The 288,358-nt window shown below is 38.9% G+C and overlaps 2 long non-coding RNA genes and 1 pseudogene across 2 annotated transcripts; 2 read left to right on the top strand and 1 right to left on the bottom strand.

Moving 5' to 3' along the window:
* The first annotated feature begins 69,166 nt into the window (after positions 1–69,166).
* Positions 69,167–189,326, top strand: LOC119538773. The gene is made up of 3 exons (XR_005217646.1): positions 69,167–69,568; positions 97,802–97,936; positions 188,521–189,326. It is a non-coding gene; the product is annotated as an uncharacterized LOC119538773 (long non-coding RNA).
* Positions 80,217–83,664, top strand: LOC119538772. Its single transcript, XR_005217645.1, has 3 exons — positions 80,217–80,392; positions 82,040–82,140; positions 82,652–83,664. It is a non-coding gene; the product is annotated as an uncharacterized LOC119538772 (long non-coding RNA).
* Positions 189,327–219,572: 30,246 nt separating the features above from the next.
* Positions 219,573–230,540, bottom strand: LOC119537426 (annotated as a pseudogene).
* Positions 230,541–288,358: the final 57,818 nt, after the last annotated feature.

The raw sequence follows: 288,358 nt of genomic DNA, 5'->3' as shown, positions 1-288,358 counted from the left end.
CCATGTGAGACCAAGGAAAGAGATGTTTATTTGGTGTAGGATCTATATTTTCTAAACAATATAACTTCTACAGTCAGCTTGTTCAAACACTAGAATTACATGGAACTTTGAATAGGAAGTGAGCTATGGTAGTTCTGTATAGATTAGAATGAAATAGCAGCACATCCTAAAGTAATTTGGGTGGAGAATAAAAATATATATTCAGGCCCCCCCGAAGAGCTGGGGGAGAATGCAGAGGTGTTGGACTTCCTCACCTGGCTTGTTGCTGATGTTCTCACAAATGTCAGGGACTGATGGCTTGATGTGCTGAGCCCTCTGTCTTGGGGCTGGCTTCTATGAAGCTTGTTGCTGCAAGGAGAGGCTAAACCTGCTTATAATTGTGCCTAAGAATCTCCCCCTGAGTGCCTCTTTGTTGCTCAGATGTGGACCTCTCTGTACTTAAGCCACTTAGGCAGGTGATCTCGCTGCCCTCCCCCTTACATGGGACCTGACTCCCAGGGGTGTAAATCTCCCTGGCAATGCAGGATATGACTCCCAGTGATGAATCTGGACCTCGCATCATGAAATTGAGAACATCTTCTTGACCAAAAGGGGGATGTGAGGTGAAACAAAATAAAGTTTCAGTGGCTGAGAGATTTCAAATGTAGTTGAGAGGTCACTCCGGTAGACATTCTTACACACTATATAGATAACCCTTTTTAGGTTTTAATGCATTGGAATAGCTAGAAGTAAATACCTGAAACTATCAAACTGCAACCCTTGAAGCCTTGACTCCTGAAGACGATTGTATTACAAGGGGTGACAGTGTGATTGTGAAAAACCTGTGGATTGCACTCCCTTTATCCAGTGTATGGATGGATGAGTAGAAAATGGGGACAAAACCCAAATGAAAAATAGGGTGGGATGTTCTCACAAACGTCGGGGACTGATGGCTTGATGTGCTGAGCCCTCTGTCTTGGGGCTTTTTTTTCTTTTTCTTTTTTATGCTGATTCTGATTTTTTCTGGTATATGGAAAATGTTCAAAAATAGATCGGGGTGATTAATGCACAACTATAAGATGGTACTGTGAACAGCTGATTATACACCCTGGATGATTGTATGGTGAGTGAATATATTTCAATAAAACTGAATTTTAAAAAAAAGTTATCAAAAGACCATAAAGAATTAATTCCAAATAGAGTATAACGAGTAGATGTTGCTGTTCAGAGAAGGGAGCAATGAGTTCAAACGACAAACCTGTGGAGGAGCCTGAAAGAAAGAGGCAGAGGATGTTTTGAATGAGCTGGTTCTGTACCCATTTGGTGATTTAGCTCTCCACCCACTCAATGGGGTAACTCATTTTATACTTCAGAAGTCTGTTTCTGGGCCAAATGTGTTTTCACACTACAATTACATATACTACCATTGATAATTTTTTAATGAAAAAGTATTTTCTGGAGTAAACTGCATTAGGGTAATATAATTCCTTCATTAATTTGCTATTTAGAGTTAAATCATTTCCAATTATTTAAAAAAATCATTTCACTTTACTGAAATTGTTTCCATCTGGATAAGTTCCTTTCAGTGTAAATTTTACAAAGAATATCTAACTTTTGTTTAAATAAAATTGTACTCCCATGCCATTGTAACATCTTTTGTGGCCATGATTTCCAGGCAGGAGTGATCAGAACTTGGAAGTGAGTCCTGGGGCTCTAAGAATAGCCACTTCTAGAAGCAATTATAAAATACCTTGTAAGTGAAAATCAGTGATCTCTAAGTTTGTAGTAAAGTCTGGATAAAAGTCACAACTAGTTATCAGTTGTTCTGAGAGGAATTCAGAAAGAAGAACCAAGCAGAACCCAGGATTCCAGCTCAGCTGTGAAGCTATAGTGGGGTTATCAGTAGGAATCAAACAAAGTAACTGTGGGACAAAGTCAAAGTGAATGAAATGAAAGTCCATGTGGTGCAGTCCATGGGAGAGAATACTCTGGAAAGAAGCTCTGAGGTAGCTGAGAAAAGATTCATGATGGGATGCTAGGTTGGTTAAGGGGTGGATTCCATAATTAAATTGGGTATAAGAATCAAGCACAACCCTATTTTGAGGCTCATTTCTGGGAAAGAGAGAGGATGGTTTCGGCTGGAGCTGAGAGAACTTTGAGAGAAGGCATGAAGAAGACAGCAGCCAGAGCAAGTCGGACCTGAGCTGCGAGGCCGTGTAAGCTTGACTACAGAGCTTGATCTTTCTACTCTTGTGTTAGTACATTAGAAGGCAGAAGGCAAAGGACCTGGGGAAGGTAAAATTGTAAAATAAACAGGGCACATTTCCTTTATCATCAGCTTCATTCCAACATTTTTTTTTTTTGAGATGCGAGTTAAGTTCTCTAATTGATGTAATCAAATGCAGTAAAAACATTGTGTTTTAAAAAATACAAAGATATATGATGTATACAGTGTAAAATTAGTATAAAGTAGGAGAATTCAAAGAAATGTTGGATACAACTAAGGATAGGGGTTCACAGTACCAGTCCTTTCTTCAAAGGAAATGTTTAGGAATCACTAATATGGGTAATGGGACTTTGAAGGATTTTGAACATAAAGGGAGATCATCAAAGAGATGTTTTAGATTTATGAGTATGAAAATTCTCTGCAGCATGGATTGGAAGACCAGGTGTCATGAAGGAAAAAAGAAAAAAAAATTGCCAGAAATTAATCACTATATTCTACATCTAAATCATTTAGAGCTCAGTAGTTACGGACACAGTGAGGTAAGGGAGGGAAAAAAATTAATACGTATTTGCAAAGGAAAAATTGTCATGGCTTAATGGACTAATAAAAGAGGGATGAGGCAAAGAGGATTGTTAAAAAGAAGATTCCAAAATTTCAGACTTGTGCTAAAGAAAATGTTGGTAACTTTAGCAACTACAAGGGAAGCAGATGGAATCACACACTGTTTTTTGGAGGGGGGGGTTGCTTTTCTACTGCAGTGTGTTGAGAGGGGATGGAAACTTATTTCTCCTTACAGATCCCCATGTAGTGTTACCATTTCTAGACTAAGGCAGTTCCCTGTCTCCTCTTAAATTTGTGTTGCACTCCGAAGTGAAATAGTCTGGATTCCACCTGCAGCCAAGTGCTTACCTGAGCACAGAAGGGGTTGTATATCCCAATTTAGGGGTGTCTTATGGCTTTTGGAAAGAAATTAGAGATGAGCATCTCCTTGAGTTCCGGAGATGGGCTTCTCAGGGAAACATCCAGAATCGACCCCAGTACGAGCAGCCTTTGTGTGGTTTCACATGACCTGCTGATATCTGAAGTTCTTTCCTATTCTAAGACAATAACTGCTGGTTTAGAATCAAAGAAAATTAAAGGTTTGAGGAGTTTATTATGCAGGGGGGAAGGGAAAGGCTCTGCACTCTTCATTTTGGACAAAGATAGCATTTCCTCAGAACCTCTCAGCACTGGTGGTTCTTCTAGACCACGTGCTTCTTCAATAAGTTTTTGGGGTAGTTAAGGAGGAACAGACCTCTCTCCACACTCACCTCCTAAAAGATTGGGGTCAGATAGCAGGTCCTGTATTTGTATGCATGTGTAGAAACAACAGATCACTCGTTCATTTATTCACTCATTGTTAAAACAAACATTTATTGAGCAGCTACCACGTGACGGATATGTTTCGTGTTGTGAAAAAAAATGAAACCATAACAAATGCACTATCTTCTTGAGGAGAAAATATAAAAGAGGGACGACATATGAATTATATTACATCCTGAGTCGATAGTGCAGACATGAAATGTGAAGTCTCAAGGTAGGCATCCAAAAGTAAGAAGAAAACCTGACTTTGCAAGTGCAGAGTGTACCTGAAGGACATCATCACCAGAGTAAGTAAAGGCAGGGGAGCAAAGGTAATTAGTGTGATAGCCCAACATGAGTCCACAGCAGTCATGTGGAGGAGAGTTGAGAAATAATAAGGTAGAAAAGGTAGTTTGAGGTTGTATCATGGAATGCTTAGAATGGAGGGTGAATTTTTTCTCTTCTCTGATGAGCAATTTTATATGTTTCAAGGAAGCTGGTTTTTCTGCTACTGACTAATTTCTGAGGACCAGATGTTTTCCACTGTCCTGCTCAAAGCAAATATTCTTTGACTATATGATGAAATCAGAGTTTTGTGATTAATCTGGGGAAGTGGGCAGGAAACCAAAAGTAGGACAGCAGCGTGGCAGAGCAAGTGATAATAATTTAATACTTATATGAAATGATAAATCATCTTATCAGCACTTCACGATAAACAGGGAAGATATTATTGCCTGTATTTTACAGCTGAATTCATTGAGGGTCAGAGGGGTTAAATGACTTATTAAAAGTTGTGTATAAAGTAAAAGAAAAAGCTTTTACTTAGGCTCAAGACATTTCATTCTTTGTGTGTCTATGGCATAACAAATCCACTCTATTACAAAAGAAGTGCTTGCCGTCTTCTAAAATGTTCTGGAAAATTTCAGTTTTTCAAATGATAGAGTGATTCTTATCTTGGTCCATGGGTGGGACAGGATTGTGTAAAGTCTTTTTGCAAAGACTTTTGAAAAGTAGGGGAAATAATTTCTGACTTTCTGAAAGCCATGCTCTAATAATCCTGCGCATTACAGTGTCTTATGATGAAGCCACATTCATTCAGTATTGGGTAAAACCTTGCTAGTAACTGAGTAATTTATAAAGCCCCCTTATTACTTTCAGGCCAATAGCTAAGACTGAACAATCATTAGAAAACTTCTCTGGACATAGAACCAGCATTGCCTTCTTTCTTATTTCTAGAAATGGGATGTACCATCATTGTTGTAAACTGGCAACTGATCTCCTTACCAGGTTCTGTGCAATATAACCTCTTTGCTTACCTTATTTATAATGCAAGGGACCTTTGGGTCTGACAGAGTGAAAAACTGAGTTCTAATCCAAAGGCATTTTTACCTTAAGTAGATCTGGAATTCTCTCTCAAGTCTTAGGAAGGCCACCTAGAGTTGCTCTGCATTGACGCCTTTCTTTTCCTCCCTCCCTCTCTCCCTCCCTCCCTCCTTTTTGCTTTTTTTTTTTTTTTTTTTGGCTGATAATTCCTACTCCTCTTCCTCTTCCCTCTTGACATTGTCAACCACTAGGGATATACAAATATAAAGCCCAGCACCAGACGCACATGGAATGCTGAGACAGGGAGAACATTCTATTTCCTTGGCGGCGGCCTTAGATTAAAGAAAATGGACAGCAATACTCAGCTCCTGGGAGGTGCTGGGTCCCTACAATTCTCAGGAGAATCTTGTTTCTGGCTTTCAATTTCCCTTCACTTCCTGTTTCCTTCTTAGTTATTTTTTTCTCTCACCACAATTATTTTCCCAACCATTGATGAAATGTAGACTTCTCTACACTCTGGGCAAAGTCAGCAGCTAAGAAAGGATCTTATAAATAAGTTCCTCCTTACGGATTCCAGGGAGTGAAGGACCAATGGAAAGATGTTTCAAGACACTGGAAAGAAAGTGTCTCTACTTTTAATTCACGTTTTTTAAAATAGTAGCTTTATTGAGAAATAATTCACATAACACAAAATTCACCCATTTAACATGTACAAGTCAATGTTCTTTAGTATATTTGCAGATATATTCAATCATTGCTAGTTAATTATAGAACATTTTTGTCTCATAAAGAAATCCTGTGCCCTTTGGCTTTTATCACATCTGTCCAATCCCCTTTCCCTCTTCTTACCATCCCTAACTAATCACTAATCTACTTTCTGCCTCTATAGATTGCCCTATTCTGGGCTTTGGAATTCTTCCCAGTTATATCATTTATCAGTATTTCATTCCTTTTTATTGCTGAATAATGTTCCATTATGTGGATCCACATTTAGTTTATCCATTTGTCCATTGACTGACATTTGTGTTGTTGCCACCTTTTGGCTATTATGAATAATGCTGCTATAAACATTCATGTAGTAGTTTTTATTGGGACATGGTTTTCATTTCTCTTAGGTATATTCCTAGGAAGGGAATTACTGGGTCATATTGTAACTTTATGTTTAAATATATGCCAGACTGTTTTCAAAGTGGCTCCACCATTTTATGTTTTCACCAGCTGTGTGTGAGAGTTACACATGCTCACCAACACTTTTTGGCCAACATTGACTTTTAATTCTAGTTATCCTAGTACATGTGAAGTGATATCTCATAGTGATTTTTATTTTCATTTCCCTGATGGCTAATGATATCAAACATCTTTTCATTTGCTTGGCCACTTGTATACCTGCCTTGGAAAAATGTTTATTCAGGTCCTCTGCCCATTTTTAATTGAGTTGTCTTTTTATTATTGAGTTATAAGAGTTCTTTATATATTATGGATACAAGTCCCTTACCCAGTATATGATTTACACATATTTTCTCTCATTCTGTATGTTCATCACTTGCGGTCGCAGTTGATTTATCTGGGGGGGGGGGGGGCGGCCGGTTGCTGAACCCTCGGCTCTCGGCGTTGCTCGGAGGGTACCGGCGGCGGGGGCTCTTTCCCGGAGGCGAGGGCGAGGCGGGGGACTGGGCCCAGTCCCCGGCGGAGACGTGCAAGGTGTGGAGGGCGGCGAGAAGGAACACGCAGGACACGGTTCTTTGAGGGTGAAGAAGCCAAGAGAGTTTATTAGGGGTGAGCACAGGTTATATAGGCTGGCATAGAGGGCGGGGGTTGTTACAAGCCAATGCTGAGGGGATAAAGGCTAGGATTGGTTCTGAGAGGGTGCGGAGGTTAGGATTGGTTCTAAGAGAGCACGGAGGTTGTTTGAAAAGGGGCGGGAGTTGCTCTGGCAACGGTGTCTGGCAACAATGTATGCGCACTGGTGGTGATGGGAGTTGCACTGGCAACGGGGAGTGTCTGGGCAAGATAAGGGGGTGGGGAAAAGGCGGTTCCCTCCGGCAAGCCTCCCCTAACGGTGGTATTTTGGGTGAGGAAATGGGGCCTGCCTCCGGCCTCACTTTCCCAGGCCTGGGGGGCTGTGGAGGGCGCTGTCGCCCATGCCCACCACCCTCCCCAGGGGCGGATCCGGTCCCCTGGCCCAGGCCCGCCAAGTTGAAGCACGTAATCAGTGTCCCGCATTTCCCCCTTCTTTTCTAATTGAAGGAAGAAGCTTACCGGAGAGGTCCGCTAAGGGATGAGGGAAGGGGGAGGCCGGGGAGGGGAAAAGGGGTTGACGGTGGTTCAGCGAGGCTGGAGCTCGGCGTTGGTGTGGCGCCCGGGCGCTCGACAGGGGCCTTGCTGCTTGCGGGATGGACGAGGGTGGCGACGCTGAGGAGGGTTAGCTTCTTCAGTGGAGGCAAGTTGTTGATACTGGACTTGCACAAATGATGAGAGGACAGCATTGGTATTGGCCTGGCTTTTAGCAAGTTGGCGAAGTCTGCGGATAACCCAGGGTCCTAGGGTGAGAGCTAGAATAATTATTAGTAGGGGGCCTATGAGGGGGAGGAGGTAAGGGAGGAGGGAGGTAAAGATGTGGGACCAATAGTTGGCAGCTTCACGGTCCCTTTTGCGTTGTTCTAGTCCCTCTCGGACTTTCTTTAGGCTGTCTTCGGCGAGACCTGTGGAATTGGCATAGACACAGCATTCTTCTCCTAGAGCGGCGCAAAGGCCTCCTTCTTTGAGGAGAAGAAGGTCGAGACCTCGGCGGTTTTGGAGCACTACCTCAGAGAGGGAGTTAACAGAATTTTTAAGATGGGAAATAGCGTTTTGTAGGTGATGAATGTCCTCGTCAACAGCCGCCCGGAGGTGAGTTAGGGCGGAACCTTGACTGGCTAACGCAGCGATTCCGGTGCCAGCGCCTGCAAGACCTAGGAGGGAGGCAATTGTGAGGGCGGTGATGGGCTCTCGCTTTTGCAGAGGGGCAGGAGCTGCAGTTTTTTCCAGGCGGAGGAAGAAGTCTTCCTCGCTGTGGTATAGGACCCTAGGGATAAGGACAATTAGGAGGCAAGTTTCATTAGTTATATTGAGGGTTTGCACGTTAAGGCAGGGGGTAAGTCCTGTAGAGGAGCAGAGCCATTGGGAGGAGTTGTGGGGAATAAGAAACTTGGCAGAGCTGCTGGGAGATGAGTAGTTGGCACAAGCTGTGAGGTTGGGAGAGTTACTTGAGCAAGGGTGGATGCACTTTCCTGTAAAGGAGACTGAATGAAAGGTTAGGGGGACGGCAGAGGTATTCCAATTGCATTCCGAGGGGCTGTTCTCTGTGTTTTCTGAAAAGGAGAGGTTGGAGGCAATTGGTTCATATAGGGGGGAAGAAGTGGAGAGGCAAAGCCAACAAGAGGAGGTAAGATTGGGGTGGGAGGAATTTACCGAGGTGAAGGCTGCTTGGATAAAGTCAAGGAGGGGAGAGGAGTAATGAGAGGGGGGCAGAAACGGTTGGGGTTGTGGTGTTGGCGATGCGCTGTTTGTAGCTGAGGTGCGGTTTCCGGATGCGCTGCTTGTACTTGAGGTGCGGCTGGGGGGCTGTGGAAAAAGGGGGTTAATGACTTGGTTGGGACCTATGCCAGAGGGTGCTTTTAAAGCAGTATTTTGGCATGGTTGGCTTACAGCCTCCTTTTTTATGAGAATAAGTGATCCTGGGTCGGTTCCGTCCTTATAGATTCTGAAGCCCCAAGTTCGACCGAGTAACCAGGAGGGATCAGTGGGGAGCTGCACTGTAAGATTAAGATGTGTGCAGGATCCCTTGCTTTCTTGGCCGAGCCAGTTAACTGTAGGGAGTTTGCACCCTGTAGGGGCCCACTTTAAGGTAAGGTATTGATCAGGAACAGGAGGCTTCCAATTAGTGGCTAATGTTTCACACCGCCAGTATGCACAGTAGTACTCGTTGGGGGAATTGCAGTACGATTTTCCAGGATTTGAGGATGGGCACATGTAATACTGGTCTAGATTTTTGTTACTGCGTACTCCAACTCGGCCTCCCCTTCTAGAACTACCAGAATTGCTATTGGCGGGGGCAAAGGTTTCGGGAAGAAACAGTTCAGAGGCATTAAAAGAAAAGGAGGGGGGTTGTGCAGTGATATTGCAAAAGACAATTTTTGAATCCTCCCAACGCACAAGGGTTCATTTCCAAGGCTGGTGGGGGTTGGCCTGGGTAGAAGAGGTGAGGGTCAGCATGATTATTAAAAGGGAAGCAATGCTTGGGTGAGGGTTGTGGAGGTGCAGGGGGCTGGCTTTTGCCTGTCTATAGAGGCGTATGATTTCTCTGATTTCTTGTTTCTCCGGGGTTTCACTCGGACTGGGGTCCAGGCCCAGGTGCACTGTTGTCATCTGGTGCGTTAGGCTGCGGAGACGGCGGCGTTCTCGTCTTGTCAGACGCGTGGCTGCTGGTGGCGGGTCGGATTGCTTTTCCCGGGATCCAGATTGGTTGTGCTGCATCATCTGGGAAAACACAAGCAAACTCGCGCCCCTGGGCGAGGAGTGGGGAGGGACCCTTCCAGGCATTATTCTCTGGGTCCTTCCAGTAAACCATCGGGGCCTGGGTGGGCCTATACGAGGGCCCCCAATGTTTATGTAGGGGCGAAAGCCCTTCTTTATTGAATGTGAGTAGATTAAGGTGAATAAGGGCTGCTATGATAAGGTCCCCTGGAGTTGCCTGGGGGAGCATTGCTCTTTCTTTTTCAACTTGTGTTTTTAAGCGGCGATGGACTGCTTCCACAATGGCTTGTCCCTGTGGATTATAGGGGATGCCGAAATGATGGGTGATGTTATATAACTGAAGAAAGGCTGCAAAGGAGGCACTGCGATAGGCAGGCCCATTGTCTGTTTTTAGGTTCCAGGGGACTCCCATGAAGAGAATTCCTTGTCTCAGGGCCTTGATACAGTGTTTAGCCGTTTCCCCGGCAAGGGGGACTGCATAACACATGGCCGAGAAGGTGTCAATTATTACATGCACATATTTGAGGCGCCCAAAGGACGGAACGTGAGTTACGTCCATTTGCCATCTAGAATTGGGTTTTAGGCCTCGTGGGTTGACTCCCTGAGGTTGCAGGGGGCCAAGCGGCGCAAAGGGCGCACAAGTTGCGCAATTGCGGACAAGATGTTTACAGGTGTCTAGGGGGAGGCCACATAAATGATGCAATGACGTAGCCGAAAAGTGAAACTTGGAATGCAATAACTTGGCCTGGTTAACAGCATCCCCCGGAGGGGCTGCCGTGTGGGTTAGCATAGCTTGGGTATTCTGAGCTGAGACCGCTTGGTCTACTATACTATTGCCATTAGCCAACGGCCCCGGAAGGCCTGAGTGACTACGAATGTGGCTAATGAACCAAGGATCCTGTCGATGCTCCAGGATGCTCAGAAAGGGCTTTATCAATGGCCGAGTTTCCCGGGAAAAAGGTGGAAAACGCGAGGACTCGGCAGACCTGATAAGTGTAGAGGCTGTCAGTGAAAATGTTTACTGGGTGGTTACAGTGGGCGTTTAGCGCGTATGACACCGCCAGAACTTCCCCCACTTGGACTGAATGAAGGTTGACATAGCTGAATAGGTGGGGTTTTGGGTGGTTCGGGGGATAAGAGAGGAAGGCGAAACGGGTTTTGGAGGCGTCAGTAAAGACGGTAGTGGCACCCGGGATGGGTGCAGAGGAGGGGAAAGGGTGGAAAGGGCTGCGGAAGGGAAGCTTCGCGAGCCCCTGTAACAGTCGATGGCTAGGATAGTGGCAGCTGAATTCCCCCTGAAATCCTTCTAAGAGGATTTGCATGTCCGGGTTATCAAGTATAAGCAGGCGGGTTTGGCCTGCGTCCAGGGGCCAAACAATTTTTTCCGGCGGCTCTCCAAATACATGAACAGCCAGGGTGACTAGATCTGAAGCTAGGCTGATCCAGAGCCGCACTGCGGGGCAAATTTTCCTAAGCCGGCTTTTAGCAGGGTGCACCCAAAGTAGAGGGCCATCTTGCCACAGGCAGCCCATAGGTGTGCCGGGCGTAGAAAGGATGAGTGCTATAAGATTGCCCTCTCTAGTGCTGAACCTGTTGAGACAGCAGGCGGCGAGCGCCTTGTTAATAGCGGCAATGGCTTCCTTTGCCTCCTGGGTGAGCTTAATGCGCCGGGAGATTGCTAGCGGCGGGGCTTCAGGGACACTCAGCAGCATAAAGAGTGGTTGGAGCTGCGCGGTGGTGATTGGCAACGCAGAGCGGAGCCAATTGATCTGGCCACAGAGCTGTTGGAGCTCAGTGATAGTGACCCGATCCGGTATGTCCAGCTGGGGAGCGGACGGGGCAGTGGTTTTATCAATACTAAACCCTAAGAAGGCTAATGGAGGCACAATTTGAACTTTTTCGGGCTGAACCGTAAGGCCGAGGTCAGCTAAATTAGTGGTGAGGTCTTTAAGGATTAGAGGAAGCGCCTCGGCGTCCTCAGAGGCCACCAAGATGTCATCCATGTAATGGATGAGCATGGCCCGCTTTCGCAGGGGGGCCACTGCGTGATTAACATACATTTGGCAGATGGCCGGACTGTTACGCATCCCTTGAGGGAGGACTTTCCATTGGTACCTGCTAGCCGCGCCCGCGTGATTGGGGACGGGAACTGTAAAGGCAAAGCGAGGGCGGTCTCGCTCATGTAGTGGGATGGAAAAGAAACAGTCTTGATGTCAATGGTGGCTACATGATAGTGGGCTGGGATGGCCACCGGATGGGGAAGGCCAGGCTGCGGGGAACCCATGGGAAGAATATGCTTATTGATCTCCCGCAGATCATGAAGGAGTCTAAATTTCCCTGTGGCTTTTTTATGAATAACAAACACTGGCGAATTATATGGACTAGCAGAAGGTTCTATGTGGCTTGCGTCCAATTGTTCTTGGACAAGGGCTTGGAGTGCGACTAATTTGTGCGTGGGAAGGGGCCACTGCTCCACCCATATAGGTTCCTCAGTATCCCACTGCAGAGGAACGGGCGCTGGAGGTGTTAAACGAGCAGTGGCGCACATTATTGGGGGGGCTGCGTGGTAAGCACTGCCCCAGAGGCGGCAGCAGCTGCCGGTAGCAGCTCCGAGGGGGAGCTTGTCGAAGGGGGAGGTGGAAGTGGGAGGCCCCAAGTGTCACAAGATGGCGGCGCGGTAGGCGTGGCTAAGACACAAGATGGCGGACTAGCTCCGCCCTGTGAAAGGGCGGGGCCTAAGGCATAAGATGGCGGACTAGCTCCGCCCTGTGAAAGGGCGGGGTAAAGCGCATGCGGTTTCCGGCCCGGCTTAGGGCTGACGTCACTAGAGCACTTCCTCCCCTCCGTAGAAGAAGAAAGAGGAAGTTCGCCATTTTGGAGCAGTCTGGGGGGGCGGTTGCAAAGAGGCACACGGCGCCAAACAAAGAAACAAAGACACAAAGGACTACAGCAAAGTAATGGAGGGGAAGAGGGAGAGCTACTGGAGGAAGAGTGTCAGGAGGAATGGGGGACATAGGAAGAGAAGACGAAAGGTAGTCGGGGGCAATAGCCGGGTTAATACGGGAAAGGAGGAGCGGCCTGGGCACGGAGCGGTGAGGGAGAGGCGGCTCCGGACGTGGAGCGGCAAGGGAGAGGCGGCTCCGCGGGGCGGCGAGGGAGAGGCGGCCCTTACCTTGCAGGCGAGGAGAAGGGGAGTTGGAGAGGCGTCCGGGCGAGCGGGTGGTTTACTGGACCGCTGCGTGGAGAGGACCTGCCCCACGTTGGGCGCCAGTTGCGGTCGCAGTTGATTTATCTGGGGGGGGGGGGCGGCCGGTTGCTGAACCCTCGGCTCTCGGCGTTGCTCGGAGGGTACCGGCGGCGGGGGCTCTTTCCCGGAGGCGAGGGCGAGGCGGGGGACTGGGCCCGGTCCCCGGCGGAGGCGTGCAAGGTGTGGAGGGCGGCGAGAAGGAACAGGCAGGACACGGTTCTTTGAGGGTGAAGAAGCCAAGAGAGTTTATTAGGGGTGAGCACAGGTTATATAGGCTGGCATAGAGGGCGGGGGTTGTTACAAGCCAATGCTGAGGGGATAAAGGCTAGGATTGGTTCTGAGAGGGTGCGGAGGTTAGGATTGGTTCTAAGAGAGCACGGAGGTTGTTTGAAAAGGGGCGGGAGTTGCTCTGGCAACGGTGTCTGGCAACAATGTATGCGCACTGGTGGTGATGGGAGTTGCACTGGCAACGGGGAGTGTCTGGGCAAGATAAGGGGGTGGGGAAAAGGCGGTTCCCTCCGGCAAGCCTCCCCTAACGGTGGTATTTTGGGTGAGGAAATGGGGCCTGCCTCCGGCCTCACTTTCCCAGGCCTGGGGGGCTGTGGAGGGCGCTGTCGCCCGTGCCCACCACCCTCCCCAGGGGCGGATCCGGTCCCCTGGCCCAGGCCCGCCAAGTTGAAGCACGTAATCAGTGTCCCGCAATCACTTAACTTTCTTAATGTTGTCCTGTGAAGCACAAAAGCTTTTAATTCTGATATAGTCCAATTTATTTATTTTTTCTTTTCTTCTTCTTTTTTTGTACTTTTGGTGACATATCTAAAAATTCTTTGCTAAATCCCAGGTCATGAAGATTTACTCCTATGTTGTCTTCTAAGAGTGTTATAATTTTAGCTCTTAGATTAGGTCTACAGTATATTTTGAGTTAATTTTTGTGTATGATGTGAGGTCTAACTTAATTCTGTTGCGTGTGGCTATCCAGTTGTACAGCACCATTAATTTCCCCCATTGAATGATCTTGACAACCTTGTCAAAAATCAGTTGACTATAGATGTATGGGACTATTTCTTGACTCTTAAGTCTATTACTATGCCAGTACTATACCATCTTGATTACTGTAGCTTTATAGTAAGTCTTTAAATCAGGAAGGATTAGTCCTCCAACTTTATTCTTCAAGATTATTTGGCTATTCTGAGTTCCTCCAAATTCAACATGAATTTTAGGATGAGCTTAATGTTTTTACAAAGTCATATGGGATTCTAACAGGGATTTTGTTGATTCTGAAGACTGGTTTGGGGATTGTTACCATCCTAAAAATGTCAAGTCTCTGATTTCTTTCAACAGTGTTTTGTAGTGTTCTAAGTTTTGCATTTCCTTCATTTAATTATTTCCTATTTTATTCTTTTGGATGCTATTTTCAATGGAATAGTTTTTTTTATTTTCATTTTCAGATTGTTTATTGTAAGTATATAAAATACCATTGACCTATGTGTATTGATTTTGTATCTTGCAACCTTTCTGAAATAATTTATTAGTTACAGTACTTTTTTGGTGGATTCTTATGTTTTTCTCTATATAAGATCATGTTGTTGGTGAAAAGGATAGTTTTACATCTCCCTTACCAATCTGCCTTTAATTTATTTTTCTTGCCTAATTTCTCTGGCTAGGACCTCAAGGACAATGTAGAATAGAAATGGCAAGAGTAGACATTCTTTTCTTGTTCCTGATCTTAGGGGGAAAGTATCCAGTCTTTCACCATAAAGTATGATATTAACTACAGATTTTTCATAGATGTCTTTCATCAGGCTGAGGAAATTCCCTTCTATTCCTAGTTTGTTGAGTGTTTTTACATGAAAGGGTGCTGGATTTTGTCAAATGCATTTCCCATTCTATTGAGATTCTCATGTGATTTTTGATTCTATTGATATTACATTAATTGATTTTTGAATGTTGAGCCAACATTACATTTCTAGGATAAATCCCACTTGATCAGAGTTTATAACTTGTTTTACATGTTGCTGGATTCAGTTTCCTAGTATTTTGTTGAGGAATTTGCATCTATATTTATTAGAGATACTGGTCTGTAGTTTTGTGTGTGTGTGTGTGATGCCCATATCTGGTTTTGGTATCAGGGTAATACTTGTCACATAAAATGATTTTGGAAGTGTTTCCTCATCTTCTATCTTTTGTAAGAGTTTGTGACAAATTGGCATTAGTTGTTCTTTAAATGTGGGTAGTTTTTTTGTTACAAATTCAATCTCTTTACTTGTTATAGTTCTAGTTAGATTGTATTTCTTTTGAGTCAGTATCACTCATTTTTGTATTTCTAGTTATATCTCTATTTCATTTAAGTTATCTAATTTGTTGGTATACAATTGGCCATAGTACTCCTGTTTTAGTTGGCTAATGCTGCAGAATGCAAAACACCAGGATGGAGTGGCTTTTATAACAAGGGGGTTTATTTGGCTACACAGTTACAGTCTTAAGGCCATAAAGTGTCCAAGGTAACACATCAGTAATCGGGTACCTTCACCGGAGGATGGCCAATGGCGTCCGGAAAACCTCTGTTAGCTGGGAAGGCATGTGGCTGGCGTCTGCTCCAAAGTTCTGGTTTCAAAATGGCTTTCTCCCAGGACGTTCCTCTCCAGCAAGCTTGCTCCTCTTCAAAACGTCACTCACAGCTGCACTCCATTCAGTCTCTTTGAGTCAGCACATTTATATGGCTCCACTGATCAAGGCCCACCCTAAATGGGTGGGGTCACGCCTCCATGGGAGTATCCCACCAAAGTCACCACCCACAGCTGGGTGGGGCACATTCCAAGCAAATCTAACCAGCACCAAAACGTCTGTCCCACAAGACCACAAAGATAATGGCATTTGGGGGACACAATACATTCAAACCGGCACAACTCCTTTATAATTTTTATTTCAGTAAGGTTATTGGGAGAATGACCCCTCTTTCATTTCTGATTCTAATCATTCATGTCTTCTCCCTATTTTTTTGCCTGGTTGATCTAGGTAAAGTTTATTCATTAAAATAATCTTTTCAGAGTCACCTTTTCATTTCATTGATTTTCTCTATTGTTTCCCATTCTCTGTTTTATTAATTTCCACTCTAATCTTTATTATTTCCTTCCTTCTGCTTATTTACATTTGGTTTGCTCTTCTTTTTCCATCTCCTTAAGGTGGAAGATTAGATCTTTCTTTCTTTTAATTTAAGCATTTGCATCTCTCTCTGCATACTGCTTCATCTGCATCCCATAACTTTTTGTTTGTTGTGTCTTTATTTTCATTCATCTTGAATTATTTTCTGAATTTCCTTTTGAGTTTTTCTCTGATTGATTAATTATTTGGGAGTGCTGTTTAATACTCATATTTGTGGCATTTCCAGATTTTTTTCCTTGGGCTATTGATTGCTAAATTTATTCCATTGTGGTTGAAGAATATACTTTGCATTATTTCTATTCATGTATTTATTGAGGCTTGTTTTATGGTCCACAATATGTTCTATACTAGAGAATGTTCCATGTGTGTATGATTAGAATGTATATTCTATTTTTGTTGTATGGGATGTTCTATAGTATCTGTTATGTGTAGTTGCTTAATAGTATTCTTCAAGGCTTCTATTTCCTTGGTGATCTTCTGTTTAGTTTTTCTATCCATTATTAAGCATGGAGTATTGACATCTACAGCTGTTAGTGTTGAATATTCTATTTCTGCCTTTATTTCTTTCAGTTTTTTTCTATGTGTTTTGGCACTTATGCAATTATAATTGTGTTGTATTCCTGATGTATTAGCCCACTGATCATTATGAACTGTCTCTCTATCTCTAGTAAATTTTTTTTCCTTTAAAGTCCATTTTGTCTGATAACTAGTATAGTCACTACAGCTTTCTTCTGGTTTCTGTTTAAATGATATATCATTTTCAATCCTTTTACTTTCAATATATTTGCATCTTTGAAACTAAAGTTTTTCTCCTGCGGTCAGCATATAGTTGAATCATGTTATTTTTTCCATTCAATCTGAAAATCTCTGCCTTTGGTTGGATTGTTTAATCCATTCGTATTTAATACTGTAATGATATAGTAGGATTTAGATATGGTATTTTACTTTTGTTTTTTAAATATCTCCTTTCTTTTTTGTTCCTCGATTCCTCCTTCACTTCTTTCTCTTGCATAGCTGAATATTTTCTAAGGTAGCATTTTAATTCCTTTAATGACTTTTTCAGTATATTTTTGAGTTTTTCTTTTCTTAGTAGTTGCTCTTGGGTTTACAAGACATATTTTAACTTATCAAAATGAGTTTCAGATTCATACTAGCTTAATTTCAGTGATATTGAAATGCTACTCCTATATAGTTATCGTCCATTCCCTCCTTTTTGTGTTATTTCATTATGCATATTATACCCATTAATGTTAAAAACCTAACAAAACATTGTTATAATTATTACTTTAATATCTGTAGCCATATCCTTAGCCTGATACACCTTTACTCTTACCCACCTCCACATATATTATATTTCTATATGTTATAGGCTTAGCATTACTCTTTTATAAAATTTCTTTTTCAGTAAGTTATGAGAACAAAGGAGAAAAATTGGTTTTTGTAACTCTTTTTTTATAATTACAAAGTTACCTTTACTGTTGCTCTTTCTCTTTTTGTTTGTGGATTCAAATAACTGCTTTGGGTCACTTGCTTTCAGCTTGAAGAACTTCCTTTAGTATTCCACATAAGACATGTTTGATAGCAACAAATTCTCTCAGTTTTTATTTATGAGGGAAAGTTTTCATTTTAAAAGTTAGCTTTCCTGGACATAGGATTCTTGGTTGAAGTTTTGTGTTTTTTCCCTTTTGGGCACTTTGAATATCTTGTACTACTGCTTTTGGCCTTTATTGTCTCTCCTGAGAAGTCAGCTGTTAATCTTATTGGGGTCCCCTAGTTTTTCTTTTGCTGCATTCAAGATTATTTTCTTGTCTTTGAGTTTCAGCATATTTACTTTGATGTGTCCATTTGTGGATCTCTTTGCATATATCCTTGGAGTTTCTTGAGCTTCTTGAATATGTACTTGTTTTTCGATAAATTTGGGAAGTGTACAGTCATTATTTCTTTGAACATTTTTTTATGCTCCATTCTCTCTTTCTGTTACTCCCATTACATGTATGTTAATGCACTTGATATTGCCTACATTCCTCTGAAGCTCTGTTTATTTTCCTTCATTCATTTTCCTCCCTGTTCATCAGCTTGCATAATCTCTATAGATCTACCTTTGAGTTCAAGCACTTTTGTTCTGTCAATTCAAATCTACTATTGAGCTCTTCTAGTGAAATTTCTTTCAGTTGTAATTTTAACTCCCAATTTTTTAATAACATCTATTTCTTTATTTCTATTCTCTATGTGATACAATATTGTAATCATACTTTATTTTTTAATCATGCTTTCCTTTGGTCTTGTGAACATATTTATAATAGCTACTTTGAAGGTTTTTTATGGTACATCTGACATCTGGTAACTCTCACAACAACTCTTATTGCCTAAATTTGTTCCAGTGCATAGATAATGTTTTTTATCATGCCTCAGAATGTTTTGTTGGAAACTAGATATTTTAGATCATATACTATAGCAATGCTGGGTACTATTCCTTCCCCCACTCCTTCCCATGAGACTTATTATTGCTATTTGCTTGTTTATTTTTTTGTGACTGGCTGGGTTTGGTGAAGTCTATTCCCCTCCACAATGTTAAGCCTCTGATGTTGCTTCTTAAGGAGGCACCGCCTGGGGATGCCCACAGTCACTGGGGGATGACACAGTATGTGTAGAGCTCTCTTTCTGAGATGACATCCAGATGTTAAAATCCATTAAGCAGGGTTGTGAAATGGCCAGCATCTCTCAGAGTGGCATCCTCACTCAGCTTGGCCCTTCAGCTTTCCTCTCCTGGACTGGGACCACTGCTTGTGAGCTGGGGAAAGGATGATGGGGTCCCAGTATTCTCAACACACTACTCCCAAGGCAGAGTTTCTGCTCTGTAAGAGGGTACTGAGCGAAAGAAGGGAGTCCCTCACCTCTCAGCTGTGGTCACCCAGGATTTAGCCTCAGCCACAAGTTGTTGGAGACAGGATGAGAAATGATGAGGTCTGGCTACTTCTGGGAGGAAAGACCTACAATTGTGATCTGGAAGAGAGAGCTCTGTGTTTTTGGCTACAGCAGTCTGTAGTGGGGTCTCTACCTCCCTGAGCTTGGAGGGGAGGGGAGTGTAGTCTTGGTTCAAATACCACAGACTCTAACCTTTCTTACTTTATTTTGTAGATTTTTCTTGAATATATGTTTCTTCATTTGATGTTTGCCCTCAGGTAACAGTTTCATGGTGGAATGGGTCAATGGAGATTTTCACACTGTCATGCCAGAAGTCAATCTTCCTTAATTCATTTTAATTAACTTGCTTATTGACTGGCTAAATTCTGATAGATAAAAATTATTTGTTTTTCTCTAGAAACTATTTTCAGATAAACTCTGCTGTATGTCCCTCCCCAGCCTCTTGTAACAACTCAGGCATGATTCATGGATATATGGTCACTTTCAGATGTTTAAATGTCCATTTGAAACTGAAATCACACAGTCAACTTTATTTTTCCCCTCTACCCAAGGTAAGACTTGACTCATTCATTGATCAAGGAACTATTATGGTGTGTGTGTGTATGTGTCTGTGTTAAGGTAAGTGTGTTTAATTTTCCGTGTTTACGTTACTTCCTGTCTGCTACTACTGGCTCCTCAAGAACAGGGAAGGGCATTTAAAGAAAAGGAGACAAAGACTTGCAGACAGCTGCTGTGGTCAGCTAACCAGAGCTGCACCCTCTTCTTCTTTGCAATAGCAGCCTATTCCAGACAGCCTCCTGTTGGAGGAATGCTCCAGTCAAGAGGCAGATATCGATTTCTATGGTAGTATATACCCTTCAAACTCCAGTCACACCCCGCACACCCTAGTGAACTTTCTCAGCCATGGCAGTACTGACTTAGGCATATGAGATTCTGCAACTCAGCTTCATCATGCCAGTGCATAAGATGTCAGTCTTCTGGAGGCATTCCAACTCTACTCTTTTAGAGGCCTCTTGGGTCATCAATCATTAGATCTGAGGTGTGGGAAAAAGCATTCCCATGGGAAGGAGTGGAGAAAAGCCAGAGCACTCTCCCTTTTGCTTTTCCTACTCTAGCAACTCATTCTAATTTATGAATTCCTCTTAGATAGCTTGTCTTTCTTTTATAAGCTAGTTGCTTCTCTAGCTAGTTGGCTTGAGGAGCACAGGACTGATGCTATTATTTTTTATTGAGCCCTATAAGGCAGTTGTGGTAACTTCCAGATATTATCTTTAGAATCCAGGGGCAATCTCATCTATTGTCCCTACATTTATAGCTGAGAGAAGAGGAAAATTCCATTGAAAATTCTGTTAATATTCTGTTTGATATTCTGTTCATATTCCCAGGAGGTCTAGCATAATTCATGACCTATTACTATAGGGGTTTAATAAATACTTATTTAATGGAGGATGAATGAATAAATGAATGAATAATCAAGTACAAAAAGTGTAGGAAAGGGAGAATCATTCTGTTATAGTGATCTCAAAATCATATTATGTTAATGGCCACTCTATAGTTATCTATTGCTGCATAACAAATCACTCCATATTAGCAGCTTAAAGCAACAGACATTTATTTTCTCCTAGTATCTGAGGTCAGGAATCCAGAGCTTAGCTTGATGGTTCTGACTTGGGGTCTTTCATGAGGTTGCCATCAAGATGGTTGTCAAGGGCTGCCGTCACCTGAAGATTTGACTGGGCAGAAGGACCCACATCCAAAATGGTGCCCTCACATGGCTTTGGCAAGAGTCTTCAGTTCCTTGCCACAAAAGCCTTTGTGCAGGCTGCTGGCAGCTTGGCAGCTGGCTTTCCTCAGATTGTGTAATGAGGGAGAGGAAGGGAGAAAAGGAAAGAGAAAGAGAGAGACCAAGTCAGAACCTCCAATGTCTTTTATAATTTCTGGCATATTCTCTCTGTCACAAAGACCAACTCTTGCAGAATGTGGGAGGTGACAGCAGAAGGGTGTGAATGAGAGGAGGTGGGTTCATTGAGTTTCATCTTGGAGCCTGGCTACCTGCAGACTGTTCACCTGACAACTCTGAATGCTCATAAATTCAACAATGTAAAAGAAATGGGCCAATTCCTCGGAAACCGCAAACCACCAAAACTCAGCCAATATTAAATAGTCAAAATGAATAGTTCTTTAACCATTAAAGAAATTCAATTTTCAATTAAAATTCCTGAAAAAGAAATTCCAGTTCCAGATGTTTTCATTGGATAATTCTACCAAACATTTAAGAAGATATAAATGAAATTTCACACAAATTCTTCCCATCTAATTTTATGAAGCTGTATTACCCTGATTCTGAAAACAGGCAAGGAGAATACCAAAGAATAAAAAAGAAAAGAAAACTACAGACCAGCATCCCTTATTAACTTAGATGAAAAAATATCTCAATAAAATATCAGCAAATTGATTACAGCAAAATATGAAAAGAATGATACACCATGACCAAGTGGGATTCATTCCAGGTATGCAAGGCTGTGTAAGCAGTGTATACATGTTTTTTTTAAAAAAAAATCTTCATATTGAATTAGGTTGAACAAATACATTGAAGGATGTATTTCCATTTGTGAAAATATTTTCAGTAATATTTGAGAAATTATGGGGGAGGTGAGGTGTTCCAGAAGATTATAGGCACTCTTCTCTTTCCACGGAACATTGAAATTCATTTCAACTCCCTTCTTGTGCCTTTCAAATTCTGGTTAAGGGTTGAGAGGATGAGTTGTAGTTCCATGTTTGGACTGTTGGAGGAGAAGGAAGACCATCAGTGTCTTCAGATGGTAGCTGGTTTTCTCCTAAATTCTAAACTCAACCACAGTTCACTATCCTTACTGTTAATTTACTTCCAAATATGAGTATCCAGTTTACAGAAGACATGCATTCTCTGTTTATCAACATGACTTTGACCTTTTGGTTGTGAAATAATAACTAAGACTTAATTATTCTAAAATATATTCACCCTTATCTTGCCCTAAAATTCATTACAAATTTTATTACCTTAAATAAAAAATGCCTTTGTCTGAGTTTTTTAGATAAATGGCACCATGCCAAAACCTCATCTAGCTTTTATCACATAGATTCCACTCAATAAATATTTGATCAATTAATGCCCAGGTTTGTTCCTTGAACTTAAAGGATAGAGAGGATTGGAGAAGGGGTAGGAATTTATATTGCCACCTGAGGCATAGTTAATGGAACATGAAGCTGTTTTCAAACCTTTTAGAAATTATAGAGCAAGAATTAGAATTATAGAATTGATAGATTAAGGTATGTTCTTGTCAAACAGCACAGAGTCAGTAGATAGAAGTAACAGGTTGGCAGATACAAACCATTTTGTAAAAGACCATTCCAGTGATGAGCTATTCAAAACTTGCAATAAACTGAATTTTGAGATGGTAAACTGCCCATCACTAGAAGTATTCTACTAATGTGTTCTGGCATTGGATGAACAGTTGAACAACATGATATTGAAAGCCCCATTCAATTCCAAGTTTATGCTTCTTTAAGTGAAGAAATAATCTGCATTCATTGAATGTTGTATATTCAAAACATGTGCATAAATATAGACTTGTAAAATAAATCCTCTTTACATTGTCTTATGCTTTTGAAAACAAAGTTCTGCTCAATTACAAAATCATTTTAGCCTCTCTCACCAAGTGAAGTGGCAATAAGAGAGATTAAAGAAAAACACATCTACACTGACACACAGAAACATAAAATTTGTTCTTAATACTGCCAAATTTTAGATAGCTGACTATCTAAATTATGTTGAGTACCCAGTGTGGTTTTATTGGAAAGAGAATACTCTTTAACTCAGCACCCATATTTCACTGCTGAAAGGACTACCTTAGGGAGAATGAGTTGCTAATCAGACTGGTCAGATTCTAGAACCCACCTTAATGTGAGAATCACTATAACCAGAAAACGGTATAGCTGTCTCTTCATCCTTATATATTTCTTTTGTGCCAGACCTTCATATATTTACATCACACACGCATATGTATATCATAGGCAAATATACATGTACATATTTTCACCTACATTTTCTTACAAGTCAAATGATTATAGTTATTCATGGAGGACCAATGCAAGAATTTCAAGGAATCATTGAATGTAAGACTTGGAAAGGATCTTAGAAATCATCTAGACCAAATTTCCACTGGAAAGATGAGGAAGCTAAATGGAAAATATTTTTTTAATATTAGAGCTGTGCTAAGCAGCCATGTTTTCTCACTCACAATTATACCATTCCATTCTACCATCCTTTTATTCATGCTCACAGTTCCCTAACCTTCTCCCAGCCCTTGAAAGTGGGCTGATTCAGCTACCCTGTTGGGTGAGCCACAGCAGCTCCTGGGATGAGGATGGATGATTGTGGATGGGGTGGAAGAAATCATGGGGGAAGGAATAGGCTGCATTATGCTCTGGAGCCCTTCTACGAACGAAACTAGTGTGACCAGTCACATCGTCTGATTTTTGGAGCCCTCTAAGAACTCTGGTATAATCAAAACTAATATGTTCTGCCTGAATCCTACATATGGCTCAAATATGCACTTGCTCTATCCAAAAAAAAGAAAAAATCCGAGAAACTGAAAGAACTTTGCTTCCAGCAATGATTGGTAGAATTTATTTCCCCTCCAAATGTAGTTTTATTTTCTAAAGCAAGCCTGCCGAGCTCAATGAACAGATTATGAAAGTTGATACAGAGAAAGTGAAACACAGTGTCTCAGATTTGGTGCCGAATTGGAACCCTGGCTTTCTTCCGGGTACTGTGACTTTTCATTGCATGTAGTTGCATTCTTTTAGCTGTCACTAGATTGGATACCCCAGAGTTAGAGGGAATTTTTTATTGGAAGTGTGGATTTGAGTTATGAAGCAAATAAATAGTTGATCATAATACCGAGAAGTAAATTCAAATGCAGTACCGTAAGATCTGACAAAATTTTCATGCGAAGACCAAAAATTATCGAAGATTCCTAACTTTTAATCACGCCAACTTTGTGCCTAAGTCTTTACTCCAGAGTTTGCACAAACAGAACTAAGAATAAATGAGTAGAGTGATCTATAGCTATAAAACATTTCCAGACACAGTGCCTCATTGGGTTCTGATATTATCCCAATTAAGCATGTTGGATAGTAAGTAGGAAAACTTAGGCTCTAGACAGTTTTGTCATTTCCCAACATCAGATAACTAAGAATCAGCAGAATAGGGTCTTAAATCTAGATCCTCTGTTTCAAAATCTTGTATCTTTCCACTAAGACTTTTGGCCAAATGAACATGAAAACATAGTGTTAGTTTAAATGGCTGTATCGCTCCTTCTCCTCTTCATTCATAGTTCAGGAAAGATCAGCTCTCCGGCATTTAAATTCTTAATGCCTACATGTAGTATAAAAAATTTGAATGCTTTATTTTGTAATTGTGTTAAAAATGTCTGTCATAGATGTTGGGTTGTTACTCCAGTGTTATACATGATGGATCTGGGACTCAAGTGCTTATGTGATTTATGTCAATTCATTGGGACTCAACCATGACTCACAACTCCAAGTCAGCAGTTCTAAATCTCATCAGTCCCACCTTTCGGTTGGGGAATTCCCAGGGTTAGTGTGCTTTAGAGCCAAGATGCTCCCCGAGTTGGCTTTGAGTGTGATTTATTGCTCTGGTATGAAGCTTGAAGACCAGTCAGTTTAGCAGGGTCTAAATCGCATCCACATCACCAGAGAACACAAGAAACAGAATCGTTCCCTGGCTAACCCACCTACATGAATGCTACAAAATCAGCAAGCATTAGATTTACAGAAATTTAAGTGGTATCTCTGATTTGGTCACCAGTCATCTTAAGTAGGACATCTGAAGCATTGGCAAGATAAGTCTCTCAGCTTATTTCTGTTGGCTTATGCTGCCAGGAAGGAATTTATCTTTACCCAGAAAGCATATACCTCATGGCTGAAGTTAGATGATCTGTTCAGGGTACCCCTTGGCACTTAGGTAGTAACTGGGCCCAAAGAAGTATATTTTCCATCCCTTACCATGATGAGGGCCATATTTTCATACAAATTTGAGCCCTTTCTTCTTTGCCAGCCAGTAAATATAACCTTGTTTAAGAAAAAGCCAGAAAAATATGGCTTGTGGAAATCAAGTAGCATTTATGAAGCACTATTTACTTGTGTTACTGTGTCAATAAATAAAAATCATATGGATTAAATTTCCTTGTGAATAAATAAGAACTCATTAACGAGGAGTTGGATTTGCATTTAGCCAAGGCTACAGCAATTTAGTTAGGATTTGCAGCCCTTTTGAACCAGATGGACCTGCAGTAAAATGGATCATAAAAACAAAATGTTGCAATACGTTTTGATAAAGTATTCTGAGATCTTTTTTTCTTCTTTATCTGACCAGTTTTTAAAATTTTGATTTGTTAAAAATGAGCAAATTCTGTGATTTTTGTTAATATTAACAAAAAATATTCTAGTTGATAAAAAAAATCTTTTCTCAATGAAAGGAATTTACAATAATGGAACTAGAGGCAAAGATTTAAGATGCTGGGGGACAAAGAGCAAGTCATTGACAAAGAGGGATAGAAAATTGCTTCTTCTGAGCCCTCTACTCAACCTTTTTTGCTTTCTACCTTCATACTAATGACAATTTTAATGATGATGTGATATTAATGGTAGCACAAATGACGAAAATAGTTCTACATGAAACCTCAATTAAATATGAAAAAGCAACTTTACATTCACACACAAGGCTGGATTATTTAATGATTCAGCAGTGGGATTCATCCAGCTAACATTTTTGCAAGAGTAAGGATTCCAAACCAGAGTGATTGTGATCTAAAGATGATTAATGAGATCATCTTGCCTTTATCCAGCCATTTTACAGTAATATTCAAGTTACTACAGTCTATAGCTAATAATTTGATGTATTCTGGATAATGCTGGACAAAGCTCTAGAGAGGAATTGGATAAAACAAATGTTTTTATTTTTATAATTCACTTTGACCTGAAGCCAAGACTTACAGGATTTTGTTTGGAATTACATTTTGTTATTTGGAAGCAGAGTTCCCTAGGCTGTTAGATTGGCAGAGTTAGTAAAATATTGCTCATCTGAGCCTATTTAATCTTAGCACTCTGAAAAGTCCAATCTATTAATGCTGCTAAATTTAACCTCATGTGAGCCACTCCACTGGGGCATGGGTTTCACATTCTGCTCAGTACAGAAAGTGAAAGTTCCTTCTACCTCATGGTTTGATTCACACACTCAAACAGGCTCAACCTGATGAAGCCCACCTCGTTTTCTCAATATAAATAGATCAAGACATGTTAGAGATTTCTGAACACTTTTCATGGATTTAACAGTTATTTCTTTAGTGCCTCCTATGTATTCAGGCTAGAAGCGAGGATATTTCTGCCCTGATGGAACTCAGAATCTGGTAGTGGAGAGAAGTGCATAAACAAATGGTGACACTAAAATGTGAGTGTGCAATAAAAGTAGGTACAGAGTGCTATGGTTTTTCAGATTTTCAGATGGCTATTAGCAAAGGCTGGAGTCGGGTAGGAGATGTATCAGTTATCTGTGACTGCATAACAATGATTTCTAGAACTACTTGGCTTAAAACAACAGCCATGTATTGAGTCATGCTTTTGCTCTTTGGTCTGGGCTGAGCCACACAGTTCTGTTGCTGTCTTCTGGGGTTTGGTGTGGGCTAGACGGTCCCAGATAGCCTTACTCACATACCTGGAGGTTAGCTGGGATTCTCAGCTAGACCATGCATGTGACCTTCCAGCAGATTAGCCCATTTTGTTTTGTTTTTTATATGACGGCTACAACTTTCCAAGAAAGGGAGAGCAAGAGCTTCAAGGCCTGTTGAACCAAGGCTTGTAAGTCATGCATCGTGGCTCCCATTGCATTTTATTGGTGAAAATAGTAGCTGGGCTATCCTAAAATCAAGAATGGGGGACACAGTTTCCATTTCACAATAGGAGAAACTGGAAGAAGTTATAGGCAATTTTAAAACACTACAGAGAAATGAACCAAAGGAAGTGCTTTTGAGCTGGGTCTTAAAAGATTTCTGTGCATTTTCTAGACAGGAATGTAAGTGTGTGTGTTGGCTCAGGGGTGGGATGGGGGTTGGTGTTCCAGGAAGTCCAGAAGGAGCATTCCAAACTTAGAGATCAAAGCATAGTGTAACGTTTGTGAAACTGCAAGTAAATTTATATGGATTAAATATAGAATGTAGTATAGCTGCCAAGGAGAGAGGGTAACCAAAGTTGGAATGATGGCAAAGAGAGTAATAGAAATGGTTCTGGAATGGTAGATTGGGCAAAGATTGTGAAGGAGCTTACATGAAGGACTAAGTCCTTTGTAATTTATCCTCTAGTCATTTGGTCAGCAGGAATCAGTTATCACATCAAGTTTCAAACCCTTTCTGGCCTGGGGAAGTCACTGAATAAGTATTTGTTAAATACATTAAAGTAGGTTAGTCTAGGTTGAACTTCAATGTTTGGAAATGAACGGAGGTCATGGTAGCACGTTGTGAGAATAACTAACAGTGCTGAATGGTGCATGAATGTGGTGGAAAGGGGAAGCTCAGAGTCACATATGTCACCAGAAGGAAAGTTGGAGGTTAAAAGATGGGAATGTGTAGAACAGTGACTCTTGTGGTTAACAATGTCCAAAATTGACTATACAAATATTAGAAATCCCTCTCATGAACTAGAACAAATGTATGACACTATAACTAGAAGTTAATAATAGAGGGGCATATAGGAAAAAAATATTTACCTATTGCAAACTATATACTACAGTTAGTAGTATTTTAACATTCTTTCATCAACAGTAACAAATGTACTATACCAATACTATGACTCAATAATGGAGGGTGGGTGGTTAGGGGTATGGGAAGATTTGAGTTTCCTTTTTTTGTCTTTATTTCTTTTCTGGAGTAATGAAAATGTTCTAAAAATTGAACAAAAATTAGTTGCAGTGATGAATGCACAGCTGTATGATGGTACAAGGGGCAATTGATTGTACACTTTGAATCTTTGGATAATTGTATGGTATGTGAACAATCACAATAAAAAAAAAAATTAGGTTAGTGATGTGATCAGACTTGCAGTTCTTGAAAAAATGGGATGAAATTAAGAAGACTCCATAGACCTCCAATAGTTCTCTATTTCTTGTTCAGCCTGAATCCGGAGCTACCAGTAGATATTCCCCCCAAATGTTCTCAACCCTGTGGTGGCTCCACCAGGGCTTAGGGGACAAATGGACTAGGATGGGCAGGTGTTCTCGTTTGCTAATGCCGCCATTATGAAAAATACCAGAAATGGATTGGCTTTTATAAAAGGGGTTTATTTGGTTACACAGTTAGTCTTAAGGCCATAAAGTGTCTAAGGCAATGCATCAACAATCAGGTACCTTCGCTGGAGGATGGCCAATGGTGTCTTGAAAACCTATGTTAGCTGGGAAGGCACATGGCTGGCGTCTGCTCCGAAGTTCTGGTTTCAAAATGGCTTTCTCCCAGGACATCCCTCTCTAGGCTGCAGCTCTTCAAAGGTGTCACTCTTAGTTGCTCTCGGGTTGTTTGTCCTCTCTTATCTCTGGAGCAAAAGTCTGCTTTAAAAGGCCGTCTTCAGACTGTCTCTCATCTGCAGCAATAATCTGGGCCTGTGTGGTTCTTTTTAAAGTACTCCAGTGATCCAATTAAGACCCATCCTGAATGGATGGGGCAACACCTCCATGGAAATAATCCAATGAAAGTTCTCGCCCACAGCTGATTGAGTCATATCTCCATGGAAACAGTCAATCAAAGAATTCCAATCTAATCAACACTAATACATTTGCCCTCACAAGCTTGCATTAAAGAATATGGCTTTTTCTGGGGGACATAATATATACAAACCAGCACAGCAGAGGTTAGAAAATGAACTTGAAACACACTTGGTTTTACTCAGCTGGTATGCTTATGTGGGGTGGGTGTGGAAGTTGTTGGAGGTATGTAGGCATCTAAGCCACCCCCAAACAGCTGCTTGGCCCCACCACTGAGAAGTCCTCTTCTCCCAAGCTGCTTCACCACTGAAGTCATGTTAGTCACCAGCTGTAAGTTAATGTTGATGCTGATTATTGAATAAGAGCAATTTTGGTTTGAGATGTCACTAAAGGTAATCTTCCCGTGACTTTTCTTTTTCTATTTAATTCAATTTCCTCTTGGCTTTTTATAAACATTTATTTTTTAATAATTATTGACTCACAGGAAGTTGCAAAAAGATCGCATAGAGGCCATGCACCGTTCGTCCATCTTCTCCCAAGGGTGATATCTTATATAATTGTAGCACACTATCAAAACCAGGAAACTGACAGTGATATATTACCATGAACTAGTTAACTGGACAAAACACCTAATTGACTTTTCACCATTGCTTCCTGCATTTGTGTTCCTGTGCATGCATCCCTGTGTGTATATATAGCTTTATGCAATTTTATGCCATGTATTAATTCATATAGTCAGTACCACAGTTGAGATGCAGAACTCTTCCATCACCACAAAGTCACTTATGCTAACCCTTTATATTCACACCTCCCTTCCTTGGAGTTTGACTCTATGACTGAGATAGTGCTGGAATAATTATACAGAAAAGGATATGCCATGAGACAATGGAGGTAAATAAAATTTCTGGGCTCCATTTTCTTGGAGACTTGTACATTATTTTATGTGATACACTAAGTTTTCTTGCCTTCTAATCCTGGCATCAACTAGCTCAATGTGTGTGGATGAGGCATTTGAGAATTTAAGTTGTTGCCAACTTTAAAGTTTCTTTTCATTTGCATGTTGCTCTCTTGCTTTACTGGAACTTTTTGCCCCTCCATCCCTCCCTCCCTCCCCTCAAAAAAAGACCAGTTCATATATTTACTATCTTTGTTGGCAGAGGGTATTACATCAAGCACCAACACTGTCACAGAAGCTCAATAAAACAAAATGTAAATAATGTAAATATATTACATACTTGGGCACAAATAATCACCACTCTTTTGAAAGTTCTCTTTCTATCATTAATAGACAGTGAAAATAAAGCAATTAAGGCTGATAGAGAGAGTGATGGTAAAGCCAGTGGTGACAGAGACAGTTAATTAAGGATGGTAGTGATTAAGGATGTTACAGAAACAAAATAATCCTACATATCCAGAGTTATTTGATGTGGGTTTTTACTATTGTTCTAGTTTGCTAAGGCTGCTGGAATGCAAAACACCAGAGATGGATTGGCTTTTATAAAAGGGGGTTTATTTGGTTACACAGTTACAGTCTTTAGGCCATAAAATGTCCAAGGTAACACATCAGCAATCAGGTACCTCCACTGGAGGATGGCCAATGGTGTCCGGAAAACCTCTGTTAGCTGGGAAGGCACATGGCTGGCATCTGCTCCAAAGTTCTGGTTTCAAAACAGCTTTCTCCCAGGACATCCCTCTCTAGGCTGCAGTTCCTCAAAAATGTCACTTTTAGTTGCACTTGGGATATTTGTCCTCTCTCAGATTCTCCAGAGCAAGAGTCTGCTTTCAATGGCTGCCTTCAAACTGTCTCTCATCTGCAGCTCCTGTGCTTTCTTCGAAGTGTCCCTCTTGGCTGTAGCTCCTCTTCACAGCTGCATGGAGTTCCTTCTGTTTGTCAGCCCATTTATATGGCTCCACTGAACAAGGCCCACCCTGAATGGGTGGGGCCACTCCTCCACGGAAATACCTCATCAGAGTTATCACCTACAGTTGGGTGGGGCACATTTCCATGCAAACAACCTAATCCAAATGTTCCAACTTAATCCCCACTAATATGTCTGCCCCACAAGATTGCATCAAAGAATATGGCTTTTTCTGGGGGACATAATACATTCAAACCAGCACAACTATTATTAAGGAAAATATTTGATGGCAAATTAACCATCTAAAGTTCCCACCATTCACTGTTCATGCCAGGGTCTCACTTGGGTCTTCCTTTTATCTATGTGTTCATTGACACTTAATGCAAGGTTATTTATGAAGAAGGTAGACAGACACAGATGAAGTTTTTTGAAAGGTCATCTTGATGTATTGATGGGGTTTTGGTGATTTCTATCACAATATAAAATTAGAAAGAACTTCTTGGGACAATGGTGGAGAAGGGAGCTCCAGGACTCACTCCTCCTCCATAAACAGCTAGTGAACCTGTATGTACCAGAACCTATCTGGAACAACTTTTCTGAGACTCTCAAGGCCAGGGGAGCATTGTACAGTATCCAGGGAAGAGTGGGGTAAAAAGATGCCGAGAAAATGCAGTAAAGAACTGTGAGTAACTCAATCCATGGTGGCTGCCAGCACCTAGTCCCCAACCCTCCCACCCCCCGAGGTGAGCCAACTTGGATCCAGTCCCTGGCTGACTGCTGCACACAAAACCCTCTTCCCCAAGTACAGGTGGAGGCATGGCCAAGTACTTATCATAGCTTTTGATTGGTGAATTTAGTTAAATGTGCCCTGGCTCTGAACTGCTGTTTTAGCCCACCCCAGACAAGGACTGCATGGCCATTGTTTCAATCTCACCCTCAACAGGGACAAAGATGGTGGAGGTTTAAAGATGCAGGGCTTCCTTAGGATTGCAGGGAACAGTTTGCTGAAGAGCACTAACTGCTGGGCAGGCCAGGAAGTTGCAGCTTTGGGGAGCCATCAAAAAGGGTTTCTGATGTCTTTAGTGACTCTCTCCCGAGGGTCCTTTGGAACTGGTCTGCACCCCCTTTGTTGCTTATTGGCTCTAAATTTTGGCTTGGAAATACTGGCTTGGGAAATTCCCTCAAATTTTCCCTCCAGACAAAAGCATCTAGAGGCAGCAAAAGGAGAGTAAAAAAAAAAAAAAAAAAGTTATAAAGCCAAATCACAAACAGAGCAGAACAAGATTCAGAGAGAGGGAACAGAGGAAAGGAAGCTTTCTTTTGAGGGTGAAACAATTATACAAACAGTTGAATCTTAAAAAGTGTACCACATACTCAGAACAAGAATTAGATGAAGAGCTGAAAAAAAAAATGGATCAGTTTAACTTAGATAATTCTAAAGGTCTAGAATAAATTGAAACAAGTGTCAAAGAAGAATCTTAACACAAAGACAATCAACAGTAAAACCCAAGGCAAGACAGAGAGAAACTGTCCTTTAGAGTAAACTCATCAAGATAATCAGATGCCTAGATATCAGCAAAATTTACAAGCCATTGTTACAGCCCAGTCAAAGTTACAAATGAAAACTTAGGAAGTGACCCAGAATTTGGAAAGGCTAATCAAAGATGTTCAAGCAAATCTCTTAAATCAATTCAAGGAGATGGAGCAAAATATGCATTAAGACTTAAAGGATATTAAGAAGACACTGAGTGAGCATAATGAAGAATTGAAAAGCATGAAAAGAAACACAAAAGAACTTATGGGAATAAAGGGCACAATAGAAGAGATTAAAAATGCACTGGAGGCACACAACATTAGATTTCAACAGGCAGAAGAAAGGATCAGTGAACTAGAAGATAGGAAAATCGAAATCTTACAGACAGAAGAACAAATAGAAAATAAAGGAAAAATTGAGCAGGATATCGTGAATTTAATTACAGCATGAAGTGCACAAACATATGTGTCACAGGTGTCCCAGAAAGAGAAGAGAAAGGAAAAAGGGCAGAAAGAATATTTGAGGAAATAATGGCCTAAAATTTCCCAACACTTAGGAAAGGCATAAAAATAAATGTCCAGGAAGTGCAACATACTCCAAACAGAATAAATCCTAAATGACCTACTCCAAGACACATACTAATCAGAATGTCAAATGCCAAAGATAAAGAGAGAATCCTGAACATAGCAAGGGAAAAAACAATTCATCACATAGAAAGGAACTGTGATAAGATTAAGTGCTGTTTCTTATAAGAAACCATGGAGGCAAGAAGTCAGTGGTATGATATAGTTAAGGTACTGAAAGAGAAAAAATGCCAGCCAAGAATTCTTTTTCTAGAAAAATTGAGTTCAAAATTAAGGAAGAATTTAAATATTCACAGATAAACAGAAACTGAGAAAGTTCATCAACAAAAGACCTGATCTACAAGAATTACTAAAGGGAGTTCTGCAGGCTGAAAGGAAAAGACAGGAGAAGACTTGGAGGAGATTGTAGGAATGAAGATTATCAATAAGGGGAACTAAAAGGGTAAGAAGAGAGATACAAAAAAAAAGGTATGGTATATAAAAACAAATGGATAAAATATTTGAAACAAATACTGCCTTTACAGCAATAAATTGCATATTAATGGACTAAATTCCCCAATCAAAAATGCAGATTGGCAGAATAAATAAAGTGTGATCCATCTATATACTGTCCACAAGAGACTCACCTTAGACCCAAAGGTAAAAATAGGTTGAAAGTGAAAGGTTGGAAAAAGATATTTCATGCAAACTGTAACCAAAAAAGAGCTGGGGTAAGTATGATAATGTACAACAAAATGGACTTTAAAGGCAAAACTGTCATAAGAGACAAAGAAAGACACAATATGCTAATGAAAGGGACAATCCACCAAGAAGAAATAACAATAATAATACTTCTGCACTTAGCTAGGGTGCCCCCAAATACAAAAGGCAAACATTGACAAAACTGAAGAGAGAAACAGATGTCTCTATGATAAAAGTTGGAGACTTCAGTACACCATTCTCATCAATGGAGAGAACATCTAAACAGAGGATCAATAAGGAAACAGAGAATTTGGATAAAAGGACAAATAATTAGATCTAACAGACAGCCAGTTATATATTCTTCTTAAGGGCCTAAAGATCATTCTTCAGGATATACCACAGGCTGGTCACAAATCAAATCACAATAAATTTTATAAAGATAGAAATTATACAAAGCACTTTTTCTGACCATAATGAAATGATGCTGGAAATCAAAAACAGCGGAGAAGTGGAAAATTCACAAATACATGGAAATTAAACAATACACTATTTAACAATCAGGAGTGAAAAGAAAAATTGCAAGGGAAATCAGTAAATATCTCAAGATGAATGAAAATGAAAACACAACATATCAAAACTTATGAGGTGCAGTGAAGCCAATGCTAAGAGGGAAATTTATAGCCCTAAAAGCTTACATTAAAAAAGAAGAGTGAGCTAAAATCAAAGACCTAACTGCACTGGAGGAGCTAGAAAAATAATAGCAAACTAATCCCAAAGCAAGCAGAAAGAAAGAAAGAACAAAGATTACAGCAGTAGTAAATGAAATTGAGAATAAAAAACAATAAAGAGAATTAACAAACCAAGAGTTGGTTCTTTGGAAAGATCAAGAAAATTTGCCATTTTTAGAATGACAAAAAATGAGAAAGGATGCATATAAAATCAGAAATGTGATGGGGGAATATTATTACTGACCCCAAAGAAATAAAAATATCATAAGAGATACTATGAACATCAGTATGCCAACAAATTAGAAAACCTAGATGAAACAGACAAATTCCCAGAAACACATGAACAGCCAACACTGACTATAGAATTAGAAGACTTCAACAGAACAATTAGAAGTAAAGAGTTTGAATCAGTCATCAAAAACCTCCCAACAAAGAAAAGCCTAGGACCAGATGGCTTCACAGGTGAATTCTACATCATTCCAGGAAGAATTAATACCAGTTTCACTCATATTTTTCCAAAAATTTGAAGAGGAGGGAACACTACCACCCTCATTCTATGAGGCCAACATCACCCTAAAGCCAGAAAAAGATAATATAAGAAAAGAAAATTACAGACCAATTTCTCTGATGAAAATAGATGTAAAAGTCCTCAACAAAGTACTTGCAAATGAAGTCCAATGGCATATTATCATGATTTATTCTAGGTATGCAAGGGTGGTTCAACACAAGAAAATCAAATATTATAATTCACCACATTAAATTGACTGGGAAAAATCACATGATCATCTTGATTGACACAGAAAAGGCACTTGACAAAATCAAGCATCCTTTCTTCAAAAGATAGAATCAAAGGAAACTTTCTCAACATGATAAAAGCTATATATGAAAAACCCACAACTAACATTGTACTCAATGTTGAAACACTGAAAGCTTTCCTTCTAAGATCAGGAACAAGACAAGGATTCCCACTTTCATCACTTCTATTCAGCATTGTGTTAGAAATTCTAGCTAGAGCAGTTAGGCAAGAAAAAGTAATAAAAGGCATCCAAATGGAAATTGGATTCCATTTGAACAAAATGTAAAATAAATATATCTATAGAGACAGAATTAGATTAGTGGTTATGTAGGGCTGGGGAAAGAGAGAGAAATTGAGATGTGGCTGCTAAAGGGTATAGGGCTTTTCTTTTGGGAGAAATGAAAATGTCCTAAAATTAATTGTGGTGATAAATGCACAACTCTGTGATTATACTAAAAGACATTGATTGTACACTTTGGATGGATTGTATGGTATGTGAATGTATCTCAACAAAACAGCTTTTAAAGAATCTTGAATACTAAGATTTCAGCAAACATCCCTGATTGGCTATACTCTACACATTAGTCACACATAATTACTGGGAAAATCAGGTACTGTCCGTGTACACTGGGAGACAACAACTGGGAGGTGACAAGTGGAAGCTTGTGCCTGGTTTTTCCTGGGCTCTGTCCTATGACCATTTTCCTTTGCTGGTTTTAATTTGGATAGTTTTGCTGTAATAAACCTGTAACTCTGAGTAAAACAGCTTTTCTGAGTTCTGTGAGTTCTAGCAGATCATCAAACCTGAGGGTAGTATTGGGGACCCCACCAACATAGGCTAAAATTAACAAGAATGACAATTACAAGTGTTGGCATAGTTGTAGAACAACTGGAATGCTCATACATTGCTGATATAATGTAAAATAATACAACCACTTTGAAAAACTCTTAGGCAGTTTCTTAAAACATTCATCAAATACCTACCACAAAATCCAGCCATTCCAATCCTGATATTTACACACACACAAGAGATTTGACACCATGTCCATACAAGGACTTCTACACAAATGGTTCATAGCAGCTTTATTCAAAATGGCCAACACTCAGAATAACCCAAATGCCTACCAATAGGTAAACAGGGAAACAAATACAGTCTATACAACTCAGCAAGAAAATGAATGTGCTGCTAATAATGTGCAGACACATGGTCGTATCTCAAAATCATTATGCTGAGTGGAAGTAGCCAAACCAAATAGAGTACATACTGTATGATGATTACATACATTTATATGAAGTTCTATAAAGTACAAAATAATCTACAGTGACAGATAGGAAATCAGTAGTTCACTCAGGACCAGGAATGGAAGAAAAGATGTAATGCACAGGAGCATAAGGAAACTTCGGGGTGTGGTGGAAATGTTTTATATCTTGTTTGTGGGTGTGGTTTCACAGGTGTATATCTATTAAGATGCACTGAACTTGTTCATTTTATATGGACACAGTTTATTGTATGTAAATTGCACCTCAATAGAGTTGATAATTATAAACTAAAAAAATTAGAAGGGTAGAATTATTGGAATGCTATAAGGGAAGAAAGAATCCCTTAAATAATCTAGTATAACTTCTTCATTCTCTACTCTACAAAGATGATGTGGCCACTTTTGATACCAAATTGTCTGTTTTAAAACTGAATAAATCAATTATGATCTGATTCATACACTCGCTCAGGGTGCGTTACCACTACATTTTACTTATTTCCAATCAATTACTCGAGAAACCACCAGGGGATTTTCCGTTTGAAAATGGTGGTGTTAGCATTTCCCCATTCTCTCTTCAGAAAGCACCCAAAAACAATGACAGAACAAGAAACAGAAACGTATCACCATTTCAATAAATCTGGCAGTTATCTGAAACCAATGTGACAAAATAGGTGGAAAGGCTACCAAAAAGTAGAAGAGGACTCTTGTGTCAGCCACCAGAGCCAGAGCCAGACTCAAAGACTCTTGGGTCAGGAAAGGGCAGGAAACCTAGCTAAGACAAGGGGAACATCATTAGGTGTTAGACCAATGTCCATTTTGCAACAGTAGTTAATTGCACTTTGGACTGTGGAGGGAGATTCCCTGCACCTGTTTTGTTTCTGAGAAACAGAAGAGTTGAAGATGAAAGAGGAACCACACAGATAGGTCTCTGTCTTTTTTCTTTGAGAAGTGTTGGGGAAATGAGAGGCTTCTCACTGCAGTCAGCTCTGTGGGTGAGTATCTGTATTGGCTGGGGAGAAGTAAAGATTAATGAACTCACACAGACTGTGATAATCATGATAACAATTCTTGCTGGTTTGGAACACTGCCTTTGTTCATTCCTATAAAAACCTCCTGGAAATAGCTAATCCAGCAAACAGTTATTTTATTCAGAGATGTATAATTAAGAATGAACCAATACAGTATCTGTAGAATAATGCCATAAAACAAAGCGGAAATGTCAATTATATAAATGTCAAAAATATATGAACTCAATATTTATCACTAATATTTATTTATCACTAATATATTATTATTAGTGATTATTTATCACTAATATATTATATATCACTAATATATATTAGTGATATATAATATCACTAATTAGTGATAAATATTTATCACTAATTAAAAAAAGCTTAATGAATAAATTGAAAGCATAAAATAAGAACACAAAGTCAAGATGTAAGACCTTAGAGAAGAGATGAGAATACATTCAAAGGGAGTGAAATGTCAGTATCAAAACTCAGGAAAGGGAAAACATTTTAAAATGTGAATTATTTTTAAAAAATAAAAACATCACAGATATTGGGATGAAAGAAGTAGCAGCCCAAAGGGGAAGAGTTACTTTTTAGCAGTTAGAAGACAGGAATGGTAGAAGTAGACAAAATGAAAGGAAAATAATACATTGTTAAAATGAATGATAGAAAATGAAATTTATAGAAGACAGGGAGATTCAAGATATATATATAATTGGGAATCTTCAAAGAAGGAATTCAAAATACAATTCTAGGAATTTTTCAGATATAGCAGCAGATCTAAAAAGCCCATTTTTTTTCCCCTAGGACTGGCAACACTGGGATTTATTAAAATTTACTTGAAAGAAAAGTAATTCTGTGTACAACCAGGTAAAAATACCTGTGTAACCATATGGGAGCAATAAAATCAGAACATTGCCTCATGTATTACACTAAAATAATTTCAAAATAAATAATTGAATTAAATATTTAAATGTAAGAAATATAACCACAAAATAATAGATGAACCAGGGAAGATATGCTATCATCTTGTGGTTACAAAGTCCTTTCTAGATATGAATGTTAAAAGATTGATATATTTAAATACTTTTAAAAAAATCACTCCATGGCAAAAATCACCCTAAAAAATGTTTATGACTCAATTGACAAAATGGGAAAAATATATTAGGAGCTTTTATCACATATAAAAATAACATATGCTAATTGCTAACATAAGCAATCCAATAAGAAAATGGAGATGGAATATGTAAATTACAGAAAAAATGGATTTTAAACCTAATAAAAATGTTAAATCCTACTTCAAAGAAAATTAATGAAAGTTCAAACCAAGGGATTCCATTTTTCACCTATCAGAATGACAAAATAGCAAAAGTTTGATAAGGTGTTGGCCTGTGTTTCCATGTAGGCCACTCTTGCATTCTTGGTGAAGGAAGAAAGGAAGGAAGAAAGGAAGGAAAGAAGGAAGGAAGGAGGGAGAAGGGAGGGAGAGAGGAAGGAAGGAAGAAGTAAAGCACAGAACAGTATGTAGGATGTATCATTATTTGTGAAACGGGATAGGTGATATATTTAAACAATCAGTTGTAATGCATAGGGCTTTCTCCAGAAGCAGCCAAGAATGAGAATACGGTTACCTCTGGGGAGGAAAACTTGGTGGTTCTAGGAAGGGGTGGAAGTGTAAGACCTCATGTAATATGCTCTTTTGAGTTTTTGTTCCTAGTAATTGTCTTTCTCATTAAAAACAATATTAGTATAAAAATGTGCAGCATTAAGAAAAATCCCACTACCTCCCTCTTAAGCTTGCAGGCCTACTGCTGCAGCGGGAGTAGGTAAGGGTCTGCCCTCCTTACAGTGGCAGGTGTAAGGGACTGCAGAATCTCCTCAGCCCCCACGGCTGTAGCTTCCCAGGGCTGCAGGGTGTCTGCATGGAGCACTAGTCCTGCCCTGACAGGGTGCCCAATAAAGTGCACTTACTGACACATACAACAGGGCATTGGGGGTGCTTGACTTGTGTTCAGGGGTTATAGTTCTCTACAGCACACACATTGTTCAGCCTCTACTCCTCAAAATCAATTCACTGTGTCAGTAAGCCTGGGACTAGAGAGATTTCAGAGACCTGGCAACCCCCTCACACTCATAGATACTTAACACTGAGCCCTGGCAACAGGCTGTGTAAGTTTAACCCCAAAGCTTCAATGCTCTGGCCTGCCCTTGAGCTTTGGGCAGAACCCCTTAGGTCTACTGTGATATTCTCCTTAAACTCTAAATATAAGAAGTAGTGCTGGGATTCTATACTTTCCTTTCTAGATATTCCCAGCCTCTTTATGTTAATTGGTTCATCTCTTCACCAGATCCAAGTGTTACCTAAGAAGAGGCCAAGTAGCATTTCTAACTCACTCAAGACAAACACACCAGCAAGCCACAAACGAATAAAGAACAGCGCCGGTTGCCAGCTTATTGTCTCTTGGCTTCACTGATCTGCTTGTGACTGTGCAGTTGGATCTTGTACACATTTCTACTTTGCCAGTGGAAGATGTTACCAAATCTGGGGCAACAGTGGGTCTGTTCTCAGCTTGCTCTTGGGGCATCTTCCAACTTGTTAAGCCTGATCCACAATTCCCTGCCCACCAGTCTCAGTCTGCTGCCACTCCTGCAGGGGGTGTTTCCCACTTTTAGTTCCCTGATACCATCCTTGACCTAGAAGTGCATCAGCTCTGGCCCAGGGCAATCCTGCAAACTTCTCCTCCAGCCAAGGTGCTGCCATCGCCTCCTCCCCCATTCCAACACTCTCTGAATGCCAGCCTTGAAGTGGGGAGACCCTCTTTCCAAGTTTGTGCCTTCCTTGGGTATTAGGGTATTATTTAGGGTTCTCATTCATCCTTTCTGAGTAGCTACCCCTTATAAATAGTTAATAATATTTTATATTAAATCTTCACTCTTCACATCACTGTGTGGTTTCTGTTTGGACCTTGACTGATAGACAAACTAACAGTGTTTTTCCAAGACAGTGAGACACGATTTGTCTTGTATTTATTTAGCTCAGTGGGACCCCCAAGCTTTGTTCTAGGTTGACCTATCTATGTTGGTTACAGAATGGAGGGCAGCAACTTACAGCAAGGAAGAAAGAAATTGCATTCTAGGGAATTTAGCTACATATAAATTGCTTGAGATTGGGGGCTGGCAAGTCTGAAATTTGTAGTGCAGTACAGCAGGCTGGAAGCTCAGCCAGGAGTTGATGCTCTAATCTTGAGGGTGAATTTCTTCTTTACCAGGAAATCTCAGTTTTTGCTCATAAGGCCTTCAACTTATTGGCTGAGGACCACCCACATCACTGACAGCCGTCTTCTTTAGTTAAAGTCAACAGGTTGTAGGTGCCAGTCCTATCTACAAAATATCTTCACCGAGTTTGATCTGGTCTGGCCAAGTTGATGCACAAGGCTAACAATTGAACCCCGGATTAAAGAGTTTAACAAGATGTTGAGAGAGAAATCTTGAGAGGGTTTGAGAGACTAAAGGCCACAGTGAAAGCCATGAATCTCCCAAGCTTAACAGAACCTTCTCGCAAGCATAGTAAATTATCCTGCCGTGGCAGAGCTGCGTTCACAGAAAATTTTGCCATTTATGATCTTAGTTGGAATCTTGCCCAGACTTGACACCTACTTTTTTTCTCCCACCTTAACTAAACCCTTTGTTCACGGACCAGTCAATCCCAGGGTAGAGTGGAACCCCTGAGATGTCCTTTACTTTCCTCCAGTGAATAATTGAGATCGCTATGCTCTGCACTGGATGAACTGTGGCTGGCCAAATATGTGCCGGCTGCATGTGAAACAGCATCTCCCTGACTAACACCAACCACAGACGGTTGTCATTAGTAATGTCATGAGTAGACAAATGTGGTGGATTATGTGCTTTTCATGTGCTGGGCTCCGGGAGCAGCTCTGGCAAACGAGAGAGAGATTATAAAGCCCCACCCTGTCCACAGACCTTGTAATAAACTGTGCACAACAGATGCACAGCATCTGTGAGGAAGATGGAGCTCTTTGTCAGCTGTTGGCAGAGGAGCCTTTGACTGCTTTTCAAGCCTAGGAGCACAGCATTGCCCAAAGACAGTAATTCAAATTCTGGTGTCCATCTCATCGGCATACCAAGACCATCTGTGTGACACTGTCCAACTAAGGTGGTGTTGCAGGAACCAGAGTTGCTCAGACTGGGCTCTGAGGCTTTTGTAAGTATATGAAACCCTCCCAACCTTCTATTCCCAATGAAAAGCAGTTGTTGCCTTTATCTGATGCCATTTGTGTGGAGTCTCAGGACATGGCAGGATCCAAGTCTGCAACACAATGGCCCACATTTTAGTTACTTGATAGAAAAGAGAGTGCTGTGGGAATAGGAAGTGAAAAGCCAAGAAGAATACGGAGAATGCTTGCAAAATGTCTTCATCCCCACTCACTTCAATGGGGTAGAGAATTTAGAAGGCTTCACTAAGAAATATCCCAAATACTCATCACAGGAATCTCTTCCACAGGGTCATCTGGAACCAGATGATGGAGATTTAGATTCTTTACATTGATTCAGCTTGTTTCATGACCTTCTCATAGTTTCTTCCAGTCCCTATTAGAATTGGCAGCTCTTAGCTGAACTCTCCTAGGAACTCATCTACTTCCGTTCTATCATTTACTACATAACACGGCATTGTTTGCTTAAAGTTTTGCCTCTCACATTAGTTTATGAGCAATTTACTTACTCATATTGGTATCCTCAGGTCCTGAAAGATGATTGACCATTAGCAAATATTTAATAATATTCACTTACTCATTGAATGTTAATACTGACACTGAATAAAGGGGAGACCTCTTTCCTCCCACTCTACTCTGTCAACTTTCTTGCTGATTTCAATGTCTCTCTCTTAAAGGCATCCCAATGAAATGTAAGGCCCCATATGACTTAATATTGCAATGTGGTTAGGAGGACAGAGGTTCTGGAATCAGACTTCAGTTTGAATCCTAGTTACAGCATTTACTGTGCAACCTTAGGCAGGTTGTTTAAAATTTCTGTGTCCCCAGTTTCCTTACATGTAAAATGAAGGTAATAATAATAATACCTGAATCATAGAGTTTTGTGAGAATTTGATAATGCACATAAAGTGTCTGACATAAAATAAACAGCAAATATTAGCTAATATTTTTATTAATATTCTTGTTAGTCATCACATATAGATGCTATATCTCAGCCATTTTAAGATTAATATTAATAATATTAATCTGATATTAATATTAATAACATTTTACAAATCATCCTTTGTAGTCTTTTGCTACAGAAGGAATGCTGAGCACGAGGCAAGGCTTAGTGTGTCCTTTCTCCAATTGCTCTTGTATTTGTAGAGCTCTCTGAACTCTTTGCAGAGGGCATATGACAAAGGTGAGGGAGTCTATTTGTGGCCCCAACAGTCAAAATAACTAGCAGGGATTCCATCGCACTTTAACAACCTTTAGAAGGTACTTCCAGACTTCTCTCACGTCACCGGGACATTTAGTTTTCTGCAGTAGAATATGGTAATGCACTTAGCCATAGGGCTCTTATTTTCACAACAATTTACATCTGATTCATCTGTGTTAGAAAAATGGAAATAAAAAAATTTGAGTCAGCTAAAAGTGATTGTCTCCTTTCATTGGCTTATGGGATTTCACTCCACACAAACAACTACAATGCCAGCTGGTATGTCAGCTGGAAACATCTGCAGGACGCTAATTCTTTTCTTGCATCATTTTTTTTCCTGTTAAAATTAAGTTTTTTTTTTTTTTTTTTTGGTCCCTTCTGTTGATGATTGCACTCATTGAAGAAAAGTGGGCTTTGGAGAGAGACAGACAGTCATGACTACAGATGGACTGAAATAATAAAATATGGAACAAAATAGAATAATAATGCAATTATTGGGTGATTAGGACAAAAACTACACTTATTTAAAATTTCCAAGTAATCAGAGCTAAAGTGGTATAACGAGATAAACTCAGTTTTGAATGTTTGACACTGCTTAATGTTTTTGCTACAACTTCTGATAAAATTCCTCAGTTCCCCAATAATGTAACAGAAGATAAAAAACTCACAATTGATTTAGAAAAGCAGGTATATCATCAGCATGACTGCATGGGAATATAGCACTATTTGATATATTACTATTAATACAATATTACAGTAATATGATAATATAAATATGTTATTGTATTTATTACAATAATGACCTTATGTCAGTAGGGTAGCTATTTCACTGATGACTCTCTTCTGCCATCTGATTTATATCTTAGAACAAAATGAATGTCAATCATCCAAACTATCCTTGGGACAGAGATTGATTAGGTGTAGACTGAGCATTAGAGGATAACTTATTTTTTAGGGTCTCTAAATACAGCAGTCCCATGAGGAGAACTATAGCAACGACTTTCAGCCTATACCAAGAATAAACATACTTCCCGAACCACAACCCTCTCCCCACCCCCTTAGCCCCCAATTTTTATGAGTTGAGAGAAAGAAGAAAATGAAGTAGAGAAATATTCCTACAATAATGTTTGTGTGTTTCATGGACCATCTGCATCCAAATTATCTGTAGGGTGCTTGTTAAAAGTACAGATTCCAGGGCCCAGTCCCACTCAATCTTTGGGTGTGGCTTGGGTCTGAGCATTTTAACCAGCTACTTAGGTGACTCCCGGGCACATTAGTGTTTGAGAATTTCTGATCTAGAAAGTCAAGGGAACCAAAGTGAATGTAGAGTGACAAAGATTAATAAACCTGTAGACAGTCAAATTACCCCTGAGAAATGCCACCTAAGAACCATCAACATTGACTAATAAATGCAAATACCACGAAACTGCTGATATTTAACCACCTAACAGAGAGATACAAATTCTTCTATTTCTATCAGTACTATCACTCTCTCTACCAGTCCCTTTTGGTAAATGAAGTCCAGAATATTCATATCCTGGGAGAAGTGGGCATTATCTCACCTTATCTTATTTCTTAAAATCATGGGGCATTGCAATTTGAGATTAGCTACTTCTCTGGAATGTAAAGTTCATTATCTGGGTATTAAGTATTTTAAGAACAACATTCCAATAGATTCATTTTTTTCCATGCAAATAATTCAAATCTTTAAAGAAAAAAAAAAAAACAAGGTGGAACAAACTCTTCCACTGACTAATCAAAAATGCAGATGTCTATAAGTTGTGAGTTCACATATGTATGTTTGTGCAAAGAATGAGAAACTATTGACAATGCCATCTAGTTAGTGCTGGTCACCGAGATCCCTAAAGCCTCCACATTGCAATTTTTACCAGGTGTTATCCAACTCAAGAAAGTTTCCATGGCCACCAAATTTTCCCACAGGCTGATACTCAGTTCTGCAGAAGTGTCCTCCATGAGGGTTTTCACTGTCTTGGGCATCTGTTATCTGCAGACATCATTCCGGAATCTGTGATACATTAGGAGTTCAAAAAAGGAAGGTGACTGCAAATGTGCTTTGCACATTGACCAGATGTACAACAAGAGTCATGAAATACATTCAAATATCCTATAAATAGAAGGGAGAGGCTTACTATTTACTGCTTGGTAATTAATAAAATGTGCAGAATACTGAGACACTTCTCACTCCCTATTACTCAATTACCATAACCACTCTTTTTTCAGAAGAAGACAGTCCTGCAGATGGTAGAGAATGGATTTCATGAGGGGAGTCTCTTTAGAATTACCTGAGAAAATGCAGCCTAGATTGCAAACCAGAAGACTCTGGATTTTTTTCATTTCTTTTAATTTTTTTTTCAAAAGTAATAAAATTGAAGACAAAAAAGAGATTCCAGTGAAAGAAAAAAAATCTCCAAATCTGAAGATGGAAAGCTATACATATATTGTGAGTAGTTTGCCCTTCCTAATGGGCTACTGTAGTTCAAATACATTTTACAACAGAAAAATATAGTAATTTTTCATTGTTAATCAAATTACAAAGTGCTAATTTTGCAGTCACTTTAAGCCTGATAAGAAAGGTTTTCTACCTCTTTTTACCTGCTTTGTGACTTCAGGAATAAACAGAAAGGATAGTTTCTCTGTGCACATTAAATGTAGGGTAGTATGTAGAGAAATATGAATTATGTCCAGTATCATATATATAAACCGTTAAGTTAATGAAAGAGATTAGGAGCTTGGATAGTACAAAAAAAAATATTATTTTTTGTCCAAGCATACTGGAGATGAAAAGTCCAGGGAAATATATAACTTGCATTTTTGGGTGGCTGAATATATACACTTTGTTGATGAAGTACTTTCCAATGTAAACTTTGCCACTAAACATTTGCCTGCTCCCACACTGTGAGAGCCAAGGCAGGCATGTAAACACAAATGCAAACCTCCCAGAACAACATTCCTGCTGAGGATGTAGGGATTATAGGTCTAAATTCAAAATAAGCCCGTTGTATATGTTTCTCTAAAGCATGGGCAGGCACTTGCCTATTTACCCATTCTCTCTCTCTCTATTTCTCTCAGTCTCTTGTCAGGGCAAATTAAATACTGTCATTTTCTGAACACAATGATTAATGCTTGGGTATCTCTTTCCTGCCGCAGGCCCTGGCTGCACCAAGCTCTCATTTCCCCCAGCTGTTTCCCATGTAACTGTTATATAAGAGCACACTTGCCTCTCCTTACTCCTATTCTCGGGGAACCGTTGTGGTTCAGTCGTCCCTAAATGCATTTCAGGGAAAAGTAGTATATTAGAAGCAGGAAGAGATGTCTTTGTGAATTATGTACAGCAGAACCAAGTGGAAAGTTAAGAAATTACATAATATATTTGAAATATGTTGAGAGATATTTTGAATAATTCTAGACTGAGGAAGACTTTTTGCTTATATAATAGACACTCCTCATCTCATCCCCCATTGAATTCAAGCATTTATTTTAGAAATCTGTGGTATTTTAAAATTATGTATCTGATAGTAAAGACTAGTATGATCAAGTCATTGGATTTATGCCCTGTTTATATTAGCTACTTGTCAATCTCTTTCCATTTCCATGTGTTGTTTTACCATATGGGTCACTCCTAAGCACTCTCAAATAAGATCACTATAAGACCTGCCTCTTTCTTTAAGAATTGATGATGAAAGGTGAGGAAAGATGTTTGTTCAATCTGTCATGCCCTTCTGGAAACAAACAAACAAAAAATAAAGTGGAAAGAAATGAAGAAACAGAAGGGGAGAAAAGGAAAGGAGGAAGGTAAAGAGGAAAGAAGGAAAGAAGGAAGGGAGGAAAAAAACTGGAAAGAAAGAAAGGAGGGAGGGAGGGAGGAAGGAAGGAAGGAAGGGAAGAAGGAAGAAAGGAAAGAAGGAAAGAAGGAAGGAAGGAAAGGAAGAAGGGAGGAAAGAAGGAGGGGTCAGTAACAGGATTTGTTGAGTACATTTACTTATGGAGAAGACTACCAAAATAACTGCCACATTTGGCTGCCTGAACCACCACTGAGACTATTACCATTTGGTTCCAAAATGAATATGTTACCTGAGTAAGAGACCAGTCTCAAGTGCTGATTCCATGAAATGGTGTTGGAGTGGAAAAGGCCCATTAACTCACGTTGCTGCCTTCTCATAAATTAAAATAAAATAAAATAAAATAAAAAACAGCAATCCCCATAGTAACTGGCCTCTAGGGCCAAGTCCAGTCAGATTTCAAAGTATCCTAAGCTTGAAGGCTCCCAACATTTCCCTTAGAGACAATTTCATCATCCAGCTGATTTTAGACATCAGGAAGTCTTTCCAGTTATTATTCCCCAAGTTCTCTTTTTCTGAATGTCATCCTATTATTTACACTGTTTCACTGTGCCTCATTTTTATATCTTGGCTTTTACAGCCTTCAAGTACTGGAAGATGGTTGTCATTTAACCCTCTTCATCCATCCCGTGGCGAAGAGAACACTACAGAGTTATTAAATTTTGCATTATTGGAGGTTTGTAAACTCTACCCATAAATCAAAAGTCCTAACGTCTTGGGAAACAGGGACATAGTAAAAGGAAATGAGTAACCATTCCTTCAATCCCAAACCCTTCTACCAACTGAGATGTCAGCCAAAATTCTGATGAGTGAAAACTCTACAAGGTGAATGAAAGAGCAATGGACTCTGAGGGTAAGAAGGAACCTTCCCTAAATTGGTCTGGACCATCTCCCATTATATTGCTAGAATCTCCTTGAATATTCTTCTTCAAGTCATCATTCAGGCTTCGCTAGCAAGAGATCCACATAGATAGGGAAAAACAAGCTCCATAAAATAGACAAAGCAAATTCACAGATGCAAAGGCGTCATTCACATCTGCCGTGACCTTGATCTACAGTGTTTTTTTCCTCCCTGTCCTGAAGGGACAACAGCAACCTTAAAACTCAGATTCACTGAGAGCCCATTCGTAGATCAGGAATTCTGGAAATTATATGCGTTGTTTCATTTAATTCTGATACCCTCATAATATAGGTTTATTTTCATTTCAGAATGAGGAAGGAGGGTTAGAGGGCTGATGATCTTGCATGAGTTCTCATGGATTTTAACCATTGGAACCAGAGTTTGTGACTATTTGAACCAACGTGGAAAGCCACGATATGTTTGACTGTACCACACCTTGAATAAAGCTTACATCTCAAATCACTGAATGAATATCTAATTATCCATTGGACTGATGTGATTCTTGATGGAGAAGATTTTATTTCCTTCTGTAATGAACAGTTATTTCATTAATTCAGTATTTGCAGAGGACTAGGAAGTATGTGACAATCATCAAATGCTGGGATACAGCTATAAATAGAGCAGGCAAACTCTCATGGAACTCACATTATAAATAAAATAAATGTGATGCACAATGTATCAGAGAGTTACAAGTGCTATAGAGAAAAACAGAGCAAAATGGGAGGTGGGTCATAAATAAAGAAATACATGAATCCATAGTTCATCAAACATTTTATGTGCTGAGGAGAAAATAGAGCAGGTTAGGAGGTTAGATGGGGCTGGTGTGGTCAAGGGCATTCTATCTGATAGGGTGACATTTAGACCAAGACCTGACAAAGGTCAGAGAATGGGCCAGGTGGCTATTTGTGGGATGAGTATTCTGGGGTAAGGATAAAGCAAGTGCAAAGACCCTGAGGTCGGCTGTATTTAGTGTGTTCAAGGAAATGCAAGAGAGCCAATCTGGCTGGAGCAAAGCAAACAAGAGAGGGAATAGAGAGTGTGGCCACTGAGTGCCCAGGGCAGATTCTGTTGCTCCTTGTAGGCCATTCTAAGAACTCTGATTTTTCCTGAGTGAGATGGAAAGCTATTGGGGACAGTTTTGAGCAGAATGATATTATCAAACTTACATTTTACAAGGGTTACTTTGACAACTGTTTTGAAAATGAGTTTTAGGAGGATAGGAATGGAAAAAGTCCAATTAATGCTTAACTGCTGACAATTTTTGTAATAATAAAAAACATCTATTGACATCCTGTGGTATATGTCATTTATACCCATTAGCTCATTAATTTTCCCAATCTACATCAATATTGGTGTTTCCTTTCTGTGATAACTAGTGGAGGCTTTGTGGAATTTTTATGGTTGTTGGTCCCATATACATGGGAGGTGAGGGAGGATGGCATATTTGACTCAAATATATTTAGTTTTGAAATAATTTATAATTAATATAATATGAATATATTTGAGATTTTTATGACAATTGGTATTGTAATTAGAGATGCCTAGAAAAACATCAGTGGTTGTCAACCCTGGACACACATAAAATTACCAACAGATTTAAATTCTATGGCTTGTACTTAAAATATTTTCAAGAAATAAATGCATTCAAATTTGCAGTCAAATGAGCAGTCTACCTTTCAAAGGTGCACTGGGGCCATACTGTTTGCATTTTGTGGATAAACTTTCTCTTGGCTTCTTCCTTTGCTCAGATCCCCTCACCTCCTTATTTAAAAATTATTTTACTGTGTCTATCTTTATAAAATGTATATCTTTAAAAGTAAATTAAAAAAAATAGCACCTGAGCATTCAGTGGTAATTAATATGTGATTAATAGATACCTAACTATATGGACCAACACAAATTTGTATGAAAGAGGAGTACTGAAAATTAATCAAACAAATCATCAGGTTTATGAAGAGAGAGATACAGAGTTTTCAGACCTTGACAATGTGGGCAGTTAAACCAGAAGCTTGATCTAATGGTAGGTATTCTGGATTGAGTCATGTACTCTTCATGATATGAACTCGTCTGTAAGGAGGCTCTTTGATGATGTTTTTAGTTAAGGTGAGGTCAAATGGAATCAAGGCAGGCCTTAATCCCATAGGGCTGGAGTCCTTAAACACAAGGAAATTTGGACATGGGAGTAGAAGGAGTTAGGAGAAGACAGAAGGAGACAAATGCCCACGTGATGGAAGCAGAGACTGAGTTATGGACGGCCGGCACGCCACCACCAGGAGGATACAGGCTTCAGGGAACGCTGATCCTGTACACCTTGATTTTGGACATCTAGCCTCCGAAGTCATGAGACAATGAATTCTTGTTGTTTAACCAGGAACCACACCAACCAGTCTGTGACATTTGTTATAGCAGCCCTTGAAAACTAGCTAGCCTGCTTCTCCTGGGGAACTGGTATTAATGATGTCAACTCAATTTTATCAGAGTTTCTATTCTGTGCCTGCCCTATGGAGTTTGGATTTGTCAGCCCCCATGGTTGCATGAGCCAATTCCTTAAAGTAAATCTCTCTCTCTCTCTCTCTCTCTCTCCCACACACACACACACACACACACACACCCTATAGATTCTATTTCTCTGGAGAACATGGACTAATCTGGTTATTACCTGCTTTGGGTTCAGCGTAACTTACCCTTGCCCACAGCCCTCCCTTTAGGCTCAGGCTCTTATAAACACAGTGCATAAAATTACTTCTTGTCAAAACCAGGGCTCAGGCATTAGGTGAGTGAGGCCGGGAAGGTTGTACTAAAAAGCCAGAGAGAGCCTTTGAGACAGGCAAAAATGGGAATTCTGTGCAGGGGATCAGGGACGGGGTAGGGGTGGGTATTCTAGAAATGGGCAGGGACTATTCAAAAGAGGCCAAGTGCTTTAACAAACAACGCCAACACTTTGGATGCTCAGTCGAGCAAAGTTCTATTGCTTGTTCCTATCAGAGGGGGCTCTCTGTCCCCACTCAGTGATTCCAGGACACAAGATTCTTCTATCTGGTCATTCGACAAGTCAGGGTGTTGGAATCCTCTACCAGGTTCTCTGCAACCTCCTGACTGATGAGTGAGGAGAAAGAAGAGAGATCAAGTGAAAGGTTTTAGGGTCTAGGCTAGAAACTCAAGGCAGACCTTAATCCCATATGACTGGAGTCCTTATAAGCAAGGAAATTTGGACATGGGAGTAGAAGAATATATGTATATATATTAAAGAAGAATATATATATATTATACCCTGGAGATCACAAACAAATGACCTGTCCGGCGCCGCCCCGCTCGACCCCTGTTCCCCGGCCGGCGAGGGGAGAAACAAGGGATGAGAGAGAGAGAGAGATGCAGACCACGCAAACTGACCTGGCTGGAAGTCACGACTCGAGCCACACGGCGGTTGCGAGAGCAAGTCTTTTACTGAAGCTAGATAAGCATTCTCTGTTACAGGTTTCCACGCGGGGCAGAGTGCCTCGCGGGAGAGCAGCCTCGATGTGGCCGTCAGGTACGGCTCCTAGTGGGCTGTCTCCCCGAGGTTCGCTTGGGCAAACTCTTAAGTACTCTACTCATAACCAATGATCTAGCGCCGCGCATATGCACTCAATTGGCAGATAGGAATAGTGAGTGTGCACGTCATAAGCGGAAGCAGGATATGGGCGCCATCTTGGCTCATTCGATGGGCGGGAGGACTTTGGAGCAGGTTTACAGCGCATGCGCTATGCCCGTCCCGGGAGACGGCTCTCCACATCTCCCCCTTTATTATTTATATCGACCCAGTGTCCCCAGTGATGAGTGTGCTCCCGTGAACCCAGATGGCTCACAATTTGTTCCGGTGCTTTGGGGAGTCTGGACTAGGTCTCAGCCATTTAGCGGCGGAGCCTCTAGCACCGACCAGAATGCTCACCTCATATGGAGACAGGAGAGTCCGTGAGCTGGAAACAACATGACTCTCCCTGCAGTGCTTTGCCTTGCAACTGGGGGACAAAGGCGGGGGCAGGGATAGCATTAACCAGAGTCGGAGGCGTCACTAGGCGTCCCTATGCATTGGCTAGAGTCAAGTCTGGCCACAACTATGACTCTGCCTTAGGGACCTACCTGAGACAAAAATTATGACTGCTGGCGTCGCCCGTTATACCCGGGACACAGCTGCGCGCTTAGCTACAAACCTCGCTCCCGAGTGCCCCGCCCGAGGCGGCCAGGATGGGGTATGGCCATCAGAATGGTCGCTGTTGGGGGTATCAAAGGTGGAGGACATAGCCATCATAGTGGTAACACGGTACTGCCGCGCTTGAAACAGGCGTTCTAGCAAAGATTTAACAATGACTAATCCCACCAATGGTCCCACCATCAAGAGAATCCAATTAGTCAAATTGGGCCAAGAGAACCAAGAGGTGACTTGGTCCCACAGATTTTTTACAGTCTCGCCCAGTGTGGAAAGGTCGAAACTAACAGGCTTCAATTTCCTAATGTTCTCAAGTCCCTGAAGGTCGGATTTCACTTGGTCGGAGAGATTGGTGAAGTTGGGGAGATAAGTGTCCTTGAGCCACTCGGCGACATCTTGCTGCTCCTCTGTCAAGTTCACCCTAACCGGGGTGACACAAAGCCTCCCGAATAACCATCGGGTATCACACGTCTGCTGGAGAACTCTCCAGAGTCCATCTATTTCTAGTCCAAGTTCATATATCTCCGCTAGGAGTTTCTGAATGGCCTGGAAATTTAAGTTCAGCATCTGATTGTGGCGGCGTAGCACGTCTCGGGTAAGGTATGCCTCTTGGACGCCTAGACTTAGAGAAGGGGATATTGTTAAGTGAAACAACTTGAGAAACAGGGCCAACCCAGTCGGTTGCCTTGACGGGGAGCCAGACATAACTTGGGCGATACACTAGGATAGCGGGGCGGCGAGGCATCCGGGTCTTTGGAACGGTTGCAGACTGTAGGAGCAAACCCCGGAAGGAAAAGGCACCTTTGAGTCTCATTTTTACTCAAGATCCCTTCACAAGACTGGCGGCTCTTCCCTGTAACGTTAAGAAATTCAAGCAAGACTCCCTTACTTAACTCGCCATTACCAGTTTCACAAGTAGCATTCGCCGCAACTGTGGTGTTGACAACCTTGACAGAGAGGTTAGCAAAAGAGAGGATCAGTGTGTCATTGGTGAGGGGGAAGGACTCGTTGAAGCTTGTGGAGGAAATATTTCTGTCAGAAGGCAGGTGGTGGAGACCTAGAGACAGGGTACGAGTGAAAAACACAGGAGAGGCGGGAGACCCAGCAGAGAATGGGGCCAGGGTCGGGGGATGATGCCACAGGCCCCAAAGACCACTCTCCTGCGCTACCACAGTTCCACTAAAAAAAGAAAAGGCAGATTAGAAGGATTGCTATAGGAGAGCAAAGAACAGAGTTACCGATCCTCTTTTTGGGCAACCGCGGGGTGGTCAGTCCTACTATTATCGTCTTGTCGGTCGTCGCCATCATCAGCAGGGTCGGAGGCTTGGTCTAATGGTTCAGGTTGTATATTCGTTGGCGTTTCTGACAGCTGTTCCTTGGCTTCTTCAGGTGATGTCACGGTTCTCACCAGTCTTTCCGGAACCCACACTGGTTGACGTCCTGGTTCCTGGGGAAAAACACAAACAGAGCCTCTGGCCCAGCTGAGCACCGGGTCAGGGCCTTTCCACTGCCCCGACAGGACATCCTGGCTACAAAATCCGCAAATGGTTCTGTGGGGCCTTGGTGTATATTGCTGAGTGAGGCCTGAGCCTCTCCCTTACCTGTTAGCTTTTTCCAGGCACCCACAAAACAGCGGAAGATCTGGGCGTAGACCTCTTGTGGGAAACCCGTTTGGTTCTGGGCATGGGCGCCTCTCCCCAACAGCATGTCAGCATTCCACCCGCCACGTCTCCCTGCCGCGTTCCTTGCGGCCTGCTCTTCAGCTAACTCCTCAAACCATGCTTTCCAATCTATGAATCGGCCTGACGGCAAGCAAGCACGGGCTAGCTGAAAAATATCTGCGGGTGTATGATTTAGAGCAGAGAGGTTCTCGATCATGTTCAAGGTATAAGGGGCATTGGGGCCATACTGATGGACGGCCTGCCTCAATTCCCTCAATAGTTTGTAATCATATGATTCGTGCTGATTGCCACCTTGGGGATTGATAATAACCGGGTACATTTCTGAGACTGGCTGCGGCTCAAGTGGCTGGTAGCCACCCAGCATGCCAAAAGGTCTAAATGTTGTGAAAGGGTTCCATCTCCAGAAATGTCTCCCACCACTACCTAATGGCAAAGGGTCCTGAGGGCCTGTGTACTCGGGCGGGGGGTACGGCAAAGGTTGCCCCTCCCCTGACCGGCCCATCGAGGTTTCCGGGTCTGGCAGCAAAGGATAATTACATTTACTGGGCATGGCCACTAGAGGGAGCTCTCGGCGAGGTCCTTTGGTGGGACCGCCCAAGGCGTCAGTTGGGAGCTGGGGTGTCCCTGGGGGTGCAGCGGTAGACATTGGCGGGGCGGAAGGCCGCACGGGTGTGGCGGGAGGCTCCTCCCACTCAATTAGCGGGGATGCTTCCGCCTCCTCGTCAGTATCGCTATCTGACTCTGAGTCAGAGTCACTGGACTCCGGCGGTTTGCCCTTATAGGAGCCGTCCGCTGACGAAACTGACTGGGTTTCTTGGAGCGCGCACCGTGCTTCTTGCAAGGCAGAGGACGGGCTTAGGCCGGCAGCCGATTCTAGTTCAAGGACCGCACGGACGGTCTCCCATATGGGTACTAGAATCGGGTCCATACACACGCCCGTCTGGCGCGCTCGGTCTATGTCGCGACCGAGCTTCATCCAAGAGGGTAGGCTAAGGCTGCCGGTGCAGGCAAACCAAGGGGCAAAAGTGTCAACATCATCAAGAAAACGCTGAAGGGAGCTTTTCCTGACCGAGATACCCCGTTGTTTCAAAAGGTTCTTTAAGGGAGCTAAGAGAGGTGAACTTCCGGACTGCCCCATGATTGCAGTCGGCACTATACTTCAGTCACTCGGAGAGCTCTTCCGAGTCCCCCGGGGTCACCTGAAAACCCACGGGCCCTAACTATCATGTAATAAGACGCACTCACCTTCTCGCGTTGATCAGGCGCGGGAAGTCCGCCGTAAGCTCGATGCGCAGCGCTGCTCTCCTCACAGAGGGACCGTCGAGAGCGAGGCAGGAGGAGGAGCGGTCCCCGTACGGGCCACCACTTGTCCGGCGCCGCCCCGCTCGACCCCTGTTCCCCGGCCGGCGAGGGGAGAAACAAGGGATGAGAGAGAGAGAGAGATGCAGACCACGCAAACTGACCTGGCTGGAAGTCACGACTCGAGCCACACGGCGGTTGCGAGAGCAAGTCTTTTACTGAAGCTAGATAAGCATTCTCTGTTACAGGTTTCCACGCGGGGCAGAGTGCCTCGCGGGAGAGCAGCCTCGATGTGGCCGTCAGGTACGGCTCCTAGTGGGCTGTCTCCCCGAGGTTCGCTTGGGCAAACTCTTAAGTACTCTACTCATAACCAATGATCTAGCGCCGCGCATATGCACTCAATTGGCAGATAGGAATAGTGAGTGTGCACGTCATAAGCGGAAGCAGGATATGGGCGCCATCTTGGCTCATTCGATGGGCGGGAGGACTTTGGAGCAGGTTTACAGCGCATGCGCTATGCCCGTCCCGGGAGACGGCTCTCCACAATGACCTTTCAAAACAATTTCATAAATGATCACATTTGAATGAAAATATAGTCAACATTTTTTTTTTCATACTCTGTAAAGTGTTAAAGAAATTTATTCTGTGCAAAATCATTCAGGAGGCACCGACTGGTGAACTGGCAGCAAATCCCTGGGATAGAATCTCCGCGGGGCCCAGGGAAGCGGGACATACAGTCTTAGATACGAGACCGTGACAGGGACTCAGAGCCAAGCGAGCCAGCACAGACTCAGGGGTTCTTTCCATTCACCGTTTTGGGGGCAGGATTGGAGACATGCTAAGGAAAGACTGAATCAGGAGTTGGGTGTTTCCATTTGCTCCAGCTGCAAGGGTTGGCGTGGGTGAGGGAGCAAAGTTTCAAGTGGGTTTTTCCATTTCCTGCACATCTTTAGGACTGTGGACCCCTGCGCTCTCCATCCCTCCGCAGCCTGGGTGGTGGTTCTCTGAAGTGCTTGGAGCCCCCTCCAGGAGCACTGCCCCAGGTCACGCTCACCCTTTGATGGTGGAAGGGAGGCGGTTCAGAGGCTGTGTCCTTACCTGCTCTGTGCATGTGAGGAAACCACAGATGGCCTTTTCTCAGAATGTTAGATGGAAGGACCCTGCACTGTGATGGACATTGATAGGGCCATGATCTCCTGATATTGCAGAACAGGAAAAAGCTTCATAGGGTATGCGATTTCCTGATATGCCCCACAACAAAGAGTGTAAGAGGTGTGTGTGTGTGAAAGAGACACAGAAGATTGTAGGAAGCTAACTTTAAAGCAAAAACATTTTGGGGGGACCCCTTGTGTCTACCCAAATCTGGGTGAGAACCTGTTTCCCTAGTTGCCCCAACGTAGAACTGAAACACTGCCCTGAATCGCGGACTCCCCTTGGGCCACCTCTTCTCATTGCACGGCCCACTGTTCAAGTTGGAAATCAGGACTGGCACCCTTTATGTCAGAAAGGCAGAGGAGAAATTGCCACCTAAGGCTTCTTGCGTATTTTTCAACATGCTGTCATGCAAACAAGTCCTGATCTACAGTCAAAGAAATAAATAATTCTTAAAAAAAAAATTTAGGGCCTAAAAGATCTCTATTGTTTTCTTTCTTTCTACTGCCTTACTCTTGTTTACGTTCCAGATGCTTTTTATGGTTGAAAGGGAAGTTTAGGTGAATTTGCTTGGATATTTTCTTGTATACTTTTGGCCTGGTGATAGTAATAATAGTTGCTTCTTTTTTTTTCCCACTAGCTAGACTGTTAGCTAGTTAGCCAACCAATGGATGTTGACTAATATCCTGCTAAGCACAAAGCACTCTGCTAGGAACAGTAGAGTTTGGAGAACAGGAAGGTTAATTCTGGTTTTATTAGACAGATAGGTAGGTAGGTAGATAGATATATAGATAGATGTGTGTGTATATATTTACATATAATTATATGTATCATAATTTTTTTTTTTTAGGTTTTATAATTTTATTCTTCATCACATTGCCAATAGTATGAAAACTCCACTGTAAGTGACACTTGAAGAATGCTAGACTGGAAGTACATACAGAGCCAGAGTTCATTTGCAAGTATTTATACAAGTGTAAAAAGAGACTACAGCTTATACATACTTCACTTGATTGAAACCTTTCTTATTGTACATAAAATGTTTTATGTAGTTGATGTCAGTTTTGTTCACACTGATTTCAGTAAATTGTATTTTGTTTTTTTCTGCTCAAGTGCTGCTGTTGCTGTTAGTTTGTTTTCTTTCAGGATCAAGGTGGGTGCTTTCATATAAAATCTTATTTTTAATTCCTTCTCTGGCAATTCTTTCTTTGATTCTTAACTTTGCGTAATTATACCTCAAATGGAACCAGCATCCTAAAGTCACCAAAATAAATCCTCCTATTCCAACATCACAGGATCTTCTAATTCTACCTTCCCTTTTCCAGGCTGGCCAGTCTCCGGTTCGGCCGCCATGGAGCTGACTGTATTATAATTTATTACTTTAAGCTATTTATAATGATATAACAATTATACATACTTAGTACTTATTGCATGCCAGGCCATCTGCAGGACATCAGTTGGAGATGGGGATGTCATTTAGAAACATGGGCAAGGTCAACAGGAATTGTCAAATTCAAATGAAATGTCTCAACCAAATACTTTTCAATAACAACTTGCAAAGCTGTTTCCAGGACTTGGTTTTCCATCCCTGTGCAATCCGGCTGGGAAAAGGGCTGTGCAGACAACTGGAATGACTTTCAGAGCACGACCTGGGCTTTATGCCTGTCCCTAATAATATATAAAGATGATGAGGCTGAGTTCAAAGATAGGGGACATCAATCCTTGACAACCCACATTTTTTATGAGGAGCGAAGAGGCAGGAACGTGTGACATGACGTTTAGGGCAACAGCATGAGATGCGGCTGCTGAAAGACGTGTCTCATGTTACACAATAACTTTCCATCCTCCCCAGGGCTGGACGTTGACCCCATGCTACAAAGGCAGCTATAGCCCTCTGTTCCCAGAGGAGGATGAGGTTTAGCAACATTTGGGGATATCCAGGTCAGTGAGGTTCTAGGATTTGGAAGAGCCTCAAATCACAGAGCTCTGCAAACAGTGCAGCTGAGGCTTCAAACCTGAAATCCTAAGGCAGGTTTCCTTCAGCCACAGTCAGACGTGGCAAATACTCTCTCTCCCTGGAACGGGCGCCCCCTCACCCCAGCCCTGCCCTCTCTGCCTCAGTTGCCTCCTTGCCCTGGAAGCCTCAGAGGACACTTCCTCTAGAATTTCTCTTTTTTGTGTGTGACTCAATACTCAGATGTCCATCTCGAACAGCACTACACATTTACTATGTGGAAGCATTTTTCACACTGTTTTTTGTTTGCCTGCCCCGGTCTCTGAGTTTTTTTCCTCCGGGGCTGTGTTTGGGTTGTGTCTCTAACGCCTAGCACGGTGCCTGCCAATAGTTGACCCTCAATAATGCTTGCTCAAGATCAGATAATCAATGCCAAGAAGGTCGTCCGGGGCTAAAATATGAGGCCTTCTGGGAGCCCTTGACTCCAGTTCCTATGGAAACAGGGTGCTGCATTACACTTAATGCAGAACATCTGAAAACCAGGCTGAGTGCGAGGAGCCCTGGAATGCGTACAATGAATGGCTCATTAGTGTCAGTGAAACTTCCCTCCATGTGCAAACACGCACACCCTGAGCATCTGGCCCAGAGCATGTGGGAGACTCCAAACAGATGTTGTAAAGGCATTATGGCCAGCTTCTTCCCATTCACAAAAATAGGTCTCTTGCTATTCTCATATCAACCCTGAGAAATCTGGAGTGATCCTCTCAATAATCCTAACCCTGCATCTCTTAACCTCAACCAAATCACTCTTCTTATTGCAGCTTCTGGAAAGAAAGAGAAGAAAGAGAAGATGGGCAGGTGGATGCCCCTGATAACAATGCACATGCAGGGCACAGAATGTGTTTGTGTGTTTGTGAGTATGTATGTGTGTGAGAGTGTGTAAGTGTATGTGTGTAAGTGTGAATGTGTGAATGTGAGTGTGTATTGTGAGTGTGTGTATGCAGGTGTATTTTATGTTAAATTAATTCCAGCCATTTGGAGGGACAAGGAAACTGAGGCACAGAGAAGGTAACACATTTTATGAAGTTGCATTGATCCAAAACCCAGTCCATTCGATTCTGATCGTTTCTCTTTTCTTTTTCTTTAAGCTACAGAGAAGTCAGTGAGGGGGAAAGTAGGCTGTAAAGAACTTTGTTCTTTCACAAAAAGAGTGAAGCCAAGTTGAAATTGCATAAAAAAGTGCAAAGTTATTACCCATTGCTACACGTTTCCTCTTTCACATGTTTATTCCTACCTCAAGTTTTATTTCAACCTAAGACAGATCCTACTGACTCTGTTCATTCATTCATTCCACAAATATTTATTTAGCACCTGTCGTATGCCAAGCATTGCTCCAGGATGAAAAATTCCTGCAGGGAACAGTACATATCCCTGCCCTCATAGAGCTTACATTCTAGTGTGGAGAGGCAGATAATAGACAAATAACAAAAGTGGTATCACTTGCTGCTAATTATACCATTGATATTTATATTTATTATCTGATAATACAACACTAGCGAATGAAGAAAATAAAGCCAGAAAGGAACAGAGACTCACTGGGAATAAGATAGGCTGGCCAGAGTAGGACCTTCTGGTGGGTGAGTCCTACAAAAGTGAGTATGGGAGCCATACTGGCCTCTGATTAAAAAGCATTTCACTGTAGAATGAAGAGCAAGTGCAAAGGCCCTGAGGCAGGAGTAAGCTTGGTGGGTGGGTTTGAGAAGCAAGGCAGAATGGTCCCTTGAACATTGATTTAATTGGGTAGAGAGGGCCACTAAGGAGGAAGGAATCAATTTAGCCAAGGAGTAGCATCAGGAAAATGCAAGACACATTTAGGGAAAGGAAAGAGTCACATTGCAATATAGCAAAGAGCAGTGGTTATAAAATGAGGAAAAACTATCAATACCAATGGCCATCATAAGGCCTCATGACCAGAATGCCAAAGTTATCTTTGTGTTTTCTCTGTCCTTGATCCCACAAACTAAATTCCTCACCAAGTTGTTTTGCTCCAAATGCGGTCCTCTCCACCCTTTCTTTACTGTCACTCGTTTCTTTAGTTCATCCCTCACACTCACTGGCTATTTCATTTAACAGAGCTAACACACACCGTTCTCTGTCTTCAACATTTAAAACCATACTCCTCTCCCCACAGTTCTAACCTCTACCCAAGCAGCATATCCAAGGACCAAGGGCAGAGCAAGCGCTTCAGAGTGGCGGAGTGGCTGGGGAGTTGGGAACACCTACCCGTCACCCTGGGAAACGTGCTTGCCCACCCCTGCCCCCATCCACATCTGTCGCAGCAGCAGGCTCCTGGCGGCCGTGTTCAGGTGCTGTGGCCGAGCTCCTCTGACGTGTTACTAGGTCCTGGAGACTGCACGTGGCCAAGCTGGGCCAAGTTGTGTCTTTTCCCTGGGCAAATTCAGTTAAGAGCTAGCAAGATTCCGGTTTGTGTGTGTGTTGGGTGTGTGCGTGTGCACACGTGTGTGTGTTTAGGGGTGTGGATCTGTAATGTGTAAATTTGGGAGGGGTCTTATTTTCAACCCTTAGGTCTGAAGAATCAGAGGAAACCAGCAGCAGCCTATGGGAGGGATGAGGAGGGGAGAGAGAGAGAGAGAGAGAGAGAGAGAGAGAGAGAGGGAGAGAGAGAGAGAGAGTCGTGGGAGCAAGTGACTGTAAACGAAAAAAGAGCAAAACTGAGTGATAGAGACACCTGACAACATTCAAGCCAAAAGTTAAGTTCATTCCCAAAGCCCAGCTGCATCACTGCCCTGGATGTTTGGAGGATGCCCTCCTGTATCCCCTTTCCTTTTTTGGTTTAGTTTGAATGGGTTTCTGTTATGTTGCAGCCAAGTGTTCAACTAATTATGTCACCTCCTGGGTATTCTCAATTGGTAGGTTAGGCGGTTGGTTGGCATCAGTTTATACTTGACAGGTCTGTCTACAATGTACATTATTTAGTCTGCTGCAGTGAAATTTATGTTCTTAAAGTGTCTACCACTTGCAGTCCTGAAAAAAAAAAACAATAAAAAGTGGTCTGTTTTCATGCTATACAGTTGTGCCCTGCTTTAAGGGAATCTGGATTATCAAATTACAAAAGGATTCTTCAAAAAACATTTATAGGGGTATTAGATATTCATCAAAAAGATAAGGATGGAAATGCTTAAAGTTGAGGTCTTACTGTTCAATTCCAATTGAACATTCCACAAAATGAAAACAAGGCACATACGAAAAGCCATTTTTTCAGTAGAAGAATAGGATTCCATCTTTATATCTGTACACACCGTTTCCCAAAAATACATACTGCATGAAGCAGTAAGGGCTTAGCAGACTTGGAAAGGGTTGTAGAGATGAAAGATAAGCAAATAGGCATTTAGCAAATGCATACGTTGTAACAAATGTTTGATATGTATATACTGAACATGTGCTAAATAATTTAATTGCCATAACAATCCTATAACATAAACACTAATAATCCTTTTCTTCAGATGAGGAAATTGAGACTCAGATAATATAAACAACTTATCTAAGACTATTGGATTTGTCTATTTGATGTGGGACTAAGATACAGAGATCTTTATTACAAAATTCCTGATCCTTCTCTTTTACTCCTCTGCCTTCCAGTTTCAAGCCATGCAGCCCTGATCCACATTTGGAGTGGGATTTGCAAACCGTATTCAGGGGTTCCCAGAATTCCAAGAATGACAGAACTTCAATTCCCATTTCAGCCAGAGATCTTTTATGTAGATATGCTGTTTTCAACATATTGGGATTTTTATGTAAAAATTATTTCAGAGAAAAATATTCCATTGCTTTAAGAGTTTGAAAGCCATTAAAAGAAGCAAAAACTAGGTCATTTTTGGCCAAGGAATGCTTTTATTTTTTCTTTCTGAAGTTTTGGGTTTACAGAACAAGCATGCATAGTGTATAGGATTCCCATATACCACCCTATTATGAACACCTTGCATTGGTGAGGTACATTTGTTACAAATGATAAAAGTACGTTTTTATAATTGTTCTATTAACTGTGGTCCATGGTTTAACTTAGGGTTCACTGATAGTTTTGTACAGTTTCAAGGAATGCCTTTTTAATCCCATTGAGAATAGGACTTTGAATAGAAACCAATCTTGACTTTCCTAAGGAAAAAAGAAAGCTTAGTTCTTTTAAATATGAAGTCCAATTAGGAAAGTTTGCTTATAGTGCCTGCATACAAAACCACCCCTGAAACAGAGAAGTCTACTTAGATTCAACTAAAGTGGGGAAGAGATCATCTTTGCATGAAAATTACCAAATAGCAACTTGTAAAACAGTTTAAGTCAGTGTGCAAATTTACAGTTGGCTCTGGCTTCAAACTCATCAAGAATATCAAAGAATAAATATCCATTTTAAAAGACCAGTATCCAAGAAGGATCTACACATTAGAAAGCAGGTAAGCTTGGGGTATCAGCTAATGTGGTGCAATGATGGTTGGTTCAACCTGACCCATTTTGTGGTTCTGGTTTTCTCTGTGGATAGCTGCTTTCATTGCACAAGTCCAGTTGTTGATTGGGTTTGGCTCACCTTCTGCGTTGTTGCAGAACCTATAGTTGTGACAGCCCAGAAAAGCTGAAATGTCCCAGAACAGTGTTCAGTAGGATGGAAGCAGGCTCAGACCTCAGGCCAGGACTTGTGGAAAGCAGCTGAGTGGATGGTGTTTTGAGGTAACGATTGCAGAGCAAAGAGGACACAAGAACCGAAGGCGGAACTTGCAGGCTCCATTGTTTACTGGGTCTGGGGCTCCCTAGCTTCTCTGATCTTCAGTACAAAATGAAATTAATAATGAGGTTTATACTGAAATTAATCATCAAAAAGTTGGGTTTAAAACAAAATGGCATAATAACATGCTCTTGTTCTTTTCCTCCCTCAATATTCCTTGTGCTTGTGCATTTCTGTTTGATGTCTGTTTAAGCTTTAACCTCCATGGGGCAGGGATAAAATTGGTCTTGTAGGTTGCTCTGTTTCCAACAATGAGCCAAATGCCTGGCACAGAGATGACGGTGATCAAACATCTGTTGAATGAATGAATGAATGAATGAATGAATGTGTTCAACAGCACTTTGTCACTTACCATTAAAATACAAGGACTTGGTACTTGAGCTTGTTCCATAGCTCCTGTGTTAGCTGGTTGATCTGTGGCTCTGAGAGGACCCCTACCCCAAGTCGTTTACAAGGAATGCTGGTTTGAGTCACTCACTTGGGATGAGATATTAACTTGACCCACGCTCCTCCAAAACTGACCTATAATCTCTACCTCATGATAGGATTATGACGTATAGGAAGCAGCCAGTTTCTTTAGAAAATAAAGCTGCTCCCTCTGTCCCTCATTGTTTCTCAACATAACCTTCCCCTCCCTGGCCCTGCCCCTCACCCTCACCCTTTTCTATTCTCTGCTGCCATGAGCCCATCTTGTCCCTGGGTCACTGCTTGGAGTGGGAGCCGTCTCTCTGCCCTGGGTGATTTATGGGCCCCGGGACGCCAAGGTCAGAACACAGATTGTTTTGTAGGCATCCCTGAAGACCCCATGTGGGGCTCGGGATGCAAGCCCAGAGGGACGGCTCACAGGAAATGGAGCTGAATTGCAACAAGAGGCATAAAGCAGTACAGGATGTCACCAGACAGGCCGAAGAGTTGTTGTTTGCTCCCTGCCCTGTATCCCAGGCTTGTGTCTAAGGGACAGCAGCTGTGCTCCTGACACCCCCAGATAAAGCCTGAATTAAAGGCAATATATTAAAAGGAAGCAAGGTGCTATGTTTTGAGTGTGGGATGCTGACAGATTTTTGGGGTCCCCTTCAATCTGGAGTTATGTGAGTGAGGTAACATGGCTCCTTGTGGAAATGATCAAAGGGTGGGTTGTTCCTTCAATCAGTTAATTGAAAAACCTGGTACTTACTGAGGGTCATCGCTGTGCCTGACACTGGGTAGGGGCTGAGGCAGACACAAAAGAGGTCCAGGTCCACCTTCAACTCTCAGTCTCTGAGCAGCCTTGAGCATCTTGCCTAACCTCACAGAGCTAAATTGTGACTATTAAACTGAGATAATATATATCAACACCTAGGGGTGCAATAGTATTACACAACATATTTTGAAGTATAAGGCCCATTCCCTGCTTTTTGAGAGCTTAGTTATTAATTCTGCTCTTAATTCTTAATAGAATTACCTGGAAGTTTAAAAAAAAAAAATGCCAATGCCTCCAGAGATCCTGGGGACACTGGTAAGTTTTAAAAGTTTTCTGGGGCATTCTAATGTGTAGCCGGGATTGAGGACAACTCTTTGATGAGCTGGCATTCACCCGTGGCATAGGGAAAAGTTCATGACAAAATGTCTGAAACAACTTGCAAACAACTTCCGTCCTGATGTCAAATTCTGATCCAAATTATCCAAATGAGCTTTGCAAGTGTTCTACAAACTCACTAAACATTTGACAATTATATTTGAAGGCCACTTCTAAAAGCTGAGTTTACCTACTTTTTTTTTTTTTTCTTTAACATTCCCTTTTTCCCAGTAAAAGTCCTGGCCTCTTTTTCAGCCCACCCCCCTCCCCTGTGGGCTAAAAACAACTGAGACTTTTATCGCCAGAAGCATGTTCAAATATTTTCTCTCTAAGTGTAATTCCCATGAAAGTCAAAACAGAGAGCAGGAAGGAGAAATGGGGATTGCCAAGGGCCTTTTACAGCCTCCCCCACTCCCTCTCCCTCCTGGTCTCCCAGCCCAGGCTCACCTATCTTCTCTACATGGATGTCTCCCAAGCCTCAGGAATTTGGGGGGCAGTGATCACTCCTAGTCCCCCAACCCTGGCCCATAGTACCAACCAGCTCTGACCTTGGTTAATAAAGAGAGCATGGACACCAAGCATTTACATGAGTGTTTTATGTCAATAATACATTTAAACCACCACCTACCTCCAGCAATATCCCACCTTCCAACCCAGGAAATCAAAATCCTTAAACATCAGTAAACCAATCTTCCTGGAAAGCTGGATGGGAGGTGAGACAATTAAATGTAAAGATGTAAGTAATTATCCAAGGCCATTGCAAGGAGAATTAGGTGTTCCAATCTCCCAGTTCCCAACACAAGGCCCAGCTCTCTATTTACAGAGCACAATGTTGCCGTAATAGCCTAATTGATTTATAATGTTTTCCTCTATATTGTACCATGTGTGCAATTAGTTACTGAAAAGGAAGTGCAGCTCAGCTGAGTTGCTGCATCTGCTGCTAGTCAGGGACATACAATTCCATGCCCTATTTTCCAGATGTCTTGATTAATGTTCCAGGGAAACCTAGTGACCTGGCCAGAGCTGCAGAAGAAGCTGGGGGGGGGGGGGGGGGGCTCAGGTGTAATTGGACCTGAGAGAATGAACCCAGATGGAAGCAAAATACATCAAAACCTCAAAGTTCAAGCCAAACTATGAAAAAAAGTAAAACATGTGCAATGACTCTCCTTTTATCATTCATTTATACACTAGTTCATTATTTGACAAATATTCATTGAACACCTAGTACATGCCAGATATCTGTTCAGTATAATGTGGAAAGCGAATGGAGGTGTTCCCTGCTTTAGAGGAGCCTGTGGTCAAGTGAGGAAGGCTCATATTAAAGTCACACAAATAGAAACAGGAATGTGGGTGTGACGTGCTAAGAGGGGAAGGATGGCATCTGCATGGAGGAAGGCTTCTCTGAAGAAGAGGTGTTAAAGCTGAGACCTTCAGAATGAATAGGGATTAGCTCTAGAGAGGAGGAAAGGCAATCCAGACAGAGTGAACAGCAGATTAGAGAAGAGATCTTGGTGCATGCCAGGAATTGTAGGGAGACTAGTGTGGCTGCAGCAAAGGGAGAGAAGGGGGTGAGAAGTATAGGGTGGAGTCAAGGAAGGTTAAATAGGAGCTAGGTACATAAAGGCTTTGAGATTTCTTTTATGAATTTTATATTTTTTAATTGTACAAGGAAACCAATAAATTAAGCCTTTTAAACAGAGAAGATATAATAGTTTGAAACTTTAAGCATATCTTTCAGCTGCTCCATGGAGAATGGAGACAAGATCGGGGGGTGCCATAATTGGAAGCAAAGTTAGTAGGTGGAATGTTGGTGAGAGATGGCAGTGGCTTGGGTTTAGATGGTGATGGTGGAAATAAAATGAAATAGATGATTTAGAGAGATATCTAGGGAGATTTGGTGGTAGATTAAAAATGATGAGGGAGAAGAGAATGATAAAAGAACAATGTCTTGCATGCTTTCTAAAACAGCTGTGTATATGGACATGCCATTTACTGAGCTGGGGGTTGGACAGAGTGTTAGATACTAATTTTTGGTCCTTGTCATACACATGACATTTAAAACAAGAGAACTGATTAAATAATTTTGAGAAAAGTGTAGACTAATAATAGAAGAGGGCTCACACTGAGTCTCGAAAAATTCCAATTTTAGAGGTCAAATTGAAGGTAAACTCAGTGAGGAAAGGGATGCATATCTAGAGGTAAGAGATAAATGAGAAGAATATGGTATCCTAACAGCTTAAAAAGAAAGAAGGTGTCAGGGAGTGGGTGGGTAACTAGATTTTCCAAATGCAGTTGAACTGTCAGGCAGCATGACAATTGAGCAATGTCTACTCATTAATGACCAATGGAAGGGCAGTTTGGGTGGATGCATGGCATATTGTCAAAGCTCCAGACTTAATACCAAACTGACACCTGAGAAATTAAGTGAGTAGAAGAGGAACAGAGTGCTAGACTTTCTTCCCTGTGAGTACTGAATGGTGCAAGTATCCGTGTAGGTGAATACAATCTTTGCCTGCATCTCCAAACTACAGGTTCTTACCATTCAATTCAATATTTTTTCATTTTTTTTCTTTCCCTAAATCCTTTGGATGGTCAGAATGTAACATGGTAGGAATAAAAGAACTAAACAGAAATGGTGTTGAGAATTGTGGCCTTTCCTTGTGTGGTAATTTGGAGATAAATGTATACCAGAAAAGTATGTTCTTTAACTTAATCCATTCCTGTGGGTGTTAAGCCATTGTAAGTAGGATCTTTTGATGAGGTTACTTCAGTTAAGGTGTGACCCACCTCAAGTCAGGGTCCTTTATAAGCAGAGTGAAATTCAGACAGAGAGAAAGCCATGGGGATAAAGAAGCTGAAATTCAATAGAACCCAGAAGAGATTGGAGAGGCCAGGAGAGGCCGCCATGAGCATTGTCATGTGACAGAGGAGCCCAGGACCAAGGATCACCAGCAGCTAGCCCCAGGATGCCACAGTCTTTGGAGAAAAAGCGTCACCTTGATGATTGTGATGGTTAAGTTCATATGTCAACTTGGCCAAGTGATGGTACCCAGGTGTCTGGTCAAGCAAGCACTGGCCTAACCATTGCTGTGAGGATGTTTGTGGCTGGTTAATAAACCAACAGGCTGGTTTATTAAATCATCAGTCAATTGGCTGCAGCTGTGACTGATGATGTCACATGTCATCAGTGGAAGACATGAAGAGGGCATGTCTTCCACAATGAGAGAATGCAATCAGCTGGATTTAATCCAATCAGCTGAAGACTTTTAAGCAAGACAGATAGAAGACCTTTACTTCTTCTTTGGCTGACCAGTGAAGCCTTTGCTGAGGAGTTTGTCGAAGTTGCCAGTTTCCTGAAGAGTTCATCGAACACATTCATCGAAGTTGCCAGTTCGTTGCCTGAGGAGTTCATCGAACACCTTCATTGGAGTTGACAGTTTGCTACCTGCCCTACGGAATTTGGACTCGTGCATACCCACAGTTGTGTGAGACACTTTTATAAATCTTCTATTTATAGATCTCTCTTGTTGATTCTGTTTCCCTAGAGAACTCTAGCTAATACAATGGTACCTTGATTTGGACTTTGCCCTAACCTCAAAACAATGGGCCAAAAATCGCCATTTTTTAAGCCAACCCATCACATGGTATTTGCTTGAGCAGCCAAGGAAACTAAAACATTTGCTGAAAGAGGTACACTTACAGAAGATGCTGAATGGGGCAGCAATCATGGTAGATATGTGCTAGCTGAGACTTCAGCATCTACCAGGAGATCAATATTTACCCTCAATCTAGATCAGTCATTCTCAAGCTGGGCTGATCATCAGAATGGTCTGTGGAATTTTAAAAAATGGGTGCAAATTCCCAGACCACAGCCCCAAGCATCCTAATTTAGCAAGTATTAGGTGGGCCTGGGAATTTGCATTCTGCAAAGTCCAAGGGTGATTCTAATGATTATTCAGACAGATAACCACAGCTTTAATTAACTCTTGGTTTTGATCTCTACTGTAATACTCCTTAAAACTTTCAACAAAGACCTACATATCTGTTTCCTCTTTCTCTCATATTTTCTAAAATATGAAAAATGAAGAGTACATATTTATTATTCTCTAATCATGCCAGGAAGTGTCAGAGTTAATTATTTCTATTAAAGGAAGCCAGGGCTGAAAAATAACTTTATCATAATCATTTGCATAAACAGAGTGCTTAGTTGACAAAGCTCTTCAAAACATCCTGGAATGAACTTTGGGAGGCTATTATCAACTCCATCAACTCTGTTTTTCTAATGAGGAAACTGGGTGCCTGAGCAGTTAAATCCACAGCCATTACATGATAAAGTTGGGACTTGAGTCCAGGGATTTTCTAAGTTCAGTGCTTTCTTCCATGATATCATGCTTCTAATGAGTTGTCAGGAGTTAATCACTGTACTGATTATTGAGATGGAAGCACACATAAGAGAAATAATCAGCCTTGTGACCTGTAGCATAATCCATACCTTGATACGTAAATACATGTATGCATGCGTTTTGAAAATGATTGGCTCTAATCAAACATAGAAAGGAACACCAAGTAGAAACTATTGTGATTTCTGTTCTCTAAAGAACGGCAGCGTATGTGTATGCTATTGAAGTTAAGTTGGTATCAAGCCAAACATGATTGTTATGGATGTGGAATGTTAAATTTAGGCCCCATGGTAACCACAAAAAAAAAATACGAAAAATATATACACAGAGAAGTGAGAAGGAACACAAAATGGTACAATACAAAAAATCAAATATATATGAACGTAGGCATTAACAGAAGAATTAAGAGATTAAAAAATGTATAAGATTTACAAAGACCAACCAGTAAAATGGCAGAATAATATCCTGCATTATCAGTAGTTACTTTAAATATAAATGGATTAGACCCTCCAGTCAAAAGAAACACATTGGCAGAATGGATAAAGAAGCATGACCCAACTATATGTTGTTTATAAGAAACACACCTTAAATTCAAAGACACAAGTAAGTTGAAAGTAAAAGGATGGAAAAAAATATATCAGGGGAATAGTAACCAAAAGAGAGCTGGGGTATCTATACTAATATCAAATAAAATTGACCATAATTCCAAAGCTGTTACAAGGGACAAAGAAAGCCACTATTTATTGATAAAGGGGTCAATTCAACAAGAAGACTTAACAATCATAAATTTATACATACCTAACAGCAGAGTTCCAAAATATATGAAGCAAATTTTGACAGATCTGAAGGGGAAAATAGATGGTTGTACATCAGCAGTAGGAGACTTCAATACACCACTTGCAATAAAGGATAGACCATCTAGTCAGATATCAACAAGGAAATACAAGACTTGAACAATACTCTAATCTGTGAGACCAACATCACCCTCACACAAAGGCCAGCTAGAGATACCTCAAGAAAAGAGAATTACACACCAATATACCTTATGAATATAGATGCACTCTTGGTTTTGTTACCCAGCCACCACCTATGAGAAACAGATATTTGCCAAAGCAATTGAAACACCTGCTCTGTACCCTGTCAGCTGCGTACGTTGCTGCCAACTCAGTTCACATACCAAAGATGCATTGCTTTGCTGGGATCCTCATAGGATGTCTAGCACAGGGCCAGACTGCTCAGAAAGAAGTATATTCCGAAGTGGCCATCTGTTGCAAATTCTGCAGCTTCGTGAATCACTCACAGGAGCTAACACAAGTGTGTGGAAGGTTTTGTGAGCTGCAACTCCTGATGTTTCTGGACTTTCTCAGGTATCTTTTTTGGTTCTACTTCAAGGTATTTGTTGAAAACGTGACTACAGAGCTTTAGAAATAACTTGCTTGAGAAGGGAGTGAGTTATCATGTTTGGGAGACCGGGTGAACATGAGGTGAGCAAGTTACAGAGGTAATACATTGTCTGTTGAATATTTGGACTTGATGGCATAACAGTTTTTCCAATCCTGAAAATTGGTATAATGTAGCCCAGGTTCTAGTCTTAGATTTAGATTCATATTCACAACTTTGCATTTTATTAACTTGGAGCAAATTACCAATTTTTTTCTAATCTCCTATCTCTTTATTTGTAAAATGGGGACAAACCTAATGAGTTGTTATAAAGATTTAAAAAGATAATACCTGTAAAGCAGAAGTATAGTCAGAGTAAGAAAATAATCATACCAAAATAAACTTAACTATTATTAAAGTCCCTTCAAGTTCTCCATGAACTTTGGCCAGAAAAAAATCCAACCATGTGCATTTAAAGAGATCAGGAATTTGTGTTTGTAGAGGACACTGGCTTGGTTCAATACCATGAGATCCTACCAGTGTAATGGTCAAGAGGATGTCACAGGGTCTCTTGTTGGGTGTATTTTTTGGGGTTGACCCATGGGGCATACCTTCAGTTCTACTATTTTGGTTCCTCTACAGCATCTGACATAACGTTAAGTTCATATTTGGTGCTTAGGAAATAATGCTTGAAGGAGAATGTGCTCTTCTTTGCTATAAATGAGAGTAGGGACTTTGATATTTATTCCATGAAAACTCTGGCTAGAAATAAAGAAAGAAAGAAACTCAGTCACATAACACAATGAGGCTTTTCTACTTTTCAGTTTCCCTGCAGATCTTCTAAGATGTGGCTGTGAGCCTTACTTACGGACAAAGAATGCCTCTTTACCTTTTAAGCAGCTCTTGGCAATGGGATCTCATTTTTAAAATGGTACAGCTCAAACGCTTTAGGGGAAAGTTGTATGACTGCTTCCTATCCGTATCAACACAGATTCATACTTCTGCCTGCTAAGTTGTTTACTCAGTATTTTGCAGAAATCTCATCTTTCTTTTTTAAGATAAGTCATCTTGATTTGATCCATTCTTCTAAAATAGCACCACCACTCAGGTCAGCAGATCCAAATAATGAATGCATCTGACCTAGAGGCTTTATAAAAATTATTTTTTTTCCTGCCCGCATGAGGGATGTGTTGTCTATGCATCATGAACTGGAAAGATTAGTTGACGAAAATTTTCGGTCCACCCTGAGTGCACAGAGATAAGTTCTAAAAATAAAGGTGAATTCTATTTTCCTGACTTTTCTTTCTGGGGTAAATGCTGAGAATAATTCTTCTAGAGACTTTGGAGGTGAAAGCCCAGAAATCAGTCATTATTCTGCAGTCTCACAGTGCCCCCTTTTGGAGTAGGACCTTCCTCATTTCCTAAAGGCGAATTCCAGACAGCTGTTTCCTTGGGTGATTTTTACAATCCGACTTCCTTGGTTATGGCTTGACATAATTTCCCTGGAGAGTTCAGGCTTAGGGTATGATAATATACTTTGGATCTGCAAAGCATTAAAAGGGAGGATATTGTCAGATATATGATCTAGCCATGGACACAGGCCAGACACATTTGTAACTAGGAGAAAAGTCAGCCCCTCTTGTCCTGGTCAACTCTTAACTGGTTTTTCTTTGCTGTTATCTATCAGCACCTTCCTTACTTATGCAGACTGATTCAGTTAATTTTTCTTTTCTTTTTTTTTTTTTCCTTTCAGTTATATGGTTGGGAACTTGCTTATGACCATATATAACAGGTGGCAACTGTGTCTTTTCAGAGAAACAAAACCAAGAAAGAAATGGCAAGCACTTTATGTTCTTTTCGAGGTTGCTTCCCCGGATTATTTACCCACAGTGTAGAGTGGGATGCAATGAATTATTTATGGATAGGACAGGGCTTGAACTATTTGTTTATTTTTAATTTAGGATTTGGGTTGTATTTCTGGCATTATCTAAAACTAGACTTGAGTTAAAAATAAAATAAAATCAACCTATCTGGACCAACTTGTTGGCAGGCACTTTGAAAGGGCCCGTGACAAAGAGATGGTGTTTTATGTTTGTGGCTTCTGGTTGGAAACCTTAAGGGAAAAACTGGCTGAATTATCTACAGTCAGGCTTAGCATATGCCAAGGCCTTAGCATTCCATGTCAACCATTTTGGCTGAGTTTCCACACTGTCACAACAGCTAACCAATTCAATGAAAACACAGCTTATGTTGTTTGGTATCATATGCCCAATAGAAATAGTTGCATTGTTTCCTCTTTAATTTTCAACCAGAAATTTTGGCATGACAGTCTTAGTCAGTGTTGGCAACACTGTCAGAACACTTGTGTTATTCTGAGTTCTAAGAAGGAAATGATGGAGAGATGTTTTAGTTTGTGTTTTAGTGGACAAGGAGGGAGGACATTTTGGTCAAAATGCTTGAGTGTCTCTCCTTGTAAGAGTCCTACCCAGCCATCACCTTCTAGGTCAAATTTTATTTACTCTGAAAAGCCATTCCTAATTCCTCTAGTAGTAGTATCTATCTACTCTGAAGCTTTTTAGCTCTTTCACTTTAGTATGCTGTGCAAAACAGATGGAAAAATTCCTAGAGACCCCTGGCTACATCTTATGACCTTGGTGTTTTGCTCCTAGTAAGCTCTCAATAAGTGATTTTGAGTAAGAATGAAGGCACACAGGGCAGAAGCACACAAACGCTTCAAAAAAAAAACACAATGCCATAGCCCAATATACACACATCTCCATAGATATATAGTCATTGATCTGTCAGTAGTTTCTTTTCTTCTGCCCAACCCCAGTGCTGCTGCCAGAGCAGCCTAAAAACAAATCCAAGCACATTATTCTCCTACTTAAAAAAAAACATTCTTTCTGACCTGGATAGACTCCAAACTCGTTAGACAGGCCCATCAGATTCTCTGTCTGTCCCCAGTCCACCTGTATAATCTCAATTCTCACCACTGCATCCCATTCACACACTGATCTACTTATCTTGAATTTCTCTGTTGCTACCCCTTTCCTAAATATCTTACCTTTGCATTTCTGCCTGATTAACTTTTCTTCATTCTTCAGGACCCAATATGGGTGAGTGTCAACTACCTCTGGGACTTTTCATAGTTTTGTTCTTTATTTTATTATAGCACCTAGCATGTCTTGTGTTAAAATTTCCCTACTTACATCAAGAAGCCATTAACTAGACTGAAAAGTCTTGATGACTGGAATCATATTGATTTATTTTGGTCTTTAAGCAGCTAGCCCCAGCATGTGATACACAGCAGGGCCTCCCCAAATGCGTGATGGATGAATGAATGAATGAATGAATGAATGATCCTGAAGGGGAATGATAATAACACTGTGCTGGGAGTTAATTGATCTGGCTTCTAGACTCAGCCTGTCACTTTCTACTGTGAGATATTGGGCTATTTAACCTTACTGGTCTCAGATTATCAGCATTTGCAGTGAGGGTTTCAGATGAGATAACCTCTGAGATCCCTTGCAGGACTGAGAAGTTTTGGGTCCTGGTTAAATTTCCTCAATTCAGGCTCTCTGAGAACTTCCCATTTCATGAAAGACTATTCCAAGTTTGGTAGCTGTTCTAGTTTGCTAATGCTGCTGGGATGTACAACACCAGAAATGGGCTGGCTTTTATAAAGGGGGTTTATTTGGTTACACAGTTACAGTCTTAAGGCCATAAAGTATCCAAGGTAAGGCATCAACAATTGGGTACTTTCACTGGAGGATGCCAATGGTGTCCAGAAAACTCTTAGCTGGGAAGGCACGTGGCTGGTGTCTGCTCCAAAGTTCTGGTTTCAAAATGGCTTTCTCCCAGGACGTTCCTCTCTAGGCTTCAGCTTGTCTCCAAAGGGTCACTCTCAGTTGCTCTTGGACATTTGTTCTCTCTTAGCTTCTCCGGAGCTAAAGTCTGCTTTTAACGGCCGTCTTCAAACTGTCCCTCATCTGCAGTTCCTCTCTCAGTTTCTGTGCATTCCTCAAAGTGTCCTTCTTGGCTGTAGCAAGCTCGCTCCTTCTGTCTGAGCTTATATAGTGCTCCAGTAAACTAATCAAGGCCCACGCTGAATGGGCAGGGCCACGCCTCCATGGAAACTACCCAATCAGAGTCATCACCCACAGTTGGGTGGGGCGCATCTCCATGGAAACACTCAAAGAATTACAATCTATTCAACACTGACACATCTGCCCACACAAGATTACATCAAAGATAATGGCGCTTTGGGGGACATAATACATTCAAACTGGCACAGTAGCTCAAGATGTCTAGAGGGTGAATAGCAAATTAGTAATGAAAAAATTGGAATATCGCTTCTGGAAAGAGATGTTATCATCTTGAGCATCTGATCAGTTGGGAGGGGCCAAAATATTGGGCACATTACTATTCCCTACTAACTTGACGTTAGTGAAAGAAAATCAGAGAATCTAGGGACACACCATACTGACATAAGAACAAGTGACTTGAATCTTTCAAACCACCCACATTCTATTCAGATTGAATTAAATAAAGGTAAGACCCCGAGATTTGTCATAGGATTGAAGCAAGAGCATTTTCTTATAGGCTGTAACCACAGGGCAGTAAGCTCTGATGCATCTTCCCAGCTGTGTCATACTTATGGTCATTTTCATCCACTATGCATCAACTTAAAAGAGACCAGAACTTGAGGAAATAGAAGACTGTTGTCCCCTGCATATCCAATGTTCCACTCAATTGCTCTTCCTGTATAAGAAATATGTCAAACTTAACATGGCATAAACAGAGCACTTGATTGTGCCAAACCCCCAAAATTCACTTCCCCAACTATTCCTCATTTAAGTAAATGCCATCAATATTCATTCACTCAATTGCTCAGGAGAAAAATCTAGATAAGTCATTCTAGATTCCTCTCTTTCCCTTAATCCCATCATCTAATCCACCAGCCAGCTATGACTTTAGAATACATTCTGAATCCAACCACTTCTCACCATCTCCACTGCTACCACCTTGCCCAAGCCACCATTACCTCTTATCTAGATTATTGCAATAGTCTCTGAAGTAGTATTTCTGCCTCCAAATTTGTTCCTGTACATAGAGTCCATTAGACACATAGCAGCCAGAGTGATCTTTCTAAGGTATAAACCAGCTGAATACACTCCCCTACTTAAAAGTCTCTAAGGACTTCTAAATACACTTTTATATACCATATATTGCACTATTTATTCTTAGAAAATTTTGTGATATAAATAATATATACTATAGTATTTGAATACTATAAAATTCAAACTTTGAATGCCTGCACATTGCAACATTTTATGGCCTATGATAGATAGATAGAACCTAATGATTACCCAGGAGTGTCAGTCAGTGTCCCAAAAGAAAACAGACAGTATACTAAAATTGGGTAATTTATGAAGGTGTGAGAAGAGTTCAGAAAAAGGAATGAGGAGGGACAGGGATGCCAGCAACAGCAGGGAGCCTTTATCACCCCTATGCCTGAAGGGGCAAGAGGAAGCAACAGTCACCTGAACCCAGGGAGAGATTGTATTGAGAGAGGGCCTCTTAACAGCAGCTGTGACTTTTGATAGAAGGATGGCATTAATCCGAGATGATGTATCAGGAAGGGAATTAGGCAAAAAAAAAAATTCCCAGGTGCACTCTCCTACTGCCTGCTGAATCTCTTGCAGGCTGGATCTCCAATGGGCAGAACTCAACCAAAAGCCTGGAGCCCCTCAGTGCTGCACATCTGGGTCCATCACTCAGAGCACTGAGAAGGGTGCAGAAGGTGAGAAAGAGGATGGCCCACCAGGAGCAAAATAAAGATATCCAGTGCATCTGAGAAACATAAAGAAAGGCATAAAATATCCCACTGAGAAGCTAAGTGACCAGAGTCACAGTCTGATAGGGGTCAGCAGCCTAAAAGTTTTCTGTGGAGGCTCAGATCCATTTTCCCATGTAAGGGAAAGAAAGATGCTTGATCCTGACCCACAAAAATAAAGGGTGAGGAATGTGCCTACACACAGGGCTTTCTCTGTCTTCCTTTCTTTTTAATTTTTATAAGCCTATGGCCACGATGCTGACTCATTTCATAAGAAGTGCACGAGACAGGATCAGCCTGTGATCAGTTCACTGTAGTATACAATACCAACCTTTGTTGTTCTCAGATGCTTGTGTTAACAGAATTTCACATGTATTAAAGAAATGAATAAACTTTGTTAACTTTCTAAAGTTAACTTCAGGAAAATATGGGAGTCAAAGGACTTTAAAATATTATAATATCTTTCCTAATCCATGAGGTTTGAAGCATTCTAATTAAGAATTAATATCAGATTGCCCTTGATTTAGTACTACTCATGCAGTATCACAGACCTGGTTTTCAACTAGTTTCCCATATACCTTTTTAAAAGAGGGAGATCACAGCCAGATCAGAAAGAGCTACTAAGGGGAATATCATCTCCTCCAGCCTTATAAAGGAAAGCACCAGAGAGGTCAAACATGGCAATCCTTACCATTATTTGACCCTGGCCCCGAACAAACATTTGGCTTTCTACAGGATGGTGAATCATGAAAAGATTTACATTTTCTGTGTTTTTCTCCCCCTGAATCTTTCTTGCCTGTTTATTTGGGAAAGAAGATCCAGAATATTTTGTACAACTTTTATGGACCTGGGCACAGAAAAGAGAGTTGGGAATAAGAAAAGGCATACACAGAAAAGTCTAAATAGCAATCAAATGAGTCTGAAGAAGTAAGAATTGGGTAGAGGAAACAATGAGCTCCTAAATCCAAGCTCTGTGTTATGGATTGATTCATGTCCCCCACAAATCCGGGTTCAAATGCTGGACCCAGTCCTATGGATGCAAACTTATTTGTAAATAGGATCTACAAAGATCCTATTAAGGTGAGGCCAAACTGGATCAGGGTGGGCCTTAAGCCAATATGACTGGAATCTGTGTGAACAGAGGAGTGGGAGACAGAAGGAAGCAGACAGATGGCCATGTGATGGAGGCAGATATTGAGTTATGCATTGCCACCTAGCTACTGCCAGAACTCTGCAGCTTCCAGAAAAAGCATGGCACAACCACTTACTTGATTTTGGACTTCTTGCCTCCAAAACTGTGAGACAATCAGTTCCTGTTGTTTGAGCCCAAATGGTCTGTGGTATTTCTTATAGCAGCCTTGGCAAACTAAGACACTGTCTCAGATTATGAACTTAAGTAGGACTACTCACAATGAGTTGTCTATACAGGACAAAAAAAGAGACAAAAAAAAAGGACAAAGGAAGAGAAAAAGGAGAAAGAAAGGAAGAGGAGTTACAAAGAATATTTTTAAACGGGAGAAACCTAGGATGATGGAAAGAAAGGAAAGGAGAAAGAGGAAGAAGAGAAGTAGAGAAGGGAAGAAAAGGAAATGGGAGTGAAGAAAATTGAAACCAGCCTGCTCAGAAGGCAGAAGGGCTCTACTGGATTTACGTCTTCCAGGCATGAAAAAGCCAGATGCAAACAGTTTTAAGTAGTGGAATTTCAAAGCTTTTTTTTTCCTCTCGGAATTTTAGTCCAGCAAAGGAAACACAAATATATTCTGAAAAATGCATGCTTATAAGAAAAAAATAAGACTTTCAAAAATACTTCATGTGGGCATTGAACATCTGAATTATTAACACTTATGGTGGAAAAACCTTCAGTTCCTAGTCCTGAGTCATGAAATGATCAACTTAGTAACTTGCAACTTGAAACAACACCATTTTCAGAAGAAATAAATAAATAAAAAGCTAGTGTAAATGGGAGGTCAGGCCATAATAAATCACGATGAAGAGAGGTGCATTTCCCTTCGCTTTCTTTCCTCCCTCAAATTCTTTACCCTTGCATCTACTAGTAACAGAGTCGGTGCTAAGACCAACACACATGCACTTGCACACACACAAACACAGTTGCTTCTGAAGGAAGGGAACTTTTAAGAGGCCACTGGGTACATAGCTGGATCAGTGAGTAAGTGAGAGTGTTGGTAAAGTTGGTGACTGCTGAGTGTGTGTGTGTGCGTAAGCTTTATGCACCTTTAAATTTGGACTTCAATGTGTGAAGCATATTTCTTAGTCTTGTTTTGGGAACTTTCTTTTGTAAAAGAAGGGGAAAGAAAAAATAGCATTCACCACCAAAGTCTCCGCTTCTGACAGTAAGAAATTGTTCTCCCAATCTAGTTTTAGTTGTCTTAAGCTGTAAGATTTCCTTTGCTCTGTTTGGAGAGCCAGTATCATAAATAGTTCTTTCTGCAAGCAAGGAAGTATCTTTCTGTTACTTGGGCCTAAACTCTTTTTCCTTTGTTTTATTTACCTACTCCCCAAAATACTTCCAGAACTCTCTGAGGAATTGTTTTATTTATCTGGCTACGCATGCCAACAGTAAATGAACAACCTGAGACTTTACTAGTTGAGTTGTTTCTGTAGTAACACATGGGGTTTCACAGGGCAGTCAGCTTGATGGGGTGGGAAGGCAGGGAAACCACCGGGAATGTGGGAGATTTGTCCGTCACACGTAAGGGCCATGTGCCAACCCTGACTGAGCCCACTGTGGCAATGTGCAAATGCATCTTCTGCTTGAGGAAATGTTTCTAGCGAGTGAACTCCCAACTAAAAGGAGAATTCACAATTGCTTGCCCAATGTGCCTCATTCTCTCTGCTTCTGCATTATTCTCCTTTTGATAATATGAATTTTCAACAGACTACTGCACTTTTAAAATTATTAAAGCTAAGGTGCATTGATAATTTAGGTGTGTTTCTAAAAACAATCAAATTCAAGAAATTTTTCAATTATCTAATCAAAATCACCTTTCAGGCTAAAAAATATATGAGTGGAGGAAATGGGAACTTTTATACTTTTCTGGAAGGGAATTTAAGTATACTTATCAAGAACTTTAAAAAAGTTTCTTAACCTTTGGCCTCAAAATTCCTCTAGTTGGAAGTTAGTATAAAAAAAGAAAATACAAATGCAATCCGAAACTGGCATATTATGCAGGTTTATTTATAAAATAAAAAACAACCTTGAAATATAAGTAATCAATATAAAAGGATTAGTTAAATAAATAATGCTGCATCACATAATGGAATATTATGCAATCATAAAAAGAATCATATTTTGATATTATTTAATGTTGTGTCAATGCTTGTAATGCAATGAAAAGTCTTATAAAGCTAAAAAACTCTTTTGGGTATAGTTCTAATTTTTAAAAAATGTATGGCATATCTTTTAGTTATGGAAAAAAACAGCTAAAATATCTAATAGTAGGTTCTTTTCATGAACCTAATTAAACAGACACCCAGGCAATTAAACAGACACCCAGGGCCCAGAAGATAATGCCAACCATTTATTTTATTTCCTATTAAGTTTCACCTTTCAGTTGATAGTGAGTCTACTTCAGAGGACATCTAGTATTTCCTTCACCTCAGGTCTTTTTATTGCTCTCCTCTCTCACTGGAATTCCAGCTCCATCCTGGATGAACAGCATGCTGTCCTTGAGTTTTCTGGGTAGAAGTGCTTAAAGGGATAGAACTGCACTGCCTGTGAGGGTTTTAGGTTTCATCGATTATTTTTTAGAATACAGTATCCACCAGACAAACAAGCAGTTCCATGTGCTACTATTGACCACCTCTAGCTATTTGATTCAAAATTCCTACACACTTATGTGGGAGTACTAGGAAAAAAAAGAGAAGGAGAAAGATAATTTCTTCTCTCTCTCTCTCTGTCTCTCTCTCTCAGAATAATGCTTAAAATATTATCAGTTATTCTGTGTTTGGGGATTGTGGGTAACTAATTTTCTTAGTTTTTTGTCTCTAGGATTTTCTAAAAAAAACCATATTTCATAATCATGGAAGGATTTTTTTTCTTTAAAAGAATCCATGTAAAAGAGAATATATAAATCTTCAAACTGTAAAATGTTGATAGTAGTATCCTGTACTCTATCTCAGTCTCCTTATAACCTGTATTAGCTCTGTATTAGGTAGAGACAGACTTGGTGATCAACAATTAAAATGAAGAAGAACATGAACTACAACATCTGTCCCAAAGAGAAGCTGGCTAATAGACAATGTTCAGCATTAGCCTCTAAATTAGTTATTTGTGAGATATTTTCTCTCGGTTTATTCCATTTGTCATTACTACTGAGCAATAATAAATGGTATTTGTCAAGAAATTTGGTCAGGGATATGTTACTTTAGGAAGTGATCAAAGTAAACACTTTGGCAATAATTTGAATTCAAATCTAGTGGGATAATTTAATGTGAGGCCACTGGATTTGGGGAGACAGCCATGTTATTATGCTACGCGTTAACAATGAGTCTCACCTTGGGGTGCGGTGGGGGGGTTGTAGAATGGATTCTGAGAGACTACAACCCTCCTCCTGAGAGACTATAGCCCTCTGCCTGAGAGACTACAAACTCCTCCTAAGAGACAGTAGCCCTCCTTTTGATAGACTACAGCTCTGTTCCTAAGAGACTACAGCACTCCTTCCAAGAGACTACAGCCCTCCTCCTGAGAGATTACAGCCCTCCTCCTGAGAGTCTATAGCCCTCCTCCTGAGTAACTACAGCACTCCTCCTGAGAGACATAGCCCTCCTTTTGAGAGACTGCAGACCTGCTCCTGAGACACTACAGCCCTCCTCTTGTCTCCAGCAACATGATGGGCAACCCTGGTCTGCAGTTCTCAGAGATCATTTCATCATCATTTAGATACATAAAATACATGGATTCAGTAGATTGCAGTTAATCACTCTATCTTCTTGAGAAGATATTTTAAAATTTAAGGTAAGAAAGAATTTAAGCTTTTGGATCTAACCTTTTAAGGTGTCTCTCATCGTGACTGAGGCTGAGGCATACATGTCAGCTTTGCTAATTAAATTGTTGCTGTCTTGTCTATTTTTCAACTGACCTGGTAAATCTGAACTCCAGTAGATAGCAAGCTATGACTGACACTTATGTTTCAAGCATATATTATTTTTTGTTTTCAGCAAATTCAGGTGGTGTTAATGCAAGAAAGTGACAAATGTCTTTCCTCTTCCAAAGCATTATCTGTACCAAATTGTACAATTTAGCATCTTCTTTGACAACTCTAGCAAGCAATCATTTGGACAGGAGACCATGTGCGTTAAACAATACACACGTCTAAATGGTACAGAAAGGGAAAGGACATTGCCTAGGAACAAATAATTGCCTAAAATGTCCCTGGAGATTGGTATTTGGAAGCTCAGGGGAGAATATAAACCAAGAGTTGAGCATTTGAGACAGATTCTTGTCTAGAATGGTTTCAGGGACCAAGAAGTTCCCATGAAGATTGAAATGATGAGAAAGAAACATTTCATAAACAACTACCAGTACTGGATTAAGAAGCTGGGCTTAGACATTTCTGTTTCATTAACTGGCTATTTTCTGGAGTAAGCCACTTGACCTCCTGGTATTCTGTTCACATTTCTGCGTTCACTGGCTATGTGTGTTTCCTTGCCTAAGTCACTTAGCACTTACATGTCTATCTAATAGACTTACCATTTCTGAGAATTATCTTTTGCTCTCGTTCACAAATTCCCAAGCTCTACTCAGCACCATCTACAAGGTAACAATAGTAATTGCCCCATGATAAACCAATGAGCCTAGGACCTCCCAACCTCTGGTCGAAAGTATTTCTCCAATCAGATTCTTTCTCATATGTTTAGATTAGGGACTAAGAGATTCCAGCTCAGAATAATCCATCTACTCTCTTGAACCAAGAGATAAACTTGAGATCTTTTGGCAACAGCCACTTCCCATCATGTGCTCATGTGTACAAAGAAACAGAGAAAACTGTTCTGAACATAGAAGAATAAAGCAGATAAACAAAGAATAAAACTCAGATGAAAGATAGAGAGGCATAACAGTAAAAGCTGAGATCTTAGATCCAATTGTTCTCAAAACCCAGCTTACTCCTCTCTCAGGATGTTAAAAGAAATTCTAAAATTCTATTATCTGCATGATTCATTACTCTTTTTTTATCTTAAGCTATTTTGTCACTTGAAACAAATGAAAAGGTTACTAATTTAATATTTTCTGTGATTTCAGTCTCTGATTTGTCATTAAATCTCTTTAATTAGAAGTATCACTTAAGAATCTATGGTCCTCAATAGGAAACATAAGTGATCCTAACACAAAATTAGGATGCTGAATTATATATGAATTATATGATTATATAATCCCATCCTACAATTCTGTCTTTCTATTATAGCCAAAGTTTTTATTGTGTTTCAATGAGCAAACAAAGACCAGTGTGATACATCACCTCTGTCCCCATGGAGAAGTGGTAAAGCATCACATGAATTGATATCAAATATCTCAGCTTTTGATTCCTCCTCTGAGAGTAGCTAAAGAACACGTACTGCCTTTCCATACTGGCTTTACTAAATGATTCCGATTTCTCATACCCAGGTCTGACTGTGCCTTCAGTGATAACAGAAATTCCAAGAGGAAAACACAATTGAAACGAGTGCTTCATATTTCTACGTAGCTGACTGGCAAGCTCTGATTCTGTAAGAGCCAAAGCTGGGTTTTCTTGGAGAAGAAAATGTCTGATTATTGTATTATGAAACCTGTGTGAGGTGGTTCTTACCGCTTGTGGCTCATAACTTAAAGACAATAGCCAAGCTACTGTCCAAAAGACTTGATGGTTTTTGTAGTTAGGATTGTCTTGGTATTCTGGTACAGTTTATCTACTCACTGTCTTCTCAACATTTTTCAATCTCCTGCCTTGATATGTTTGCTTGTGCTATTCTTCCCATGTGGAATATGGTTTCTGCTCTATAAGGCTCAATTCCAACTTTACCTCCTGAAGGAAGTTTTTAACTCACTTGATCCTGCAGTGCTTGTTCTCTCTTCTAAAGCCAAAGTATACAATGCATGCCCCATTCATTGGAAAATCATGTGGTGTCTTATTATGCCTTCTATTAGTCAGGATAATGCTAGCTGCTCTGACAAATTAATTCCAAATTTCCAGTGGCTTCACCCAATAGACCCTTATTTCTTGTGCATGTCATAATCCAGTGCAGGTTACCAGCCAGTATGGACTTTCCTCCACATGATGATTCAGGAACCCAGATTGCTTCCATCACAGCCTGCAGCATCCCCGAGACCTTGGAGTCTTCCGTATTCATCCAGCAGACTGGAGAAGATAAACTATCTTGGTCTGGAAGTGACAAACATGCATTACTCTCATAGCCTCATTGGCGAATGTGATGGAAAATGTGATCCCTGGATGGCTAGGCTCCTTCTGAGTACAACTCAAAACTATCGAAGGGAGAGCTTGAATTTTGTTTGATGGTCAGCGGTCTTTGCTATACCTTTCTTACACTTAACTTTCTTTGTCTTTGTATTATTTCTCATTTCAGTCCTAAAAATCCTTGATTGTGAGAAAGAGATATTATATCATAATTTTTAATCCCCCAAAACATATAATGTACTACTTTGAGCATAATTTTTCTCACTAAATATCTTGATTGATTTGTAATAAATTAGGAGAGTATCTAAGAATTACAGTGATGCCCAATTTCCCCAAAGTGCTTGAATATTACCCTGTTCTCTAGTCTGATAGCTCCTAGACACAAATGGGCAAATTAAATAGACACATTCTTTTAAAAATGTGCTTCTGTGCTTCACTGAATTCAAATATTTATTCCATCGACATTATGGAATAACTATGATGTGCCAAACATTATGGCAGATGTTTTGGTAAAGGAGATGAATATTTTACAGTCCCTAAACACAAGGAATTCACAGTCAAGAATGACAAGAAAAATTAATGATGAACAATGAGACTGGCAGAACCACTCAAACATAAGCAGAGAATGGAATTGAGCCTGTAAGCCAAGCACAGACGGACGATCCCTCACTTTACAGTTTGATCCTTTGAGATGAACTCTAGGTAGAAGACATGAGAGCATTCTTCCTCATGATATAATCAACATTACTAATAACAAAATGACACCAGCATGACACCGTATGCTTCATCAAACACTTTCACGTATATCATATTGTTTGCCCCCACTTCAAACCTTTGAGGCAGGTGTTATCGTTGGTTCACTTTGAGAGAGCTCAGAGAATCCAAGTGAATTTTCTAACATCATATACTTAGTAAATGGTGGAGTGTAGAGTTATCCTACTGTCTGAAACAAATTTTGTACTTTTGTATGAGAAAATTTCTTCGATTCCTTCAAGCATTACATATATATTTTAATGTATGGAAGGGAAAAGTTGCAACTTCAGGGCCAATGGTTTATATACCTTATTGTGTCTTCAGAGCCTGTCAGCTGGTAGATGCTGAAGAAATAAGAGAAATGAATGGTTGGGTGGGCATTTTCGAAGACGCGTGGATCACCAGGGGCCCATTACCAAACTGCTTGGTGGATGTGCTAGCTAGTAACTTGATTATGTATTTCCCTGGGGATCTCAAAATACTAGGATCCCAATATCCCAATTCCCGTGTGTGTGTGTGTGTGTGTGTGTGTGTGTGTGTGTGTGTGTTTTGAAGATGGCAACAGTTGACATTGAGATGGAGCCCTTCTCTGAGAGTACAGAGATATGGAGTTCACAAGCAGAAGTTTGGATTCTACATTGACTCCAGGCCATCTTGCCATTAAGAGAGCAAGGGTGGATTTGAGCAGTGTTACAGCTACACCTGCTGGACTTTGCCTAAATCACAATTGGAATTTGAACAGATATGTTTGTCAAAATTTAAAATCTTAGTGTCAGTCTATCTTTCTTTCTTTAAAAGAGCTATGCTTACACATACGGACATAAGATAACTTCCCATGGGGGAAAAACACACACACAAAGCTATCTTACTCTCCATATGTGTAAGTATGGCTTTTTATGTGGTAAAGGGATGACTTGACATAAAATGTTTGTTTTTAGATTAAAATGCAATAAGGAATTTCTCTATTTTACCACACAGGGCAAAGTGAAATCATGGATGATATAAAATGCTGTAACATCCGAGTCTATAAATTGTAGTATATTTATAAAATGTATTGATCTGCAGAGTAATCTTATGTCTTTTCTTCTGACACAAAAGCAGAAAGATCAAATTCACTCTTCGATGAGATTGCTGGAGCACAAGGGAGATTGTCTTGCTTTTAGGCTCCACAGGGCATCACTAGTCAGAACTTGGTTTGTGCTTCTTTTGTCTCCTTTTCCCTCTTCTTTTCACTTCCAGATCCTTCTGCCCCCATCTTTCTCCTGTCCTCCCATAAACCAGGGGCAAACCGTAGCCCATAAGCAGCAGTATGCTCCACTGCATCTTGGATTCGTTAAAAGCTTTGCAGATGAGCTCAAACTCATATTTCATCTGATTCCCAAAGTCATCAGATTCTTACTTGTCACATATTCTGGACCCAAAGCTCCAAGCATGTTTTATTCATTATCTGTTCTCATCTCTGAGACAAACACCTGCAACCTATTATGGGGCCAGGAGATACTTACGAAGTTTCAACCTTCTATGCATGGGTTTTGTATCTTTTCTTGGGCCAGGAATCTCAGCAGTGACATGTTTCCCTGCAGCTACTTGGTGGGGTCAACTGCTCACAAGAGTGTCCTTGCTGCTGGCGTTTGAGGGGCAAAGTTGAAACTAACGCAGAAACAATCTTTTATTGGCTTTTCACATTGTATGCCTTAAGCTCTAAACCATTTCCTGGAAATTCTTGAGGAGGATGGAAGAGAAACCAAGGTAATACTATTGAATTGAGAGTTGCTGGACTGATTGTTCCAATTCCCTACAACCTCATGACTCACTGTTGGGGGGGGGGCTAGAAAGGAACACGCTGGGACAAACACAATGAAAACCTGGAGCCTGGTATGTCACTGACTTCTAGGTAACCTTGGACAGTTGTTCCTCTTCTCTGCCTGGGTGTGCCCGTGGTGAAGGAAAGTAATTGTAAGCTGACTAATCATGTGCAAGACATGCTTTCCTTGTCAAGTGCTCAAAATCTAGCACATGGTGTAGACTGTATATCCATTCTAGAGCCTTAGAGTAAGAACATGACCAAATACATTCCACAAATAGGTAATAAGACAAATCACTGATAAAAGAGAAATTCACCCAAGTATTCTCATTCCTAGTCCTCTGATCTTAATAAGTCATTGTAATAATAGTGTCTTCCTTGACAAGAAAGAATTCAGTGTTTTGAAGTGTTTTGAACTGTTGCAAGAACAACAGGAGGGGTCTCAAGTTTAGAGATCCCAATGAGTACACACTAACAAATTCCACCCCAGCTTTCTATATATTCTTACCTTTTTGAACTGTGACAAAGCTGCGTTTAACTAACTAGTTTTCTAGCTAGGTAACTGGCTAGCTAGCTAGCTAGCTAACTAAATACATAAATATGGAAAGGTCCTGGAAGGTTAAAATGCAAATTGCTTTCACAAAGAATTCAACAGGGGAGGCAATATCAGCAAACATCACCCTCTTTTTTTCAATTCACTGAAAAGCAAATAGAAACACTAGGTCATAAATCAATTGGTCTGTAGGCAGTTAACCTGTTCATCAGGCCCAGAATCTCTTCTAAGTTCTCGCCACTTCAGAAAGAGACAGAATATGCAACAAGTGGCACAAAAGGATGGAAGGGAGGGAGCTGAGCCAGTTGACCACAAAGGATTATTTAACTCTGCCCAGTGTAACACTGCAGTGATTACTTGCTGAGTGGCATCAATTTCCTCCTCCTTACTTGTTGGAAGGGGGTAGACATCACACCCTAACTCACACTAGACCTTCCCAGCTATAGCTAATATAGAGAGAAGCATTTACAAAGGGTCACTCATTTAATATTTATCGAAAGCATATATTGGGACTTTAGGGTACACAAAAATGCATGAGGTGTAGCCTCTGCTGACAGGGATCTTACAATCCAGTTGGGGGAAGCAGCAATTGCCGAATATTTAAGTAGCCTCAGAGAAGGATGCCGCCATACCACAGTATCATGGGGTAACTTATGATAATAATGAAGGAGCATAAGGAAGAAAATACATGAGTTCAGAGGATGGGACCTGTGAGAGAGAGGGATTGGAAAGATGTCTCAAAGGAGAATTATGAGCTGGGTATTGCAGAATGGGTAGGAGTTGGATGGCAGAAATAATCCAGTTGGGGTAGCTAACAGTAAAATTAAAACCTTGGTTGCAAGGAAAGCCACAGATGGGGACCAAAAGGCAATGTAGCTGTACCCAGTTGCTCAGACACACATGCTCATGGCCAAATGCATCTGGTGATCTCACCCGTAGCCTATGCCAGTTAGATCAGCTGGGATTGCTGGTTAGCTGTGGAAATCTGCTTTTGCTCCCCACTGCCTCTTTTTTATTTATTGTTCTAATCACTAGCATAATAGCAGCCAAGTCATCGACGGAGGGTGCTGTGACAGGATAATGGTCTCCGGCTTTGAAAACAGCGTCTCGGTTTCTCCGAGCCCTCTTCTTTGGCAGCAGGAGACCATTAGCTTGTCACATTGTCCAGCCCTGTTGACATTATCATTTAATTGCCCCCAAAGACCCATCTCTGAGGTAGTGTGTCTGAGATTTTTAGAGCACCAAGCTTTTTGAACTGACATCCCAATCCATTTTATCATCTAGCTTCAGAAAATCTAAGGGGGAAAGAAGATTAAAGGCTTTTAGAAATGGAGAAATGCATTATGGGAAGATGTAGGGAAGTAAAGTAAAGTAAAGTGGCAAGGAAAGCAAGTTGTTCTGGAAGAATCCTCAGAACAGATGTGCGTGGCTATATGTAAAGGCAAGAATACCATGCTAAATAGGATATTTGAGACAAATAATCAAATTTCTGTACTGAATATTTTTATAGCTTTGTATAGGGCATAATTAGAGAAGCTGCACACTGCCAAGTCCTGGGAATATTTTCTCTGCCCTCCACTTTTCTTGTGAGAGACAGATATATATGTCTGAATGGTCCTTTCTGCTGGCTTCCTCACTTCTGTCAAGCATCTAAAGTGTTATTTTGCCCAGGAGGCTAGCCAGCTGGTTCCGATCTCCACTGAAGACAAAATAAAAGTAAATAAAGCTTAAACTATAACAAGAGGTTAGGTGAGACATGAGAAAGCAGTAGTGGACATTTAAAGTTTGTGCTCTGATAATCAAGGAAAATGGGGGTTCCTCTTTGTTACAGAGGATGCTGGTATGGGAAAGCTTAGGTGTGGTCTGGTCAGGAGCATGGGGCTGTGTGAAGGTTGGAAGAAGAGGGAAGGCTCTTGACCAAAAGGGGGAAGTGAAAGGAAATGAAATAAGCTTCAGTGGCAGAGAGATTCCAAAAGGAGCCACGAGGTCACTCTGGTGGGCACTCTTATGTACAATATAGACAACCCTTTTTAGGTTCTAGTGAATTGGAGTAGCTAGCAGTAAATACCTGAAACTATCAAACTACAACCCAGAACCCATGAATCTTGAAGAAGATTGCATAAAAATGTAGCTTATGAGGGGCAACAATGTAATTGGGAAAGCCATATGAACCACACTCCCCTTTATCTAGTTTATGGATGGGCGAGTAGAAAAAGGAAGGAAGGAAATAAGCAAACAAACAAACAAAGGCACCCAGTGTTCTTTTTAACTTTAATTGTTCTTTTTCACTTTAATTATTATTCTTGTTATTTTTGTGTGTGTGGTAATGAAGGTGTCAGGGATTGATTTTGGTGATGAATGTACAACTATGTAATGGTACTGTGAACAATCGAATGTACACTTTGTTTTATATGACTGCATGGTATGTGAATATATCTCAATAAAATTAATAAAAAAAAAAAAAAAAGAGGGAGGGAGTAGAGTCCATGTCATTCAGTGATGAGATGGACTGTCTCTGGATGAGTCACAAAACGGATTGATACTGTGGTGGATTCGTGCCCAGGATGTGAGAGGAACTGGATGTCCTCTTAGGTCCCTCCAGTCTTACCACTGGTCAGTGATTCTGCCTTCCTCATCTCACCAGCTGGGAGCTTCCTGGGAGGTCATCAGGGAGAAAAGTGAACTCTGCATAAATATGTCTCTTGCCGTGCGTAGGGCCTACAGGGACATGGAGGCAGGCTATTTTGGGGCTGCACACCCCTCCTTGCCCTGTCTCTGGGAGTGATGGCTCCCCACCCATGTTTCCAGCTCACAATAATATCACGGCTGCCAGCCTCTGATTAAAGGCCTCCCAGGGGCCTCGCTTGCTCGCAGCCACTCTTCTTTCCCTCTGGCCTCACCCCCATGCTACATTCCAGAAACCCCTCCCTCTTCCTGTTATTGTCCTGCTCCTTTCTGATAAGATTACATTTGTCCCTATGAAGAGGAATTTTTCTTTCCTGTACGTTAATGTTTTTCAAAGACACACTAATGAAAAGATCTCTATCCAAATGCCTGCTAATTTATGCCAAGCATCAAGGTATCTGAGAGAGGAAGAGGAGAGCTTAGGAGATGGGGACTCCTAGTTCTTTTTAAATCACTTATGAAGCCTTTGACAGACTGTTACCAAGCTTCTGATTCTGGTTTCCCACTGCAGTTTTGTTTTAGCAACAGAGAAAGGAGTTCAGCTGTGAAGGGCTCAGAAGATGTGGGTTCCAGTTCTTACTGGGCTACTGGATGTTTACTAGCTGCAGGGCTTTGGGGCAAGTCAGTTCTTAACTAGTGTCTACATCCTTGTTTGTGCAATGGAGCATTAGTACCTACCTCAGGGTTATTGTGAAAGTTAGTGAAATACCATGTCAGCCATGCTTTGTAAGTGGGAAATATAAATGTAAGGTAATTGGATCATCTGAACTTATAAATTGTGGCTCAAGGTAAGTTGCATGAACTCTAGGAAACAGGCTCCATGGAGGGTGCTGAAAGCCCAGCTGTCCGCTGCATCCTCATACTAGCGCCCAGCCATCTCTCAACAATCAGACCTTACTTGAAAATACTGCAGAAGCCAAGCTGAAAATGAGCCTTAGCAGTCCTGTTATAGATGAAGAAACTGAAGCCCAGAAAGGAAAAGCATTCCACTGCATGCTTCTTTTAACAGCAAAGCCAGGCAGGGCTAGCATGCAGCCACAACTTGGGGTAACTGCACTGGGTGCTTTCCAGTCCAACATGCAGCTTCTCCTGTCAGGAACATGATTCTGTGATTGTCCTTTCAAGCCATATTGGATCTAAACCCAAAGGACTGAGCCTAGCTTCCCTAGTGTGAAAGCAAAGGGCTTAGATTTAAACATACACCCCTCATATTTCAAGGATCTTGCTGATCTGCTGAGCTGGCAGCCTATCTTCCTATGTAGGACCTGATAGCCCTTCTGTCAGCCTTGCTGCCTGACCTGCTCTTGGCCTGGCCTGAATTCCTTGGTTGGCTTTCCCACCAGAAGTTGTGGCCACTCATCAGAAACACTTGGAGGGCTTGTTAAAGCAGAGTGCTGGGTCCCACACCTAGAGGTTCTGATTCAGTAGGCTGTGGCAGGAGCTGAGGATTTTCAATTCTATAATGTTCTGGGTGAGGATGATGCTGCTGATTCAGGGATCCCACTTTGGAAGCTCCTCTTTAGACAAATTACATCAAAATTTCTGGGGAGAGGGCCCTGACACAGTACTTTTAAAGGTCCCCTAGGTGATTCCAATGTGTAGCCAGATTTGAGAACAACTGATAGAGGGCAACTCAGATACCAGAGCAAGTGGCAATGGTAGCCCATTCATATTTTCAGTCTTCTCAGGATGGTGCATCCTGGCTCATCCTGGTAATTAGATGACTACACATCTGCTACTGTGGAATATACAATCAGAAGGACTGTAAGAATTCATTATGCCCAAATATTCCTTTCTATGCTCCTTTCATCTATTCCCCCTTTTAAAACTAGGATCTAAGCTCTGTGGGGCTAGAGCTAGAGGTAACTGCTGTGCCTTGACATTGGAAAGGCCAACTTAAATTCCCTGATGGATGCCAGGAGTGAGGTCAGGGACTGGCTGCAAGTTTCTACCCCATTCCTGTGGTCTGAGGTCATTTCTAGTCAAGAGAAGAGTATAGCAAGTCACAGCTACGGTGAAATGTGAGGTCACCATCTCATCCCTGTCATGATTAAAGTAGGCCCTTTCATGTTCAGAGAACCAGAATCTCTGGTCTTGGGGAAACCTTGTGTGGAACATGTAGTAACTTCTCTCTTAACTGAGTAAGTGAGGTGAAACTTGTTAAAGTGGAGTTAGCAGGTATTAAGCTGAAATTTAGTCATTTCTTAGGGGGAAGTAAGAGTGATGGATATGTTATAAGACCAGGCTTAGTGCACACATTTTCTTATTTAATTCTCTCAAAAAGCTTTTGAGGTAGGCACTGCATTTCCGTTTTACAGAGAAAGATTCTAAGGTTCAGAGAGACGAAAGAGTTAGACTCAAGTCTGACCTGTTCCATCCCTGAGTGTTCATGATTCCTGTCTCAAGGACAGCTCAGGAGAGGAAAATGGGAGGCAGCAGGGAATTAAGCCCTGGAAGTACTAAGCCTAGAATGCTACCAACTTCAAAATTTGGCTCTGTCCTGGACTAGGATGGTAATTGCTAAATGCAAACAAAGAAACCAACAGGAAGTCTTAAAATCACTGAAAACGTATGATTCTCACTAGATGTATCTCAAAAAGACATTAACATGATGCAGCATTTTATATATCAAAATAAATTTGGATTTGCGAATTCTGGGAACATGGCTACAAATAGTGATTTTTAGCTTGCTTTTTATCGATTAGAAATCCAATATAAGCATTTATTTCATGTTGAAATAAATGTGATTATTTCACATTTATTTTCTAAAATGTAATTTTTAGCATGCATTTTCTTGCCCTAAATGCGTGTGCTCTATTTAACCAACTCCTTATTGTAGGACTTTAGCTTTTATCCATTACCCTCATTTTAAAACAAAGTTATAGTGAAGACTGTTTACATTAATCCCCAATTCCAATTCTTTATGTATTTTTTATTCAAAATTCCTATAAATCAAATTGCTGGGTTTAATGTATGCATATTTTTATATGCTTTCTATACCTGTTACTAAATTGCTCTTCAGAAAGTTTTTGGTTGTTGTTGTTAAACCAGTTTCCTAACTTGCATTGCCAGATACTGCCAAGTCCCACCAACCCTGAAAATGCTGGATGTTAATACTTTTAAATACCAAGTAGATAGGTAAAATTTGCTGCTGTTTTGAAATTTTTGTAATTGACATCACATTCTCCTTGGGAAAAAAAAAATAGAAATCCATTTAACCAAATGAGCTTTCTACACTAGTCACAGAATAATCAACCCCACTGCAGTGAAAAATCTCAGGTCATGATTTAGACATATTACCACAAGTCCTATGCTACCTCTTTCTTAGTGAACTCTGAACTTTCTGGCTTAGAACGCCTGGATACGTGTGTGGTAGGGGGCAGGAAAGTTCATTTCCCTAAACACTTTGTGTTTTTGTACTTAAGAAATGAATATTTTCTATTTCTAGTTGTCTCCTTATCTCTCTTCCCCTCCCTATCCCCTTGTTAGCCACTTCAACTCCCAATTAACCTCAGCATCCCTGATTCTGGGGGGAAAGGGTGCAATGGAGAGCTGTATATAATACTCCCATGAGGGGGTCAGAATTTGACAGCCTTCAATAGGTTAATTTTTCAAAGCGGTAAGCTGATATTTCTGTATAAAATGCACATCTGCAGGGAAAATGGTATTAAGTGTTGCTGAATTATGGTCCCAGCCTAGGGGTCACTTGAGCAGCAGTGCTACAAGCACCTTAATGCTTTTTTGAATGAAGGCTCCACTAATTGCTTCCATATGAGTCTCCCCTCACCCCCCTCCCGCCTTCATCACTGTCCCCTCCCATCCCCCGTTGGGCTTTGGCACACACAGGAATAATGAGCTATGAAATTGTACCATATAGATTGGGGGCTGATCTTACAACAGAACCCACATTCTTTCCTGGCTGGGCTCTGGCTCTTGAAGTTGAGACAGCTTCAGGGTCAAGCCCCAGAAGCCCGACCAAAGTCCTGCCCCTCTGCTGCTTCCTCCTCCATTCCTTCAAACCACTGGGAGCCCACACTTGGACCGAGAAGGGGCCGGCAGGCCATTAATTAGCTCAACTGTTATGCTGTCTGGTGGAAGTGGGATCCAAGGGCCCTTTAAAAGGTGTGTTGGCATGTTGATGGGGAGGAGAAGAGGAGAAAGGAGTTGCAAACCTTCCCAAAATATGACACTGGAAGAATCCCCTGCTTGAGGCAAGCCAGTCCAGAAATTAGTCTTCTGAGGTTTACCAGCTCCTCATCCAGTTCATTACACAGAAGCCCGAGCCCCAGGCACACTGAAAGGGGCATGGAGAGGAGTCAGGCTGGCATCCCAGTGGAGATTACAGTTAGAAAATACTGTCAATTTGGCTGAGAAGAGGATGAGCAGCAGACCTGGCAAGAGGCAAATATTAAGAAGGAAGCCTGCATGTATCATGGGAAGCTTATGTGAGAATCTTTGACTGTCACCCAAAGCTTCTGTGCATAGCAGGTATGAGCAAATCATGAAGAGGAAAGGATGGCTCACCAAGTCTAGCTGCTTGCCTGAGATTGCTACTATATCTTATAGATGTGGCTCTAGATTCAGACGTGGAGCTGTCTGACTCCAAGACCTGGGCGCTCAAACAGAAGAGCTCAGAGGTAACTGATGTATGCTCTGGAGTCATTCAGTCCGGGGTGGGGATACTGACCCTTCCACTCACAAGCTGAGTATCCCAGACATACTCAGTCAGGTTTTACATCTATAAAATGATGATAGTACTTCTATATACTTTACAAAACTTTTGTGAAAAGAAAATAAGAATGCATAGCAAGAAGTTAGCTTAGGATGTAGCATGTACTTGGCATTCAAAAAGATGTTAGTCATTACTATTCTTTATTGTTGTCGTTACTATTTTTATTTCTCTGTTTCTTCCTCAGAACCACCAATCCTCACTGCCACACAGTCCTTGACACTCAGTCCTGCTGAGTTCCCCATCCCAACTTTTTCCGACTTTAAGGCTCAGTTTCTTTTCATGAGTCCACCTTGAAGTGAATTGATTCCCTTGAATTCCTGCCTGTCCGATTCTCTTGCCAGTAACACACACTGCCCTACACCTTTACTTATTTTATTGACTGGTATTTGTATTTTCCAGCTATTTAGTTCCCCATGTTTATGACTTTTTCTCCCTAACTAAACTTCAGGGCAGGGCCTCACATTTCTTTGGACTTCTTAGTGCACCTGGTCCTAAACCATACCAGTGTTGCTGCTCAAAGAAAGTTCGAGGATTCTCACTCATAACATTTATAATAAAGACTGCAGAATCTCATTTTAGAGACCCCTAGAGTAATTTGGTGAGATTTGTTTTTCTGAATCCTGTGTATGTTTCAGGCCCACTGCTGCTTGAGCTGGCATCAAATGTGAGGCATTGCTTGGTAGTGGAGTTCTCTCTTGAAACAACTAAATGCAGCTTTTAAATAAGAACTCATGTAAATGGAACAGTTCCAAAAATGAATCAGCTCAGACAAAATTTTTTTCTTCAGATGCCACTCTCCTCCCGTTGATTTGATTTTATAGCCAAACAGATGATTGACATTTATTTACCTTTACCCAGTCCAAATTCACACTTACTGAGTAGGGTTCTTCTAGGCACAACTTACAAAAACCCAACATAAGCTAATTTGAGAGAAAAGGATGCTTGAGGATGAATTGAAAAACCAAAACAGCTTCTGGGAATCTTAGAAACTGGAACCAGTCTTTTTTGTTCTCTTTCTTTCCAGGTGATAGATTTATTCTCTATGTTTTTCTAGCTCTGGGATTATATTTCTAAAGCCACATGATCAAATAAGGAAAGACTGTTCTCCATGAGCTCTTCTTAGAAGACTACCAGGGACAATTCTGATTGAAACAGGATTATGGGATTTTGTCATTGGCCTAGTAGAACCCCATGCTTTCACCTAGAGTCAGGAAGGCCAGCTTTGTTGCCAACCACTCTTTAACAGTCTTCAGAAAGCTGGAATAAAAGGTTAAACAGCTAATATTCCTCAAATTGTTTGTCTTGTACTTATTTGTGATATGTATTTTTTAAACAAATATATGCTGAGCACTGAAGAGAAGATAGTGAACGAAAGAGATATGACTATCTTTCGTAGCTAACATTTGAGTGGGGAAGAATGGCAATTAAATAATTCATACCCACAATGTGAGATCAGTGCTGTGGAAGGGAAAGTATGGGGTACTCCAGCAGTATCTGAAGGAGCTCCTCACTCAGTGGAGGGGCAGAGATGTCCTCCAGGAGGAAGTGAAGTTTAAGCTGAGATTGGAGAAGTCACTGGTAGTCGGCCTGGTGAAGAGGAGGGGAGGGAATATTTGATGCCTATGAGAACGCCTAGAGAGGAGAAACTAAAAAAAAAAAAAAAAAAAAAGCTCCTGTATAACTGAGACTGAGGGCCAGGTTGGGAGTGGTGTGAGGCTGGAGACAACTGCTTAGCTGAAGGAGGCCTGCTCAGCACTTCTCCTCTAGGAACCCCCAAACAGAGTCTTTATCAGAGTTCCTGAGTGCTGTGCTCATCACACTTCTTCAGTAGACCTTTCTGTGCTGGACCACTGAGTATAAAAATTAGAGAAGCTTGCTCTTTGCTATTTTCTAAAGCAAAAGCCAACTCTATACTTCATTGTGTACTGGGCAACAGGCAATGCAAGTCACTGGAATCTGCACATACAACTGGTCTTTGTGAATGTGGAGGTCAAGTTCTCATATATATCTTTTCTTCCTCTGATTATGGAACCTGCCCTATGTGTCCAGATGAAATTAACCTCACCCTTCTCTTAACTCTGTATCTCTTTATTTATATCTCTCTTGTGATACATTCTTTCTATATGCTGTTACATTTAGTTGTGTTCATGTCTTCTCTTCACTACTGTTCCCTGAGAACATATCCACAAATAATTCATCTGTTTTCTACTTCTTCTACAGGGTATTTCCCAGAGTAGGTGCTTACCAATAATATTAATGCTAACATAGTATTTAATGTGTTCCAGGTCTATTCTAAGTGCTTTACATTATAAACACATTTAATTCTCATCAGAATCCTATGAGGTAGGAAATAATAGCAAAATTTTTCAAATGAGTAAACTGAGGCACAGAGAGATGAAGCATTTAGCTCAAGGTCTCAGAACATGTAAATGCTGAAGACAAAATTGGGACCCAAGCAATCTGATGCCAGACTCCAGGATCTTATCCACTATTCTATAATGCCTATTGAGTACTAGAAGAATGAATGAATGAATGAATGAATGAATGACAACAAACTCAAAGCACAGGACCCTGTAATTGGAGCTGCCAGGAAGAAAGCCCAACAATACACAAGGTTGAAAGTATCTCCCTGTAAAACCATCAGGTGAAGCTGGTCAGTTAACCATGGTTATTATAAGACCTGGTTAGAATCTTGGAAGTATTTTGCCAGGGTTACAAGGCAACTCCCCAAATCTCCACTGACTCCCCTTGCAATATGGACTTTCCAAAGAGAGTAACCCTGAATTCCACTATTCCAAATTCCAAATGATTTGTAATTCTCCTGATTTCCCCAAATTCCTCAAATCATTCATAAGCATCCTACCTTTATAACATAAGAGTCATAAAAGAGCCATCAGTATTTGAAGGTAACTTGTTTGCCTAACAAGTTATGGGGCAAGTTTGGGAGTCTTTTCTATTCTGTTTAAAATGAATGATGTTTCTTAAGAGTGTTTAGCTTAGCACTCCACTGTGTGTTTAATAACTTTTCATCTCTTCAGCTGGTGAAGGATGAGCCAGGGGATTGATGTTGCTGTAGAGTTAATGGATATTTTATTCGAGGTATATGATAGGATAATCTCAGGCATGGACCTTTGGCCCAGAGTCCCTCCAAAATCTCAGGTATCTGTGGATATTCAGAAGTTTCTTCAGCTCCAAATTACTCTGAAGATTCTGGTTTCTGACATCTCCAATGAGAAATGTCGGTGTATTTTTAGGGTTCTTATACAGGCTGAAAAACCTTGCTGGGAACTGCCTCATTTCCCTATGGCATCAAGCTATATGCCACAAGCTTCTGGAACCAGATTATGGATCAAATCCATCCCCTTAGTGCAAACATGTGGCCAAGGTCCATATCACTAAGTATATAATCCCATTGCCAATAGACCAGAAGGGGGATTTATGATGTTCTTGACCGGAGAGAATGGAAAGAAACAAGAAAATTTAACCAAAACTGCCTGAGCATTTCTCTGGAAGCCACTGACTCCTTCTAAAAACACTGGTGAAAGAAGTTGAAAAGTCAATGCTGAGAATAAAGCAGATGTAGGAAAGGGGTGGGGGGTAGCTCCCAGGGCCCCAGCCCTGCAGCTCGTGATGCAATTCTAAAGTCTCTGTGTTTCATTTCTTGTCCCTAGAGGGGTTCTAGTTAAAACTACTGGAGCTAAATAGTCACAAACATTTCTATTCATTTATGGGCCTGAAAACTGGACCAATTTGTTTTAAAACATATTTACATTGTTGAAATAAGCTTTTATGGCTAAACAATACATCATAAGCTATAGACTATTGGCTTTTATTTATTTATTTTTATTTATTTACTCATTTATTTATTTACTTTTAATTGCCATTTCATGTCCATTGTCCATTTTGCTATTGGAGTATTGACCATTTTCTCATTTATTTATAAACATTTTATATGTTTATTAACTACATACTTTTTAAGAATATAGTTTTTCAAGTCTCCTCTGCTTGTAAAATACCACTCACACAGTTTATGCTTTATAAATGCTTGATAAATAAATTTTTTAAAAAAGTTTGCTCTTTGAGGGTATGGCAGAGATTGCCAGTTTTCATTGTCAAAGTCTAAATACACCGTAGCTTACAGTAAATTTGCTGCAATAAAAGATGACTCTCAAATCTCTGTGGCTTAGAATAACATTCATTAATTTCTCACTCATATACATACCATCTCTGGGTGTGCGTTAGCTCTGCTCCCTGTCTTCTCTATTTCAGGACCCAAACTGCAGGAGCAGCCACTAAAACTTCTACAGCATCTGCTTAACAAAACGTATGTCAAGTCTGCATAAGTGGTGCAGGGAAGGACCCTGTAGAGATAAGTCCAGTAGAGAGAGACAACAAGTATTTTGAGCAAATAATACAGTCTATCATCCATTCTCCCTTTCTTTCTGCAGTAACAGACTCCGGAGTTTTAGCTGGGCACAAGGCTGCCCTGCCAAAGACTACATTTCCCAACCACACTTGCAGTTGAGTGTGACTACATTTTTAAGTTCTACCAATGGAATTCCAGTGGAACTGTGACCGTCAAGGTAAGAGGTGGTTCTTCCATTCGCCTTCTGCCCTATCCTCCTCCTGACTAGAATACAATTAATTTTGATGAATTCCAAATTATCACTTTTTTTATTTTTTGCTTTTATGGATCTTGCTTTTGATTTCTTTGCTTAACACAAGGTCACAAATGTCTTTTCCTGTGTTTCCTTCCAAAAAATTTATAGTTTTTATCCCTACATTTAGTTCTACAATCCTTTTTGAATTAATTTTTGTATAGGGTGTGAGATAATGGTCTAAATTCATCCACTGGCTTGCAGATATCCAGCTGTTCCAATGTCATTTCTTAAAAAGACTGCCCCTTTGCTATTAAATTTCTTTGGCACGCTCCTAAAAAATCAAATGACTATGAATGCAAGGATTTATGTATAGACTCAATTCAGTTCTATTGATTTTTTGTATTTTTTATGCCATTACCATCCTGTCTTGATTACAGTTACTTTATAGTAAGTGTTGAAATACAGAACTATGAGTTTTTCCACTTTGATCTTCTTTTTCAAAATTGTTTCCACTGTTTTGAGTCTTTTGCATTTTTATTTAAATTTTGGGATCAGCCTATCAATTTCTGTAAAAGCCCTGCAGGAATTTTGATAGGGATTTCATTGAATCCATACACCAGTTTGAAGAGATTTCAATTCATGAACATGAAATGGCTTTCCAGTAATTTAGATTTTTAACAAATTTCTATCTGCAGTAGTTAAATTTTTGTAGTTTTGTAGTTTTCAGTGTACAAACAAATCTTGCAGTTTTTTGGTTACATTTATTCTTAAGAAATTTTTTTTCTTTTTGATTCAATTGTGAATGGAATTGTGCTCCTAATTTTACTTTTAGATTGTCCTTTGCTAGTATATAGAAACACAACTAATTTTTGTGTATTGATTCTATATTCCTACATTCTGTGGTCTTCTTGAACTAATTTATTAGTTCTAGTTCTGTGTGTGTGTTCTTTAGAGTTTTCTACACACAGGATTGTATCTGTAAAAAAGAGACAGATTTACTTTTTCCTTTCTTATATGATGTATTTATTTCTTCTACTTGCCTGATTGACCTAGTTAGACCATCCAGTATAATGCTGAATCCAGTATAATGGAGCGAGTATATATCCTGATCTACAGGGGAAAGCATTCTGTATTCTGCCATTAATTATAGTGTTAGCAATAGGTTGAAGAAGGGAAGTTCGCTTCCATTTCTAGTTTGATAAGGGTTTTTATCATGAATGCATGATAAATTTTCTGAAATGTTTTTCCAACATCTACTGAGTTGACCATATATTTTTGTGTCCTTTATTCCATTAAAATGATACATTAATTCATATTTGAGTGTTGCATTCCTGGATCATGTTGTATAAGTATTTTTATATGTTGCTGGAGTTGGTTTGCTAATATTGCATTAAAGATTATTGTGTGTCTATTCACGGGAGTAGATGGTTTGTTGTCTTCTTTTCTTGTTATGTATTTGGCTGGCTCTAGTATGAGGGTAATACTGGCCTTGGAGAATGAACTGGGAAGTGATTCTTCCTCCTCAAGTTCATGGAAGAATTTATGAAGTGTTGCTATTAACTCTAACAGAATTAATATTAAATATTAATATTAATATTCATAGAATTGTATTAATAGAATACACTAGTTAAGCTATAGAGCCCTGAGCTTTTCTTTGTGAGAAAATTTTAAATACTAATTTCATTTCTTTACTTGATAGGTGTCTTCAATTTTTCTATTTCTTCTTAAGTAAGTTTTGGTTATTTGTATCTTTCTATAAATGTCTATTTATTTATATTAAACAGTTTGTTGGCATAAAGTTGTTTATAGTATTCCCTTTCACATATGTGAGATCTGTAGTGATATTTGTTTCATTCCTGATTTTGGCAATTTTTTGTCTTCTCTATTTTTGTCTTAGTCAGTTATTAAAGATTTATTTATTTTGTTGACCTTTTCAAAGGACCTACTTTGGGTTTTGTTTTAGATTCCCATCTACTATGAAAACTACCACAAACTGGTTGGCTTAACAACAGAAATTTATCGGCTCATAGCTTCAGAGGATAAAAGTCTTCTTTTCTCCCAGGATGTGCTGGTTCGTGTATATTATGTCCTCCCAGAAAAAGCCATATTCTCTAATACAATCTTGTGGGAACAGATTGCTTAATATTTTTGGTTAGGCTGTGACCTCTTGATTGAATGTGTCTGTGGAGATTTGGCCCCGCCCATTAAAAGTGGGTCTTGATTAGTTTACTGGAGTCCTTTAAAAAGAGCTAATACAGACCCAAATGCTGCTGACACTTAGAGATGCTTAGAGATGCTTGGAGTCACGGACAGAAGGACATTTGGAGATGCTAAGCTAAGGATGCACAGGACAAAATGTCCCAAGAGCAGCTGAGAGAGACATTTTGGAGGTGACCGTTGAAAGCAGATGCTTAGAGACATTTGGAAATGCTAGCCCAGAGTTTGCTACAGAGAAGCTAAGAGAGACAAGCCCAGAGACATTTGGGAGAATGCCGTTTTGAAATGCAACCTGGGAGCAAAGGAACCTGCCTTCCCAGTTGACAGAGGTGTTCTGGACACCATTGGCCTTCCTTTAGTGAAGATATCTGTTTGTTGTTGCCTTAGTTTGGACACTTTTATGGCCTCAGAATTGTACATTTGTAGCCAAATAAATCCCCTTCATAAAAGCCAGTCCATTTCTGGTATTTTGCATGATGACAGCATTAGCAAACTGGAACACAGGGTAAGTAATATTTTGGCTGGCCAACAATCCCTGGGTTCTTTGACTTTCCTGTCATTGAGCAATGCCCTGCCTTTTTTTTTGTCCAGATTCCATTGACCTCCAGCTTCTGGTTCCTCCCTGTGGGCTTTCTCTAAGAGGCCTCCTTTAATAAGGTTAAGACCCATCCTGATTCAGTTGGCCATATCTTAACTGAAAATAACATCTTCAAAATCTCCTGTTTACAATGGGTTCAAACTTACAGAATGGATTAAGATTAAGAACATGTTTTTCTCTGGGGTACAGAACTCAAATCTTCCAAAAGTTTCACTGATTTTTCTCTATTGTATTTCTGTTTTCTCCTTTATATCATTATTTCCATGTATATTACATCTGTATAATAAATGCAGTAATACAGTGTTATAATTATTGCTTTATAGAGTAATATCTTTTAAGGTAGTTATGAGAAGAAAAGGGGAAAAAAGTATTTATGGAGTATTTTATATTAACCCACATATTTACTGTTTCTGGAGCTCTTCATTTCTTCCTATGGATTCAAGTTGCCTTCTGGTGCCATGGCCTTATTCCAATATAACTCCTCTCCTTCACGTCTCTTTTAAGCAATGATTATGATATGTACATTACATCTTTATATGTTATAATATGAAAATACAGCTTTATAATTATTGTTTTATGCTACTGTATTTTATATTTGTTAAGAGGAGGAGAAAAAACATATTTATACTGTTTTCTGTATTTTCCTGTGTAATTGCCTATACTGGCACTTTGTCTTCAGTGGCATCATGTACTTTCATTTTGGAGGATATTCTTATTAGTATTTCTTATAAGGAAGATTTACTACCAAAAATTTCTCTGTCTTTGTTTACCTGGGAATATGATTTTTCACCTGCATTTTTGAATGATAGTTTTGGTAGATGTATACTTTTTGGTTGGCATTTTTCTTTCTGTACTTTGAATATGTCCTCCAAATGCCTTCTGGCTTCCATTGTTTCCCATGAGAAATCAGCTGCTAATTTATTTACATAATGAATGATTTTTCTTTCAATGTTTTCAAGATTTTCTTTTTGTTTTGGCTTTTGACAATATATATACGATTTTTCTAGGTGTGGATCTCTGTGTGTTTTCACTACTTGGATTTCTTAAGATTTTGAATATGTATTTTAATGTTTTCAACAAATTTGGGAAGTTATGGACCATTATTTCCTCATGTATTTTATTTTTGGGTGACTTTCTCTCCTCCTCTTCTCATCCCCCTCCCCCATTATGTGTATGGTGGTATGCTTTGTACTTTCCCACAGGTCTCTGAATATCTGCTCACTTTTCTTCATTCTTCATTTTTGCTGATTCCTGCTTCTGCCAGCCCAAATCTGCTGTTGGTCCCTTCTAGTGAATTTTTCATTTCAGCCAATGTACTTTTCAACTCCAGAATTTCCATTTGATTCTTTTATATTAATTATAATGCTTAATACTTGCCAATATTTTAAAAAATCCTTTAAGTTTTAATTAATTATAGATTCACAGGAAGTTGCGAAAGTAGGAGAGAGATGTCCCTTGTATACCATTCACCCCATCTCTCCCAGTGAATACATTATACACAGTTATAGTTCAAATTCAAAACTAGGAATTTGACAAAGATATAATGTGTGTGTCATTTTATCACATATGTAGATGTGTGTAACCACCACCAGAATTAAGATACAGAACTAGTTCATCACCACAAATATCTCCCATGGGATACTCCTTTTTTGTCATACCCAACTCCCTCCATCTACCACTAACCCTTGGAAACATCTGTTTCCATCTCTCAAATTTGTCATTTCAACAATGTTATATAAGTGGAATCATACAGTATCAGTATGTGACCTTTTAAGACTATTTTCCACTAAGCCTAACACCTTTGAGAGCCATCTAAGTTGTCGCATGTATCAGTAATTCAATTCTTTTTATAATTAGTAGTATTCCATGCTATGGGTGTACCACAATTTGTTTAACTATTCGTCTATTGAGGCAATTTTGATGTTAATGGTTTTTGATATTACAGATACTGTTGCCATGAGCAATTGTGTACAAATTTTTTGCAAACATAACTTTTCATTTATCTGGAATAAATGCTCAGGAGTGCATTTGCTAAGTTATCTGGTAAGTATAGTCTTTTTAAGGTACTGCCAAACTATTTTCCTAAGTGACCACCATTTTACATTCCCACCATCAATATATATGAGAGAGTAAGTTTTTATGCATCCTCAACAGCATTGTGTATTATCATCATCATCATCATCATCATCATCATATATATCCTAAGAGGCATATAGTGGTATTTCATTGTGGTCTTACTTTTCTTTTCCCTCCTTTGCAGTAACAAGCTTCATAGGGACAAGCCACAAGATCAAGGGCTGCCTTCTAAATTGGTAGTCCCCAATGCTTGTGAAACTATCAATAATTCCCCAGTTAGGGAAGTCTAATATTTATGTATTTTCCCAAAGTCCCCCAGAGAGGCTTTGCAAATCCATTTTTATTCTCTGCCCAAATTACTTTGGGATGTATCGGGGTTTCACATTAACCTGTACAAACCAACAAATTCTCACTCCTTATTCAAAATTCCATGTAATTATGGTGTATGAGTAAACTGACTGTACAAATTAAATTATCTGGTATGCTACAGAAAATATATTTTGCACCAAATAAATGTATCTTCTTTTGGTCTGACACAGAATTTGCCAATATCATCCTTTAACCTTTAGTCTGATTTGCCTTAGTCCTAACCAGATCCACTTCACTTGTATCCATAATTGAATTCTGAACTCTTTTTAGCTTTTTTAACAGTTGCTGTATGAGGTAATACTGACACTCATAGCTGCCAAACTATAGCTCTGAGTCTCAGATGTTACAGAGATACTTGAAATTCTAGGAACAGTCCAGGTTATACACAAAGAGCTCAGCATCTCAGAATTTAGAGATAACCATTACAACTCAGGAATAGATGCAACTGCTGTAAGACTTTACAATCCAGGACCTTTACAATAAGTCTTCTCCTGATAACCTGTGTTCTAAGATTCAATTCTCAGAGTTTGCACACTATAGTTAGTCTGTATTAGTGAGGCATTATAATGTTTGTCTTTTTGTTTCTGGCTTATTTCACTCAAAATGTTGTCCTCGAGATCCATTTGCCTAGTCACATGCCTTACTGTCCTTGAATCTTGACCATACATTTCCATCTTAGATATTTAGGACCTGTAGAATATGAAGAATATTAAAATCTACAAAATGGTTTGTTGATGACCAGATTCTCTGTGTTTCTTCTGGCTCAGAGATGGCAAAGATACACCCTTATTTCTTTTCCTTTAGGTAAAAAGAGTTGCTGGAGCAAAAGTTTCCACTTCCACCCTTGTGTCCTTAACAAAATTTCAAGGAAATCTCTTTGGTCATAGGCAAGCCTTTACCAATTTTAACAGCACCATATCTTCAGATAAGGAAAATCAATGGTCACAGTGACCTTAAACTGCCTTAGACCCCCAGAATGGTTCACTTGTGTCCACCTTTTAAAGCCCAAACATCTGCACACCTTACTCTTGTAAGGCACCATAAAATCCCCAAAGTTCTTCCAGAAGGCCCTGGCCAATGCTGAGAGTTCTCTTTACTGAAAGTGTCTTAGTTTGCCAGAGCCTCTATAACAAATAGCATACAATGGGTTGGCTTAAACAATAAGCTTTTATTGCCCCATGATTTTGAAGGCTTGGAGTCTGAAATCAAGATATGAACAAGGTCATGCTTTTTCCCAGAGTCAGTTGCATTCTGGTGATGGCAGCCCTCTATCACATGGTGATCTCCCTTCTCTCTGGTTTCTTCTGGCTTCTGGCTTTTACTAACTGGCTATCTGAATTTCCTCTCTTTACAAGGCTTCTAGTTATATGTAGTGAGACCAACCCTGATTCAATTTGGCAGCATCTTGACTAATAATGCTTACAAAAGCTCCTATGTACAAATGGATTTACATCCACAGGAATGCAAATTAAGACTTGGACATATCTTGTGGGGTACAGGATTCAATTCCCTATAGGAAATATGGGAATTGGAAGAGTTCTAGGTTGAGAGCCTAACCATTTTAGATAAAGCACTTTTTTTAGGGGAGTGGGCACTCATCCCTGAGGATTGGGTACTGCAGAGAGTGCTAGTGATATAGCACCGGTGACTTTCATGGGGTAAAGGGACATTGCCTGTGTCCTCCTGGCTGATTTCTGTCTAGCAGCCAGTGTTCTGCTGCTGTAGGGAGGTCATGGAGAGGGAGTTGAATATGACTGAATTTTCCATCTGAAGATATCTGTAAGCATAAGAAGAACATTGGGTGCACAGTGGGGATGGGTTTGGGGCCTTATACTTGGATAAACTGGATTTCTGGACTTCCTACTATTAGGGTTATGTGGGTGCTTGATTTTTCAATGAATAATCTGGAATAGTCTATTTTTATTGAAAACCTGGTAGAGGAATATTTGACTTAAATAAGGAGGTTGAAATGAATTTAATTTAAAAAATCACCTGAAATCAAATTGCATAGCCACATTGTCAAGAGCTGGAGATCAGGCATATGCTGCAACTAACAAGACTGAGGCAGAAACCAGGCTTTGCCTTTAGTTAAGGCAAGGCTCCTGTTCCAGGCAGTGCTGGCTTAGTCATAAGACAATAATCCCATGAGGCAAGAGACACCATTCTGGTAAAGTTTTAAACACCAGATGGCATGAGTGAGGTGTGCAAAGTTAAAACATCTGCAGATTTTCTATATAGAATGAAAAATAATGAAATAAAAAAGCAATGGAACTCATAAAGTTTATGGATGGCCTTTGAAAGGGGATGCGCAAGACACATACAGACACTAGAAAGGAAAAATTTAGTACTTCAAAGAGATCTGCATTTTTTTCTGGAAACTTCTTTTCCACATCTTTACAACACATATTTTTTCTGTTTTAAAAGTAATTATAGAAAGTTCTAAAAACCTAGAAAAGAATAAAGAAGATGATATAAATCCAATATAATCCCCAAATCCAAGGATATATCTGTTCTCATTTCAGTATATATATATATATATATTACATCCTTTCAGCTCTTTTTTTCCCTAAGTATATGCATGCATGGATCCATTTACATAAGATACTATGTGTATATACTTATATATGTACACAGATATATAGACCTATGCATATATAGTCACTATACTGTTAGTAATTTATTGATTTTATAATAAATTCATAACTTATAAATTAAACAAAAATAAATTTAAATAAAAAATTAAATATAATTTAAAATTAAAATTAATTTATTTTAAATTATTTTATGGAGGCATTTTCCTAAATTCTTAAATTGGTTCTTTGGGATCATGGTTGTAATGATTGCACAGTGTTCCAAAAATTTATGTAATGAATTTAGTCCTTCTCCTTTCAATGAGCATTTTTTTTCTATTTGTTTTTACCATTTTGAAAAAAAATTGTTGTGAACATTCTTGTCCCTGTAGCTTTGAATGCATGTATAATAACTTCTTAGGATAAATTCTATCAAATGGAATAGCTGTGTTAAAATGTTTGAACATTTGTAAGACTTTCAATTCATGTTTCAAATTTACCGTTCTGAAATGTGATAGTGAAAATTAAAAAAATATGATGGGGTAGATGATTCGGGGATTTCATAAAGATGTTTTTTAAAGTAATATTTATTGAGCAACTCTTTTGTGCTAATAACTATTCTAGGTAATGGGAATATATAGGCAATAAATCAATATCCCTATTCTCATGGAGCTTATATTTAGGGAATCAGGATCTACTCATAAAAATAAAAATAAACAATAGAAGTCAGATAGAAATTAGAGAATTAAGAGATGAAAGTAGATGAAGGAATAAGGGATACAGGACTTAAGTCAGAGGTATCAGGAAGTCTTCTCTGTGTATTTAAGCCATTGAACCACAATCCAAATGACCTTTTAGTGCTAGAATTAGAGACAGCATCAGCAAAGCGAAGGTAAGGATGTGGGAGATTTGACTAAGGATTCAGAGTGAAAGGGATACATTTGAAGCTTGATTGCCTGTGACATCATCTTTAAACTTGAAATTTAGAAATAGGGAGGCAGAGGAAAAAGATGCAATCTATGACCTTGGGAAATCAGGAGGTCCACGTCTCCAACTCCTTTCTGCCTTCCCAGCCCATCCTCATCTCCAAACCAAAAAATTGCCAATCTGCAATAAATAACCAGGAATCTGAATAAATAGTAAAATGCTCCCAAATACTCTGTGTTGGGAGTAGAGGAGGCAAAAAGGCAAATACCTAAAGTCCCAGCAGAATTCAAGGTACAGCCTTGTACCGGAGCTCTGGGGGAAAAGCTGCTAATGGCCTCAGCAAGAAGTCCTGGCTGCCACACTCAGGAAGGCTTTTGGGGGAAGGAGGTTCCTGGGGTCCAATTCGCGCTGGCCCTTTGCTATGTTACCCAGTTTTCCAGACCCAAAACACCTGCCTCCTTATAAAGGAAGAGAGGGGGCTTGGTCAGAATAAGCGCACCTCACCCCACATCCTAGCACTGGGAGTGGCCAGTTGCTCCTTTTGGGAGTACACGTGCCCCAAATCCAGGGAAAAGTCTAATCAGTTCCCCAAAGCAGTAAGGCCAGCACCTCCTTCAGCCTGTTTGGGGAGTGGAGGGGCCTCAGAGAAGCAGAGACAAAGCTCTCGGCACTGACAGGACCCAGGGCCTTGGAGCTCATCTATGGCTGTCCCACCCCTATGTGAGGCTCCTTTTGGTCCCACTCATCCTTTATGGGACCCATCCCTTATGGGACCTTGAGGCCTAGGGAATGACAACTCTTCAGCAGTGCTTGGATCCCAACCTCTGGAACAGAATCATCTGAATATCCTTTTCCCTTGGAGCACACACCACCCCAGGGAGAGAAGGAATCTGCAGGAACCTCTGGAAAAACACAGATCTCCCTCTTCCCCATCATTTCTCAGCAGCTTTTGGTTTCCAAGAGTGTTGTCATGGAGAGCAGATGGAGATGAGGGAGATCAGGTTCTCATTCTGGCTCTGCATGTGTGATTTTAAATTTTACCTCTTTGTTCTCCATTTCCAGTCTGATTTGAAAAAAAAAAAAAATCAGGCATCAAAGCAGGGAGGTTTGAATAAGAATCTAAGGTTTCTAATTGTTCTCCATCCTAAGTCTGTGAGTAGTCCAACTTCTCTCTTCTGCTGGCATTGCAAATCAACATTTGTAAGTCTCATGGGATTCAGGTTCACAGTGAGGCCTGCCTGAGACATATATTGTAGTTTGATAAACCTGCTATATTTCTGTAATATTACATCTTTTATATTTGTCTTTTAGTGGAAACAAGTATACAGATTGGTCTCTTTCCTCTAAAGCACATTTTTGAAACTCAGAGACCAGGTGCCAAGAAACAAGTGATCCCATAAGAATTTCTTTTTGACACTGCTGAGGCAAAAGGGTCATTTTAAAATTCCACAATCATGGAACAGGCTCAGCCCAGAGTTTGAGGCATGGAGCCTGATTAATTGGACTGTCACTCCTAACAGTTCTGAGCTTTGACTTTTTCATTTGCCAAAAGAAAGAGGTGGGAGGGGGGAGGGGGAAAAGGGGGAGGGAAGGAAAAGGGGAGGGAGGGAGGGAGTCATTCCTACACTTAATTTTCACAATCTTTAACCAACAGAATACGACAAAGGCTGAATATTTCTCAACCGTGGCTTCCTTCTCCCTATGATGCTGAACCACACTGGTCCTTTTCAGTTGTCAGACTGAACTAGATGTAGTTTAAAATTTGAATGCAGGAAACCACTTCCATGCACACTTGAAGCAACACACACACACAATCTTTTAGACGCATAGACACATGAATACACACTCACAAATCACATAAACACCTCCCTGCAGAAAAGAAGGTATTTGAGAATCTTAATTAATATTGTTTGTTAATTTTTTGGAGATTCTTTTAGAAGATAGATTTTTATTTTCATTATGTGTTTGTGTTTGTCTTCCCATTCCATAATTAACTATTAATAGCTGTATTTATCATGATGGCAATAATAGCTGGCAATTACCAAATGCTTATTATGTTCAAGACTCTGTGCTACATAAAATATCCTTCTCAGAAATTCTGTAAGATCGATAGGCATAGGGGAGATTAAATCCCTTGCCCAAGGATGCACAGCACTTTTGCTCGTTCTCAAATCAAGAAATTTCTGGTCCCCAATCCTAAATTTTTGGCCACTTTCCTCCAATCCCTCCCACCCATATGCCCAAATTACAAATCTCAAATGACTAAATATTTTTAAAGCCAAATGACTTTGAATCTGTAGTCAAACAATAACTTAAGCACCTACTCTGAATTTGAAGTGGGCTCCTTTCTAGTTAGAAGCAGTGAACAGGTATCATCCCTTCCTAACCTTGAAGCAGGGAATGAGCCATGTATTACCAGTTGAACTGTATGATATGTTATATGATAAAGCAATGGAAATGGCAATTTAATATGGTTTTGCATATCCAAAGTACCATATGTTTGCCACAAACCAGGATATTTCAAATAGGAGCCAGGAAGAAAATGTGAATATGTGAAGAATTAAATTTAAAAGTCAAGGACACATCTGGACATGTGAAGAACTGAAGACATGCCTGCCTAAAGGCACTAAAATAAAAATAAAAAGTAAAAACAAACTGGCTGGCCAAAAAAATACATGTCTGCCAATTTTCAACCCCTAGTTCAGAAAAAAGATTAACAAGTAATTACAAAAAAGGGAATTAGTTAATGACTGGAATTTAAGGTAAAGTCTTAAGGCAAGCCTTTACAAAAGGAAGAATTGAAATAAATCAAAATACATGACATGGCCATGGACCATTTATTCTTAAAGTATCTCATCCTGTAATATTTTGGTAGAGTATAAGAAAGCATGAATACTTAATATCATAATATTTTGGACAATGTGACACCAGCCTCATTAGAATAGGTGCTACCTTGTATGATAATAAATTAACAAATATTTATCACACACCTATATGTACACGTACATTTATGTGAGCTTTGTCAGGTGTCATGAGAGATAGAAAAGAATGTGATAATCCAGAGTTCTTGTGCTCATAAAATTGACAATTTGATTCTTTTTAATTTGATTTTTAACTGTTACCGAGTATTTTTTATATCCAAACTGGTGTTAATGTCAAGGGGGGAAAAGCCAACATCAATCCTGGTGGGGAATTTGCTGCCTGAGCCGTCTATAAAACCACTGCTCTTTCTCTGTCAAACGGTGCCAGCCTTTCGTCCACCGAGGTCCTGCTTGTGGTGCCCGTGTCCTCCAGCTCTTCCCAGGATGGTTTGGTCCACTGCTGGGAGGGGGCGGGCGGCTCACCCCAAATTAAGGCAGCGCTGGGAGTGACAGATTAATGAGTTCAGGGCTACCAGGGCGCTGTCTGCCCTTTCAGAAGGCAATCAAGTCAAATTATCTAGGAGAAGAATCTAGGCTCATGGCTGAGGGGGCTTGCAAATGAAAACCAGATTCAGTCAGAGGCTGACTCAAGAAAGCCCAGGAGCTTCATTAAAAAATAGAAAGTAAAAAAGGAATTCACGGTTGTTCCACACCCCCAGACTGCTTACTTTTACATACTTGGCTTTCTATCTTTTTCATTTCTTCCCCTTTTCTGTTTGTTTGTTTGTTTTTTCCTCCCCTGATTCTGCTCAAAAGAGGCTGAGAACCTCAGGTTCAGGCACAGGCGAATATACTGGTGTGGGCATGGAGAAGGGGGGCAGGAGAAGGGAAAGAGGGGAGGGAACGCCGGCTCGAATGTAGCTGGGCCCTGGGTGACCTTCAGGCAGGAATGAGGGGAGGTGGCCAGAACGTGGTTTGGATCTAAAGCCAGTCCGGAGGCAGGTCATTAATGGAGCTTGTAAAATGTACTTGAACGCTTTAGGCTGGTGATCACTCCCCAGGGGACATTTGGCAATGTCTGGAGACGTTTTTGGTTGTCACCTCATTGGGAAGGGGGTGGGAGTTTGCTACTGACATCTCGTGGGTAGAGGCCATGGAGGCTGCTAAAAGCCTGAGACTGCACAGGATGTTAAAGTTACCTGATCCAAAGCATCAACAGTGCCCAGATTGAAAAATGCTACTTTAGGCTGAGACGCGGGACTGAATAACAAGCATTCTAGAAGTAGGAAGTGGGGGATGGAGCTGCTTCCAGCTGCCCCTGTGCAACCCTCTCACGTACTGTGTGGTGAGAATCTCCTGGGCCTCATTTGACACTGGAGGCTGGAGCAGCTTCAGGCTGCCTTTTCCAGGGAAGATCTCTTCCCCTTGGAAATGGAACAGCAGGAGAGTCATTGGACGACAGCCCTGGTCCTTTCATCCAGCCTTTTCCCTTTCTCAACAGGATCATCTCCAAGAAGCACCTGTCCTGGAAGGATTCTGCGCCCCTTCTCAGAGGCTGTTTCTTGCCTGCCCTCCCCACACTTAACTATGTGCCTAGGGGGAAATCAGAGGGACTTTAAGGGAGAAAAAAACCCAGTAGGGTAGTCTTTCTGGAGTGTGTGGAGGGACGGGGCAATCTGATCACTTTGCCTGTTGGCAGACCAGCCAGTCAATGGGTCTCTCAACCCCAGGAATTGCTGGGTGGCCAGGTGAGAGTTGGCAGACTTCCAAGTGGAGCAATATTGGATAAGGGAGTGCAACAGTGGGAAGGTGGGAGTCAGTGGTGATGATGTCTCTGCAAGGCCCCTGAGCACCTGGGTCACTGTATCTCCTGACATTCACATCTCCCTTCATCTGTGCCTGCTTTGCCTGGTGATCCTCTCCTCTCCATGGCAGCTTGCATTGATTGCAACTCACAGGGTCAATCTCGGCTTCAGACTCTGTGTATCTGTGCTAAGGACTGCCCACCATTTCAATTTCTCACAAAACAAATACATCTTAGCTGGGCCAAGTGTTTTAATCTTCCAGAATGGCAGAGGAAACTGTTGAGTGCTGTAGCTCTGGAGTCCACTCAGGGTTTGCTATGATTAGGAAGTAAACTTCGAGGAAAAGAATTGATTTTGTGAGCCTGTGTCTTAATTATGACAATATCAAGTTATTCCAGTGAAAAAATTGATCACATAGGCTTCATCCATGCAGAAGCAAATATTCAGTTATCTGCACTTGAAAATGTGTCTCTGGGAAAACTGTCCTTATTCTTATGATTTGCCTTTCTTCATGATAAGCTGGAAGGACAGTGTCTCATGTCGAACTTTATCCCAGCCAATGGGAGCAAGAAAAAGCAGCTTCAACTCAAAAAAAGGGATCACATTTAGGTGCCAATTCTTATCCTTTCCTTTCCACTCTTTTATCCTCAACTTGCTTGCTTGCTTGTTCTCTCTTTCTCTATCTACAAAAGCCCTAATTCAAAGGGATTTCACACTGCCTTGGCAAAAAATATCACTTCTCATTTGGAAAAGGTTTAAACGCCTGTAAAGGGGCTCTGAAGGTGGCTTGGGGACCAACGGCTTCGAACACAATGACTTTTAGATGTAGTGAATTGTAACTCAATCAGAAACGTGTGGATTATATTTCTTTTCAAATCCACACCATTTTAAATTAGAGAAAGAAGCATTAGATCAAACAGATGCTAACTTCTGCTCAGCCTCAAAAACTGATGGGCAAATTGTTCACCCCACTCTGTTGCAGCTTTGAATCTATAAAGTGAGGTGGACAATCTCTTATGCCTTTTCTGACACTGGGACTTTCTGAGCCAGAATGCATCCAGTTCTTGGACACTCTCTCAGACTTGCTTTTATGGTGTGAGTGGGATTTCCCCCAGGTCAATGAACTGGAGACTGGAGGCTTTAGAGTTGGCCAACAGGCAACACCCATTGGTCTTCACTCACCATAAAATCAAAAAGAAAAATGAAACGAATGAAATCCTCAAACACTCAAGGCATCTGGAACTAAAACATTTTCCCCCTCTTTTAATCAAGGGGGGGCGGGTAGTCAGGCTGAGGTGGTTCAAACGGCCTCCACGAATTCTGATGGAGCATCAGGAAATTGCATTGTTTTAAAGGACTGAATTATGCTTCACTGAATGAAAAGCACAAAGAGTAGAGGAATTTACACCACATACCACCCTGCAGGCTTTTGTTCAGTTAGCCTCTGCCTGCTTGCAAGGAATGGTGGCATGAGTGATTGCAAACAGATGCAGGAAGAATAATGGTGTGATCCGAACAGAGAGGCAGCTAATATATGAAACTACGCTTTTATGGGGCTGACTCATATGGCCTTAAGAGATGATGGATTTCCACTTTTCTACAACCATTCTAGCCTGGTGCAAAGATGCTGATCTACTCGTTTGGCTTCTGCTAACAACTAACCCCACCCCCACCCCACCCCCTGCAAAAGGAGCTAGAATAAGGAAAACATGGGTTGTGGTTGTGGTTCATCAGTTACAATACCAAGATTCCCTTCATTCATTCAGCAGATACTTATTGAGTGCCTGTCTGTTACAGACAGATGCTAAATGCTGGGTATGCAACACAGAATAAAGCAGAAATGAACTCTGTCCTAAAGGAACTTACAAAGAAAAAGTAAAACCAACCCTTAAGGGAATCCTGTCAGCGTTGGACTAGGTGCCTGAAAGACCTCTTATTTAATCCTCCTACCAAACTGTTGTTTTTGGGGATTTTTTTTTTTAGTTGAATAAACATGCTCATAGAGGTGAAATAATTGGTACAATTCCATCTAACTTGCTGATGCACTTAGAAAACCTTCAAATTCTTGAATCAAAATCTTGTCACCATTTCATCCTCTCACAACAAGAACTTAACTCTTCCAGGATTTAGCTTCCTCGTGTCTAGAGTGAAGAGACTGGGACTAATTATTTATAAGGCCTTTTCCAAATCTGATATATGTTTTGGCTACCAATAAATTCTAGGGGTTTTTCTGCCATATTTGAACTTCTTAAAAAAATTTTTTTTTTTCTTTCTTGCATTCTTTGTCTCTTTTCTTTCCTGGATCTCTCTAAGTGCTATTCTTCAACTTCCTTTCCTGGCTAATATTCTCTGGCTCCCTTGAAATGTTGGTATTGCCCAAGATCTCATTCTTGACCTGTCCCTAACCCCCAACTCAACCTTTTACTTTACTTTGATTAGTTAATAAGTTCTCAATTTTGTATACTGATCACCCCAAGAGTGTAGGCCCAGATGACACCTCCATCCTGAGCTCAGGACCCATGCTCCTAACCCACCATTCAATGCTTTTTTCCCTCATTTATTATCCTATTTTCATTAATTATGTATACTCTTTCCTCATTCCATCCCCCCCCACTACTGGTTTGGAAATTATACATTATATTTATATTCTTTTAATCATTACTCAATGCATACTTAACCAACAATGTCTGATGCAAATAGTAGGCTTTCCCTCATCCTAAAAGAATTTTATCTTCCTTTGTTGTCTTTTACACCTTAATTGAGATATAATTTCTATGTCATACGATCCACCCATTTAAAGTGCACAATTCAGTGTTTTCAAATATATGCACAGGATAGTGCAATTATCACCACAATCAATTTTAGAACATTTTTATCACCCCCATAAGAAACCCCAAACCCATTAACAGTGACTTCCCAGACTCCCAACCTCACCCAAGCACTACGCAACCACTAATTTAGGTAGCTTTCTAGATTGCCCTATTCCATACATTTCATATATATGGGATCACATAATATGTGGTCATTTGAGTCTAGATTCTTTCAATTAGCATAAGGTTTTCAAAATTCATCAATGCTGTAGCAAATATCAATACTCCATTCGTTTTACAGACAAATATTATTCCATCATATGGCTATATCACATTTTACTTATGAATTCTTCCTTTTGGCTACTATAAATAATGTTATTAACATGCATGTACAAGTTTTAAGTGGATGTATTTTTTATTTATTTGGGGTGTGTATCTAGGCATAGAATTGCTGGGTTATATGGTAACTCTATATTTAATATTTTGAGGAACTGCCAGAACACATTTCAAAGATGTCACATAAATTTATATTCGTACCAGTATTGCATGAGCACTCCATTTTCTCCAAATCCTTACCACCACTTATTTGCTGTCTTTTTAAATTATAACCTTCTAGAGGATATGAAGTAGTATCATATTGAGGATTTGATTTGCAGTTCTTAATGGCTAATGATATTGAGCACCTTTTCAGGGTTTTTGTCCATTTGTATATATTCTTTGAAGAAAGGTTTGTGCATATATTTTGCTTATTTCTTTTTCCTTAGGTTATTTGTCTTTTTATTATTGAGTTATAACAGTTCTTCATATATTCTGGATAAAAGTCCCTTTTCAGATACGTGTTTTGCAAATATATTCTCCCAATATGTGGTTAGTATTTTCACTTTCTTGCTGTATCATTTGTAGCATAAAAGATTTTACTTTTGATATATTACAATCACAAATCTACGTTTCGTCACATCTGCTTTTTGTGTCATATGTAAGAAACCATTGCCTAACCCAAGGTCATGACAATTTATGCATGTTTTCTTCTAAGACTTTAGAGTTTCAGCTCTTACATTTAGGACTTGGATCCATTTTGAGTTAATTTTTATTCATGTTGCAAGGTAGGGCATCCAAATTCATTCTTTTGCATGTGAGTGTCCAGTTGTTACAGCCCCATTTGTTGAGAAGCCTGTTGTTTCTCATCATTAAATTATGTTGTCACTGTTGTCAAAAATCAGTTGGCCAGGAAAAAAGGCAAGATAGCAGCATAGAGAGGAGTGGAATTTACTTAGTCCCCTGGAACAACTAATGAACAACCAGGAACAACTAGTAAATAACTTGGAATAACTGCTGGGGGACAACCATGACTGTCCACACATCGTACACCAACCTGGATTGGGAGAAATGCCTGAGATTGCAGCACAAAATCTGTAAGTAAAAACTCTGGACCTGAGCCAGGAGCCCCCTCCCCCCATGGCAGGCTTAGCTGCAAAACCTCACTGTGGTAGAGAACAGCACTATCGGAGCAAGCAAATATAGCTCAACCAAGCTCCAGCTGGGGTTTTAATTAACAAATGTAGACTGCAGAATACAAGCTACAACCCCCCAACAAGCAGACAGAGGCTTTTAGTGATGACTGACCTTAAAGAACTGGAAGACTTATCTGTCCTGGGAGGGAGAGCCCAGAAGACCAGCTGTTACCTCTGGCCGACTAGTGAAACTGGGGGGGAGGGGGCATGTACTGGCTCTAAAAGGGGGCAGTCTGTCTCTTATTCTCTCTCTCAACCTGAGGGGCTCAGAGGAGGGAGACACAGCCATTTTCAGTGGAGAGAGCCTTGGCCATTTTCAGTTCGCAATGCTTTGACCGAGACAGAGGTGGAGATAACGGAGTCAGAGAGACTATTCAAATGCAGATGATAAATTCCTAGGGGGTGTGTCTTCCCTAAGAATAAGGAGGTGAGGTGCAGCTTTCCCTTCAGAACCAGACCACAGAGCCTGGGGGGGGGGGGGCAGCCAAAACAGAATCTGAAGGGACCACATCTTCTTACACCAGTCAGGAGTGACAGGCTGACAGGTGTCAACTGCTGGGCAGGTTAGGAAAAGTACAGCATCTGGAGACCTCACAGAAAAATCTGTCATTCCTCTAAGATACACCCTGAATGTAACCCCATTCTGAGACCTGAACCCATTCTGGTCTGGGAAAATCTGACTGGGGTATCTATACCAGGAAAAACAAAAATATGGCCCAGTCAAAGGAATAAACTTATACCTCATTCAAGATACAGTTGAGACATTGTTTCACTTCAATGAAACAATATATTAAAGATTTTCAAAGAAATATGCTAAATCAAATAAAAAATCAAATCAACAAGTTCAGGGAAGAGATAACAAAGGAGATGAAGGCTATAAAGAAAACACTGGGTGAACATAAGATAGAAATCAAAAGTTTGAAAAAACAACTGGCAGAATCTATGGAAATGAAAGGCACAACACAAGAGATGAAAAACACGATGGAGACATACAACAGCAGATCTCAAGAGGCAGAAGAAAACATTCAGGAACTGGAGAACAAGACACCTGAAATCTTACACACAAAAGAACAGATAGCGAAAAGAATGGAAAAATATGAGCACTGTCTCAGAATTGAATGATAACATGAAATGCATGAATGTGTGTGTCATGGGTGTCCCAGAAGGAGAAAAGAAGGGAAAAGGGGCAGAAGCAATAATAGAGAAAATGGTCAATGAAAATTTCCCATCTCTGATGAAAGACATAAAATTACAGATCCAAGAAGCTCAGCATACCCCAAACAGAATAGATATGAATAGATCTATGACAAGACACTTAATAATCAGATTATCAAACATCAAAGACAGAGGATCCTGAAAGCAGCAAGACAAAAGCAATCCATCACATACAAAGGAAGCTTGATAACACTATGTGCAGATTTCTCAGTAGAAACCATGGAGGCAAGAAGGAACTGGTGTGCTAAATTTAAGATACTGTAAGACGAAAACTGCCAACCAAGAATCCTATATCCAGCAAAACTGTCCTTCAAATATGAGGGAGAGTTTTAAATATTCTCTGACAAACAGACAATGACAGAGTTTGTGAACAAGATACATGCTCTACAGGGAATACTAAAGGGAGCACTATAGACAAATAGGAAAATACAGGAATGAGGGGTTTGGAACACAATTTGGGTGATGGTAGCACAGCAGTGTAAGTACATTGAACAAAGATGACTATGAGTATGGTTGAAAGAGGAAGGTTAGGAGCATGTGGGATACCAGAAAGAAAGAGGAAAGATAAAGACTGGGACTGTATAACTCAGTGAAACCTAGAGCAATCAATGATTGTGATAAAATGTACAAATATGTCTTTACATGAGGGAAAACGAATGTCAGCCTTGAAAGATGTTAAAAATAGGGTGGTATTGGGGAAAAATACAATCAATGCAAACTAGAGACTATAGTTAACAGAAACATTGTATTATGCTTCCTTTAATGTAACAAAGGCAATATACCAAAGCTAAATGCCTTTAAGAGGGGGACATAAAGGAGGGGTATGGGACTCTTAGCATTGTTGATGTTGTCTGACTCTTATTCTACTTTAGGTTAACTCTATCTTTCATTTTTTGGTTTTTAGCTGTCATGTTTTTTTTTTTTTCTCTTTCTTTTTCTTTTGTCTCTCTACCTTCTTTGACTGCTCCTCCTTCTTTATGGAAGAAATGGAGATGTTCTTACATAGACAGTGGTGATGTTGGTGAATACAAAAATATATGTCTACACATGGAACCATCGATTGTTTACTTAGGACAGAAAGTATGGTAGGCGAACAAAACCATCTTTTAAAAAAATGGATTGATGATGAAATCTTGAGGGCACTATATTGAGTGACATAAGTCAGACACATAAAGACAAATATTGCATGGTCTCACTTACATGAACTAATTATAATAGGCAAACTCGTAGACATGAAATATAACTTACCAGGATATAGAATGAGGTTAAAGAATGGGGAGCAGTTGCTTATTATGAGGAGAATGTTCAACTAGGTTGAATTTAAGTGTTTGGAAATGGACAGAGGTGAGGGTAGCACATTATTATGAGAATAACTAACAGTACTGAATGATGTGTGAATGTGGTGGAAAGGGTAAGCTTCGAGTCACATATGTCACCAGAAGGAAGTTGGAGGTTAAAAGACAGGAGTGTATAAAACAGTGAATCTTGTGGTAGACAATGTCCTTGAGTAACTGTACAAATATTAGAAATCTCTTTCATGAACTAGAACAAATGTATGGCACTACAGCTAGAAGTTAATAATAGAGGGATATATGGGGAAAAATATACCTATTGCATACTATGTACTACAGTTAGTAGTATTTTAACATTCTTTCATCAATAGTAACAAATGTACTATACCAAAACTATGAGTCAATAATGGAGGAGGGTGGTTAGGGGTATGGGAGGATTTGAGTTTTCTTTTTTTGTTTTTATTTCTTTTCTGGAGCAATGAAAATATTCTAAAAATTGAAAAAAAAATGTGGTGATGGATGCACAGCTATATGATGGTACCATGGGCAATTCATTGTGCACTTTGGATCTTTGGATAATTCTATGGTATGTGAATAATCTCAATAAAATTAAATTTTAAAAAAATCAAATGAAGTTCCCAAAAGGATTTATGATTGTGGAGCTCAGGGAAAAGATCAGAGTTGACAACATACATTTGGAAGACGTCAGCTTGTAGTTGCTGTTAAAATCTTGAAACTGGGTGAAATAAGGACGATAAGAGGATATAGCTGAACAACTTGATCAAGGCTTGGAACTCCAAGGCTCTGTCATCTTTAAAGATTGCAGAGGGAAGGAAGAGCCAACAAAGAATGCAGAGAATCACCCCTTGTGGTAGGAAGAGGAGAAGAGGCCTATTATTATTATTATTATTATTGTTATTATTATTATTATTTTGCCTAACTTCCCTCAATAGAACCTTCAGTACAATATTCAAAATAAGTGGCAATAGTAAATTTTTACCCTTTTCCTGATCTTAGTGAGAAAGTATTCAGTCTTTTAACAAAAGTATGGTATATGTGGGTTTTTCATAGATAACCTTTAACAGGGTAGTGACGTTCTATTCCTATTTTGCTGAGGCTTTTTTTTTTTTTTTAACCAGGAAAGGGGTTTTATTTTGTAAAATGTTTTTTCTGTATCTATTGAGAAGATCAAATGCTTTTGTCCTCAATTCTATTAATATGGTATCTTACATTACTAGAATATCAAATGTAGACCAACTTTGCCTTTTTATTTGGTTATGGTATATAATTCCTTTTATGTGTTGCTTGATTTAGGCTGCTAGTATTTTGTTGAGGAACTTTATATTTATAAAAGATTTTGATGTATAGATTTAAGTTTTATTTTCTTGTGTTGCTGCTGTCTGGTTTTGTTTTCTTTTCTTGTGAGGTCTGTCTGGATTTAGTATCAGGCAATACTGGCCTCATAGAACAATTTGTGAAGTGCTTCCTCTTTGAATGTTTGTAAGAGTTTGTGAAGGATTGGCATTAATTCTTCTTTAAATATTTGGTAAATTACACCATTCAAGTCATTTGGGCCTGGGCCTTTCTTTGTATAAAGTGATTTAATAACCAATTTGATCTATTCAAATTTTCTATTTCATCTTGAGCCATTTTCTATATGTTGAGTCTCTCTAGGGATTTTTCCTTATCATCTAAATTATCTAATTTTTTGGTATAGGGTTGTTCTTAGTAGTCCCTTATAATCTATTTTATTTCTACAAGGTTAGTAGTGGTACCCTTTATTTTATTCTTGATTTTAATAAGCTGAGCTTTCTGTCATTCTTGGTCAGTCTACCTAAAGGGTAGTCAATTTTCTTGATCTTTTCAAAGAGCCAAGTTCTGGTTTCACTGATTTCCTCTATTGATTTTCTATTCTCTAATTCATTTGTGCCCACTCTAGTCTTTATTATTTCCTTTTTTTCTGTTTGCTCTGGGCATAGCTTGATCCTCATCATTTAGTTTCAAAAGGTGGAGTACTAAGTTATTTGATCGAGGTATTTTCATTTTTAATATAGGCATTTACAGCTATACATTTCTCTCTGAAGAGTGCATTGGCTATCTCCTGAAAGTGTTGGTATCTTTTTATTTTATTCATCTCAAAGTATTTTCTACTTTTCTTTGTGATTTCTTCTTTAATCTATTGGTTATTTGGGAGTGCATTGTTTAATTTCCACATAGTTGTGAATATGCCAAATTCCCTTCTGTTATTTATTTCTAATTTAATTCCATTGTGGTCAGATAACAAGCATGCATGATTGCAATCATTTTGAATTTGTTGAGGCTTTTTTGTGGCCTGGCATATGGTCTATCATGTATAATGTTCCATGTGTGCTGAGAAGAAAGTGTATACTATTGTTGAATGGAGAGTTCTACAGAGGGTTGTTAGTTCTATTTGTTTTATAGTGTTGTTCAAGGCTTCATTTTCCTTGCTGATCTGTCTAGCTGTTCTATCCATAAAGATGAATATTGAAGTCTCCAAATATCATTGTTGTCTATTTTTCTCCTCAATTAGGTACATACATGTTTATAATTAGTATATTTTCCTCAAGGATTGGCCTATATATCATTATGAATTGTACCTCTTTGTCTCTGGTAACATTTTTTTTTCAGTCTATTTTGGTCACTCCATATCTTTTATGATTGTTGTTTGCATGGCATACTTTTTCCATTTTTTAATTTCAACCAATTTGCTTCTTTGAATATAAACTGTCTGTAGTAGACAGCATATAGTTGGATCTTTTTTAATGATCATTTGTGCTGACATTCTCAGCCTTCTGATTGGAATATTTAATATATTCAATTTTAATGTTATTATTAATTAGTTTATATTTACATCTTCCATTTTGATTTTTGTTTTTGTGTCTCATATTTATTTGGTCCTATATTCCTCATTTATTATCTATTCTGTATTAAGTACAAATTTTCTAGTGTAATATATTAATTTCTTTAATTATTTTTAGAAATTTAAAGTTATTTCCCTATTGAGAGTTCTAGGGCTTATATATCCTATCACACTGTACTTCAGATTCTTTTTTTTTCTTTTTTTGGTTTATCATTCTGTTTGACCAGTACTCTTTTATTTATTTATTTATTTATTTTTATTGTGAACTTTAATATACATATATAACAGCGATAGCTTTCAGAGTATGACTTCACAAGTTGTTAGCAAATTTCAAAGAATGTCATGGGTCCACAACTTCAGCCATTTCCACTATTGTAAAATATAACATACATACAGAAAGGTGTCAACTTTCGATGTACAGCTCAACAAGCAGTTATACGGGCAATTTAAAAAATTGTACTGGGTTACAATTCCCAAAAAACTAGTATATTTTAATGCTATTCATCTTCAGGGGTAGACGCCTAGGCAGTGAGCACCCTAACTTGTTCATAATAAAGGGGGTGTTGACAGTATGGGGAAGGGGGCTGCATGTAATTGTCGATCTTAAAGAGGCTGTTGCTTCTGGGTTTTAGGACTTGTCTGGTACAGGAACACTTATAGAATTTAAGTTTCTGAAAGATAAAACTTAATGAATAAATCTTTTATAGAATCTCAGGTAGGGGCCTAGGTATTTGGGAACGACTTTTGGTAAGAGATGGCTATAGATATAATATAAATATTATGTCTATTTATTATATACCCAAAATACTTTGTTAAAATTATTACTCCATATAATTTTATATCTTTTAAAGAAGGTGGGAGAAGAATGGAATAAAAGCATAAATTTACAGAATTTGTTATATTAATCTTCCCCACCTTTTCTAATTATCTTCATTTCTTCCTGTGCATTTGTGGTATGAGCTGATATTGTTTTCTTACTCCAATACAGCCATCCACATTTGTGGGCTGTTACTGTCAAGTATATTACATTTCTGTATGTTATAGGTCCAGCAATATAATTACATACATATTATTTTATGCAATTGCCTTTTAAATCATTCAAGAGAACAAAGGACAAGAATATGCAATTATACTGTCTTTTGTAATCCTTTGCATAATTTGTTTCCTGATGCTTTTTTAAAATTTTTCATATGGTTCTGAGTTATTGCCTGTTGTTACTTGCCTTTTAGCCTGAGGAACTTCATTTAGTATTTTTTGTAAGCCAAGTCTGCATAAAATGAAGTCTCTCATTTTATCTATTAATGTCTTTATTTCATTTTCATTTTTGAAATATGGATTTTCTGCAAATAAGATTTTGGGGTGACAGTTCTTAATTTTAGTACTTTAAATATGTTGTGCCACCATTCCCTGAATCCATTGTTTCTGGTGAGAAGTCAGCTGTTAATCTAATTGGGTTTTCCTTATAGAAAATGAATGTGTTTCTTCTTAAAAGTTTTTTTTTCCTTTTCTTTGTCTCTCCACATATTTACTATAATGCGTGTGTGTATGTGTATGTGTATCCCTTTATATGTATTCTACTTGTTTTGCTGAGCTTCTTGGAAGTGTTAACTAATGCTTTTCATCAAATTTGGGAAGTTTTCAGCCATTATTTCTTCAAATATTGTCTCTGAGGCTCTGTTCATTTATCTTCATTTTTTTGTCTTTCCCTTCTTCAGATTGTATAATCTTTCAGTAGAGATCTTTTTTAAGCTTCACTGATTCTTTTTTCCTGCCAGCTGTTAGCTCTCTACTCAAATTTTAGTTTTGGTTATTACAGTTTTCAACTTGATAATTTCCAATTAAAAATATTTTTATTCCTTATGAATATTTTATATTTGATGAGGCATGCCATCAATCTTCATCTAATTTTAAAGCAAAGTTCTCTTTTGTTCTTTGAACATAGTTATAGTAGCTACTTGAAGTCAGCCAAGCTTACCATCTTTGCCCGTCAAAGTCAGTTTTATAGCTTGCATATTGGTCACTCTTTGTTATCTTTGTATGTCTCCTATTTTTTGAAAACTTGGCATTTTAGATAATATATTGTAGTAACTCTAGATACTCATCACCCCACTCCTAGAAGGATTGTTTTTATTGTCATTGCTTGGTCATTTATTTGTTTAGTGACTTGGCTGAAAGTAACTCTGTTAAGATTATTTCCCTGACAACATACAGCCTCTGATGCCCCTGTTCAGATTCCCTCCAACTCCCCTTTATTATCTTTTAGCCTGGCTACCTAGAGGCCAAGCCTGGGATGGCATGAGCCACTTATTGTTCAAAGATTATACTTAGGTCCCTTTAGTCAGCTATAATTTTTTCCTTTACTGTTGAATATGTGTGTGGCTTAGAATGTGCTAATCCTGTTCAGGGAGTTTACCTTTTTTGCCCTATATTTATCAACACAATAGTGGCTTGGAGATTTCCTCTCTGATTGCTCCTGAGGGACAAAGCATCATGCATGCATACAGTCTTCTAGAGTTCCAGGGATGAGTGTGATTTTGTTTTTAAGCCTGGCTTCTTGCCAGTGTTTGTTCAAAGATTAATTTTAAGCCTCATGTGTTAGTTAAACTTCTGTCCAGTGTATATGGGTCTGTGAGCGGCTTTGGAAATGCTTTCATGTCTGCCTGACCTTATGCTCTGATTACTCCCCCATGGATGCAGCCTAGAGCATGCACACAGCCTTCCTGACTCCAATGTTGACTGTGATTCCAGGAAGGGTCTACTCTGGTTGTCTCTATTAAACTTATGGCCACTCTGCTATTGTGCTTGTATCACAGATCTACCAGCCTCCTCTTAATTGCTCTCTATCAAGATCTTTGTTGTTTTCAACAGTGCCCTTAAGTATTTCATTCTCCACTCTCTGTTTCAGATAAAATTTGCCCCATCAGACTGAGCTGCAGAGCTCTTCACTCTTATGGTCTGCATTTCCCCCTGGGCAGAACCCCTTCATCACTGCGCTAGTGCTGGGGGTGGGTACCACTGGTCCTGGAGTGGCATGCCCTCTCTAAGAGGGCACTGCAGGGGGATAGGGTCTGGCAGCTTCTGGTCTTCTCATCTTGCTCCTACAGACATGAGATTTCCACCGTACAATCAAGCTTGGGTGTGAATAATTGCGGCCTCAATATCCTCTACCTGAAATGACTGGAGTAGAGTTTCCATCTGCGGGTGTTCTAGTTTGCTGATGCTGCCAGAATGCAAAACACCAGAAATGGATTGGGTTTTATAAAAGGGGGTTTATTTGGTTACACAGTTACAGTCTTAAGGCCGTAAAGTGTCCGAGGCAACACATCAGCAATCGGGTACCTTCACTGGAGGATGGCCAATGGTGTCCAGGAAACCTCTGTTAGCTGGGAAGGCACGTGGCTGGCGTCTGCTCTAAGTTCTGGTTTCAAAATGGCTTTCTCCCAGGACGGTCCTCTCTAGGCTTCAGCTACTCAAAAATGTCACTCTTAGTTGCTCTTGGGGCACTTGTCCTCTCTTAGCTTCTCCGGAGCAAAAGTCTGCTTTCAAAGGCCCTCTCCAAAATGTCTCTGTAAGCTCTGAAGCTCTTCTCTCAGTTCCAGTGCATTCTTCAAAGTGTCCCTCTTGGCTGTAGCTCCTCTTCAAAATGTCACTCTCAGCTACACTGAGTTCCTGCTGTTTGTCAGCTCATTTATATGGCTCCAGTGATTTAATTTAGACTCACCCTGAATGGGTGGGGTAACACATCCATGGAAATTATCCAGTCAGTCATCACCCACAGTTGGGTAGGGCGCATCTCCACGGAAACACTCAAAGAATTACAATCTAATAAACATTGAGATGTGTACCCACACAAGATTACAACAAAGATAATGGTGTTTCGGGGGACATAATTTAAACTGACACATTCCACCCCCTGGACCCCAAAATGACATGATCTTTCCATATACAAAATACATTCATCCCATCACAATTTCACAAAAACTTAAATTGTTTCAGTAACAATAGTTAAGTACAAGATCCCATTAAATCAGTTACAGGTGTGGTCTGTCCAAAAGCAAAATTCCACGCTGACTGTAGACCTATAAACTTAGAACAAGTTATGTGCTTCCAATACACAAAGGAGGGACATTTATAGGATGAACATTCCCATTGACATAAGGAGACACTGAAAGGAAAACAGGGTTCACAGGACCAAAACAGTTCCTCAAACCTGCAGGACAAACTCCATTAGATTTCAAAGTCTGAGAGTCATTTACAGAACAATGTTGCATCTTTGGGGCTTGAGAGAGCGAGAGTCTAACCCTTCCTAAGGGCCTTTGCGGCAGCCCTTTCCCCTCCAAACGCTGGTGTGAGTTCTCCAACATATCCACATATTGGGGAGACCATCTTCTCGGCCCCACCCAACTCAAACATTGGGGCAGCACCTGGATTCCCTTCCATTTCCGGGGCACATGCTCAACTCCTTTAGAACAGTGTGGTGGCAGCCAGGTTCTCCCCAATTCCCTGGGAATGTGCTCAACCCTCTTTGGGGCTTGGGGTGCCAGAACATTTCCTGAGCATCGAGGTGGAAGACCCAGTCTCGACCTCTGTGGCAAACTCACTCTTTCCATGCGTGTGGGCCACTCCACTCTCCAGCCGGAGACCTCTTGACTCCAGACCTCAACCTCCATGGCTCTGTCTTTGAAGAAAATTTGCCTTCAATTTGTTCCTTGTCCGTCTCCTCCAGTCCAGACGGGCAGCATTTCTGCCTATAAAGATCTCGCAAAAATTCTGTTGGCTTCGCATGAAGCACACAGGGGTCAAAGCCATCAGACAATAGGACTTTCCACAAATCCTTTCTGGATAACTCTGTCTCCAATCTTGGCTCATACTGAAATGGCAGTCAGGTTCCAAGTTTGTTTAAATCTTCATGTTGGGCTATAACTTCTGGAGTTCCACTCCCTGGAAGCCTGGAATTTTCTAAGCCATCAGTGTCTGGCTTCTTTAAACCTAAAAGTTCATTTCTCAGCTTATCTCTGTCCTCTCATTTTACTATAAGCTGCAAGCAAAAGCCAGGCTACTTCTATATTTTGCTTGAAGATCACATCAGCTAAATATTTCAGGTCATTGCTTTCAAATTCTGCCTTTCATCCAACACCAGGACTCAGTTTTGCCAAATTCTCTGCCACTTTAAAACAAGGATCACCTTCCTTACAGTTTGCAACAACACATTCATCATTTTTGCTCAAGGTCTCATCAGAAGTATCTTTAGAGTACGTATTTCCACAACCAGTCTCTTCAAAGCAGTTTAGGCCTTTTCTATCGAGCTCCTCACATTTCTTCCAGAATCTTCCCCTTATCCATTTAAAAAGCCATTGCAACATGTTTGGAATTTGCAAACTCAGCAGCACCCCACTTTTCTTGTACCAAAATCTGTTCTAGTTTGCTAATGCTGCTGAAATGCAAAACACCAGAAATGGATTGGCTTTTATAGAAGGGGGTTTATTTGGTTACACAGTTACAGTCTTAAGGCCATAAAGTGTCCAACAACCGGTACCTTCACTGGAGGATGGCGAATGGTGTCCGGAAAACCTCTGTTAGCTGGGAAGGCATGTGGCTGGCATCTGCTCCAAGTTCTAGTTTCAAAATGGCTTTCTTCCAGGAGGTTCCTTTCTAGGCTCCAGCTCCTCAAAAAATGTCACTCTTTGTTGCTCTTGGGGCTTTTGCTCTCCCTTAGCTTCTCTGGAGCAAAAGTCTGCTTTCAAAGGCTGTCTGCAAAATGTCTCTGTAAGCTGAAGCTCCTCTCTCAGTTCCAGTGCATTCTTCAAAGTGTCCCTCTTGGCTGTAGCTCCTCTTCAAAATGTCACTCTCAGCTGCACTGACTTCCTTCTGTTTGTCAGCTCATTTATATGGCTCCAGTGATTTAATTTAGACCCACCCTGAATGGGTGAGGTAACACCTCCATGGAAATTATCCAGAGTCATCACCCACAGTTGGGTGGGGCACATCTCCAAGGAAACACTTGGAATTACAGTCTAATCAACACTGATTCGTCTGCCCACACAAGATTGCATCAGAGATAATGGCATTTTGAGAGACATAATACATTCAAACCAGCACATGCAGGGACTGGAAAACTGGTCCTCTTGGCCACATCTGCCTGGAATAGAGATTTTGTAATATGGGGCTGGGGGTAGGGTGAGAATCATTGGCATTTTGTACTTCCTAGGATGAAATTGTAGACCCAGACTTCAAAACAGGGGGAGAGGGACCCTCTGGGTTTTTTGGCTGCACATACCCAGTGTTCTGGTTTGCTAATGCTGCCAGAATGCAAAACACAGAACATGGATTGGCTTTTATAAAGGGGGTTTATTTGGTTACAAAGTTACAGTCTTAAGGCCATAAAGTTCCAAGGTAAGGCATTAACAGCAGGGTGCATCTGGATGGCTGATGGTGTCCGGAAAGCTTCTGTTAGCTGGGAAGGCACGTGGCTGGCATCTGCTTGCTCCCTGTTTGTGTTTCAAAGTGGTGTTCTCCAAAATGTTGCTCTTGGGGCATTTTGTCCTCTTTTAGCTGCAGCTCCTCTTCAAAATGTCATTCTCAATTGCTCTCCAAAATGTCACTCTTAGCTGCTCTGAGGTCCTTCTGTCTGTGAATTCCTTTATATGATTCCAGTGACCAATTAACACCCACCCTGAGAGGGCGGGGCAACACCTCAATGGAAATTGTCCAAAGGTCTCGCCCACAGTTGATTGAGTCACATCTCCATTGAAACACTCGAAGTATTCCAATCTAATCAACACTAATACATCTGCCTCCACAAGATTGCATCAAAGAATATGGCTTTTGGCAGGATATAATATGTACAAACTAGCACACCCAGAGTTGAGTGTCCAGGGTAAAGCTGCCACAACCTGGAAATGTATATACGAGGGGTGGGGAGAAGAGTAGATCATGTTTCAATTGTCAAAGATTCTCATTGTTCTTACTGGATGTAGTAAATTTTTTGAACGAATGATTCTTTGTGGTATTCCCTTAGGACAATTTCAAGAGATTATTTTTTAAATAATTTTCATCAGATTGTTACATCACTGGGGAAAGGGTCTTCTGAACTCTTTTCTTTGCCCTTCCAGAAGTCCTGTTCCCTTTAGTTCATTTTTAGCCCTCGTCATCCTTCTTTTGGTTTGTGTGTTATTATATTTTAATACTATTCATTTTTTAAAACCTATGAAGTGATTTTTAATCCATTTTTTCTTTATATTTATTCATGAAGTTGTCACTTGTTTGTGCTATAGTCCTTCTTATACCTCAAACCTTCTATCTTTTTCCTTGCACTTTACTTCTGCTTAAATGACATTTTCTATAATTTCCTTTATTGAAGTCTTATTGGTAGCAAACTACTCTGATTTTGTGCAGTATTTTAATTCCTTGAAAGATATTTAAAATGGGTAATATAATGGTATGATAGTTATTTTCTCTTTTCACATCAAAAACATTATTCCTCTTTTCTGATTTTTATTATTGTTGAGGAAAATCAACTTTAAATCAACTGTCTTTTCTCTCTTACTGCTTCGTATGTCTCTTTGTCTTTCATGTTCTGCAGTTTTATTATAATGTGTCCATCTTTGCATTTCTTTTTATTTATCTTGATTTGGATCCACTGGGCATCTTGAATCCATTGGCTGGCAGCTTTCAGCGGTTTTGGGAAATTCTCAGCTAATAGCTCTTCAAATATTGTCCTCAGTTCATTTTGTTTTATACTGCCTTTCATGGTCATTGATTAGACTTCCTCATTCAAACCTCCAGACCTCTTAACCCCTCTTTCTACACTCATATCTCTTTTTATCTTTATAGGATTTTGAATAAATATCTTCATCTCTTTCTTTCAGTTTAATTCATCAGCTGTGTTTAGTCTTAACTCATCCACTGTATTTTTTCTTAGATTTTAACCACTATATATTCATTTCTAAATGTTGCAATTGTTTTCTTTCAAATTGTCTTAGACAGTTTTTACATGTCTTCTTCCCTGCATGTATTTTCAAGCTTGTGTTTTTATTTCTTTGACCATATTATTAAACATAGTCTTGCTTTCTCTTTTAGGGTGTGTCTGACAATTCCATTTACTGAATTCATGCCAATCTACCGCTACTATTTTTTTTGCTTTTGATAGTATCACTCCAAGATATCTCGTTTACTTCTAAGTTTAATTATTTTTACCAAACACTGCTTATTTTTTATATATGTGTGTGTGTGTGTGTGTGCATGTAAAATTTCTTTGACACATGGGATGTCTATTGATTCCTTTAGACAGGATTTCATTCACTTCCATTGGGCTCCTGTTGACATTACAGTTCCTGGGATCACTAAATGTTTGGCCTGAAGTTTTCTTTATTACCCAGGTGTATGCAAATAGTCCAGAGACCAGGATTAGGCTAGTTGGGTTTTCTAAACTCTCAGATGGAATCTTTTCCCTCCCTCCTCTTTTTGCCAATTTTTGAGGTTGTCATTTTCCTCTTAGCTTGGGGGCAGGGGTGGGAATGGAAAGAATATTTCTAGCTTCCGTTTTCATTGAGAGCTTTGTAGCAGCTTTAAAATGACTGATCTCCTATTTCACTCCCACCTTTGTGTGGGTCCTGATCTGGTATTTGATACCTGCTTCTTGTGCAACTTGACTTTGAGGAAACTGAACTCAATTCTACCTCATTTAGCCAATGTTCTCTTGGATTGGGAGTTGGCTGCAATGCTTTGTTCCTTTTTTCTGTTTCCAGAGAACACAGAAGGAATGTAAGAATTCCTCAATTTATCACCAAAAAATTGATACTTTAAGGAATTTTCTTGTTGCTGTTCATTTTATCTAAAAATTTAAATTAATTTCAGTCATAAGATCAGTGCAGAAACATAGTCTACCATATTACTACAAAAGGGAGTCTTAAATACTATACTTGTCCAGTACAATATTTCTGTGTTTTCTCCTCAATAATTCTTTTTAATTTTATTTTTTTAGTTTTTCCTTCATGTGTAGCACTTTCACTTCTCACTATTATTTCTCTTACCTCAGAGCATCTCTTTAAGATCATTTTTTCTCCCTCCTAATAAATCCTTTAGAAAGTCCTTTATTGAGCACCTATATGCTTTATACTTCCCCAATTTTTTTTTTATCTGAAAATATCTTCCTATCAATCTCATTCTTGAAACATAGTTTCTCTTGGCATGGAATATTAGTTTGAAAATTACTTTCTCTCAATTATCTTTAAGGTATTTGATATTATGTAAGGCATTATCCTGTCTCTTCTGATTTCCTTTACCCTCTAATTGTCATTTAATTGTAGATGACACTCTCTCTTCCAAAATTTGGACTCCTGAGGGCTCAAATCTTGGATGAGTTATTCTAGAGGGGATTTGAATTTACTTTGCTCAGGAGCTGGGGATATTCTCCATCCAGGACTATGTTGGCTCACATCTCAGGTAGACGATCAAAGCTGGGGTCTCCAGTCTCTTCTTCCCCACTTTTGAGGAGTGAGCAAGGCCTATTCATTCCAAATTGGTAATAACAATGGCATCTGCCTCTGCGTATATTCCTCATTTACATTGGCTTATTAGTTTCAGTTTTGTTGCATATTTATTAATTATCTTATCTATTCTGTTTTGTTTGACCTTGGACATTTCCCTTACTTGTTTGAGAACACATAGATTCATTTAAAATTTTTGGTTATGAAAATTTCTCCAGGATTAATTGATACAAATTTGCTAGTCTGTATATATTAATGTGAATAGCTGTATTTCCTTACTCTTAATGAAACCCACTTTTTAAAAAAGTGTCCAGCTTTCCTAACTTTACCATTGCATAACTTAATCAAAAGTTATTTGATAAATGTAATTTTACATAACTTCTATCTATCCTTCTAAACTTACCTTTGATCAGACATTAATCCAAGGTAACTAGAGACAAGGAAACATAAGTCATGACCAGAAATTCCTACTGATTGTTGTCTGTACATCTACTGTACATCTAGACATAGATTGAGTAGAAAATCTTATTTATGTTTAGTAACTTGAGAGGGTGCTAACCAACTCACTGCTTTCAAAAATTTCTCTATTTGTAAAATATCTTTATTAACATGTGAACTTGAATTAGCTAATGAAAAATAATAGAATATGCTATAATTAAAGTGTTGTATATTCTAGTAGGGTGGACCAGGGTCAGAATTCTTTCTGACATTTACTAAGTACACTGCCTGGAGCTTCAGTTTTTCTCATTTGTAAAATGGGGATGATAATGAGATCAATCCTGTATGATTAATATCAAGATCAAATGAGATAATGCATTTAAAGATATAAAATGCTTAGCAAAAAACCTGACATATAGTAAAGGTTTCAATAAATGCTAGCCATGTGGTTATTATCTTTGATTATTAGGCAGTTCAGGAATGGGAAACAGTATAGGTTAATTTTGATAGAAATGGGGGTTGGAAAGTTAACCTAAAAAATATCCAGGGAAGGGTGGTCCCTTGATAAAGAGAGAGTTCTCATGAGGGCACTAGCTGCCAAAGAGAGGGGCTATGGATGTGGTGACATAGAGGCTAATTTCACCAATTCTGCAATATCTCCCAGGACTAGTCTAGAAAAAGGAATTCCTCAAGGTGAAAGTTTCCTAGAGAAGTCTGTTCACACTGGAGCAGTACTTTGATGAATTTCTTCAAGTGTGAGGTTGAATAATGTGATACGGGTTAGGTTCACATCTCAACAACTACCTGGTTGGTACTGCCTCACAATCATTTACGCCCTTCCAATCTACTGCAACATAACCTTAAAGAGGAGTCACTGTAAATTCTTATGTCAAGACATAAAGGTAGATGGCTATGTCCCACAAGGAGAAAAGGTAAAAAAACAAAACAAAGCAAAAAAGCTGAAGGACAAAAAGTTACTTGGAATGTGAATGTGCATGTGTGTGTGTGTTTGAGGAAAAGAGAGATAATTTTACATGAAAGGACACTACAAATAAATCCATGGAACATATTTTCAAGAAAATCATAATAGTGTTATTTCTAGGGGACAAAGATTAAAAGGTATGTAGGGCAGAGGAGCTGTACAAAACATTTGGTAGTAGCAGAGAGATACTGTAATAGTCTCCATCTTAAAACATAAACCAAACAAAAATCTTACCTTGATTCATGTGCAACCCCACAACCCCAGCTCCTGCTTCATTTTTCTCTCTACTTCTCATTAAAAATCCTCAGATGATTTGCCCATATTTATTGTCTGTAAATTTTTTTTCTTACCATGCATTTACCACCACCACCACCACTGCATTGAAACTGTTTTTTGCCAATATCAGTAAAGGCATTCCTCTCACCAATCCAGTCAGCAATTCTTTCTCTTTATCTTACTCAGTTTCATACAGCATTTTACATGTTGACCACCCCTTCATTTGACTTAAGGAATATTAGACTCCCCTGGTTTTTCTCCTACCTTGCTGCCCATTCTTTCCTATTCTTCTTTGCAGACTTCCCTTAACTTCCTATTGCTAAATGTTGGAGTGCTCAGACATCAGCCTCCAGTGCAGTGTCCTCTGGATGCATTCTTTTTCATCAATCTACTTGACATTAAACACCATGTCTATGATAATGTCTCCCAGAATTACATCTCTGGCCCCAAACTCAGGAATTCAGGTTTGGAAATTTGCTTGACTCCTTGAGCTCGCCACGTGGATGTCAAACAGGCAGATAAAACTAATCTAACATAAACAAAACTTTTGTTTTCCCCTCCCAAAATTCTTCTACAGTTTCCATATCAATCAATACTACCATCATTCACCCAATGCCTCAAGCCAAATCTTTCTCTCACTCTCTAAATCTAAATTTGACAGCAAGTGCTGTCAGCTCTACCTTAAGAGTGTTCTGAATCCAGCACCTTTTACCACCCCCCTAAGCTTTCTCCTAGTCTAGACATTTCACCTGCTCAGCTGGGGACTTCTATCTGGTCTACCTGCCTCTACTCTTGACTCCCTACCCACATTTCTCCACACAGACATAATGGTATTTTTAAAATGTATATCATACCATGCTTCTATTCTTCAATGGTTTCCACTTATATACCCCCAAACCCTGACCTTGACCTAGAAGACACTATGTCACCTGTCCCTTACCTGTATCGCTTATGAGTCTTTCCCTTCTTCATCATGCTCCAGCCAGGCTAGCCTCCTTGCTTTGCCCTGAATATGCCAAACCTATTCCCATTTCAGGCCCTTTAAACTTCCTGATACCTCTGCCTGGTGCATTCTTAAATACAAATCTTTGCATGGCTAGATTTTTCTCATCTTTAAGGTTTCTCTCCAGAGAGTCCTTCCCTATCTTTCTTATTTAACATGTAAACCCATCTCCACTCCTGAATCCTATTGCTACTCTTTCCCCCCCAAATCTTCCTCTGTTCTATACTTAGATGTATCAACATCTCAAATTATATTATGATCTATTTCAATGGACTGCTGTCATCTTTAGAGCATACACTTTGTGAGTATTGTTTGCTTCAAGTACAAAATTATAAGTATACAATTTTGTTTTTCTCCAAAGAACATTCTGAACTCCTGGTAGCTCTAAAGTGATTATTCAGATCTTTAAGTTATAAGACCCAGAATCCTCCTGCTCATGGAAAAACAGTGTCATCCCTTAGTGCTATTCAGATAGAAATTGGTCATGATATTAACTTCTGATTTCACCGTTTGCCAGACAGATGGAGTGAAAGCAGATAGCCTTAGTTCTCTATAGGGGGACACATATTTTCCAATCCAATGAAAGACTTATTTTATGTTCAGTGAAAGTCTCTCTACCCTTCCTCATTCTTTTTAAAAGGTACTCCAGGTACAATGCTTCAATTGCCAAGTCTTTTCTGTTGGTATGTCAGAGGCTTTTGGAAGGTGCCATATTATAATGAAAAGGAATTTAAATCTGTAGGAAATTGATAATTGTACCAATTACCTTGTATTTGAAGGTAAACATATGAAGAGTAAGTGTTGGAATGTGCTCCCGGAAGTTACTATAAACCAAACCCCAATACTAACCACTGATAAGTAAATAGCTTAAATCAAATAGTTCAGTGGTTAAATTGTGAAATATGCCTTGAGAATCCAGGACCCCTCAATTAATATAAACGTTTTTCCCAGTCACTAAATCAAACACCTGACTCACTAATCAAAAAAAAAAAAACTAAAATAAAAGAAAGAATTGACCTTAGCTAAATACCTAGTTCCTTTTTATTTTAATTCCAGGGGCATTTATTAGATACCAACTCTGTAGGCACACCAGAGATGCCAAGAAATTTGGTACTAAGGAATTATGAGGCATGGCTCTAACTATGTAAACTGAAATTTTATCTAGAAATATATGTCTAATACAGGGAATATGTACAGAACCATTTAAGACATAGTCAATGTAATAGTCTTTTATGAAAGAAAATTAGTCTTTATCACTTACTCCAAATATTTGCTATTCTAATCAATTCAGGAAATTAAAGATTTCATTTTTTTAGGTAAAGTTTAAGCTTACAATGCGTGTTTGACTTATGATCAAAAGCCATTGATCATAAAGCCATAAAACTTTCCTACAGATTTAAATTCCTTTTCATTATACTATGGCACCTTCCAAAAGCCTCTGACATACCAATAGAAAAGACTTGGCAATTGAAGCATTGCACCTGGAAATATATAAGCTCTCAATTTTGAGAAATCCATTTAGGTCAGGTATTGACACAGTCACACATGCATTGATTTATATGACTGATATAATATTGTGATTCCAGAATATGGATCTCCATTTATTCAAGTCTTATTTTATACTCTTCAGACACTTTTTTAAATTAAGTCTTGCCTTTTTTTTGTTAAATTAATTTTTAGGTCTTTTCTACTTTTTCTCTATGGCGAACAAATATTTTCCTGTTTCCACTTCTGACTGGTTTTTGCTAGCATAATTGGAAAGTATTGTTTCTTTTGTGCTGTTTGTCTTGAGTCTTATCAGTTTTTAATGCAATTTTATTGAGATATACTCACACATCATATAACCCATCCAAAGTATACAATCAGTGCACACGGTATCATCATATAGTTGTACAGTCATTGCCACAATCAATTTTTGAGCATTTTCATTACTCCAAAGTAAAGAAAATATATAAAAAAGATAAAAAATAAAAAAAATAAAAAAACCACACCCAAACCATCCCATACCCCTTATCCCCCCATTACTTATATATTTTTGTCATTATTTTATTACTCATCTGCCCATACACTGGTTAAAGGGGAGTTAGTCACCAGGTTTTCACTATCACATGGTCACATGATAAAAGCTATATAGTTGTACAATTATCATCAAGAATCAAGGCTACTGGACTACCATTCAATATATTCAGGTATTTCCTTCTAGCTATTCTAATACACTAGAAACTAAAAAGGAGTATCTATATAATGTGTAAGAATAACCTCCAGAGTGACCTCTTGACTCTATTCGAAATCTCTCAGCCACTGAAGCACCTTATTTTGTTTCATTTCTTTTCCCCTCTTGGTCAAGACAGCATTTTAAATCCCATGATGCCAGGGAAAGGCTTATCCCTGTGAGTCCTGTCCCTTGTTGCCAGGGGGATTTACACTCCTGGGAGTCATGTCCCACATACGGGGGAGGGTATGAGTCTTTTTGCAGAGTTGGCTTTAAGCAACAACAAAGGTTCTCTTGGGATTACTCTTAGGCATAACTGTAAGTAGGCTTAGCTTCTCCTTTGCAAGAATAAGTTTCATAAGGGCAAGCCCCAGGATCAAGTGCTTAACTTATTAAATTTGGATTCCCTAATGTTTTTGGGAATATCAGGAATTTGGAAATGTGGAAATATTAAATTTACCCACCTGGGGATTTCCTTATATTCTCGCAAACATTGGGGACTACCAATTTAGTAGGCCAAGCCTTTGTTCTTGGGGCTTGCCCTTATGAGGCTTGTTATACCAAAGGAGAGGCTAAGCCTACTTAAAACTGTACCTGAGAGTCACCCCAGAGAACCTATTTTGTTGCTCAGATGTGGCCTCTCTCTTTAAGCCAACTTAGCAGGTGGACTTGCTGCCCACCCCCTACATGGGACATGCTTCCCAGGGGTGTCAATCTCTCTGGCAATGTGGGACATGTTTCATGGGGATGAGTCTGGACTGAGCACCATGGGATTGAGAAAACCTTCTTGACCATAAGAGTGAAGAGAAATGAAAATAAAGTTTCAGGGGCTGAGAGATTTCAAATGGAGGCAAGAGGTCATTCCAGAGGTTATTCTTATGCATTATATAAATATCCCTTTTTAGTTTTTAGTGTATTAGAACAGCTAGAAGGAAATAGCTGAAACTGTTGAACTGCCACCCAGTAGCCTTGTTTCTTAAAGACAAGGGTATAACTATATAGCTTATATGGTGTGACCATGTGATTGTAGAAAACCTTGTGGCTTGCACTCCCTTTATCCAGTGTGTGTGGACAGATGAGTAGAAAAATGGGGACATAAAAGTAAATGAGTAATAAGGGGGATGGGGGGATAGATTGTCTGGGTGTTCTTTTTTACTTTCATTTTTATTCTTATTTTTTTTATTATTTTTTGGAGTAATGAAAGTGTTCAAACATTGATTGTGGTGATGAATGTACAACTATATGATGACACTGTGAAGAACTGATTGTACACTTTGGATGATTGTATGGTATGTGCCTGTATCTCAAAGAAAAAAAACAAAAAAATTTCAAAGGGAAATAAAATGTTTTCTATTAAAAAAAAATCCCTCAAGGGGGCTTTCCATATACTTGTTTATCTTCTGCCCAAATTACTCTGGGATGTATCAGGGTTTCACAATAACCTGTACAAACAAACCAGAGCTCACTCCCTATTCAAGTTCCATATAATTATGGTCTTTGAATAAACTGACCATACAAGTTAAAATATATAGCATGCTACAGAAAATAAAGATTTGCCACCCAATAAACATCTCTACCTTTGGTATCACACAGAAGTTGAAGTTTTAAAGTACAGTCAATATCATCCTCTACTTTTTAATCTGATTTACCAGGTGAGGAAGTTTAATATTTTGACATTTTCCTCCCATCCCACCTAGTTCTTTTGAATGTAATACAGATCAAAAAGTAAAGTATACGTAGACTCAAGAAAATTTTAGAAGTTCACTGGGTAAAGTAAATTTGGTAATTGAGTGGTACCCTTTTAGTAAGAAATCTTTACCACCTGTGACCCTCAAACCACATTTTATTGAAACTCAGAACTTTCAAAAAGAATGCAGACATACATCAGAGATATTGCAGATTCAGTGCCAGACCACTGCAATAAAGCAAATATTGCAATAAAGCAAGTCACAGGATTTTTTTGTTTCCCAGTGCATATAAAAGTTATGCTTACACTATATTGTAGTCTATTAAGTGTGCAATATCATTTTGTCTAACAAAAAACTGTACATAACTTAATTTAGAAATACTTAATTGCTAAGAAATGCTTACCATCATCTGAGCCTTCAGCTAGTCAAAATCTTTTTGCTGGTGGAGAATCTTGCCTCAAAGTTGATGGCTGTAGACTGATCAGGGTGGTGGTTGCTGAAGGATGGGGTGTCTGTGTCAGTTTCTTAAAATAAGACAACAGTGAGTTTTGCCACATTGATTGACTCTTCCTTTCATGAAAGATTTCTCTGTAGCATGTGATGCTGTTTGATAGCATTTTACCCACCACAGTAGAACATAAAGTGAGCACAGGTTGTTGGAAAAATGGTGCCAATAGACTTGCTCAATGCAGTGTTGCCACAACCTTTCAATTTGTAAAAATTGCAATATCCTTAAAGTGCAATATAGCAAAGTGCAATAAAATGATGAATGCCTGTATATGAAAACCTTGTTCTGTTGAAGCTTGTGTGGAATTGGCTCTGGCTTAAATGTTAAAGAAGACGTAGAGAAGAGAAGAAGCTAAAATTCAAAGAGAGCACACTCTCAAATTATGTTACTGGAAAAAGCAGTGCATTTAATTTACCTCAGAGTATATAGGGGCACCCCACTTACTTCATTCTAAAATAGGACAGCTTTCAAATGGACTCTTTTGTCCAAGTTTTTCTGAAGTGGTCCTTATGTAATACTTCCATTTCAGGAGGAAATCACCAATAGGTGCACGGTGAGTCTGCCTAAGAGAAAGGTAAAATAGAAACAGGACAAACAAGTTTTTTCTACAAAAACCTTGAAAATAAAGTCTCTTATTTTTGTGCTATGTAGCATATATTCATGAAATAAAATACGATTCTGAAATCCAAACCATTATTTGGGAAACATGGTCCCAGCTGGGATGTAGTGCATATTGTCTACTGTTATTCCCAGACATTATTATGTCCCTGGCACAAAGAAGGTGCTAAATAAAGTTTTATTGAGTAAATGAATGACCCCTGTGACACATATGCTCATGAAGAAATAGAGAATATATTTTTTCCAAAAAATAAAGCAGGGGTCAGTCCATAGTTAGGTCCTTTTAAATTCCATTTCTGTCGTGGGCTTATGTAAAGATCTTGATCAAATCTCATTTTAAAATTTAAAAATCTCCTCTGGAAAATTGTATTCATTCATCGGATTATTAATTTAAAAAATTTTATAGAGTGATACATATTAAGGATACAAAGATGAAAGATGCATTTATGCTCTCAATGAGCTCATGCCCAGGGAGAGGAAGAAAGAAACAAGTAATCATATAAATACAATATGGTATAAAGGGCACTGTGAGAAGTGGAGAGGTCATGAAGAATGAAGAATAGTGAGAACTGTGGCAAATGACGATTGCATGCTAGACTAAAGACATTTATAGTCAAATTGTTAGGCAAGATGCTGGATGAAAAAAGCACTCTACAGGCTGGAAATTAAGGCCAGAAACCAAAGTTGTGATTACATGTATTAGAGATGGTTAATTATCTTAAAAGACCTTGCATGTAATGTCTCAGTTTCTGTAAGGCTGCCATGACAATGCACAACAAAGTGGACGGCTTGAAACAGCAGAAATGTGTTGTCTGTTCTGGAGGCTAGATGTCTGAAATCAAGGTATCAGTCCCTCTTAAATCTGAATGGGAAAATCCTCCTTTGCCTCTTCCTAGCTTCTGGTTTTGGCAGCAATCCTTGACCATCCTTGGCTTGCAGCTGCAGCACTACAGTCTTTGCCTCTGTTGTCACATCACATTCTCCCCTCTCATATATGCCTGTCTCTTTTCCTCTTCTGATTAGGATGTCAGTTATATTGCATTAGGAGCCCACTCTAGTCTAGTATGACCTCATCTTAATTTAACCAATTCCATCTGCAAAGACCCCATTTCCAAATAGGGTCACATTCCAAGGTACTTGGGGTTAGGACTTCAACATATCTTTTTCAGGGATGCAATTCAACCCACCATTAAAACCATGCTAAATAAGTTTTTAGTTTATCTTACAGACAATAGGAAAATAATGAAGAATTTTAAGCAGGGCGGTGACAGACAATCACTCTGGGCTACAGAGAAGATGGCAACCTGAACACACATACACTTACAGTTCCATGTCCATAATTCTCATCAAAGTAACCAAAACTATGAAAAAGATTAAATTTGTGGTATTGATCCTAGAAATTAGGAAAAGGCAGCATCTTATGCTAAAAAAAATTTTTTTAATGCCAGTAACAGATTGATATTGAACTTTAACAAAAGAGGTAGCCTGATCAATGACTGTCCACGTAGGAAGGAATCAGTTGCCTTGGAAAGTAAACTTAAGGAATCCCATCATTCGGTCACTAAGAGTCTTAACTCAGAGCTAAGGACTAGAGTCAAGAATGAGCCAAGGGAACATTTGGATCTCAAAGACACCTCTGAACAAGGCAAAATGTTTCATAGATTAATCCAGCCAGGAGTTACACAGCAGCACGAATATCCCACTTAACACAGAAACCGTGAGAGATAAACTGTGGGACTCAAGACAGTCAGACTGCCGTTGGTTTCAGACTGCCTCAATAATTGTGGAAAAGAAGTACTTTGCCGTCTAATCCCATTGCCTCCCTTGACTTCCTAAAGGACCTTTGACTTTTAATTATTAAAGATCATCTGAACTTGGTATCTTCTAACAAGGACTTTCAGCTCCATTTCAACTGCAAATACTGCATCAATGTAATCTATCTTTTGTAAGGATGAGAAGGGAGAAAACATTTCTGTTCTTATGAAAATATATAGCAATTAAAAAGATTGGAATCTGTCAGTAGAATATGAACAAATGTCTTCAATGAATTAATGCCTCAATTAATGGGAAACCCTTAAATCATGTTCCTTTTCAATATTAGGAAAAAAAAAAACATTGTGCCAGTTAAACTGAAGCAGGTGTTCATAAAGAGTGAACAATCTGACATCAGGAGAGTCTGCGTGGAGATAAAATAAGAATGGTTTTCATATCAGATGCAAAACATAATTGAGGCAATGAAGAGGAGTTTGAATTTTGCTTAAACTTGAATGCATAATATAAGCATAACTCTAAAAATGCTCCTACAACACAGAGGATAAAAAAGAGGGAAAATTTAAAAAAAACATAATGTATTTTTTGTCTTTTAAAATTTTATATATAACTGGAATTTCAGAAGAGAAAAACATAAAGGGTAAAGGAAAATGTCATAATGATACAATAAAAAAATCCTTCCTAATCTAAAGAAAGATTTGCTCTTTCACAGTGAAATGGATCACTGAAAGCCATATCAAAAGAAATAGAAAAGTCTTAGATCTTTCATTTGACATTTTTAATAGAGGGAACTCTTTTAAGAATCCAGGTAAAAAATGTATAATTAATGTTAAATTTTATAAAAGGCAAAAAATTCAGCTGGCTTCAGACTTCACACAACATTTTATATCAGAAAATAATGGAGTAATCATATGCATAGTTATGTGAATAGAAAGATGATGCCCCACAAATTTTATGTGGGATTGAATGCCCATGCATAATGAAAGCTGGAGAAAGAATTCTATGTTGCAATAATTCTTAGAAAATACTCTACTCAATTCTCTTTCTAAATCAAAATTGCTCAAAGAAAATTTCTGTTGACCAAGAAATGAATCTATTAAAATAGTGAGCTCGAGAATGGGAAGGTTGCACTAGTACCATCCTCATAGTGAACTCAAGGATATCAACAAATAATAAATAAATGTTATCATAGTCACAAAATGGAATTTAAGTGTCAGACACAATTTTTGGCATAGAAGATACATCATGAAAAAAATGAGCAAGATGTAAAATAAGAGATTACAGTAACCAAAATTGAAAAAAAAAACTGTCAAAGGGAAGTTAGATATATATTAATTTCTTATTTATATAAAGGAAAGTCAACCCATTTCTTTGAAATTTTCTTTTAATAACTGAGCCAAAGATGTTTGAAAATAATATAAAAAATCTTAAATTCAGTCAGTAATAGAATTACATAAAAACATTAAACACCTTTTAAAATGTCATAGGAAAAGAAGCAAAGGAAACAGTTTGAATGAATTATAAAGAATATTAAGCATTACATAAGTCAGAGAAAGAAACACATAATTGAATTGAAAAACTACTCAACTAAAAGGCAAAGGCCAATTAGCAGTTAAAAAAATCCATTTGTGTGTTGATTACAAGAGATACAAAATAAAAGAAAACCAAATCTAAATCCCACCCAAGAAAGAAAGCAAGGTAGGTAATATTAATGGCAACCATAATGGAACTCAAAGGGAAAAAAGCATACATTTGTAAAAGGGATTGTTTTTATTATTAAATATTATAATACACCATGAAGAATATAATAGTCATGAACTTTTGTGAACTCAACAATGGCTAAAATAAAAAGAAAAAAACATGTAGAAATAAAATGAATTTCACCAAATCATAGTTATAACAGAACACACATATCACTTTCACTCTTTGTCAGATAAAGTAGTTAAAATAAGGAAAGAGAGGGTTTGAACTACACACCAAGATATCCCCATTTTGATTATGAAAATTCAATATATGAGAATTATTTAGCATCCTTACTTAAACTATTGTAAATCCATTAGAGTTTAGGACTAATCTGGATATTGTGTGGTCTACCAAGAAGCTGAAAATGGAGAGAGTATAACAATTATGCAATTCTCTGCAGTTTTATACTGGGAAATGGAACATGAACTTCCCTCAAAGCACCTATGACTTGTTAGTTGATCACTCTGATAATCTCATATCATAGATGTTCTAAATTATAGTGCCTTCATTTATTTCTTTTCTGTTTTATTTTTCTCTCTTTTTTATGTTTAAGGTTGAATTATATAAATTATGAGCGCCATGTAAGATGTTTCATTTCTAAACAAGATCTTAGTTGCATGGTCAGTAATGGTGCCAATGAAGGGGGGGGGTCCATATGATTCAGTAATAAATGAGGTGAAAGATACCAACTGACATAGTGTTTTATGTGACTACAGAGGTAATTCATCATATAATAGGATTTGATAATTTAATATAAATGGGCATCAATTTGGGGATTCAGGAGCATGTTTGTTAATTTATATTAATACTACACATACTTACTTTATATAGGGTTTCCATGCATTAAAGATGCTTGAAGTGCAGAGAAAAATATATATGTACCTTAGAAAAATATAGAAAATATAGAAAATAGAAAATCAAGGCAAGCATAACGCTGATACCCAAACCAGACAAAATATTACAAGAAAAGAAAATTATAAACCAATATCCCTTATGAATATTAGCATATCAAAGCCAGCAATATATAAAATGGATAGTGCAAAATAACTAACTGAGTTTATCCCAGGAGTGAAAGATTAGTTTAACAGTGAAAACTTAACCAATTGCCAGAATAATAAAATAAATGGGAACAACCAAAACTAAAACAAAGAAGAAAACAATGCACGCAAAAAATAAAACTGCAACGTTCAATGTCCATTTGTTATTCTAAAAAAATCTTCACAACTGAGGAGTAGAAAAGAAATCCCTCATTTAATAAAGAATAGCTAAAAAGTCTTAATTACTCATGAAACTTTGAAGGTTCTCCCCTAATATTGGTAAAAAAAAAAAAAAGGCAAGGATTTCTGCTCTCATCATTTCTCTTTAACTTCCATTGTACAGGAAGTAGTAGCCAATGCAATAATGTAAGAAAAATTTAGGAGTATAAATAAAAGAAAGGGTGAAGCAAAACTGTAGGTATTTGCATGCAACAGAATTGTGCATGTAGGAAACTCTCTCATGGAGAAATGATAGTCTTTAATGACTTGACATCTGCATGAAAAAATATGAATCCAGATCCAGACCTTACACCTTTCAATAACTTAACACCAAATGAATCATAGATCTAAATGTAAAATGCAAAACTATAAAATTTCCAGTAGTTAATGTAAGAAAAAATTTAGGTGACCTTGTGTTTTGTGATGACTTCTTTTTTTTTTTTTTTTTTTTTTTAATCATCATTTTATTGAGATATATTCACATACCACGCAGTCATACAAAACAAATTGTACTTTCGATTGTTTACAGTACCATTACATAGTTGTACATTCATCAACTAAATCAATCCCTGACACCTTCATTAGCACACACACAAAAATAACAAGAATAATAATTAGAGTGAAAAAGAGCAATTGAAGTAAAAAAGAACACTAGGTACCTTTGTCTGTTTGTTTGCTTCCCCTACTTTTCTACACATCGATCCATAAACTAGACAAAGTGGAGTTTGGTCCTTATGGCATTCCCAATCCCACTGTCACCCCTCATAAGCTACATTTTTATACAACTGTCTTCGAGATTCATGGGTTCTGGGTTGTAGTTTAATAGTTTCAGGTATCCACCACCAGCTACCCCAATTCTTTAGAACCTAAAAAAGGTTGTCTAAAGTGTGCGTAAGAGTGCCCACCAGAGTGATCTCTCGGCTCGTTTTGGAATCTCTCTGCCACTGAAGCTTATTTCATTTCCTTTCACATCCCCCTTTTGGTCAAGAAGATGTTCTCCATCCCACGATGCCGGGTCTACATTCCTCCCCGGGAGTCATATTCCACGTTGCCAGGGAGATTCACTTCCCTGGGTGTCTGATCCCACGTAGGGGGGAGGGCAGTGATTTCACCTTTCAAGTTGGCTTAGCCAGAGAGAGAGGGCCACATCTGAGCAACAAAGAGGCATTCAGGAGGAGACTCTTAGGCACAAATACAGGGAGGCCTAGCCTCTCCTTTGCAGCAACCGTCTTCCCAAGGGTAAAACTTATGGTAGAGGGCTCAAGCCATCAAACCACCAGTCCCCTATGTCTGTGGTCATGTTAGCAACCATGGAGGTGGGGTAGGCGAATACCCCTGCATTCTCCACAGGCTCCTCAAGGGGGCACTACATCGTTTTTTTTTTTTTTTTTTTTTTTTTTTTTCCTTGTTTGTCTTTTTTCTTTCTTTTTTTTTTTTTTTAACTTTCCCTTCTTTTTTCAAATCAACTGTATGAGAAAAAAAGTTAAAAGGAAAACAAACATACAATAAAAGAACATTTCAAAGAGACCATAGCAAGGGAGTAAGAAAAAGACAACTAACCTAAGATAACTGCTTAACTTCCAACATGTTCCTACTTTACCCCAAGAAAGTTACATACTATAGCAACATTTCAGTGAACTTGTTTCTACTACATCCATCAGAAATTAACAGACCATAGTCATTTCTGGGCATCCCCAGAACGTTAAATAGCTTATCTGTTCTTCTTGGATTATTGTTCCCCCTTCCTTAATTGCTCTCTACTGCTAGTTCCCCTACATTCTACATTATAAACCATTTGTTTTACATTTTTCAAAGTTCACATTAGTGGTAGCATATAATATTTCTCTTTTTGTGCCTGGCTTATTTCGCTCAGCATTATGTCTTCAAGGTTCATCCATGTTGTCATATGTTTCACCAGATCGTTCCTTCTTACTGCCGCGTAGTATTCCATCGTGTGTATTTACCACATTTTATTTATCCACTCATCTGTTGAAGGACATTTGGGTTGTTTCCATCTCTTGGCAATTGTGAATAATGCTGCTATGAACATTGGCGTGCAGATATCTGTTCGTGTCACTGCTTTCCGATCTTCCGGGTATATCCCGAGAAGTGCAATCGCTGGATCGAATGGTAGCTCTATCTCTAGTTTTCTAAGGAACTGCCAGACTGACTTCCAGAGTGGCTGAACCATTATACAGTCCCACCAACAATGAATAAGAGTTCCAATTTCTCCACATCCCCTCCAGCATTTGTAGTTTCCTGTTTGTTTAATGGCAGCCATTCTAACCGGTGTTAGATGGTATCTCATTGTGGTCTTAATTTGCATCTCTCTAATAGCTAGTGAAGCTGAACATTTTTTCATGTGTTTCTTGGCCATTTGTATTTCCTCTTCAGAGAACTGTCTTTTCATATCTTTTGCCCATTTTATAATTGGGCTGTCAGTACTATTGTCATTGAGTTGTAGGATTTCTTTGTATATGCAAGATATCAGTCTTTTGTCAGATACATGGTTTCCAAAAATTTTTTCCCATTGAGTTGGCTGCCTCTTTACCTTTTTGAGAAATTCCTTTGAGGTGCAGAAACTTCTAAGCTTGAGGAGTTCCCATTTATCTATTTTCTCTTTTGTTGCTTGTGCTTTGGGTGTAAAGTCTAGGAAGTGGCCTCCTAATACAAGGTCTTGAAGATGTTTTCCTACATTATCTTCTAGGAGTTTAATGGTACTTTCTTTTATATTGAGATCTTTGGTCCATTTTGAGTTAATTTTTGTGTAGGGGGTGATGTAGGGGTCCTCTTTCATTCTTTTGGATATGGATATCCAACTCTCCCAGCCCCATTTGTTGAAAAGACCATTATGGCTCAGTTCGGTGACTTTGGGGGCCTTATCAAAGATCAGTCGGCCATAGATCTGAGGGTCTATCTCTGAATTCTCAATTCGATTCCATTGATCTATATGTCTATCTTTGTGCCAGTACCATGCTGTTTTGGCAACTGTGGCTTTATAATAAGCTTCAAAGTCAGGGAGTGTAAGTCCTCCCACTTCGTTTTTCTTTTTTAAAGTGTCTTTAGCAATTCGAGGCATCTTCCCTTTCCAAATAAATTTGATAACTAGCTTTTCCAAGTCTGCAAAGTAGGTTGTTGGAATTTTGATTGGGATTGCATTGAATCTGTAGATGAGTTTGGGTAGAATTGACATCTTAATGACATTTAGCCTTCCTATCCATGAACATGGAATATTTTTCCATCTTTTAAGGTCCCCTTCTATTTCTTTTAGTAGAGTTATGTAGTTTTCTTTGTATAGGTCTTTTACATCTTTGGTTAAGTTTATTCCTAGGTACTTGATTTTTTTAGTTGCTATTGAAAATGGTATCTTTTTCTTGAGTGTCTCTTCAGTTTGTTCATTTCTAGCATATAGAAACATTACTGACTTATGTGCATTAATCTTGTATCCCGCTACTTTGCTAAATTTGTTTATTAGCTCTAGTAGGTGTATCGTTGATTTCTCAGGGTTTTCTAGATATAAGATCATATCATCTGCAAACAATGACAGTTTTACTTCTTCTTTTCCAATTTGGATGCCTTTTATTTCTTTGTCTTGCCGGATTGCCCTGGCTAGCACTTCCAGCACAATGTTGAATAACAGTGGTGACAGCGGGCATCCTTGTCTTGTTCCTGATCTTAGAGGGAAGGCTTTCAGTCTCTCACCATTGAGTACTATGCTGGCTGTGGGTTTTTCATATATGCTCTTTATCATGTTGAGGAAGTTTCCTTCAATTCCTACCTTTTGAAGTGTTTTTATCAAAAACGGATGTTGGATTTTGTCAAATGCTTTTTCAGCATCTATTGAGATGATCAATTGATTTTTCCCTTTCGAGTTTTTAATGTGTTGTAATACATTGATTGTTTTTCTTATGTTGAACCATCCTTGCATGCCTGGAATGAACCCCACTTGGTCATGGTGTATGATTTTTTTAATGTGTCTTTGGATTCGATTTGCAAGTATTTTGTTGAGGATTTTTGCATCTATATTCATTAGGGAGATTGGCCGGTAGTTTTCCTTTTTTGTAGCATCTTTGCCTGGTTTTGGTATTAGATTGATGTTAGCTTCATAAAATGAATTAGGTAGTGTTCCATTTTTTTCAATGTTTTGAAAGAGTTTGAGTAAGATTGGTGTCAGTTCTTTCTGGAAAGTTTGGTAGAATTCCCCTGTGAAGCCATCTGGCCCTGGGCATTTATTTGTGGGAAGATTTTTGATGACTGATTGGATCTCTTTGCTTGTGATGGGTTGGTTGAGGTCTTCTATTTCTTCTCTGGTCAGTCTAGGTTGTTCATATGTTTCCAGGAAATTGTCCATTTCTTCTACATTGTCCAGTTTGTTGCCATACAGTTGTTCATAATATCCTCTTATAATTTTTTTAATTTCTTCAGGATCTGCAGTTATGTCACCTTTTTCATTCATTATTTTGTTTATATGGGTCTTCTCTCTTTTTGATTTTGTCAGTCTAGCTAGGGGCTTGTCAATCTTGTTGATCTTCTCAAAGAACCAACTTTTGGTGATATTTATCCTTTCTATTGTTTTTTTGTTCTCTATGTCATTTATTTCTGCTTTAATCCTTGTTATTTCTTTTCTTGTACTTGGTTTAGGATTGGTTTGCTGTTCATTTTCTAGCTTCTTCAGTTGATCCATTAGTTCTTTGATTTTGGCTCTTTCTTCCTTTTTAATATATGCATTTAGTGCTATAAATTTCCCCCTTAGCACTGCTTTTGCTGCATCCCATAGGTTTTGGTATGTTGTGTTCTCATTTTCATTCGTCTCTATATATTTAGCAATTTCTCTTGCTATTTCTTCTTTAACCCACTGATTGTTTAGGAGTGTGTTGTTTAACCTCCAGGTATTTGTGAATTTTCTAAGTCTCTGATGGTTATTGACTTCTAATTGTATTCCATTGTGGTCAGAGAATGTGCTTTGAATAATTTCAATCTTTTTAAATTTATTGAGGCTTGTTTTATGTCCCAGCATATGATCTATTCTGGAGAAAGTTCCGTGAGCACTAGAAAAGTATGTGTATCCTGTTGATTTGGGATGTAATGTCCTGTAGATGTCTGTTAAATCTAATTCATTTATCAGATTGTTTAGGTTTTCAATTTCCTTATTGGTGTTCTGTCTGGTTGATCTATCTATAGGAGAGAGTGATGTGTTGAAGTCTCCCACAATTATTGTGGAAACATCAATTGCTTCCTTTAGTTTTGCCAATGTTTCTCTCATGTATTTTGTGGCACCTTGACTGGGTGCATAGACATTTACGATTGTTATTTCTTCTTGCTGAATTGCCCCTTTTATTAGTATGTAGTGGCCTTCTTTGTCTCTCAAAACATCCCTGCATTTGAAGTCTATTTTATCTGAGATTAATATTGCTACACTTGCTTTCTTTTGGCTGTAGCTTGCATGAAATATTTTTTTCCATCCTTTCACTTTCAGTTTCTTTGTGTCCCTGTGTCTAAGATGAGTCTCTTGTATGCAACATATTGATGGTTCATTTTTTTTGATCCATTCTGCGAATCTATATCTTTTAATTGGGGAGTTTAATCCATTTACATTCAACGTTAAAACCGTGAAGGCATTTCTTGAATCGGCCATCTTATCCTTTGGATTATGTTTGCCATATTTTTCCCTCTCTCTATTAATATCCTTTATTGTACCTATACCGAATCTCTTTAGTACTGAACCTTTCTCCAAGTCTCTCTGTCCTGTCTTTGTTTCTCTGTCTGTAGGGCTCCCTTTAGTATCTCCAGTAGGGCAGGTCTCTTGTTAGCAAATTCTCTCAGCATTTCTTTGTCTGTGAAAAATTTAAGCTCTCCCTCAAATTTGAAGGAGAGCTTTGCTGGATAAAGTATTCTTGGCTGGAAATTCCTCTCACTCAGAATTTTAAATATATCGTGCCACTGCCTTCTCGCCTCCATGGTGGCTGCTGAGTAGTCACTACTTAGTCTTATGCTGTTTCCTTTGTATGTGGTGAATTGCTTTTCTCTTGCTGCTTTCAGAACTTGCTCCTTCTCTTCTATGTTTGACAGTGTGATCAGTATATGTCTCGGAGTGGGTTTTTTTTGGATTTATTCTATTTGGAGTTCGCTGAGCATTTATGATTTGTGTATTTATGTTGTTTAGAAGATTTGGGAAGTTTTCCCCAACAATTTCTTTGAATACTCTTCCTAGACCTTTACCCTTTTCTTCCCCTTCTGGGACACCAATGAGTCTTATATTCGGACGTTTCATATTATCTATCATATCCCTGAGGTCCATTTCGAGTTTTTCAATTTTTTTCCCCATTCTTTCTTTTATGTTTTCATTTTCCATTCTGTCATCTTCCAGGTCACTGATTCGTTGTTCAACTTCCTCTAGTCTTGTACTATGAGTGTCCAGAATCTTTTTAATTTGGTCAACAGTTTCTTTAATTTCCATAAGATCATCCATTTTTTTATTTAGTCTTGCAATGTCTTCTTTATGCTCTTCTAGGGTCTTCTTGATTTCCTTCATATCCCGTACTAGGGTCTCATTGTTCATCTTTAGTTCTTTGAGTAGCTGCTCTAGGTGTGTCTCTTCTGGTCTTTTGATTTGGGTGCTTGGGCTTGGGTTATCCATATCGTCTGGTTTTTTCATATGCTTTATAATTTTCTGTTGTTTTTGGCCTCGTGGCATTTGCTGATCTTGATAGGGTTCTTTTAGGGTTTGTAGACCAGTTGAAGTCCTTATCTCTAATTTATCAGATCTACAGCTTCGTGGAGTACACTTTCTCTAACTAACCAGCAGGTGGCGTCCACGAGCCACCTGTTCTCCACAAGCCAGATCTCCCCTGCTTAGCCTTTTTGGTGAGTGGGGGCGTGAGTCTTGTGGGGCCCAATTGGTGTCCCAAGCTTGCGTGTGTAGTTGGTGTTGCCTGCCCTGTATGTGGGGCGTGTTTCTGGGCAGTCGGGGAGGGGGGGTGGCCCTAACAATCAAATCTCCCTGATGATCCTAGAGTTTTAAAGCTACTGCAATAGTCTAATCCTTCAGTTCAGTCCTGCCACAGTTTGTCTCTGCCAGTGACCCACAAGTCTTTGGTATTGGCGTATGGCTCCTGAGACTTGCAAGTGGGCCCCTCTTCCAGGCTGTGCACCCCGGGTCCTCTGTTGAGGGATGACTGTGCTATGTCGCAGGTGAGTGCCGTCCCCCCAGGGCAGTTCTGGGCTGCTGGGCTGTGTTGGGAGGCTCCCAGTCTGCTCAAATGATGGCTGAATGGGGCTCTGTTAATTCACACTGCTCCCCCTTCCCAGCTCTGGGACATTCAGCTGAGGTTGCAGGGAAGGCTAATGTCCACGCCCAGTTTTGTGGTGTGTGCCTGTTATTTGAAGCACTTCCGTCACACTGGGTTGTCTGGGGCAGCTCTGGGCTATGGGGCTGGCGATGGGCAGGAGTGTTTCCTGTCCACCAGGATGGTGGCTGTGAGCGGACACCCCCCTTTTCTTGGGAAGTTGTGTTGTTTAGTGAATTTTCTCAGCCACTGGATTATTGCCTTTTGTCTCAGAGCTCTCTTAGTTCTGCTCTTGACTTGACGTGCCCAAATTTCAATTCTTTGAAGCTTTCTGTATTGAGCTTCTTAGAATAATTGTTTTAGAAAAAGCAAAAAGGATTTAAAAAAAAAAAAAAAACAAAAAAAAACAAAAAAAAAACGGCCCTCCTCAGAGATCTAATGGGTTATTGAAATGCTAATAGACAAAGCAACCAGGGCCATTAAGGAAAAGTGCCCAGGGCAGAGAGATCAGCCTTGCTTCGGGATTTGCATATGCGCCTCAAGGCCTGATCTCCGCCCTTCCCCTTTCTGTGTTCACCAGAACTCCAAAAATCCTCTGCTTTTATTTTGGAGTTTTTCGTGTTGTTTTTTTTCTATGCCTGTCTCCTCTCTGCTGGGCTGGCTGCTCTCAGAGTCTCTGGTGTCTGGCCCCAGTCTATCTATGGTTGGAGTTTGAATCAGTAGAATGAGTTTCCGGTAAGAGCAGCCACTGCAATTCTCCCTTCTCCTTCCTGGAGCTGACAGCCCCTCCTCCCCCGGGACTGAGCCTGGCAGGGAGGGGCGCGGGTCCCCTGGCCGCAAAAACTTACAGATTTCGCTGATCTCAGCAGTTCCACGTTTTCATGAGTGTTGTATGAAGTATGCCCAAAGACAGATTGCTCTGTGGTGTCCAGTCCACGCAGTTCCTGGCTTTTTACCTACTTTCCTGGAGGAGTAACTAAAACATACAGCTCACCAGTCTGCCATCTTGCCCCGCCTCCTGTGATGACTTCTTAAACACAACCCCAAGAGCATGAGCCATGGAATAAAAAAAAAGGTGTTAGATTTCATTAAATATAAAAACTTCTGTTCTGCCAAAGACACTGTTAAGAAATGAAAAGGCAGGCCACGGAGTTGGGCAAAATATTTGCAAAACACATATCTGATAAAGGACTTGTAAAAAAAGAACACTTAAAACTCAATAATAAGAAAACAAACAATCCAATTAAAAACAGGCAAGAAAAAAAAAAAAAAAGCCTAAACAGACACCTCCCCAACGAAGATGTCAAATAAGCATATGAAAGATGTTCAATATCATATGTAATTAAGAAATTGCAAATTAAAACAACAATGAAATGCAATATCACATCTATTAGAATAGCTGAAATCCAAAACACTGGCAACACCAAATGCTGATGAGTCTGAAGGACACAGGAACTCTCATTCCTTGCTGGTGGGAATGCAAATTGGCACAGCTACTTTGGAAGATAATTTGGCCATTTCTTAGGTAGCGAAACATAGGCTTACCATGTGACCCTGTAGTTGATTTCAGAGGTATTTATGCAACTGAGTTAAAACCTGATAGCCACGTAAAAAATATGTGCAGGAATTTTTATAGCAGCTGTATTCATGATTGTGAAAAATTAGAAGCAACTAAGATGCACCCCCATAAGTGAGTGGATAAAATGTGGCACATCCATATAATGGAATTATTCAACAATAAAAAGAAATGAGCTAAGAAGTCATGGAAAAGCATAGAGGAACCTTAAATGCATATTGCTGTGTGAAAGAAGCCAGTTTGAAAAGGCCACACACTGTACAGTTCCAACTCTATGACACTGTAGAAAAGGTAAAACTATAAAGGCTGCAAAAAGATCAATGTTTGCCAGGAGTTCAAGGGGGAAGAAAGAAGTAATGTATAGGTAGAAGACAGGCCATTTTAAGGGCAGTTAAATTGTTCTCTATGATACCATACAGGTGGATAAATGCTATTATTCATTTGTCAAAACCCATAAAACTGTACACATAAATAATGAACCATATTGTAAACTATGATGTTTAGTTATTAACAATATATCAATATGGTTCATCAGTAGTATCAAATGTAGCACATTAATGAAAGACATAATGATAAACTATGTGTATATATGGGGTGAAAAACTGTACTTTCTGTGCAGTTTTTCTGTAAACCTAAAGCTGCTCTAAAACAAAGTTTATTATTGAAAATAAATGATAAAATAATTTTAATTACAGTAGTATCCACATATGAAATGTTTAGGAATGTATTTAACCAAAAATGTGAAAGATTTTTGCACTGGGAATCAATAAGCATTGCTGGGAGACATTAAAGGCTTAAACAAAATGAGATTTAAAGACTTTTGAAATAGGGAAGCAGGTTGGAAATCTTGCAATATCTAATTATAAGATTGGTTATAATACTAAAGGAAAATGAAAAAGAAGACAATGTGGCACTGAAATAAGGAAAGACATGTAAATCTATAGAACAGATTAAAAGAACGGACAACCATGTATAGATATGTAAACTCAATTGATTTTCAACAAAAATGCTAAGTATTTTAATGGGGAAATGATCGTTATTTCAATAAATGATACTGGATCCTTGCATATCCACATAAGAAAAACAAAATAAACCTCAATTCTATCCTCAAAGCTTATATAAATCTTAATGTAAAATGGATCTTGGACTAAAATGTAAAAGAAAAATGATGAAGTTCTAGAAGAAAATATATAGAACATTTTTGTGACTTTGGAGTAAGCATAGATTTCTTAGATGGACTTAAAGTTGCTAACAGTGAAATTAATGATTATAAAAATTGGTACTTAAAATATTGTGAAAAAAAAACAAAAAATAGTGACTACCTAAAAATAAATCTAAGAGTACATGTGCAAAATATTAAAATTAAATGGTACTAAGAGAAATTAAAGACATACACAAATGAATCTATATACCATATTCATAAGTTAGAAGACTCAGTATTGTTATACTGTTAAGATGTGCGTTCAACCCAAAGTGATACGTTGATCCCTATCATAATCCCAACAAGCATTTATAAAAAATCTAAAACTTAAATAAAAATTCATAGGATTACTATGAACAAAGCCGTCTTGCAAATAGAGCAAGTTAAGCAAATTTTATTCAATTTTAAAACCTATATAAATCTATGGTAATCAATACACAGTGGTATTAATGTAAGATTACAGAAATTGATCACTGGAATTGACTAGAGCCAAGGAATAAATTCTCTATTCGTAAGGCCAATTGATTTTCAATAAAAATGTTAACTCAATAGGAAAAAGCAATTTTTTTACCACGTTGTGCTGGAACATTGGCTATACATGTATAAAAAGAAAAAAAAAAAAGGAATCTCAATCTCAACTTCATTCATGAATATTAATTTGAGGTTATAATTCTAAATGTAAATGCTAGATCCATATGTCTTCTAGACAGGAACATAGGCGAGTAATTTCATCATATTGGGGCAGGCAAAAATTACTTAAAGATAACTCAAAGAGCATTACCCATAAAATAAAAAGCTGGATGAATTGGACTTACCAAAAGTTAGATATTTCTCTTAATCAACAGATAACATGAATAAAATGAATAGGCAAGAAAAAGATTGAGAGAGTATATTCACAATCATATATCTGTGGAATGTCTAAAATGCAAAATATAGGGGAACAACCTCTTATAAATAAGTAATGAAAAGTATACGACTTGTTATAAAATAGGCCAAAGACTAAATAGACATGTCCCAAAAGAAGACATAGAAATGGCAAAAAGCACAAGAAACAATGCTCAGCATAATTATAAATCAATAGAAAAAATGCTAATTAAAACCAAATAATATCTTATTTCATATTCATTATAGTGGCAGCTAAATTCAATAAGATTGATGATATCAAATGCTTTCAAGGCTATGGGGCAATTGGATAGCTTGTACCTTGCTGGTGAGAGTGGTACAACCAATTTGGAAAGCTTTTTGGCACTTTCTTGTAAAATTAACATACGTATACCCTATGACACAGCTTCTATTTTTGGATATTTACTTAAGAAAAATAGCAACATATGCCCACAAAAAGACTTGTCCAGGAAAGCACATAGCAGCCTTATTGACAATAGTTAAAAACTTGCACTAATTCAAAAGTTCATTAATAAGAAATTGTGGAATAGTAACATAATGTAAAACTACTTGACAATATCTGGTACATGCCACAACATGGTTCAATCTCAAAAATACTGTGTAGAGTAAAATAAGGCCAACAGAAAAGATTACACAAAACCATAGCTACAACTCATGTATGGTGATAGAAATAAGAAAGTTGTTGCTTCTGGATGGGTAGATTTAGGGGAGTGGGAGAGAGAAACGTCTGGAGAGGGGGCCAAATGGAAATTTCTAGAGTGATGGAAATGTTCTGTATCTTGTACTATGTGGTAGTTACACAAGTGTTTACAATTATGCATCAAACCTAAACTCTGTTATCTGTGCATTTTATTGTAGGTAAATTATAATATGCTAAAATGTTTTGAAAATTATTGAGATTTTCTCTATCAGTGGTTGGTAAAAATTTTTCTGTAAAGAGCCATGTAGTAAGTATTTTAGGCTTTGAATTTCATAGAATCCCTGTTTCAACCACTCAACTGTGTAACTGTAGCATGAATGCAGCCATAGAGGATACATAAATGATGGGTGTGTCTCAGTGCAAATAAATCTATTTAGCAAAAAAAAAAAAAAAAAAAAGGGTAACAAATTTGCCTGTGGGCAGTAATTTGCCACCTCTATTCCGTATCCTCATTTATTTTGTCTAACTGATCAATTAGTTGATAAGAGAGGTGTGTGGAAATATTTCCCTTGTTGGTAAGCTTTTCAATTACTTCTGGTTAGCCTGTCCATTTTTACTTTGTGTATTTTGAAGATATTTTATTATATGCTTGCAATTTAGTACTTGTAAATATGCTAGTAAACTGAAAAACTCTTCTTAAAAATTTTTTGTTCGCAATGTTCTCTATCTTGAGAACAGTAATTTTTTTCCTTAAAGTCTTAAAACTAATATTCAACTCTACTACTAAATAGCATAGTACTGGATTTTAAAGTAAAATATATCTCCTATTTATTTTCCATTCTTTCATTTGCAACCTTTCTGTACCCTTATATTTTAGATTAACTTCTTATAAGCAGCATACAGCTGGATTTGTTCAAGCAATATTGAAAATCAATGTCTTGCAATATTGAAAATCCTTGTCTTTTAACTGGAAAGTTTAGCACATTTATATTTGTTGCGATTATATATTTTGTGAGAGTGTGTGTTTGTGTGTGTTTAAGTCATTATTTCTAACTTTTTTTTTTTGCTTTCTGTAGGTCCATCATTTTATTTTTGTATTATTTCCTGCATTTTTCTGCATTTATTGAAATTTTTTTTGGCTTAGACAATGGGAATTTATTTGTTCAGCATTTTGGAGTCCAAATCAAGATGTCATTAAGGTGATGCTTTCTTCCTGAAGATTGACATTCTGATGCTGGCTGCCAGTGCTCTTTGGTCCTTGTCTCCTCTATCACATAGCAAGCCTTTATTGAATTTTTATAGTCCATTTTGTCATCTACTATTTTGTAAACTAAACACTATTTTAGCTCTTCAAGTAGTTTCAAACAATAAGCTTATCTTACTAAAAACCTAAAGTAAATCAATACCTCTGAACAATAAGTTAATATAAATAACTTCAATTCTCTTCCTCGATTTTGGCATTTTACTATTTTCCAATTCAATTTTTTAGTGCTGTCATGTTTTATCTCCCAAATTAGATATTATTTTTATTACTGATTTGTAAGTTCAACCCTTCATTTATTACTTTTAATTTTATCTCAGAACTTTCTTTAAAATTCATTCCTTCTTCCTGTAATAAACATATCATTCAGCAAATATTTGTATGAAAGCTATTAAGAGTAAACTCTGTGAATTTTTTTAATGTTTTTTTTGTGTTTTTCTTTCTTTCTTTCTTTCTTTTTTAGTGAAAATGTCTTTATTTCACTCTCTCTCTTCAATGGTAATTTAGTTGGCTTCCACTCAGAACTTTGAAGGAATTATTCCAATGTCTCATCCCTTCCATAATTGCTAATAAAAATTCAGGTGGTATAGTTTTAATTTCTTCCTAGTTGATCTGTCATTTTTACTCTGGGAATCTTTATTATCATCTCTTTGTCTTTTATGCTTTTCAGTTTCACTGGATTTTCCTTTATTAATACTGGTTTGGATTCACTGGGCTTCCCAAAGCTGAGGCATTTTTCCTTCCATCTTTTCAAGGGAATTATCAGCTTTTATCTCTTCAATTACTACTTTTTCTCCATTTTTTCTTGACTTTAATCAGTTATTTGATGGGGTTTCTCATTCTTTCATCCATGACATTATTTTATCTTCCTTGTTTCATGTCTCTATGTACAAAATTCTATAATTTTTCAGTTTACTCTCTCTCATAAATACTGTCTCCTCTGCTACTTAAAGTATCTGTTTAGTATATAAAATATAAAGATAATTTTTTATTTCTATAATTTCCTTTGGAGTTATTTTTAAATATTCATATAATTCCATTTTCATGTTTTAAATTCTGGATTAAATTATTTAAACTAACACTCACATTTTGCATGTTAACATTTCCAATACATGAGGCTCTTAGAGGCCTAATTACACTGTTCATTATTTTTCTGTCACTCATGGTGCCTTGATTCCTTTTAATTTTGAAATTTGAGGTTGGGAAGTCTTCTTTTGTCCTTATATCTTATGCAATTTATGATTCAAGTTCAGCCTCAATGTCAGTGAGAAATCAGCCTGGCTGGTTTCCCTTATTAATCGTCTGTGAAATAAGTACCCAAAGAAAATCAAACCTTTATTACTTTTTCTCAGAGACATCAAATTCTAATCCTATAGCACTGAAAGGATATTTGTCCCTTGAGCATGTTTTTTAAAATTGTAAATTTTTCTTTCCACTAGGACCAGGAGTTTGCCTCATTATTTATACTGCAGTGCATTTGGCTTTTTTCTGCCCCTCCAGAAAGCAGCTGCATGAAAGAGTCAAGTATCTTTGCTCTTTGCTACTGAGTAAGATTGGCACTGGCTCTGATTATAATAATTTTATTTTATAAATAGACAATCCTAAAGTGCCACTTGTGGATGTTATCCTATGCCAGGCTTTCTCTTTGCAGGGTGACCTGCCTCCGTATTATTCCTAAACATGCCTGGGATTCTCAGCCCCTCACTTCCCCAAGCCACTGTCTTCTCTTGCATGGTTTACAGCAGTGGGTTCCTAACTGATCTTAACTCCCTCAGGCACTCCTCAAACTTGTTCCTCTTATAGCACCTTCAAAACTGAGGTTATATGCTAGCTCTTAAGAAATTCTATTTTTATTTGAGAAAACAATTAAATCCAGGAAGAATCTGAAGGAGTTGCAAGATATTTATTTAGCCATACAATACCCTCAGTCAGAAGAGGAGATACTGAGGCAGATTGAAGAGAAAAGCAAGATGGAGGGGAAAGAGGTGGAAGGAGAAAAAGAGTGATGCAGGTTTCAAATTGAAGAGAGTAAGGAGATAAAAGGGGGAAGAGAGGATCACTGGAGAAAACACTATTTTCATCAGCTCTTCTTTGACTAAGGCCACATGAACTGACCTCATAACGGGTAGGTGAGAGGGGGAAAGGAGTTCCTCTCTTGCACTTGAAAAACACAGGTATAATAAATCATATGCAATATGGCAGGGAATTCTATTAGACCTCACTGGGGCTCAGGCCAATGGGGTTTGGACAGGGTCCAGTGGCAACCCACCAGCACCACAAACCTGCCATGCTGTGCTGTTTGCTTGGCCATAAGCTGTTCAGGAGAAGGCAGGAGGAGATTTGAAATGGCTGGGTTATTTTGGGAGGTTGAACTGGCTTCTACTCAGGAAATGGGAAAAAATAGGTGAGAAAAACTAACAAGAGGAAATCTGCATATATTGCCTGAAAGAAGAATGAGAGACTCAGAAATAAGACAGATATGGGGGGAAGGGGAAAGAGATAAGAAAGAATAATAATGCATACTTCTATATCTCTTACTCCCTTCTAACTGCAAGTGCTGCAAAAATGACTTTTAATGTACCTCAGTCCAATGGAAAGACGTGTTCTTAATCTGCATTTCCATGGGTGTGAGCTCATTTGTAAATAGGACCTTTTGAAGAAGGTCGACTCATTTGAATAGGATCTTCTAGGATCCTAGTTAGTGTGGCCAAACTGAATGTGGGCAAGCCTTAATCCTTGGGACTGGAAGCCTTATTTAGAGAGAAATTTGGGTTCAGCCAAAGCCAGAAACCAGAAGTCAGCAGAAACTGGAAGAGAAGACATAGAAAGATTACCATGGAACAAAAAGTGGAGACACAATAATTAAGCATTATTCTTAATGTTACCTGAGGGTAAATCAAGTGACGCATAAGGCACGTCCCCTGGAAAAGATGTGTGTGGGGTGGCGTGGGGGGTGTTGAGGCGTGAAATCCTTCTAACCTTCAGTCCTTTTACTTTTGCATAGGCTTGTAATGGATATAAATCATTCCTCATTCATACAGAGACATGATTGTGGAGCGACACTGATTGGGTTCAAAATCCCAGATCTGCCACTTGCTAGTTGTGCAGCCTTGGACAGGTGAATCAGCCTCTCTGTGCCTCAGTTTCCTCGTATGTAAAATGGGAAGATAGATTTAGTTAGTAAATGCAAAATGCTTGGAATAGGTCCTGGCACACAATAAGCATTATAAAATGTTTGCTATAGTCAAATCAAATCTGGTTCCAAGGCCTCACCCACCAAAGTCCTTAAGATGGCATTTGGTGGTACAAAGACTCAGAGATTGTGCAGTCCAGGAAGGGATGAGTAAGCGTCCCATGGTGGTCAGTTCATGCTGGTCTCAGTCATTGTTGTCAGTCCTTCTACCATACTCTGCCATAGGTGGGAGTTCAAGTCATCAGGCACAGAGACGAGGATGTGCTGTTCATGGCTCAGCTTCCCCAAGCATCCAGTGAACCACCTACAGCCAACGTTCTGGCACCTCCAGACACAGTGTGGCAACTGAAGCAAAGGTCTTAACCACCTATCATAGCCTGTCCCTTTCCCAGTGATTAGGACACTACCTCCTAACAGTGCTCCCTTCCTCTGCCAGCACAAGCCTCCATCCCTTTTCCCTTTGGGAACATCCATCCTAATTCTCATAATAAGTTTAGGATTGAACCTATAAGGTTCTGATAACTCTCCCATGGGGGTGAAGGAAACACAGATCTTAGAGGCAAAAAATTATTCTGTAGGGATAATTTTGTGTGTATATCATTAACCCATAGCAGGAAAAGAAGATACCCTTACCCAACCTAATATTACTAACACTGGGAAAATCAAACATTGTGCTGCACCTGATGACATTATGAAAAGTAAACAGAACCACCTTTGAAGTATTAGTACCAAAAACACTGCTTGGGTGTTTGAGGATGGATAGGATGCAATGAATTCTGGAACACAATCCCTGCCCTTGCAAAGTATAGAGTCTAGTTGGGAAGTCACAAGCTTTAAAACACAGCAGATATGCCTTAGGGCTAACTGTAGCTTGCAAATATGGAATAATTCAAGCCGATCCACCTTGAGCCATGTTGCTCATATAAAATATACATTTATTCATCTCCTGTTTTGCTCTGCTCCCCAAACTGACATGTTTGATCAGATCTGTAGACAGCAAGCTGGTCTCATACTTGAGCAGTTTCTTCCCTTTTTGGTATTCTGTCCCCAAAATCTCTATTAATAGAAATCAAGGCTGCAGAGAAAAAAAAGTCCTGGAAAGGAATAGACAGGTGTCTACATTTTAACAGGAGAATCACTTAGCTGCAGCCACGGGAGCTAGTTGAAAACCCAGGTGAGCATGCAGCTGTCAGAGGTGGGAACACCGGTCTATCCCTAGAAGACTTTTATTTGCATCTGAACACGATCTCCATCTGTAAAAAGCTGCCTGACTTACTTTCAGGCCACTGTGAATATTTGGGTGGGAAACTGTTCTTTGAATTAGGGTTGGAAACACAACTTCTCAGATTCCCTTGCCTGACATCTGCCTAGGTTTTGCTGAGATTTACAGAGAATTCCTGAGGAAGGAGCACCAGCCAAAGACCTTGCAGGCTGTGTTGCTGTGGGAAAATGTTCTTTCCTCTCTGCTCCAGATGTAGGGAAGATAATACAAGAAAGTTGCTTTCATTTGAATAGAATTGGATTGATTCCAAATGGCTTAATTTTTGCAAAAGATAGTCCCAATCAGATCTAAAATATAAATTCACTGCTTGAGTATAAGCCTTCTAGTTATTGAAATGTGAGGGATGTTTGCTTTGTTTATTGAAGCAAAGCATTGTTCTTTCCTAAAATGCATTGCCGACTTATAATTATTTTCAAACTACTAGAGTGAGTCAAAAGTCTGTCACTAAGAGGCAATATAGCAGAGTGGTTAAGAATATGAACCTTGGGCCAGGAAAAGCTGCTTGAATCAAAATTCTTTACTAACCTTAATTAAATTATTTAACTTCCCATTGTTTTCCAAGTGTGGATCATAAGTATGTCCTAAGAGCTTGTTTCAGTTTGCTAAAACTGCTAAAAAGCAGTATACCAGAAATGGATTCACTTTTTCAAGGGGGTTTTATTAGGTTACAAATTTACAGTTCTAAGGTCATAAAAATGTCCAAATTAAGGCATCGAGGAGAAGATACCTTCTCTGAGGAAAGGCTGCTGGCATCCGGGATTCCTCTGTTACATGGGAAGGCACATGGCGATGTCTGCTGGTCCTTCTCTCCTGGTTCTGGTTCAATGGCTGCCTCCAAATGTCTCTGCATGCTTCCCTCTTAGCTTTTCTGAGCTCTCTGAGCTTCATCTATCTTTTATCCTCTCATAAAGGACTCCAGCAAGGTGATTAAGACCCATCCTGAATGGGCTGGGTCACATCTCCATTGGAAACAACTTAATCAAAAGGTCCCACCCACAACAGGTCTGTACCCACAGGGATGGGATTAAAAGAACAACTTTTCTGAGGTACATAACAGAGTCAAACCAGCACAGGGCTAAGTGCTATAATGAAGAAAATGTGGCTGTTATAGAGTGTGACACATGGTGATGGATTAATGAGATGACAGTCGTTTCATTATCTCTGTGTCATTGCTTAATTCTCTTAAGTATCTGATCTGTTCTGAATTGTGAAACTCATCCCACAGGCAGGAAATGAAGGCATGGAGTATTTTAAATCATGAGTTCCTCAGTTAGCCCCATGTCTAGAATTTGGATCACAGACCATTTGCAAAAGTAATGAAAGTTATGGACCTCCTTCCCTCAAAAGTAACAAAATGTATTTTTTAAAATGCTATCAGGAAATTCTGATTTAGTAAGTCTAGAGGAAAGATTAAATACTTTTTAAACAGAATTATGGAGGTATTATTTTCATACCATAAAACTCACCCATTTTTGCATTGAGTTTTTTTTTTGCATTGAGTTTTACTCAATTAAAGCACTTACCATAATTCAATTTTAGAAAATTTCCACCACCCAAAAAATTACTTGGTGTCCATTTGCAATTAATTCCTTTTCCTATCTTAGGCCTCAGACAACAATTTATATGTTTTCTGCCTCTCTGGCTTTGCCTTTTTTTTTTTTTTTTTTTTTTTTTAAAAATTTCATAAACATTAAATGATACAATATGTAGTATTTTGTGTCTCATTTATTTCATTTAGAATTATGTTTTTGATATTCATTCATGTTTTTGCATGTATGAGTATTCCATTCCTTTTTTGCTACTGAGTAATATTTCATAATATAGGAAGACCACAAATTGTTTTTCCACTCAACAGCTGATGGAAACTGGGGTTGTTTCCAGGTTTTGGCTATCACAAAGAATGTTGCTCTGAATCTTCATGAACAAGTTTTTGCATAAATCTAAGGTTTCCTTTCTCTTGGGTAGACCTCTAGAGTGCAATTGCTGGACCATATGATAAGTATATGCTTAACTTTTCAAGAAACTGCCAAATTGTTTTCCAAAATGTCTGTGCCATTGTACAGTCCCACCAGCAGTGTGCAGAAGATCCTGTCTTTGAGGGTAATTTGTTTGTTGTCTTCATTTTGAAGCCCTATAGGCATCTGATGGACAACTGTGTAATTATAACCACCAAGACAGAAATTCTTAGTGCTCTCATTGGTGCTTTTTTAAAATACAACCAGAGAAGTTTTGTATTCTATGCTGTCAAAACCATATTATTAACCTGTATTTGTAATCCTCCTGTATTTCTGATCCCAGGATTCTACAAGTGTGGGTTATGCCAATTCATAGGAAAGTGTTTGCTGGTTAATGTGCTACACTCTTTAGGATCGTGTCTACTTTGACAGGCTGAATCAGAGACTGGGGAAGAGCAGCAGGTCTTGAGCCAATCTGTCTGTTTTGGATTCTGGCTCCACCCAGTAACCAGCTTTGTGTCTTATGGGGAGTTATTTAACCTCTCCGTGTGATGCAGTTTCTTATCTTAAAATGGAGATGATGATAATACCAGAATCACAGAGTTGTCGTGACATGGCAAAATACTTACAACAGTGACTCACACACTAAATTTATTTTATTAAGAAAGAATAGATGACAAAGAATAATGCTTAATCTAAAGTATGATACAATTTCAGCAAGCAGTTGAAGAGATTCACCGCCATTTACCCTCTTTGTGTGAAGCACTGCTGGTTATAGGAAAATGACTTAATTAGTCCTAGAACCACAGAAACAAACTCCTATGTGTTTAATGGTTTTAATGTAGAGGGAAAAGCTAAATATGCAATATTATGACTTAGGTCAGAATGTGAGGCTTTCTTCAGTTCTCTCTAATTTCCTTTGTTCTATTACTCCACGGGCACTCATAAAAGCAGCCCTTTATCCTCCTCTGCTCCGACTGCTTTGCCCGCCCAAACACACACATGTACACACACACAGCACACAACAGAGGATATTTTTAAGACCTTTTACCTATACATTGAAAGGATTGAGGTGGAAAGAATTCAGTGGAAGAAAAGAAATGTTAAAATTATATGCTTAAAAAAAATAACTCTAAAAGCCATCATATCCAATAGATAAGGGTAATTTGGAACTTAAATTCACAGAATAAGTGAAGATTTGCTGCATATGGAGTTTCATGTCAAACGACAAAGTGAATAACCATGATTCTCTCCACTCCATCCTCAGGTGGTGATTTCATTCACTTTAAGAAGGGCTTCAAAGAGAGCAAAGAAAGCCACCGCCATTATGGTATGAAAAAATTCTTTGTTGCCTTATTTCAAGTAGAAGTCACAGAAATTCAGGGACTTTAGAAATTAGAATATACAGCTCTAAAATATTCATTTCCTCCAAATGGAAAAAAACAAAAAACAGGTTTAGGGTGGTGAAATGATAATATTGGAAAGACTGATATTGGAGAATGAGGACTAGAATCCTGAAAATTCTCTTTGCACGATACTGTCCTGGGTCAGCTGATTGTAGCCTCCCTAAACCAGAATACACAGTCATGTGAAAGGTAAAAAGCAGCTGCTATTTTCTTAAATGCCACAAGGCTATTCATATATCAACCTAGCACTTGTATTATATCAGCTCTGAAGCCCTAAGAGTAAGGCCAAACTTTCATGTAGGGTCAAAATTTCCTGCCGTTTGAAGCCTGATGCTGATACTGTACTCTGAGAGCACCATGGAGCCTTCCACATACACACTCTGGGGTGGTTAGGCCAGTTGTGACCTCTGACCTGCCTTCAATCCACCATCCTATGAGGAGACGCTGGCAAAAAGGCTGTTCTCCTGCCCTGTTCCATTCTGTTGCCCTCCCGCCTCCAGAGCCTGAGGCTCCTGCCATGAAGAAGTTTATGACTTGGCCCACAGCTATAAATATGTCAGCTTCTCTGAGGCCCAGCCCTGTTCCAGTTCTTCTGGGACTTGTATCTGAGTGTTTCTTGGTTAATGGTTTCTGTAAGAAGCCAAGTGTGACCAAGTGACGGGAAGAGAGAAAGGACTCATGACTCGGCTTGAAATGTTTCTCTAAATTAGGCATCACATGGAGATAATAAAAATGCAAGGATACCAGACCTGAAAATACAAGTATATTAAACATCAAATAGAGTATTTGACAATATGAATGCCAAGGCATACCTGGACCCCTGGTGGCTCTACAAATTTATCCCAGATCTATCTTTCCCCTACATTATTATAAAGTTTATCTTTATAATATTATTATCAATTTGGGAGTGCATTCTTTGAGTCCAAATCTGGCTCAGTAGAACTCTACATGGATCCATGTCAGTATTATTTAACGCAGAAGAAGGCTGTATACAGTCACCAGTTATTACAATCACTTTGACTCTGCCAAATACTCTTACTTTACATGGAGGGTCTCACTTCTACTTCACAAAAGCCCAGTGAAATACAAAGATGAGGAAAGTGAAGTTAGGTAGTACGTGGTAGAGCAGGTATGAACCCAGACTCTTGTGTCTATAGCCTCTGCTTTTAACATAGCTGCATATCATGAGGCACATGACAACCTTAGGCGCTACTGGTGGTACTTGCTTTTTTACAACTGCTTTCTCTCTCTTCTTCTTGCTATACCAATTTTTTCTGACATATTTCCCCTGACATTTTTATTGGATTTCTTGCCTGTGCCTTTGCACTGCCAGTGACGTCAATAGCAGAATTTAATCTTAGGCTAAGTGAATGACTGATCCTTGACTGAATGCAATTTTTGGCCCCATTTTATAAAAAGCATATTGTTAGATGCTTCTCTATACCACCCTTCATATATTTCATGTGTCTCTTTCCATTCTTCCTCTCTTCCTTCTGTCCTTCCTTCAGTCACACAGGGGTATGATTGTAAAAATGAGTCCTAAGGGTTTAATAGGATTTTCCTGTGGCAACAGAAGGAAGAGCTCCTACAAAGGAAGGAATGGGACAAAAGCACAGTCCATTTTGAGAAACCCTAAATAATTTGGATGGCTGGAGAACAGAATACAAATACCTTAGTTTCCTCACTAGAAATGTGTGCTTTATTTTGTAGATAATGGAGAGTCATTAAATGGCTTAAAGTGACAAAATGGCAGAGTCAGATAACTCTGTAGAAAGATTGCCATCCACAATGTAGACTTTGGCTTGATAGAAGAAGACATATACCATAATGTAGAGAGGAAGCTGTGGCTAGAGCCTTGAAAAATGATACTGGGGACATGAACTATGGCAGTGGGATTTTAGATGGAGAAAAAAGAGGGGAAATGAGAGGAATTTGGCAGACACAGACTAACAATACTTGGTGGCTAACTTGTAGGGAGTGAGAAAAAATGATGGAGAAAAATTCCTAGGCTCTGGCTTGGACAATTGTGTAGATGATGGTGTCATTGACCATAAAATGCAATGCAATACGAAAAGAGGAGCTAGGGTTTATTGGGGGTGGGAGGATGGAGGGAACTGTTGCTTTTTTTGTTTTGTTTTGTTTTGTTTAAATGAGTGTGTTCAGTTTGTCGAAACTATGAGTCAGGGAAACAGACATTCAGGGAGCTGTTGGATGAATCTGGGGCTCAAGAGAGAAAGAGGTCTAGGTTGTGCAGGTGGGTGGAGAATAGGGGAAGATGGAACTGGTCTCCATGGGGAGTCCTATAAGGGTGAAGTCAGCAATTAACTGTGGAATGTTGAAGGAAGGAAACTAGGTAGCCTAGACAGTATGGACAGCCATGGGCATTCATTTCAGTGAACAAGCCTCTATAGCAGGGGTTGCAAAAAGTAAGATACTTAATCAGGCTGGGAGGTTGAATTAAGGTTCAGATTATGGATGAAGCACTAAGTGGTATCAACTGGGCCCTTGACCCAGGCTTAGTCACTCAAGTTGGGCTTGAGGTAGGACTCAGGGCTCAGCAGGAAACAGAATAGAGGGATAATAAGCCAAGGTAGAAATGGAGGCTGTCTCAGCAAGCTAGGGGTTCATTGTGCACATAGATAGTGATCCGTCAGTAACAAAAACCCTATTAGAGCCACCAGCTTGTAGGTTTCAGGATTCTAAAATATTCCTTGCCCTGTTGATAACTGGCTCAGAAATGGGGTAAAGCTAAGTGCTAAGCAGAGGGCTTGCAGGCAAGCAGCTCAATGGGCTTGCAAAGGCAAGGGTGGCATTTGTCGCCCCCAGCCAAACCACATAGAATCTGAGGTTAAACCTCTATTAGAACTGCCCTTTTTCAGAGAGCACCCCATTCCACTATGGCTCATGCTTCTTATTTGGATTTTGTAATTTAGTGAATTGGTACTTCCATTTCTTTTGAACTGGCCTGTATAACTGCCAAACTCCTAAACATAGCTCAAGATTCATCTCAAAAGAACCTACCTCTGAAAACCCTGGGTGGATTCAATCATTCTTATTTGTGCTACACATATAATTTGTACATTGCTTTATCATGAGATATGTCATCCCGAATTGCAATTATTAGTTTACATGGCATTTTGTATTTATCTTGATATCCCTGGTGCCATGCGTATAGTAAGAAATCAATAGATCTTAGTTGAATAAAGTTTTTAAAAAAAGAATAAATGACCCCATAATCTGTTTTGATTTGAACATCTTTGTCATTGATCCCATCTCTTAATCACTGATCCGTTGCTTTCCATTTAACCTCTTACAGTTCAAAATATATATGTATATATTATTGTTTGTTTAACAGTGGAACACATTCCATCTCTATGAGGTTGACATGGTTTTGTTTTAATATGTTGCCACATAATCATCATCTTAACCTTATTTGATTGGGTGCATTCTGGGGGTGAAGAAAAATATTTAAGCTGCAATTCTCAAATCATATTTGGCACAGTGTAACAAGTTTCCCCTGTCTCAGCACCAAATTTGTTTAAAAAAAGACCCTTATCAAATTTCCAAAATAATGTGAGGATTTAAAAATAATATAGCAGTGGTTCCACATGAACCTAAGCAATACACACCACCGGGACTCAGGCTTGTCTGAGTTTGACTCATACACCAGCCAGGCCAGCAGCTCTCCAGCATCCAGTTGAATGATGAGTTGAGTTGCATGTGGGATAGGAGCCTACCTGAAGGAGGATGGGTGAGACATGTCCAGGGGTTTGTGTGAGATCTTTTGAGTTCCCTGAATCAGCATAAGTAGTGCATATTTAAGCCATGTAGAAAGCAAGGTTGCGGCTCTAAGATATTTGAGCTGTTTCCATAATTTCCAAATCTCCTTGGAGGCTCTCAAGCACAATCCCGCATTAACACTCTGGTGATAAAGTATGGGCTAGAGCCTTCTACCTGCATTTTTGCAAAATCCAGCACAGATTTTATGTATTAAGAACTCTGGGGAGTACAGCACTGCATTGGCATCTACAGGGTGTGCAGATTTTGTGACATGAACATAGATTCTTTGTGGTGGGCACTACTGAGTGTTTGGCACTCTGATCTGGCTTGTCAGGAAGCAGACACCAAGGAGGGCACCAGGGCAGGCGAGGAAGAACCTGTCTAATGCTATTGGAACCCATGCGATTGTTTGTAAGCACTCCAAGGAATAACTGACTTAGACTTTGTAGGGTTTCAGAGATTTTATGGGAGCAGCAGGAGGTGGCATTTGTGAAATTATTACTATTGATGCTGTACGCATTGCAATCAGACACTGTTAAAACTTGTGGAAATGTTATGTATATGCATGAACAGTCTAATATATAAAATAGCTAAGTAAGTAATAGTGTAGCTATATCTCTCACTTAAAGTCTTTTTCTTCACTTATATATTTTATTTTTCCAAAAATAATATTTTCCCTTTTGTAGATGTTTTTAAATTGGTATTTGGAAATATTTATCTGTTTATTCATCAAATATTTTTAAGAGACTGTGAGATACAATGGGTAAAGTAGATACAATGGGTAATGTAGGATTCCAGATCAGACAGATATGGGTTTGAATCCTGTCCTTGCTACTTTTAATTGTGTGGCCATAGTCAGTTTTCTTAATTTCTTTGTGCCTCAGTTTCCTCATGTAAAATGGGAATAACATACATGCACACACACGCAAACTTATGTCATTGAGTTTTTATAAATAAATATATTTTATATACAAATATATATACAAATATATATAATATTATTTCAATGTCTGACACCTAGTAAGTACCCACTAATCTCAGCTTTAATAATCTCCACCAGTATTATCACATATTAGGTGCATGGCATTGTACTGTGTTCTGGGAAAAAACGCCTTGCAGTCCTTGTGAGGAAGTTTTAGTCCTGTTTTTGCCAAGAGAAGACAGTTAAGTGTTTTTTCTGGAGCAGCCATGCTGTCATTGAGAGATGGGCTATCTATTATTCAAGTCTCCACGACAGTCTCCTCCTTCCTTGGCTTCTGTTATGTAGAGTTCTGAGTCCCCCTTGCTGGTCTATTTTTTTTTTTGGTGATGGAGTGGATATGTGGCATCTTTCTGCTTACTTAACATGATTTTTTTTTTTTTTCCTCAATAATGTTTTTCCCTGATTGCACTGGGGCAGGTGGCTGATAGAGATGGAGGAGACAAGAGCCTGGAACGGTGTGGCAGGCCCTTTGCTGTGATAGAACATCCCACCACTCCTCCCCTTACCATCACTCTCTCCAGGGCTGAACTGATCCCAAATGGGAGACATGTAACACTGGGCATCATTTTGGTTTTGAAAAAGAGATAACCATTAGTCAATTTTGCATCTCAGTCATGAAGGACATTGTCAAAGAAGACATAATGGAAAGGAAAGAGTAAAGACATAGGAGGCTTCATACCACTTTGATGGCTGTAATCAAAAAGACAGACAATTAGTGTGGGTGAGAATGTGGGGGAAATGGAACCCTCATACACTGCTAGTGGGAAGGCAGAATGGCGCAGCTGCTGTGGGAAACACAGCTACCATATGACCTAGCAATGTCACTCCTAGATATATACCCTACGAGAAATAAAAACACATAACCCATACAAAAACTTGTACAAGGATTTTTATAGCAGCACTATTCATAATAGCCAAAAATGGAAACAACCCATATGTCCATTAACTGATGAGTGGATAAATAAAATGTGGCGTATCTATAAAAGGGAATATTATTTGGCAATAAAAAGAAGTAAAATATTGATAAATACTACAACAGAGACAAATCTTGAAAACATTATGCTAAATGAAAGAAGCCAGTCAAAAAGGACAACATGTTGTATGATCCATTTTTACAAAATGTCCAGAATAGGCAAATTAATATAGAACAAAATTAGATTGGTGGTTGCCTAGGATGGGGGTGGGAAAACTGGGTGGGGTGTAACTGGTTATGGATATGGACTTTCTTTTGGGGGTGATAAAAATGTTCTAAAACTGATTGTGGTGATGGTTGCATAACTCTGTAAATATACTAAAAACCATTTAATTGTACACTTTAAATGGGCAAATTGTATGGCAGGTAAAATATATCTCAATAAGGTTGTGATATATGTATATTTATATATAAAGGTTGACAAAATGCAGGTGTTCTCCACATCTACACCCTGCCCAAATCTACCATGGACTTACAAAAATAATCATGAGAAGCAAAGATTTGCCCCTGGAACAAGGGGGAACATCTGTTAAAAATGCAAACATGGAAGGTTTCTTCAAGAAATAACAAAAAAAACTAGAGGAAAAAATGAAACTGCAATTTCAAACTATGGTTCAAGAAATACTAGGCCCTTTGATTTGGTCAAGGTAGTTCATCCTCAAACATGCTGTGCTCTAGCTAGGCTTTGCTGAAATGTTTCCATTTCTAGCACAATACTGTATTAGGAGAGGAACGTCACTTGTGAAATTGATGAGACCAAGAAAACCAGCCTTAGGATGGCCTGGAGGGAAAACGTTGAGTCTCTTTATCATATTATTCAAAGCCCCTTTAGATCCTGTAGAAGTGACAGAGTCACCCAGTAAAATGGATAGCACAGTGCAAAGGAGTCATGTAAAACAGAAATAGGGTTTTTCCTCCAGAAGAATCTCTGACTTACAGCCTTAGCTAATTCATCTTCCTAGCTTCCCTGAGGCAGGAACTGGTAATGTTATCTCCTTCTAGAATATGGAGAGGCTGAGGCAAGGGTAGAGGGTAAATTAACCAGGACAACCCAGTGAAACTCTTACCGAGGTAAGAGTAGAGCCCAGGTCTTCTAAGTAGCAAGTTCTGGGCTCTGTCCACTTGGACCTTCAGTGACTGCAGCTCTGGTCCAGGAGTATTTAGGAGATCAGGTTGCTGAACAATGCAGGAGAAACAGGACCACATGCTTGTCTCACAGTCATCGGATCTTCACACCTTGGAAGACTTAAATTCTTTTTAACTAGATGGATCTGTTCATTTCCACACAAGTAGTGTAGAACAGAAAGAATCAAACAGGAGCTGTTGTAGCTCTGAACTGAGGGAAACTGAACGGAGGAAAATAGAGGAAGCAGTATTGACTTTGCATTCTTCCTATACCTACCACCTGAAATACGAGTGGGTGGGAAATCCAATCCAGACACTTTGATGCATGTTTCCCTGTTCTAGCCTCACCAAATCTATGAGCCATGTCTTAGAATATCAATTCTACAGATGTGAAAACGCAAATGCAGAGAAGCTAAACAATTTGCCGGTATTACACCTAAGAAGGAGACAGACCCACTAGATTTGAATCCATATCTGCTGATTCAAGTTTACTTCTTTCTTACTCTGTAACAGTTGCTTCTAATAATTTCATGAGATTCCACAAAATACTTCCTAATTTTCTCTAGTTACAATATTTTCATGAGTTTCTTCATTCCAATTTATAATAATTATCCCCTCTCCTGAATTCCTAAGGTCTCATCACATTTATTTAAATAGACTGATATTTAAATTAGCTTTTGTCTTTCCAATGAGAATGTAAATACCCAGAGCAGGAACTGAACTTGAGGTGCCCTTCTCTCTTTCAAAGATCCATGTGCAGGTATTGATGCAAAAATAGGTGCTCATAAACCTTTGTGGAATCAGGGAATTCTGTCAGGCACTTTTTTGTTCTAAGTCCCATTTTCTTCTTCTCATTTCGAGATGCTGTCATGGTCTAGGCACTAGGCTAAGAACAATTCATGCATTGCCACAGTTAGATAAAATTCCCATCTTCACTTACAATTAAGGAAGCTGAGGAACAAAAACTCCAGGTCTATATTTGCAATGCAACAGAGCTTGAGCCCTCATCAGCCTGATCCCAGAGCCCAACTTCTTACCGACGACAACATTTTGACTCAAGACCACCCATCATTGTGTTAATGGGACCTAGAGTTGAAACCAAGAGCTCTGGTTTCTTGGCTGCCAGCCTCATCATTAGATCCTCCACCAGGGGAAATCAACTAGTCTAAAAGCTATGCATTCCCTCCCAACTTAGCTCTCTCCACCTGGACTAACATGGTATTCCCTTGGGTCACGTTCTACCCTGGCATACAAACTGCAAGTGAAAAAGCTGGAGCATCAAACTCTAACATTAGCGCTATAAATACACCATCGAATCACCCTACTAAATCATCAGACTGAGCCCCAGGGTGCTGACTTTCTGTCTGTTCCCCTTCGCCTCTCTCCAGACTTTTATGTGAGCTTTTTCCTTCCAACCCAAACCAGATATGTAAGGATGGCATTATATTTCTTCACAGCTAATAGCCAGACTGTGAAATCATCCAGTAAGCAACTCCCAAGCCATGTGAATCAGTCGTAACAAATTTCCTTCATTTTTGTAACCCTGGAGATGGAAGAAAGGCCAGGAGGAGGATGAAGGAGAGGAATATTGCTGGGTATTGTTAACTTTTTCCCTAGGTAATTGAAGTGAGAGCAGCCCAGGTCAGATGAGAAGCAAGATCTCCTTGGAAAGGCTGGGACTTACCAGGGCCCTGGCAGGCCCATACGGGATTGATTATAAAGCAGGAAGTGAAATCTGACATGGCCGACACTTAACACCCTCACCACATCCTGTATCCTAGACGATGAGAATAAAGATATTATATTTTCAGTGGCACTGACATTTTTATAACTCTTAACGAAAGGGAAAATAGCATTTTGGGACTGGTTGAAAGGATAAGGAAGCAGAGAAGGTAGGGGAGTTGAGTAGGAAGTTGTATAAGGAAGGAAACTTCAAATCCTATACTCTGGGTGAATAAAGCAAAGTAATTTGCCCTAGTCAGGGCAAAGAATGGCCTGAGTGAGAGGAAAAAAATATCAAATAGCAATTCAAAATCAGAAAACCCAATATTTATTCCTTTATTACCTGAAATAATTGAAAATTTTCAGTGTCTTCACTTTTGATGTATTTGACAATTTCCAGAACTGGAGATATTTTGTAAATATTTAAAGCCATTTTCAGTTATAGGGAATTGAAGCATACCCATGGGTAACTGGATTCACAGCACATCTTGACTTGATAAATAGACAGACAACTTACGATAGTACAGTCTGAGAGCTTAGACGGGTCCTGTAGATCACCCCACTTACCTCCCACTCCACCCCATTTCCAAGAACTCTTCTTCTAGACAACTTAAAACAAGCAGATATATCTCTACTTCCCTCAATAGTTTGTTTCCATGCAGAAAATTCTTCTTTTGGCTGTTCCTAACCTAAATCTTGCTTGCTGTAATTTATGGCCATTTCCTCCATTTCCTCATATTCTATATTGAGTGTGGTGGAAAACAGCCAGTCCACTATCTCTTTCGTGATAAGATTTCTAATTAAAATTAGTAGATGATCATGCTAATACTTCCAGAGCAGTGAACAGGCAGACTTCTGTATTAAATAGAGCAAATGCCTCCTCCTTTTCCTCCCCAAACTTGCCATATGGACAACCAGGGATGGTACCACAGAAAATAACATCAGTGATAGTGGTAACAACAAAAATAATAACTGTGAACATGTCTGACACTAAAACAGCATCTTATAATATTAGAGTATTTTCACACAAAGCATGTCATTTGAGAGCTGTTTTCATTTTTATCTTAAAATATCTTTCTTTATTTACAACTCTTCTGTCATCATAATACAAGCCCCTTAAAATCTCCAGAGAGAAATTAGAAATTCCTCATAAACTCAGTACTCTGAAACTATTGCTTTTCTTTTATGTATTTCATTCTTTTCTTCTCCAACATATGCTTTTCTTAGTCCATTTCTGAACTTTTTTCTGCATTTATGTGATTCCCAAAAATGTGATTCTTTCTTCTTCCCGCTTGCATTTTGTGAGATCCCATAACTCTCTTTGTAACTGCTGTTTTCCTACTTTACCTCCCTTATGGCCATTAGACCTGCCCACTGCTACTTCACATTTGTTTTGTTTAAACGAAATGAAAACAACTCAGCCAACCAGATCAAAAAGTCTTTTATTATGGTGCATTCAGACATTCAGAGACACCTATGGTTGTGCCTACTTATCTCCACATATTTTCCTTGGGAAAAGCACTCTTTTTCCCTTTTTTTATTTTTGGCTTGGTACTCCCACCTCTCCTATGCACACACACACACACACACACACACATCATAAGCACACACACATGTACACACGTATGCGTGGTGTGGGGTCTATCTTCTCCAGATGGAAAATGCTTGTATGCATTACTCAAGAAACCTGACATCAGATTCTAGTTGATTGCTCTTATCTCACTTTCTCATTGAGTCAGCTACTGCACTGTGGAAAGGGCGTAAGACTTGAGTCAAAAGGACAAAAAGATTTAGGTCAAAAAGCCCTGCCGCTACCTGTGGGACCTTGGGTACAAAACCCAAACCTCCCTGGGCATCTGTCTGCTCACCTGTGGAAGAGATACAGTATTTTCTGCATCAGCTTTCTCACTGTGATATAAGGAATAATGGGTCTTGAGTGTACATGGCCCATAACCCCTAAGGCTTTAGGTGGGTATAAGATGATTGATAATTATTTTGAAAACTTTGCATTCTAATTTATAGTAGCAGCATAGCACAGTGGTTTTGTGTGCAGATGCTTGGACTTTGTGTACTGATTTTGCTACTTAATAGCTCGGCAACCTAACTTTTCTCTGCCTCAATTTCCTCATAATAACAGCAACTACTTTATAGGGTGCTGGGAGTCTATTACTAGTTAACATATGGAAAGTATTTATAATGGTGCCTGGCAAAGAGTAGGTCCTTTACAAAGTCCCTGCTGTTTTATTGTTATTATAATTATCAACTTTTTTCAGTTTTATTTTTAACTTCTTCCTCTCCAAAGCATGCACTAAAGACCTTCATTGGTCTCTTTACCACACCCACATATTCAGAACAGTCAGACTTTCTTTCAACTCTCACCTTTAAGGTTTGCATGTGCGTTTGTTGAATCATACCTCAACATCTGGGATATTTTGTCCTTCTTTGTATTATCAATGCCTTTCTTCTATTATTGTGAATAGCACTCAGAAGGCCATCTTCGATGCATAAAATAGCATCTTCAGGAGACCTGTCTGTGGTCAGCCTCCATATAGTTTACCTCTTTTGCTTGTTCTCTCCTGTTCAAAATCCACATGCATATTCTAACATGAAAGCTTCAGCAACAGCACCCAGAAAAAGGCTGTATGTGCACTTTTACTCCTCACTTTATCTCTATTCCAAATTTCGTTCACTTATCCTTTGTGGAATTCCACTGGTTTTACATCATTTTCTTATATTTCAGGAGCCTCCAAGGCACAAATGTTTGCATTGTCTTAGAAGGAAAATCAATTTTTGATCAATTACATTTTTATGAATGAGTAATCATTGATTTCTTCCTTTGGGGATATCCTCTCCATTTTCTCTGAATTTCATAAAAAGTATCACCATTTTTGCCTCTACATGTCTTGGGTGTATTGCCATCATTTTGTGCTATTCTTGGCCAAGCTGGAAGGCAAGTTTCCTGCCTTGGTCTTTCAACTAGAACTTATAAGGCTCGTTGATCCCCAGCTTACAATATCATATTCCTTGTCATCTCAAAGGATTTTATTACTATTATCTTTCCTCCTTTATACAAATTGTTTTCAACTTTCTACCATTTGCCAGGAGCTGCCAGAGATAAATCTTGGTTACTCTGTAACTGAACAGATCCTGCAGGGAAGCTTTGGCTCCCCCTGGAGCCTTCTCTTCTCCAGGTATTCACCTTGCCACTTTCTTTTAAGCAACCATGTCTGCTGCTCCATTATTTTATTCTTCCTTCTTTGATTAACAATTGCACTCTGTTCAATAGCTCCTTAACTTCTTCTTTTTTTTTTTTTTTTCATTCTCGTACGGGACTTCTGTACAGATGCTCTGTGTCACTTCTTTAGTGCTGTCTTACCTGGCTGTCATGCCTCTAATGTCCATAGCCACCACCTTTTCCCTCTTGCTCACTCTGAGAGGTCTGGAGTTGGAGTTTTTGTTCTTGCTTAAACTCTTCATCACTCATTTCTTTGATCCTGTCGCTGCACATCTCTTCCTTTTGGCCTTTGATTTTTGCTATTTCTGCTCAAATTCTCTCACCTTTGTGTGTGTGTGTTTTCTCCCTAGTCAAGAACTCCATTAAATGATTCCACAGCTGGAAATATCTATTTACTTTTTCAAAGCTGGTGGCTTTATACCTGCTCTTGAAAGCCTTCTTTATGCTTCTTTTTTTCTTTCTTTTTAAAAAGTTTATTATTCTCTGAGACTTTTGGAAGTGAACCTGGTCATTCCTCATTTCTCCCAGCATAGTTTAAATTTGTTCTTGTTTTAACAGGAATTTGTTCACCCTCTATACGTCTATCAAATGCGTCTGTTTCTGAGAAACTTAATTTAGCTGTTACTAAAGCATGACCTGAGTAGTTACTGTTATTCATTTAAAAGTCTTTGAACTCCACCACTCCAGCTATAAATCCAACCTATGCTATTTCTTCACTTTTCCTGGTCAGTGTATGTGACCATTTGGTCATTTTCACTAGTGGTTCATTTTCACAAGGTACATTAAAAATCCACTGTCGACACCATGCTTCTTGTATGTGTAGGAATTATTATACACACAGCAATAACTATAATCAATACTATTTTATAGATTAAAATAACATTTAGTGGAAATTTACCATGTACCAGGCATTCTACCAAGTATTTTCTCACATTAACTCTCTAATAGCTATAAAATATCTTATGTAGCAAATAAAGAAGTAGCAGAACCATTTTATAGATGACGAAACTAAGGGGTAACAGGGGAAACAGCACATTCTTGGTGCCATAGAAATTCAGCAACAGAATCAGAATTCAAAGTTGTATCTCCCAATTTCTACTATGCCACACAAAACATTTTTTAACTTACCCTTTTCTGGTAATAAAAGTCATGAAATATCTTAAGCACACTGAGAAATAGGGAGAATCAGATAATCAGCATAATTGATCAGATTTTGACATTTTACCATTTTCCTTGAGAATTATTATGATTATTATTTTACTTAAAGAAAATATTATAGAAGATGCAGTTGAAGACCTCGATGGACTCCCACCCAAGGCCATTATACTGAATTTGTTGATTATCTTTCTCAGCCAATATGGTGTCGGGCTGGAAAAAGTGGTATTTATTGATTAATTTTGTTTGTGTATTTCTTTGTCTTGTTTTATGCTAATAGGAATCTTGTTTGTCTAATTGGTGTGTCATTTGCTTTCTCCCTGCAGTATTAATAGAGTGCTGAAGTGGTCAGGTCATGCACATCAACGTACAGAATCTCTCTATGCAATATAGAGCTTAGATACAAGAGCTGGTTTTTCTGGACACATGAGGTTTCCAGCAGCTGAAGAGTATAGTTTCATTTTATAATTGCTGCTCAAGTCATCTGTTCCAGTTTGCTAATGCCGCTGTTATGCAAAATACCAGAAATAGATTGGCTTTTATAAAGGGGTTTATTTGATTACAAAGTTAGTCTGAAGCCCATGAAATGTCCAAATGAAGGCATCAACACAAGTATACTTTCACGGAAGGAAGGCCAATGGCATCCGGAAAACCTCTGTTAGCTGGGAAGGCACGTGGCTGGCGTCTGCTGATCCCAGGTTGTGCTCCAGCTCCACTCTCAGTTCCTGTGCATTCTTCAAAGTGTCCCTCTTGGCTGCAGCACCTCCTTCTGTCTGTGAACACTTTTATAGGATTCCAGTGATTCAATTAAGACCTCCATGGTAACACCTCCATGGAAATTATCCAATCAAAAGTCTCACCCACAGGTGATTGAGTCACATCTCCATGGAAACACTCAAAGGATTCCAACCTAATCAACACTAATATGTCTGTCCCTACAGGATTGCATCACAGAACATGACATTTTGGGGGACATAATACATCCAAACCAGCTCACAATCCTTATTTAACTTTAGTGATTTGATCATTTTTGAATAATGAGGTCAGCTAGATGACTCTGGTGTGATCAGTCTGAGAGTTCTTGATTACTTGTGGAATGAACAAAATGTACTTGTAAAATTGGCTTTTGTTTTGCTGACTTAGGAATAACATGTGACGTGGAATTAATGCAGAATGGATTCTATATTCCCAAGTATGGATTTGGGTTTTCGGAGATAGTGCTTACTATTAGAATGCCCATGGCCAGGGCTAACTGGGACTGCCCTTGAAAATTAACTATTTAATGCTTATGCTTCTAAAAGCCTTGGACCTGAGTTCCTCTTGACTTTAAGAAGTCTGACAGAGAGCTTTATCCCATAGGGGTTCTATAAATTATGAGGGATATTGAGAAGTTCAACAAAAGGAAGAAAATTTCACAAAACAGGTATCATAACAAAGCGTCAACAAACAGTATCTCTGTTATAATAAAGCTAATGATTATTGCATGCTTATCAGACCAGACACAGAGGAATTGGCTTTATTTATATGTCTCCATCCAATACTCATATTTACCTTGTTAAGTATTTTTAGTCCTGTTTTTATAAATTAGGAAACTGTAGCTTACAGAGTTTAAGCAATTTTTACAAAGTCACCTAGTTGGTAAGTAGAAAAGGCAGAGTACTATTTAAATCCAGAGACAGTCTCCTAAACACCACACTTTGGGGTGACCTTTCTCTCCATAGAGCCTGTCAAATCCTAGTATCAAATGTATTTAAGGTATTAAGATTATCAAGCAAAGTAGGAAAAAATTAAATGAGAGGATGAAAGGTTTGTCCATTCCTCTAGGGGTTTCCACAGCAAACACTGAATATTAGCCATCTTGCCCAGCTTTTATTGGATTTTAAACCATTTGACCTTTTGTCCCTTTCATTATCACATCACCATTATTTTAATCTTGTCCAGCACCAAAATATTATAGCACTAAGTACTAATAAAGGGACGTTCAGAATAAAACATGTCTTCCCTCTCATTTAACAGTTACCAAGATTCACAGAACTACAATGGCTTGTTGTTTATTTATTGTGCAACAACCCCTTCCCAACAGAGTTCTGTTAATTTTTGTTTTGTTTTGAAAATGAAGGACAATAGTGATTACAAAATCAATATTGTTTTAAGAATATCATGATGGTCACAGGATAACGAAGACGAAAAATAAAATTGGATTCCCTGCTAGCACGTGCCTCGTACCTAGTAAGTTATCAATAAATACTAGCTAATATCATGATTATTTCAATAAAAAAACATGAAAAATATAATATTTGGCAACAATGTAAGAATGGGAAATTATATATGAAATCAAAAATGCACAAAGACAACTTTCAACATTCAAAGGCTTCTGATCTAGGTGGCATGGAACAAAAAAATTGCACAGGAAAGCATGGGCTAGCTTTTGAGTGTATGGAAATTTTTTTCTTAGGCTAAAAGACTTGCTTAATGTTTGGAACAGGGAATTTCTAAAAGACATTATATTAGCCAGGCTCTTATTTATAAGTCTGTTCTAAAAGATAACCATGCATTAAATGAGGGAAGAGTCTCTGTTATTATAAGAGCTTCTACTACACAAAAATATTGCCTCAGGCTCAGTCTTTGCTAGTAGCCATTTTTATAGTACTTACCTAGACTTTTCACACAGATTTATTTTAGCCTTTGGAATGCTCTGATAGAATAGCTACAACAATTTACAAACAGGGAAATTGAGATGAAGAGCTTAAGTGCGTTATCCAAGGCCATGAATTTTCCATCTCCAAATCAGGGTATTTTGCAAATTTAGCCTCACATCTGTGGGTGTGAAACAAATTACTAGAAATAATTACCATAATAAACCAAGGGAAATCCACTTCTAAACAACCAAATTTTATGACTAGTTAACAACAAACAATTAAATGTTTGTTTAATTTAACAACTAAATCAATAAATTTGTAACATGTGTGCCTAACAATAGTTTGACCAGTTTTTTGCCTGTCTCACCACTGAAAATACACTGTTCAGATCTCCTGCTGAGTAGAGTAAAATTGACAGACCACCCTATCTGCTGAGCCCTTGAGTTCCCACTGCGTTTCCCAAGGGCAGTAAAGACCATGAGAAATAACTAGGAGAGTTCAGGGGAGTTGCCTTCAGGAAAAAAGGTCTGAGGAATGAGATGGGCTCACCCTACCTAATGTCATTTTAACTAGGCAGAATGGGGAGAATGGATTGCAGAGCAAGATTAAGGCATTCCTGCATCCAAGTAATCGTCATTAAAAAAAATACGTATATATCTGAACCTCTTTATGTTCACATCTAACAGGAACCATGAAGATTAAACAATCACACTTACTTTATTGCAAACATTTGTTACATGCACAAATGGAAAAACCCTGAACACATTGTCTGTAGTCTGGTTCTCTTATAATTTCTTGTATATTGACCAGGTGCTGACTATTTATTAGAGACCTAAAGTTGTAATTTTTGAAAGACCTCTCTAACCTGCTGCAGAAATCTAGTTTACTCCAGTTTTCCAAATGATTTTCATTCATCCCATTTCAATTTTTACTGATGAGTCAGAAAAAACAGACTGTGCGAACAAAAGTCAAAAGAACAAAAATGTGAGGCTCATGTTAAGTAAGAAATTGATAAATATTGGAAAAGACCCTGTGTTCAAGTTATTGGCATTAGTTAATATGTGTAGCCTTTTTACCAAGAGCAATTTCATTTTCAAAATGAGGATTGTAAATTATATTATCTTCACTCAGATGCGGAAGGGCTCTAATCTTATGCAAGTAAATCATCACTTAAATTCAATAGATGAGACAATAGTACAGAGCTTACTTCATGTAGGTACTCACCAAATCAGGGTAGAATAAATATATAGATTTTTTTTTTTTTGGCAGGAGGATCTAGGTGGAAGTGTTTATCTTAGTTTCCCTAATTCTCAAAAATCAAATTTTGTCATTTAATTTTCAATTTACTCAGTAGTTCTTGCCTGTTAAACTGGGAATCTGAATTTATCACTCATTAACCTAACATTTTAATTTGGGAAATGGGTCTGACTCAAATCAATGCTCTCTGGAAATAAACAACATGCAATGAGTTTGCTGGGAAGTTGTCTATCTACAGAGGCCTCAATTGCTCTGTCATAATGTCTCCAAGTTGAATGATTTTTCCCTTGGAAGCTCCTATTATTTATCCAGTTTCATTTTTTAGGCCTAAACATTTTACAGCAAGAAGTCACTGAAATGTGTTGAAATATTAGTCTCCCAGCGAATACCTTTGAAACAACATGCTTTTTCAACACTCACTGACTCAAAACCAGTTGTTTCAACATTCCCTGAATTTCAACCCATCTCACAGCTAAAAATTTCATTGTTTTCTGAAGATTTACATTTCAGTCCATTTGGAAGAGAAAGATCCTGATTTGGGTCTGGTCATGTTGGAGGTGAAGTTGATATCGGCATCCAAGGATTGTTTCTCTTAGTTGGGTGAGATCTAACTCAGTTTTCTCATTTGTGGTTCCATTACCACCTTTCTTTCTTTCTTTCCTATTTCCTTTTCTTTCTTTCTTTTTTTTTTTTTTAGTAAAAAAATGTTAACCTATTATTAGAATGAAAATCAACACAGGAGTTCTCAATTAGATTGAGTGGAATAAAAATCTCAGCTATAATCCAAAGCATGTCCACCAAATGAAATACGAATGATCAATTATTTTTTCCAAGGAAAATAATTTTTTTCTTTAATTTTTCAAGAATGACACCTCATTCCGGTTATGGCATATCTTCAGGAGTCAAAATGTATTCATTATCCCCTGGATTTTATTAGTTTTACTCATTTGCTCTTCATAATAATTTTCACTGATGTTTTTTGTCTTTCCTCCATTTCAATAATGCAGTTAAGTAAGTTAAGGAAATATTAATTAGGCAAGGAAAAGGTGTCAGTCACTATTCCAGATACTGTGGAGAAGACCGATAAATGGATGACAAAGCCTGCTTTACAAGGACTACTAGAGAAAACGGGCATATACCTTTATAACTAATGCATGACAGATAGTAATAAACACTGTAAAACATGTAAATTAAGTATGTTAGGAATATGGAGGGAAAAGGAGTGGATTTAACAATTTCTAATATACATGTGCAAAATATATATCAATAAAGCTTAATAAAAAATCACCCGCATAAAACCATGGGGCATGTTTTTCTCACTTGTTCTTACAGACAATCCATTTCTGGTCCATTTTAAGTGCTCCACCACCCCCTCTCTCACAACCCACACTCATAGTCCTACAAATTACTGTCTGCACTTTGAAATTGGTTTCATATGCCCTCCATCCCAGCTGCCCACTCCCCCCTTGAATAGAGTAATGGAGGGTGTCACCTATGTGGTTAGCAGAGTGTAGGTTAAGCCAGGAAGCCTTGTGTGAAAGAGTAGTTGTTGGTGGTTTGGCTTCAAGAGCAGATGTCTTGCCAGAGATGGCTCTGCTGCTAGCTTTAGAAGTGATGGATGGTGGCCACAGACTGTTTTTCCCTCAGTGCTTTAAAAAAGTTCATGACAAATGACATTATTCAAAAGGAGATTATTGTGGCAGCCCCCTCCAAGCTCACATACAGAACTTACAGCCTTCCTCGGCCAGAGGACATTTAGCATCATTTCTACTGATCAGACATTTTGAAGCTCTACAGGCACTTGCAAACGGCTTATAAGTGGCTTCTCTGAGAATAGTCTGAGACACTGAAAGATCTCCATACACAACTCATGTATACCACACCTCCCACTCTAAACCACAGAGTTGACTGCATCATTCATTTACTCATTGTTTTCTTTTGTATTTACAAAGTCGTTGCTCACCCGGGGTCCTACACTGGGAAAAACAAGAGTTCATTCCTAGCTAAATTCCCAGAATACCTTTGAAATTTCTTTTGCTTCTTCTTTATCCCTTGTCCTCTCTCTCTCTCCCTCCCTCTCTCTCTCTCTCTCACTATATATATATAGTTTATATATATAGTTAGATTGATACAGATACAGATATAGCTATAGATAGCTTTATATAGTTATATATAGATAGATAGATATAAGTTTATTACATTCTCATGAACGTTTTACATAATAAAAGCAAAATAACCCAAGAGAAACAAAAAGGTTAGATGCAGAATACAATCTTCACTGCATTCTATTCTATACACCCAGCAAATGAGTTTGCATTTACAATTAGAAAAAGCATGATACTGATCATTAGAAGGTAAATCTGTGGTCTCTTGGGCCACTTCCATTCAGTTCAACAACATTGTGAAACATCAACTGGGCACCAGACACTCTACAAAGTCTCAGGTTCATGTTCCCCAAAGCTCACTGAGGAATGGGGGTAGCAGACAAGTCAACAATCTCTGTGGTGGCTAGTGCAAGGACTGAAACCACAGGGATGGCAGGACCACTGGGAGTGTAGAAGGAATACACAGAGGCAGATATCAACTTTACCACTTAGGAAAGGTTGAGTAGCCTGAGCGGAAGAGAAAAGATACTCAGAGGTAGATATCAACTCCACCACTTAGAGAAGATTGAATAGGCTGAGCAGAAGAGAAAATATTTGAGGTGGATATTTAAAAATGAGTACAAATTTCACCTGAATCTACACTTGGGAAAAATGAGGCCCAGAAAGATGCAGTGACTTACCTTAGGGTCCACAAATAACAAGCAGCAGACAAGAACAAAGAGGAGGGAAGAGAACAGGGTATACAGCTGAGCAGCTGTGGAGCAACTGGAAATGCCTGATGCAGCTGAAACATGTAGCAACATTTGAGGAAAAACATCCCATGCTTTTAAACAAGAGTTTCAATAGACACTTCCAGAAACCAAGAGAAAGGGTTTTCTGGTCTATCCAAGAAGACACCAAAAGGGGGAAGAAGGTTGTTTCAGGATTCTTGCCACTAAGTTCTGTGTGAGAAGAAGACATCTAAATACACACACACACACACACACACACACACACACACACACACAAATGAATACAGTATATATGTATATATACCTATTTCTATATCTATATCTGTGTTTATCATCATCTATTCCTGTATCTATGTGTATGCCTAAGCCTGTCTATTCCTATTCCTAATCCTACAAATAGACCTATACTTATACCAGGTTATATCTACATCTATGTCTATATCTATATTTAATTTACTTTTTATTCTGTTCTATTTGTTAAAAATGTATTGAATTCATATACATTCTTTGTCCTGGCTCTAGTTGAAATAAAATCCTAATCAGCGAAATAACACATTAGAGATCTGCAGAATTATGGGGTAGTCATTTGTTCAGTCTGCTGATTCTGTGTCAATAATACTCTGCTAAGACTGGCAATTCTCCAGAGAGCCCGTGGTCCCAGACTGTATGTTATAGCCTAGCTTGAGAGTTAAAATGTCTCTACAAATCAGTGAAATACAAAAGTCAGGGTAAAATAGGTCATTCAATATAAAGAGTTAGAACTTTTTCTTCCTTTGGAAAGGCTTTCCTCTCTTGGTGTCTATGGACTTCATTCTCTCCTCTTTAGCTTTTCTTGTTTCTGATTGCTCTGTTAGTCTTCTGTGCTGGCCTCTCCTCTTTGGCTACTGATTAGGCATTCTTCAGAGCTTCACATTTGCCTCTTTTCCTCTTCCTATGAGTTCCCATAACTTCAATTGCAATGCTCACCAAAGTCTTTCAGATCTTTCAGCTCAAAGAGTTCCACCTACATGCTGGAGACAGCTCAAACACATCATGTCTGAAAACAAACTCAACAACTTCTTCCTGAATTACTTCTGGTAAATTATGTTGCTACCATACCTGAGCTAGAAATCTGTATATCTACCCCTATCCTTAGCCCTATGCCTCCAGATGATCAACTTCTAATCTGTTGATCCTGTATCCTTATCTTCTCTGTTTCAGGTTAGAGCTATTGGTTGCAAGAAATAAAAACTCACTCAAGATAGATAATGTAAGGGAAGTTTATTGTAAAACCATTGCAAGTAATTATATGGGCACCCAAGGATGCGATAGAACTCAGTGAGGATGACATGGTGAGGATGACAACCGTTCCTGGAAATTCACAAACTGAAGATGCTCTACCTATCACTTGGGAGCACCCTGGTTTCCTTCTTCTTTCCCTCATTCCCCTTCCTTTTTCACTATCACCTTCTTTCCAAAGCTTTCTCTGAGCTAGCAGATAGGGATAGCTGGTCCTTTATCCTTGTGGCTACAACACTTGGCTCAGAACAAACTTGACCACTAACTCAGGGCTTATCACATTGTCCTCCCCATATCTGTACATGTGCCTAACTCACCCACAAGATTTTCAAATGACTGTAAGTTCATTGAGAGCTGTGATTGTATTTTGTTTGTCTCTGTATTCCCCAGAATCTATTACATTGTTTGGCACACAGTGGCATTCAATAAATGTTTGCTGAATGGATACCTATCTCTATGGAAAAAATGCACACATTTGCAGCAACGTTAGAACCAACCACATCTTCTCTGGATTACTGCAATAGCCTCCAATTCATCTCTGCCTTCTACCATTTTCCTCCTAATTGGACTTCTTTCTTCCCCCATGTCCACACATAGTCTATTACCCACAGAGCAAGTGGAGAGATTATTTCAAATTGGACGTCCAATCATGGCACTTCTCTGCTCAAAAGCTTCCACTGGCTTCCCATCTTACTCAGAGTGAAAGTCCCTACAATGTCATGTAAGGCTGTAAAGTCTGACCCTGCCTGCTTCTGGGATCTCAGTTCCAACTACTCTTCCTCCACCCTCTAGGATCTGGCCACAGTGGTCCCCTTCCTCTTCCTCCATCATGCCCTTCTTGGGGCAGTTTAGCCACATTTTGCTCTGCCTGGAATTCTGGTCTCCAATATCTTCATGGATGCTCCTTCACTTACTTCAGGTCTTGGCTCAAATGTTAGCACAGAAAGGCTTGCCCCCAAACCCTCTACAAAGGGCAACCTCTACCCCACATCCAGGCACCCCACACTCCTTTCCCTGTTTTGATGTTTCCATAGCACTTTCACAATGAAGAGTTGTATATTTTATATTAGTTTGTATGCTGTGTGTCCTACCTGCATGACTATCTGTTTCATAAACTCAGGGAATTCTAATGTTTGGTTCACTCATGTATCCCTAGCACCTAAAATAGTGCCTTACACTTAGTGGGTGCTGAAAATGTTTTTTGAATGAATGACCCATAAATGGAAAGACACATTTATAGTGGTTTTCCCATTTACTTCCTCCCAGGCCTGAGTCTTCGAGGTTCTCTCTTTCTGCTAGGGTAACCCTGTTGTTTGTTACCAAATTGGCTACAAACCCTTTAGGTTCTTGGGAGCAACTTTGCTATAATATACAAATCGAAGCATAGCATAGTGTACTTTCATCCTAGAAAGGCAAAAATCAATAAAAAATAACCCTTGGGGATGGATAGGAATATGAGATATCAGTGAGAATTCATGATTTCTGAAATATGGATGTGCATATGCATATGTTTTTTCATGTATATGTACATATAAGTGCATGGATGAATGTATATGTACGTAGGTGAATAGGTGCATTTGTATGTAAGTATATACGTTTATGTGTGTGCATGCAAATTACTTCTGAAGAAGCAAAGACAAACCAGAAGTAATGAACGTGGCTGGCCCCAGATTTTGGTCTCTAAATCTAAAAGGAAACAGGGCTCCCCAAAAGAATGGCTAATAGGACAGGTACATAACGAGCCCGGATTATCTTGTGCCAGAAAGTGAGGAAGTGATCAATATCATTATGAGGACAAGTCACAAGAACACAGGCACCAACCTGAAGGGCTCCCATTGGTCACATCTTGAGCAATTTGAGCATCACCATTATTAAGTAGAGTAATAAATTCTAAAATGTTGAAAAATAAGAATTCAAAAGTTCCTATTGATAATAAATAAATAAATAAATGCATGGAAAGGGGGCTCTTGATGACAGTTGAAGGCTGGGTGCTGCCTGGTAAGGAGGTTAAAGTTGGGGAATCATCACTGACAAGCAGCTTAGTAAAGACTGGATCAGGCAATGAGTTGCTAGTGGATGCTAAATCTTGGAGGAAATTTTGAAGACGAGTACTATATTGCCATGGTTTTAAAGGGCCTCTCTACAGATTGTTTATTGTTGCAGGAGAAAATTTTAGAAACTAAATGATGGAGAAATCAGAACATATCTTAACCAGGTGATAAAAATTCACATTGCCAATGAGGAACGGATGGATAGCAAATGCCTCCAGATGTGATACCTTGAAAAAGATATAACATCACCAATGTTGCATTCTGGCTGAAAATGTTTTACTGAATCTATTCACAAAAGCCCAAAATGTGGAATGCCCTGTTAAAAAAAAAAAAAAGTAGGGAGGGGAGTATAGTTTTTGAAAATGTCAGTATCATAAAACAAAACCAAACAAAACAATAAAAAAAGAAAGGCTGTGGAGATATTCTGGACTAAATAAGGCTAAAGAGAGAGAAATAATACCTGATCTTAGATTGCATCCAATACTGGAAGAGAAAAAGGCTGTTAAGGATATTCTGGAGTCACTTGACAGAATTGGAGTACAGATGATAGACTAAAGTATTGCATCAAATTTAAATTTATTGAAGCTGATAACTACCCTGTGATTATGCAAAAGGATATTCTTATTCTTAGGAAATGCACATTCAAGTATTTAGGGGTGAAAATCCATGATATATATGATTTACCTGCAAATGTTTCAGAAAAAATAATGAAGGGAGGGAGGGGAGGAAAGAGAGAGAGAGATGGATGATACAACAAATGATATAGCAAATAGGGTAAAATATGAACAGTTAGTGACTGGGTAAAGGATATCTTGGTGTTTTGTACTATTCTTATTTTTGCAATTTTTCTGGAAGTTTGAAATAATTTCCAAATTAAAAATTTTTTTGTTAAACATACTGCCACATATCATGGAAAGCACCCACCAGCATTTCTGCAGATCCTTAGCAGAGCCCCTCTGCTCCCCTACTGCCCTCTATCTGTTCCCTCTCTTTGGGTACCTGTGGCTGCCACCTCCCTTCTGCCCCCTGCTGGACGAAACCCAAAGCAGCAGAAATGCAGGTACATGATCAGAAGAAACTTGCAGCTATGAAAGGCTGCTGCATCTGAGAACAGCAAACAATTAAAAATGAATTACTGGATTACCTGTTCTTAAATTTTCCTGGCCATCAGAGTCCATGGGAATTTTTCTCTCTGAGTCTGTTCTTAGGCCCCTGTCTTCCCACAGTGGTGTCCTAGACATTCTCCCCAACTCTTCCCCAATACCTGGTCTTCTTCACACTCCTGTTTTTGACTTTGTTCAGCACAGCTTTCTCTTGGTCTCAGCCTCATCCATGTGGCAATTCCCAGTGTGTCATTTCTAGAACAGAAGCCATATCAAAGTATTTTAACAAAAGAACTATCTACCCCAGAGATGCAATAGGCCACTCCTCAAGAAGATAGAAAGGGTGAAAACCATATTTCTTTTTTGCCTAAAATATCATTTATTTTCCTCTTCCTGCTCCACTACCCTTGAGCTGCTGCTGCTATTTAAAGAAGAGAAAGAAGAGGAGATACTATCAATATAAATTGTTTTTACCAAAAACTGTGCAAAGTGTTCTGCAAACATAATTTTATTTAAAAATTACAATACCCCAAGACATAGGTAATATTGTGATTCTCATTTTCCACATGATGAAACTCATTTTTCAGTAACTTGCCTGCTTTTGTATCCCTAGGCTCCTAACTACAACTGACCAAGCCTTTATGATATGTCTCTACTGAGATGGCTGACTTCCAACTCCAGAGAAAATGACAAACAAAACAAACTTGTAAAATGTCTTCAATGAAAGTGTCAGTGTGGCGTGCATATTTTAAAAATTATTTAATCTGCGGTACTTCAATAAGTGGCCTTGGGATATCTGAAATAACACAAGAAGAACTCTGCTGCCATCTTGTGGTACTTTTCTCTAAAGACCCTCATTAAGAAGTTAGCAATTTAGTTCTGCCTGTGTAAAATCAATACCGAAAATGTCATCTAGACGTACAGTATCCATTTCATTGCTATGTCAGACCCAGGGGCAGAAGCTTTTCAATTACATGCCACACTACTCAAGTCGGTCCTTGGAAACTAACCTGAAAAATCAAATGGTCTCCAGTCATGCTCTCATGTTGGAACAATGTTTTTAAAATGATTAGCACTACTGGACACTTTATAAAATGATTTTATACATACCCTAAATATTTACTATTCATTATATACCTGTGGAGTAGATATAAATATCTTCATTTTTTAAAAGAAGAAACTAAGGCTTTCAGAATTTGATTTACTCAAGTCTCCACAATTAGTTAAAAATAGAGCTGAATTAATTGTAACAAGGGCACTATACCAAAGCTAAATGCCATTAATAGGGGGATATGGAGGTATAGTATCTTTTTCTTTGGAAGAAATGAGATTGTTCTCACATTAACTGTAGTGGTGAATGCACAGTTATGTGATTATACCAAGAGTCATTTATTGTACACTTAAGATGGATTGTATGGTGTGTGAATAAAACTTGTTTTTAAAAATAGGGTACGAGATGTTTTGGGTTTTCTTTTTCTTTTTATTTCTTCTTCTGGAGTAATGAAAATATTCTAAAATTGATTGAGGTGATGAATGCACAACTATGTGATGATACTCTGAGCCATTATGCTTTGGATGGATTAGATGGTGTGTGAACATATCTCAACAAAATTACATTAAAAAAAAGAAGTAGAGCTGAATTGTACCTTCATTTCTTCTTAATCCAAGCCTTCCTGACTTCCCCCTTCCTCATTCCCTCCTTTTCTCCCTCCTTTCTTCTTTCCCTCCCCCTCTCTCTTTCTTCCTCCTTTTTTTCCTCTTTCTTTCCTCTTTCAGCAAGTAAGTAGGACATCTGCAGCAGCTCCGTTGATTGGCAGGTGCCCTGCCCCGCCCCCTTCTGGCCACGTGACACAGGTTCAGAAGACACCGAATTGCAGTCACGTGAGGCTTGCAGTTTGCATTTACTGTCCTACTGAAGGGCACGTTTTTTAGAGGCTTTCCCAATTTTGGTCATCCTTAGCTCAACCTTTCCCGTATATATCCCTACTTTATTTATATGGTTTTCAATAAAGAATATTAACTCGTTGTGAAAGAGAAAAAAATCCAAGGAATAGTATCTGTTAGGGGAACAGAAACCATGTTTTGCCTTCATAATAAATAAATAAATAACAGCCAATAATAATCTTCAGCGTCAAAACGGCTTACTTTGTAAATCGTTTTCTGGAGTTTGTCCCCCTCCCCCAGGCCACCGACGTTTGATCCAGGCCAGAAAATAGCAGCTGTGACCCTGGCTTCCATTTCTTCCTGGCTCCTGCTTCCTATGAATTCTTTCTTCTTCACAAACTCTGTGACTCTGAGAATTGACACACATGCTCCATGTAGCAAACGCATTTCAAAGTTTTCATTTTCGCTTCCTGGGAGCATCCACACTGAAATCAGGCACCAGAAGGACTGAGTTGTAAAGAAGGCGCTGAAAAAATTACTGCTGTCCTCAGATCCACCTCCCTTTCTCTTTGGCCCTTAAGGGTCTCCACCTGCCCAGTGACCCTACCATCCCCAGGCGAGGCCGTGACCTCTCTATTAAGACTCTGATGTCCCTTCTAGCACCTCTGAGGCTACCTACAGGGTTTGCCTCCTACCTGCTGCTCCAAGCTGGTTAAGAGTCCCTGGTCACTATCCTGTTCCTTGTACCATGTCTTCACATCACTTTCCATGTCCTGGGACAAATTCTTTGACAGGAATGCTCAACTGCTCCCAGCTCTCCCCAGGAGTCCATTCAGCATTCTTTTGGCTTCACGCTATGCAGCTTTTGGGTGCCTTGCTGGCTTCAGGGATAGAATTCTGTAACTCCAGGTCTCAGATCCAGGTCAAGGGTTCAAATTTGGACAGGTGCTTTTTTTTTTTTTTTAATTAAACAGGCTAATTCACATGCATGAAAAGGATACATAAATCTTTCTCAATGAACTTGCAATTCTTTTCAACAGCAGGATGTTGTCACTGGGAAAAAAACACACGGATGCACCTGCTCCCAGAAAACTCTGCCTTTCCCTCTTTTGACATGGCAGGGGCATATGTCAGTTGGGCGTGGGGCTGCATTTGACCCAGTGGTAAAAGCTACAAAATAACAGGCCAGTGGTTCCAGCTGGCAAAGGTTTTGGTTCAGCAGTTGCCAGATAGGCAAAACTTAGCAGCGATTCCTACAGTGGCTCTTGGTTACAGGGTTGATTACCTTGGAGAGGCAAAGTCAAGGAACCTGTGCCTGATAATAAAAGAAATGTTGAAATATACAATGTAAGGGGACAGACTTACAAGGACTTCCTTCCTTCCTATTGGGAGGGCCAAGTCTTAGAAGCATGGATAAATTTAATTATTTTCTTCTTTGCTCCTGCTGTCTACACAGCTGAGCCTCTGTTGACCACATCCTCCTTTCCCTGGGTTTGCTGAGAAAGACCCAGTAGCAAGGAGGGCAGGAGAACATTTGTCATTTCTCTGTCTTCTGTGGTTAAGTCTCCTGTGCTGATGTAGATGGAATACTGGGTCGGAATGCCAGCTCTTATCTGCAGTTGTTCCAAGGATATGGAGCAAATCTGTCTACCTTACAGGAAGCAGTTTCTCTCGAAGGTGGCAGATTCCATACCTGAATCACAGAAACTGCCTTACAAATGGCCACCTGGTTAGGAAACGTGACTGGATTTGCCCAAATCTTATGAATGATCATACGATTCTGGAACTAAAAGGCTCTCTGGGGACCACTGAGCTTTGAAGGTTTTTAAACTGTGCTCCAGAGAATACTGTTGGGCACAGAGTCCATTTGGGAGATGCAGTGGGAGTGGAGGGTGGGGGGACACACAGATGAGCTGAGGCTCCTACTACTCACCACTCCAACCAAACAGCTCAGCTTTTATTAATTTTTTACTTTGGAATAAAACAAAGCAGTTAAGAGCCCACAGTTTTAAGTCAGACCACCCAGACCCATCTTAAGCATTATTCAGCATCTGTTTGCTTGAATTTGTAAAATGGGGATAATAATAATAGCAACAGCTAAATTTTAGATAGCATTTATGAAGTGCTTGGCACTTTTCCAGCACTTTACATTTATAAATTAATAATTCCATTATTTACATTTTTTATCATGACAAGCACTGTATTTAACAGCAGAAACACCGCTTACCTAAATAAGTATATATATTCAATATGACTCCTGGAAACTCCTGAACAGTCTCAGAAAGTATTGTACTTTTTACAGGGTTTTGTGAATCTAACTGAATTCTTGGTGAGCCTCAATTTATTTTTTATTTTCTTCCTTCACAGTGTTTTGGTTATCTCACCTTCTTGGACATCTCAAGATTGATAGAGTCTCTATATCAATAGTCAGAAACCCTTAAAATCTACTTAATCATTATCCAACATGCAATGACTTTTTAGTAGCTAACTTTTTTTGAGCTTTGCTATTTACCAGTTTCTGTTCTGAGCACTTCACATCCACTAAATCTTGGAATCTCCAAACACCCTATAATAGTCACTGCTATGATCTTGATTTTACATACAGGGAAACTGAGGCATACTGTGGAGGTGGACATGAACCCAGGCAGGCAGGCCTCAGAGTCCCTTCTCTTACAACCCAGCTATGCTAATTATTTCAGACAGTGCCTATTTCATCTAAGTGGTGTGATAAAAGTTTCTGGAGATGTTGAGTCGAATGCATATAAAACTCAATGCCACCGTGATGTCACTCCTTAGAAACATAGACATCTTATTTTACATTTCAATTAAATATCAAGGTTTGGTTTTATTAATAAGGCCCACTTTACTGATAAGAAAACAGGATTAGAAAGAGTAAAGAATTGTCCAAGCTGCAATAGGTATTTTACATCCATGTATTGTCCAATACATACTGGACATTCAACATTTCCAAACTACCAAAGTATTGCCCATCGCCACAATATGGTGGAACCTGCCGAGCCAATCCAATGCCACTTCCTGTAACGGTGCTCTCTCCACTATGCTGCTTTCCAGCATGACAGTTGCAGTGATTAAATGATATGATGCATCTAGAGAGCCTAGCATGGAGCTTGGTACATAAAAAGATGCATAAATATTAGCTAACTTCATAGGCAGGTTCCCCAGGAAGTGGACTATGAGACAGAGATCACAGGGCAGGACATTCATCAGGGAGTGCTCCTGGCATCCAATGTCTGTGACAGGAAGCGGGAGTGGGCAGAGGGAGAAGATACCTGTAAGGAAGCCCCAGCTAAGTCCTCAGCCCATTCCATGGGAAGCTCTGTAGTTGAGGTGGCCCTTCAGTGTTGTCCCATGTTGGAACAAGACAGCCATGCCTTTCTATCCCTGCACACACCCATCACTGGGTGAAGGCCGGCCCTGGAAGGAGGTGTGAGCTGGCATGAGGCAGTTCCCTTCAGTTGAAGCAGTCCCCAAGGAAGTTTGACAGCTGAGGGCCATCTGCAGCTGGCAGCTGGGGAAAAAATGTCCTCCATTCCTGCAAATGGGTCCTGTGAGGCATATTGTGGCCTCTGTCCAGCATTTATTAAGATTATGATGATTATTGGCTTTATTGCAAGATTTTGTTTTAAAGAAAAATTTCATGTTGAAACATTTTTGAAATTTCTGAGTTGAAATAATTCAGTCCAATTAAAGATGGGGAAATTGAGTTCCAGAGAGTCAAGTAACTCCCTAGAGCCTGACGTTAGTCAGGTCAAAACACAAATCATGACCTGGGCCTCTAATATCCCAGCTCTGTGCTTGGACTTCAGTTCCCAGTCTTTCCTCCCTTAACTTACTGCCTGAAACAACCCTGCTTCATGGTCTCAACCACGAGTCAGTAAGAGAAATAACCCCAGACTTACATTGCTTTCATTGGAGTATCAATATCTTTCAAAAACCAACCTTCACCTGGCTAGACATTTAGGGACTAGCCATGCCATTAGAAGAAATAGGATCTACTCTGCAACTCTGGGATTTATAGAAATAGGATTCATGAGATTTATAACCAGAAGACCTTTGGAGAGAACTTCCATGGTTATAAATTAGTTATGGGCATATAGTATGTATTTCCCTGGAAAGAAGCATGAAAGAAAGGATGTTGTAGATGTTATTGGCACTCTTACTGTATCTATTTACGTAAGATTTGAGGCAAGTATATATACATATATGTGTGTGTGTGTGTATATATACACACACACACACACACACACATCTAGTATAGATACAAGATGATGGAAATCACCAATACACAAATAAAAATAAGAGCTGAAAAATAAAAGGCATGATGGAATCATCTTGTCTAAATCCTATAATTAATTTAGGGTGACTTAATTTATATGACTGAAGTCCTTATAAGGCAGGGGAAATTTGTATGCAGTCAGTTCAGGCCAGAAGTAGGAGACACCAGAGAACAAGAATGTCACATAACAGAGGCAGAGAAGAATGCCAAGGAATCCCAAGGCTTGTGGCAAGTCAGCACCAGAACACTACAGACTCTGGGAGAAGGCTCAGCTTGTTGAGACATTGGGTTTGGACTTCTAGCCTCCAAAACTGTGAGACAATAAATTACTGTTGCTTAAGTCAACCTACTGTTTGATATTTGTCATAGCATCCCTGGCAAACTAAGACAGTGAACTTTTAGGATGTGCCTGGTGCTGGGCTAAGTACTTTGCATGCATGATCTCATCGAATCCTCTCCAGGGCCCTATGTGGCTGGTACTGTTATTAGGTCCACTTTATAAATGAGGAAATGGAGACTCAGAAAGTAATCTGTTCAAGATTTCTTAACTAGCAGAGGGGGGAAGCTGACCTAGTCTGATGACAGAGTCAGACCTCATCACTACCAAACTCTACTTTCTTTCATTAGGATATCAGAGAATAATATAGAGAAGACTGATTTCGTTTCTGCTTCTCCAGAGTTCTCTATGGCCCGCTGCTGAGTCTTTCTCCCTACAGATTATTCTTAATGGAATTTGAATTAAAAAATGGTAGTCAGCCTTCTGGAATCTACACCTTACTTGTATATTCCAAGATGCCTTGGAAGCAAGTCAAACGTTCCACTTCTTATCTTTACTCCATTCTACATATTCACAGTCATGACTTCAAATATATTAGCTTTCTGAGATAAAGGCCAAACCTTACCAATCAAGACCCTTCATCACCTGGTCCTAGGTAATCTGCTCATCTAGCTCATCTCTAGGCACATACCACCCTGGGAACCATAGACTAGAGTTACTGGGGACCACCCAACTTGTACAGATATTGTCTCTGATCAGGTCATTTCTGGTGTGCCCTTTGCCTGGAAAATTTATTTCCCTTTTCCTGATCTGAAGAATAAATCTATCTTCCGTGATGCTGGAATGCTCTGCACAGCTGTCTGTTATGACGCTTAACACATGTGCCTGCAACCATCTGTTTATGTGCCTGCCAACTCCTCTAGAACCTGGGCTCCTCGAGAACAGTGACCCTCAAGTTTTCATCCTCATTATATCCATACACAAATTAACTTCACTTCTTTTACATAATACTGCTAGCCCAGCATCTTCCATCAAACATTCTGTTCCTGATGTGGCTGCACTCTCTGCACAAGGCAGAGGTCTGTGAGGGAAACAGAAATGATGACAGTGCAAGGAACTGATTTTGTTGTTGATGACGAAGATCCCTGGCTTTGAGTATAAAATTAGGTGTTCTCCCCTCAGGCCTGACTCCTTTCTCCAGTCAGTCAGTTTCTCTGAAGCAAGATGGATTAATTCCCATGATTCTAGGCCACAGGGGCCAGATTCTCAGGGAGGGCAGCAGCCCCCAACCTCCTCTCACCAGCCCAACAGGATGGTGCAGAAATGCTTTCCCTCCAGTGACTGAGAGGAAGACTGGTCGCACGATGCGATGCTCTAATCCCACAAGGGAAGTTGAAATGAACTTCTATCTTGGCCATTTCCTTCTCAGCCATCGTGATTTTTTTTGGAGGGATGAAGATCAAGGAGGCAGCATCTTTCTGCCCACTAGGTGGTGGTGGGATTCCATCTCTGACAGGCTCCGAGCTCTTGTTCTCCGGACTGCAAATCAAACTGGTAAGAAAACTCCCGATGCGTTAGCAGAACACTGCTGGGAATTTCAGGTTAACTGACTAAGTCACTTTAATTTCCTTGGGAAAATAGTTGCAGTCACACATCAGGTAAGCGGCTCCTGTGGCTCCAGGCTTGAATGTGTGAGGTAGTCCAGCTTTTTCCAGTCACTAGACATAGAGAAGCTTCTCCTTCAGCCACCTGGAACGCATAGACCCTCCACCCCACCCCACTTCCCAAGCCCAGGCCGGAAGCCACACTTTCTGCCCACTCTTGATGTCCTTGCAAGGCTGTTCAGCTTCTCTTAGCTTCCTGCCTGCTGCTCCACTGTGAGCGGGTTTAGAGTCAGGAGCTGGCTACAGAGTTTATAGCATCCCACTCTCAATTCTTAATGGGCCCTGCTCGCTCCTGAGCAGCAGACACCAGGAATATCAGTGATAAAAGTCAACGAAATTGTTAAGTCAGCCAAACATGGAGATTTGGGTATTTCTAAAAATTTTTTTTTTTTTAATTTTTATTTCACTCCTTCAAAACCTTGAGGTCATCTAGCAATAATACATTCACCTCACTGTGCAGCCAACCATTTTTGAAGGTCAAACTTCCCTTGGATAGGGACAGTTTGTAGTTTTAGTTACTCCAGTATGCCTGATCTGAAATGGTGTGCTGCACAGAGCAGGTGCTCAAAAAGGATAGTAGATGCTGACATGATTCTCTGGAAATTTTATATAAGAGCTCCTTCTTCTTTATGACTTCAGAGACCTTCACCTATAGCAGTGCATTTTCCACCTAGTATGATAACAAAGGGCTGCGGACTATTATCTTCAATTTTCAGATAGGGACAATAAGTCAGGGAAAGCTCATTTGCCTCAGAGTGTAGGGCAAGTCAATGATACAGTTGGCGATTGCTCTGTTCTTGCCAGCAGCCCTCACTGCCTCTTTTCTGTGAGGTGCTAAACTGTCAACCCTCGTCCTGGGCCCAAAGAAAGATAACTCAGGACATCTTGAAAGGGCCCTGGTTCCCAGACATCACTGACTCCCTCCCCGGCTACCACTATCTCCTCTTGCTGTCTCTTGTACTCTACTCTCCAGTGACCAACAGGACAGATCATCAATGCAATCTTCTGGAAAATCAATAGTCAGCAATATCTCACTACTGCAGGAGTCAGATCAGTCCTTCAGCCTGGTTTTGATTTCCCTCAAACCAGAGCATTCAAAGGGAGGAACATGATTCATATCCAAGCTCTCTTTGCTGTGTTCCATTGACATGAAACTCCAAGCCACTGAGCACCAGCCTTTGGGGCTCAGAGTTGTATAACCAATCTATAGAGTAATGGTGGCAGAGCCCCCAAGTTTGTGACATTGCAATATCTTCCACCAGCTGATATTCTATTCTCCTTCGAGATACCACTTAAATATCACCCCTGTGAGATGTTCCCCTAGTCTTCCACTTCCATTGGTATTAACTGGTTACTCCTTGAAACATATATACAACTGAGTGAATATTTAAATTTGGAACATTTCCCATAATGCCTTATATTAGAACTATTTATCCACTAGGGGGGTTATAATGTCCTAAAGTACATACGTACGTCATATCTAATTTACTTTGTCTTATCCCTGGAGTCAGGACATTGCTTTGGACATAGGAAGGCTCAGTAAATGCTTGTTGAATGGAATTTAATCCTCCTAACTAGACCCATAGCCTTTAGCCACATCTAATTCATTCTGGACTTGATCAGATTAATCTTCCTAAAACAGCACTATCATGTCATTTCCCTGCTTAAGAAAATCTCAATATTTCCCCACTGCCTGTAGAAATGAGACTAAACACGGGGCCTAGTATGCAAGAGTCAGCTTAGTTCACCCCCATCCTACTTTTCCAAATTTACCTTCTGCTATCACCACATGTTCCCTTTATGGCCCACAGGCTTGTCACAGCCTCTTGAACAAAGCTTTCACACCTCTGCCCACCTATCTTTATTTTAAAGCCATCTCTCCACCTGAAATGCCCTCTCTACTTCTTTCCTTTTCAAAGTCCTCACTTTTCTTAAAGGAAGATGATGAATGAGAAGATGTCATTGCATTTTGTAGATGAGAGAGAATTAGTAACATTCAAGAGTGGAGAATGGAAATTCTGCAGAGATGGGCTCAGAAATAAGATTCCTGAGGCAAAGAAAAGTAAAAGAGGTAAGAGCAGCACGTATGATCCATTTATTGAGTGGCTTGACAATAAGAAAAAAAATGATCAGTACTATAGCCTTTAGATGAGCTCGGTGGTTAAAAAAAGGCGCTTTGTTTTATTTGATCTGTGGTATGGGGACTGCTTCATTGTGAGTGGAGACAGTAGAGCAGGAACCTCGGGAAAGAAGAATATTGGAGCTGTTGGAGAAGGACAGCCTCATTACGGTGGCTACCCCTCGGCAAGCTTGTCTCTAGCCATCCTGCTCTCTCCCACCATAGCCTGCTCTCTTTCTGCTCAGTTCTCATTATGCCATTGCTAGACTTATCACATCCCCTTTCCTTGCCTTTACCCATTTCCTTCCCCAGTTCCCTTCTCAAGCATCTTGGATGCCATCATCCATCATTTCAATAATACCATAAATTCCTTTTCCTTCTGTTACACATTACTCCCATTTATTAAAACACCAAACCAGGTGAATCGAACCCTCCACTGTCTCTGCATCATGGAGACCAAGACTTGCTGAAGAAAGTTACAAAATAAGACATATGGTTCGATTTTAAGTTTAATGACACCAACCTTAAATGGTGCCTCAGAACTTCCAAAGCGCAAACTGCATGTCATCAAGTGAGCTCCCCCCCCCATGACAGGTCTCTTCAAACTTCCTCCACATTCCTAAAATACCAGACCACTCTCATTACTAACCCTAGTTCTCAGGAAAGGATCTCAAATTTTTGATGAGGACATGAAAGCCTAGAAACCATCAGATGGGAAATTGCTCAACCCTCCACAACCAAACTGTTGTCTGTGGCTTCCTTTCTCTTTTCCCTCCTGCTATTAGAGAGGGGCGGTCTCCCCTCCTAGCTAAGGCCAATGTGTGACCTGAGCTTGGAGCCCAGTCATTCCTGTCTTTCCAAAAGATGCAATTCCTTCTCTCTCTTTCTTCTCTTTTTGACTCTGTTTCTCAATTTGATCATTTCCATTCTGTCATTTCTACAAACATGTAAACCATGGATATATACTAATCTTTCAAACTTTTAAAAATGAAACAGAACTGAACATTCTCTCTTTTAATCACAACCTTATCTAGTTCCCATTTCATCTCTTTATTTCCATCCAGAGCAAATTCTCAAGAGTGATCTATAATTACTCTTTACATTTCCTCCTCTCCCCCTCACTCCACAGTCCACTAATTTCGGATTTCTCTTCCACTACACCACCAAAATCTTCTAAGGTCACTGATAACCGCCATGAAAATAAGTTTAATAGTCATTTCCAGTCTTTGTCTTGCCTTCACAACAGCAAGCAACACTGTTGACTCCCCGCTCTTTCTTGGAGACCCCCTTCTTTGAACTCTCCAATGTCATCCTATCCTGATAATCTCTCCTTCAACTGGATATTTGTCTCCTTTGAAGACTCTTCTTTTTCTCAATATTGATAATAATGATGATAATAATTATAATGAACAAGAAGCAGGGGAAGGAGCAGCTGACACTTGGTAAGGGCTTATTATGTGCCAGACACTGTTCTTAGAACCTTACATGTGTTATTTCAGTTAATCCTCACAAAGCCCTAGGGGGTCAGTATTATTAGCTTCATTTTTCCTGATGAGGGAATGGAGTTACTAAGAGGTTAACTAAATTGCCTGAGGCCACAGAACTACTATTAAGAAGGAATCAGAATTCAGACAAAGGCAATCTGGCTCCAGAGCCTCAACCCTTTATCATTTAATTATGCAGTTTTATACTTTTTGGAGTTCCCCACTATTGGACTTCACACTATACTATTCTCTATGCCCACAAGTTCAATTACACAAGTTCAATTTGTACGTATGGCTCACAAATGTATATATCTATCCATGACTTCTCCTCTGAGCTCCAGACTTGATTAACTAATTGCTCATTTCATGTATAAGCTTGGATGACTTAAATATCTTTCAGAATAGGTCTAACAGGCAACTGGGGGTCTCCCCCCTCCCCCAAAGGCTGGTTTTTCTTTAGTGCTCCCTCGATCAGCCAATGGCTTCTCCATTCATCCAAGTGTTAAGGTCAAAAATCTGGAGTAATCATCTTCAATACATGTCACCCTCACCCTTCTTCTCTCTGTATCGCATATCAGATGTATATCTGATTCTCTCACCACTTGCTTAAAACTGTTCAATGGTTTATTATTGGTTAAATTAATCAATAATAATGAAGAACAGGAAGTAGAAGAAACATAACCTCTGGTGAGCCTTATCTGAGACCACTACCTCATTCAATTTGCTTTGGATACTTGGCCTTATTTCAACCAGTAAAATGTGCCATACTCTCCCCTGCCCCAGTATATGCCCTTTATCTGTCTAGAACAAACCTTATTTCAGATAACTCTTATTCAACCTTCAGTTCTTGGCTCAAACACTTTCTCGGAGAAGCCTTCTGCATTTTCTCAGAGTAAGTGGGTTTCTTGGTTATACACTCACATAATGTACTTCTGTAGAGCAGAGAACATTTATTTCTTTGTTTAGTTAATTATTTGATTGATGTCTATTCTCCAACTAGATCATAAGCTCTTTAAGGGCAATGACCTTGTCTGGTTTTGCTCACCACAAAAATACAGGTTAGGCCTAAAAGAAATAGGGAAATAGGGCCAGGAAAATTAGGCAGTGAGCCCAACAAACAAATATTCTTTTCTTTCTTTTTTATATATCCTGTATGTGCCATTTATAAGGAAATCTGCTGACTGGATAATATTGATTGTGTTGATCATGAAAGAATAGTTTGATTTTCTTAGTCTTACATGATAGGGAATAGTAGAAGGTAAGACTGTGTGTATGTGTAGGTAGGGGAAAAGAACAGAAAAGAGGTATGCTGCCAGTAATTTGGGGATTTACATGTACAACTGGACTCTAAGACTATCCCTTTGAGTCAGTCCATGTGAAGTATTAAATAAATTGGCAGACAAGTGTGAACGTGGCCTCAGCTATTACACCTTATGGTATGGAGAATTAGCTACCTTGGATGAGGAAGTCTGGGAGTCCAGCTCTCTCTACTGGGTTAAGACAGATGCTGGTGAGAGGAAAAGATGTTGACCAGGTTACAGTGGAGAAACAGGTTGAGCTCTAGCTATGCAATCCATAGACAACAGGTAAGAAATCTGCTTCAGGAAAGTCTAATGAGAAGTTGCAGGGTATCCCAGCAAACATCAGAACAAGATTGACTTGTCTTAATAACTCGTGGGACTCCATAGAAAAAGCTGAGATTATTACAGTGTCTGCTGGATGTGTAAAGACCACAGAGGGTTTGGGCTACAACAAGGGCTTTCGGAATTAATCATGATTGGAAGGGAGGCATTTCAGAATAATCAACTCCCTAAGATATTTTGGCTAGGAAGCAGAAGTAAGAGCAAGGTCAGGTGTTAGATGGGCAAGCAGGAGAACAATGCCAGGTAGAGACTGACCATATCTAATGGCAATTGTTCTTTGGAGTTTAAATGGAAGAGGTGGCCAAGAGACTCTTCTTGCTTCTCCTCTCCTGGCCTCAGCCACCATAAGCCAGTGTCCTCTGTGATTCTGCCTTTGCCCATTTATATACCTTCTTTGCTTCCTTTTTCTGTTTATATTCCTCAGGAACCATAATGTCAGTTATAGGATGTCTACTGCCCATGTATGTGGTGGCCGTTAGAAGGACGGAATACCGACAAAACCAGGAAGCTTCAAAGTGGGGTGTCCAGGGATCTGCCTCTGTATTATTTGTGGGGCCCTGACTTGCCATAAGAGATTGGCTTAAGGTGAGGGGCAGCATATCCTGTAATTGTTTTGCAGGACTCCCAATTGGGGATTATACTCCTATTTTTTACCCATGCTACACAGAAAGCAACAAAGCTGGTCAAATGCTAGGCTGCCATTAAAAAGTTGACACCTTACCCCATAGAGCTTTGCCTAGCTTGTGACAATCCCTGAACTAAAAGTAGAGTCATGCTTTTGAATTCAAATCCAAGGATTGGAACCAGAACTGAAGACAGACTTTCCAGCTCTCAGATATCTCTGTGATAAGATTTCCTTCATGCATGTTACACCATCCCAATATTTTATTTTGCTTATCTCAAAATGGACTTTTTATTACTGGCAACTGGGACGATCCCCTTTCAGTGCTTATACCACTCCTAAAGCACACCTCTAGCTCTGGGTTCCATCTTCTCTTTATTTGCCTTCTCTTATTAAGTTTACCTGCCCATATTTAGCTATGTGGCTTAAATCTCACAGATGCCAAAGGTCAAAACAGACCTGTGAACGCAGTCCTCCCAGTTAATGGAAGTGCTGGTTCCAGGGCCTGGGACAAGGCTGGTTGTACTGGTGGGAGCCTGCAGCTCTGACACCTACAATAAGCCCAAGGAGCACTATAGGTGAAAGGTGCTGCTCACACAAGGTGCCCAGCCAACATTTGTTGGAAGGATGGATGAGTGAGTTTGGAGATAAAATTGATGAATTTCTACTGAGAGCTCTTTTCAAACTTTGATTTTGTTTTTACACCAACAAAAGATAGTTTATAGTTTTCAGCCTCAAGATCCTGTTTACTGGGACATGGAGCAAAACTTGTCAAAGCTCTTTGGACCTTAATATTTAGGACAGTAAGCTATTTGTTTGGATAACCTCCATGAAGGTCAAACAAATATTTGTGATACAACGATGTTGGTAAGTATCTTGAGGCCTGGGAGAAAATTGGTGCCTGGTAATTCCCACCTGATCAAAGTGCAAAAGTACAGTCCATACAGTTTCTTTCTTGGGACTTTGGGATGACTCCTAGGAAAGAAACAGATTCACCATCTCCCTCTCCCTCCCTCCCTTCTCTCTCCTCCTCCTCTTCTTCCCCCTCTCCTCCCCCTCCTCCTCCTCCCTGTCTCTCTCTCTCAGTATTACTGTTTCGTAAATTGCATTGGTGTCATTTGCTCCAAGGAAGGTGTACCCAAAGAATTTACAGCTGCCTGGGGTCACACTGTTGGCCTTTTCTGTAGAATGGTGATTTTAATAGCAGCTGGTGCTGGAGGTCAACCCTCATGCTTGAGGGGGTGAACCCCATTTTGAGTAGCTCCTGCTTGTACCAGCATGTTAACCTAACATCCTTAAAGAAATCCTTTACTCTGATGATCTGCCTTTGCTCTGGATGCTTCTGTTCAGTTGCAAGTGCATTTAAAGGCAAATATATCATTTCTAGAGGAAAGACACACAAAATAATTGACCTTCAGCCAGAGCAAAACTGCATTTCAAAATGTTTGATCACACTTTGATGTAGAGAATGTTTCCTAGAAAAGCATTACTCTTTCCAAGGACCAAACCCATGTTGGGAAGCCCACTTTAATGCAAAACATGTATTCTGGAGGCATTCAAAATATTCAAGTAGGTTAGATCAGGCCCAACCCAGGCAGTGTGGTGTGGGGTTTGGGCAAACAGGTTCTGGAAGAAGATTAAAGGGGCACAAATCCCAGATCAGCCACTTAATTCTTATGCAACTTTGAAAAGCTATTTAACTTTTTTATTTTTCATGTCCCTCATTTGTGTAAAGAGAACCTTAATACTTATCTTATGGGGATCTGGAGAAAGTTGATTGTCAATTCAAATCAAGTGCTTAGCCCAGCAAACACTCCAAAATGGTCAGTTGCTGTTGTTGCTGTTACTCTACTAGTCTTACTACCTATTTTACTTAATCTACTAGGTCCAAACTGGAATTTGCATATCCTGAAATATGGAGGACTTTGTAAAGGGGCAACAATTAAGAGGGCACTCTCTATCAGCAACAAATGAACATGTTATTATATCAAATGATACGGGTTCCACTGGATTTGTTTTTGTTTTCTTGAATTTGTTTTTAATGTCAATAACATTTTGGAAGAAGCTCTACTCTGATAATCAGGTGAGTTGGATTCTAATCTCTGGAAGAGCCTTGATTCTTTGTTTAGTTTCATTTTCGTATTTCCACAATGGAGAGAAAATTCTCCATTTCTACTGATCTCAGGGATAGTGTGAGCCTGGCTGAAATGGATGACTTTTATGGCTTTTAATATACTTTTTTAATAGCCCAAACTAATTTTTATTTAGACTCAGTAATTTTTAGGGTATTATGTTAGACTTATCATCTTTGAGGCATTATTTTGTCTCTAAAGGATGTTATACCTCCTTTTCTTTTGAATGCTCTTTATAGAAAAAAACACCAAATATTAATTCATGTTGTTATTATTATCAATAAGTCATTTTACTATCTACCTTTTGGATTCATGTGTATTTTGCTACAAATGGTCTACCATTACTGACACAACCAGAAGTTATTAGCATTTTCTGTTTTACTAAATAAAGAGGATTTAACTTAGCAGTAAGGGAACTCCAATCCCCAAAATGACAAAAAAAAGTCAGAACCAGACTATTTCAGTCTATAAGCTTTGATGCGGTATTTCCAACCTTTTCTTCATACTTTATAAAAATAAAATTTATCTGTGATGCACAAGTTTTCTTCTTTATTCTCCTCCAAGATTTCATTATTTTAAACAAACTAATCATATGCATCTTTTTTTGTCCAATGACTTCATCTCAGAGGTTTCTCTTTTTTTATTCTCTGGGATAAAAAGTAAATGGCAAATTACTTTTTTCTGCTTCCAACAAGAGCTTGCTTTTTCCATAATGTTTTCTTTCTTCAATTTTCTGCCTTTTGCCCCCTGTCTCTGGTGCTGTTCTGTTTTTTAATGACATTTAGAAATGTGTCATTCTGGGGTTCTAGTGCAATAGGGGAAGCTGTAATGAAAAGACAGCAGGATGTGTTAATAGGCTCCGGGGGGCTGTACAAATGCTTTTTCTAAAAGTTTAGCTACTCTGTGCAATGCCTTTATTCAGCTTCCACTGTGGAAACTCTGATGTGCATAATTGCTTAGGTTCTGGAGGAAAGAGAGAGTTGGTATATTATGATAAACCAATGCACCTTAGAGCTATTCATTTGCTGTGCTTAGAACATAATTTATTTTTCAGCCGTTTGATGAATATAATGCAGAGAGTCTCCGGTTTTTATCTTCTCTGGACAGCACAGCATGTTGCTCCAGTAAGCATAATAGGTGGAAATGAGGCTCAGAATTCTGGCTGAAGTGTTCTTTCCATATGAGAAAATTAGATACAGATAAATCATCCTTTTTGTATAATGTCCTTCCAGTAAACTGAGGAAAAATGACTTGGGAAGGAGATGGTGGTTACAGCTCAGTAGCCTCCTTGAATAGCTCTGATAAGTAGGGACAGCATGGTCTAAGGCCTGATGTTACTTTTACTAACTGCAGACTTAAAGCATCTGTGCTTTTTTACAGGAAGTTGGCTGAAAGGGAGTTAGGTTCATTGTCACATCTTCTAAGCCCTGCCTTTGAATCAATCCACTTCTTTCTTTGACTCAACTTTTCCATCTGCACTACAAACTGATGGTAATTTTTTATCCACCTAAAATGTAAGACACTAGTAAGAAATTCTCTACTTTTGTAAAATTAAAGTCAGAGGTGTAGGAAGAAGGATAATAAAACAGAGCTTTTCTTGCTGTGAGGAAAGCCAATTTAAGAAAGCTAGGAAGACAGAACTGTGGAAAGAAGTCAAATAAATGAAGATAATGAAAAATTGCAGTCCCTGAAAAACTTCTGAAAGGCAGTTTGAATATTCCCTTTTATATATATGCACAATATATGTAAACATTTTATAAGTAAAACTCTGTTATGTGCATTTCAAAGTACATCCACACTCACTATCTCATTTGAAACCCACAATAAGGACTGTGGGAAGGTACCTACCCTCTGTTTTTCTGTTATGGAAATTTAAACTGAAAAAGATAAAATGATTTCTACAATGTCACAGGATAGGTTTGTCACATCACCTCACACAGTGTCTGGCAAATAGAAAGCACTAAAAAATATTTATCAAGTGAATGGACATACAAATAAAAGGGTTTGAGTCTTACTTCACTGTAGCACAATGCCTCCTAAATTCCTGTTGTCTTCCAGTATAGTCTTTGGCCAGAGAATTAATTTGGAACACCCTATCTAAAGGATTATAATTATAAACTTTCAGAAAATTTTCTCTTTCTATTGTTCATTGCCAAGTGCATTTTAAAATAATTCTGCTATTGTATATCTCTGCATCGTCCTTATTTCAGTCCAGCTTGGGATGTTTTGTTGTGGTTGTTTTTTCTTCAGAGTAATAGTTTTTACAAAGGTCTAGGAATGAGAATCTGAGCAATCAGAATTAAATCTTCTTTTCCTGTAGTTTAATGCTGAGAAATAAAAAAGACAAGTAGATTAATTTCCAGGACAAGTAGAACTGTTCAGTTGAGTTGCTTGTAATTTATGTACCTTTTGTTATGTAGGTTCCTAATAAGTCATGGGAATAGCCTGAAAATCAAATTGTAGTTTTAAATTGAAATGTAGACAGCATGCAAGAACAGATGGATAATGTAAACAGAGAGATGGAAACTCTAAAACATAATAAAAAGGAGGTTCTAAAATAAAAAACACTTCACCAGAAATGAACAACGTCTTGATGGGATCATCAGTAGACTGATCAGGGGTGAGGAAATAATCAGTGAGTTTGAAGATCTGTCAGTAGAATTTCATAAATTGAAATGCAAAGAGAAAAAAGAATGGAAAAATAAAACAGAATGAAACATTCAAGAACTGTGGCACAATTGCAAAAGGTGTAACATGTAATTGGAATACCAGAAAAAGGGAGAGAGAATGGAGAAGAAATATTTGAAGTAACAATGGCCAAGAATTTCCCAATTTTATATACAGACAACAAACCGTAGTTCCAGGAAGTTCACAAAACACTAAGCAGGACAAATATCAGACAAACAGACAAACAAATAAATAATAAAACAAAACAAAACATCTAGGGATATCATATTAAATGTAGAAAATCAAAGCCAAAGAGGAATTCTTGAAGGAAGCTGGGGGGTAAGTGAAACACATTTCCTATCAAGGAACAAGGATAATAAATTAATCAGACTTCTTGTCAGAGACCATGCTAGCAACAAGAGACTGGTATGGAATCTTTAAGGTGCTGAAGGAAAAAATAATAACGGCCAGCCTGGAACTCCATAACCACTGAAAGGATCTGGCAGATCCTTCAAAAGAGAAGAAAAAGTAAAGACTTTCTCAGGTAAACAAAAACAGGGAATTTGCCCTATAAGAAATGTAAAACAGAGTTCTACAGGGACATTGAAAATGATATAGGTGAGAAAATCAGGTCTACGTTAAGAAAAGAAGATCAACAGAGAAGGAATAAATGATTGTAATATATATTTTAATTTTTCTTATACTTAATCTAAAGAGCTATTTGTTTAAGGTAATAATAATAAAAATGTATTGAGTGATCGTAGCACATGGATCAGTGAAATGAATGATAGAAATGTCACAAGCAAGAGAAGGGAAGAATTAATTAGGAATATCCTGTTTTAAATTACCTGCAATCCAGGTGATGTGATAAAACATTATTTGAGTACATATTTAGATTAGTGGAAATGTATATTGTAAACACTAAAACAACCACTAAAAATATAAAAAATAAGTGTAACTGATATGATAAGAGACAAAGTGGAAACTTATAAAATGCTCAATTAAAACCAGAAAAGGTAGAAAAATGGAGGAGGGGAACCAAGGATAAATGCAATGATTAGAAAACTGTTACAAATATGGTGGGTATTAGTTGTACTATATCAATATTCACTTTATATGAGGATGGTTTAAATAGACCAAATGAAAAATAGATACTGTCTGAATAGATCAATAAAGACACAGCTATATATTGTCAAGAAAAAAATCACCTTAAATATAAAGAATTAGATAGGTTAAATGTAAAGGGACTGAAAAAGATCACAGTGCTAACACTAATCAAAAGAAAGCTGGAGTAGATATTTTTCAGATGAAGCAGTCTATAGAACTAAAAAAATTATCAGGAACAAAGAGGGGTATTACATAATGATGAATGGGTTAAGTCTTCAAGATAAAACAACATAAAACATGTGTGGACCTAACAAAAAAGCATGAAACTACATGAGGGAAAAACTGATTGAATGGAAAGGAGAAATAGACACATCCACTATTAAACTCAGAGAACTTCAATACCCTTTTTTTTGATATTTGATACATCAAGCAAGCAGAAAAACATTAAAGATATAGTTGACCTGAATAACATTATCAATCAAGTTGATCTAATTGATTTTATGGAACACTACAACCCACAACAGCTGAATACACCTTATTCTCAAGCTCATACTGAGATTGATCACATTCTGGGCCATAAAAACATCTTAAAAAATAGGAATCATACAAAGTAAGCTCTCAGACCATGGTGATTTAAACTAGAAATCAAAAACAAAAAGATAGCTGGAAATTCCACAAATATTTGGAGATTAAACAATATACTTCCAAATAACACATGAGTAAATGAAGAAGTCTCATGAAAAAGTTAAAAAATATTTTGGACTTAATTAAAATGAAAATACAACTTATCAAAATTTGTGGGTTGCAGCAAAACCAGTGCCTAGAGGGAAACATATAGTGTTAATGCATACATTAGAAAAGAAGAAACGAAAAACCGATAGTCTAAGCTTCCAACTTATGGAACTAGAGAAGGAACAACAATATAAACCTAAAGGAAACAGAAAAGAAATGATAAAACATTTCAGCAGACATCAATGAAATTAAAAACAGAAAATCAATAGAAAAATCAATAAAACCAAAAGTTGGTTCCTGGAAAAGATCGATTAAAAAAACAAAAACAAAAACAAAAAACCTCTAGTCAAGTTAGCCAAGAAAAAATACACAAATTACTAATATCAGAAATGAAAGAGGTGTAATCACTATTGATCCCATGGAAGCTGAAAGGATTATAAAGAAATGTTATGAAGAACTCTATGCTCACAAATTTAATAACATACATGAAATGGACCAATCCCATGAAAGTCACAATTTAACAAAACTCACAAAAGGAGAAATTGATAACTTGGTTAGGCTTATATCCATTAAAGAAATTGAATAAATAATTAATACATTTCCAAAATAGAAAGCAACAGATTTCTTCCAAAAAAGAAAGCACTTGTGAAATCTACTAAACGTTTAGGCAAGAGATGATACTGATTGTTAACATTCTCTTCCAGAAAACAGAAACAGAGGCTACAAGTCCTAACTCATTCTATGAAGTCAGCATTACTCTAGTACCAAAATACTAGATAAAAACATTTTAAGAAAGGAAAATCACAGGTCAATATCTCTCATGAATATGATGCAAAAGTCCTCATAAAATTATTACCAAATTGAATCCAACAATACATAAAAAGAATTATATAACATGACAAAGTGAGATATATTCCAGGTGTGCAAGACTGGTTAAACATTTCAAAACCAATGTAATTCACCGCATTAACAGGTAGAAACAGAAAAATCATGTAATCATATCAATTGATGCAGGAAAAGGATTTGCCAAAATCTAACATAATTCATGATAAAATCTCTCGGGAAACTTGGAATAGAAGGAAATTTATTCCAATTGACAAAGAACACCCACAAAAACCTATGGCTAATGTAATATTTATGGTGAGAAACTGGACAAAACCCCTAAGATCATGATTAAGGCTGGAATGTCTATTCTCACCACTCATGCTTATCATCACACTGGAAGTCCTAGGTAGTACAATAAATTAAGATTGGAAATAAATATATAAAACTGTCTTTATTTGCAGAAGACATGATTGTCTATGTTGAGATGTTCAAAAGATCAACAAAAACAACTCCTGGAATTAATGAACACTTATAGAAGGGTTGCAGAAGGCAGGGATAAAATTCAAAGTCAATTGCTTTCTTGTATTCTAGCAGTGAAAAGTTGGAATTTGAAATTTAAAATAAATTATCACTTTCAATAGAATAAAAAAATCTGTGGAATATGTGTAAATCTGACAAAATATATGCAGGATGTATATGCAAGAAACTACAAAATTGTGTTGAAAGAAAAAAACTAAAAAAAATATAGAGAGCTATTTCATATTCATGGATGGTTTTGGAGATTCAACTACATCCCTCACAAAAGACATGCTCAACTCCTAACCCCAGGCCTGTGGGTATGAACTCATTTATAAATAGGACCTTTGAACATGTCATTAGTTAATTAGTGAGTCAGGGTGTTGATGTTGATGTGACCCATTTGAAAATAGGGCCTTTGAAGATGTTTTTAGTTAAGTTCTTGTCAACATGAATGAGGGGGGGCCTTAATCCAGTATGCCTGAAGTCTTTATAAGCAAAGGAAATTAGTAACAGAGAATTAGAAGCCAGGGGAGAGAGAGAGAGAGAGAGATCACCAACTGAGCCACCACCAGAATGTAAGACTTCAGAGAAAACATGGCCCACTAATACCTTGATGTTGGACTTCCAGTCTCCAAAACAATAAGACAATAAGTTCCTGTTGTTCCAAACAAGCTTGTGATATTTGTCATATAAGCTCTGGAAAACTAAGGCAGATTGGAAGACTACATTTCTAATATTCTTACAAACTTCCAATTCAACAAAATTTCGATAAAATATCAGAAATCTATTTGGCAAATATTGACAAACTGATCCCAAAATGCATGTGGGAAGTCAAAAGTTCTGGAATAACCAACACACACACACACACACACACACACACACACACACACACACACACACAAATATATATGTATAAAGAACCTAGACAGACTTTACACCTTTCATAAAAATGTCTTCAAAATGAATCATAAACCCAAATATAAAAGGAAAGCTATAAAACATCTAGAAGAAAACATAGGAGAAAATTTATGTGACTGGATTTGTGTAATGAGTTTTTAGATATAGCACCAAACCCTCAGTCTGTGAAAGAAAAACATGAAAAGTTGGACTTTATTAAAATTAAAATCTTTAGTTCAGCAAAAGACACTGTTAAGAGAATTGAATGGGAAGCACTAGACATGGAGAGAACATTTTGTAAACACATATCCGATAGAAGACTCATATTCAAAACATACAAAGAACTCTTATAACTCAATGATAAGGAAACAAGCCTCCAATTCTACAAACTGGCAAAAGGATTTGCTGTACGCCTCAGCAAAGAAAGTATACAGATGGCAACTAAGCATATGAAAAGATGCTTAACATTATTTGTCATTAGGGAATTAAAAAATAAAATAACTGTGATATACCTCTATACACCTATTAGAATGGCTGTTTTTTTTAAATGGCAATACCAAATAGTGGCAAGGATGCAGAACAATAGGAAATCTCATTCATTTCCTTTGTGAATGCAAAATGGCACAGCCATTTTGGAAGACAGTTTGGCAGTCTCTTACAAAACAAACCATTGTCTTACTATATGATCCAGCAATTGGGCACCTAAGTATTTACCCAAATGATTCAAAAACTTATGTGTCCACAAAAACCTACACTTGAATGTTTATAGCCATTGTATTCATAATCCCCAGAAACTGGAAACAACCAAGATGTCTTTCAATATGTGTCAAGATAAACAAACTGTGATATATCCATACAACAGGATATTGTAATTCAGCAATAAAAATAAATGAAAGAACTCCCAATGATGAAATCTGGAACAATTTGGGCAAAAAAATAATAATAAAGTAGTGTTGGATTATAACCCAAAGTATAAAATGAATATTCATGAGTCCACAATGATATAAATAAATGATGAAATAAATAAATAAATGCAGGAGAAGAAACAAATCTGTGAAGAAGAATTTCAACTATAGAGTTACTCCCTCATGGAGGCAGAGCATAACTCCCCACTCCTTAAGTGTAGGCTGCCCATAGTGACTTCCTTCCAAAGAGTACAGTAGAAGGAATGGAGAGAAGGAGGGATGCCACAGTGGAGAAATCTGACAAACATGACCTCAGCCAGGATGTCAACGTTAGCAATAATTTGTGCTGAGAGTATGGTGCATTGATAAGATGAGACTAAACAGACCATTTATGTCTGTGTTCTCCCACCACAAAACCCATCACCCCAGTCTACTCATGAGAAACGCATTTGATAAATCCAAATTCAGGGACACTCTTCAAAATTCCAGTTCTCTTCAAAACTCTCAAGGTCATCAAATACAAGGAAAATCTGACAAACCACAACAACCGAGAGGAGACTAAGGAGACGTGAACACTAAATGTGATGTAGTTTCTTATGTGGGATCCTGGAATGGTAAAGTAGATTAGGTAAAATGAAGAGAATCTGAATAAGTTAAGGACTTTAATAATAATGGCTCATACTGGTTCATTAGTTGTGACAAATGTATCATAACTAATGCAAGATGTTAATAATAGAGGAAATTAGGTATGGTATATATAGGAACACTGTATTATCAATTTTTCTGTAAATGTAAAACTGTTCTAGAATAAAAAGTTTATTTAAAAATAATAATCACTGGTATCTGTTTAAAGGGTAGAATTTACCAAGTGTGGGTCCATACATGATTTATTTGATCCTCACATCAACCTATGAAGCAGGCAGGATAGAAGTTTTCATTCCCGTTTCACAGAGAAATACTACCAGAGCAAGGAGAAATTAAATGTCTTGCCAAGTATTGCACAGATAATAAATTGTAAGGCCTATAGAGACTCTCATTTCAAATTAAATTCCTATTTTACCCTACTCCATACTGCCTAGCACAGTGGTCCTCATCTCACAATTACAGCAGCATTCTTAGTTCAAAGAGGAGAAAGCATAAAATTAGGATGCCTGCAGTCTGCCTGTAGTTATCATCAGTTAAATAATATAAAAGGTCAGTGAGACTCCTATTATTTCATGGACTGGAGCTATATTTATCTGCTGGTATCACTGACTGTCACTGCTTTTTTCATGGTTTGTAATGATATTCTAAGTTCATAATGGAGCTGTTCCAGTTTGCCAAGGCTGCCATTATGCAAAATACCAGAAATGGATTGGCTTTTATAAAGGGGGTTTATTGAGTTACAAAGTTACAGTCTTGAGGCCATAAAGTGTCCAAGGTAAGGTATCAGCAATACGGTACCTTCACCAAAGGATGGCTGATGGCATTTGGACAACCTTTGTCATCTGGGAAGGCATTAGGAGGGAGTCTGCTCTGGGGTTCTGGTTTCAAAATGGCTTTCTCCAAGGACATTTCTCTCTAGGCATCTGGGGGTGTTCTCTTAGTTTCTTCCAGGCAAACTCTGGACTAGCAAAAGTCTACTTTCAAAAGCCATCTCCAAAATATCTCTCTAAGCTGCGGCAAGCATCTGGGCCTGTGTGGTTCTTTTTAAAGTACTTCAGTAAACTAATCAAGACCCAAGCTGAATGGGTGGGACCACACATCCATGGAAATAATCTAATCAAAGGTATTACCCATAGTTGGGTGGGTCATATCTCCATGGAAGCAACCTAATCCAAAGATTTCAACCTAATCAACACTAATACTGCTCCCACGCTATTGCATTAAAGAACGTGGTGTTATGGGGGACATAATACATTCAAACTGGCACAGGAGCTATGCTAGAGTTTGCTTAGAAATGGCAATGGGGTTATTACAGTCTTTTGATGTGAAATATCAAGCTCCAGCCACCTATTATACCATGATTAGGGCATAAATAAATAGACGCATATATAAATAATATTATAACTGACAAGGAATTTAATAGTAAACTTAACTACGTGCCAGGCACAGGTAAAATCTTTGTATGCATCATCATTATCTCATTGAAGACTCACAACAACACCACACTGCTGTAAGCGGTCTTACTATGCTTATATCACCGCTGGAAAAGCTGAGGATAAGAGAGATTTAATAACTTATCCAAGGTTAAGCAGCGAGTAAACGAAGGCATGGGAATTCTAACCTACATAATTGGACTTAGGAGCACACATTCTTAACCAACGCAGAAATTGCTTGGCAAAGGTAAGGCACTATTAAGCTATCCTTGCTCATTTTAGGAAGGACACTATATCACTGGCAGCACCACCTGCTAAGGATCACCAACATTTAGAAAGAATGGAGACTTCTTAATGAGCAGCCTAGTCTTTGGAGCGTGATATTTGATTGCCCATCGCTTCGAACATAAGTGCTTTAATGGCACGACATAATTTGGATCATGTGGAATTGTTTCCTTCTGCAATTTAGAATATAAAGAGTATGCCTGGGAAAGCACTATTGCTAGAAGGCTAGAAGAAGTATTAGTGCTGGATAATGGAAATGAATCAATTGACTCCTATATGTCTCTATAAGTGAACATAATAGGAATAATAATGAAAGCTTCAGTTTAATGAGCACCTACTATGTGCTAGACACTTTTCTGCACTCAAGATATATTATCTCAGCTAATCCTCCCAACAGCATTCTGAGGCAAGTATTATTATAGACGAGGAAACTGGCACACAGGAGTGAGCTACACTCTTAACATCACACAGCTAGAAAATGGCAGAATTGGGATGTCTGCAAAATGTGGGCTGTTGATGACAATGCTACACAATCTCCCTACACACCACTTAAATACAAGGAGGGTGAAAGAGTGACAAATTTCAAGAAGAAAGATTTGAGTCTCACACATCAGAGTACTGTTTGCTTGGAGATAACGGTGTTTTTACCTTCGCCTTAAATAAAAAATCTTTGCAATGGGTATTCTACTCATATAGCTAAGAAAAGCTAATTAGATATTTAAATTGAGTGAGACCCTTGCATAGCCCATGGAAATGGAGCATGTGTTCAAGAATGTCTGTTTAATTTGGTTAGCAGTAAAATTTTGATTGTAAGAGCATGGCTCGGGATTTGATCCATTCAGGGTCCAGTTAGTTGTGTGTTTTGTTTTGTTTTGTGTTATTTTAGTTGCCAGAGAAAAAAACATCCTGGACCCAACCACCAGCCAGGAAATGGCTTCTTATCAAACAGATCAGAGATCAAAATTATGACAGAACTGAGCAGAGTCCCTGTAGTGCAGATGATGGGTTGCTGGAGATCTTTTTATTTATGAAAGACTGCTGAAATTCTAGCAAGAAACTGTATCTCCTTGTATAGTACTCAACAGATTTCCTGAGCCAAAACAATGACTCACAAAGTATCCCTCTCTTCCCTCTCTTGGCCCCAGGACAAGGTGAGGAGAGCCTTGGTAATTTGTTTTTGTATAGCACTTCACCATGACAATGGACTCTCAGATTGTATTGGTCCTCACGCTGGCAGGGAAGGCAACAAACATGTCTTAACAGGGATAAAACTGAGACTCTTAGGGACTAGACGACTTGTCAAGTTTAGACAGCTGGTAAGTGGCAGAATTAGTTCTTGAAGTAAGCTTGAATTAGTCTTGAATTGTTTTAACTCTGAATATAGTACCTACTCAAGGATAACTTTTCTCTAGTTTGCCGGATGTATAAAAAGAGTTACTCATTCATGATTTTCTGGGGTCAGGATAGACATACTTTACTCCAACTGCCCCATCTCTGGTAGCTCTGGATTTGTCTAGTGAAGTAGAAAGGGAATTTGGGAGAAATTAACTGATTAAAAGCCCTAAATTTTTCTGACCAAGAGAATTTATATTGATTCCACCTGAGAAATGGAAATATTGTTTGCATATGTATATTGTTGGGATGTGAAAATTATGAAGTGATTTATATTAGCCAAAAGATATAGCTAAGCATATGTGCTATGAGCATAAGAGTATAAGTTCATCTTTGCAAGCTGCCTGAAGCAATGACAGAAAAGGACATTACCTAAAATATTAAATATTTTCAAGTCTGTGGCTGAAATAATAAGGAGAAAATCATCTACAATATTAAGGAAAAACATGTATAAAGACAAAGAAGCTCAGGGAAAAGAGAGAATGGGTAGGAGAGCCCTAAAGAAAGATGGGGAGAACCAGGCCCCCACCAAAATTAAGGATTTGACAGCTCGGACTGTACATTCATAGCTATCATTTCAAATGCTTGCCTAATCCCAGGTAGTGGAAGAAAAAGAGCAAATAACCTCCAAAGAGAACAGTTCTATGGGCTGCTTCCACCCTTTAATTCCCGATGAGCACCTCTACTTGTTAATTCATCCACCCAGGAGCCCTGAGAGCTGCTCTAACTTGTTACAGAATCTAAGGGGACCTCATCCTTGGAGCCAAGCTTTGGGAGAGAATGCATAATGCCTTTTTTCCTTTACCTCCACATCTTCCATTTCTGTTGCTGCTATCACTGGGTAAATAAACTTGGGTATGCACAATCGATATTTTTAAGAAGACTGATTCACAGTATAATGTGCATTGAGAGAAAGTGGAAAGGGGAACAGGGCTGTCTCTGAGGGGCACACAAAGTTTTGCTGCTTTGTCTGTGTGCTGATTACACACTGTGTTCAGTTAGGAAAAATCTATTGAGCAGTGTATTTATGATTAGGGCACTTTTCTGAATTATAAAATGTTTTTTCAATAATTTTTTTTTTTTAAAGTCTGAGTGCATTTTGCCGGGGTCCATGATTAGTAGACTTAGGGTAAACATATCTAATACCAAGCCCATGAGTTAGGACGCTGGAATTTCAAATTCAATACTTTCAGTTTTCTCAAATGCCTGAAGCAGCAGGCTTTGCTTTATTTCATATCCTCAGTAGTCAGAGTCTTGTAAACAACATAGTCTAGCACCATTCCCCTTCCCCATGGTTGCTTTATTTGAGAGAATGGTGAGAGAAAGTATCTCAAGATGACATGTTAGCCATGTAATAACCATATTTAACCAGCCCTCCTGCGTCCCAAGCAATTTAGTATTAGAGAATGTAGGTACTTTACTGAGCATTAACAGTAAATTCCAAAGTTAGAGATAAATCACAGGCAAATACTTATTTTTTCTAAATCACACCTCATTTTCCTATAAAATGAGGAGGGCTGTGCGTCAGGTGTGGGAGTAAAGTGAGCTGGCTTTGTTCCTTTTCCCTACAGCAATTTCGGTCCCGGCTTTGAGATTAGACTCTAATGATAGACTTGCTGGGTGGGCTGATCTATAAAGTAATAAAATAACCTTTATCTCTATCAATTAAACATCATAGTTTGAATGTGCAAATGTGCACACATACATACACACATACACACATGCACATTTCCCTAAAGTTTTTTGAAACCTGCTAAACGTTCAGTCACAAAACTAGTCAGGAAAGCAGAAGTTAGCTAACAATTCTTATTCCCCAAACTACACTTACATAACCAATGATCCTTCTACAGTAAAGCACAGTCAAGTGAAGTATGGCTGCCTTGTACTTTGCAGAAGAAACAAATGGAAAATAAGAGATTTGGAAGTTGAATAAAGAAGGGAAATTGAGTCAGACAAAGGCATCTTCTCTGATGTAACCCATTGTGGAGATACTGAGCCAGGTTAGGATCTGAATATCACAGTGTATGGGTTGTGGTGACAGGGAGGTAGAGGTCTGGGGATGTCATCCCTTCAAGGTAAGGGTCCACTTGTATTACGCTAGAGTGTGTTCATGCCACCCAGCTCTGAATCCCATGAAAAGAACAATTGAGCAGGGCTCAAGATACAGGTCCGTGAGATGCACTATGTGGGTTGGAGCTCCCAGCTGGAAGGTGCAAATGGACTGCCACCTCATGGTGTATTCCTACAGATAGATTGATCAACATGAGCCTAGGTAGAGGAAAGGGAGCAGGCACTGACTCCAAGTGGAATAAAACGATAAAACACTGACACTTTGAATTCACCCAGATAACCAGGGTTCAAACCCTTGTTGCATCCCTAATAAGCACTGGATAAGATGAGTGGCTATGCTATTATACCCTCATCTGTTCATGCTTTCTCATATGTTCATTAAGGAGATAGAATGCAAAACTTCAAGGTGGTTTATCATAGACCTTTTTACATAGTTAGAACCCTGTACAAGGCAGCTGTGATTGTCAAGATGCACAGGTCCAAGAACTCCCTAGAGTTATGGCCAAAAGCCCCTCCAGATGGTGACCCAGTCACATGGGCATCAGACACTCAAACTGTGGGTGGGACTGTCAGTTCCATTTAGCCCTTCAGAAACAAGCATTCAAGGCTCTGCCCACTCTCTTCCTATTTAGCTCCTCTCCAGCTGAGCAAGCCATGCCCTCCAGCTGTACTCTGCAAGTGCCTGGAACTTGAGGAGCCTTCCTTTCCTGCACCCTCTCTTTCAAGCAGCAGCACTCCATTTACCTAGACTAATAATATCTTCAGAAAGTTGTTTTACACTGGAAAGAAATAAAACCATGCATGCTTCTTATTAATATTAAAGCCACTAAGCGGGGTGGGGGTGGGGGGCTAGCTTTCAGTAGAGAGAAATTAATCAACCAAAGTGTATGTTAAGAAAAGACTAGACAAATGTAAGTGTGCACAGAGCACAATAGACTGAGACCCATCCACTCTCCACAATTTCTTCTCCCTGGCTTCATACCCAGGAGATATTTAATGAATTCTGGCTGAGATTTTTAATCTGTCCCTTACTGAATTACAATGCAAAGTATATAGTTACATGTACCAGGTTAAATAAAGACATTGATTAAAAACAACACAGAAGGATTTTCTTGAAATATAGATTCCATATTTATGGATGGAGCAAGCAATTGCCTTTTAATCTAAGGGTAAGATCTTCTCATCTTGCCCTCAGCTCTAAGACCATTTTCCTGGTCGGCTGGGTGGACATCTGAAGGCATGGTAACTGGTGGTTGGGAAGACAATGCTCATATAAAGTTGTTATATTGCATTTATACATTTTGGTCAAGCTTTCCAATCAGGTTGATATGGCATCTATATCATTATCATCCTCAACTTCCAAAAGCAATTGGCTGATGTCCTTCATCTTTGGGATAGAGTTACGAGAAGCTGCTGAGAAGTTGGTGTCTCTGGGGAAGCACCAAGGTATGCACTTTTATTGAGCTGGCCTCAAGTCAGTATACAGATAAGCCCTGGATGTCTCACCAACACAGCCAACTACCCAGGAGACCAAAAGCCTTCATACATCCAAAGTTATGATAAAAAAAAGTGGGAGCCATGATGGCTGACCATTCAAAATAAAAAATAAAAAGAACAAGCATTAAGATGGAAGACGTTTTAAAAAGAATTTTAGATGACACACAATTTTGGGGAAAGTAATGCTATCACCCTCCCCCATGTGAATGTGGACGAAGACTGGGCCACTCTCCTTAGGGAGAAGTGGGCAGCTTTTGGGAAGGCAAGGAACTTCCTGTAACAATGCATCCCATGGTATTTGGAATGACTATGAACAACAAAAAAATGTAGGAAGTCCTCAGACACATTTGTAGAACTTTGGGGATGCTCACTCCAACCGACTGCGGTCACCTTCACCATTCCAGTTTTTAAATCCTGAGTCAAGCGCCAAAAAACAAGCAAAAAAAATAACCAAAAAAAAAAAAAAGAAAAAGAAAAGGAAAAAAAAAAGACAAAGCCATGCCAATCTCATCTCGTTTTCTGTGCAAGTTACATTTTGCCAAGAAGGGGTATAACATGACTAAGTCTGCCTAGAAGCATTTGTGGTGGATGATGGAGGGGCTGGACTCCTTGTACTCCTGCTTGCTGATCCACATCTGCTGAAAGGGAGACAGCTAGGCCAGGATGGAGCTGCCAATCCACAGGGAGTACTTGGCTCAGGGAGGGGTGATGATCTTGATCTTCATCTTGTTGGGTGTCAGCACTGTGATCTTCTGCATCCTGTAGGCAATGCCTGGAAACATGGTGATCCCAGCAGACAGTACTGTGTTGGTGTAGAGATCCTTGCAGATGTCCATGTCACATTTCATGATGGAGTTGAAGGTAGTTTCATGGATGCCACAGGATTCCATGCCCAGGAAGGAAGGCTGGAAGAGGGCTTCAGGGTAGCGGAAACACTCACTGCAAATGGTGATGACCAGTCTATCAGACAGCTCATAGCTCTTCCCCAGTGAGGAGGATGAGGCAGCGGTGGCCATCTCCTGCTCCAAGTCCAGGGCGATATAGCAGAACTATACAAGGAGATACAGTTTCTTGCTAGAATTTCAGCAGTCTTTCATAAATAAAAAGATCTCCACCAACCCATCATCTGCACTACAGGAACTCTGCTCAGTTCTGTCATAATTTTGATCTCTGATCTGTTTGATAAGAAGCCATTTCCTGGCTGGTGGTTGGGTCCAGGATGTTTTTTTCTCTGGCAACTAAAATAACACAAAACAAAACAAAACACACAACTAACTGGACCCTGAAGGGATCAAATCCCGAGCCATGCTCTTACAATCAAAATTTTACTGCTAACCAAATTAAACAGATATTCTTGAACACAGGCTCCATTTCTATGGGCTATGCAAGGGTCTCACTCAATTTAAATATCTAATTAGCTTTTCTTAGTTATATGAGTAGAATACCCATTGCAAAGATTTTTTATTTAAGGTGCATAGAGTAATATGTAAAGTTCTGTGAAAGCAATATCTGAATTTATAAATTTCATACAGTGATGTGTCTGCTACTAAGTGCATTAAGAATGTTAATATTGTGGTTATAGAAAGATAAACATTATCTGGGGGATTTATAAACTTGTTAGGTTTATTTCTCTTATTTAGTCAGAAATTCCTACATCTAATTGAAATACTGGATGGAAATAGTCAAACTTAACCCTGTTACCTATGGTGCTTTGATGTTAGTTTAGCTTGCTTGGCTTAGGCCTTTCATAAATCAGTTTGAGTAAAAGAAGTTTGCTTACTATCCCTAATGTTTTGCTTTATAAAATGATTTCAAGATATTGTTTCTTTCCAAAATTTTAAATATAAGTGTATAAAGAGATTTTCTCACACACATTTTTGTCCCTTGGTTTTCCTTACTATTTTGCAAAAGAGAATGAGACGTTCTATCTTCTAAAAGCATACTCATATGTAGCTTTACTTTGAATAAACTGAATAAAAACTGATACTTAAAAGTAAAAAAAAAAGAAAAAAGCAATTGGCTGAACACCTACTGCATTCTGAATATTTTGTGGAGTGTAGGAGCTGAGTACCTGAGCAATATAAAATGTGGTCTCTATCTTGTCAAGACTTAAATTCATTGGCAAGCTTGACAAAACCCAACACAGCACGTGTGACTAGGGCATGCAAGATTTCAGTTCTAACACGTATTCTCTTTAAACTTGAGCTTCATGCGCTACTGTGGAAAGGACAGAGGGTGTTTGGACAAAGAAAACAACAGAATAAAAATGTTGCTCTCACACAGAGAAATGGTTTATTGATTGTTCTCTGATGGATAGTGTGGGAAAAGATGGTATTTAGTAAAGTACATGTAATTCTCACTATATTCTTGAGTCTACACTTGACTCTACTCCTATGAACATTTTGGTCCTTTTCCTGAAGAAGAAATAAATAAAAAATATTGGAAGAAAGGCCTTTTAGAGCAGAGATCTATTGAATATTTAGTGAAAATAATGTAAATAGCAATATATTCTGGACTTTCAACAATAATGGATTAGAAGCAGAAGTGAACTGATGGAAGTCAGCGAATGATAACAATGTCACAGCATACTTTTCTGTGAAGGGCCCAGTTTGCTTTCAACTTCATCTCATGACTTGGCCACATGATTTTAGGTACCTAATACAGTAGGCTATAAACTATGCATATTTAAAATAAGTTCACTGTATCAAGGGATAGAGTCTTAAAAACCATGTTATCTCTTTATCCTTTACCATTAGAGGCATTGCCTAATGCCATATGGCTTGTGTGTCTTTGTTCACATTTTGGTGTTAAGCTGATTTCCTAATGTGTAGAGAGCAGATTGGAGTAGAGAGACACTTAGGGCCAGTCTGCTTCCCATTCAACTTCTCAGTGAATGGTAGTAGGTTCAAAGTGGGGGAAAACACCCCCAACACAATCTAGTTCTGAAAATCTTCACATTCATGTGACTACTCTAAACTTTCCCACTTACAGAATCATTGGATTAAGGAAAATCTCTTTCAATTTTAAAATTCTCCTTGGAGGAGAGAGTTAAGGATTTATCTTTTGCATGTTTAAGGCCTGATTAGTTATCTCAACTGAGTACCTCCTGGAATATGAGTTTTGATTAAGAAGATTCTAGTAGAGGGAGGGGCAAATTTAGAACATGAGTCACTTCAGAATAGGGTCTTCAAAATGAAAGCTTTGAGGCAGTCAGGAACCAGAAAAGAAAAGGGGTGGAGAATGAGGGGAAATTGGCTCCAGAAAGTTGGTGTTAGGTTGACATTGCCATGATACACACTTTTGCTAAGAGTTCTGAGGGCACTAACTTCCAGAAGATCCATATGGAGTATCTGGTATGAAGACACCAGGCTACCTTCCCCTGATCCCTCTTCCTTGCTAACTAGGTGGTCTCTCACAACAGAGGTAAACAATGTCAAATATCTGATGGTATTTGACCTTCTTTTTTAGCAAGTGTGTCATCTAGCTCTTGCCAATGTGCCTGAGGAAAAGTCTGTTAGGAGATTTTAGAGATTTTCTTCCCTGAGAAACACTCAACCATAGTATTTATGTGAATATATGGTCTCCAGACTCAACTGAGCTTCAACCCAGTCTAAAGAGCATTTTCCTCCTGATCCTGTTCTCTTCCATTTCTCACAATGGCTACTTCACACTTTACCACTTTTCCTAAAGGCATCTCTTTCCCCACTTTTCCCACTGCCCTAATTTTCTACTTCTCAGTATAGAAAATGTTGCAGCCTATGCAGCAAAGCAGACACATCCACAGTACTTTCCCCTCCTTCTCTCCCCTCACATTTTCACATTAGATTATGCAGTTCTATATCTGAGACTAATCTCTCTCCCTGTGCTCTCTTGGTCCCATTTCTTCTCAATTTAATTATTTGTCCTTTCAAATGGCCTTTTAAAAATGCCATAGTATCTTCCATCTTAAACTAACAAAAATCCACCTTGCTCTGACTTTCCCTCTAGATATAGATTTCTCCCCTTGTATTCAATATTCTAGCTTCTCTTCTCCACTACATCTTTAAAACAACTATGGGGCAGTTAATGATTTTTATTGTTGAGGAAGTGAAGAAATTTTAGTCTTTAAGGTGTTTGAGGTTTCTGGAACAGTTGACTAGTTGGTCACCTTCTCCTTGAAACTCCCTTATATCTTAGCTTTCTACATCATGTCTTCTGATTTTCTTCATTTTCTATACTTGGGTTCCTCTGTACATCCTAATTTCCGTATTTTCCTTTTTTCCCTCTTTTTTTAGTATGTGTTCTTCCTGGGTGATCTCATTAAGTGCCATTATTTCATCTGTTATCTTCAAGTCAGTGATTCTCCAAACTCTAAATTCATCACAGCCTTATTCCCTGTATAGTTGCCTTAATGCAACTCAAAACCAACATTTCCAAACTTCAATTTATCATCTTTTTCCTTTCACAAAGCCTCCTACTCTTCCCATGTTCTTTATTTGAGAAAAATACAGAACTTTTCCCTAAATTGCCCAAGCCATAAATATGAGACTTCTGCTTCCACTTCATTTATCCACAAAGTTACCAATTCCTTTCAGTTATTATGGTTTTAAGCTGTATGTAACCTCCAAAAAAAAAACCATGTTCTTAAATTTAAGCCCTCTTCTGGGTGTAAACTCCTTGTAAGTAGGATCTTTATATGAGGTTACTTCGGTTAGGTGTGTCCCACTTCAATAAGAATGGGTTATGATCTTATTACTGGAGTCCTTTATAAGAGGAATGAAATTCAGACAAGTGGGAGAGAAAGCCATGGGATGCAAGAGGCTGAAGGTCAAAGGGACCCAGAAAGGAAGGGCGAGACCAGGAGAGGCAGCCATGTGTATTGCCATGTGACAGAGGAGCCCAGGACCAAGGATTACTGGCAGCCAGCCCAGAACACCACAGTCTGTCAGGAAGAAAGCATCGCCTTTATGATGCCTTGATTTGGACATTATCTTAGCCTCAAAACCATAAGCCAATGATTTCCCACTGTTTAGGCCAACCCATTGCATGGTATTTGCTTCAGCAGCCAAGGAAACTAAACCAGATTTTGGTACCAGAAGTGGGTTACTACTATTGAGAATACCAAAAATATGGAAACAGCTTTGGATTTGGGTGATGGGTAGAGGCTGGAAGAGTTTTGAGGTGCTTGATAGAAAAGGCCTAGATTGTTTGCAGGGACTGTTGGTAGAAATATAGATGCTAAAGTTACTTCCAGTGAGGACAGATGAAAGTGATGAATGTGTTATTGGAAACTGCAGGCAAGGTGATACTTGTTTTAAAGTGGCAGAGAACTTGGAGAAATTAAGTTCTATGTTGGATAGAAGGCAGAACTTGAAAGTGATGAATTCAGATATTTAGCTGAAGAGATTTTGAAGCTAAATGTAGAAAGTGCAGCCTGCTTTGTCCTTGCAGCTTATAGAAAAATGCAAGAGGAAAGAGAGAAGCTGATAACTGAACTCCTGGGCCCAAAGAAACCAGAAAATGATGATTTGGAAAATTCTGAACTTCCAGAAATCAATTCCCCAGAGAACAGTGTTTCATGTGAGGATTTAACTGAACATGGAATAGTCAGCAATTTCCATGGAAGTCAGAATTACAAATGCAGTTACCAGGGAAGGATCTGTGGAAAGTTCTTTGGTCTGATGGTTTGGACCCCTGTGTACCACATGCAAAACAAGTTTTGTGTGTTATCTATATGAATGGAGCCACTGCCAGCCTGGAATGAAAGGGACAAGGAGGGACAAATTGAAGGAAAAATCATTTCAAGGGCAGATTCATGGAAGCTGAGGTCTTGACCAAAGACATCTTCTCAGGCCAAGAGAGCAGACTCACCCATATGTGTGGACAGTGTGAATCTGCCCCTGCTGTTGGAGATGATGGAGCTTTTGCCCCATTGTCCATAAAGAGAGCTGCCACCATGGTGCTCAGAGAGGGTGGGGCCCTGCCCCAGAATTTTTGGAGAGCTTGGCTGCCATCTAGATGCTTGGAGATGGCTGAGCCTTTATCCCGGTGTTTGAGGAGAGGAGAGCATGGCCACTGGGAAAGCCCTTGGAAGGGGTGGGACTGCTGCTGCACCAAGCCCAGAGGACAAAACATCATTAGACTGATGACTCTAAGACCATGAAATCTAATGGAGAATGCTCTGCAGGGTTTCAGCATTGTTTAGGACCTGTGACCTCTGTTTTCTTTCCATCCCCAGGAAAAAAACATGTTCTTAAATTTAATCCACTCTTGTGGTTTTAAGTAGGACCTTTTGATAAGGTTACTTCAGTTATGGTGTGTCTCACCTTAATCAGGATGGGTCTTGATCCTATTACTGGAGTCCTTTATAAGATAATGAAATCCATACAGAAAGAAGCCCACAGTAGAAGGAGGCTGGACATTGACAGAACATGGAAGAGAAGAGAGAAACCAGAAGATGCTACCATGCACCTTGCCATGTGACAAAGGAACCAAGGATTGCCAGTAACCAGTCTTCGGGGAGAAAGCATCACCTTGATAATGCCTTGATTTGGACTTTATCCCAGCCTCAAAGGGTGAGTAAATAAATTCCCATCATTTAACCCAACCCATTTCATAGTATATGTTTGAGCAGCCTTGGAAACTAAAACATTTAGATAATTTACAGACTCTTAAGTCTGAGTTTTTCTGCAAATGTCATAGAAGAAGCTTGTATAGTATCTCCTGGATTTACTGCAACAATGCTCTGAATCAAATTTCTTTCTCATGTATGCATCTAGCCTACTCCAGTCTATTCATTTCAGTTTAGGCAGTGAGATCCCTCTTAAGACAAAAAATATGTAACACCTTCCCTTAATCATTTTTTTGTGACCTCATAGCCTATAGGATATAATCTAAATTTTTGCATTTAAGACCTTTGTGAATAACTCCTATTTTGCTCTCCCAATTCATCTTATGCCACTCCTGTCTTTCATCTTTGGCTTTAACCATGTTAAGTATTTCCCAAGTCTACTTAGGCTATTACACATCTCAGGAGCTTCTCACCTGCTATTCCAATGTATGGGAAGCTCTTTGCCTATGAGATACAAATAAAGATTGGATTGTCAAGTCAGATTCACAAAAATCAGTGATCTTACCAGGTAACAAGCTTTACCAATAATTTCAAGGGCACAAGTAATTGTAAAGTATTGGCAAAACAGGCAGATCTGAAAACATGTTTGTTGCACCCAAGGTCGTTTCTTGTAACATAGGGATGTGTTCTGGCCTATTTATCACGTAAGATCTCTAATTATCCCAAATTTCCCCAAAAGGAAGCTTTTTGGTCATGAAATATCTCCATTTTCTATTCCAATAATTACATAGCTTACATGAAACTTTCTAGGGTGTAAATTCATAGGAACCAAGTTGGTTTACGACAAGCAATACTACAGAGAACGGGTGCATCCCGATAAAACTATTCCATTAATGAGGATCCTCTGCTAGTAAATACCATTAATGAGTTTTCTAGGAGGTTTATTGTTTAACATGTGTATGTGGGGATTCAACAGTGTCATATTTCTTTCTTTTCTGGTAATTCCTGGGTAAAGACAGAGTGAATTTCAAGTCTAAGGCTAACTGTCTTCCCCAACCCAGTTCAGACCAGTATATATTCCATTTGCCCTTTTGGCCTCTATTAAATTGTTGTCACCTCTTTCAGAACGTATTTCTTAATCTCCCAATCTCCTAACTCCTAAGAAACTTATTGTCTCTTTTACAATCCCACTATTTCCCCCTTCCTTTTTCATAGTATTATTGACATATTTCACACACCATAAAATTCCCCCATATAATTATACGGTTGAGTGGTTTTTAGTATATTCATGAAGTTGTGCAACTATCAATTGATTTTAGAACATTTTCATCACTCCAGAAAGAAACCACATACATCTTTGCAATGATTCCCATTCACGCTTCTTCTTCCAACACTCCCTCCCCCATCCTGCCCCAATACTAGGTGGCAATCACTAATCTATTGTCTATATCTATGGATTAGCCTATTAAGGACATTTCACATAAACAGACTCATACTTTCCAGTCTACCAGGTTCCCCTACAGCTTTAAGACTAAAGACTGTAGCATTGCCCCAATACAACCCAGAGTAATTTGGGTAGAGGATAAAAAGTATTTGCAAAACCCCCTTGAGGGACTGGGGGAAAATGCAGAAATATAAAACCCTCCCAGCTGGGGAATTCCTGATATTTTCACAAGAACTGGGGACTACAGCTTAGTAGGCCAAGACCTCAGTCTTGGGGATTGCCCTTATGAAGCTTCTAACTGCAAAGGAGAGGCTAAGCCTACTCATAATTTTGCCTTAGAGTCACCTCCAGAGTGTCTCTTTTGTTGCTTAGATGTGGCCTCTCTCTCTAAGCCAACTTGGCAGGTAAACTCACTGTCCTATCTTCCTACATGGGACATGATTCCCAGGGATGTAAATCTCCCTGGCAATGTGGGTTGAGACTCCCAGGGATGAGCCTGGACCCTGCTTCATGTGATTGAGAAAGACATCTGGATCAAAAAGGAGAAGAGAAATGACGCAAAATAAAGCTGCAGTGGCTGAGAGATTTCAAATGAAGTTGAGAGTTCATTCTGGAAATAACTCTTATTCATTATATGGATATCCCTCTTTAGTTTTTAGTTTATCATAATAGTTAGAAGGAAATATCTGAAACTGTTGAGCTGCAATCCAGTATCCCTGATTCTTGAAGGTGAGCATATAACTATATGGCTTATATGGTGTGACCATCTGATTGTGAAAACCTATGTCTCACACTCCTTTTACCCAGTGTATGGACAAATGAGTAGAAAAATGGGGACAAAAAGTAAGTGACTAATATGGGGGAGGAGGGCTATGGGATATTTTGAATCTACTTTTTACTTTTACTTTTATTTTTATTTTTTTGAGTAATGAAAATGTTCAAAAATTGATTGTGGTGATGAATTCACAACTATATGATGATACCATGAACAACTGTTTTACACTCTGGATGATTGGTATGTGAATATATTCCAATGAAAAATGGTAAAGAAAGAGAAAGAGAATTAAGCACTGAGATGAGAAAAAGGAATAAAAAAAGACTATGGCACTGTACTTTCCAGAATTTCCAGACTGTTGGCCTACTCTACAAATTTTGGACTTGTCAGGCTTTTGCAATTGCATGAGCCAATTCTCTGGAAATCCCTGGCTGATACATTGCCCTGGGGATGACAATTAGTGTCCTAACTTAAAACACAATAATCAGATTAATGCTAACTTCATTTCAACATCAAAAACTTTACTTTGATATATATTACCTCTTCATTCCTTTGTACTATTATTTTCATACAAATCACATATTTATGCATTATAAGCCTATTGGCACTGTTTTATTATTGCTTTATTCACTTGTCTTTTAGAATGCATAAGAAAAGAGTTACAAAAAAGTTTATATTGTCTTTCATTTTACCTATATCACTACTCTTACCTCTGTTCTCCGTTGCTTCATGTAAATTTGAGTTACTGTCTGGAGCCCTTTCATTTTAGCCTAAAGGATACCTTTAATAATTATTGTAGGTCAATTCAGATGCTGAGAAATTCTTTCAGTTTTTATCTGGAATGTTTTAATTTCTCCATTTGTAAGGGAGAGTTTTATAGAATATAGGTGCTCAGTTGACAGTCTTTCTTTCAGCAATTTGAAATGCATGCCTCTGTCTTCTGTCCTCCATGGTTTCTGATGTGAAGTCAACTGTTAATCTTATCAAGGATAGCTTATAGATGATAAGTCATTTTTCTCTTTCTGCTCTCAAAATTTTTTCTTTGTGTTTAATTTTTGTCAATTTGACTATGATATGTCTAGGAATGGAACACTTTGGGTTTATTCTGCTTGGAGTTCTTTGGGCTTTTTGAATGTTTAGATTAATATTTTAATCAAATTTGGGGATTTTTAAGTAATTATTTCTTTAATTTTTTTTCTGCCCACTTTTTCTTTTCCCCTTCTGAGACTTCCACTGTTCCTTTTTTGTTACACTTGACGGTGCCCTTTATGTTTCTATGGCACTGTCCATTTTTCTTCCTTCTTTGCTCTTTCTGCTCTTCAGATAGGGAAATCTTGGTTTTTTCATATTTTCATATTTTCTGATTCTTTGTTCTGCCATCTCATATCTGTAGCTTAGCCAACCTAGTGAATTTTTCATTTCAGTTATTGTACTTTTCAATTCCAGAAGTCTTTTTTCTTTCTTTTTAATATTTTCTATCTGTGGATTGTTATTTTCTATTTGTGAGATATCATTGTCACATTTTCCTTTAATTTTTAGGCATTTTTCCTTTAGTTATTTTAACATAGTTATACTATCTAACTTAAAATATTTGTTCACAAATTCCAAAATCTGGGCCCCTTTGAGGACATTTTCTGTGAGCTGAATTTATTTCCTGTGTATGTGTCATACTTTCCAGTTTCTTTGCCTGAGTCATAGTTTTTGTTGCTGAAGCTTGCCATATTATGTAATATATTGAAAACCTATGGTATCAGATGCCTCCATTTCCAATGTTTGTCTTTGTTTATGGTTTGTTGTTGCTGTTATTTATTTATTTATTTATTTTTGCTACTTATTTGTTCTATACTTTCTTGGACTAAATCTGTAGAGTTTTAATTCCTTGCAGTGTGTTGTCATTGAATTATCTGACAACTTTTTAAATATTAAGTTCTAGTTTTTATTTCTAAACCTGACTTGCTAAGGGTTACACATTGGCTAATATTATTTAGAAGCCAGCCAATGATTGTTCACAAGGTTTCCTTAAATGCCATGCCTATGTTCCTTTCACCTTTTTCCAAAGGGATCTGGATAAGAAGACACACCTTCAAACTTTAGGTAGAAGTTTCCTTTTACTTACCTTTCCTTTAGGCTTAGCTTTCACTTTTCTCATGTGCAGGGCCTCAAGGTCAGCCAGAATTGGGTACTGTTGCCATATCCTTTCCTGGGCATACACACAGTCATGGACAGATTCTTTAGATCCCCAGGGTTATACAGGAGATTTAAAAAATTCCGTATATTTGTGTGGTTCTCAAAGGTTTCCCTTTAAATTATCAGAAAGGCTCTTGTTTGTCTCAGCTGAAATTATAGTCTTAGATAGTTGGGATTTTACCAGCAGTTTTCTATCATTGCAGTAATACTTTGGATATGAGTTTCCCTTATCACCATCTGAGCTGTGCTCCAAGTCACATAAAATAGCCATCACACTTTTTTTCCCAGGCAACTGCAAATTTGGGCAAAACATTGATGTGTTCTAAGGGCCATGCTTTTAAGGAAGTTCCAAAAAGTGTCAGATCTCTCTACTGTCTGCAGTGCTCCTGGCTTTTGGTTACTAAATCATTGAGCTGGTTAGGGAGGGGGATGGAAACAGCCCCAAGTAAAATGCCATGAACACTACTGTCATCACATTTCAGTAATTTCTCTTGTATAGGTGATTTTCAGCCCTTTCTGTGGCTTTTGTTATTTGTCAGAGTTCTGAAATGGTTGACTATAAGTCTTACCTGTACGTTCATTGTTTCAGAGGGACAGCAAGTTCACTGAGGTTCTCACTATTCCAGTAGTCAATTCCTGTATCATTCTTTTACCTCTGTGGTAGGCAAAATAATGACCCCCCAAAAATGTCCTCATCCTAATTTCTGGAGCCTGTAAAATATTACCTTACATGACAAAGGAACTTTGTAGGTGTGCTTAAATTAAGGGTTTTGAGATGAGGTTATCCTTTTTCATCTGGGTGGGCTTGATGTAATCACAAGGGTCCCTGTAAGAGGGAGTAGGTATGTGAGAATCAAAGAAGGTTCTATAACAAGATACAAGAGTGAGAGTCAGAGATATACTGGAAGGTGCTGCTGTCTTTGAAGATGAGTGAGGGACCAGGAGCCAAAGAATACAGGCAGCCTCTACAAGAAGGAAAAGGCAATGAAACAAAATTTTCCCTAAAGCCTCCAAAAGGAAGACAGCCCTGGTGGCACCATGATTTTCACTCAGTGAAACCCAGTTCAGACTTCTGACTGCCAGAACTAAAATATGTTGTGTTGTTACAACTCATGAATAGATGTGACTGCTGTAAGAGCTTATAATCTAGGGACCTTTACCATAAGTCTTCCCCTGATAACCTATACTCTTAGTTTCAATTCTCAGAGTTTGGACATTAAAGTTAGTCCATATTGGTAAGGCATTATAATATTTTTATTTTTGATTCTGGCTTATTTCTCTCAACATACTGCCCTCAAGTTCCATTCACCTAGTTACATACCTCCCAACTTCATTACTTCTTGCTGCCACTCAGTATTCCATTGTATGCGTACACCACAGTTCACCATTCCGTTTATCAGTCAATGTACCCTCCATCCATTGTGAATCGTGAATTCTACTACCATAAACAGCAGAGTGCAGTTCCCATTCATGTCCCTGCTCTCAGTTCTTCCAAGTACGTACTCAATAACAGGTTGCAGGACCATATAGTAACCCCATAGTTAGCTTCCTGTGGAACCACCACACTGCCCTCCAGCTAGGCTGCACCATTCTACTTCCCTACCAACAGGGAATAGGTATATCCTTTTATCCACATTTTCTCCATTATTTGTATCCCTCTGTTTATTTTTTAAACAGTTTTATTCACACACCATACAATCCACTCTAAGTAAACAGCCAATGATTCCCTGTATAATCACATAATTATGCATTCAGCACCGCAATCTATATGAGGACATTTCCATTTCTTCCCCAAAGAAAGAGGAAAAGGATAAAAAAAAATGAAGAATAAAAATACAAAAGATACAATGAAAACAAAATACAATGAAAAGGTCAGACAACACCACCACCGCTAAGAATACCATACCACTCCCTTATATCCCCTCTTATAGACATTTAGCTTTGGTATATTGCCTTTGTTACAATTAATGGAAGCATCTTGCAACATTACCATTAACTATAGAATCTAATTTTCATTGATTCTATTTTTTCCCTAAACCGTCCAGTTTTCAACATCTTGCAATGTTGACATTCATTTGGTTCTCCCTCATTTAAAACATTCTTATATTTGTACATTTAATCACCCTCATTGACCGCTCTAGGTTTCACTAAGTTATACAATCCCAGTCTTTATCTTCTATCTTCTATCTTTCCTTCTAGTGTCATACATGCCCTTAGCCTTCCTCTTTCAACCACACTCACACTCATCTTTGTTCAGAGTGCTTACAGTATTGTGTTGCCATCACACACTGTTATGCTATCAATTCCATTTCTGGATCTATACAAACAATCTTGTTGAACCTTCTGTACACTTTCAGCATCAAATGCCAGTCTCTAACCTCTATCTCCTGATAACCTGTGTTCTCAACTCTCAAATTTCACTCATCAATATTAGTCCATATTATTGAGACCATACAGTATTCATCCTTTTGTTTCTGGCTAATTTCACTCAATGTAATGTCTACTGTCTACCATTGTATCTTTTGGATTTTATATGTCATATCTTATTTTATTTTATTTTTCCTCTCTCTCTCTCTTTTACCCTTAATGATAGTCTTAATTTCTACTCTCTTCTCCAAACATTTCTCTTCTGTTTTTTTTCCTATCTGCCTGTAGTATTTAGTGTTTCTTGTAGAGCAGGTATCTTGTTCACAAACTCTTTCAGTGTCTGTTTGTCCAAAAATATTTAAACTCTCCCTCATTTTTGAAGGACAGTTTTGCCAGATATAGATTTCTTGGTTGGCAGTTTTTCTCTTTCAGTATCATAAATATATCTTACCATTGCCTTCTTGCCTCTATGGTTTATACTGAAAAATCTGCACATAGTCTTATTGAGCTTCCTTTGTATGTGATGATCACTTTTCTATTGCTGCTTTCAGAATTCTCTCTTTGACATTTGATAATTTGATTAGTAAGTTTCTTGAGTCAGTCTACTTGTATCTATTCTATTTGTGGTATGCTGTGTTTTGTGGATCTGTAATTTTACTTCTTTCAGAACATGTGGGAAATTTTCAGTGATTATTTCCTCCATTATTCTTTCTGCCCCTTTTCCCTTCTATTCTCCTTCTGGGATACCTATGACACTTATATTCATGTGCTTCATTTTGTCATTCAATTCCCTGAGACCCTGCTCATATTTTTCCATTCTTTTTCCTATCTTTTCTTTTGTATGTAAGATTCAGATATCCTGACCTGTAGTTCAGTCATCCCTTCTTCTGCTTCTTCAAATCTGTTGTTGCATGTCTCCATTTTGTTTTCATCTCTTCTATTATGACTTTCATTCCCATAAGTTCTTTCAATTGTTTTTTCAAACTGCTGAGTTCTTCCTAATGTTTGCCCAATGTCTTCTTTATGTCCTTCTTCTCTTTTGCCATATCTTCCCTCAACTCACTGATTTGATTTTTGAATTGATTTCGCATGTTAGTTTGAAGATCTTTAATTAGTTGTTTCAATTCCTGTATCTCATTTGAAGTGTAAGTTTCTTCCTTTGACTGGGCCATATCTTCATTTTTCCTAGTGTGATTCATGATTTTTTGTTGTCTAGGTATCTGGTTTCCTTCATTACTCCAATCAGATTTTCATAGATCAGGCAGGCCCAGGTCTCAGGAGGAGGCTGTATTCAGTATCAGGTTTCCCTGAGGGTGAGACCTAGCAGATTTTCAGACTTTCCTGTGAGGCCTCTAGTCTCTGAGATTTTCCTATCCTGCCCAGCAGCTGGTGCCTTTCAGCCCACAGCTCCCCATTGGCATAAAGAGATGTGGTGCATTTAATTCTCAGTGGGCTCTGTACTGGCCAGTGGCTGAGGGTGTCGGAAGTCAAGCTTAAGCTCTTTCTGTTCCCCCAGACCCAGGCCCTGGGGTCTGAATTCTCTGAGGGAGGGCCAGCACTTGAGCTGGGCCCTGTCCCTTTTCTTAGGTAAGATAAGCTCCTTAGGGAGTTATTTCCTACACTTGAGTTTTTCCCTTGACTCTCTGATTATCTTAACTCCACCCTTGCCTGGGTCAGTGCTGACAATTGAAAATGCCTGAGATTTCCTCTATTGAGCTACTTGGAATGAGAGGAAAAAAAGGAAAGAAGAAAGACCTCTTTTCAGAGCCAGACCCCATCCATCCCATTCACCAGGCAAGAACTGGAGTTGGTACCTGGTTCTGTGTGCCCCTTTTCTTGGGACACAGCTCTTTCCTAATTTTCTGAGCTCAGCAGACTACAAGAGCCTCTATTTTTATTTATTTATGTATTTTTTCCATCATCCCCCACCTAGGGGGCTAACTGAATTCCACACCTATTTGATTTTCTTTTGTTGAACCACCCTTGCATACCTGGAATAAGTCCCACCTCATCATGGTGTATAATTATTTTAGTGCACTGTTAGATTTAGTTTGCTAGTATTTTGTTGAGGGTTTTTGAATCTATATTCATAAAGGATATTCATCTGTATTTTCTTTTCTTGTAGAAACTTTATGTGGCTTTTGTATTAGAGTAATATTTGCTACATAAAACGATATAGGAAGTGCTCTCTCCTCTTCAATTTTTTGGATGCATTTGAGAAGGATTGGTTTTAATTCTTCTTAGAAGGTTTGGTAAAATTCACCAGTGACTCCATCTGGTCCTAAGCTTTTCTTTGTTAGCAGGTTTTTGTTTTGTTTTGTTTTGTTTTGTTTTAAATCATGAATTGAATCTTTTTACTTGTTATTGGTTTGTTGTGATCCTCTACGTATTATCAAGTCAGCTTGGGTAATTGATATGTTTCCAGGAATTTGTCCATTTCATCTATGTTATGTAATTCGTTGGTCTACACTTGTTCATAGTATCCTCTTATAATCCTTTTTTTTTCTGTGATGTCAGTAGTAACATCTCCCCCATTCATTTCCAATTTTTGTAACTTAGGTCTCTTCTTTTTCTTTGCCAGTTTAGCTAATGGTTTAAGAATTTTATTGAACTCCTCAAAGAGCCAACAATTGATTTTGTTTATTCTCTATTATTTTTTATTCTCTTTTTCATTTATCTATGCTTTAAATGTTACTTACTACCTTCCTTCTACTCTCTATGGTTTTAGTTTTCTCTTCTTTATCTAGATCTTCCAGTTGTGAGGTTAGGTTTCTGATTTGATATCCTTCTTCTTTTTTAATGTAGGAATTTAGAGCTACAAATTTCCTCTCAGCATTGCCTTTGTTGCAGCCCAAGTTTTGGTAAGTTGTGTCCTCATTTCATTTGCTTCAAGACATTTCTAATCTCTCAATCTACAACATTTAATCCAGAATATTAGCTTAGTGGGCCAATATAAAAAAAATCAGCCTGCCACATCTTTATGGTCACTCTACCATTATTCCACACCCTTAATATCCATCCCCACACAAATTCCCCTGATTTATGTGTATATAAATTAGAAAAAGCATGAAGTACTTTGGAGTATAGCACACTTCCTCATGGGTCACACTTTATAATTTACCTTTCAAGGCTTATTGCAACTTCAGTCTAGTTAGAAGTCTGGAAGAAAAGTAGGGTTGTTGAGTGGTTCATGAGAGGAATCAGCAGTGTCTTACAAACCAATTACCTCAGGACATTCTATTACAGTTTCATCTGGTATAACGTGGTTAAACTCTTCAGATGGAGGTGGGAGGGCTGTTTCACAAGGGAGGCAATTACAGGTTTCTCAAGTCAGCAGGGTTAATCTCTTCAAGTGGAAGTAGGATGGTTGATTCTTCAGGGTGGAATGGAGGTTGTGTGGCTCATTCCTCAGGGCAAACCATTACAGGTTTATCTGGAAAAGACTCACTAAAATATAGTATATCAGTGTCCCTGCCATCATCATTATCAGACCATATGTCCCCACTCCATTTTTCAGGAACCCGTTTCTTCCCCATCAATGCCCTCATTTCAAAAGTAGATACCCCTGTGAACAGTTGATTGTATATCATGGATGATTGTATGGTATGTGAATATATTTCAATAAAACTGAATTAAAAAAAAAAAGCAGATACCCCACAATGTTGGGAATTCAATTATGGTTGGATTTCAACCACTCACACAAGGAGACTCTGTGTCTGGTTTGCAGAGATCTCGAGTCTATAGCTCCAAGAAATAAGTTTCTTTCAGCACACATATAGAAACTTTCATGCCCTTCATGCAGCATTTGAGCTGGGAATTTGAAGACTCAAGCTCATCCTCTTCTTTAAAACAATGGTATCCAGTATATTTAGGAACAACCAGGAAACACCTTTCTGTTTTTAATTCCGTGAAACTCTGTTACAGTATCAAATGCACTCTGATCCAGAACATTGCTTCTTATAAGCATTTGAATAGCAATATCCAATGATGGTATTTTGCACACTTCTTTTGCCAGTCCACATCATGGATAAGTGCCATCTGGTTCACTGGAAATAGGGTCTTTAGTGGCTTTGAATTTAATCATATGAGAGAACAAATTTGAAAATCCTCAGAACCTACTCAGAAATCTCATCTGTAAGATTCTATTTTTCAGTGACCACTCCCAGTGCCAAAATCTGTATCAGTTAGTGTTCAACAGGGAAACAGAACCAACAGTATATACATATGTGTGTGTTTGTATGTAAATATTATGAGATTTAGTATAGGAATTGGCTCACTTTACCATTGAGATTGGCAAATCCAAATTCTGTAGGGCAGCTTGTTAGTGGGAAAATTCAATGAAGGATTCAATGAATTCCCCAGGAGAAGCTGGCTGGCTGAAGTAGAGGTAGAAATTCTTCTTTCTGACTGCTGAAATCATCACTACTTCCTTTCATAACTTCAACTAATTGGATGATACGTCTCTCATTGCTGAAGGCAATCTCCTTTGATCATTGCAGATGCTATCAATGCAAACAACTGACTAATGATTTAAATCTGCAGAACACTCTCTTGGTAAAAATCAGGCCAGTACTTGCTTGACCAAACTGGATGCCATAACCTTGCCAAGTTAGTTCATGAACTAAGCCCTCACACCATCTATTTCTATTTTCCTGAGAGTTTTATCAGGAATGGGTGCCAAATTTTGCTAAGTAATTTTCCTTAATCAATTAGTGTTGGCATGTTGATTTTTCTTCTTTAGCATGTTACTATGGTGGATTGCACTGACTGATTTTCAATTACTGAATCAGCTTTGCTTTCCTGGAATAAACCCTGCTTGGCCATGGAGTATAAATCTTTTTCATACATTGCTGAATTCAGTTTGCTAATATTAAAAAAAGGATTTTTTGTATCTATATTCATGAGGGATATTGGTCTGCAACTTTATTTTTTTGTACTCACTTTTTCTGGTTTTTGTTTTAACATAACCTTAGTTTAATAAAATGAATTGGAAAGTATCCTCTCCTCTTCAATTTCCAGAAAAGGCTATGAGAATTGGTGTTAATTCTTCTTCAAACATTTGGTAGAATTCTACAGTGAAACAATCTGTAACTGCCAAGACTGAGAACATTTTTTGAAGTACTTCAGTTACGAATTCAATTTTCATAACAGTTATATGGTTAGTCAAATTATCTATTTCATTTGGGTAAATTTTGTTTGTGTTTTTAAAGGAAGTAATCCAATTTATTTAAATTATCAGGCATGTATTTAGAGTTGTTCATAGTATTCCTTCTATTTTACTTTTGATGTCTGAAGGGTATATGTTGATATCCTTTATTTCATTTGTAATATTGGTAATTTATTTCTTATCCTTTTTTTCTTTGTCAATCTTGCTAGCTCTGTGAATCTTATTCAAAGCACTGTGTTTTGCTGATTTTGTTTTCAATGTCGTTTATTTCTGTTATATTTTTTCTTCTGTATACTTGATTTGGGCTTATTTTGCTCTTCTTTTCTCTATCTTATTCAGGTGTGATCTTAGATTATTGATTTGCGATGTTCTTCTTTTCTACTCTCTGCATTTAATGTTATAAGTTTCCCTCTCAGTATTGCTTTACATATCTTCCACAAATTTTGATACAATATTTTTTCATATTATTCAGTTCAATGTATTTTTTAAATTCCCTTGTGAGTTGTTTTTTCATCCATGGAGTATTTAAAAATGTGTTGTTTAGTTTCCAAGCATTTGTAGATTTTTCTTTTATTTTTCTGTTATTGATTTCTAGTTTTATTCCATTGTGATCTGAGAATACATTCTGTATGATTTAACTCTTATAAATATGCTGGTGTTTGTTTTATTGTCCAAGATACAGTTCATTTTGCTATAGATTCCACAGACACTTGAAATAAATATGTATGCTATGGTTGTTGGGTGAAGTGTCCTACAAATGTCAATTAGGTATTTGTTTGATGGTGTTGAATTATTCTGTATATTTGCTGATTTTCTGTCTAGGTTTTCTATCAATTGCAGAGAGAAGAGTGTTGATGTTTCCAATTAAATTTGTGGATTTTTTTATTTCTCCTATCAGTTCTATCAGTTTTTGTTTCACATATTTTGCAGGTTTGCTTTTTAGGTGCATATATATTTAAGATTGTTACTTTTTTTGGTGGATTGACACATTTATCATTATAGTATATCCCCATTTGTGTCTAGAAATTTTCTTTGCTCTAAAGTCTATTTTATCTGTTGTTAATAGAGCTATTAAGACATTCTTTTAATTAATAGTTGCATGATATATATTCTGCCATCCTTTTACTTTCAACCTGTTTATATTGCTATATATATTTGCTGCTTATTGTAGACAGCATATAGTTTGGTTAGATTTTTAATCCAGTCTCTTAACTTCTATCTTTTCATGATGTATTTATATCATTGGTATTTAATATAATTTTTGATATGTTTTAACTTACATCTGCCATTTTTTTTTGTTTGTCCTGTTTTTTGATTCTATGTTTAATTTTTGTTGAATATGTGAGAGTTACATGAACACTTTTCAATATTCCATTTTGATGTATCTGTAATGGTTTTGAGCATTTTTAGTGGTTGCTCTAGGTATTACATTATACAAAAATAACATCACAATATCTTTATGTACCTATTTAATTAGTTGGAATGAAGTATAGAAAACATACATCTCTGTGTCATCTACTCTCCCTCATTTATAATATTACTTTCTAAATATTTCATTTGCCTATATTTTAATACTACAATCAGATGTGTTATAATTTTTGCTTCAAGCATTAAACATAATTTAGGAAACTGAAGTGGAGAAAGAAAAAGTATAGTATTTGCCCTTATTTTTTGCTTACCCTGTTCTTTCTTCCTTTCTGGTGTTCCAGAATTCCTTCTCTTATTATCTATTTTCTGTTTAGAGAAGTTGCTTTAATCATTCTTTTTGGGTAGAGCTTTTAGCAACAATTTCTTTTTATTTTCCTTTATCTGAAATGTCTCGATTTCCCCATATTTACTGAAGGATTCATTTTTCTTTGGGGATAGGATGGTTATTTTCTTTCATCACTTGAAAATTATGGTGCCACTTCTTACTGGCTTTCATAGTTTCTGATGAGAAATCCACTGTCATTCAAATTATTTTTGCTTCATATTGCAAGGTTTGTTTCTCTCCGTATATTTTCAAGATTTTCTTTTTCTTTTTCTTTTTAGTTTTTAATAGTTCAACTATGATGTGTGTTGGCACAGATTTTTTTGGCTTTGTCCTATTTGGGGTTTGTGCTGCTTCTGAAATCTGTAGATTTATGTGTCTTGACAAATTTGGGAAGTTCTCAGCATTATTTCTTCAAATCAAATAGTTTCCAGTCCTGCCATCTTTATTTTATACTTCCAGGACTAGAGGACATGAATATTAGATCTTTTGTTATATTCCACAGAACTTATGCCTTAAAATTATTTTTCAGTCTATTTTCCCACTATTGTTCAGATTGGGTAATTTCTTTTGTTCTCTCTTCCCATTCACTGATTATTTCCTTTATCTCCATTCTGCTGTTGGGCCCATTCCCTGAACTTTTGCTTTTTAGTTATTATGTTTTCCGCTTCTAAAATTACTGTTTTTTCTTCTAGTTCTGCATTGGGACTTTCTTCTCTTCACTTTTTTCAATTTTGTTTGTAATAGCTCCCTTAAGCTTTTAATGATGACTATTTTAAAGTCTTTGCCATGTAATTCTAACATCTCTGCCATCTTGGTGTTGGCATCTATTGATTGATTGTCTTTTTATCAATTTTGAGATCTTTCTGCTTCTTGGTACTACAAGTGTTTTAAGATTGAAACCTGGAGATGTGTGTATTATGTTGACTCTCTGGATCTTATTTAAACTTCTGCTTTAGCTACCTTCCTCACTCTACCAGAGGTAGAGGAGGTGCTGCCTTCTTACTACCAGATGGACCTGGAAGTCCAGATTTCCATAAGCTCTCCCTGTCACTTGAGAGGGTGACTCCTCATTATTGCTGAGCAGGGTAGGGGTTCTGGCTCCCTATGTGGTTTCCACTGACATTGCAGTGGATGTGACTTTGTTATCACTGGGCTATTATGAAAGCCCTGACTCTCCAGTAGTCCATTCTCCCCTTTTGGACTGATGGCACTGCAAGGATTGGGGTGTCTCATTAACAGCTGGTAGAGATGAAAGTCATAGCTTTGAACATGGCCTTCTCTGTCCAACCCCAGCAGGTGTGTTGCAGTGCCCCATTGAATCCTTGCAAGTAAAGAAGTCTAGGCTCCCTATTGGCCTTTGCTAGCACAAGTGGTGGGGGGCTGTAGTTTTTCTGTTGGGTTTGTCTGGGATAGAGGAGTTATTATCTAAAAGTTGCCTGTCTTGTTAGACTGACCCTTTCCTGTTCTTTTGCTACAGAAAGTTTTTTTATGGGGATTTTTCATCTGTGCCTGTTGGCATTTCCATGTTGCAAGGTGCTTCAGCTCCACCTCTGGGAAGTATGAGACAAAAATAAAATCCAAGAAATTTATTACCAATTCATTCCTCAAATCTTGAGTTCTCTGGGCATCCTGGACTTCTTCTCTTCATTTTTCAGAGTCTTCTTCTTTTTTTTATACATAAAGTCCAAACTTATTTAGTTGTACTAGTGGAAGGATTAAGGAATATATCTCTTATTCATCTTCCTAGAAGCAGAAGAGTTCATGAGAATTTTTAAAAGAAGCATCTTTATGAATATAAGGAATTATTATTATAGAATAGACACTATCATTTATCTTCAGTATTTACCTCACCTTTTTCTCCTTGCTTTATTTGGCATCTTTCCCCCAGATAACAATATATTTCTTCCTTCCTTTTTCCAAGAAAGTTTTAATTTCACTTAATTTCTGAATATCAATGGGAGAAAAAGAGAGATCAATTTGTTCATTCACTCGTTCTCTATGTTATTTCTGTAAAACAAATCACCACTACCACTTTTCAATATTTTAATTCAAGCCACCCATTTTATAAAAATCAAATGCAATCCAGTATGTCAAATTTTAATTATCATCAAGGAATTCAAAACCTATCCACTAGATCAGTGTTCTTAAACATTTTAGCAGCATTATTTTGTTTCTAAATTTTATTTTATTAAGTCACTCAAAGAGAGAAAGAGACTTTTTTTTCAAAATTTTAACGCTATCTTACATTACTATAGGAGTAAAATAAATTCTGCATTTTGTTTTGTGCGCCCATATTGAGAATCACATAATAGACACCAATAAGAACTTGCAAATGATACATTTTACAAATTGTTTTTTCTTGATGGCTTTACTTGCAATCTCAGTAATCCCTTAATTAAACTTACCCAACAGTCTGAATGAGAAATATTAGGAACTTCATTTCAAACTTGAATTACTAACCATGCCTAATTAGTGCTGGAATTCCTTAATGTGGAGAGTATTAATGAATGAATCTATATCCACATAGAATCATCACTGTTAGGTAAAACATATTTCAATATCTTGTAATCTTACGAACTGTTTAATATCGTAAGAATAAGTTAGATACCTTGGCCATTGGTGCTATGTATTCACCCAAAATATCACAACAGTTCAGGCATCTCAATTATTTAAGCAATTCAAACTTAATATTTCCATTTTTTTTCCTGAAAAAATTTCTACAGATGTAAGCACAAAAAATATCAAGAACTTGATTATATAGAAGGTTTAAAAAAAGAAAATAAACAACAGAGATGATAAATACAAAATCTTGGAATATGAAAATATCATAAAGCAACACATTTTATCTTAAGCATATGAACCCAGCAGATGCTTGGCTTTCTATGGCCTTAAAAGAAGTGTAGTATGTGCTTGCTTATACGATTTTACCTTGGTAAACATTTGGAGAATTAAAAAGAACAGTTCAGAACCCACATCTCTCCTAGCAATGACATGTTAATGGAAAGTTCAATTATTTAAACAAAGGTAGAAGATAAAATTTTATTCCAAAGTCTGCCCCAAACCAAGTATATCTGGCAAGATAAGTTAGGAATTGGTATCTCCCAATGTGTAAAACATTGAAATATAACATATTTGAATGTGCTATTTTTGTTATAACTTTAAAAAATAGATAACTGAGATGGAATTACAAGATATTGAAGGTTACAAGATATTGAGGTGATCAAATGCTTGAAAAACAAAACACTTAAAAATGAAATTCAGTTTGAAAGCTATTTGACTAACCTATTAAGCTTCTAGAGGAAGGGGCTGTCATACTTTCTTGGTCACATACATTTTCAGGACAGTGATTTGTACCACGTGGACACATAATAAAGGATAATAAAGGATAATGTAAGTGAACATTTAAGAGATGCAAGAGCCTGGAGGTTATATGCAAATGATGGGGAAGCGGGTTTCTGAACATTTCTTCTCCAACATCTCTCTCTGCCTCGGAGTCTTGTAAATAAGCAGAACCATACCCTTTCTAGATACTGGCACACACAGATTTAAATAGAATTTTAGAAGTCTTCTGGGGGAAATGCTTTTGGAACACTACCCTTTCCTTCTCCCTCCATAAAAATACATCTGATAAATGAAAACAATTCCGAAAAAAAATCGGGATGTGATTGCACTAAGTGTGACAGTCAGTAAATAAAAATGTTCCTTAAGAGAAAAGAGAGTCTGGTACAGGACCTGAACTCATTACTGGCCCAAGTAGATGGAGAACATGTTATTCTAAGGGATAGAGGACAAAATGAACCCAATACTGGAAGCTATCCTGGTCCTGCTATCCTAGATTTGTAGTCATGCCTTGAATAAAACACTATTAGTGTTACCAAAAAGCCATAAGACTGGGGCATAAGACATTTTTTTCTCTAGTGAATTCCACTGACTGTTTTTTTTCACTCTGAGAAACAGAAGGAAATTAAAATGGAGCCAAAAGAGGGGATGGAAAGCAAACTATTAGGTCAGCAGCTGCCCCACCACGTATCTGTAGGACTTTTGGAGTTGTCAGGGCAGATATACCTCTGACAGGCTCTTGAGCACCCTCCCCTGCAGCTGCTAATGAGACACATCTGACTTCTTGCTCTCCTGGAAGTCAGTAATGGCTGAGTGATGACAATCACATGTGCAATGCCACATGCAATGTCTTTGGGGAATCTAGGATATATTTGGAGAGAGGGACACACATATAAGCCTGAGGTTACTGCTGGTTAAGGGACTGCAGACTCAAAGACATTTTGATTTGGGTATTAAAGGACATGCGATATTTTCTATTCAAAGCTATTTAGACCTATTTAGACCTAAATTTAAAAAGTAAAATCCATATTTAATCTGCTGACTTCAAAAGTTTCTTGGAAAGCTTAATTAAATAGCATTTCATCTGTGCATTCTTTCAGTCTTCTAAAGCCTGATAATGCTGTGGTCTTAATTAAAAATTAAAAAAAACCACAACTAACTAATGCAGCTTTTAGTTTTTATTCAGTCAGATCAAGAGGAGAAAGCACGCAGCACCTCTGTCAACATCACTAAGAGCTGTTCAGTTTCAGGTTTACTTTATTATTCAGTTATAATCAGTCAGGGCAGAAAATCATATTAGAGTACCTGTTCTACATTTACTTTTTTTGTTTATTTGTTTCATGGTTAAAATGTGAATGCTGAACCTTATGTTGCTAGATCTAAGTTGATAATCAGCTAAATTCTTAACCTGTAGCAGCTGGACTATCTAAATGGCCTTTAGATTCAGCAGGAGACTTAAGCTATCATGCCTCACTTTCTCTAAATCTGAGCACTCTTTCTGGTAGTCCATTTGTGCATTGTCTTTTCACAAGTCTGGGTCAGGGCCAGTATTTAACACTCTGAAATTAAGCTGTCATAAGCATCTCTGAGGGTACTAGTTGAAGTCCTAGCAGGACTGAATTATGGATATTTCAATAAAGTATCTACCTCTTGATTCTGTCCTTATTAAGAGAACTCATGTGCTTTTCTCTCAGCGACAGAATACTAGTGACTCATAGACCCACTGAGCTCCAGAGCTGTACAGAATCTCAGGAGATCATCTGATAGAGTCCCCATGCATGTAAATTCTAAAAAGAGCCTCTATGCTATAATTTAAATGAAGTCTCACCTTGCAAGGGTTCAAACTGCAAACAGTCAGTGCTCTCTGTTTTGAAAAAGAGCAGATCTGAAGATGCAATACAAATGAAATAAATGCTCAGTGCAGATTTGTGATATCAACTTGGGCTATGTTCAGTGTTTTGTTTTTGTTTTTTTTTCTTTTCTTTTCTCTTTTTTTCTTTTTTCTTTTTTTTTTTTTTCTTCATTGACCCCTGCAAAGAAAGAAAGAAAAAGAGACACTCTTTGGTTTAATCAGGGTGAGTTTCTTGGTTGATGGTGAGAGTTCACGTAGAGTTTGATGGGAAAAGAGGGGAAGTGATAGATGAGCTTGCAAAAGGGGAAAGCATAGGGTGAGCTGAGAGGCACCAAATTTCAAGAAGCCAAAGAAAGGAGATCAAGAAAAATTTTTACCTAGGTAAATTAGACTGAATGAGTGAATATTTAAAGATTGGATAATGTAATCATCTAGTTGTGAATTATTTATTTGTTTGCTTGTGGTTTTGCTTGCTGGAATAAGATTCTGTAACATTTCTTGGGAATCCATGACTCAATCTTTATCTGAAGTAAAAATTGAATCTCAATTTAAGAGAAGGAGAGGAAGTGAAGTGGCAATTGTCAAAAGTCTAATGCAGGCTAAAATTTCATAATAACCCTCTGAGGTAAAATTTGTTATACCCATTTTACCAAAGAGAGTAAGCCAGATAATACAATGGGATCCAGCCCTGTGGGAATTTAAAATGCATTACATTGGCAGTTTCTTCCTGTCCCACTGTAATCAGAGAAGAACAACTAACCAGCATTTCTTGTCTATTGCACCCAAGCCTGTCTCAGAGATCCTGAAGGAACTGTCTTCAAAAGCAGCCTCTTTCTTCTCCGTCTCTTTAATGGCATGAAAGGATGGAAAACTTCATTTGATTTCACATTTGAAAACACCTCTCTCCTAGTAACAAGTAGTGATTTAAAGGCCTGCTTAATTCTAATTAATTTAATGACAAAATAAATTAATGTCTATGAGAGGAAAGTTGTTAATTATACTCCAATAATAGGGATGTCCCTTCCAATCCGAGATCCTGTAAAAAGCCAGCATTGCTCTTTTTGCTTTCTAAACCCCATTAGCTCATATTGACACTTAGCTGAGGACTTCTTTATTTGGGTTGGTTAAAATAGACCCTAGGAGTTAGGGACTCCTAGGACTATCGAGTTTCTATTTTCTCCATTTCAGGTCCTTCATCTGACCTCTCTTTAGGGGATTGAGATTTATTCACTCTTTTCTTAATTTAGTCCATGTTTCAAGTATATGCCAGGTACCTGCTCCTGTGCTGGGTGGTGAGGATGCAAAGATGAATCAAGCTGCTACCCCGGTTCAAATTTCGAGTGATAAATGAAGACTCAAGCAGGTAATCACACTACAAAGTGGAAAATTGGAGGTAAGCACTTAGGTCCAATGGACCCTGAAACTGGGTGGAGGCGGGAGTTAGAGGAGAGAGGTCCCGATACTTTAACCTTAATGATGGAGAAGCATGATGAGGAAGCATTAGGCAAGTTAGGGGCCAGAAAGCAATCGGGGAGGGAGACAATAATTTCAGGCAAAGGGAAAAGGAAGAATGAAGGCAAGAAACTGCATGAAGTGTTCTAGGACTACAGGCAGTTTGGTGTGTAATTGAGACTCAAGGAAGAGCAAGAGATGAAATCCGGAGAGGGATGCACGGACATTCAGTCATTATCAGCTGTAACAGATGCTGTTCTGTGCCTTTCCAGCAACCATTCCACTCTTCTTGCAGATATGCACCCTCAAGCATCCAGGGGAGGAAAGTGCAACCCCCTTCCCTGCAGCTGTAAAACATCTTTAGGTCAAGCTAGTTTGGGAGTGGGTGTGAGGCACCATCCTGGCAAAAGAGATGTGAGGGGAGTATATCTTGGCTTGCACAGGACAGGTCTGATTTTTGCTTCTTGTCCTGGGCTAGGTATTAATACTTCTGCCTTTCATTCTAAAGAGCAGCTCGGTTTGGAAGATAAATTGCTTATTTACTCTAGCTCTTCTGGAAAATACTTACCTTGTCTTAAAATACGTTCAGGAAGCAAGAGTCCCTCTTTTTTTCTGGACAGCAATGTGTAGCTTATGTTGCCTGGAGTTGCTTCCGCCTTGTGATTGACATACTGAGGATGACAGAATTAAAGACGAAAGAATCCGAGCTTTGAAAATATCATACAGCCACTGAATAAACCAACTCTGGTATTGCCCTCTGTTCAGTTTTCTTGTTATAAGAGATAATAAATTCCTTGTTGTTTGCAGCCAATGAGTTGGGATTTACTGCCCTGAGGATGAAAGTATATTAACTGGTTGTCAGGGTTTGAAATTCTCAATTTAAAAAATCACTAGAAGCTATACACACACCCGCACACACACCAAGAAGTAGCTAAATCATTTCATCCACACCCTTACTTTTTCTAAACTAGTAGACTTAAAACTCAAAGCAGTGAGGAGACTTACCTGAGGCCACAAAGCTTGTCAGTGGAGGGTGGAAAGCACCTTGTCTCCTGCATCCACAGGTGAGTTTCAGCTGTACTGTGTGTTATGATCTGGGCAAGGAGATTGCAAAGAGACTTTGTCCCATGATCACCCCTCATAGCACTTTTGAATCCAGTGCTTAAAAGAATAAACATGAGCAAAGAACCAACTGTGTGCTATATTGGAATTGAGGAGGGTTATGGATATTATTTCACTTAATAATTTCATTTTTTTAATTAAATTCAGTTTTATTGAAATACATTCACACACCATACAATCATCCATGATATACAATCCACTGTCCACAGTATGATAACATAGTTATGCGTTCATCACCACAATCTATCTCTGAACATTTTCCTTACATCAGAAAGAACCAGAACAAGAATAAAAAATAAAAGTGAAAAAAGAACACCCAAATCATCCCCCCATCCCACCCCATTTGTCCTTTAGTTTTTATCCCCATTCCTCCACTCATCCATACACTAGCTAAAGGGGGTGTGATCCACAAGGTCTTCACAATCACACTGTAATAATTTCATTTTTGTAATAGCACTTTGAGACTGACACTCCTCTTATATTTATGCAGATGAAAATTCTGAGGTTCAGAGCTGTTTGCATGACTTGCTTTAGGTGGGCTGATAGTGGTTTTGGCCTTTGTAAGCACAGATGTGACAAGCACCAATAGCAAGAAGGCAGAGTGGAAGGGCCTTGAAACTCTGAAAAACATCTGAATGCAACCTGAGTTCTCACAGTAAACCTAACAGTAATTGTTACTACTGTTGCTAGGGAAAATTTGTCCAGAGAAACTATTACAGTTTTGTACCTTTTGAAATGTATACAGCACTTATGTGGGTTGGGATCATCAGCAATGGGAAAACTTTACTTTGAGGAAGAAGCTTAACCTCCAGTGACACCAGAAGTCTTCACGTATTTTGTCAACCTGGTTAAAACTAATGGTAAAAATGCTGCTATTTTTCTCATCATCTGAAGGACTCTGCCTGAAAATGAAGTCAATCTATGAGAAACCAAGCCAAGAGATGGAAAGAGGTAGATTCCCAATGACATTTTTTTCTTTTTTGAGCATCTAGATTCAACTATTCCTGAATTCCATTCTACCCTTATGGATTTTAAGGGCATTTTTATTTTTATTTAATAAGAAATTTATTTAAATGTTTTTATTTTTATCTCTTTTCTTAAGTCTATTTGCATTAGGTTTCTTTCTCTTGTAATTGAAATGGATCTGATTAACATATTTACCATTATGATGACTCAGCTATTATTTTCATGTGTTTTGCTTCTTGTGGCTGATTCTTTTGACCTTATGGTATGACTGACATTCAGACTATCAGTAGTTTTGATCAGATGGGTTGGCAATTCATGTTCCAAGACTGAGCTATGGCTCGACAGAGTTTTCCTCCCAGGTCTCTCAAAGAACATCAGTTGTGCGCATCAAATATTGGTTTCTGCCCAATTATCTGTGGGCATAGCCATTGTCAGTCCATTAATACTCTGTGCATAAAAACCTATCTGTTCTTGCTTTTCTCTAAAGGTGACCTGTGGCCATTGCAGGTACTCAGAACCATAGCTTCAACTTCAGACTTCCAGATAATGCTGTGCTCCATACTCTCCATGCCTTGGCAATTAAAAAGTGGGATAAACTGACTTACAAGTTGACCTCATTTAGTACAATAGGAAAGCTTCCAAAAAGTCGCATGTAAATTCAATTCTATTTTAAATATGCTAGAGAGTTTTCTATTGACTTATATCCTACTGTGAATCCTTTCAAAAGTGAATAATTAGCTTCTAAGTTTAGCCTTTATGGAAACCTAGATTTTTTAACATTGGTTTTGCCTAAAGTAAGAGCCTCTGCAGAATGGAACACAGTCATCTTTCATTTGTGTTCTTCATAACTTTTAAATTTGGATAATGTCCTTTTTCAGACTTATCACCAGCTTATTCCATTTTTCTAGGTAGTGAGGAATTAGGCCCTTCTTGCCCATACCATAAAAGTGATCTTCTCATTTTTAACAGCAAGAAAATATTTGTACTACACCTTCATTATAAGTGTCTCTTGATGGAGACAATATATGACAGCCCACATCACCCCCTACTGCCGAACATATAAACTAGCACAAATACTGGAAACCTTCCAAATTATTTTGTACCAATTATTTTGAAAAATAGTAGTGAGTTTGCATGGAAAACATTTAAGGCACAGATATTGATTCTCAGATGTCTTAGAAACATTTTTTTTTTTTTTTTTTTGCTTCCAGGTTGGGAACTCCTGGTATAGATCAAGGGGGAGGGTCTGTCTTATTCTCCTGTTTTAAGAGTCCATGGTCTGAGTCATATTCTGCAAATAATGCCCGAGAAGTTCAGCCTAGAAGTCCCTTTGCAACCTGACCCCAGTTCTCACCTTTTGTTGTTCACATTTAGTGCCTGAGTTTTTTTACATGTTGATTTCTTTGCCATCATCCAGGAACCAAATGTCACCTCTGCAGGTAGCCTTCCTGCTGCCCCTAGGCAGGGTTGATGGCTCATGTCTCTACATTGCACTGTACTTTGTGCACACGTGAAGCCACTATGCATGACCCTAGTTGCATCTAGGTCAGCCTCACACACTAATGCAGTGGGATTCCTGTGCTGCTGGGATATGCAAATACATGAGTCCTGAGCATGAGTAGTGTTTAGGGAATCAAGTTTCATATCTTCAGCTTCCATATGCTCTCTTTACAAAAACTGATGTTCCGCTGAACTCAATTTTAGTTATGCTGGTTCTTCTTTATAACGGTTATTTTCACAATTGCTCTTCTGCCACTTAACAAAAGAAAGACATAGCTCTCATCTCATCTTACTATTAAACATTACCCTGGACCAAGCATAGCATGATTTGAAATACTGCTATTGGCTAAACTCTCCTTTGGTCAGTGCTTCATATGTCCCCAAATATTTCATTAGGAGATAAATTGCTGGAAATATGAGCTTTGTGTATTTAATTATTTATCAAATTTTGTAACAGATTAATGTTGCTTTATCCATTGCAGTGTAACTTGATCCAGAAGAAAGCTTTATCAATTAGAATCACAAGATCACAGGAAATTAAACACATCTCTATATAAATATAAACATAGATACACATATACGTGTGTATATAAATATTTTTATAGCAGGAAATGTGGAAATCATAAGGAATACAAGATTTTCAAACATAAAACTGTTAAATTAGGGAAAAATTATTTGAAGAAGATGATTGAGAATATGACTTCTGGAATGAAAAGAAATAACGTAAATTTCTGGCTATTAAAGAAGTGTTTGTTTATGTATTTTTAAAGTGGGTGACTGTGTTTATCAAATCCCTGTTATATTTTAATTCCATTAGACAGATACAAGAGAGTTTTAATTTAAAGTAATTTTTACAATATAAAATGCATAACCTTTGCATTTATTTATAATTGATGATGCAAAATATCAGATATCAGCTCAAAAGTGTGTGACAGTCTACATCTTTTTTTCAGAATTCTCTAAGGAACACAAAGGTGTTAGTCCCCTTCACTAGCGCGAGTTCTAGAATACTAGAGTACTGTTTCTCAAACTCGCACGTGTGTGAGTCACTTGGGGAATCTTGTTGGAGGCAGATTCTGATTCAGTATATCTGGTGATGGGGGAGGCTTAAATTCTGCAATTCAAATGATCTCTTAAAAGATGGTAATACTTGTTGTTGTCCTTGTACTGTATTTAGGGAGGCATGGTTCTAGAGCAATATTTTTCAAACCATAGTTCATTACCCATCATTGGGTAGTAAAATCTTTTTTAATAGTGCCTAATCAGCATTTTTTAAGCTGGAGAAAAGAATAGAGAAGCAAAAGTAAATGAACAAGATAACAAGAAAGAGAAGTGAAAAGTAATAGTGCTTTTAACATAGTAAGGGTAGAATTTCAGTGACTTTTATTTCTGTTTTATGAGTGTTTGTATATAGTTCTCAATGTAAAGTGTATGTGTTACTGTGGATCATGGGCAAAAAGTTTAAAAGACATTGTACTAGAGGAAAGAGTATGCCTTACTTATTTTATGTTCTCAATACTTACCTCAATACTTAGAATATAGTAAAGGATAAGGAAGAGTTTGTTGAGTGAACAAATGCATAAATAAATAAAAGGTGTCACCCATTCAGCAAAAATGATGTGACCTAAAAATTTGATAACCCTATATTTTAGAACATTTGTTTTATTAAATCAAGGTAATGCAGAGGGATCAAGATGGCTATGGTTGTCCCATGCTGATGAGGTCAGTTTACAGAAGCAGGAACAAAATGCCAAAGAAGAGAAAGGACATTTCTTGTCTTTAACCAGTTTTCAGTCTCACTCGTATATAAAGTAAATGCACATGAAGGGCTGATAAAAGTAAATTGCCCTCCGCTGATTCTTCAGTGAACTTTAGTGATTGCCTGAATTTGACTTTCTCTGCTGAATGAGAGAATAATCCCAGCCCTGGGTTGTTCGTGGGTGTCAAGACTACGTAGATTAAAAAATGTGTTTTCTTTCTAACTTAAGATTTCTCCCATTGTAGTTTGTTTTCTGCTAAAGTTATCTGTTTGTCATATTTACTGAATTCTTTCTTGTTGGACACTGTGTACAAAACATGTAATAAACAATTCGCCTGGGATAATTCTGCCTGCAGGTTGGAGGCTGAAGTCTATGACTTCTAGAGGTCCTTTCCAGAAACGTTTCCATTTAATTCACATTTACATTTTCAAAAATTTAAATTATACTCTGCAAAAGCTCCTCAAGGTGTGAACATAAAAAAAAAAATGAGACATGATGAATTTAAATATTTTAAAGAGTCTATGGCAGCATTAAATACAGAGAAATAAAAACAACTAAAATACCAGCAGATTTCAGCATTATTTATGCCCACCCTGGGCATGCTGACCACACAAAAGTGGAATGATTCCATCTTTGCATTGGGATTTCCAGAAGGTGAGCGCTCTAGAAAATAAAAATGACCAGGTCCTTTGGGGATCTGATTCCAGAATGAAGTCAGTGCAGAAAATACAGACAAAACAAAGGTGCTGGCATTGTGTGTTGATAAGGACCATCAAAAACTGAAGATCTAATATTTCTCCCCCTTGATTCCTTGAATGATTTTGCACATTTCATGTAACCTCTCTGAGTTTCAGTCTTTTTGACTCTAATGGGAATGTCAATGTTTGTCCAATACTCATCTTGCAGACATGTAAAGTAAAATCTGGACAACATTTTAAATGTATTAAATATGGTCCTGTAAAAATTTACACTTGGGTGGTATAGTTGGGCAAAATATACCCCTGCAATGATGCCCATATTCAAATCTTAGGAACCTGTGGATATGTGACCTTACAAGGTAAACAGGGCTTTTGCCAATGTGATTAAATTAAAGATCTTGAGCCAGGGAGAGTGTCCTGAATTATCTGGGTGGGTCCAGTGTGATCTCAAGAGTCCTTATAAGTGAATGAGGGAGGCAGGAGACTCCAGGATTTGATGTGGAAAGTACACAATTCTCCACCTCTGTCTTTGAAGATGCAGGAAGGGACTGAGTCAAAAAAAGGGGCAGCTAGAAGCCAAGAAGAAAAAAAGCAAAGAAAGGGTTCTTCCCTCGAGTCTCCAGAAGGAATGCAGCCCTACTGACAACTTGACTTTGAGCTAATTAGACTTCTGTCTTAAGAATTCTAAGATACTAAATTTGTAATGTTTAAGTTTGTGGTAATTGTTCCAGCAGCAATAGGAAACTAATACAAGTGGTTAAAAAAATAATACCTATCTGGGATATAAATGTAAATATACGATAAGCACTTTCTGATGGATTAGATAGGTATGGTGATGATGAGAACAAGGACTAGTTTTATCCTCTTTATGGGAAAACAAACCAAACAAAGTACACTCTCGCACAAAGTTAAGTCAAAGTTCTGTCCCTAACCCTGGCCAAATTTGTTGGAAATGAGGCTTATTTGTAATAGAGACGAAAAGACTCACAATCTTAGCTAAATTCATCAGGGCACATTTATAAAGAAAAGGAACTCTAGAAGGATCTAAGATGATGGCATAGAGAGGAGTGGAAGCTAAGTAGTCTCCCTGGAATAACTAAAAAAACCCAGAAACAACTTGTAAATAATCCGGAATAACTGGGGGGGGGGGGGGCAAACATGACAATCCACTTATCATACACCAACCTGAATTGGGAGGAATGCCTAAGATCACAGCATAAAATCTGTAAGTAAAAACTGTGGATCCAAGTTGGGAAACCCCTCCCCCTACAGCCCGAGCTGCAAAGCCTCGTGGTGCCAGAGAGAAGCTCTCTCCCAGCAAGCGAATATAGCTTAGCTGAGCTCCAACTGGGGTTTTCATTAGCGAGTGTGGACTGCTCACTATGTGCTACAAATCCCCAACAAGCAGACAGAGGCTTTGTGTGATGACTGACCTTTGAGAACTGGAGGGTTGCCACGGACTAGCTCTGAAGGGGACTTTCTGTTCCTTTTTCGGCTCAGTGGAGAAAGCCTCAGCCATTTTCAGTTCCCAATGCTCTGACTCAGACAAGAGTGGAGATAGCACAGGCAGAGAGAGATCATTGAAATGCTAATGACCTCCCCCTAGGGCGTCTACCTTCTCTAAGAGGAAAGGGGTGGTGTCCAGCTCTACTACCCACCTTCCATTCAGAACCAGACCCCAGACACTGGGGGAAAATAGCCACACCTCCTTATACCAGTCAAGAATTACAGGCTAACAGGCACCACCTACTGGACAGAAAAGCACAGTGACCTGAGGCATCACAGGGTTACCAATTTTCTAAGACACACCCTCAATGAAACCGGATACTGAATATTTCTTCCTTCTGGGACCTGAGCCCGTTCTGGTCTGGGAAAATCTGATTGGGGTAACCAAGGAAACCATGCCCAGACAACAGAAAACTACAACCTACACTAAGAAAAATGAAGTTACGGCCCAGTCAAAGTAACAAACTTACACTTCAACCGAGATACAGGAATTGAAACAACTAATAATAAGACAATTCAAAAACTTTAGGGAAGATACGGTGAAAGAGCTGAACTGTATAATGATAACACAGGACCAACATAAGGTAGAAATTAAAAGTTCAAAAAACCAACTGGCAGAATCTATGGAAATGAATGGCACATCACAAGAGATGAAAGACACAATGGAAACAAACAACAGCAGATCTTAAGAGGCAGAAGAAAACACTCAGGAACTGGAGAAGAAGGCAACTGAAAGCCTACACACAAAAGAATAGATAGAGAAAAGAATGGAAAAATATGAGCAACATCTCAAGGAACTTAAGGACAAAACAAAAAGAAAAAATTTACATGTCATTGGTGTCCCAGAAGGAGAAGAGAAGGGAAAAGGGGCAGAAGCAATAATGGAGGAAATAATCAATGAAAATTTCCCATCTCTTATGAAAGACATAAAATTATGGATCCAAGATGCACAGCGTACCCCAAACAGGATAGATCTGAATAGGCCTATGCCAAGACACTGAATAATCAGATCAACAAACATCAAAGATAAAGAGAGAATCCTGAAAGCAGCAAGAGAAAAGCGATCTATCACATACAAAGGAAGCTTGATAAGACTATGTGCTGGTTTGAATGTATTATGTCCCCCAGAAAAAGCCATATTCTTTGATGCAATCTTGTGGGGCAGACATAATAGTGGGGATTAAGTTGGAACGTTTGGATTAGGTTGTTTGCATGGAGATGTGCCCCACCCAACTGTAGATGATAACTGATGGGATATTTCCATGGAGGCATGGCCCCACCCATTCAGGGTGGGTCTTGATCAGTGGAGCCATATAAATGAGCTGACTCAAAGAGAAGGAACTCAGTGCAGGTTTGAGTGACATTTTGAAGAGGAGCAAGCTTGATAGAGGGGAACTTCCTAGGAGAAAGCCATTTTGAAGCCAGAACTTTGGAGCAGACGCCAGCCATGTGCCTTCTGAGCTAACAGAGGTTTTCCGGACGCCACTGGCCATCCTCCAGTGAAGGTACCTGATTACTGATGTGTTACCTTGGACACTTTATGGCCTTAAAGGCTGTAACTGTGTAGCCAAATAAACCCCCGTTTATAAAAGCCAATCCTTCTCTGGTGTTTTGCATTCCGCGGCATTAGCAAACTAGAACAACAGTGTACCCCAAACAGGATAGATCTGAATAGGCCTATGCCAAGACAGTGAATAATCAGATTAACAAACATCAAAGATAAAGAGAGAATCCTGAAAGCAGCAAGAGAAAAGCGATCTATCACATACAAAGGAAGCTTGATAAAACTATGTGTGGATTTCTCAATAGAAACCATGGAGGCGAGAAGGAAGTGGGGTGATATATTTAAGAAACTGAAAGAGAAAAACCACCAACCAAGAATCCTATATTGGGCAAAACTATCTTTCAGATATGAGGTAGAGCTTAAAAATAGTCCTCTGGCACAGGTAATGGAGAGATTTTGTGAACAGATACATGCTCTACAGGGAAGCCTAAAGGAAGCACTGCAGACAGAAAAAGTCAGGAGTGAGAGGTTTGGGAAAACAATTTTGGGAGATAGTAGCACAGCAATTTAGTGTCACTGAACAAGATGACTGTGATTAATGGTTGAAAAGAGGAAGGCTGGGACCATGTATGGACAGCCAGAACAAAAGATGACAATAAAGCTGGGACTTTGCAACTCAAGGAACCTAGGGTGGCTCAACGATTGTAATAAAACATACAATATGTTTTTTACATGAGGTATAACAAATGAATGTCGAACATTGCAGGTGTTAAAAAATAGGGTGGTATTGGGGGGGAAATACAATAATTCAAACTAGAGGCTAGAATTAACAGAATCATTGTATTATGCTTCCTTCAATGTAACAAGGCATAACCAAAGCTAATGCTAATGGGGGTGGGGTGGGGAACAGTGGAAGGATATGGGACTACTGGCATTGGAGATGTTATCTGAACTCTTTATTCTGCTTTAGGTTAATGCTATCTTTCCTTTTAATCGCTTTCTAGCTATCAAGGTTTATTTTTTATTTGTTTGTTTTTCTCTCTCTTTCTCTTTTTTTTTTTCTTTTGCCTCTCTGCCTTCTTTGACTCTCCCTCCATCTTTGTGGAAGAAATGGAGATGTCCTTATATAGAGAGTGGCAATGGTGCTCAACACATAAATATGTGACTATATGGGGAACCAATGACTGTACTTAGGAAGGAATGTATGGTGTGTGAACAAAACCATCTTAAAATAAATGGGTTGATGAAGAAAACTTAAGGGCACTATACTGAGTGAAATAGGACAGACACATAAAGGCAAATATTGCAGGGTCTCACTGATATGAACTAATTATAATATATAAACTCATACAGATGAAATATAAGTTATCAGGATATAGAAATGAGGTAAAGAATGGGGAGTAGTTGCTTCTTATAGCGGCAGAATGTTCAACTAGGGTGAACTTAAATGTTTGGAAATGGACAGGGGCGATGGTAACATGTTATGAGAATAACTAACAGTGCTGAAAGATGTGTGAAAGTGGTGGAAAGGGTAAGCTCAGAGTCACTCATGTCATCAGAAGGAAAGTTGGAGTTTAAAAGATGGGAATGTATAAAACAGTGAATCTTGTGGTGGACAATGTCCGTGATTAACTATACAAATATTAGAAATCTCTCTAACGAACTAGAACAAATGTATGTCACTATAACTAGAGGTTAATAATAGAGAGGCCATATAGGGAAAAATATATACCTATTGCAAACTATATACTACAGTTAATAGTCTTTTAACATTCTTTCATCAACAGTAACAAATGTACTGCACCAACTACTATCAATAATGGAGGGGGGCATGGTTAGGGGTATGGGAGGATCTGAGTTTCCTTTTTTTTGTCTTTATTTCTTTTCTGGAGTACTGAAAATGTTCTAAAAATTGAAAAAAAATTAATTGTGTTGATGGATGCACAGCTGTATGGTGGTTCCGTGGGCAATTGATTGTATACTTTGGATCTTTGGATAGTTATATGGTATCTGAACAATCTCAATAAAAAAACATTAAAAAAAAGGAACTCTATTATTTTTAAGAACCCCTAAATGTAAATCCATATGGAGCATTTAAAGGTTTGTAAAGTACTTTGACATACTTAATATCATTTGACTCATTCCCATTTTTGATAGACATAATTATATGCATTTTATGGAAGAGGAAATTGAGGCTTAGAGAAGTGAGGGAATCTGATAAAAGTCACAAAGCTGGTTAATGGAAGTAACAGGATCCCATAACTCAGGCATTTCTACTCTAAATTCCATTTTTTAATTTTTTGTTTCCCTCAGTGTGACTTATGGACAACATTGGAAAGGATCCAAAATGCAGATCATTATACCAGTTCCCAAATGGGCCTCTTTGCATTCTCAAAAATGGGGTGAATCATTTAGGAAATTTTGAAAACGTCAGAATTATTTGATATGACTCTAGATTTAATAACATCATCACTAGTTCTGCTTGTCTTTTTCTTTATGAATCACAAAGGCTAAATTCTTCAACCACAAGAGCAATCATCAGTGATTTGTGCTATTTTTGTTAATGCTGCTTTTCACAAGAGCAGATGCACTGATTCCAGGTTCAAATTGTCAAATATCATCCAGAAATATACATCAACATTTCAGTTAGTTTTGAAAATCTATATGTGTATGTGGGAACTTGCATATGTGCATTTGTATGTGTGTGTGTATTTGTCGGTCTGAGAGACTGTATATATGTTTGTGTTTCTGGTGTTTGGATCATAATAACCAGTTTAATTACATATCTGAGAATTAATTGACTTTATCTATTATCTTGTAATAACTACAATGCCCCTTTGGATCCTGGAATTTTTAGTGACCCAGACAGTGTGTTATAGCGCTATTTTGTATATACAAAAGTTATTTCCATATCATGGATTTCTTGTTTTTGTTTTCTTTTTTGTTTTTATTTGGAATAATTTCAGATTTATAAATATGTTTCAAAAATATTTCTAAGAATCCTTCTATACCTTTCACTCAGATTCTCCAGATGTTAGCATTCTACCACCCTTGCTTTATTGCCTTAATCTCCCCCCACCTCTCTCTCTCTCTCTGTCTCTCTCCCTCTCTCATACACACACATATATGAGTACATCTATATATGACATATAGACTGGTAGAGGACAGTCTAGTATGGCTCGGTGACTTTCCCAGGACTCACAAATACATCTTGTGCTTGGAACCAGGTATATCAGCCTAGTAGGATAAAAGTCAATCCCCTAGTAGATAAGGGGATAGCTGGGACATTTCTTCCCCTGTTGTCTTGAGCATATGTAAATAGTCACTGGAGACAGTCTGACTCTGGTGGGCATGTTTTATGACATCCAGCTCACACCTTAGGGGTACATGTGTTCCTGGTGGGGAGGTAGTGGGGTTCGTCCCCTGCAGCAGCCCATGAGCACAAGAGAGGGGTGCTGTGCAGAGGACACTGCCTGCATCAGCTACAAATTGATGCCCGCTGGCTGTGGGGAGCAAAAGTCCACCAGCAAAACTGACCTTGCTCTGTCTCTTGATGTGATTAAAATGTTTTTCTACCAGAGCCTGTGTGAGTTGTGCTTTTGCTGAGGCCCCTGACATCTCTTTAGGTGTCTCTCCTTCTGACCAACTTACACACACACATATACATGTATACTTCTGAAATATTCCAGATTGATTTGCAGATATGGTTGCCCTTTACCTCTGAAGACTTCAATGTTTATTTCCTAAAAACAAGAACATTTTCTTGAAAATTATGTTAGAGTTACTGAAATCAGGAAATTAACATTGGTACAAACAAATGTACAGATCTTATTCAAATTTCACCAATTGTCCCACCAGTGCAGTGTCCTTTTTTCTAATCCAGGTACAGGACTGCACATTGCAGATTTGTAGACTTTAATTTCGTGCTTTTGATGCTTTTGAAGAGTTCCAGTCACTTATTTTGTAGGCTGGCCCTCAGGTTTGGTTGTTTGGTATTTCCTTATGATTACATTCATATTATGCATTTTGGGCAGTAATTCAACACAAGCAAGGTTGTGTTCTTCTCGTTTGCTATTGCCTGAAGGTGCATGATGTTCATTTATCCCATTCCTGGTGATATTAACTATAATCGATGGTCAATTGTGATATCTGCCAGTTTTTTTTTACTAAAATTTTCATTATTCCTTTTTAAATTACTAAGTATCATGCATATAAGTACTGTGAAATTATTTACATATCATAGTTCATATCATAATTTTCCCACTAATTTAATCTATTTTGGGTATCTGTTTCAGTTTGCTAAAGCTGCCAGAATGCAATATACCAGAAATGGGTTGGCTTTTACAGTGGGTATTTATTAGCTTACAAATTTACAAATATAAGTCCTTGAAAATGTCCAAATTAAGGCATCAAGAGGAAGATACCTTCTCTGAGGAAAGGCCACTGGCATCTGGGACATCTGTGTCACATGGGAAGTTAGATGACTGGTGACTGCTGGTATTTTGCTCCCGGGTTTTGCTGCTTTCAGCTCCTGGTTCCAGTGGCCTCCTCTCGGAGCTTCTGTGGGTCCTCTTGTAGCATATCTGGGACTTTTCTCTCTCAGCTCTCTCTGGGTGTGTCTCTCTGAGCTCTCTGGCCTTTTTCTGTCTTTTATTTTCATAAAGACTCCAGTTAAGGATTAAGACCCACCTTGAATAGGCTGGGTCATATCTCAGTTGAAACAATCTAATCAAAAGGTCCCATCTACAGTAGGTCTACACTTACAGGAATGGATTAAAAGAACATGGCCTTTTCTGGGGTAAATAATGGCTTCAAACCAGCCATGGTATCCATTGTTGATTCATAGCTGAAACAATTATTTCTATGTTGGTCCTTTTGTGTTTTTTTTAAGAAGTTTAATTTCATTGTAATTAATTATTTTGTCTTAGTAAGTTATTCATTATTCTTTTTTCCTAGAGGCTTTGAGAGTTTATCTTAATCTTTGAAATCCACTTGTTTTACTAGGAAATGTCTTTGTAGATTTTTTCAGATGAATTTCCCTACATATTTATATAACTTTCAATATGTAGATTCCAGTCTTTCATTTCTGTAATATTTTCTCAGATTATAATTTTAAATAGTAGTTTTGTTCCCTTGTTTTGTTTATCTTCTTCAGGGGCTTCAATTTTACTAAAGTTATTCCTCTTTGCCTGCTTTCTGTTTCTACTGCTTTCTCTCTGACCCTTTTACTTGTTTCTGTATTTTATTTTTATCAGTTTTTTTTTCCTTTTTTCCTTAACTTTCTCCAAAGGCTATTATTAAATTTTCACCTTCTAATTTATTCTTTACATTTGGAATAATTTTGTCTTTTTCTACCACTTTCCCCCTGAATTCAATAATGTCTATTTTCATTACTTCCTGGATTTTCTTTTTTCCATTTCTGTCTTTAAATTTTGAATTTCTGATTCAATATATTCTTTCATGTCTCCAAATGCTTGCTTGGGTGCCTTTAATTCAGTGTTGAGTATTGAGTTTTTTTTTTCTGCTTCATATCCCCAGCCTTCCTAACCCTAACTCCCCCAACCCCCATTGGGTGGGGAGTGTGTTTCAAGAGCTGAGGCATGTTGATTCTTATAATTTGTTTTTCTTTTAGTAGTAATTGTCTATAGACGTATGTAGTTTTAAGTATTCATTTTATGGATTTGGGATGGTTTAAAAGGGGTTCTTTTTCAACAGTATAGTGAATGCTAGTTTCTGTAGTAATTTATGTGTGTATGGTAGATGAGTTGGTGGATCCTACCATGTGTTATTCATTTTGTAAGATCTTAAATTTTCCTCTTACATCAAATTGCAAAAAGAGATCTTTCACTTCCTTTCTTCCTTTTTCCTCCTCCAGAAATGGCCTTTTGAAGTTTGCTACCTAAAATCACATATCTTCTTTTTCCCAGATGCCTAATTGCAGCAAAGTTTTGTTGCAGTAGCACAAGTAATTGCTCACTGGAATTTGGTAGGGTTTTTCTTTTACATTTACAGTTAATTTGAGATGGAGACATTTTGTGCTTTTATGTGTTTTTCTTATTATTCTGTATTACATTTTAAGGATATATAAGAGACTCAGATGAGGGCAGGTACCATTGCCCTCAGCTACTTAGAAGTTTTCTCAATCTTATCTTTAACTACAACCTATAACTAACCACTGTATAACTTATCCTAGTATCTTTTACCTTCTCCATCTTCTTGGATTCTAAGTCTCTATATGCATATATCAACATAGATATCACTGTTTGTATACTTAAATTATGCTTTCTTTTAATTTATATTTCCATGCTGGATCTATTTAGACTTTTCATTAATTGGTATGTTCCTGGGGGATTGATGTACTTTTGTTTTGTTTTGTTTTTCTGAATAGGCTCATTATCTGTACTTAGACACTAAGGGAACTATCTTTGCAAAGGTAGACTGACTTGTTTCTCCTTTTTTTCTATAGCACACTTAGATAACCACAGATGGGATATCTTGACAATCATGAATATCAGGGAAGACACCACTTTCTCCATGTTCAAACCTAGTGTTTCTCCCTGTCCTTATTGTGCCACCTTAGATGTCAAATATGAGTTTTACTTTCTTGTTTTAGGCTCAAACATAAACCCTTTTACCCTTCATGAGATGGAAGCCCAGCTAAATAAGCCTTCTTGGGCTTGGAGAAGAAGGGGGACATCTATGCTCAAAATTTATAAATCTAAGTCATGGCTTCATTGACAAACAAACTTATAGATAAAGAAAACAGAATAGTAGCTATCAAAGAAGGTCATAGTAAAATCTGTAAAACAAGACATTTTTACAAAGGATGAAAATCTTTTTTATGTAAATGCTTTCTTCTAGATCACATTCATAGGATAAAATGAGAAAATTAGAATTATGTATTTTTTGGGCTGGAAGAAATATTCAAGAGTGTGAATTACAATGCAATTTCACATATAAGGGAGTGGTGACAACAAATATAACAACAAGAGTAACTAGAATTTATTTTCTATGTACCTGTCAGGAAGTGGGCTACATACTTCGCCTACATTATCTTCATTATTTGTCACAACAACCTATTGAAATATTGAAATAGGTTGTGGTCAATATTATCGGATCCTTATTTAGTATCCATTTTCCTCTACCAACTTTCTAATAGAACCGCCTGTGCCAGTTTGAATGTATTATGTCCCCCAAACGCCATTATCTTTGATGTAATCTTGTAGGGGCAGACATTATCAGGGTTGATCAGATTGTAATTCTTTGAGTGCTTCTATGGAATGTGCCCCACCCAGCTGTGGGTGATGATTCTGATTGGATAATTTCCATGGAGGTGTTGCTCCACCCATCCAGGGTGGGTTTAAGTTGATCAGTGGAGCCATATAAATGAGCTGACATAACAGAAGGAACTCAGTGCAGCTGTGAGTGACATTTTGAAGAGGAGCAAGCTTGCTAGAGAGGAATGTCCTGGGAGAAAGCCATTTTGAAACCAGAACTTTGGAGCAGATGCCAGACATGTGCCTTCCCAGCTAACAGAGGTTTTCCGGACGCCATTGGCCATCCTCCAGTGAAGGTACCCAATTACTGATGTGTTACCTTGGACACTTTATGGCCTTAAGACTGTAACTGTGTAGCCAAATAAACCCTCTTTTTATAAAAGCCAATCCATCTCTGGTGTTTTGCATTCTGCAGCATTAGCAAACTAGAATAGATTTTGGTACCAGAGAAGTGGGGTGCTTTTGCTGCTGAGTTTGCAAATACCAAACATGTTGGAATGGCTTTTAAAATGGATAAGGGGAAGATTCTGGAAGAATTGTGAGGAACTTGATAGAAAAGGCCAAAACTGCTTTAAAGAGACTGTTTATGGAAATATGGACTCTAAAGATACTTCTGATGAGGACTTAAGCAGAAATGATGAATGTGCTGTTGCAAACTGGAAGAAAGGTGATTCTTGTTTTAAAGTGGCAGAGAATTTGGCAAAACTGAGTCCTGGTGTCAGATGGAAGGAAGAATTTGAAAGTGACAACCTGGAATACTTAGCTGAGGAGATCTCCAGACTACATGTAGAGGAGGTACCCTGGCTTCTTCTTGCAGCTTATAGTAAAATGCGAGCAGAGAGAGATAAACTTAGAACTGAACTCTTGGGTTCAAAGAAACCACAAGCTGATGGCTTGGAAAATTATGAGCTTCCAGGGGGTGGAATCCCAGAAGCTACAGCCCAATGTGAAGATGTAACCAAACATGGAACCCAGCCGCCATTTCAGTACAAGCCAAGATTGGAGATGGAATTATCCAGAAAGGATTTGTGGAAAGTCCTATTGTCTGATGGCTTTGACCCCTGTGTGCTTCATGCAAAGCCAACAGAATTTTTGTGAGATCTTTACAGACAGAGCCATTGCCAGTCTGGACTGGAGGAGACAGACAAGGAACAAACTGAAGGAAAAATTTCTTCAAAGACAGAGCCATGGAGGTTGAGGTCTGGAGTCAAGAGGTCTCGGGCTGGGAGAGTGGAGCAGCCCACATGCATGGAAAAGGTGAGTTTGCCCTGGAGGTTGAGGGCGGACCTTCCGCCTCGATGCTCAGGAAACATCCTGCCACCCCAAGCCCCAAAGAGGGTGGAGCACGTTCCCAGGGAATTGGGGAGAGCCTGGCTGCCACCACACTGTTCTGAAAGGGTTGAGCATGTGCCCCAGAGATGGAAGGGAATCCGGGAGCTGCCCCCATGTTTGAGGAGGGTGGGGCCGAGAAGGTGGTCTCCCCAATGTGTGGATATGTTGGAGCACTCACCCAAGTGTTTGGAGAGGAAAGGGCTGCCGCAAAAGCCCTTAGGAAGTGTTAGACTCCCACTCTCTCAAGCCCCAAGGATGCAGCATTATTCTGTTACTGACTCCCAGACTTTGAAATCTAATGGAGTTTGTCCTGCAGGTTTTAGGAACTGTTTTGGTCCTGTTAACCCTGTTTTCCTTACTCTTTCTCCTTATGGCAATGGGAATGTTTATCCTATGAATGTCCCTCCTTTGTATACTGGAAGCATATAACTTGTTCCAAGTTCACAGATCCAAAGCTAAAGGAGAATTATGCCTTAGGACCTACCACGTCTGTAATTGATTTTGATGGGATCTTGTACTTAACTTTTGTTACTGAAATGATATAAGTTTCTGTGATATTATTGTGGGAAATGTATTTTGTATATGGAAAGATAATGTCATTTTGGGGTCCAGGGGGTGGAATGTGCCAGTTTGAATGTATTATGTCCCCCAAACGCCATTATCTTTGATGTAATCTTGTACGGGCAGACATTATCAGGGTTCATCAGATTGTAATTCTTTGAGTGCTTCTATGGAATGTGCCCCACCCAGCTGTGGGTGATGACTCTGATTGGATAATTTCCATGGAGGCGTTGCTCCACCCATCCAGGGTGGGTTTAAGTTGATCAGTGGAGCCTCATAAATGAGCTGACATAACAGAAAGAACTCAGTGCAGCTGTGAGTGACATTTTGAAGAGGAGCAAGCTTGCTAGAGAGGAACGTCCTGGGAGAAAGCCATTTTGAAACCAGAACTTTGGAGCAGACGCCAGCCACGTGCCTTCCAAGCTAACAGAGGTTTTCCAGACACCATTGGCCATCCTCCGGTGAAGGTACCTGATTACTGATGTGTTACCTTGGACACTTTATGGCCTTAAGACTAACTGTGTAGCCAAATAAACCCTCTTTTTATAAAAGCCAATCCATCTCTGGTGTTTTGCATTCTGCAGCATTAGCAAACTAGAACACTGCCATGTACTTTGGATGACTCTGTGGTCGATACTGTTAGTACCCAATAATGTCCATGTGTTCTTCTATTTTCCCATCTTTATAATGGTGACATTGACCATCAGAATAATCCTGGTCAGTGGAAGATGAGTGTAAGTGATGTTACCACTTCCAGGCTCAGGGGTTATGGTATAATACTCATTATGCCTTCCCCACATTCATTACCTTTCCCCTCTCTGTGGGCTGGATGATGTTAGGGTGACCTGAAATGTTGGGTAGTTGAACCACAACATTGTAGCAGCTTGGGATTTGAGTCACTCATAGAGGACAGTTAATAAACCTGCACTGGACTGAAAAAGAAAAAAAACTTCTGCTGTGTTAAGCCCCTGAGATTTGGGGGTTTATTGGTTACAGCAGCATAGGCTATTCTATCCTGATTAATAAAGAAATTGATATTGGGAGACATGGGCTGTCACAACAACAACTTTAAATTTTGTGGCATTGAGCTCCATGTCGGGCAGCACTTGGTAGGAAAACCAGTATCTGAGCATAGAAAGTAGGAGATCAAATTATTCAGAGACAACATATTTTATGAAAGGGATTCCTTCTACAACTAGAAAGGCAGATCAAACCTGCTGAGTTTATAACTCTAGGAGAAGAGGTCAGAAAACAGGCTTTTAATAGTTAATGCTAACTACAAGTGGCTCCATCTGGCAAGGTATTGCAAGGACAAGGTGAGACGAAGAGATAATTGGCCAGCTTATAAGCAAAAAAGAAAAGGAATAAACAAAGTCCAAGAATTCAGATGCTTGCAGAGTTTAAAGGACTCTACTTATAGATCCCAAACATTAAGATTTGCATTTAAAAATGATGTTGAGAAATCAAGGCCCAGTTAAACTTCTCAGTAGGTTAAAGTACCTTGAGGTACAACTTCTCAGTACAATAGAGTTACACAGATTAAAAATGCAGTCTTTCCATCTACTTTTCCAGGTGACCTAAAAGGATTAGCTCTTAAACTATAATGGGAAAGTGCAGAATTAAGGAAAAACCCTACTCAGGTTCTAGAATTACCTGGAAAATAACTTTGCTGTAGTTACTGGGCATGGAACAGAACAAAGGCAAGGAGATTGGAGACCTAGTAAGTTTTTAAGGGAAATGTATTGGGAAAACAAAACAAACAAAAGACAGAATGCAAACAATAGAGGCTTTGATGTTTGAGCACTAATAGAACCTTGGTCCCCTGTACTAGGTTGATTTCAGAATCCAGCTAATAAATGCAGTGGGTGTATCTAATGTGATTATCCTGCCCTGGTACATTGTATATTGAATATGTTTTTAATAATAGGCAAATTTTCCTTTTAGTTCAGTTGTTGGCAGTATAGTTAGAGACATCCAGATATGATGGAAAAGCCTATACATCATGTAAATTTTTTGATTGATGCAACAAATGGATGAGATCTAGGATTTTGTCTTTTGAAGAGGGGTGAGCATATTGTAAATGTGGGTAAAAGAAAAGAATGGGATTTTCAAAAGCCAACTCAAAACCTGCTCATGCTCCCAATAGTCATGTGCCCTTCTACATTTTCCAGCTCTCTGGCATTTAGATTCTCCATTTGACTTGTTTTGGCAGATGGAAATGAATGGAAATGATGGCATCTTAAGGGTCTCATGCTTTCCTGACCCTTGTTCTCTTCCTCCCAGATGCTGACCAGATGATTTAGGGGAGTTTTGAAGATACAAGAGAGAGGAAATATAAGCCTAACATCATTTGGTATTCTGAGTCAAAGCTTAGAAGAGAGTTCCCTCACCAACATGGGTCTGTGACATGGGCAAGAAATTAACACCCTTTACGTTTAGCCCTAAGATTTCAGCATATGTTGTTACTGCAGCAGAGCCCAACCCATCTTGACTATCACATACTCTGAACGTAATTCTAAGTATTGCATGCAACTGGAGTCAGTTCCTGTTGACTTAAGACAATTTCACATTCCATTCCCATGATTTCAGTCATTTGCTCAAGGTTGTCATGTGACCTTGTTTGGAATGTAGACCAGAGGCTCTATTTCTCTTCTGGATGATGTACAGTGTGTAGGTAAGCCCTGAAACTGCTGCAGTCATTTGGTCAGCATGTTGGAAGCCACACTTGGAGTAAATCTGGTACCAGTAGAGTCAGTAGAGAGAAACAATGGAACTGATGGCATCACTGAACCACTGAATCAAGCAAGCCCAATGAATATACTACCAATACAACATTTTCTATTGTTTAAGCTAGCTAAGTAGAATTTTCTGTTATTTACAACTGAATTAATGTTAATAAATATGTGCTGTAATCATCCATATTTTAATGATGAGGAAATTAAGAAACAGATCACTGAACTGAATTGTCTAATGTCACCCTGCTGATAAGTAGCTATATCAGGAGACCGACACAAACTGCCCAACTTTAAATTCCAGTCTTAATTGCTATGTGTTTTTGTATTATTTCCCACTCTGCTATTCTAAAAATTGCCATTGAGTGTCAAAAGCAAAACAAAACTAGAAAATAGGATCCCATTTTCCCAAGATACTGTTCTTGTTGGAACTCTCAATCTATTTTCAGTAAGCCAAATTAGAAAATTGATTCCTCTTTTCAAGTCCTGGTCATAATAGAGGGGCCCCTATTATCCTTGAAGGACTATAGCCATGATAACAAGGACCAGTGATTATGGGATTTGAGTTCACCACCCTTGGTGAAGAGGAACTATAGAAAAGGGAAATACTGTGGAAACAGTAAATGCAGTATCCAAAACAAGCATCAGCTGTGTCTGATGAACATCTGGGCAATGTTTATGATGGGGGGTGGGGTGGGCGATACAGCTACAGCACTTACTGCATTTCATAAAAAATTAACAGTCAAAATCTTCAGGCCAGCATATTAAACAAAAACAAATCTTTTATTTCTAGAGCATGGAACAGATGTGAACATGTTTGAAAGAAGATGTGTATCTCTGTGAGTGTCCGTGGGTGTTTGGAATGAGGATGATAAAGATACGTGTTTTCCCATAGGCATAACGTCACAGCTCTTGGTGATGATTGGGAATCATAGAAATTGGAAAATCAAAGAGGTTTCCTGGAGGTGAAGAAGAGGTAAAATGAACTAAGAAGACACTTTATACAAACACTGGGTTTTAGAGGACCAAGAGTCAGTAAATACATAGGGGAAGGCCTCCGATAAAAGCAGACATTTTTGCTGTTGAAAGAAACAGATTTTCTGTCTTTTTCTATATTTATAAATGAAAGCTCATCCGTCAGAATGAAAAAACATACCTCAGACTCTTTTGTTCCCTGAAATTTTAGTACTGCTCTTCTTTAACTCTTTGTACTCACTGTTCCTTAAAATGCTTAATAATGAGATAGAAAGGAAAGAATAAGTGAAGGCACTTTTTAGATGCAATGTATTTTTAAAATAACATTTTAGCCAAATGTCAGGATCATAAAATATTGGAGCTGGAGGGAGCTTTAAGTTCATCCTGTGCAACAGAGATACTTGGAGTCATTTGCTGTTTCTACATCTGATGGTACACAACCAAGCCACTCAAAACAGCACTGCATTGACGGCAAATGCCACTGCAAGCCTTGTTCCACTTTTAAATAACATGCATGTCTCTGTGTGTGTGTGCAAACACACACAGACACTACTCAAACCAACATTCCTATTCCTTTTTCTCTCAGTCAGGAGCAATTTTTTTTATCATTAACTAGAGTAGTTGCCAGGTCTCTTTTCATGACCTCTAGTGACTCTATTATAACATGCCTCTAAGGATTGCCCAAGGAATTAATACTGTCATTGTCAACTCTAAGGCTGGAAGGGGCTGGGGATGTGTCCTATTAATCTATGATAACAGAGAGTTGCATTGAATGTGTCTTCACTTTATGCTTGAAAATTCTTGGGAGACCTCTCAGAGGGAGTCTATCAACTGCTGAATAAGTCTTTGTAAATTCAAGGTTGATAGGATATAAGACCAGAGAGAAAGGGGAGAAGAAACAAACCACAGGGCACAAGGATGGAAATAACTCTTTTTTGCTTTGCTCAATTATCACCGTTACAAGGGGGGAAAGGTGAATTTCTTGCAGCAAGTCATATCGTTTCCATTTTTAGAAATTCTCTGCTGTGGCCTCCTGTCATCACCCCCAAGGGTGTGGAAAAGCAGGGCACTAATCTCAAAGGAAGGCTCTTTCTGCCATTGCATCCTCAGCATAGGCCAGGGATCTGCAAACTACTGTCCTGGGCCCAACCCAGCCCAGCCCATGGCCTGTTTTTTTTTTTTTTCTTTTATAAAGGGGGGTTTATTTGGTTACAATGTTACCATCAAAAGGCCATGAAAATGTCCAAGTTAAGGCATCAACTCAAGTATACCTTCACCAAAGGAAGGCCAATGGCATTTGGAAAAACCTCTGTTAGCTGGGAAGGCACGTGGCTGGCGTCTGCTGATCCCAGGTTGTGTTCCAGCTCCACTCTCAGCTCCTGTGCATTCTTCAAAGTGTCTCCCTTGGCTGCAGCACTACTGAGTTCCTTCTGTGTGTCAGCTCTTTTATATGACTCCAATGATTTAATTAAGACCCACCCTGAATGGATGAGGTAACACCTCCATGGAAATTATCCAATCAAAGGTCTTGCCCAGTTGATTGCGTCACATCTCCATGGAAACAATCAATAGGTTCTCACCTACTCAACACTAATATGTCTGCCCCCACAAGGTTGCATCGAAGAACATGGCGTTTTGGGGGACATAATACAGCCAAACCAGCACACCTCTCCAGAGGCAAATCCATCACCTGCTTTTGTACTAAGAATGGTTGTTAACTTTTTAATTATTTCATGGCATATGAAAATGATATGAAATCAAATTTCAGCCACAATAAATAATCTTGTATTGGAACATAGCCATGCCTAGCCTATTCATTTATGTGCTGTCTATGACTGCTTTTAGTGGCAAAGGTAAGTAGTGACAGAGACTATAGGGTCCACAAAACCTAAAAGGTTTTTGACCCGGCCTTTGACAGCACACAGGCTGGACAAGATAACCTCCTGGGAAAAAAACTAAGTAGATAGAAGATCAGACATATTTGGAAAGTCTCTCTGGAGTTTATGTAGAGCACATTCAAAGAAGAAATTAGCATTTCCTTTGGAAGATGAGGCAAATATTTTGGTACCCAAAGATATTAAGATGGGACTCAGTCATCATTTATTCATTCCATCATTCACTCATTCACCACCTTATATTAAGCACCTACTGCAAGATGCTGTCTTAAATGACAGGAATGTAGGAGGGATTAAAACAGAGAGAGTTTTGCTTTTTTCATTGTAAAAGATCTCCTGAATCTTCTCAAATACACTTTTCCTAAAATAGTTGGTTTTCTTCTCAAGCTGTGCTTAAATATCCCTCTGATTCAAGCATACAAACGCTCCCTCCTTGAGTTTTGAAATACAGGGTAACATTTACTACACCAGCACTTCTCTCTTGTTCATGCATAAAAACTCCTCTCAGGTTTCCCATAAAATGGGTCTTTGGCTCTTTGCCTTGCTCAGTGCAGTAATGCTAACTTACCTCTCCATAGCCATCTTTTGTTTAGGAAAAACAAACAAACTTTTATATGAAACAATGTATTTGTCCTTTGAGTTAAGTACTATAAATACCTCCAGTTCAAGCTGGGTAAATTGAAGTTCAGCGGCTCTGCTAATAAGTGACCAAACCAAGGCTTTGACCAAGTTCCTTTAATATCAAATCCAAAGTTTGGTAACTGAAAAGGTCCTTATTTGCTGTTTCTGCTTCCTGATTAAGAATAGAAGACACTAGATAGACAAAATCTGAAGCAAACCATAGGGAAATGTATTCTTGAGAACTGTTAGCCATTGCTGCTGACTGGGGAAATCATACTTTACCTGAGCTCTTGGCCCCAATCTGGAAAAACCAATAATTCAATTTTTACTTTAAATACTATACTTAAAAAAAATTCTCCTTTGCAAATACAAAAGGAGAGATGATGTGGTATAATAAAAAGTGAACTTGATTTGACCTCAGAACACCTGGATCCTAGCTCTGCTCTTCCATTAATGAACTGAATGTCTTTCATCTTTGGATAAATCACATCAAATCTCAGAGCTTTTATACAAAGTGCTGAATTACTGAAATTCTTAAGTTCTTTCCAGGTCTAAAATTCTAAGGTTTCATAAATTCTTTTTTTTGGTATCTGTGAATTAGTGCTAATTTTAATAGAGACATCGATTTGATCCAAAGAGCGTATATTCTTATTTTTTAAATTAACAATAATTATAAAGTGCATTTTTTTGGTGATAAAAGTAAAAAGTTTTCTCTGGAACAGCTCTAGTTGTTTCTCTACCTTCAGTAAAATGACTGAAAATGCAGCAGAAATCTATTCTTTAATTCCTACTTCCTCCTGGAAGTGGTCCTTCAAATCTCAGGTCACAAAGATCTCAACCTCTCGAACTCATAGCATTAGAATCCAAATGGCCATTTTGGGTGTGAAAACAGTCTGTCTTATGACATCTTATTTTTATTGCTTCCTCTTCTGTCTGTATGTAACACTTGGGCAGTTGGATGGGTATTTACCTCTTTCCTTCACAATTAAACTGCAAGCTCCTTGAGTATGGAGGCAACACGTGCCTTGCAGTCTGCAACCTCAGAGCGCTGATCACAATGCTAAGTATGTACACAGCCAAGCAGTCCCAACTAAACCTCTGTTTCACATATTTAACACGGTGAGTGGACAAGCACTAACTATGCAAGTCTGGATTTCTTAGAAATACGAATATTTAAAATTCTCACCTTAATACTGAACTATTGTTGATATTTATATAATATGTATGTTACTATATCTCTTGAAATGTGTATATCTTTGTTGTGATGTTCAATAGTAGATGGATAAATGTTAACTGATTTTTTTCTTTTTATCTTTGGGATAACATATTTCTCTTTGACCAAAACATTTTCTTTCCCCAAATTGCAATTCCGTATTCATCTTTGAAGAATATAACCAAAAGACCAATATTAAAAGAGGATCCACAGCACTGTTCTCTAATATTGTTTCTTTATTCTTTGACTCCCTTTAAGATTTGTGTTTCAATTCACTAACGTCATGTTTCAGTCTGAGGATCTTGACTTAGGGATAGCTGACAGTAGTTCTTGTAAACAAAGAAAACTTTGGTTTGGAAATTGCTGGCTTTTTAAACTATTAACACAAGCACACACTAGGGAAAAAAAAGCTTTCCTTAGACAAGTGCTAGCACTACAGCCTTTCTCTTGAAGCTGTCACTATTCAGTGTGAAAGATTGTTTGATGTTGGTAAGGTTGAAAAACACCCATTCTTTTTTTTCCCCTTAAATAAAAGCCTTTGTTTCTCAGTTTGATATTTTTCATGAATAATTGGAGACTGGGGAAATTGAAAAGGATTTTTGTCTCTGGCTGAACGGAAGTGGTAAACAGTCTTGGAAATCAAAACCTGCAAAACAGCAAGTACTTTTTTCCCTTTCCAACTGTTTAAGCATAACCTGGATATTGGGGGGCAAAAAACAAAATCAAAACCCAAAACCCACAATATCAGTAGCGTTTCTGCTCCATATTCTATGAAGTCACCAGGAAGTGTTTATTCCGATCTCTATGGTCTCTTTACAATGAGTATTATCCCAGAAAGTGTTCTTTGCCTAGTCTAAGTACAAGCCCAACAGCTAACCTAAATCAAAATTGTTTTCAAAGCTTGCAAATACATGCATTGTATCTTGTCGTTAACAACAGTGCACTGCTTGCCATATGAGCAATTCGTGCTACCTCCCCACTCCCTGTGGGTCAACTTGATAAGTGATATTAATAATGACAATAATAACAACAATAATAATAATTGCTACCATTTGGTGATTACTCATTTGCCAGGCATACTAAGTACTGCAAGGCTTACGACTGAGTTAATACACAAGCATCCTTTCAAAATAAGTATCATTAATTCCATCATACCAATAAGGAATTTGAAATTAAAATATTTCCCCCAGGACACACGCTAACTGTGGAGTGGAACTAGAATTCAATCTCGGTCAATTTGCCTTCAAAGAAGTTGCCAAATCCCATTCTTATAATGCTTTGAAATCTACATAAGGAAGTTGGTCAGACTTGTAAGAAGGAAAATGACAAAGCAAACATTATTTCTAGATGCTGAATGAGTGGGAAGGGATTATTCATTTAGAGCAGAGGCAATGAGGGTTGACTCAGTGGAGGAAGTTGTGGGAATGGGAAGTGGGAAATAAGAAATCCCCTAAGGAGACGAAGGAATTTAATATTTTGGATGGAGAGGAGCACAGATGAAGAGGTTCACATTAATTTTATCCATTCCTCTGACTGATAAAAAAACAAATTCCATCTCATTTACACCAGTCCTCCCAACCACCAGAAAAGAACATCAAGGTAAAACTCACTCTTTAACACAATGCTCATTTTATAGCCATTCTAGTTTCAACCTGCAGATAACAGGTGGAAGGCACAGAGAATGACATTCAATGATTCAATATTATTACAGCCATTCTTCCATTGGAGGCGAGATGACCAAAGAGGGAAGAGGGAATAGAAACTGGGAAAGGGTGACAAAGAAATTCAGCATCGTGGGTAGTGAACACACTGTGGGCACCACTGACCTTGGGCTTGCGGGGAGAGACTGGGAAGGACAAGGCTAAGGAGAAAGCTAGGAGTATGGAGGCTAAAGCAGGTCAGAAATAGTAGCTCAGGCTGGGGGCAAATAAACTATGTAGCAAATGTAGCAAATAAATAAACAAGTTCTTGTCTTGGGTTTATGACTGCAGAAGTTCATTGCAGATATAACAAGCATGCTTGATATTAGACCTGCTCATTTCAGAAATTTTACAATGGAAAATAAGATGGAGGAAATAGCGAAATGACCCGAGAATGCCAGAGACACAAGCTGACGAGGGCAAAGGGAGAAGACTGCCCTTTCCACAGCAGAAAGCGTGTAGCAATGTCGGAGCACATGCCAGCCTGCCAGCTTGTAGAAAATGGAAGATTTCAAACAAGTGTGATTTCTGCTGGTTCGAGGTTGGTTCCGGTATGGGGCAGCTTAATAGCTCAAAAAAGATTATGAACTGCTTAAAGACAGAGGTCATACCTTAGTTTTTATTTTATTAAAAATTTTTTTTTTACAGCATCTCTTAGAATCCACCATGGAGACTTGTGCAAATAATGCTAATCAATGTTTGTAACTGGTTGGTAGATGAAAATATGACTACAAGAGAAAATGTAGGCACACACAGAAATGATAAATGAAAATAATGTGTCCCTTAAGGGAGGGAAATAGAAAAGGCTTCCTCTCTAGATTTCTCTCCCTGCAGCCTGATCTGGGCTAGTTGAAATGCAAATGGCATGAGCTTGATGGAAGGATGTGCAAGTTAGTGAGAATTTTCCATCTATCTACCTGATGCCAAAGGGTAGATAGCCTGTAGCACTGACAGCACCGATCCATCAGGCAAATGGGTACAACCGGCTAATGCCACTAGACTTATTACTTGGAGTCCCTGGCAGACATTCCGGCAGTCTTGGAAATCTGCAAACCACTGCCCTGGGCAGAAGACCTGGTCCTGAGAGTACACAAATCTAAATTTGCATTTGCCTGTTGTTTTTCACAGGGAGGAAGGAAGGAAAGTAGAGGGGAAGTGCAACCCCAGAATACAAAGCAAAGGAACTTGCTCGCAGCTGAACTTAAATAGACAGAGGTCCTGGGAGAAATGGAATTAGTTTCAAAGAGACTAATATACCAAACATAAAGCCTCTTTCTTACTCATATGTTAAGGAAAAATCCTTCTGCAAATGAAGACCCAAGTACCAGCTGAGTCTGGTCCTCTTGCCTCTGAAAAATTGGTCCCTGAACTAGCAGCATCAGCCACACCTCAGAACTTGTGAGAAATGAAAGCTCTCCGGCTCCACCCCAGAACCACTGAATCAGAAACTGGGGTTGAGGCCCAGCATTCTGCGTAGTAACAAGCCCTCTCACGGAGCATGATGAACTCTAAAGTTTGGGAACCACTGATCTAACACAAGTCAACTCAACTCAACCTAAGAGGGCTCTGCAGAGTAGACCCAGTGTCAGGGCCACTCCCTGGTTTCTTGGAATGAGGGTTTTTGTTACTCCGATGGACACTTCAGAAAGAATTGAGTCGGTTCATATTACTGACAGTGTAATTTTCATAAGATTAAATACAAATATAGAATTAGTACATGCCAAAGATTGAATTCAACCCATTAATTGATGTGGAAACTAGTAAGATGATAAAGCAGAGGAACTGTGCATTTATTGTCAATTAAAAATAAAAGGAATGTTAGAATAAAATTAAAAGGAAAACTGTTTAACATCTGTGCCAGTTTGAGTGTATTGTGTCCCCCAGATGCCATTATCTTTGTAGTCTTGTGTGGGGCAGAAGTTTTGGTGATGGTTGGATTTGCTTGGAATGTGCCCCACCCAGCTGTGGGCAATGATTCTGATGAGTTGTTCCCATGGAGGCGTGGCCCCGCCCATTCAGGGTGGGCCCTTATCGGTGGAGCTATATAAATGAGCTGACTCGGGGGGAAGAGAGTGCAGCTGGGAGTGATGTTTTGAAGAGGAGCAAGCTTGCTAGAGAGGAACGTCCTGGGAGAAAGCCGTTTTGAGGCCGGAGCTTTGGAGCAGATGCCAGCTGCCTTCCTAGCTAACAGAGGTTTTCCGGAGGCCATTGGCCATCCTCCGGTGACGGTACCCGATTGCTGATGTGTTGCCTTGGACGCTTTGTGGCCTTAAGACTGTAACTGTGTAGCGAAATAAATCCCCGTTTTATAAAAGCCAATCCATCTCTGGTGTTTTGCATTCTGCAGCATTAGCAAACTAAGACAACATCCCAGAGGGTGATCAAACCATAACTTTGGGGCTGATCTTTACTATGGAACTTAAATCAGGTGTATCTCTGCTAGATACAAATCTACAAGCTAACACGTAACTTCCCAGAGTGTGGGACCTTCATTAACAGTGAATCACAAAGTCAAACAATGCTACAATCTCCTAGAAAATTAAGGACTTCTTGGGTAGACCTGTTAAACAATGCTCTAGAATGGCATTGAAAGGGTGGCCTTATTTATAAGTTTTGGAAATTTTTGGTAGCCTTACACATCCTCTCTTTAGGTCCTGATTTGGGGGAGGTGGGAGGGTATCTTGGCTCATTATTAATATGTGAAATCCACATTTAGGTTGTTTGCTGACGACGGGAGATTGCTCCTCTCTGCACCCCATGCTGGGTGGTGATCCTTGGCCCTGGGCAGACTCCCTTCTTTCTTTCTCTGGAAATCCCCCTCTCATTTCATGTGTAGGCAATTTTGTTCTTCCAGAACCCATCTGCAGAGCATCAAGTCCTGGATCAAGTTCAGAAAGGAGCAGGTATGGTAAGTTAAGGGAAAACGTACATGCTCTTAAAGGCTCCTAAACAGGAACTTGATTACTGCTGGGGATCTTTTCAAAGACACTCATCGGCTCATTCTAATAAGGAGTGATTTTTAAATGTCAGGACTAAAGAGACACACAGAAGGGATGATGTGCCTGTGGTCCTGATGGGGAAGCAGCTGGGCAGCAGCAGCAGCCAAAGGAAAGGAGGGCCTCGGAGAAGCTGATACCCAGGACATCTACCAACTACTAACTACATTTAATTCCTCCCGGCAGAGAAGCTGAGAAACCCCTAGACTGCACTGTCATGGTCAACCTACAGCCTGCCCATCGTCGCTCTATTGCTAGGGTTCTTTTTTTTTTAATGCAATTTTATTGAGATATATTCACGTACCAAATAATCATCCAATTGCACACTCAGTGGTTCACAGTTTCATCATATAGTTGTGCACTCATCACTACAATCAATTTTTGAACATCTTCATTACTCCAAAAAAGATAAAAATAAGAATAAAAATTAAAATGGAAAAGATCACCGAAAACATCCCATAACCCTTATCACACCCTATTTATTATTGTCTTTATTTTCTTACTCATCTGTCCATACACTAGATAAAAGGAGTGTCAGTCACAAGGTTTTCACAATTACACAGTTATACGCTCATCTTCAAGAATCAAGGTTACAGGATTACAGTTCAACACTTTCAGGTATGTCCTTCTATTTAGCTAGGGTTCTCAACATAGGGTGCCAGAACTCCCAAGAGATCTGTGGGCAAAAGCCAGGGATGTCTGTGAACTTGAATTATTAATTTAGGCAACAAACTCCCATGGTATTAGCAGCATTTGGGACTTTGTCACGATTTTCACATCGCTACTTTGTCACACGACTTGATTTTGTTATTTAAGGTGTTCATACAAAAGTACATTTACAGCTATATGACGTTTAAAAATTGTTTGATATGTTTTTAAATATAGTTTCCTTTGCAAACTTACTTTATTGTGTGCCTGTCAAAACATCATCTTAGAAGAGATTATTTAATGTGTTCAAAACGAAACACATGTACAACTATATGATGTTTGAAAGTCGTTTGATAAGTATACTTTAATATTAATAGTTTCCTTTGTGATCTTAAATATTTTATTGTGTACATGTAAAAACATTATTCTGAGAAGAGATTTATAAGATGTATTAGACTGCTAGAGGGGTACATGGAACAAAGAAGCTTAATAAGCCTTGCGTATTGTAACTTCAAACAAAACAAAACAAAAATTGGTTTCATTTAGGTTGTCTGCCGACTTGGGCTTTGTAGGTTTTGTGGTGGTATTTTCTTTTGCTCCAGCTAAAGCAGGAAAGCAACATGCCCCTGGTTATTTTGTATTATATTCTTTTCCTCCCGAGGAAGAAGAAAAAATATAGATTTAAAGGATTCTTGGTGTATAAAGGTAGAAGGAAGGCAGTATTCTTGGGGTTAGGACCATAGAAGGGCTGGGAGCTGTTCTGAATATTTCAAGCAGTCCCAACACAAATTGAAACAACTAACATCCAGTAACACAGAATTCAGGAACCGGTCCTTTCAACCTCACGCAATCCTTTCCAGAGTGAGTAGCTATTATTCTTCCTCAAGCTTCAGATGGCACATCAGGGGCCAAGATAGACTTTCTTCCCAATTATGTGCTTCCACAGTCATTGTCTGTAAGGGAAATAGGGAATAATGAAAGGGCTATGAATTTTAACTCATGACCAGACTGGATTTTTTTTCCCCATTTTTGATTTATATTCGGTGTTAGGCAGTGTGCAGGAGCTGCTTTTTAAGGGGAAAAAAAGGACAAAGACAAGTGTTTGCCCTACATTCAAAATTTGGCTAAGAGATGAAAAGCCAGGCAAAAAAAGGCTTTTAAGACTTAGTGTCAGAAATTGAGAAAAAGCATTCAGAGGCAGAAGAGTTAGACTCAGATACATGCTCTACTACCTATTAATTGTACAAAGATGTGCTATATAATCATTCTGAGCCTTACACAGGTGTAAATGTGCTTAGTATGTATACCTTTAATTGTGAATTAAAGTATACATCCCAGTAGACCCCAGGGTTCTATTTGTGGTTTGGTTATGGAAGTAGGAAGGGGTCTGTGTATAAGCACATGTGAGTAGTTATTGTTGGAGGAGATGAGTGTGGATATGACAGCTTGGAATCTTAGCTCCCCATCACCTTCCACACCAAGAAAATGAATTTTGGGTCCCTTGTCAGAAAGAGGTCCTACAGGCATTGTGAGAGAGCTGCTATCCATCTCCAGAGGCTCTCTAAGTCACGACATGAATACCACTGTGTTCAGGTGAAGAAGTGGGGCAGCGAGTGGGACAAATGGACCAAATCCCTATTTCTGCAGGGAAAACGGCCTGTCCCAGAGCCATCAGGATGGATGGGGATTTTGAAGAACCACTCAGGTTTCTCTGGAAAGGAGTATGAGGACTTGGAGGGAAGTAAGGGCCCAGGATGAAGGGGAAGAGAGAATCATCCCTTTCCAGTGGGCTTACAAGCATTGGGCAGCAATGAAAATGAGGGGATTAAATAAAGCCAATTTTTATAACCATTACATATGAGACACTCTTGGGTACTCCCAGAAATGAGTGGTATAGAATGAGGGGAATTTTGATGGACTCCACCATCTAGGTGGGGGAAATGAGCCAGTGGAGGTTGAGCTATTGCCTTTAATAGTCCCACTTACAGGCTACAGGGAAATTTGGATTAGATGAAGTTAAATTAGAGGTAGTATACTATGAGATATCTGTGTAAGCTATAAAGCCTTGTAAAAATATAGATTTGGGGATTTTTTTTTTCCAGCAAATTTCCCAGCAAAACTATGGCAGGAAATAAATATCTAATGAAGGAATAAACACAAGAGGGCTAATTTGGGGGATCCAAAGAAATTGATCCACCTAATTTACATACAATATACAATTCAACTAATCACTCTAGAGAGGAAAGCGTTTTCTGCATTTGAAGAGTAACAGAACAATTATTCACATGTCTTGAGTAAACTTTAGGAAAGAAGAAACAGAATGGAGAGCAAGAAAGAGCATGAAATTGTAAGACTGGCCGGGTTAACCAGTGCGTTTTCTCCTTTATGTGGAAATAATAACAACAGCTCCTGTCTTTTACTAATTTTTGCATTTCCCTTTCAGACATTTAGGATTCCTATCAAAGACCTTTCAATGAATTCATACCCATATATTTCCCAGTCTCTTCTATATTTAGAACCCAGGAAGATAAAATGAAATGTAGTTTTATGATGTCTTCAAGTTTTTCTTTTTCTTTTTAAAATATGAAAACCCTATGGAAGATTCTTTTTAAAAAAGTATTGCAATGCTCAATAATTGTTTTACAGATTACTATTTAAGTGCACAATGTTCTAATTACCTGTCAACAAAGTATCAGGCAGGCTGAATGAACATCCCCAAGTCACTTTGTTTATATGCAACTGTTTGATTCTTTTGGTAATGATAGTATTTTGAAGTAGGTGAGAGTTAGCTACTGCCTCCCAATCACACTACTAATTTGTAATAAAGTAAAGATCCAGCCTAAACTCTACCACTCACACAGACATCTATTAAACACACATGCATTAATAAGAAGGTGAGAAATGATTCTTGCAACCAGCTATGAAAGCTCAGTGAGCTCCCAACTCTCTGATTTTGGGGGGTGATCCAACTACACTTTGCATGAATGATTTATTCAAGGCAGTCACAATGACTGTCTGGGGAGGAGATGCTGTTATTCTGTTATTCTTGCAGTCATTATCAAATAGAAATCTGTCAACTCAATAGCTAAATGTAGAACCATGAGAGGAACAAGACTCAGTGCTTCCCGGTGGTGACAGGCCTCCTGAGAAACTAACACCCCATTTATGCAAGGATGGAGAGTGGTCTTAAAATATGTTGGCTAATTCGCATATCTCATATCAACATTAAATATGGAAATACATGTATCATGCATACAGACTGTGCTGATTTGAAGCTGTTATGTACCCAGAAAAGGCCATGTTCTTTTAATCCATCCCTGTGGGGGCAAACCTATTGGGTCGGAACTTTTGGTTAGGTTGTTTCAATTGAGAAGTGGCCCAGCTCATTCAAGGTAGGTCTTGATCTTTTACTGGAGTCCTTTATGAGAGGATAAAAGACAGAAAAAGCTGAGACAGCAGAGAGAGAAAAGCCCTGGAGGAGCTAAGAGAGGACCCATAGAGGAAGCCACTGGAACCAGAGCTGAAGGCAATGAAACCCAGGAGCGAAGGACCAGCAGATGCCAGCCACATGCCTTCCCCTGGGACAGAGGTGACCCAGATGCCAGCAGCCCGTCTTCAGAGTCCAGGGATCATCCTGTTGATGCCTTAATTTGGACATTTTCATGACCTAAGAACTGTAAATTGTAGGTTAATAAATCCTCATTGTAAAAGCCAACCCATTTCTGGTATACTGCATTCCGGCAGCTTTAGAAAACCAAAACACAGACGTATACAAACATGTATACATATACACATGCACACAAATAGTAATAGCATTATCTGGGTCAGGTGTCTTCAAACATTTTTTGGAAAGGGCCAGATAGTAAATATTTCAAGCTTCTCAAGACATACAGTTCTCTGTCACAGCGACTCAAACCTGCCATTGTAGCATGAAAGCAGCTACAGACAATGTATAAAGAAATGAGCATGACTGTGCTCTGGTAAAACCTTATTTATGGACATTGAAATTTTAATTTCATTAATTCTCACTTGTTAACAAATTGTCCTTTTTTTTATTTTTTCCAACTATTTAAAAATTCAAAATTCATTCTTAGCTTCTGATTGTGGGCCATAAAAAAACAAGTGGTGGGCAGTATTTGCCTCCCTCATTCAGGCTCTTTTAGTTTAAAGTGAATTTCTGACATTATAGCATACGCCTTGTGGTGGGTAATAGGGAAAAGTGGCAAGACAATAATCAGGGGACATACCTGTTTACAGGTGTTATCCAATATACTCATTACAAAATCCCTTGGAGATATGACCTATATTATTTTCACCATCGTATACATGTGGAAAGGGAAGTGCAGTGACCTTGTAAAAACAGATTTGAGAGTCAAGCTCAGGCCCATTAGGCTTTCCTCTTCAAAGTCATGTCTGTGAGTTTTCCCTTAGAAAGGAGAAATGAACTTTTTTCAGAGCAGAAGTCTGAGCATTTTGTTGCTCTGTTGCACAAATCCAGAAGCACCGTTCATGTTGTGTTATTTGTAACCAGCACCTTTGAGCACTTAATACAACATGGATGGAGCTTCTTGACTTTGTACTTAGCTTGCCCTGTTTATTTAACTGGTAAGTGTTTTGGAGTCTCTGGCAAACCACCATAAAGGGCTTGAAGTCCTCGACTGATATGATCAACTTTGGGTTTTAGAAATGTAGTGTTGAGATTTGGGTCTGCATTTCAGAACACAAACTTAGCACCAAATTAATCACTGATATGACCAGCTTTATGTAATAAAAGCCAAAATAAGATCATAAAAGTTTACAATCATTTGAAATAGCAAAAGGATGTTCCAAGTCCTAAAATGGGCAAACATATTTTATGTGCAAGGGGCTGAACAAAGTATATATAAAGGATGTGCACCAAATAAAACTGTTCTTTTTCTCACATTTAACCTAAATGTTACAAAAAACAAATATTGTTTACATACTGACATTCATTTGTTTTTCCTACATGGAATTTAAAAAAGAATATTTTCAAATGTTCTTTGCAAGGACAATTTCACAATATTTATTAAAATTTTAAACTCCCACAATCTTGACTTAGAAATACAATGTGTAGATATTACTTCTCTTATGTGAAATAATGTATGTTCTAGTACATAAATTGCAGATTTGTATATAGGAGCAAATCATTGGCAGCAACCTAAATACTCATCAACATAAGGCTGGTTAATAAATTATTATGCATCCACATCCATATAAAGGAAGAGTGCAGTTTTTAATTGCATTTGATGGTTGTGGATATATTGCTATTGAAAGATCTCCAAGATACATTGTTTCATATTTTTTAAAGTTGCATATGAGTGTATATAATGGATATAAAACATAGCCTGATGAATCTCTATCAATCTGCATGCATGATGATATGTGTGTGTTTACCTGTGTGTGTTAAATGCTATGTCATTTATGGGGGTAAAGGGGAAAGTACCAAGAGGAAAACAAGACAAAATAAAACCTAGTTACCTCCAGGGAAGGAAGGATACCTGGAAGAGTTCAGGAAAAGCAGAAAAGCATATATTTTTAAAACACTATAACTTCAATACCTTTTGAATTGTGTATCAGAAACCTTTATACACACTTTTAAAACTACAAGTGCTGGAGAGGTTGTGGAGAATTAGGAGCACTCATCCATTGCTTGTGCGTAAATTGTCCAGCTGCTGTGGAACACAGTTTGGCTGTTTCTTAGGAAGCTACGTATAGAACTATCATATGACCCAGCAATCCCACTGCTAGATACCCAAAATAATTGAAAGCAGTGACTTAAACAGATATTCACACGCCAATATTCATAGTGGCATTTATTCACAATTTGCTAAAAGATGGAAGCAACCCAAGTGTCCATCAAATGATGAATAGATGAACAAAATGAGGTATATATGTACAATGCAATATTATTCAGACATAAAAAGGAATGAAGTTCTGATGCATGCGTCAACATGGATGAACCTTGAAGACATCATGCTGAGTAAAATAAGCCAGACACAAAAACACTTATTTTATGATCTCACTGATACAAACTAATTATAATAAGCAAACTCATAGCATTAGAATCTGCAATATAGGTTGCCAGGAGATAGAGTGGAGTTAGAGAATAGAAGTTGATACTTAACTTGTACAGAATTTCTTTTGGTTGATGCTAAAGGTTTAGAAATGGATGGTGGTGATGTTAGCACAATATTGTGAATGTAATCAATAACACTGAATTATTGAGGTGAATGTGGTTAAAAGAGGAAATTTTAGGATATATATATATTATTATTAGAATAAAAATTAAAAGTTAAAACATAAGACTGCACAACACAGTGAACTTTTACTGTAGATGATGGACTATAGTTAATAGTACAGTATAAGAATGTTCTTTCATGAATTATAACAAATGCATGATACTAAGACAAGGTGTTAATAATAGGATGGTATAAGAGAAAAAATAGACCTAATATAAGGTATGGATGATAGATAATAGTATGATTTTAACAATCTTTCATCAATTATAACAAAGGTAACTACTGTAAAAAAAGTTATGATTATAAAAAAGTGCTGTCATCAATTGTAACAAATGTTCCACACCAATGCAAAGTGTTGGTGGTGGGGTAGTGAATGGGAATACATATAAAATCACGTATTTTATGCATGATTGTTTTGAAAACCTATGACTTCTCTAACAAAATAATTAAAACATAAAAAACTCTAAAGAACGCTAAGAAAGTCTGAAATGGCTGATTTATTTTCTTTCAGTAAATATTCACATAGCAAGCCAACATAGTCTAAATTCCTCCATCAAACTTAGTGCTCCCCTGCGAGTAACAGCTCTTCAGTGGATGTTTATTTGTTGATGACATTTCTGCTACTGATATTTCCTTTACATTTGTAAAGGACAGAATGGGTCTTTCCTTGCAGTTTTTGCTATACTTCTCTGTTCACATGAATTGAGCACATAGTCTCCACCCAGGACCATGGTGTATTAAAAATAATAGCTAACATTTATTGAACACTGACTACATGGTATGCCCTGTTGTAAGAGCTGAGCATGTGAGAACTCACTCAATCCTCCAAACAACCCTCTGCAAAAAGTGGTATTTTACAGATCAGGAAGCTGAGGCACAAAAAGCTTATATAACTTGTACAAGGCCATATATGTACTAAGGACAGGACCCAATTTCTAACCCAGGATGTCTGGCTCCACCATGCTCTGCTGCATCCTTCTAATTCATTGAAGTGGGTCACAGTCAAGTACCCAAAGCTTCTCCTTGACCATGAATATTTTCAGTGTTCTTTACCTCCTTGCATTAGGTTCCATGGGGTAAGAAACCAACAGCTTGGTTTGGTGTTCAAGGTTCCTCATGACATTACATCCTCCTCTGTCCACCTCTGCAGTCTGATCTCTCACTACTCCCTTCTCACCCTGTGTCCAGCCCTACTGAGCTTCAGAGTTTCCCAAAAGATCTGGACTCACTCTTGAGTCCCCCACTCAGCTGATTTCCCTTGGTGGAAAGTCCTTTCACTCCTCCATGCCAGTGATTCGTACTTACCCCAAAACCCCAGATCAGGCCTCATATCCCCCTACCCTTTCCTTTCCTTGACCCCCCAACTCCCTCCCCGTCCTCCACACACAGCAGCCTGGGTTGTTGCTTCTATTGGAGCACATGACCAGTTGTGCTGCCCTTGATGGCTAAAATATCTTTTTTTCCTCAAGGCTGGGTACAGTCTGTTGGTAGCGGCTTCATGTCCCCAGCTCCTTGTTCAGTGAGTGGTAAATAGCAAAAGTTTGATAAATATATTGCAAATAAATGAAAGCTAAAGGAGAACCGAATCTGCTTGAGAAAGCCCTGATGCATGACTGAATTTCCAAGGGCACTCAGTGATGTAAAACAGTGATTTTTCACTCCTAAGTTGATTTAAATGATGGGAACAATAGAAATGCAGGTTTGCAGTTAGTTTAAAAAAAAAAACTTCTAAAATCTTTCAGGGAGAATCCAACAATTCAATAATTTTAACTCTTCATTTCCTATCTCCTCCATAAATATTTTTTGGAAATATGTTAGACAATGTTAGTGTCTCTTGCTGGCCTCCTAGCAGTGTATTCCATTGGCTTGGTGCATTAATAATTAAACTCAACAGCGGAGTAAATACTGGCCTGATATATTTTTGAACTATTTCGCAGGTGTTATTCTTGACTCATCAAGGGCAGTCACCTTTATATGTGTACATATGTTCAGTGTATGTTTGCAGCTATTTCCTTTCCATCACCTGACCTCTATTTTCCTTAGGTTTTTCATCCATCAGTGAGTATTGTTACGGCTCTCTAATCACTTCTAGGATGATTTTGAGTCAAAAATGATTCAATTATTTTCCTGAGACATATTCATATAAACTTTATATCTAAGAGATTCACTTACAGGAACTTATTTAATTCTCACTAAAACCTTATGATGCAGTTCTATTTTTATATGCAGAGAATCTGAGACAGAAAGAGTTTAAAGGATTTATGCAAAGTCACACAGCTCAGAAGAGGAAGCACTGAAGTTTCAAACCCAGGTAGTCAGATTCCAGAAACCATGCTCTCAAGCACTATGCTACCTCACCACTCATAGATGCTTATTTTTATTTTATTAAAATAAAACCAAAATCCCTGCCCAAAAGGAAAAAGAGAATCCAATCATTAAGACACAAGGACTGTTCACATTGTTACCTCCTACAGGCTTTGTGACTATCATTTCATTGCATCTCTTGGACTCTTTTAGGTATTTTTGAGCCCCAGCATTTTACTATGGCATGGCTAATATTGTTTGTTCAAGACATACCTACCTGGGAATAAGAAAGGAGGGTATGCACTGTGTTTTTATGGCTTGAGTCCCACCTGCCACTGAGGAATGCCTATAGACACATCTGGATGTCTCATTATCTCGCTCACAGTTTCCATATGACATCTGTCACTTTCTATGTCCTCGCAGCTCTCTTCAGTGATCTCCACAGTGGGGACTCACCACTGCTATGGTTTCTGGGGAATGCCCTTCATCCTTACTCCTGTGTCAGTGTGAAGGTCCACACCAGAAGGCTCCTGCCACCTGATCCCAGAGCTGCGCATATCACCCCCACCTCCCCACACACACTTGCTGCTGACTCCAGAGCCCTGACAGCTGTGGCATTGTGAGTGATGGAGGGAGGGTCAGGAGCAGTGGCTTCACTTGCCTCCAAGCTAAGGCCCCCTGATGAAAGGGAGTCTCTCCCTTCTAGGCTTCATTTTATGAAATAGCTATCAACACTATCCTATTCTGCCTACTACATTCTCACAGAGTTTACTGAATAAGCTCTTACTTTCAGCTGTTTTTCTAACTGTATAAAAGTTAAACCTGAGAGATATTATATTTTGCTAAAACTCTCCAGCTCTGCTCTGACGTCTGAGCCATTGTCACTGAATAAGGCCATGAACCTGACACATCTTTTCCTTTCTCATGAGTTCTTCCAAAGCCAGCCCACTACCACGATTGGGACCTGATGGTAAAATATACCTTGGATTCAACCCAGGTCCTCCCTTACCCCTTAGTTATGATATAGAAAATCCCCAATAGTGGATAACATGGTACTTTCCCCCATGATGGCAAGTAGTGAAATTTGTGTATGCACATGCACATGTGTGCATGTTTGGGAAGGTGGACAGACAAAAGGACATAACCACTGAGGATTGAGGGGGTCATAAAGGGGGCATACACCAGAAACACAAAGCATGCTAACATTTTAAGAATGTGTTTGTTTTGGCGTTCCCGACTTTACTGACATTGTACATGAGAAACTGTCCTCCCTTGAAGAAGACAACAAAAAATGAAGATGGCTTCAAACTTGAGCTAGCTGACTTGTGTGTTCCCTTCCCACTTGGAGATGAGTATGGATAACTGATCATGCAGGACAAATTCTTCGCTCACAGGACTTCTTGGGAAGTGACTATTTGGCCCACTTGGTGGTGAGTTGCCAGGTGGCAGGTACTAGGACAGCCATGAAGCCTGTGCTTCCCCTGGATAGAGCAGGTGAGTGACACTCTGGGCTCTGAAGGTGGGCCAGATACATTTGCCACAGTCCCAGGGGGAACCTGGCTGCAGCAGGCACTCGCAGCATCTCCTTTCACATCAGAGCTAAAGCTGCAATGCAATTTATTCAGAATGGGCCCAGATTCTTAATTGGACAGGTGTGTGAGAAAACTCTGGCTGTGAGCACAGCATGTCCGACTATCGAACTTTTCTGTCGACATCCTTTCAGCACTTCCTGTCAGGCTAACCTTAGCTCTGTTGGGTCAGGCGTTGGCAGGTGGGAGAGCTGGCCAAGAATAAGAGGAACATGAAGTTGTGAAAAATCAAACACTAACCCACAGGAGTGATTTTTTTCCTCTAGTTTCCAAAGGCCAAAGGAAAAAAAGAAAGCTCTCATTTCTTCTTTCCCTAGGACCTGCTGTACTAATGCACCATCTGTTGACTTTGTTGTGTAACTCTTTCTGTGATACCATGTCTGCCACCTTACGTATGTGAGAGGGATAGTGTTAGGACAGGGAAGGGAAAATCAAGGGAGGAAGGAAGGGGATAGAGAGATAGATTTTGCTTAATTCTTGGGGAGCTGGAATTAGAGGAGTATTATAATGAGATTGCAATAATTTTCACAGAGATGAAAAGTCAAAGGAGAAAGATAAGGAAGAAAGGGGAAATGAATGGAGAAGGAAATTAGCATTATGTACAAGGGACTGTGTTAGGTTCTTGTAAATATCCAGCATCCTTTTTCACTCCCATTTCAGTGAAAAAAAAAAACAAAAAACTAAACAAAACTTCAAACACAATACCCTGCACCATTCATTCTCGTGTAATCTAGTTTACTAAGGGACTGGTCACCTGGGTTTCATTTTTGCCTCTAGCATTAATATCCATTGTAGGAGTTTGAGCACTTCCCATTGCTTTTATACATCTAATTTTCCCTAATGGGAAAAAATAGATTAGGAATACCAAACTAGCCTTCCCCTGAGAATGTACATAAGAAACACTGCCAATAAGAAATATCAATGGAATGGGGTCTGGCTAGGTACAGAATGTTATTATTGATGCTGTTTTGGAAGGCACCGCTGGTTATCCAGACTGGGAACCAGGCCAAATTGAATCTACACCAACTTTCCTCCAAACAATTAAGTAGTTGCCATTTATCACTCCCTAGAAATAATGCCTCTAACACTGTATGGTAGGTGTGAAGATTAGTCAGATGGTTCCCAGGTAATTACTACAATCAAGTGCTCTTGAGCTGAACATGCTCCTGAGAACCATGGAAACATCTACAGACCCCGCCACGGCAAGAAGGGGGCAAAGAGCCCAGATGCTACTCCAAGAGACAGCCGTGCTGACTCAACCCACTTAACCCCATGCATGCCAGTTGTTCCACGGCTAATGAGGCACTCCA

The sequence above is a fragment of the Choloepus didactylus genome, chromosome 6, assembly GCF_015220235.1.
Source record: "Choloepus didactylus isolate mChoDid1 chromosome 6, mChoDid1.pri, whole genome shotgun sequence".
Taxonomy (NCBI): Eukaryota; Metazoa; Chordata; class Mammalia; order Pilosa; family Megalonychidae; genus Choloepus; species Choloepus didactylus.
The sequence above is the reverse complement of the archived record's forward strand: the minus strand, read 5'-3'. Positions and strand labels throughout refer to the sequence as shown.